The sequence below is a fragment of the Triturus cristatus genome, chromosome 4_1 (genome assembly GCF_964204655.1).
Source record: "Triturus cristatus chromosome 4_1, aTriCri1.1, whole genome shotgun sequence".
Classification (NCBI taxonomy): Eukaryota; Metazoa; Chordata; class Amphibia; order Caudata; family Salamandridae; genus Triturus; species Triturus cristatus.
The window spans coordinates 117,522,621-117,810,978 of record NC_140585.1 but is presented as its reverse complement, the minus strand read 5'-3'; the positions used below and the strand labels follow the sequence as shown (position 1 = coordinate 117,810,978).

At 46.3% G+C, this 288,358-nt stretch overlaps 2 protein-coding genes across 2 annotated transcripts in view; both read left to right on the top strand.

The window, feature by feature from the left end:
• Nucleotides 1-101,765, top strand: part of LOC146844091 (uncharacterized) — a 144,823-nt gene extending 43,058 nt beyond the window's left edge. Inside the window, exons 5-8 of the mRNA XM_085651760.1 lie at nucleotides 11,791-11,928; nucleotides 19,480-19,604; nucleotides 32,254-32,388; nucleotides 100,916-101,765. Of these exons, the coding sequence (XP_085507886.1) occupies nucleotides 11,791-11,928; nucleotides 19,480-19,604; nucleotides 32,254-32,388; nucleotides 100,916-101,376 (859 nt within the window). The 3' untranslated portion in view covers nucleotides 101,377-101,765. The remainder of the gene's footprint in view (nucleotides 1-11,790; nucleotides 11,929-19,479; nucleotides 19,605-32,253; nucleotides 32,389-100,915) is intronic.
• Nucleotides 101,766-138,053: 36,288 nt separating this feature from the next.
• Nucleotides 138,054-276,248, top strand: LOC146844090 (phospholipase A2 inhibitor and Ly6/PLAUR domain-containing protein-like). The gene is made up of 6 exons (XM_085650838.1): nucleotides 138,054-138,248; nucleotides 191,662-191,809; nucleotides 192,708-192,753; nucleotides 192,846-192,955; nucleotides 249,865-250,014; nucleotides 274,510-276,248. The coding sequence occupies exons 1-6, from the start codon at nucleotides 138,054-138,056 to the stop codon at nucleotides 274,632-274,634; spliced, it is 774 nt and encodes a 257-aa protein (XP_085506964.1). The 3' UTR covers nucleotides 274,635-276,248.
• The last annotated feature ends 12,110 nt before the right edge of the window (nucleotides 276,249-288,358 follow it).

Sequence of the window (288,358 nt, the reverse complement as noted above, 5' to 3'; positions counted from 1 at the left end):
TGCTCCAGGAAATATCAAGCAGTGATTTTCTCTTACTTCCTGAGCTATGCTGTCTGCACCACTAACTTGAGGAAGTTCTGTATTAACTGTATGTCATTTATAAAGTGCTATCGCCTAGAAACTGACACAGCTAGGCCTAGTATGAGCAGAGGTTCAAGACAGGTTCCCCTGATAGTGGTTAGGATAAGACTGGAATGAAATAATAGCAAGAAAACGTACTAGCACCGTGCACTGTTCACTGGGTTTTAAACAAAACCTTGTAGATTGTACAATAATTTGAATGAATCAACAAATGCTCAAATTAAATTCATTCATGAACTATATTGTTTACAAACATCAATTTCGCATCCAATCATAACTGAAAGCATGAATATCCATCCATTAAAATAGTCATGAATTTCAACAATGTTCACATAGTTTACAACATATTTATTGCATAACAAAACATGAATAATTGCTCCATGTGATTCTTGTAAAAGCCCGATGCATTTCGGGGCTATATCGTCCCTTCCTCAGGGGCCACCCTATAAAGAAACATGTGATATTACTTATTTGATGATATATTCATAAATGATACAGACTGCCACATAAATGAATTACATTGCCCAAATTATCTACTAGTAACACATTTTCGTGCTGCTAAGTGATAACCCTATAAATGATCAATTATATTGTGTCTATTGTGTTAAAATAAAAGAGTGAAGTTAATAATACAAGTAGTGCACCCAACGTGAAAAGAATGTAAAACCAAATGATATCATTAGAAAATACCTCTTGTCAAGAATCTTGTGATCTGGCTTCAACAAGTATCTGAATGAAATAAAAACAATGCTATATCGAGAAACAGACAAGTGAACAAACATTCCAGTCTCCCCATCAATGGGGCTATCCCAATAGTCACAGAAGCTCACCTCCTATTTTATAAAGGACTCCGCACATTTGATGCTTATATCCTAATGCTAGAAACAACAAAAAACATCTATCAATACGTTGCTCCGGGTGCGTGATACTATGAATTTCAAAAAAGATTCCAAAATCTCACCTTATCAGGCTACTAATGTATCACCCAATGAGATGAATATCGAGAAGCAAAGCTCCCTGCAACAACAGAAAACGTGATCCCATGAGAACTAATCCTGACTTAAGGTTACCGAAAAGTCATGTCGTCTACGAATGAACCGGATCACACCTTACCGCTAATGGAAGCCGTCTATCATTGTACGTCCATGTTGAAAAAACTCTTCAGGTTGCTGGCGGAAACTAAGCATTTTATATAAAGAGCGTTATGAAAAAGTAATGGAAATAGGACGAAGCCTGTGTTTCCGGAAATGGCGTTCTGTCAACGTCCGAGAATAGTGGAGAGATGATAGAAAAAGAAAGAGGACTCTGGAGAATATGTGACGAGATGACAATTGCTGTCGCCATATTAAAAGAACGGATACCGCCTCTAAAAAGAGGGAAATACTTAGTGCCAATAATTCATCCAAGAAATCGTTATGAAAAACATGCAGTAAAACATACCTGAATGCAGAAAAATATGCATTTTTAGACTCATACATACATACAAGACACTAATCTATGTGTAAAAAGTCTAAATATCTAACTCATACCATTAAGAGGACGGATACTCCCGTGGTCACTTAATGAAATCAATAGATTTATTAAAAGATAAAAAAAAAAAAAGAAGTCTTAAAATTTTACAGTCGTGCTCATAGTGACACCACCACCGTGTGTTATAGTGTGTATTATTTAAGATGCTCTCTAATGCAGCAGTAATATTATTCCATATGTTACATAGCCAGGTGTGTGTTACAAAAAACAACTCATGTCTGGTCGGTCATTCAACCCTAATGGGATCATTGTATCTAAAGATTTGATCCAATAAATGTTTCTTTGCACTCGTGTCATGAATTTCACAGCATAGATTAATAGTTCAGTTTGCATGAATTAGAGATACAAGAGCGTAAAGCCCGCAAATTCAAACGAGATGAACAGGATTACCTACAAGGCAGAATACTTACGTTCGCAAGACGATTTGACACCTTAAAAAAGAACTATCCTGGGCAATACTTGAAGCCAGCAGTAGTGAGCAAAAGTGAATCAGAGGCAAGTGAGAGTGAAACATCAAGGGACATGAGTGGCATCGAAAGGATGACTTTTTTAGAAGAAATGAGGATGATGAACCTAGACAAGACCCTAACAAGGGGGGGGCAGTCGAGGAAGAGCCACAAGCCAAGGCCGAGGAAGAGGGACAAGAAACCCCTCACCAGCACAAGAAAAACAAGGAGGGCCAAGCGAAAGAAAGCAGTATTCAATGCAGAGTTGCAAGTAGAAAAAATCAACTTGATTGTGAATATCCCACAATATCAACCAACACAAGATGAGATATTAGTTTTAAACAAAGGCTTATCATTCAGTCCGGAGTCGCACTTCAACTACACACAAACACAAATAGACCTGTATAAATACACCAGGAAGCTCAAGCTGGTGAAAATACATGCCAATAAGGAACACAAAACCCAAAGTTTAAATCAGACTGAAAATAATGAAGATCTTGTGATCACAATAGATCAATTGCCAGATCTTAAAAATATGTTTGACATCTTATATAATTTGGAGGATGAGGCAATGACAGAGGAAGAAGTACTGGAACATCTGGATATACAAACAAATAGGAGACCAGAAAGTGGACTAAGGAGAACATTGAAATATTGCCCGGCACTGTCTCCAGGTAACAAAATAGACCTGTTCTATGATTCAATAATTGAAGAACTGGAAAGAATGCCACCAACTCGTAACTTAAAATACAGAGAAAATCTAACAACAAAGGAAAGAAAAGCAATTGACAAATTGGTGAATAACAAGGAAATCACAATTAAGCCCGCCGATAAAAGGTGAAACATCGTGATAATGGACACATGTGATTATATCCAAGAGGCATTAAGACTATTAAATGACGTGGGTAACTACTGTAGATTGCAGAACAATTCAATAAATAAAATGACAATGGAACTAAATTCAAATCTCCAATTGTGGTTTCAGAAACAGCTCATCAATGATGAAGAAAGAAAATTTTTAACAAAAGATTTTCCGGTGATACCATGTATATACATTTTGCCAAAAATTCATAAGACTCTGATCAATCCACCAGGGAGACCAATAGTCTTCTCCTGCAATTCTCTGTATGAAAATCTGTCACAGTACGTGGATAAGTTTCTAGCGCCAATCGCACAGAGCATGAGCTCGTATCTAAAAGACACTGGAGACTTCCTCAGAATTCTAACAGGATTAGTATGCAACCCAGAATACCTCTTGGTTATAATAGACGTTGTTTCATTGTACACATCAATTAGATATGAAATTGGTCTAACAGCGTGCAAATACTTCCTAAAACAGCGGAACACTTCGGAACTTGAGCATACGGAAATGCTTCTCAGTATGAAATATGCTTAAAGAACAATATTTTTCTGTTTAATAAAGAACTATTCAAGCAAGAGTGTGGTACAGCCTTGGGAATTTCATTTTCTCCAAACTATGCCAACATCACCATGGGATGGTGGGAAAGGACCATAGCGTGGAATGCAGACAATCAAGAAGACCTTGATCAATGTAATCTTATGGGTACGCTATATAGATGACCTGTTTATAGTTTGGAATGGAACTGAACTGGAGTTTCGCGAATATTTCTCCAAACTGAATCACAATCAAATTGGATTGGCGTTCACATGTACAACGCACAAGAAAGAAATTGTTTTTTTGGACACTAAGGTCTATATAGAAGATGGGAAATTACAATCAACGCTTTTCCGAAAAAAGACCGCCACCAACAGTGTCCTGCACGGGATAAGCTTCCACCCAAAACCATTAATAAACAGCATCCCTTTCAGAGAATTTACACGCATGAAGAGAAATTGTTAAAAAGAAGCAGTTGCAGAACAAAAAATTAAAGAAAGCAAAAAAAGATTCAAAATGAGAGGCTATAATGAACGAACACCTAGAAAATGTAAACAACGGATTGATAAAAAAGCAAGGGAAGAGAGCTTAATTGAAAAACCGAAAATCACTCAAGATAACGTGACACCACGATTTGTGACCACATACAGTAAGGAGAGCGGAAGAATTGTAAACAAAATGAGGAAGTATTGGCACATAATTTCCGGAGACCCTGACAAAGGCAAAATGATAGGCACTAAACCAGTGGTGACCTATAGGAAAACAACATCACTTCAAGACCTACTAGCAAGAAGTTATTTTCAACCTAAGCAACAAACTTATTGGCTATTAGACCAACAAAAAGGATTTAAAAAATGTAACTCATGCAAAGCCTGCAAAATAGGAAAAAACATGATTGCTATTTTTGACCCCAATGGAAAATCTATTATGATCGATCAGAATATCACCTGCACATCCACATTTGTAATCTACATTATAGAATGCAAATTCGGCATGAAATACATTGGCAGTACCACATGCATGCTTAAGAAACGTATTCTTGAGCACATACGTGCAGTGAAGAATGGGGACATGGCGTATGCAACAGCGAAACACATGAGTAAATGTCAACAAGGCGACTGGAAATCAATGGTTTTCTATGGGATTATAACGGTACCCCAAGGAGATCGTGGGGGAGATAGAGTCAAGATGCTAAGACAAATGGAATGACGTCTCATTAAAAGACTCAGGACTAAGAGCCCGAAAGGCATAAATAACGATGAAGAACTTTATGTACACCTAGATTAAGAAATGTTTCTTTAATGTAAATAGTTTGGTAGCCGTTTTGAACTAATATAATATTGTAGATACATGAATGGGGTACTATACCCAAACATTAAGGTACATGCAAAATGATCTATGCTGTGAAATTCGTGACACTAGTGCAATTTAATTGATCATATAAAGCGTAACAAATAATGAATGTCTATAACACCAGGTGCTATACCTAACCTAAAAGATTATTTACAAAACAGCATGTCACTCAAAAAAAGAAACAGGAAACTTGACTTAAACAACGCTTTGTTAAAAACATTAACTTTGCGTAATGATGAAATCGTAGAGAATATAAATAGTTGACAAATGGCGCAATTGTCTTTCTTGTAAATATGTATAAAATTGTGTAAATTGTGTAAAATATCTTCAAAACTACAACTCCCATAATGACACCTTAAGGCAGAGATGGGCAGTATAAATGTGTAAAGTGAAGAAGGACTCACTGACTGTGAAAAAAGCCAAGTGAGGCTGAAACGCGTTGGTGGAGTGAACGCTTGTTAATAAAGTACAGCAAAAGCCTGCTTAAGAGTGCCACATCCTTTGTTTTTCAATATGTATATTTATGTACAATAATTATGTATATATATATTGTGCACAGAAAATATCATGACTCAAAATTCAAAAGAGTTAACCTACAATAGCATTCCTATTGACCCAAAGTTAGTACAGTGAATGTTTCAACGAAAATTATATGGTATTTACATGTTTCTCATTGACTTGTCTACCTTATATTAACTTGTTTATGTTTTATTGGCTCCTTAGTTTTTACAGGACATGTTGAGATTACTGCTTTCAACGTTACAAATAGGTTTGTGGAGTTGTTTGAGAAAACATGTTACCTGCCACAAATAGACATGCACTTTAATAGCTATAAGGGATTTTGGTACTTTACCAGACACAGGTAGTATGATTATGATGATCACTAAGATAATGAGTCCAAGAGCATTTGTCTTTAACAATAACTATTGCCCATTCTTTTGTTTTGAAGATATTTGTTGTAATTCTATTGTGGTGGTAAAGGGTGTGTTGCCCTTTAAAAAGGACAATCTACACATGAACTTTATGACCAAGCTGAAGGCTGTTGTAGAAACGTGTAGACCATCTTTGTCTGTGAGCACACTGCACTATATATATATATATACATATATATATATATAGTATAGTATATGTATGTATAATAATTATGTATATGTATTGTGGACAGAAAATGTCATGACTAAAAATTCAATACAGCTAACCAACAACAGCGTTCCAATTGGCCCAAAGTTAGTACAGTAAACGTTTTAATGAAAATGATATGGTATTTAGCTATTTTTCATTGACTTGTCTACTATATATATATATATATCCAAAGCTCAATTTCCCCATACTTGTTGAAGAAATACCGCACTCCGGGGGGACAATCACAGTTGTTTATTTATTCAACGGTAACGGCAAACTACCGCAAACTGCACCCGTCCGCGAGTGCTCCGCAAGAGGCGAAAGTGGAGGTGGAGCTAAATATATATATTATCTACTGGCGGTCGCCAGTAGATAGTTATAGTTAGGACCCTGTTTCCATAAGAAATCCGCAACATTCTATTTGGAATAACTTTGGCGCCGGTCGACGAATCCTCGCGAAATTTTCAAAATAGGTGGGGCGCTCCGCTCCGCTCCGCTCCTACCCTGAAAGTCTCGGGGGGATTCGTCAAGCGGGGGCTGAGATAAAAGGGGGGTCCCAAAACGCGTTTTTCCCATGCATTTTTCCATAGGACTTTTAGACACAGCTACAGCCCGAACGGCTGAACAGAGTTACTTGAAATTTGGCAGAGAGATAGTCCTCAGGTCAAGGAAGTGCCTTTTGTAGGTCTGGTGTAAATCTGTTCAGTAGTTCCTGAGAAAATAGCATTCAAATCAATATATATATCTGAGCCAGCTTACGGTGCGCTTACGGTAAGCTTACCGTACGCGTACGGTGCCGTGCGCGAGCGCGATTCTGATTGGCTGTTAGATCTTAGTAAACATTCGAATCGTTCGAAACCAGGAAGCGGCGGCTGCCATTTTCTCTCTCGCACTCTGAGGGGGGGAGGAAAAACAAAGGGAAAAAACATGGAAAAGGACTGTTTAGACAGCTCCCAACCACCTATCCTTGTTGAATGTATCCCCAAAGTACCCCCAAGGCCAAAAATTATTTTTTATTTTTTTATGAAAAATCGCCGATTACGCTTACCGTACGCGTACGGTAAAAAAAATAAAAAAAAAAAAAATTATCCACACTCTCCCCACCCCATGTTCAAATAGTGCCCGTAGGGCACCATTTGTGCATGGCATATTTCCGGAATACAGAAATTTAAAAGCTTACCTTTCACAACGAAGCGCATAATATGTCTTCCATGTGCGCACGGTGCGCGAAGCGCATTGTGCGTACATGGCCCATCCACGGCACTAACTGCGTAAAGTGGGCGCGCGGTGCTTTCAGAAATGTAAAAGCTTACCTTTCACAACGAAGCGCATAATATGTCCTCCATGTGCGCACGGTGCGCAAAGCGCATCGTGCGTACATGGCCCATCCACGGCACTAACTGCGTAAAGTGGGCGCGCGGTGCGCGAAGCGCACCGCGTGCTCACTGTGCGCGCACGGTGCGCGTTAAGTGGGCGCGCACGCCACGAATGGCGTAAAGTAACTTAGCATTTAAAAAAACGTACAAATTCACTGAAAAAACCATAGGTTTCACACACGTTATAGTTAGGAATTAGCATTTAAAAAACCTTGCAAATTCAGTGAAAAAACCATAGGTTTCACACATGTTATAGTTAGCTGGACATTTTACTGATAAAAAACCAATGAAATTCCCCCGTTATAGTTAGTGCAGGCAACTATAACTCACGCGACCGCAATCCTCTGCTGATGACATATGTGTCTTTATGAAAAAAAAATATTTGTAATATATGTATAGCTAAAATTTTATGGAAGAAGACATGGGCAAATAAGTGTCTAAATACAGTATTAGCATCAGCAGAGGATTGCGGTCGCGTGAATTATAGTTGCCTGCACTAACTATAACGGGGGAATTTCATTGGTTTTTTATCAGTAAAATGTCCAGCTAACTATAACATGTGTGAAACCTATGGTTTTTTCACTGAATTTGCAAGGTTTTTTAAATGCTAATTCCTAACTATAACGTGTGTGAAACCTATGGTTTTTTCAGTGAATATATATATATATATATATATATATATATATATGTGTGTGTGTATGTGTGTGTGTGTGTGTGTGTATATATGTGTATATATATGTGTGTGTATGTATATATGCATGTATGTTTACATATGTGTATGTATATACGTAATATATATTACCTATATACATACACATATACATACGCACATGTATATGTATCTTCAACAAAATGATTATCAAATGCCAATTGCTCTTCATCTGATCATTCAAATTTCACTTCTTCTTTTAAAAGTCCTCTTAATAGTTATACCCCAAAAGTGTATTCTTGAATAAATCTGGCATAATACTCACTCAGGTCTAAGAAGGATCTGAGTGAATCTTTGTCTTTAGGAATGGGTGCTTCACTTAGGTTGTACGACGGTACATCGCATGCAATTACTTTGCATGCCTTTTACACCCATTTTTTAGCGTACATGTTTTTACCACAAAAATGCATTTAAAACGCATGCTAATACCATGCTTTGTTTTATATTTATATTTAACAACAATGTATTTGTATCCCCCCAATAAAATAATCCACGTTGCGTTGCAAAGGCATAACGAGGTAAAAACCTCATTGTAAACGCTGTTTCCGCTTCACTTATTGCCCTCACCAAAGATGACTTGGGTTTTATACCATGATCTGTGATGTTGTGTCCTAGATAATCATCTTGACTGGTCAAATACGAACACTTTTCTCTGTTTACTGTAATACCATGTCTCAATAGTTTGCTTAACTTTCAAATTTTACTTTTAATAACTTAATTTGTAAAACACGATAAAACAGTATACATAATTACACAATAAACTTCTATTCCATTCTAGAGTGGACATATAAAACCAATGAATTCATTCATTTAAAATGAGACAGATTAAATCATTTGGCCATCTCCAAGGAACATGGAGGGGCGACCAGCAGCTGCCATATTTTTTTTTAAATGTATAAATAACACCAGCATGAGATCAAAATGACCTACACACTGGGAGCTAGGGTTAACCTGTCTTGTACAACCCACTGCCTTTGTCTTAACACAATCTCTAATTTCTCAATATGTCCTTCAGTAGTCTCTGCATTAATGGGAATATCACCCTGAAAAGCTTGAATTCAAGCCTACCCACCAAACATTTCTTCCATCACACGCTGAAACACACTTGCAGGGGATACCAGACCAAATAGCATCCACAAATACATGTAGGCCCCATATGGAGTTCCAAAGATTGTTAATGGCTGTGACTCTTTAGCCAAAGAAATTCAATGATATGGTGGATGTAAGTCTATAGTGGGAAAGAATTTACTACCACTTTAGATGAACAGCATGAATGCGTAGAAGAGGATGGCAATCCACAACTATGTGATTCAACACTCTAACATCAGCATATTTTACCCACATTTTTCCTAGCAATAACTGCTGCGGAAACCTACTCTGACGATTCAACAGGTATGAAGATTCCTTGTTCACACATCTTACCTAAAAAACATTTCAGCTCTTTCTTGACCAATATAGGTACAGCTCTCACTTTTTGAATAACCGGGCATCACGTTTCAATTTAATTTTTTTTGCTCAAATCCTTCGACAAGGACCACACTGTAACTAAACACCCTTTCATACTTCTTGAGCAACATTTCAATATCTGCACATAAAGGTGGTGTTTCCACAGACAAAATAGGCATGTCACACAAAACAACTGGCTCAGGTCTAGGCTTAAGTGAAATTCCAAATCTACCCTGATCGTGCCAACCCATAATATCTTTCCCCTTTTCAGCAACATGTACTTTTGCAAAAGGTTCTCAACCTTTAAACTTCAAGACGTCTGAGAAAAATCCTTTCATTGTGATATCCTAATCACCAAACGTCTTTGGATTCACATTGGCAGGTTTCAAAAGCAAATTAGTCCAAGACTTTTCACAAGTGACATCAGTTAAAATCTTAATGGGAGATTCGGCCATTATTCCCACCTTAATTATGGCAATCTCCACAACACATATCAGAACTTGATATTTTTTCTTAGATAAATATACCACCCCGATATACACTTTTAGCAAAACATTATTCAAACTTTCACATATACCCTTTTTATTTGTCACAATCTGATTAACTTTAGAATTCACTCTGGCTGATCTGCAAACTTTTTGAAAAGGACTTATATTTTTTCACAATGTTATTTTTTTTTCCCTTGGGCTGGGAATGACAAACAAAGTTCCTATTACCTTATTACACAGTTGAATGGTTGTTATCATAATTGTCACCTTTTCATGTGAATTCTCACCTCATTCTGTAGGAAAATCCTAAACTGTTCACAAATAAGACAGCAATTCCGAGTTAAAAGTGGTCAGTGCGTGGAAACAGATCCAAGATTTTTTTTTCAAGCTCGCATGTGTAATTAAAAAACATTTCATTCTCTCCAACTCCGACAGCCTTCAATCCCTGCACATCGGCACATTCCAGAACCCCAAAACGATGACATATATACATTCCCAAATAATAGTTCATCAACAGCATTGAAGAAACGCAGCAATCTAATGACATACTGTAATGTTCACAGAACAAGGCTGTAGAGGGCAAAAGAAAAATAGGAATGACAGAGCAATAGACAGAGGCATGAAGAGGGCTGTCTGAAAGCCACTAGAATTATGTACAGAGAATACAGGATGCGGTGTGGCGCAGCGGCCTGGGCAGCTGACTTCGGTTCGATCCTGGCTCTCGCGGCAGCTCAGCTCAGCACCATGTGACTCTGGGCAATAGCTCACATAGTTTCCACAACGGCCCCCAGCGCCTTGAGACCCGTAAGGGTGAGTAATTTGCGCTTTACAAACACAGATTTATTATTTATTGTCTAAAGCCCGATCTAAAAACAATTTGGATTGTGCCAAACGAGAATAATACTAAAAACGTGTGGAATTTTACACGTGGCTTCCAATCCAATTGGAAAAGATATACATTTATTTAGGCTCTTCCCAAGTTACAGGACTTCCAGGGCAAAAACTGTCAAAAACACGTCATGCTTTGTAGAGCGCTGTACGCTGCATCACACATGCAAAGTAGGAAAAACGAGGAGAAATGAAAACATATGTCCTTGTTGACCTCACCCCAAGGAATCGTAAGATTCTGGTGCAAATACCTGTCTACGATTCTTGGAGGTCGGGATCTGCACCAAACCCTTGGGTGATTGCATGGAAACACCAATGTGCCACTCATGGAACGCCCCTTTCATGTAAAGTAATGCAAAGCAGCACACAGCACAAATTTGTGTTACTTTAGGAAATTAGCCAATGCAAACCGCGATTTGCATTGGATAGTAAATCCCAACATAACAGTTTTGGGTTTATGTTTCACCTGTAAGCCAAACCTGGCGCAAAGTGTTCGCAAATCTAAACCACATTGCCTACCAGTATGGATGAAATGTGACTTTTACCCCTTGTAGTCATCATTGTCTTAACATTTGCTATACATTGACTTACACACGTGTAAGATTCATTGTCTCTGTATAATATGTATGTGATGTAAAGTGCTTTGAAAGTCCATATTAGAAAATAAATGGGAGAGAGGCTGAGGAGAGAGGAGGGCACCGCCGTAGAGTGGTAGTGAGGGAATCTGTGAAGTAGATCATGGGGTGGGAGGGCACCAAGAAAGATTGCTGGACCGGGCGCTACCAACATTAAAGTCAGCACTGTGTGTGAAGCTGGGCACTATGCCTTGCTCTTAATGCCTATAGTACGCTACTCCACACAAAGAAGGCTGGAGGCTATGACGCTAGACCTCACTCGCTTCATTTAAGTATTATGGATACATATGTAACTGGAAAAATGTAATTGAACATTGCAGGAAAATCTGGAGCGATAAAGGGAGTTCTGCGCACAGACCAGTTACAATCTACGAGATGATCCCTCCATCCAACTACACCTGCCTTGGAGATGTTGCGGTGAAGAGCTTCAAACGGTCCCCTGATCGAAAGATGTACCGGTAGGTCGCCCTCTCATGGTTCACCATGTGCCTGTGATGCTAGCTCTTGAGGTAGTGAGATGGTTCATGGCCTCCACACTTTTCTTTACTTAAGAGTCCTCCATTAGCAAACTCATGAACAGATGTTTGGAAAGGCTCTTTGATGGCACATGGATTACAAAGTCAAAGTATGAGAATCTTTTGATTTTGAAATATCTAATGTACATGCTGAGGTCATTCGACTTGCCCTATGTTCGTGTTTTCTGTTCCCTGTTTGTGCCCATTGAATGTGTGCCAACAGTGGAAAATTGGCTCCGACGTAGCCGGGCATGGAGGACAGGACGTTGTTTGCCATTAAAATATTCATGACAGTCAAGGAAGTAATAGGTTGTATTAGCAATTTACAGTAGTTATTATTTCAAGCTTTACAAGGTGTATTAAGAGAAAAAGACGTCGTTTTTCCTGGAGGACCAGACTAAACACATGATGGAGGGACATTTTCAGACCGATTTCCTAAATCCAACATAAGGAACAAGCATGGAGGAAGCCGACAAGTCTGATTTTTCATATAAGTGAAAATGCTTTTAATTGCTTGAATAGGTTGTGTGTGCAGAGGTGAATGCATGCTAGAAGGAGTAGGAGGGTGAAAGGATGTATGCACGAATGGATGAAAGAATGATTAGAAGATGAACACATTCATTAAGAAATGGGTGTGTAAGTGACACAGTCCATGGGTGGATAAATAACTGAGTAAGTGTATGGATGGGTGAATCAGTCCATGGATGATGAATAGATGAGGGCGTGCATGGATGAATGAATGTGTCAGTGAGATTACGGTTGAGCGCAAGGACTGAGGAACTGGTCAGTTAGTGGATGACTGCATGTATTGATGAATGGGTGGATGCAAGAATGAATGGGTAGATGAGTGGATAAGTGGATGGATGGGTGAATCAGTCCATGGATGATGAATAGATGAGGGTGTGCATGGATGAATGAATGTGTCAGTGAGATTACGGGGTGAGTGCAAGGACTGAGGAACTGGTCGGTTAGTGGATGACTGCATGTATTGATGAATGGGTGGATGCAAGAATGAATGGGTAGATGAGTGGATAAGTGGATGGATGGGTGAATCAGTCCATGGATGATGAATAGATGAGGGTGTGCATGGATGAATGAATGTGTCAGTGAGATTATGGGGTGAGTGCAAGGACTGAGGAACTGGTCAGTTAGTGGATGACTGCATGTATTGATGAATGGGTGGATGCAAGAATGAATGGGTAGATGAGTGTAAAGTGGATGGATGGGTGAATCAGTCCATGGACGATGAATAGATGAGGGCGTGCATGGATGAATGAATGTGTCAGTGAGATTACGGTTGAGTGCAAGGACTGAGGAACTGGTCAGTTAGTGGATGATGCATGTATTGATAAATGGGTGGATGCAAGAATGAATGGATAAGTGGATGGATGGGTGAATCAGTCCATGGACGATGAATAGATGAGGGCGTGCATGGATGAATGAATGTGTCAGTGAGATTACGGTTGAGTGCAAGGACTGAGGAACTGGTCAGTTAGTGGATGATGCATGTATTGATAAATGGGTGGATGCAAGAATGAATGGATAAGTGGATGGATGGGTATGCACCCAAACAACGTCATTTCTTCCTCCTAAATGCTGCCTGGCACGGACATGCCGTCTGTCAGCCACAGGCACGCCCATCCCCTGGCCAGTGCCAGAGACAGACATCTGTGGAGTCTGGTGGAAGACCGCATCTGCACCCGGCCTGGAGCTCTGGCATATTTGCAACTAAGCAACGATTTCCGGGGGGGCGGGGGGGCGGGGGAGCGGGGGAGCGGGCCAATCAGTAATGGAGCCTCTTTCTTCTAGGTCAGGCTTGCCGTCTTTGGCAGAGGTTTTTCTAACCAATCAAAGGTCTTATGAAGTAGTTCGACCACTGACCCCATCCTGGCGTAGGCCCTCAGCCTGCTAATCACTTACAGCTCGTGTTTAAATTGTAGAAAAAATACGTTCCAGGGCCCGGGTCGGGAGGCCGCTGCCGCTTGCCCCATCCATAGCCCCTGCCAGCGCTGCCAATGACAGCATCAACACAACCCACCATCACACTCCGACACGTGTGATAATTCAGACTGCTATGATACATTAACAAGCATTGGCAAAGCTTATAGGTCTCGCCTTTGGGGCTTTATAAGTGTTTGGCTAGAGCCATTGATTTTGCTTATGCTTGTTAGCTAAGTTGACGAGTTCAAACCTCGCAGAGACTATAGCATGCGTCGCAGAGCAGTGCATGCGCGCTGGCTCTCGACTTGACCCAAACATGTCCCTTGCTAGGGGGGCCCTGCCCTCTCCCCTCCTTTACTCCCTACCAGCTCTGCTCACCGAGGTTTCTATGGAATCTCTCAAAGTTCCCGCTCCCACCCGAATACATTGAAACTACAACAGCAAGCATTTGGCAATGACATCCCTTGTTCAAGCATCTTCACAGGTGTTTCATTATCATTTCCTGCAAGATAAGACCTCCCTGTGCCCTATAAAGAGAAGTTCGAGCTAAAAAAGGGATGAATGTTCTATCAATCAAACATACTGCCTTTGAAATATTTAATGCTCTGCTATAATGATATTTGACGACCTCGACACCCTCTGGACACTGCTGCTAAACTCTAGTGACATTGGTTGCTACACTCTTCGCCTCCTAAGATGTATCCACTGGCAAGATGAGCCCCCTCTGAGGGCCTATATGGTCAAATTGGATCAAACAACTATTATTATTATGGGGGGAAACAAAAACCTGTTGATAACAGTGCTTAGAAATGGTAGAACTTCAACATGAAGCGCTCTATAAAAAAGAGTAGGGTGTGAGAGTGGCACCTCATTACTTTGGTGACAGGGGCCTGTTCTTTGTGACTGCTGCCTGTTCTTTGTGACTGCTGCCTGTTCTTTGTGACTGCTGCCTGTGCTTTGTGACTGCTGCCTGTTCTTTGTGTATTCTAGCCCCGCCCTTTCACCTGCAGCATAGGATGAACGGCTCGGTGGTAGACAGGACAACAGGAAAAATATATGATTTCTTTTTGAAGGCTAAACTGAGTGGTTGAGAGATAACCGGTTAGAGTGGCCCACTGTGGGGATGTTTCATCGCCAGAGATCGTTCACATTTTAGCCGAATGATATCTTAGGCGAATACCACGTCATTGATTCATTCACTCTGCAACCAGGGACCTTCGTGTTGCCATCGTGTAAAGTTCTGTGACATTATCAGTTTACTTACAAACACAGACCGGCCATGCATCAACTTAAAATCATTACCACGAATGCAACATATGAATCTTCTGTTTGTCCACCTTGTCACGGGGACACATACATCTTTCAGCACTCCTCTGTAATCAGATTGTGCAGCAGGTAGAAGTGGTGTCTGTGTACAAGCCAGAATGTCTTTATATTTCCATATTGGAGCTATCTTATATCCACTTAACAATGCCTGAACCTGTGAAGCAGCCACATGAAGGGCTCTTATCAAATCCCAGAGGGGCGCTATATGAAGGCGTGCTGTAGTAAGAAGCCTCGCAGACCTGACCTAAAGATGATTAATACCTGCCGCTCAAGCTATTAATATAGGGTTGGGTGTCAGGTATCAGTCATTTTAATATATATTGAATTATCAAACAAGGGTTGTTGTACTCATCTCAAAATAAGGTTAACACCGCCACCATGTGGCAGGCTGTCATAAGTGTTGGTATAAAGATAAAGTGGCAGCGCCAGGCATCGGAAACCACTGGCTCAAATTAGGCACCGCTTACAGCTTTCCGATTGTTAATGCCCAGGGTTTAAAGTGGGCCGAGTCTCACCGGTTCTGAGCACCAACAGTTTTTTAAAGGTGGCCTCGAAACGGGTTGTCTTTTGGGCTCTGTTTTGTGCCCTGGCACAGGTGGTCCGTTTTTTTTCCGGACTGCAGTGGCAGCGGCACATCGATGTGCGCGTGCTCACACTGCTCACTTCTCACTAGTGGAGAAGTTACGGCATGACGTCATGCCAGGTGAGCGTTGTAGGGGAAGGGAAATCCTTTAAAGAGAGTCACTTTCTCTCTGGATTTCCCTTCTCTTTTTGAAACTCAGCAGCAGCAACATTGTTGTGGTGTCACCAGGGCTTTCACCCCTTCAGCGCGTCGCGGATTTCCGCGCCACGCTGAAGATTCGGTGCGCGGGCGGGGCCATGACGGAACGGTTCCGTCATAAGCACAGCCCAACCGACGTACATGACGGAACCGTTCCGTCAAGCGCGTCGAAGGGGTTAAGTGGAAGCTTTTCAATATTGTCTACAACAAACAATAGTTGCTTATTTATTTTATGCAACTAACAACCATTGACAAAGCCAATACTCCTGGTTTATTGTAGGTATGATGGTACTTTTATCATATATCTGGATGCAATGACAGAAACAGCCAAATACAAGTCGGGCGGCACACTATGCTAAGCACAGATTTTTAGCTTACGTTTTTAAGCCACGCCCTTAATTACATTGACCGTGCCCCTTTGAGAGACCCCCCAGGTTTTTCATTCCACTTAAAGCCCTGCCTATGCCTCATCCGATGGATATCCCCCCATCTGGTGGAGTGGCCACCCTACCTACAGATGGTGTACAAGTCTGGGGTGTGCTGCCATACAGGAAGAGACAGCATCAAATCCTAAGGAGCCCAAGCCCCATCACACAGTCCATCCTAATCCCAGGCGTCTAACCACCATGCCAGAGTCTGCCATATTAACAGGAGTCATTTTCTTTTTCCAGAGTCCACCATATGCACCTTACATGTCCATGAAGTCAGAAATTAAGGCTCAAATGTATAGTGGTGGCAGAGCTTTGGGGGCAAAAAAGCTAAAAATCACAATTGTAGGTGCGCTCTAAAGAGTAAACCCTTCAAAAGTGAATGAGGTTCTTTCAGGACCATTATACAAGAAAGACGTTGGCCGTGGCTTGTGATATGTAATGCTATACATACCCGCTGATGCTGGATGTAGTATCCCAGTGTTCAAAGTGTTATGATCAAGTAACGAGGTGGCTCGTTTTAAATATAGCAGGTATATTCTAGCTGGAAGTTGTAAGATTACAGATATTCTTTAGTTGAAGCTCAAATTACCTAAACACAGTACATTTTAGGGCCATACAGCATGCCTGTAGGTAACCATGCATATGCCATGAGATATCACTTGCCAGTGCTGCTTAGAAAAAACTGCAAGAGTTTTTGGTAGGGCTTGCATATATCCACAACAGAAAACCTCCATGGCTCCAACTAAGGAGAGGTGGTAAAGCAGCAGTGGGAAGGAAACATATGTAATTGAGCATTAAGTTGCCACAAAATGTTAAAATATTAAAGCAAACTAGTGAACATATTCGTAATACAACGGACCTTATCTGCAGCATTTCTAACGACTTTTCCATCTATCACAGACCAATTCACAAGAGTGAATCCTCCACTCAGAACATGAGCTCCTGAACCACATCTAAGACATTCCTCCCACAGTTAGAGAGCTCTACAGGGGCCGAACAGGATGAAAAACACTCTCGCCACAGCTACCCGGGACCCTACCCGTCAATAGTGAGACCACAATAACCATCATATCAGCAGACTACTTCATCCAATGACTCGTGCTGCTGAGCTGATGACGTACAGCTGGTCAATGAGGGTTGCATGTCAGACTATCGTAGCCAGAAATGTGGTCTGACATCTAAGTGTCGTCCCATTGGATGTAAATGTTATTTATGACCCCCATTGAGGCAATATCTTTGGAAAAAATACTTAGGAAACAATATTTATGTGAGACAATATTTTGACTATGATATTCTGTTACAGAAGCCTACTTTTTAGAAAGGCAACATTATAACAAATGCAAATGCACTAAGGTCTGCAGTGAAATGACCTATCAGACTGCGGTTCTTGAGTGAGGGCCAATCTGATAGAGACTTCTAGCTGCAGATCCCTTACCTTTGAATTTCCCAGGCTCAGGTTGGATCCAGAAACCTTTACTGAGCAAGACCCCCTGTGCGTGCCGTCGGGTGACTCCATTCGGCTCCGTGCGAAGTCATCGGCGTTAGTTATGATATCACAGTGCCTATATAGAGCCAGCCCGGCGCGCAGACGTCAGTTCTTTTCTTACCGCGCCAGTTAAGGGCGGATCTGGGAACAGCTACCCCTCTGTTGGTTTTTGATAGGCTTTTTCTCCACTTTATGTCAGATTTGGAAGATATTTTCTTTTATGTGCAAGGATGTCTTGGAGGAAGACAGGGTTCAAGCCATGCAGTGCCTGTCACTGCATGATGTCAGTTACCGGCCCCCACCTCGTCTGCCTCTGGTGTCTCAAGCGTGACCATGATTCAAAGTCGTGCTCGGACTGCCTGACTATGGCTCTGAAGGCCTTGCTGGAGCGGGCCATGAAACTCCTTGTGGCCCAGCAGTTGACACCGTCCAGCGAGACTCCGTGGACATCCCGGTCCCGATGGAAGAAGAGGAGGTCGTGGGACCACTCCCAGAGCCCAAAGCCCACTTCATTCCACTCAAGGTCTTCAGGACACTCGGGGAAGAGGCACAAGAAGAAGAAGAAGTCCAAGCGGACTTCATCTTCACCTCGGCTGTCATCCATCAACAAAAGAGCTAAGGAGCACTGACGCTCTGGGCACGGTTCTGTAACTTTACTACCTCCCAATGTTATTCCCTATTTCACGTAAAACAACGCGTACAAGCCCTCTTACTCCTCATACCCTAACGGGTCGTTATTTATCCCCATCTTACTCCCGTGCGTACCTGATGTAAACCTGCCACATAACGACCTTCATGTCTAATCTCCATTTTACCCGTCCACCAACAAACCGCTCTATTTAAAGTGACGTAACCCACCCGCCTGTAGGCCATAGTTTGGGGGAGGTTGGATTTATGTTTCAAGCTGTATATTGGAAGTTTATGTTTGAAGCTACACAATAGAATCTTTTTGATGACATATGATTTTAGGGCAGTGTGATTTATTTATTTTTGTTATGATGTTGTGGTAGGATTACTATGAGCACGGGGTAGATGGGGGGGTTAGAGATGTGTTGGTATCTGGGTGGGTTTGTTAGATTTAAAGTGGGTATATTATTTAAAGTAATTGTGAATCAAGTGAAATGTTAAATAACAGGTGACGGATACATGCGTATGTTTATAACACAGATACCCCTGACGAAGGTTGTTACCGAAATGCATTGGGTAGGATGTAATTCGCATACAATATTGAAGAGTCGAGATTCAAACAAAACTCATGTTTAGGCCTGGATAGGCAATCATGCAGTAATGAAACGCAGAAGTTTAATGAATTTCGCAGCTTTGGCGTGACAATGAAATTTGGATAAAACTTGGCAATAAAATGGATAACACTTGGAATTACTATGTGAAAGTGAATTATTTGGAACACTACTGTGTATACAGCTGTGCAACTCGCTATGACCTGCAAGGCGCGGGCCATTATTCTTCATAATATGTTTTCCCAACCATCTGACATGAAGGCCAATGAGTAAAGCCTCGTGTTTTTGCAGATGTATTCGGATGGATTTGGTGGATAACGGCGATATTTTTAACCTCTGGAAAAGCAAGCATTTTGGCGCCAAAAAGGATGTCAGCTTCTGGATACTTAAAGAAAGAAATTCAACAATGGCAAAAGGTAGGTTTACCAATGTGTCTACCTTCCACCTCTGCATGAATTGTCACGTTATGCCTTCAGAATTATTCTTCTCTGTCTGCCTGTCCGAACTGATTATTTTTTGGCCATCTTAACATACTCACAATGACAGGAATTTGTTGAGAAGTGCTCGACGATTAAACTGGCACTGATCACAGTTTCCCAATGTAGATAATCTCCAAATTGATATTAAAGGGAGTCGTTTCTGCTTCTTTGCAAGCAGTACACATCTGGTTTGCTATAAAGCCACTGTCTTGGGATTAACAGTGGTGATTTGCCGGCTTCTCCTCTGTGGTCATTCTTTCACGCATTCAAGCGTTGCCCATAGTTAGGTGCATTTGAACTGATTGCATCTTTCAGAACCATTGTACTGATGCGTGACTTCATGGCAAGGATCAGTGTGGGCAGGAAGGGGTGAAGGGAGTGGGGATTAGGAAACCATTTCCGGGGTTGTCCATAGCCAACACTAATGTGTGAGTTTCGAATGAGCAAATGCATCAATGAAAACAGAATTTTTTTGGGGGGGGCATGAACCCCTCACACTCCATGGCCCCCAAGCAACTATTCCAGCAGCACTAAAAACAGCTAGGTGTCTACAAAGCAGGCTATCTTTTCCGCTCTCACCAATGACTTCGCCTGAAACAGGCTGCCTCCGTCACTCTACAACTCTCTCCGCTGCGAGGGGACTCTGGACCCTGAGGGTGGCATGAAAAGTGGGTCCCACTGCCCTGCTTAGGCCAGCCAAAATTGAGATTCAGTAGGTCTTGCCCACCTCTGGGCCCCACTGTGAAGCAGGCTATCGCCTTTGCCCTTGCTTAAAAATAATGAGCCTTAGTTAACCAAATACCCCCATCTGGGCCATATTTTTGAGGCCAAAACTAAGATGTCTCTTTAAATGGACTGCTCAGCTTCTATTTCCCACGCCTCTTGGCCGTTTCTAGACCCCAAACAACTCTGTCACAGCAAAGGTTCTATGACCTTGATATAAGCAAGGAAGAATACTTTGGGTAATTAGACAGAAGTGATTTGGTTATAGGTGGCCCCTCTAACACTTCAGCCCTGATGCCCCTCTAACACTTCAGCCCTGATGCCACTCTTTTGAAAGGTATTACATTTTTTTCTTCCCTTTTTGAGGACCTATAGGGGTGGTTACTCTTGTGATGTTAATTAGAAGTTATACACATTGAGCCCCATTAGTGATAAGCATGGTGCTTGGTCCTCTTGTGACGCATTCCCTGGTTTCCAAAATGTTGTAAATCTGAGAAGGCGTCAAGTTCCATGCATGTTGCATGGGAACACCCACAACAACACCCACGGAATGCCCCTTTCATGTAGAGTTATGCATGAAAGGGAAACATATTTACAAGGCCATGAAAAGAAACGCAGGGTAACTTTACATGGCCTTGTAAATATGGGGAGGCCCATTGCCCTGCCGGTGCATCGATAAAAGTGACGCAACTGCGTCACAATGGGCTTGAAATAAGCCCTTGAGTTTTTACTTGTGCTTGACCGAGCATTTGTTAGAAGCCTTTGTATTTCTTCAGAAAAGTCTCAGTGTGAATAGTGGCCATGGCTTGTAAGTCGTATTTCCTTGATGTCACTCTGCCTGCTGCACCTCTAATTGCTACAACCCTGTGATGTAAACTGTCTCTTCTGCCCCCTGCACTGAGCCATCACTCCAAAGCCTGAGGCCGGAAAAAGAAACAGGCTGTCCTTTTGAGAAAAAGCAGTCTCGACATCTCCCTCCCCCGCTCTTTCAATGTCTGCAGCCACATTGAACAGCATTGGGGCCCCAGGGCCCTACTGCTAGCAAGAAAATGTGCCCAACTGCAATTCCAGTTAAGAAAGCAGCAATAGTTAGGTTGCAAGAGGCCCATTACACCCCTAGGCCCAGGTGCCACTGCCCCTGCTTCACTCAAATTTGCTATGTCACTGCTTAAAAAAGGACCCCACATATCTACAAAACCTGAGCTCCTTTGTAAAAAAAGAAAAATGAGCCCTAAAAACCCCTTCCCCACCAGCAAGGAGCTAGGGGATTTACAGTTTCTCACTTCTGTGACCACATTAAAGGACTATCTCATAAAAAGGTGTCAGTTCCCTTTCAGTGTCCACTTGACATCTCTATAAGAAACACGTAAGCTCCAAGAACCCTGGGCCCAAATTATAAATAGGGCGCACGTTGGCTCTTTTCACCACAGTGCACCTGGTGCAGGCCAGGAGAGTGTGCACAGGCATGAACTCTCACAGCCCTCCCCTGCATTGAGGAGAGCAAATCACTAAAGTATGGAGTTGCATATTTAAGTCATAGGTGCCTCTTTCTCTGTGGGTGGATCTGCCTCTTATTAGGGAGAAAGGCATGCCCACTGCAGGTGGTCCAGTGTCTTTACTGCATCTGCCTGTTATGGAGGGTCTAGGTCGGTTCATTAGACCGTTACAAAGGGCACCTTTGGGCTGCGCACTGTTCTCAACTCCATATGTAGTGCACAGTCAATGCGACTCCTGATGACTTCATTGCCATTGTGCCTGCCCCTTTAATACTCCACAAGCATAACAGAAAAGGTTTCTCTACCAATGAACTAACTCCCCCTTGTGTTTGCACTAGCACAAAATGTGTCCTGCCATGGTCTATATTATATAAGGGGCCACATATATGAGAATGCCCCAGGAACATGAGAAGCGGGTGCAAATACCTACAGAGCCCCAGGACACTATGCACAGTGGAGTCACAGGAGCACTTACAGATAAAAAAAATATAAGAAGCATAATATTTCTTACTTGGTATTTTCTCTTCTTTTAGCAGCACAATTTGGTGGTACCATACTTTATTCTTTCCTTTCACATTGACTCGAATGAGGGAAATATATGGTCTAAGTCATTACTCGTGTGTGGTGTGTGCACCTTGAAACAAAATTAATGTTTGTTGGAAAGAGGGATATTGGTAGGAAGTAAGTATGCACCTACCACTAGTAATAAGGCCATCAACAAGGTATAGGGTCTAGTAAAGGTCTCAGTACATTAGCCCCTTGCTCAACCCTTGGTAGCTGACAATGAGCAGTCAGGTCTAACTTAGGAGGCAGGAGTGAAAAGGATTTAAATACACTATTTCATCAAATAAATGAAACACAATACACAATAAAAATCCACACCAATTTATAAAGAGGGGAAGTATTTTTGTGAACAAATGGACACCAAAATGACAAAGCTCCAATGTAGGGAACCGATTAACCACTTTATAGTGCTTAAAAACATATAGCACCACTCTGGGACATCTGGTCACGCTTGACCAGGACAAAGTCAAAGTTTAAGGCCGTCTGCGATGAAGATCTGGTTGTATACACAAGCAGGAGGCCCTGGTCAAAATTGTACCTTCACACTTAGAAACCTTTCTAGAGCTTTTTCTTAATATGTCGCTCTAGCCTCCACAGCAGGCCGGATTCGGAGAGGATTCGCCGGCTTGACATTTCACGAGGCCCGGTCAGATCCTGGAAGTCTGGAGCTACGGAGCTTTCAGCGGGCTGAACCTGAAATCCTAACCGGGTCACAGTTGAAGGTAGTTGGCTTGACTCTCGATGTCGGGTCGGTCGTCTCATGGAGCTTTTTCACAAAAGTTCTTCAAACTTCAGGAGGTGCTTCCTTAAGGTCTCCTTTTAGGTTCTAAGTGTCCAACTCACCAATCCAAAGGTCTGGAATCTCCTAGATGGTCTCTGGGATTTCTGGTCCACAGTCCCCACAATGCATCTGGCCAAATCCTTAAAAGTCCACTGGACACACTCCAGAATGGGGACTGTTATTGGAGATGATGCAGCTGGGGTCTGTTAATCTGTAGCTTGCAGAGAGTCCACTCTTTTACCCTTCTTTAAAGCAAGGCTCAGTCCCCAGGTCTGTATTACTAGATGGTGCAGTCATTCAGACTGCAGGCCTTTGGGTGTAAATCCAGATTCCAGCAGGGAACTCCTTTTTTCTGTGTGGTTTCAGCCAGCAGAACTGAGAGACTATGCAAGCTCTAACATATTTATTCAGTGTTCTAGGGATGACAAGCAGAGGGGCACCTCTGTCCAGTGAGATGCTGGGCGCCACCCAAAAGCATAACAAATTCCTCCAAAATGTGTCATCTTCTTGTCCCACAAAGCAATGCACGTCCAAAATCCAACATGGACGATTTCTCTCCAGAGGAGTATGAGGGAGCCAAAGCAACCCATATGGTGTGGCTCATGTCCATTAACTCTCCTCCCTCTGACCTCTGCAAATTCCTGTCCTAAACCTGCCATCAAGCTGGGGCATAGGATGTGGGGGTAGGTACTCCTGGCATACCTTACTGATCTGCTCTCTCTTTGACCTCAGTTTGATTTACCCATCCCCCTCTGCAGGACTCATCATCCTCAGCTTCAGAGCTCTCTCCATCAGATAACCTTTGCTCCGGCCAGGCCACTTATCACCTAATCAAAGCAGCCTGGCTAAGCCCGATAAGGCTGACCAATCAGCAAAGATGACTATGAGGATTGATTTTGGCTTACAGAAGAGAAAGTTCTATAACTTGTATTCTGTACGAGTTATGATAAATTCAACAGTGGCAAGTTGTTGAATTCATCAATACCAATCTTTTAAGTCCTTGAATGATATTTCTCCTTTCCTAGCTATAGTTATACCTGAATAAAATATTGCAATGTTAGCCTATGGAGCTAAGGATCTGCAATGGGGTAAAATGAAATGGGCAGTTTGTCCCTCACCAGGGCATATAAAACGTATTTTATAAGGTCTCTCCTTATAGTTACCGGCCACCCCACCCCTGAGACACCTAGATGAGACCTTGGGGATGCCTAATACGTCAAAAAAAGATAGATTGTCACTTTTGAAGTGCCCATACCAGCAAAGTTGTGGTTGCACACATTTTCATTTTTAGCAACAGTCTGCAAAGCCAGGGTGCCTTTAAAAGGACAGCAGGCACTCAGCAGTGCGGGAAATCTACTGGGCCTCTAAACTTCGATGCCCTATTATATACTAGGGACTTGTATGTAGTTTGACTCCCCTAGACCTATTATATATTAGGGACTTATAGGGTCTGTCAATGCCAATTGTAAGTGTAACCAATTACATGTACCTTTTTAAACATAGCATAGCACTGGCCCTGGGCCTCGTTAGCAGAGCCCATGGGACCGTCAGTCAGTTAGGACCAGTATCATTCAGCATAAAATGGGGATGAACCGGGCAACTAAATATATGGTGAACCTAAACAGAAAGTGGATCATTAGATCCTCCTCTGTCCAAGAAGTGTTTTCTTTTTCTAGAAAGCAGTGCCCTCACCCACTATTGGTGGCATGCTTCATCAAAGGGTTCATTCTTATTAACAGGTAGTATGGCAGTCTGAATGGGCTCCCGATGGAAGGAGATATTGTGGAGATCTTTTCAGTTTGAAACCAGAATCCAAAGTTATGAAAATCTAGAATTACCTAGTGGCCAGTCTACTAAATTTTATTATGGTTACCACTGAATAGAATGCAATACACCACCTATAATGTAGGAGCTGAAAATGAGGGCATTGTTGTACATAACCTGGCGATGGACACGGTCGTACACAGCCCAATGATGAGACAGAAAAAGTTCAGTACGTATGTAAGTCAAACACAAACACCCCAACTACTAGTATTGGTTGGGTCTTTTTTTCTCATATTAGTGAAGGAATTAAAAGAGTCCAGCCAAAAAAGATTCCCCAATTAAATGGTACATATGGGGATGTAGTGCATACCATTCCCATGGTGGGGTATGGTAACCCGGGCATTGTAAAGGATAGCGCCGAATTAGGCCGAGTCATTCAAAGTATTTGTGGTACCCACCCAATGCTATTGGAGATACTAGATCCTGCTGGGTCCTCTTATTCAGCCACAAAAATCTTACATACCGCTTAACCAGACAAGACGGTTCACATTGAGGAGACTGTGCATACCAAATGTATCTCCTGGAATGGAGCTGGGCTGGCATCCAAACTACTTATTCCCGATTGGTGTGAATTCATAGACCAACATGACTTTTGTATCTTTCAATAGACATGGTCTACGCAGGCCCTCCATCATGTAGGGTACGAACATTTTTACAAAGTGGCCACATCCTCTGGGAAGGGCAAGCCCTCCTGGGGTTTAATGCTTTGAGCTAGAACTTCCACATGTGGCCCATTGAAAGTGACCAATATCGTCTCCCCTGACATTGTGTGCCTTAGTTTGAAAGCGACCTCAGATGTAACATACTATATTTATAGTATTTATTGCAGACCAACTGGGAACAAAAGGAATCTATATTTGTGGATATATTGAATGGGCCTTTAGCCACACTCTCAGCCTCTGCAAGGAAAATTGTGTGGGGGATTTCAGTTGTCAATTTGAACCCTGTGCGGACAGCCAGGCCCTTGCGGCAGACGAAGATGCAGCCTGCTCTATCCCTGAGTTAGAAATTCCTCTCATCAAGAGATGGTCTCCTGCTGCAGTCCAAATTAACGCACTTAACCTAAATCAGGGGCTTCAGGCCTGCAATGGTAGATCAAATTCCGACAAATTAGGCAACCAGATATGTAATAGGCCAAGTCACACTAGCTTAATAGACCACAAATTGCTCGATGTCAAATTGTGGCCGCTCATGATTGACATGATAGTTCTCCCCCACTTTGATAGCAATCCTACTGCCCTGATTCTCAAGTGGAGTTTGTCCACAGTGCACAATTTAGTTCCAATGTGAACCCCTTGGCAGAAGACTGATAATAAACTAGTAATAAAAGCAGGGTTAAATCAAGTTGTTTAAAATACTCCCAGGAGTCCACCAGTGAGATTTACAGATTATCTGCCAATGGCATGGAGGGGTTGGTGCTTCTGGACCAGCTAGTAGAAGCCCCTGAGATATTGAGTGCGATATCCGAAGCCCACGATCGATGTTTAAAAGCCTGAGGAATCACTTTGTGATTGAATGAGGGCAAACATTGGAGAGGACGCGCCCACAACCTGGTATAATAAATCATGCAGAGAAGACAAGACTGAACCTATTCAAGCAATTAAAAGGGAACATAAACCACCACAGTCTAATAAAAAAGTGCTTTCTGAGGCCAAAAAGGACTTGGAGCGGGGAATATGGGAGGCCCTCTTGGATTCTGCCAGCTTGGACAATCATTGCTCTTTCTGGAAATTAGGGTGTGCTCTGGCAGCAGGGAGGAGTTTTGCTTCATAGAAAACAACATGGTTGCCAGTGACTGGGTGTTGCATCTCTCTAGTTTATATTCCCTGGAGGAAGGTCACCATGCCATGGTAAGTAACTCACTGGGTTCTGGGGAACAACTAATACAATTGTTTGAAAGCAATAAAGGGTAGCAAGACTGTACCCAAAGGTTGTCCATTTAGGGCGCAGCACAGGCAGGCAAGATTTCGGAGCCCTGGAAATCACTGCGCAAGAATTAGCATAGCAAAAAGGGGAATTGTTTCTAACAAAGCGCCTTGATTAGATAAAATCGCCAGTGGTCTATTTGTGAGTGAGCCAAGCAAGAGTGCTTATTTGTCAGTGTTTTTAACAGCTATTATGAAAGTGGCACCTATTCCCTCAACATAGGCAGGAGCCAAAATCATCCCTATTTCTAAAAAGAGTTCACATGACCTGCCCACATCTGATAATGGGTTTCTGGCTCCTCTTCAGGCAGGGATCAAAGAATTGACTAGCACTATTGAGCAAGTGTTCCATCTGCAGGTGTCGTATTGGAAGACTGTCATATTTGTTGGGAGACGACTCTATGTTGTTTTTATTGGCCTATGCACTGCCCTCGACTTAGGACACAAGTCAACGCTTTGGGGGTTCTTTCTGAGATGAGGTGCCAAACTGACTGCTCGACATTATAAATAGACCGCATCATAAGAATTATGTGCAAGTTAGGTTTGGAAGTGCAGGTGAGTTGGCTGGTCCTTTCCTTGTGACTAGAGGGGTTAGGCAAGGGGTGCATATTGGTGCCTACGTTGTTCACACTTTATGTTAATGGACTTGTACATTTTTTAGACCAGTGTGATAATGACACACCCAGATTGGCAAGCTTGAGGGTTCTGGTCCTCATGTTTGCAGATTATATTTACTCCTCTCCAAATCACCCATGGGACTTCAAAAAGCCTTGAATCAACTTGTGTGTTTCTGTCAAATGAGGCGCCTAGAGATCAACGTGAGCAAAACTAAGTAAATGGTCCAGAACCCTGGGCCCTCGACAAGGGCTAACCCAACACTATCTGGGGCCCTTTTGTTTACCTAGGTATAACACTGAATGAACACCTGGGGTGGCAAGCACACATTATTCAGCGTAGGTTACAAGTGTCAGGAGGAATTCTTAAGATGGTGCTAGGTCACAGTTTCGCCCTATCCAACCTGCTTTACTGATATATAATCGTCAGGCACTGGGGTCAGCTTCCTATGGCGCAGAGTTAAGGGGCATTTAGATATATCCACATTAGTTCAATCAATCAATCAATCAGGGGTTTGAATAGCGCGCTACTCACCCGTGAGGGTCTCAAGGTGCTGGGGGGAGGCAGTTCAGGATCAGTCGAAGAGCCAGGTCTCAAGGTCCTTTCTGAACGTGTGCAGGGTCGGGGAGCGTCTGATGTTGACAGGAAGTTCGTTCCAGGTCTTGGCTGCAATGTAGGAGAAGGCTCTCCCACCGGTTTTGTTTCTGAGGATGCGGGGGACCTCTGCCATGGCGAGGTCAGCGGAGCGGAGGTTCCTCTGGGGTACGTGGAAGGATACTCTGTCGTTGAGGTATTTGGGTCCGATGTTGTTGAGGGATTAGTAGGCATGGGTGAGGAGTTTGAAGGTGATCCTCTTCTCGACGGGGAGCCAATGGAGGCCCCGTAGGTGTTGTGTCATGTGCTTGTGACGCGGTGTCCCGAGGATGAGTCTGGCTGTGACATTCTGGATTGTTTGGAGTTTGTGTAGAAGAGTTCTGTTGAGTCGGGCGTAGAGGGCGTTGCCATAGTCAAGTCTGTTGGTTATGAGTGCGTGGGTGATAGTCTTTCTGCAGTCCGGGGGATCCATTCAAATGTCTTATGGAGGATGCGAAGGCAGTTGAAGCTAGGTGAGGCAACAGCGTTTATCTAGCGATTCATGGAGAGGGAGGAGTCAAGGATGATGCTAAGGTTTTGGGCAGAGTCTGGTGTCTTCGGGACTCTTTGTGAGTGAGAGGATGAGCTGGGTGTTGTCGGTGTAGGAAACAATGCTGAGCCCATGCTGTCTAACGATAGCGGCGATGGGAGCCATGTAGATGTTGAAGAGCGTCAGGCTGAGTGATGATCCTTGGGGTACTCCGCAGATGATGTCAGTGGGTTCGGAGAGGAAGGGGAGAGTCTGATCCTCTGGGTTCTGCCGGAGAGGAAGGATTGAATCCAGTCGAGTGCGGCTCCTTGTATCCCTGCATCGTGGAGTCTGATAGCTAGCTTGCGGTGCGAGACCGTGTCGAAGGCTGTGGAGAGGTCTAGAAGGATGAGGGCCGCAGGGTGTCCCTGGTCTAGTAGCATGCGGATGTCGTCCGTGGCGGCGAGGAGGGCGGTCTTTGTGCTGTGATTCCTGCGGAAACCAGACTGGGAGGCATCTAGGATGGAGTTCGGTTCGATGAAGGTGGTCAGCTGGGTGTTTACGAGTCTCTCGGTGACGTTGGCTGCGAAGGGGAGGAGAGAGATGGGCTGGTAGTTTTTCAGGTCCGTTGGGTCGGCCGTTGGTTTCTTGAGAAGGGGTTTCACCTCTGCACGTTTCCAGTCATCTGGGCGGGTGCCGGATCTGAGGGAGGTGTCGATCGTCCATCCTAGTTCGGGAGCAAATACAGTCGCGGCCCTGTGGAAGATGTGTGGAGGGCAGGGGTCCGTTGGGGCTCCTGAGTGAGTTTTCTTCATGGTCGCAGTGATGTGCTCTACGGTCGCAGGTGTCCAGGATGTGAGGGTCGGCTTCTTGGTGGTGGTGAGAGGGGGAGTGATGTTAGGTGCTGGCTCGCTGAAGTTGTCATAGAGGGCCTTGATCTTCAGGTGGAAGTAGGAGCTGAGCTTGTCGCAGAGTTCCTGGGAGGGTGTGACGTCCATGGTTTCGCTGGTGGATTTTGCGAACTGCTGAATGATGTTGAACAGTTCCTTGACGTTGGTCGCGTTGGTCTTGACTTTGTCTCTTATGAAGGCCCGTTTGGTGTCTCTTATGTGCTGGTGGTATTCCTTGAGGGCGCTCTTGTGGTTGTTCCTTGCTTCTGAGGTTTTCTCGTTCCTCCAGGTTTTCTCTAGGCGTCTGCAGGAGCGTCGGGCTTCTTGGAGTTCTGCGGTGAACCAGGCCGCCTTCAGAGGGCATTGTTTGGTGGGGTGGCGGAGAGGAGCCAGCTTGTTGGCGCAGCAGGAGACCCAGCGGTGAAATTCCCGAGCTGCAGAGTTGGTGTCGGTCATGACGCTGGGGGGTCTTGGAGGAGGACGGTGTTGAGGAGTTCCTCAGTGACCTTGCCCCAGTTCCATCGTGGCGGACGCGGGGCGGTCTTGGGTGCGGTGGTGGTGTTGAAGGTGAAATGTACGCAGTGGTGGTCGGTCCAGATGGGCTGGGTGGTGTGGCTGAAGCGGATTTTGTATCCTCCCGCGAAGATGGGGTCGAGGGTGTGACCTGCTCTGTGGGTGGGTGTGTTGACGAGCTGCTTCTGTCCGAGGTGGTAGAGGTTCTCGAGGAGAGTGGTGGAGTTGGGGTCGTTGCTGTTGTCGAGGTGGAAGTTCAGATCCCCGAGTAGAATGTAGTCAGTGGAGGTGATGGCGTGGGGCGTGGCGAGCTCGGTGATGGTGGTTGCTGCCTGGGTGCGGGGTCCTGGTGGTCTGTAAATGAGGGTGCCGTGTAGCATAGTCCTGGGGCTGGTCTGGATCTGGAAGTGGAGGTGTTCTGTGTTGGAGTGGGGATCACTCGTGCTGGATGTAGAGAGTCGGAGGGGGGTCTTGTGTGCGATGGCGATCCCTCTTCCCAGGCGGTGAGGGCGGTCCTTTCTCTGTATCTTGTAGCCGTCCAGGATGGCAGTGGTGATGTCGGGCCGGAGGTGGTGTTGGTCCAAGTTTCTGTGAAGAAGACGACATCGGGCAAGAGGGTGTCAAATCGTTTTATGTATCAGTTAGTAGGTGTACCTGCAAGTACCCCTTTGCTTCCTCTTAGGCTGGCTTTTGGGCTGAGAACTCTCTCCGAAAGGTTAGGACTGCACCCACTGCTGTATTGGAGGAGGATCTGGGCCATCCTGGAGCTCCTCTCTTATTGCCAAGGGCTAGAAGAAATTCTACCTTACTCAAGATCTAGTAAGATTCTGTGGATTAAGTATATGAAGTCCACAGTGAGTGAGATTGGGATACCCAGTCTTTGGAGTGCCCCACATGAGGCTGTGTCCACCCCAAAGAATATGATTAAGACTGTTTACTGGCAGTACATAGATATGCTTCTATGTTCCCAGTTGAGGCATGGTCCCCTAACAGACACTTTTCTTGCAGTCAAGGATACCTTAGCAAAGGAGGACTTTTTGGGTGAGGTAGAGCCTCCATTAGCTAGGTGACTGTAGTTGTAATTTTGATATGGAACATTCTTTCACTGTTAAGCAGGCACGAGTATCGAAAGCCCATGAGCGGCTGTGTCCTTCGTGTGGCGCCACAAATGAAACAGTTGAACACGTGCTGTCTTGTTTCCCAGCCTATAAGAGTAACAGGAGGTGTTGGATTATTCGCTGTTTCGGAATTTAGGCAGCAGGAAGCACAAAGAAGCCCTAAGGATACTGAGATATTATACTAGCAAACCTTTGGTTTTTGCCCTCTCTCGTTATATGCTGGGAATGTGGAGAACAAGGCAGAAAGCGCGCATTGTCCAGGAAAAACAGCAGAGTAGCTAACCGCCAAATGTTTAATGCAATTTTGATGAGATATGACTAAGTGGTGTCCTACTATTGTAATAGCAAGGTATTTGTTTTTATGAATTTTAATCAATGCTGTTGCCTAATTTCCTATTTGTTTATGAATGAATTCTTGATCAGAGACATAACACCTTCTCTGTGCCGTACTCTTGTCTGATGTTTATAGGGGGATGTATTTGATTTGTAGCGTGGCAGCATATCTTTGTTGAATACAAAGGTCACAAATATCTGATTACTTGCATTACATCGTATATTTCGTGTTATGCTGTTTCACTGGTTTTTATGTGTTTTTATAGTCTGGTGCCGAAATAAAGATCTTTGAATTGTAATTGAATGTTTGAATACATGTGGCTAGTCGTTATGAACACGCGCACACACAGGCCATGCGTACAAGCATCACCAGACTACACTAGTTATAAATGTGTAACATCTGTACACAGTGGTTGCTTTTGTCTTGCTAATAATTGACAAACCTTAGAACTTTTCTCCTAAAATGTTTTTCCAGTATCAATTACAACAGTATTCATTGTTCTGAAAAGATATTATTCTTTTAGAGGTGAAATTTAACAGATAATTCAACTGAAAGAGCCCCAGTTTCACGAAATTGCCTCCTACGAATTATTTACAAGAAAGTATTTCTTGTGCTCCCATTTGCAAAATCTGACAAATGCTGCCCAATATTCTGAGATTTGCAGAAAGTGGACTCAACGTGTCTCTCTTGTTCTTATTGAGGTCTATCCACCGGCGCCTTCCTAGCGGTTAAAGGTTTCGATCAACCAGTGAGTAACATGTATCTCCTCAGCGTCTGCAAGATCGCCCTGACCGACACGGAAACCAAAAATGAAGACGACCAGGATCATCATAACGGTGAGCGATCTGTCCACTAGATGAGAGCGCGCGTGCGCCAGCTTCTTTCAAGAGGAGCATGCGCGCATTGACTTATTTTATGGTTCTATAAAGCACTACGCCTCACTGTTCGGCCACTTCTGAGGTATATGACTGAAGATAGTGTGAGCTAAATTTGAAACTAGGTTTCCCTTATGTCTGTGTGAATGCAGGGTTGGTGGAATTGGAGTCCAGTTGCTTGCACCCTTTCCCACTGTGTTGAGTAGTTAAGTATATGTGTGTTTGCTGAAGCATGTGTAGCATTGTTCTGTTCTGTGGGTTCAGATTTTCAAGGTATTATGGTCCTCTTCTCTAGAAGACCTTTTGCACAGGACAGAGAAATTCAGCTTGATCCGTGGATCCATTGGCGGCTGTTGGAGGGCGTTTAGGATTAGTTATATTTGGCCCTCCTGATGAGATGTGGTTAGCCTTTAAACGCTTATTCTTTAACCTTAATGCTGTTAGGTGTGAAGGATCCTTTTAGGCTTACGCAGAACAAGTTTTCATCTTTCCAGATTCTGGATCCTAATTTTATACCCTTTACAACTGTCAATGCGATTCCTTGAAAAGCCTCTGTCAATGCACTACTCTGGCCATGAGGTACGTTAGGGCTCTGCGGTTGCATCCGTTCAATGCAGCCACCTATGGACCTCGGCTTTACTATGCAGGTATAGTAATGAATCAACAGGACTAGGGGTCTCACTTTCTTAGCATCATCTGAATCCTTCGTGGGAATGATAAATTATAACGAGGGTAAATCTAGACATATTTTACATGGAGGCAAATTATTATTCTCCTGAATTTGTTTTCTCTGAATTTTGGCTCCACCTGCCACTAAATGGTTTCTAATTGTATGCAAGTAAGGCAGAATTGCTGACAGAAGAAATAGTAAAATGCAATACGCCTATGCAATACTATAATATGTATTGTAGCCATGAATAACTAATGCATGTTTGCTCAGGTATCAGAGTTTAACAAGCATTTGCAATGCAATAGGACTCGCATTCACGCAAGTTTGAGCTTTTGGCATTGTAAATGACAATGCCTTTTATTTATGTTTTGGGTTTAAAACATACATAAAAAACATTTTCATTTACAATACTAATAGCTTAGATTCTCACAAATGCGAGACCTATTGCATTGCAATAAAGGGCCACTCGACTGCTTGTTAGATTGTAAATATCAGAGGAAGAGACTGTCCTGTGACGTCTTCAAAGTAGTGATGAACAGTGCAGTGAAGAAAATGTGTAAGTGTTGTAAATTACACAGGCACAAAGTGTAAAATGAGAGTTATATATGATCCGAGAAATAAATACTACCAAAGCCAAACCGAAAAAACAACATCAAAATTTTTGAACGTGCATGTCCCATCTGACGTCAGCAGGGAGCCTTCATCCTGCGGCTTCATGGTGTTTTTAAATCTCAGGCGTAAAGTGTCAACTGCAGGGATAAAAGGCGGATTTGGCCCTGCGAGATTCGCTATTTGACCTGCATCTCACTGCAGATGTCAGCAGGAACCCGTCCCCTCTCTTGGCTTTGCTATGCTGTTATGCGGAGGCCTCAGCATTTTTTTATTTTTAAGGATAAATGGCCAAGTCAACTCTGCAGAGATTCTGTGGTGTCACCTGCAGGCCACTTAACGCACCAGCAGGAACCACTCACCTGCTGGGCCTCATGGCGCTTTTACTGCACAATGAAGTATGAAAGGTGGAGTTGTCTCTGCAGGTTACTGCCGACATCACCAGGGAGTGAGTACACGACCAGGTGGCCTCATAGTGGCCCGGACTCACTAAGGCTTTGGGGTGGAGCAGAGAGTGAGAGAAGGCAGTGTGTCCTAATTACTATCCGGTGCAAAACATGTGTGCCGAGGGGTGCTCTGTTCTCACACAAAACATGCCTTGTGTCGTTTGGTGTCAAGGGTGTGTTACAGGGACGCGTTTGTACACCCACGTTTTTGGCTGAAAATGAATGGCACCGATGCTGTGACTTCCGCAACCCTCCCCATGGCTGAATGAAAGACAGTCCTCCGTGTTATTGCTGCAGAGATAACCCCATGGGCAAGCAAAAAACTCGACAGGCAGCCACGGTTTATTTTTGCATCTCGCTTTCACTTTAAAGCGAGATGCAAAAATAAACATGCGGCGGAGCTTGTCTTTATGGGGCCATGTGTTTTGAACACATGGCCCCATACAGGAGCACCAGGTACGTTAAACAAGGACACATTCTTGTTTTGTTTTTTAGTATGCTGGTAGGTACGGGGAGATTAAGTGATTTGCCGAGAATCACATGATGTGGAGTGAAGTCGACCCGAGAGGCGGCCACTGCCCTGGAGCACCCGATGTGCTCCTCGTCTTTTATGTGCCCATGGTTGCCCCCACCCCTCCACCCGGTGGCACTGTGCCACTCGGCGTTGCCAGGTTTCCCTAGTGCTTTGTTTCTTTGCATGTTGTTCTTCACATCAGTGTCTGCAGAGTGTGTCACGTCCCAACAAGACTTGCCTGCAGGAAACTTGTGATTGAAGAGCCCTAGTTGGCCGACATCCAAAAGCGCCTAGAAGAACCTTTTGCCCGTACATCTGTAGGCCTAAATGCCCACATCTGGAATCTGGCGATGACCCTGGACCGAAAGCCAATGTTTCCAAAGGCAAAAGATGGTTTGAAGATGGTAGAAACGTTTCCACTAAGACTGGCCAAAAGAATCATAAATATTTCATGTACACGTCCTTGACTAAGCAGCCATAAAAACATTACTTCTTACTCTATTCTATGTAGCTGCGCTTAATCAATGTCACTCACCTAATTGATCAGGATATAAGGGCATTATGGGTACAGACTGCAATGGCTAAAAATTGTATTAAAGGCACTGAAACTAAACACATAATAGCGCTATACAAAATCATTACCTCTGCCTTTCATTCTTCCAAAATGGGTAAATAAACTGCCACAAAATGGCATATTGACAAATTGACATCTGTTACTTATCTCCACCCTCGAGCACAGCGAAAAGGGCTAAAACAAACAATATTCAAATCAATTATTTATAGAGAGCCTTTATGCAAGCGATAGCCACTAACAAATACATTCCCGGCTACAAGATGTCCACTGAAGCGCGGCTTCTCACGTAATTACACACATTATGGAGCCAGGGGCGGCCTCGGCAGAACAAACGCTGCGTCTGCACTGTCATCTCTTCGCTTGAAAGAGTTCACCCGCAGATAACAGCTCCAAAGCCTTCCTTTTGAAAACAAGTAGAGAAGAACTGTAAAAATTCCACTTTAAAGCAATGCGTTTATTTCAGTTTAGACACAGCAGGAATAAATCACCCATTACGCATAAACCGGCAAGAAAAGAGGCGAGGAGGGAGAGGAGGGGCGCCACGCCCCCAACCATTTGTCGGCAGGGTCTGTCATGTCCATCTGGCAATTAAGTGCGAGCCGAGAAGCGGACGAAAACTGTAGTTAGGCGCCGCTGCCTCGGGACTACACGGAAGTGACAATAGGGCCAACAGCCAACAGAAATCAAGAAAACAACAGCAATGCTAAACACAAACCAATCACGAGGGGCAGGAGAAATTACACGGAGGTGAAGCCAATATACAAATTACTTTAAGTCTCGCTGAGACAGCGCATGCAGCGCATGCGCTGCCGCACGTGAGACCTAAAAATAAAACAGATTATTTCATAACATTTGTACAAACCATCCTTCACTCCCTGAAAACAAGTTCAACCTTTTCGCATCAAACTGGCTTCCGCCATGTTTGCAGGCCCTCGTAGTACCCTGAACTAACTTTGGCAATGCATTACTATGTGACATTTTCATATCTCTGCAACTGGAAAACCTGAGCTCACTTTGCCTGTTTAGAAGTGTCTTCATTGACTTCCTTTTGTGTCGTCCAAGCAGAGTTGGAGCCGGAAACATAGGCTTGGGGGCATTGTCCCTGGAAATAACAACATAAATAACAAGCATTGGCATAGCCAATAGGTCTCGCCTCTGGGACCTTATGAGCGTTTAGCCATGCAGCACATTATCCTGGGTGTTGTGCAGCCAGGAATTGAAGAGCTATACAACTGCTATACACTAGTTCATGTAGTCTGATTTAGAAATGTATGCTTGCATCAGTAAACATTTATTGACCCATTCTAAGGCACTTTAAAGCACAAAGACAAGTGGCTCGATGCAAGTCAACAAAGCTATAACATTCTGTATGCGGCAATCATAAAGCTGTTTCCATAATAAATGTTAAAAAACACGGAGCATGCAACCCTTCCCCCACTTACCTTGCTATTTTCTGGTAATGAGGTATCTTTTGAAATAAATAAACATATTTTATGAAAATATCCGTCATACACCTTGCAGTATCGTAACTAAAGAATAAACATGGCCTGCAGAAGTAATATCTTACATTATTTACCACGAGAAAAAAATACAATAAAAATTATAATTATGAATATATTCCTCTGTCATCCATGCACTTCGGGAGCTATTGTTATTACAAGGGTTTGTGGGCATACAGAGGCACAAATCAGCATTAAAGAAAATACAGCGCATTCTAAGGAAGTCAGATGAACTGGCAACTGTTTAAATACCCGACCCACACAATCCTTTTCAAATAAACCCACTGCTTCCGAGTTCCTGCTGTGGCATAGCTTGGAATCACTTGCCCTAATAAAAGTGTTTCTGTGTCTTCTTTGTCGGAACAGAGCAGGGGAATGTTTGCATTCCTTTGAGATAAGACTGGTTAGGACATTGGTTTGATTAATGAGGCAATAAATCTCCTTTGTTAAGGAGTTTCTAAAAGAAGCAGATGTGGCTGCAGACAGAAGCTAGCCAACATAATTAAAGTACCAAAAAAAGGTGTCGTTTTGCAAGTCAAAATATCATTGTTGGACTTGGCCATTTTTGCAGGGTCATCCCTAAACATTTTTACCTTTCTCCTAGCCTTTTTTTTCTGACATGGTGTTGGTAGTTTTAGGACTCTGGGCACTTTAGCACTGCTGTCCAGTGTAAAGTGTGTGTGGTTTCTGCGTTAAATATGGTAAGATTGTTCTACACCTGTTCGGCCTGTTTGATTTACCTGTCAGTCCCTTGTAAAGTGGTATCCCATATACCCAGGGCGGGTACATTAAATGCAACTGGTGGACTTTGTGCGGTGATTGCTCCACCCACCAAAGTAGCCTTGCAAACCTATCTCAGGCCTTTGCCATTGCAGGGCCTGTGCGCGCAGTGTTACTGCCGCTGTGACGTGGCACCTAAAAGGTGTGCCATGTCCGTGACCCCCCTTTTACTACATGTCGGTCACCCCTAAGGTAGGCCCTAGCTAGCCCTCTAGACAGGGTGCATTGTAGGTAAAAGATAGGGCATGTACCTTAAGTGTGTGACATGTCCTGGTAGTGACAAACAGCCATTTTGGTTTCTCACTACTGTGGGGCTGCCATCACATAGGAATGCATTGGGAATTCCCTGAGAAGTGTTTCAGTGGCAATTCCTGATATGAGAGGCGCAGCGTGGTCAAGTTTGGTATATTTGGAATAGTGATAATAAATGCTACCCAATGGTGTGCGGAGATTTATTATAACTATTTTAGAAATGCCACTTTTAGAAGTTGGCATTTCTGTGTGCTATGTGTCTGCCTGCCTGATGTGAATTGCATGTCTGGCTTGTGAGTGACAGGGGCTGGGAGATGTGTCTGGCATCAGGAGGGGCAGGGTGAGTCAGCACTAGGCTGAATGGGACATCTGCATTGGGAGTACTGGGAGGAGTAATCCCCTGACCCTGAATAGGTCTGTGCCCAGCCTGGACAATGCTGGCTCCGCCCCCTGTGGTGTGTCTTATCACTGAGCCCCCACCTGACAAAGGGGAAGAGGAGCTTGGAAAACAAAGTGATCCAATTCCCCCTGAACCAGTTGCATCTGGTTCCCCCATGCCTTGTACTGCAGACAAAGGAATGCCTAATATAAATATAGGGGCAGTGACCCCATGAAGTTGTTCTGTTCTGTGCTGGTGCTGAACCTGACTTGTTGGGGCTTGCTGCTGCTGGGGCCCAGGAGGCACCGCAATGGGGGCTTACCTACCTGCTGGAGGGCCCTGTTTGCTGGCCTCCCTGGGCCCAGCTATGCCCCAGGAACCTAGAAGAACTTTTGGCTTGGACCTTTTGTGTCTTTAAATCCTCCAGGACCTTAAAAGATTTTGGCTGCACCTAGCGCCTCGTGAGCGCTATATTTTAATAAGAAGGAGGAGAGTGTGGGCGTGCAGCGCTGAGTTGCCGCCCTTTTAAAGGGAATCACCATCAAAGGGATTCCCCTGTGATGCCTCTTGGAGCGGGTGCCCACCCCACATTCTTTTCATGAGGAGCGGGAGCCCACTCCGCTTTGTATATGTTTGAAATGGAGGGGGCCCACCCGCATCGTGCACCTTTGAAATGGCGGGTGCCCACCCCGCATCATGCACCTTTGAAATGCCGGGTGCCCAACCCGCTTGATGCTTTTGTTGACGAGCGGGTACCCACTCCGCACTTTGCCGAGGGAAACAAAGCCGCCGCCACCGCCAAGACGAGTAGCAAAGCAGAAGTCAAGCCACTGCTACGCCTGGCTGTGGGCGGGGCTCAGAAGCTGTACAGAGAAAACAGGAAGTGAAGGAAGGTCTTAGAGGCATGGCTCCCGCAGCCGCGGTGTGAGCCCTGCTTGTGGTGATTGGACGTGTCCCGCGGGAGCCTACCCTGCAGTGAGGAGTTCCTGAAGAGGTTCCCAGTGCAGCCAGAGGGAAGTTGGAGCCTCGCCGACTCCCCGAAGAAGGACGAGAGACCAGGGACCAAGAGCCCGGTGAGTGGGGCTGCCTTCCAGCTTTGTTGGTGCCAGAGTTGCACCAAAGGTGCCCCGGTGAAGGGGGCACTTTGATTGATAGAGTCCCAACGCGGGGGACTTGTGGGGTACTTCAGCGCCTAGGCTGAATTCCTTCTTGGGGCCATCTTCTTAGGAGTCCCCGAACGGGGCTCCCCAGGCACAAAGACTGCCAGCTCCTTGTGGGGCCCGTTGGTAGGCTCCATTTGTTGAAGGAGGCATTTCCAAGTTCTGTTCCCCTGAGTTGGACCAGGACACGTTGGTGCTAGTGCTAATTTGTACACAGCTGCCCCGCTTGACAGTGGGCAGCTGCAAAGTGTTGGCCACATTTGTTTTATAGAGTCCCATTCGGGCCCTCCAGGCACAGTCAGTGCCAGGGCCTAATTTACTTCACAGCTGCACGGCAATTAGCGGCAGCTGCAACGTTTAGGCCAGAGCCTTTTTGAGGAGCCCCAGTGGGAACCCAGGAGGCACCATGGTGCCAGCGCAAATGCGCACTTTGCTTTGGAGTTTGCTGCATTGGCAGCCAGCACTGACATTTTGGGACAGAGGGCATTTGCGCCCCAGTGAAGGGCCAGTTCGCCAGGGGGTCAGTTCTATGTTGGTAGGGCGCAAGGCCCTAATGTGATGGCGAAATGTGATTTATGCTTGTGATGCCTATGACATAATGTGTGTATGCTGTTGAGGCCTAATGCGTAATGTGTTTATGCTAATGAGGTTTGGACCTAATGTCATTTATTGCCTATTGTCATGTTGTGATATTTCGGGATGGTGTCTAATGCTGATGTGATAATGGTACCAGTAGTTACTGGTTGTGGTTTTACTTACCTGTTCTGATGGTTCTGACCATGGCCCGATTGGCCTGGCCCTGTATATAATCCCCTGTAAATTGTTACCTGGTGCCAGTTGGCACTGTGTATATGTGTGATTATGATACTAATGTGTTTATGATAATACAAAGGCTATTTTATATATAACCTCGTGTGGAGTTTCTTTTGTGGTGTGCCTAGTTTGTTGCTGCTGTGTGTGTGTGTGTTGCACAAACGCTTTACGGATTGCCTCTGAGATAAACCTGACTGCTTGTGCCAAGCTACCAAGGGGGTGAGCAGGGGTTATCTTCAGTGTGTAGCTCCCTTGCCCTGACTAGAGTGGTGGTTTCTGCTTGCCTTTGGCGCAAGACTTAGCCAACCAGAAATCCCATTTCTAACAATCCGCAATTCATTTTTTAAGTTACATATTTTCTTTCTTCATTTTTACCGGAAGACAAACATTGAAACAAGAGAAGATCTCTACCTTAGCAGGGAGGCGCATGTCTGTACCGGAGTGCAGCATGGCATGCGTTCCAGCTTAATGATATCGTGGGAAATAGATAACAGTTCCTCTAAGCATTTTATCAGGGATTGATGAAAGCCTAAATCAGCCCGTCGTGTTGCGACTCCTTGTCATTCAAAGCAATCTCCACGGCTGATTAATGAATATAGTGTATTAGCTGTTTCATAGTAAATGTATATCACATGAAATACACACCACCAAACCAGAGCAAAGAGGCAGCGTAAATGTCAAACACGCTTTATAAACATGGTCCAGTAATTTAAAACCCCAAATATCTACAAGGTCTTTCTTCCCTATCCATAACCACGGCGTGCCATTGACTAGCAGGACCCCAATGGGTGAACAGCCCAGGGCTGAACAGAAAGAACACCCGCACTCTGACGGCTCTACGAGACCAAACCAGTGGCAGGAAAATGCTTACCTAAATATGCCTGAAGACAAACAAATAAAATACATGACTGAAAAACGCACCAATTCCTTATCTACCACAATGCTTGTTCCCTCCTACGGGTTAAACAACGCAAAACATTCTATAACATTGCTATCGGGTGACATTTTTTTTTTATTTACGGCAAATTACAAAATTCCAGTACAGGCAATAACATCAGCTGCATGCGTAACATTCAAAATCACACAAAAATAAATGAAGCGGCACCCATTTTTCAAATAAAAGGGAAATGGCTGTGATTAGTCAGACTTCTCGGAGTTGCTCTTTCTAAAGAGACAAGCTTTCATAGAGAGGTTAGGAAGAAGGATCATGCAAAGTAAACACACATTTGGCCACCGTCTGTCATGGCTGCAGGGGCTCTAGGGATCTTCGAGCTACCTAGTCCAAGAAACACACCAGCACGGTTAAGAAAGGGAAAGCGGTCAGGCCGAACTACTGACAATAGGCGCAGGGACGCCCTTGCTAAAGTTAAAGCCTGGCATTTTGCCACTGTTGCGAAAAAATACGGCATTTTAAAAGTTGAATTATGCAGCGCCTTGTAGCGTATTGAAAAAAATAATTATATTTAATATTAAAGCACAACATTGCGGCGCTTAAGAAAAAGCATTAATGTGGCAGGGACGCCTAATGAAAAGCATTCGTTGGTCAAATAAACAAATAAACAAATGAAGAGAAAGATTGACCACTAGTAAGAGAGGATTTTTAAAGGACACTGACACAAACAAATGGGCAGCAGGGGGATGGCTTTCACCCCACATGAGAAGTTACAATAGGTCTCGAATGCTCGACCTAAAAAGTATGAAAGACACTGTTGATCGTGTCATTGGCCGGGGTTTTCCACCTTAAGGAATGTTTTGAAAACGTCTATTAATCGTGGTTGTGTTTATGCACCAACAAAGCCACTTCTATTATTTGTGTTCATTATGGTATTATTCTGCCCTCTTGAATTTTGGAAAGCATGTTGCCTTATAATTACATTGACTAAACATGAATATAATACATCTCCTGGCTCTGAGTTAACGCTTACTTCTGTTAATTGTTGTGATCTGCAAATCACAAGTTCGAGTCCTACTAAGGGCGGCTCAGACTTCCGCCCTTTTTTTATTCTTCTGATATTGCCAATTTGAGTACCATTAATAAATAATAATAATCCCTCTTATTTGCAGCTTTCTGAAATTTCTGAAATGTTGCAAGAAAGACTATCTGTTTGAGTGCCAGTGGAGAAGTGTGGCTCAATGGTTAGAGCGGCAGACCCTGATGCAGAGGTCTGGCCCGGGACCAGGGTTCAATTCCCACCTCAGTGGGTCTTGGGCTTAATTTCCTCGGACCTGTTCATTCTCGCCTCGGTGCCTATTCTAATCATGGGTGCAACTCTGGGCAATAGCTTGCTTAATCTCCACAATGGCCCCAACAGCGCTGGGGTGCCTGGCTTCACTTTGGGGGTGCCCAGGAGTGGACATTTCACAGGGAAAATCCAGGAAGGGTTCCACAGTGGTATGAGTACAGCGCCAGGACACCCTAGGGTAACAGTGCGCTATACAAGTACAACACATTTACATATGGTAGAGGCCTGCATACTCTGCATATATATAAAATCAGGCCTGTTACATGCATACCCCAATTCCACTGTAAACAATATATTTTAGAAATAACGAAAAATTATTGGTTGCTATATAGAGGGAGAAAGCTGTACTGATAGACATATTGGAAGGAGTAAGATATACACCACTGTCTGAAAAAAATAGTGTATTAGGCTTTCAAATATGCTAACTTTTCATTTTGTGCATTCACTTTATAAACTGCTGCCATTTGAACTGCAGAAAACTATCCATTCTGATACTGACATGAAACTCGGACATCTTTCCAAGTGTCCTCAAGGCCTCCTACATCACGCCACACTTGAAGAAACAAAACCTCAATGTAGTAGAACCGGTGCCATTTCCAAGGAATGATATGACGTTCACCCTGATCTTCAACAAAGAGAAACACAGCGCCTCGCGCCGCCCTGCCACTGAGCCTTCTAGACTCAGGACTTCAGGATCCGACAGATCAAGTATCGATGACACACTGATCAATCTCAAGCTCGAAAATCTAAAGCTGTAAACTGCTCTGGCTGGGACCCCACTGCTCATCAACCCCTTCAAACGGAACTCACTAAATCGTGATCCTCACCAGCACTTTCCAAAAGCCATCTGCCAGCAGTCCTGTGACAAGCGAGGCCAATTAATCATGTGTAGGCAGACAGAAGTTTTTATTGATTCGCAAAACATCTGTCACCGGGAGAGCTATTTAGACATCATTAAAGTGCCAGCAGATAGCAAACTATATACACCGATTAGATACGGCACTCACCTATTAATGCCTTCACCAGCTCTTGGCTGAACATTGAAACCATACCTATGGGGTGTCCCTCCTGCCCAAGCCCACAGGAAACTATACGCCATGTTCTTTTTGCTTGTCCAGCCTATGTTAAACCTAGGAGAAAATGGTTAACACCTGTGTGCAGGCAATTAGGCTCCCGAAGTTCCCAAGAAGCTCTGCGGTTTTTAGGTCTCGCGAGCCAAAGGCTCGAAGAGACATTTTATATCTGGGCTTTTTCAAAGTGCTGCCGTGGCCTAAAGCTACAGTGCACGTGAACGTGCACACGCGCAGCGCCATGTGTCTTTCCTCCGTAGCGATCGTAATCACGATCACTTTCACTTTCGCGGGCTCCTCTGTTGCTGGCATTCCCCCCTCCCTTCTCGCCCAGCCCTTCTTGTTTACTCAAATGTCACAGAGGACATGAGACCTCGGGACACCAGCTTTCCTTGGCAACACCTCTGTCGGCTGAACCCAAATTACAGCCCAAGCTATTTAAAGACGACTCCGTGCTTCAGCAGTTCCTGTCTTTGCTCAAAATTGGCATCAAAAAGCAAGCAAACAGAAAGTACTCGCCTGCCACCTCACTGGTAAATACCCTCTTTGTTACCTTAAAAAGTAGAATGTATTTATTATAATATATGTCCTCGGGCATCACACAGAGATAGCGTTGAGGCAACAATGAGCCCGTCATTGGTGGCCCATTCGCCGCCTTCTTGTATAATTGCTGTTCTCTGGGTTGAAAACGTGATTTTACGTGTTTTAAGACTGAAAATGGGATATATACACCTAACTCTTTGTATGAATTCTGTAGCCTAAGGGCACGGATTTGGTTTTGGCATTCTACGCCATGTTGACTCGAATCAATCTGGCTGTAATTATGGACCCGGTGACAGCTGGACCTTTCTGTACATCTGGCAGCCTGGCTCATCCTGGACCGGACGCGGCGCGGATTGGTGTTCGCTCAGGCAGGTTTCCTCTCCGCAGCCCGGCCGAATGACTTACTGTAACCCTGACCGGTATCATTTCTCTTTGGGTCAGGATAAGCTGTGCTCTGAGTCCTAGAGCATCGATTCACTCTGCTGTACAGGCTCTAAAAGAAATGAAATGTTACATGGGATTTAAAAGCGGCGTTGAGGGCCTGGATTGAATGACATACACCGCCTGGGTGGTGTTTATCTCCACTTGGAATTGAGCTGATGGTATCGTATTTTATTGCAGCATTTATATAGCGCCTCACGCCCCAGTACGGGCGGGCGCTGAAGCGCTTTCCTGAATAGGTGGCCTCAGGTAGCATGCTACATCACTGAGGAAGTACCTGGTTGGTAGTGTTGCCTTTTCTGTGGCTCCTTGCAGGAAGTGCTATAATGTCAAGCGTAAGTGACCAAAGTGTTGCTCTTTCCTTGCAGCTAGACACCCTTAGCGGTTTGATGGAGAAGTCTTTAAAACTCCCCACAGAGACTGATTGCAAGCTGTCGCTCGTGTATGTGCTCAAGAGGTTACTTGAACATACAGCAGAGTTTTTATGAATCCTACAATGCCACTAAATGCTTTTGTTAATAGCATTCAAGCGCTAACACGTCAACATTTTAAACTAAAAATGAAGCAATAGTACAAACCAAAATGGACCTTACGTTTGAAAGTGAATATTTCTAAGGTTACGCTTGTGAAACAGTCCTGTTTGTTGCCTATGCTGCCAGACATGGTATAACAAGCATTTGCAATGCAATAGGTATTGCATTTACACGAGTTTAAGCTATTGGCATTGTAAATGACAATGCCTTTTATTTATGTTAAAAAAATAAAAGGCATTGTCATTTGCAATGTCAATAGCTCAAACTTGCGTAAATGCGAGACCTATTGCATTGCAAATGCTTGTTAAAATCGGATGCTAGACCCGTCTTTGCCGGTGTTGTGTAATATCTGGTATCCCCTCGGGATCATGTATACATTCTTGGGCCAGTTCTGGGCATAAGGAGGAGACCTCAGTCAGCAATGTTGTCATCACCCTGTGTCAAAAGTGGAGTTAGCCCTGACCAGTAAAGTGTCTCTTAGTCATGTTAAAATCCTTTTTGAAAATATCTGTTTTATACTATTTTTATGTTAACTATATATATATATATATATATATATTTCTTTACAGAAATCCTCCCGCTGGAGAACAGATGGAATGCACTCCGGGAAGCTTTTCAACAATTATTTAATCCAAAATGACGGGCAATTTCCTCCATGACAGCAACTAGATGTTGTAACGGAGGAAATTCCCCGTTATTTGGCAATAAATAATTGTTGAAAAGCTTCCCAATGAGTGCGGTCCGCCTGTTCTCCAGCGGGAGGATTTCTGTAAAGGATTGATCACAGCGTGGCTCAGCCGAGGAATATCGCTCCATCTATAAAAGTGAGCGCCACGTTGCCAGCGAAAGCCAGCCCTGTTTGGAAATATATATATATTTATACATATATTTTTAGTTCAACCAAGGGCATTTTCAGGCAATATGAGCTAATCAACTTTGTTCTCGAGGGTTTATTCTACTAGACATCTTTGGGCAATTGAATCATTTGTGTCCTCATAGCACAGGCTCATTAACTCCACGCATTTTTTACTCTTGCCTGATTGCTCTTTTTATATTATTGTGTGTCATCTGTTCCTTGTGAGGTTGTTCTTCTATGGTTCCTTGTAAAGCGAAGTAAAGAAATGTAATGGTGTAGAATCATGTAGCCAGCTCTACCTTCCTTGCTATGTGGATCTTCCACTGCACTGTCCCTCTTCTAGGTATCTCCATTACATTTCAGAATTCAAGATGCAGCAGCCAAGAACTAGCATACCTATGCACCCACTTCACTCACTAGCATGGCAGGTGCTTGAAAGGTTTTGACTGATTGGAAACATCTGCTTTATGGCACTCTGCTTTGTGGACGATATTTAAACTTATAGAAGTGTACAACTGCCCCCCCCTATTATTTTGGAGTAGCTAGTAGTTGTTTTAGGTCCTTAAGAAATGCCACGATCATTCCTGACAATTTAGGGCATGAAACATGTCGACCACCACTATTAGCATCGCCAGTCCCAAGTAATATCTATTTTTAATGAGGACAGGGAACCCACTAATTGAAGTTAGTTCAATGGGTTTCCATAGTTATTTTGAATCCACACACTCTTCACATTCTACTCACCACTGAAATACACCATGCGCCCCACACACACCCACTTCATCTACGGCCTAGACAACGGTCTAATAAGATCTTCCGCAAAGAGCCCCCCTGCGGGGCCTGTTGGGCGTTGCAGTGCCGGCCCAACGAGGAGCTGCCCCATGATGAAGCATGACACCCCTTGGGGTGTGTGAGAGCCCTTGATTCTTATAGGAACTATTTATCTCTCTTCCTCTCTTTCACCTCTAGAAAAAGCATACTTCTTGATTCAGTGTTATATAAAACAACTTACTATTAATGTTATTGAAAGAGTGTGTGTGTTGGCATCAAGGTTAAAAACAATAATAAAAATGACACATTCCTGGGGCAGGAATGTCCCCTGAATAATGTGCCGTTGTGTCCCATTCTCTGTGTTCCCAAACGGCACACTGGTGATCTAGGTTCTTTGATTTTTCATCATGCCACACACTAATCCTGTGTGCACTCATTGAACTTGGCCTACACTTTGACAATGATACCTTCAGGACTTAATCTTCAACTGAATGGGACACAACAAGTGCACCTTCATACTGATATGGAAAGTGGTGGTGGCAGCATACTGTGTAATAGAGCTATAGTAACAGGCCTTTCTACCTGTGAGACATGAATAGACACGTGCTGCATCTTGATCCAAGGACCACCAGAGTGACTTCAAGGGTCAGCTGGCTGACCTCCTGATCAGAACACATAGGGACGGAACAGGCTCCAACTTCTTTGAACCCAGCACCTTGACTCAGCTTGCTGTGAGTCTTGTCTCTCAAGTGATGTCACCCCAGTCCTGGACGCTTGGAAGTGGCCCAGGAAGGTGCTCTGCCATCCCAGCTGTGGTCCTGTGGGCAGAAATTTCACAGTTCTGTGCATCTTTTCACAGCTCAGCTTTAGAACTACGCTGCACTGTGGCATCCTCGATGCAGGCCTTCACATTGCAAGTCCCTCATTAATGACATCCTTGATAAAGATGCAGGACCCTGCATCGCAAGCTCCGCAACCTCTTTGGAACCATATGATGCACAACACATCTTCGACACAGGACTTCGCATCTCATGCCGCTTGTCGACAGCATCCTCGATGACGGTGCAGTACTACACATCGCAGCCTCGCAGGATCACGCTACGTTCCGCACCTAGGGTTGAAGGTACTCTTATTCAGTGGGCCGAACTTGGTCCGTGTATCCAGCACACTTTCCATCGCAATCAGCCTGAACTTGTGACTTCGTCCAGGTCCAGTGTGACCAGATAACCACAGTTGTCGCTTTGTGCTTCCAGGCACATTTTTCACTTAAATCTTTAAAATTGAATATCTATGCTTCATCTTCTATTTTTTTTGGATTGGTGTCAAATAATTTATTACTGTTAGACCTGACATCCTTGGCGTGGTTTTCCCTGACTTTTTGCCTCTGCCTCCTGTGTTTTTGATGCTGTGCTGTATTTCTTTTTTGCTGGCTTAGATGCTTTGGGCACTTTGCCACTGCTGATCAGTGTCAAAGTGCAAGTGCTCTCTGTGTAAATTGTGAATGTGATTGGTTCCCCCTGATTGGCATATTTGATTTACTAGTAGGTCCCTAGTAAAGTGCACTAAGTGTGCCAGGGCTGGTAAATCAAATGCTACTAGTGGCCATGCCGCACTGATTTTGCCACCCACATGAGTAGCCCTGAAAAAATGACTCGGGCCTGCCACCGTGGTGCCTATGCACAGTTTGTTAACTGCCATGTCAACTTGGCAAGTGCACCCACTTGCCAGGCCATAACCTTCCCTTTTCTTACATATCGGACACCCCTATAGAAGGCTCATGGTACATCCCTGGGCAGGGTGCAGTGTAAGTGAAAGTTAGAACATGCGCTGAAGTGTGTAACATGTCCTGATAGTGAATTACTGCTAATTTCGTTTTTCACTATTGCAAGGCTGCCTGTTCCCATAGGACTGAATGGGGAGTTGGTTTGTAACATCTTATAAAAATAACGGCCCTGGGAACAAGGTAGGAAAATAAAGTTTAGTATGCCTGAACTCAGAATATTAAAATGCATCTTTTAGTGAGGGTGATTCTTACATTCTGTGTTTGAAAATACCACTTTTAGAAAGTAGGTAGTCTCTTGTTTAGTCATCCAGTGTGCCTCTGCTAGGATGTGGATTGCCTGTCTGGGTTTGGAGTGTCAGGGGCTGTGGAGGAGCAGTGGCTCCAGAGAGCCTGATGAGTCAGGGCTGGGCTGAATAGACCTGGGCTGCATTTAGAGTAGGGGGAGGAGATTTCCTTTCACCTGAATGGGCCTGGTCTGCCTTCCACAATGCTGTCTCCACCTCCTGCCAGGAAGTTGCACCAGAGAGGACAGAACTGTTTTTTGCTGGGTACAGGACTTCTCTGCCACCAGAGAACAAAGGATTTTGTAGTATAGATATTGGGGCCCAAACCCCAGAAACATTAGATCATTCCTAGAATGCAAGAGGACCCCTTTACCAAGGAGAAGAGCTGGAGAAACTGCTCCTTGTTGTCCTTGTTGTGTGTCTGTGGTTGGCCTGCAGTTGCTGTTTCTGCCAAGAAAAGGAGAAGGGCTTTGCTGTGTGCTGTGTCCCCTGCTTGAAGAAGATCTCCAAGGGCCTGTGTGTCCTGGCCTCCTGTTCTTAAGTCTCAGGGACACAAAGACATCACAACCAGCTCCCCTGAACTCTGTTGTTGTGGGTTCTGACCCGCCTAGAGGTACCTGTGACATTTTTGGACCACTGGAGGTTTTTGCTGCTGCACACTGGATGACTAAACAAGAGACTACCTACTGCTGTTTGGGAGCTGGAAGAAAGAAGATACGTGAAGAACTGCTAAAATCGATGCATCGCACTCCTTGCGGGTGTTTTTCTTGACAAATCTCCCCATCGCAAGACAAATTTCCAAGCATTGTTGTGCCGCTGCAAAAAACGTTGCAGCGTCTATCGTCGCTGCAAGAATCGACGCATCGAGGGATCGCAGCTGAACAGGACCAACGCTGCACCGCTCGAAGCAGTCGCATCGATAGACGCCGCATTGATCACTGACGCATCCTGGCGTTCCTAGCATCATACCTGTGTGGCACACTTTCCAGGCACATCGCCTGCGAACTGGAACCGACACGAAGAATTGACGCATCCCTCCACATACAGGCCAGAACCGCTGCAACTCGTCCTCTGCAGGCCGCAGAACTGTCGCATCACCTTCCTAAGATCTCAGGAGTGATGCATCCCTTTGTTTTCCGAATTTGCAGCTGTTTGGCTTGGGAACTTTTGACGCATCTACAGGTACTTCGGTGAAAAGTCACACATCCATACATTTCTATGGTACACGTTCTTGAAACCTTTTAAACGTCATATTTTTAACTGTGTATTTATTTTGGAGGTTTTATATAGTGCGAGCATGACCCTTGCGGGTATCAGAGCATTTTACATGAGTAGAGAGTGGGAAACAAAAGGAACACAGGAATACATAATTAAGACTTGTAGTACAGTTCTCAGTGGCGTAAATGCATATGTACAATGTTTCTTGAAAATTTCCTTAAAAGTATGGATTTTACTTTGTTTTTAAAAGGGGTAAAGGAAGGGTTCCATCTGGTTTCAGGAGGTAGTGTGTTCCAAATCCTAGGGGCGTTTTCAGAGACGGCCTGGTTGTATGCTTTTCTTTTTGGCAAAGCGTTGAGGTTTCAGTAGAAGATTGCTGGTACTTCTGGAGGGTCTGTTTCCACAGGAGAGAACCAATTTTTGAGCCAAGTATCTCGGTGCATTGTGATGTAAGGCTTTGTAGGTCATGCAAGCGATTTTTAGTTGAATTCTGGATTCGAAAGGAAGCCAGTTAAGAGCTCTAAGATCAGGGTGATATGACAATTTCTTTTTGAGCCCATGAATAACCTAGCTGCTGAATTGAGCGAGGCTCTTAAAGGGGCCGTTGATGATCTGGGAAGACCGCATAGCGTTGCACTTCCATAGTCTAGTCTTGGGATTACTAATACTTGAACTGCCAGATTGAAGTCATTTGCGGAAAGAAATGGTTTTAGTTTTGTCAAGCTGTTGATCTGATTATTTATGCCTTTTGTTGCAGCACTGATATTTTTTTGCATGTTAAGATTTCTCTTTAGTATTAGTCGTAGCGATTTTGCTCAGTCAACAATCTGAGGTTGGCAGTTGAGCGCTGTGAGTTGTTTAAGCCATTCTTCGATGTTGGTAGTTTTGTTAGGAGGAGTGATTAGGGAGAATTCAATCTTGAGGGTGTTTAGTGTCAGGTGGTTGTCCTCCAGCCAGGTCTGGGGTTTTTTCAGAGTTGAATTGAGAGTTGTGATATCGTTCAGGGAGGTGATCTTTAAGTATAGTTGTGTTTCGTCAGCGTACATATGATAATGGATGTTTGAGGTGCTGAGAATTTCAGTTAGGGGTTGCATGAAAAGGTTGAAGAGTGTAGGCGAGAGGGATAAACCCTGTGGGACTCCTAGAGTGACTGGGACAGGCATAGACAGGGATTGATTGACCTTAAATCTTTGGGATCTGTTTTGGAGGAAAGGTGTAAACCAATTTAGAACTGATCCTGATAGGCCCATTCTATATCTCAGAAGGTCTAGAACATTATCATGGAAGAGACATCAAGAAGGATTAGTAGACAGGCTTCATTATGGTCAAGGATTTTTAGCGTGTCATCTATTATGTGAGTCATGGCCGATTCAGTATTGTGCCCTGCACGAAAGCCGGATTGGCATTGGTTGTGCAGGTTGAAATGGCTGTGTGCACCTTTTTCCAAGAGTTTGGCCAAAGTTGGGATGTGGGAGATCAGGCGGTAATTCTTTAGGTCTGTGTGGTCTGCTGTTGGTTTCTTTACCTGCCCAGACTTAAGGCTTTAGGCTATGATTCCTTGAAGCAGAGAAGTGTTGATAATCTTGTTCCATAGAGGCGGAAGCATTGGAATGAACTCTTTTAGGTAATTGGCCGGCAGAGGATCAGTGAAGTGGTTCGAGGGGTTGAGTGATGTGATGACTTTTAGTATTGCATCTTCTGTGTACAGGTTGAATGAAGACTATTCTGCATTGTTTTTGAGGGCGATCTTTGGAGGGGGTGGGCTGGAGGAGGTTAGAGAGGGAGGAGGGGTGCTCTCGTGTGTGCCGTTTAGGGTTGCTAGGGTCTTAAGTAGATCTGTTTTAATGATTTTGTCTTCTCAGTGAAGAAGGCGGCAAAGTCTTCGCAGCTGGGCTGAGAGCTAGGACCAGCTTGTGGGGTGTGAGGTAAGCCTTTAGATTGTGCTTTAATTATACCAAATAGTTTTTTATGTCTATTTTTACATTGGTCTAATTGGTTCCTAAAAAAGGTAGTTTTTGATCTTTTGATATTTCTGTAATGAGAGTTTCTGGTAGCTCTTAGCAGCTAAAGGTAGTCAGGGGATAGAGATGATCTCCATTGGCGTTCAATTAGTCTTAGAGAAAGTCTATCCTCATTGAGTCTGCCATCATGCCAAGGTTTCGAATCTTTTGTGGATATCCTCTTCAATTGTAGTGATGCGGCTGTGTCTATTACTGTGGTCATAGAGGTAAAGTAGTGGTTTGTCAGTGCTCGGACATCTGATATATCTGCAGGGAGCATCAGGAGGTTGGCACTAGATGATAGGAGTAAGTCTGTGCTGGCACTCTGTAGGTTCCTTTTCCATATTTTTGGTTTCCTGGGTAGGGCTGAGCATTTTTTACTGATTCGTTAATAAAGAGTGTGATGCAATGGTGGTCGGACCAATCACAGGGGAGGACCGTGTTCAGTTGGATGGAATCGGCATTCGAGATGACCAAGTCTATGGTTGAGCCCTTGTCATGTGTGGGCCTGTTGCAGATTTGGGTGAGGTTTAAGTCTGTGAGGAAGTCTTTGAGACTAGTGACTATGGGGTCATTGATGTCTTTCCAATGAAGATTGAGATCGCCAAGGAATATTTGGGCAGTCTGAGGACCGGTGTTTGTAGTTATGACATCCATGAATTGTTCGACAAAAATGAGGTTGTTGTCTGAGGGGGGTGATAGAATGTGTGCAATGAGCGAACAGGTTTGTTGTTTCTTGTGATGTCCATGCAGAGGTATTCACATGATGAAAGTAATGGAAAGTGTGAACGGTTGACTGATTGACTTTTCCGATGAATGCAGGCAATACCGCCCCTGGTCTATCTGTTATGTCTGATGATATTGTGATTTGGGGGGACTAGAATGTCTAGGATAGGTGTAGATGATTTGTTTAAACAAGTTTCGGTCAGTATTAAGAGGTCTGGTTCGAGAATAAGTATGAGGTCTGCTATGTCAGCTGCATGTCTTGAAGCTGATCAACAATTGAGTAGGATGCATTTGAGATGTCGCTTGATGATAGTTTGGTGTTCTTGAGAGACGGGGGGACTCGCATAAGATATTCTATGGATATATCCCTAGGGATGTGTTTAGGAGCTCTTTGTGGATTAGAGGGGACGGTTTGGATAAGGGAGGGTTTATTAGTATTGTAGTTCGAACATTCTATCCTCTGGGTGGGATAGGGGAGCTCATAAGAGCGGAGTAGGGAGTGTCTGTTGTTGGACGATAGAGGGTCATTTCTACGTATCGGTCAAGATGTGGCATTGGGGTAAGGGACAGTTCTCCATTTTGGTGTCAGATAAATCATGGGGGGTGGATGCATTTGATGTGTTGGGTTCAGTTGGTGTGGGTGTTGGGGGCACTTACTATGGACGTATGTGGAGGAATCGCGAACCTGCTTTCTGATGTTCGGTGTATTGAGAATCAGGTTTTGTAGTAGTTGGAGGTCCTTTTTGACTTGTTGAAGTGAAAGGATAATTACATCGAGTCTGGGGTCATGAGTGGGTTGTGCGATTATTTTTTATTTATTTTTGTTTTGTCCTCATTAGCCTCAGATTGCCTTTCACGCACCTTCAATCGTGACCACCCTGTGCCGTGAGAGCAAGGATCTGATTTTCGTCTGCCTTAGCTAGAGACCCATCAATTGCACTTCATGAAGCCCAACTCCCTATCTTACGACACTCTCACGTTTCTATCATTTCTTTGGTACCGCCCTTTCTTGATAGATATGAGAATATTTAGGAGTGGCTTGTGTATTTTCTGAGGCCTGCTGTTTAGGCATAATCATTGGACCGCCCTTCCTACCTCCCTCCCCAAACCATTCAACAACTGGGCGCCAAAACTCATATCTTCTCTAAATTTAGGTTATATCTTAAGGATGATTTCCACTTTATAAACGTTGGAGAGATAGCACTAGCCCACTTTGTACATAACTCTCTTCTCGCCAACAACATAGCATAGAATAGTAGTTTCTGTTCATCTCTAACTGATTCGTTAACCAGCCCAAAAAATATTAGGAGAGGGCTTACCTGGATTTGTTTCTTTAGAATTTCAGTCAACGCTCTACATACCTCGCCCCAAAACACCTGGATTTCTGGGCACCCACTGAACATATGCATGTCGTCTGCCGATTTAAGGCCACATTTAGGGCACGCCATATCTCCTCTATTCCCCACCTTCGACAGATTTTTCAGGGTCCCATATACTCTAGAGATGGAAAAAAGGTGATTTCTCTTTAAATAGGCAGGTTTGATCATTTTATGAAGTGTAGTAAAAGATATTTGTCATAATTTTTCCAGCTTTGCTCCTGGCAAGTCCAACTCCCATATTCTATGTTGTCGAGGAAGCTCCCCCTCCAGCTCTTCCATCATTCACCAATACCAATGTGAAGTCTCCTTCTTCCTTGGCAAATCCAGAATCAACATTTCCTCCAATTCGTTTGCTACTCCTATTTATTTTTCCGATGCTTGGACCCAACTCTGAATTTGGAGATATTTAAATCTAGAAACACAATGGTTTGTGCTATTTTGAAATCTCTCCCAAGAAATCATCCTTTTTCCTTCAATTAGATCTTCCCATCTTTCCACTCCTGCCTGCCTTAGTGCCCCAGCCAGATTATCCTTTGTCCATTCCGGTGATCCGGGTGAGTCCCATATCAGGGCCAAGTTACTATAGTACATTCATTTAATTCTCCTTCTGATCCTATACCAAGTTTCTGCCACGCCTCTAAGAATTTTCAGCCTAACTTTTTATAAAAATCTAGGATCCGTGTATTTTAACATAAATCCCGAGCTCCCTCCTCTACCTGTTTTAACATTACTGTGAACAGCTTGCCAATTTCAGAATCCAATGCCTTATCCAGGAGCATTCTGTTATTGTTAAGCTGGAACGCCCATGCGTAAAGTTGCAGGTCTGGAAGAGTCAGGCCCCCTTTCTCTTTCCCCCGATGTAACTTCTTCCACGATATGCGGGATCCTTTTGCTGCCCATATAAAAGACTCAATCTTACCCTGCAACTGGTGCAGATAGGAGTTTCCGAATCCCCTCAACTTCCACGGACGGAGTGATCTCACAGTCACACACGCACACACACATCACACGCTGGTGGGGCCCATTACACCAACATTCAACCTAACCACCCTATCCGTGCCATGTACAAGGGGAAAACACTTTCTGACACCTAACCAATCTGCATGTATTTTGAGGTCAATGCGACCAACTAGTTGCTTATAAATCTAGCGAGAATATTTCACACAATATGCAAATAAATTCAATAATCATGACAAGGAAATAACCACCCGACACAGAGATTCAAACAGAATATTTCTTTATCTAAAGTTGTAAGAAAGGCCAATTAAATGCAAATTCATTTTTCTCATATTTACCTATTCTGTCTAAATGTCAGATCCTAAGTCAGAACCGGTCCTCTGTAGAAGAATTAGAGTTTCCTGCCGTCATGTAGAGTCATCGTCCTCTCCGTCAGCATAGGGACCTCGGATCATCAGCTCGGGAAGAAGTGGCGCTAGACCTCTCTAGTCTGCTAACATTTATACTAAAATTTGCATTCTATAAAGTTACAATTCTTTATTCAGAACGGAAGAATGGCGGAAATAATGTCATCTTGGTACTTTTTCGATATTATGCAAGATTTTCTCACGCATAGATTGTCCCAAATAATGAATAGAAATTGAATGTTCATGACTAATTTCGAAACATCCACAGATGTTTCGTTGTAACAACTGCATCTTCCAGGGGCACTTGGCAAATGTCCCAGACTTGTCATCATGCTTATGGCTTTTCAGTTCATCGGAGGTGCAAGGTCACAGGCAGCGCGAAGCCTTTTGTACAACTTTCTTTTACTCGAATGCAGGCTGCGGGTGGTAGCCATCTTGTAGTAGGCCACATTAGTCAACTTAAGTAAAAATAAACATAAAACAGAATTACTGCACGGAAATGATTATACAGTGTTATTCCCCTGCTAATACCCTTATGTGTGTGTATTTATCTAGCCATTTGCAATATCAAAAGCCATTAATGCATATTAATCATAAGCGCAAAACACAATAACATTATATAAACAACATCAATTTCTGTCAGTTTGCTCACCAACTTAGTTCACTTATTATTTAAGCCATGCAATAGCATTCCCACGTGTGATTCTCTTATTAAAAGGATTGGTTAGGGGGGCGTGGCCAAGCCGGCTACGATGGTGGCTGCAGCTTGCTAGGGCTCTGAGATCGGGACGGCAAAGTGACCGACTCCAGGCGTTGCTCCGGCGTAGAACCGCAACCCCGGGCGCCGGAACGGTCCTGGCATCCACTGCTGCGTGGACGCAGGGCGTTGAAGGGGAGAAGAGCAACGGCGGCGAGACGAAACGCCAGATCGAGACTTGGTGCCCCAAGATGGCGGCGGGCGATCCGAGAGGTCCGCATTAGTGCACCAGGAGGACGACTATGATGAGGATATAGCCTGCGAGCTGCCCCGTGCCACACGCTTACAGCAGCAGCAGCGTCTGACTAGCGCTGGGGGGCTGCGGAGTCTCGGAGGCATACCGAGAGAGGGAACGGCCTCATATCGGCATTGGTGCGAAGAAGATGGGCGGCCATGTCACCAGCGGCGCGCGCCTCGCGCGGTGACCAACTTCACGGGTGAGGAGCGAGGCAGCGCTGGCAGGGGAAGACTCACCTCCTGCAGGGCATGTAAACGATACGACATCTGCGGTGCAAGCGAAGCTGAGGGGGAGTCCTGGTGTATCTCGGGGCAAGACTGGGGCGCCTGACCCTAAGATGGCGCCCGACGGGACATCACAGTAGCAGTGCCCGGAGCCCGAAACAAGAGGGAATGGACAGTCGGCATCAGCGGGGTACGACCTGAGCTCTCTCCATACTGAACCTGAGAGAGACACAAGTTTGATTGACACCCAACGTCAGTGTTAATACAACACCCCACGAGTTGACGGAGGGCAGCCCCCTGGCGATTTACTGGAGGGCACTGGGTGACGGAGTGTCCCCCGGCCCTGAGTCACGAGGAACCGCGGGGCTGGGTGGTCCCTCTCCTGTGCTCTCCTAACTGATCCCTAGAGGCGACGGACGGTAATCTCCTTGTGGCCCACGGACGAGGGAGGAGCGGCGTAGGGTCCATGGGGCCTGCGAAGGCCTACAGCGGAGCTCAGACGCCCCCAGAGGAGACGCGGATCGCAGGCCCGCCTACGAGGTGACCCCCTTGTCTATCGGGGGAAGGAGGGACCCCGAGTAATCGGTAGCAGTGCCCGAGGCGCTGACGCACCCGGATCGCAGCGATGGGGAAACCCCGGGGGACCCAACAGTCGGCGGTTCCCGAGACGGCCCCTGAGAAGATGCCCAAGACCCGGACATGGGTGGGCGTGGTGGAGACACAGCCCGATGCCTCGGTCTCCGTCAAGTTGGACCAGGTTCTGGCCGCTATTGAGCATTCTAGAGTCTCGATGGAGGAGCGGCTCGGGACACTAGCGACGGACATCAGCCTTATCCGCGACGACCATCGGAAACTGGTGGATAGAGTGAAAGACGGAGAGAAGAAGATAGAGGGCATACAGCCGACGATCGATAAACACCAGCAGACTCTCCAGGAGGTGCTGCACCGCCTGACAATCATGGAGGAACGTGCGGACGATTTAGAAGGACGCTCAAGGCGCTGCAACATTCGCGTACTGGGGTTACCCGAAGGAATTGAAGGCACGGACCCCCTGCAATACTTGGAGACATGGGTGAAATCCTTCACTCCGGAGGGGGATCGCTCCGCCTTCTTCTCTATGGAGAGAGCCCACAGGGTCCCGGCCCGCAGGCCGCCCCCAGGAAAACCCCCAAGACCGATGCTGGCAAAGTTCCTTCACTTTCGAGACAGGGATGCAGTACTACGCGCAGCGCGAGTGGCGGGCACCCTGCGGGTCGACAACCAGCGTGTCATGGTGTTCCCAGATTACGCAAGAGCAGTTCAACAACAACGGGCTTCCTTCCTGAGTGTGAAACGCCGGCTGCGCGAGAACAATATCCAATACTCCCTGCTCTTCCCAGCTCGCCTCAGGGTGGTCCACGCCGACTCCACTGTTTTTTTCACCAATGCCACGGAAGCACAAGATTGGGCAGACTTACATTGCACACGGCAGTCCAGAGCGGAGATCGCAAGAGACCCACACCCTAAGCACTCACAGTCTGGAAGGCGATCACAGCGGCGCTCACGAGGTGGAGTGGGTGGCAGAGCCCGTGCACACACCCAGGACTCTCCCGATCTAGAGCAAATTGTGAAAGAGCGATGGGAGGCTCTACAAGCAGTGATTGATTTGCAAGCGTCTCCCCTCCCGAACGACATAGACCAGCCACCACATATCTTTACCTCGGAGGGGGAGAATGACAGCGATGGAACAGTATCGGGGGAAGACTCTGCGACACCCCCCATGGTCACTCCACAGACCGCGGACCTTATTCTGGACGAACAATCTGGCTCTCGAGCGAAATGAGAAGGGACTCCTGAACCTAACGTGAAGCTAAGTACGCTTTCCCCCACTCATCGAACATAGGCATCAGTCTCATTTCTCGCTAAAGCAGGAGCAACGTCCATTTATCCTGCTAATGGCCCGATCCGTGTCTGGCCCAGTACGCATGCACCACCGCCCCCTCCTTATATTGTTGTAACCCCCTTAATTGGGTGAACAGGTTTGGACGCATCGTTTCGGCGATGGGCCCTAGGCATTGGGAATGTTCCCCGACCCCGATTGTTCAGTTGCTTATCCCAGTTCAACACTTCCCCAACCCCCCGCATGGAAGCACACGAATCCAGACATCCACTACTCATGGCTACACAGCGTCGGAGGCTATAGGCGCCCTCAGTCAGCTAGTTCGACCGCGCCTCACGCATCTCACTAGGCGCAGCCACGCGCATGGCGAGCAGATACACAGCCATAACACCTCATACAACCCACACTGATGTTACCATCCTCACCCTAAATGTTAGGGGGCTCCACACTCCGCGCAAACGATATGCGGTGTACTCCTATGCAAAGCGTCACAACACCCCGATAGTTTTTCTACAAGAGACACATCTCAATGCGAAAGAGGTCGGAAAACTACAATCAAAATGGAGGGGTCTCCTATGCGCCACTACTTATTCTGCGTATGCACGAGGGGCGCTGATCTGGATACGACCGGGAACTCCCTTTCAAGAGCTCCGGAGGGTGGTGGACAAAGACGGCAGATATACACTGCTGGAGGGTCTGTTCGACGGGCAGGTTGTGCTTCTCGGTAGCATTTACGCCCCTAATGTAGAACAAGACAAGTTTTGGGACCATCTCACAGGGGTCCTTGCCCCATTTGCTTCCATACCCTGGGTCCTGGGAGGAGACTATAACTGCACACTCGACCTGAACCTTGACCGCTCACACCCCCCTCCTTCGCACTCCCCGGCACATAGGCAAACGGACAGATTCAGGGCTTGAATTACACACTGGTCGCTCACCGATGCTTGGTGGCTGCGTCACCCCCTGCTCCGATTGTACTCCTTTCACTCCATCCCACACAACCTGCGCGTTCGTCTGGACCGCTTTCTATGCTCGGCGACTATACTGCCCAAGATTGCCCACACGGACTACTTGGGCAGGGTCATTTCTGATCACGATGCTCACATTCTCCAGTTACACTGGCGGCCCCCACACCCGCCTGTCCCTACTTGGCGCTTGCCGCGGGACTGTCTGTCGGATCAGATCTTCCGACACGAACAGGAGAGCAGCATCCAAGACTACTTCTTATGCAACTCGGGCACAGCATCATCCACGTTAGTGGAATGGGATGCATTTAAGGTGGTGGCCCGAGGAGAGTGCTTGAAGCAAATAACGGGAGTTAAGCGCGTACTAGAACAGGCTCTCACCACGGCGGAGCAACGTTTGGCTGCTCTCACCAAACAGGACTCTACGTCCGAGGGGGAGACGCGGCGTATAGCCGAAGCAAAAGCTGCAACTGCGGATTTACGAAGGTACAACTTCCGTTCGTACGCTACACGGATGCATAAAGAAAGGGACAAAACGGGCACTCTCTTGGCGTGGCTGGCCAGACAGGACACGGACATCAAACCCATTACCGAGATATTGGATCCTAGGGGGGAACTGGTGCGTTCTCAGGGAGAGATTCTTGGGGCTTTCCGCGACTACTATGCGGAAATATATAGTGACCCCGCCTCCACCCCACAAATTGTAGTGGATCGATTTCTCGATCCCCTGCCTATCCCAACAATTACGGGGACAGAGAGGGAGACCGTAGACGCCGTAATATCCGCGGCCGATGTGACACGGGCCCTGCAGGCCCTAGCCCGAAATAAGGCTCCGGGACTAGATGGGTTCCCCTTAGAATATTACGCGACATTCTCGGCGCACCTAGTCCCTCGACTGGTGGAGATGTTTGCGGCGGCACTGAAGGAGGGAGAACTACCACATTCCATGCGAGAATCTGTAATCGTGACGTTCTTGAAACCCCATAGGGACCCGCAACAAATGGCCTCCTATCGCCCCATATCGCTGTTGTCCGCCGATTGCAAACTGCTTGGGAAAACTCTTGCGGATAGATACGTGCAAATCATACGCTCTTTGGTCCACCCGGATCAGTGCGGATTTATACCCGGCAGACGCACGTCCCAGAACATACGTCGGGTTTTCCACATACAAGATCAGGTGAGGGGGATATACCCTAGGGCGGCCTGTCTCATCCTAGATCTCGAGAAGGCCTTTGATTCCCTCACATGGCAGTTTCTATTTTCGGTGCTACAACGAGCGGGCATTGGGCCCATCCTGCTAGCCTACACGCGCCTACTGTACACCGGGCTGACCTCGCGGATACGCCTGGGCCGATGCATATCGACGGAGTTCGCGGTCCAGCGGGGCATGCGACAGGGCTGCCCGTTGTCCCCGCTACTGTTTGCTCTAGCGGTTGAGCCTCTCGCCATACGACTGCGGAGGGAGGGGGAGAGTTGGGGCATCCCGGTAGCAGGCACGGTACATAGCGTTTCCTTATACGCTGATGACCTATTGATCTATGTACGGGACATCACGGAAGACCTGACCCCCCTCTGGGAGACTTTGACGGACTTTTCTGTGGCCTCGGGATTCCGGGTGAATTGGGATAAGTCCACGATATACCCTCTGCATCCGGATTTGCCCCCACAGGAGATTCGGCTGGGTGATCAGCGGGTGCCCTGGAGCGCGGAGGCCCCTCGATACCTCGGGGTCCGTCTCTACCACTCCTCCACAGATATGTTCGAGGGTAATCATAACAGGGCATTGGCGGGTATCGGGGCAGCGATCGGATTTTGGAGGAGCCTCCCGTTGGCCCCAATTGGGAGAGTGGCATTGGCCAAAATGATTATGGTTCCACGATTGTTGTATTTCTTTACCAATCTGCCGGTAATCCCGCCCAGAGCCTTTTTTCGGGATCTAGACTCCCTCCTCAGCGCACTCATTTGGGGATCCGCCAGACACAGGATAGCCCTGAAAAAATTGCAGTTGCCCACCACACAGGGTGGCTTGGGAGCCCCCTCATTCGAGGCCTACTTCTTGGCAGCACAGCTGCAATGGCTGTCTCACTGGATGGCAGACAGGTACACTGTGGAAACTCACACCATCGCAGGACGGATATCGGTTCCGGAGATCTGTCGCCTGCTCCTCCCTGACACTAAACCAAAACGCACATACCCTCTACAGGTGTCAGTAGCACGCAGGTGCATGCTGCGGAGACACCGCCTGTCCCCGGGGGCCCCTTTGTACTCCCCTTTACTCACCTTGGTGGGATGGCCCAAACAGGAACACTACTACACAAATAACACGCTTCGCACGTGGACATTGTGTGGCATGACAGAAGTGGGGTCTCTGTTCGAGGATGGGCAACTAAGACCGTTCTGCAGCCTTACGGAAGAATACGATCTTCCCCCGGGGCAATTCCTGCTTCACCGTCAACTCCTAGATAGCTACCGACCATATCAGGACCTAATCAAGGGGGAACCACGCACACACCCAGTTCTCCACACGATCCTACACATGGGAGCAGGACGCCATCTAACTACATGGCTTTATAAAGCCATACGGGAACTGACTAATAAACCACTGGAGACCCTGAGAGCCACCTGGGAGGCAGAAATCGGGCGTGTGCTCCATGAGAGTGAGTGGGAGAGGGCTTTGAAGTACCCTAAGAAGGTCTCGAGGAATGCACGCTTTAAGAATATCCAATATTACATTTTGCACAGGGCCTACTTAACACCCGCGCGCCTCCAACGATTCTACCCCGACACTCAATTCTTATGCCCCAGATGCCACGAACAGAATGCAGATTTCCGACATATGTTTTGGAACTGTGCCATTATAAAAATTTTCTGGCACCACATTCACACTACTTTGGGTACCCTCACAGGGCTGACCTGCATGAACACATGGGAGGCCAGCGCCATAGGCGTCTTTCACGCAAGTAAACAGCACAAGGTGCGGACCCGTTTTCTCTCCCTTGCGGTGCTTTTAGCCAAACGCAGCATCGCCATGCACTGGCGCTCCCCCACCGGTCCACCGTTGGCGGCTTGGGTGGGGGCTACACACAAATGGGCGACGGCGGAGGAGGAGACATTGCGGGAGGAGGAGGTGAGGTGGGTCCGCAAACACCCTATATCTATGGAATGGGCCATGCTATTATATCAGTTCAAGCAGCTAACCCCGGGAACAGATTCAACAGATGGTTTACCCACACCGTCAGCCCGGCACACGCAGTCACAGACCTTCCCTAACCAATCTCCCGAAATACCGACCACATGACCGCATGGCCAGCTCCAGTATCAGGTATACTGTTGCAGCTCTAGGTCGAACCACATATGATAGGCAACCGTGAGTCACAGAGGAGCCTCCCCCATACGGCGTTACATACCTAGGCAAGAGTAACTGGGGATGTCCTTCCACACCCGTCCCCCAGGTTATACCCCTGTTCCACCCCAGTTCATGTGCCATATCTGGAACCTGAGACAACAGGGTATACGCAATACGATATATCTATACGTTATGCATGCTCCCCGTTGACGTACCACCAGTATACACAGATGAACGGTACCACCATTGGATGTACAATTGACTTAACTCTGCAAAACTTTGTATAATGTACACTGTGTGAAATATGAAAATGGCAATAAAAATAAGTTAAAAAAAAAAAAATAGTAGGATTGGTTAATTAAACTTGACAAACTTTTAGTAGTTAATCATTAATCAGTAGTACTTTTAATTATAACATGCGAAAATGAAACAGGTATTCGATTTCAAAGAAAAACCCTGCTCCATCAATCCCCCCTTTGGTGATATATAATCACCACAAAAATCAAAACCCCAAAAATCAATTTAGATCCCCTTTTAGAAGAATTCGAAATATCTTCTTGTTCATTTATCACACCCTTGTTTCTAGCTCATCCTCTTTCTTTGTTTCAATATAAATGCTTTCTCTTAGCTCTTCTAATTCTATTTCTTGTGGATCTCTTTCTGGTTTCTTCTGTCTCTTTTTAACATTTTCTTTTGTGATTTTCTTTTTATTTCTTCTATATCTACAACACATACACCCTAATCTAAGGATCAATAATGCAACAATTACACAGGTTAATGGAAATAATATCTTACCAAAAATGGTACTACCTATTTTAGCTACAAAATTCTTAATAGCAATCATTTTATTAGGCATTTTAGTCCAGATACTTTCAGCTTCTAGTGGTACTAATTCTTCATGTAAATCAGTAATATTTTTGATATAGACCTTTAGATCTTTACTTTCGTCAGGAATGTAAGTGCAACAATGTTGAACTTTCAGCATTCCACAGACTCCACCCTCTTTTGCCAAAAGAATGTCAAGGGCAAGTCGATTTTGCATCGCCATAGCGCGTAAAGCAACCATTTCAGTATTTACCAAAAGAAAGCCTCCAGCGGTGCTTGTTGACAAGCGATCTACCACTGTTGACAGCTTCCGAATGCCAAATGCATTTAAAGAAATTCCCACTGCTGGAATTAAAGCTCCAAAAATATCTCCTACAATTTCTGTCCATGTTTCTCTTCTATAGCATGTTAAAGGATTAGTTTGTTCAGCATTGTCTACTCTATCCATGTGAAAAATCTTTGGGACGACCAGGCCAACATAACATGTACCAAACCAATGGTCAGGCAAACGGTAATAAGCCTAGTTCCCACAAATATAATACACTCCTGGGAAAACTGGATCTTCTCCTCCTCTAAATCCCCATCCGGTTGCAATAAAGTATGTATCATGGCACTCACTAGTCCCTATGAAATTATAATCATACTGGGATCTCTTCCTGGTAATGCACAGTTTGCCTTTCTGAGGGGCATCTATAGCCGTAGTTGGACTGGCTCCATTTTTCAACTCCTTTTCTTTCTCAATATCCCACATAGTGTCACTCATTTTATGCCCTTCTGCTTTCTTGTGCATGTTCAACCTTCTTTTCTCAACAATGTCTAGAAAATTCTTCTCTTCTCCCTTCAAACTGCAAGTTAAATTATTTCTAAAAACATATTCTAAGGTTAATTCTTTGGTTTCTAAAAAAAATCTCACCTAAAGTGTTAGCTTCCTTTGCAGGATTCAGTTCTTTATTCATAGGCAATTGCCCAAGAATATTATCTACATTAGACATATTATAATCTAATTTCCCTAACTGGTAAAATATACTAATCAGCACACTACAGGAAATTCCATACGTAGCCGGAAGATGATGATAAGTCACTCCTTCCGAAACAGAGGCAGGTAACTGCATGCAAACATAGCAATCCCTTACTTCCATTGTCTTTACGTACTCATACAACAATTTAGAAAAAACATTGCTAGAAAAATCATTGATTGACCTATCTTTATGTATATGTACATTACTAGTTCTAGTTGGAACTATCTTTAATGGACTCTTCCCTATATTAGTCCTGTTTTCATTATGGCCTTCTAAAGTGTCTATAGTGACCCTAAATGTAATCAGTAGAGCAAGCACGCTCCATAGCAGCATTAATAAACCTGTACAGCAACAGCACATCTTGCACCATCTTTTCAGAAAGATACATCTACTTTGATTATTCTCAGTGTTAGCCATTTTAGAAATTTGACCGTGTCTTTTGACTTGGCCTCTTCTACTCCACTACTGAACTTTAGGGCAACAAGTACCCAACAGATTATTACAATCTACTGGTTTTAATTTTACTACTTTTCTTTCTTTTCCAGATTTTCTTGGACCTATTCAATTTGGATTTTCATCACTTTTCACTGTTTCTTCATCATCATCAAACTGTATCAAGTCCTGAACATCCGTCTCTTCTCCAATATCGGACAAGATAACTCTCAGGATTCACATAGCTTCTTCTTCAGCAACCTCCTTCAGTAAAGCCTCCTCTGGACTTCCTTGGCTATCCGCCTCTTCTCCTTGTTCAGGCAGTGCCACATACGTCCATTCCGGTGACTTGTACCTCTGGTTTGGTTTTCTTATTCTTTTAGTTCTCTCAGGTATCTTTGTTTCTTCTTCTTTAGGTGGATTCTGACTTGACACTTCGTTCACTTGTTCAGCTTTTGAAGCGTTAACTCGTGTCAGTCTATACCTCAGTCTCTTTATCTTATTCGGCCAAAGATCTCCTTTAGCATTTCTCTTTTGCTTCCCCTCTTTATTGTTTCTTTCTCCAAGCCAAGTTCTCTTTCTCAGAACTCGTCCTCCATGTATCTCATTGTCACTTTCATCAGACTCTGTTTCAGTTACTTCTGGTTCGTTAACAGCTTTCTTTTCTCCAACAACTTCCTTTTCTCCAACAGTCTCTTTTTCCACCAATTGAGATTTCCCTACTTCTGTCCCTCCTCGGGTCTCCGACACAATCTTCTTGCTGTCTACTTGTCCCGTCACCTAGCTTGTTGCTGATGTTCCCTACACCTCCTCGGGGTTTTCCGCAATCTGTCCCTCTCTGTCTTTGTCTGTCCCTTTTTCTTCAATATTTATCTCAGGTGGAACTTGTCCAATTTCCCCATGGGATTCAGGTGTCTCTTCTGTTGGAATGTTCTTTTCTTTTCTTTCTTTCTTTTTGTGTTGGTCACTGTCAATTAGAACCTCAGGCAATTCTTCTGAATCTGAACGTGCTTCTGCAGTTTGCACTGTTCTTTTCAGAACCTCTTCTGGTGGGATGAAAATTTCCCTTGACTCACTTTCCCCACTTTCAGGATTCTTTTTCCTTCTTACTGACTCACTGTCCGCATCATCACTGGAATCTTATTCTTCAAAGTATTCTTTTCCAGTACCATCTCTTGGATTTGGAACTCTCAGTGTGTGGCTTGCATGTATCCAATTTTTCACACCAGCACACTTCACAGCAGTCGTTGTGGTCAAGATGACTTGTCTTGGCCTTCCCCACCTTGGAACCAGGCAATTCCTTCTTCTGTGGATTTTTATCCTTACCCAGTCCCCTGGGCTCAGATCATGGGCTGGTTTCTTTTCAAGTGTGGTGGCGTCTTCTCCAACCTGGTGAAACACAGAATGAACTGCGTCAGCCAGGCCTTTGCAGTAATCCAAAATCATGTCATCAGTTATAGACATCAGCTTGTTCACTGGTACATAAGCATGCCTCATAGCACGTCCCATGATAATTTCATGTGGACTTAAACCTGTCGTTCTGTCTGGAGTAGACCTAATGATCATCAGGACTAGAGGCAAGACATCAGGCCATTTCATTCCTGTGGCTAAGCACATTTTGCCAATTCTGTTTTTGAAGGTGCCATTCATTTGCTCAACCACACCAGAAGCCTCTGGTCGGTAAGCACAATGCAGCTTCTGCTGTACACTTAATGCTTCACAAATCAGACCCATGATTTCATTATAGAAATGTCCTCCTCTGTCTGATTCAATGGTTACTGGGAACCCGTACCTTGGGATGAACTCTCTTAACAGTAATTTAGCCACTGTTATCCCATCATTTCTTCTTGTTGGGTACGCCTCCACCCACCTGGAGAACAAACAGACCACCACCAGGACATATCTCAATCTGTTGACTGGGGGCATTTCAATGAAGTCTATCTGCATTCTTGTGAAGGGTCCTCCCTCCCTGCCTATTGTTCCTAGGCTCACCACAGTTTTCTTTCCAGGATTGAATTGCTGGCATATCAGACATCTCTGGCAGAGACTTTCTGCTATCAGTCTAAACTTTGGACTGTACCAGGTTTGCTTAAAGGCTCTTATCATAGCATCCCTTCCCAGGTGTCCCTGGCCATGATACATCCTTGCCATTGTTGATAGCATGCTATTTGGCATGACTGGTCTTCCATCCCTATAGACCCACACATGATCCTTTCCTCTAGGTGCACAATCTGCTTTCATCCAATCTCTCATTTCCTCGTCTCCTGCCTCATCCTGCAGCTGTTTTACTTCCTCCCATGTTCCCACTTCATTAGTAAACATTAAGGAACAAGAAGACATTTCACGTTCTTTACTCCTGTTAATTGAGTGATTGTTTCTTGCACAGTATTGTGCTATGTCATTGGCAAACTTGCTTCCCACAGTCACAAAATCTTCACCATGACCATGAGCAGCACATTTTACAACTGCTAGTTCTTTAGGCAGCTGTATCGCCTCAAGCAGTTTTCCAACCACCTCAGCATTCTTTATGGGAGTTCCACTTGAGGTCAGGAAACCTCTTTGTAGCCATAGCTGGCCAAAATCATGGACAACTCTGAAGCCATACTGGCTGTCAGTCATCACAGTCACTCTCACACTTCTCCCAATCTTGCATGCTTTTGTCAGTGCCACCAATTCGGCCACCTGAGCGGGTTTAACTCCTTTCAAAGGTGATGCTTCCACAACTTCCGAGACTTTACACACAACATATGCAGCACTCAGCACTCCTTCATCGGTTCTCAGACAAGATCCATCCACAAACAACACATGATCACTTTCAGGCAGTGGCAGATCTCTTATGTCTGGCCTTGGCTTAGTACAGTAATCAAGTACATCCAGGCAGTCATGGTCAACGTCATTTCTCACTCCCACACATTCAGCATCAGGCAACAGTGTCGCTGGATTCACATTCACACATCTCTCCAGGCTCACATTGGTTGCACCAAGTATGACTTTCTCATATTTAGTCAGCCGACTATGGGACATGAACTGTGTCCGGCTCCTTGTCAGAAGGATTGCCACATCATGAGGTACGAATACCCGTACAGGGTATCCCATTATGATTTCCTCACTTTGTTCCAGACTTTTACAGGTAGCAGCTACTGCTTTCAGGCAACCTGGTAAACCCACAGCTACTGGGTCAAGAGTTGCTGAGAAATAGGCAATTGGCCTTCTCAGACGTCCATGTTTCTGGATTAACACTGACAGTGCACATCCATTTCTCTCACTACAGTATAGCTCAAATTCCTTTTCATAATCAGGCATTCCTAGGGCAGGAGCTTCACATAGCCTGTCTTTTAACTCTCTGAATGCAGCCATTTCTTCTGGGTTTAGTTCTAACAGGTCTTTTACCTCACTTTTGGTCAATTTAATCAATGGTTTGGCAATCAGGGAAAAGTTACTTATCCACTGACGACAGTAACCCACCATTCCAAGAAACATTCCTACCTCTTTTTGTGTCATTGGGGCTCTCATTCCTCTAATGATTTTGATCCTGTCAATGGTCACTTTTCTCAGGCCTTTCTCAATATTGTGTCCCAGATACTGGACTTCTTTCTTGCAGAATTGTAATTTGGCTGGAGATACTTTTAATCCTCCATCTGCCAAGTGATTCAGCAATGCAATTGTGTCTACTTCACAAGCTTCACGTGTTTTTGATGCCACAAGTAGGTCATCAATATACTGGACCAAGACCGAATTTTCAGGCATTGTCAGATTTCCCAGAGATTTCTTTAGCAACTGATTAAATATTGAAGGGCTCTCTGTATACCCCTGTGGAATTCGGCACCATGCCAAAATCCGTTCTCCAAATCTAAAAGAAAATATTGGCTGACTGTCATGATGTAATGGAATTGAAAAGAAAGCATGACATAAATTAATTACAGTATACCATTCTGCATCATGGGGAATCTGATACAAAATCACTGATGGATTTGGCACAATTGGACAACATGACACAACAATCTTGTTAATTTTTCTCAAATCCTGAACTATTCTGAACTTTCCATTAGGTTTCTTCAGTCCCATTATTGGTGAATTACATGGGCTGCTCAATATTTCTCTTAACACCCCTTGCTGGATCATTCTTTCAATTATAGGTGTTATTCCTTCAAATATTTCAGGTGTCAATCTGTATTGCGGTATGTTTGGGTAAACCACTCCCTCTTTTACAGTAATCTTTACTGGATCTACATTTCTCATCAAACCCACATCTTCTCCAGTAAAATCCGAAACAGCTGCTTTCACTGTCTGTTTCACCTCTGGGGGTAATGCATCTGGATTAAATATTGCATACGTTCCCAAAGCCTCACATTCTCTGTTATCCATGGTCATTCTGTATAGAACATCCTCCTCAGGTGTCTCAAATGTTATTCCATCTGGAGTACAGAATATTGTGCAATTCATCTTGCACAGCAGATCCCTGCCTAGCAGGTTCACAGGACTGGTGTCACACACCACGAATCGGTGTATATCTGAAAATTTCCCTATTTTTACTCTTACTGGTTCAGTAAGTAGCGTTTTGATCTGTGTGTTGGATACACCGACTACTTGGATTGCTTCGTCCGAGAGAGGAAGATTCTTTATATCAGCTGACCTGACAGTTGATCTTGTGGCCCCTGTGTCAACTAGAAAAGTGACACTTTCACCATTAATTTTCCCATCTACAAAAGGCCCTGCCTGGTCTATTTCTAGAGTTGCGCCAAGTACGCACTCCTCCTCCTCTCTTCGGCACCGTCAGAAATCTCCCTCGGAGTCACTCCTCTCATTTTGCAGCCAGTACTGAGAAACTGCGCTTGCGCGTTTTGGTTTGATTACCTGTTCTTCATCGTAGAATCCCGATTCTTGGCTGTACTTCTGAGATCCTTTTCTCTGCGGCAAGGGAGGTTTTGGCACCTGATTCTGCTGTTTATCAGCTTTCTGCGGTTGCCGATGTTGACCACACCCCTCACTCTGCACCTGTGGATTCAATGATGGATTTTCATCATTATTAGACGGTGGGTTCTTACACTCGGATTTCCAGTGTCCCAATTTTCCACAGTTGTGGCATGGGAACTTTTTCTTGGCTTCTTCGATGTTCCCCTTTCCTTTTCCTGAACCAAACCTAGGTTTATTTCCTGGGTTATTTGCATGTTCAACCAACTGAGCTTCCTGTCTTTCTGCAACTTTCACCTGTGCCCACATTGCCTTTTCTTTTAGCTTCCTCTGTTTTGCCTCAATCTCATCACTGAAGTATTTTGCATGTCTCAGAATTTCATCGATCTTCTTACTCTGCCAGTCTACGGTGTGCTGACGTATCATTTCACTGATTTCAGGTCGCAACCCATACACAAATCTATACACAAAGTGACTCAGATCTTTGTCCCCCAGGTGTTCATCTCCACTGAACTGCTTAAAAGCTAGTATCAGTCTCTCATGGTAAGCATGGACTGATTCTTTCAATTCCTGGTGAGTTTGATCTATTTTAACCCAATCTGTTTCCTTGGGAGGTACCTTATTTTTCAAGAAGGCCATAACCTGCTCATACTTCTTCATTACCTCCGGGTCTGGAGCTCCTGTTTTTGGATCTCTCGGGTATTCCTTAGTGGGCCAGTCTATGACTATTTTACATTCTGCCCACAGGTCTGCTGGTACAATTATATCAAACAGACTATTTAGGTCAATCCACAGTACTTTTGACAACTTTACAAATCTGTCGACCTGTCTTTACCACTCAACGGGCTTTTCCCTTAGACGAGGGAAATCATTTGTAAATGATAAAATATCCTGTCTGGTCCATGGGACATGTACGTACCCTCCTCCTGGAATCTCTCTCATGGGGTAAGCTGTCACTGCCTTCTCTTTTTCTTTCAAGGGGAATGCTGAGTAAGTTCTATCTGTCCCATCCTCTCGCTTTCGGTACCATCTGTCCTTCCATTTCTCTACATCTCCCCATTTCCTCAGCAAAGCAATCATTTCCTTAATTTGTCCTGTTCGGCCTGCATGGTTCAGATTCTCAATATCCTTATCTGTAAAGTCCACTCGGTAAGGCTTTTGTAAAGCTTTTACCTTATCCATATCAATTCCCATTTTACTGGCTATTCCTTTCAACCTGTCATGTATGTTCTTTGCTCTCCATGTGACACTCTTGCACAGGAAGAGAATCTCCTCTTCCTGATAATTTTTCAGCGTTTCTGTAGAGATCGTTCCTACAATCAGCTCCTCCATTTCCATACATAGCCTAGCTACATCAATTCCCTGGGATTCCCTTTCTTTCCTTTGTAAATTTTTCAGCCAATCATTCAAATCTTCAGCAGTTATCACAGATTATTCAGCACCCCCTGATTCTGTCACTCCTTGTGGTTCTAAAATTGATCCTCTATTCCCTTCCACACATCCAGAACTCAAACTTGAGTTAGTCTGCACACTCAATTCTCCTCCACATACGGTATGTCTCCACTGATTCTCTTCTGTTCTCCACTGTTTTTCTCCCGCTCTCATGTCTACCTGCTCTGGAGGAACAATCAATCTATTGCTCACGTATGGAACTGTCAACCCATTTTCACCCGTCCTCTGCTTGTCGAAAATCGGCATGACCGGACCTATGGTCACAGGTACTGTAACTGCCTCAAGATTTTTAGTCAGTTCCCTGATCTTCTCTGTCAGTTCAAGGGTAGTTCTTGCTAGTTCTCTGGTCTTTTCATCTTCAATTTCATTCTCTCTCTCTCTCTCTCTCTCTCTCTCTCTCTCTCTCTCTTTCTCTCTCTCTCTCTCTCTCTCTCTCTCTCTCTCTCTCTCTCTCTCTCTCTCTCTCTCTCTCTCTATCTCTCTCTCTTTCTCTTTCCCTTTCTCTCTCTCTCTATCTCTCTCTCTATCTTTCTCTCTTTCTCTTTCTGCCAGAGAACAACTGCTTTTTAACTCAGGAGCCGTAGCCTCTGTCTTTATAATCCGCAGGGTGTTTCTCATTGGGGTATCTGCTGTTCCTGCCTCTGGTTCTCGTCTATACGGGGGTGGTCTTTTATAGAGCATGTCCTCTAAGACATCATCATCAGACTCATTTGCCCCATATCTCCTGGTCTCTACATTATGTTCTTTCTCTGTACACTTTCTCCCTCCTGGCTCTTCTGCTGTTCTTATAGGATATAATCCATCGGTCATACTGGCATCACGCCAACGTCTCATTCGGTCATGATGGGTTTCGCGATCATATTTCCGCCCAAACATGGACCTGGAACTACCCCCACCCCTCTGTTTTTCCCGCTCATGCATTTCATCCTCCCATTCAGTCAATGCATCAAACTGCGTCGGCCTAGGCCGAGGCTCTAGATTCATCATCTGCTCTCGTAAGTTCCTTAGTATAGCCAGATTGAATGAACCATGTTCTGGGAACGCTAATACTCCATCATTCTTGGTATATTTTACCCAATTATCTAGCCAAATACAGGTATGATACCCATACTTTGCAACCATGAAGGATGCCGGGGTTCTTTATCAGGGCAATAACTGTCCTTCCCTAGTCACTATTTCTTTATCCTTGTCGAACCAAGTCTTTACTTTACTAAGCAAGGATTTCTTCTTCTTTTCCTCAGCCTGGTAGTACATCTTTCTTATTTACCACAGCTATTTGCTCTTTCTACAACTGTACGATTTCTTGTCCAATCGCAGCACGATTCACACTAACGCACCAATCCTGGAGCGTCTACGTCACTGACTCAATCCGCGAATCCCAGCGCGACTCACACCAACGCACCAATCCTGGAGCATCTACGTCACTGAATCAGTCCGCGAATCCCAGTGCGACTCACACCAACGCACCAATCCTGGAGCGTCTACGTCACTGACTCAGTCCGCGAATCCCAGCGCGGTCTCCCTGATGTCAGCAGTCGCTGCAGTCGCTTCTGCTCTTGTCTCCTGTGTCTCGTCTACCCCTCCTTTACAAGACTACTCAGTAGACTTTGTTTCAATTTCTACGAGTCTATTAGTTACAACATACAAACATCTCCATTGTCTGCTTCGCTAGCTACAGAACAGCAAAAGACCTTTCCCACGAGAATTCTGTCTTTCCAGAGAGCAGCGCTTACCTCTGCCCTACTACAGAATCGTTACTTCCGTTGATAAAGTAGCACATCCCTCTACTCTAACCTTCTAACGAGCACCAATTAACAGTTTTCTCCGGAATGCTCCTAAGAGTTTTACAATTAACCAGAATGCCTCCATTCACGCTCTTTCATACCAGAAAATGTAGTACATTCACACAGAATTCTGTCTTTCCCGAGAACAGCGAACAGTCTGTCCTACTACAGAATTATATCACACGTTAACAAAGCAGCGCTTACCTCTGCTCTGTCCTTCTAACAGGCTCAGAGAATACCTATTACCTTTCTAGTGATAAGTGATAACGGAATACCACACGGATCCCTGAGACCTAAGACCAGAACTTCACAGATACCCGTCGCTATCATATACACTTCTCTCACACAGAAATACGTTTTCTAATGGCAACACAAGGCGATGCTACCTCATCGAATCCAGACAATGCGACGCGCAGCTTCATTTGTCACACGTTTTCCCCTGCCTGCATACAGGGCCAACAATCCCGCCTTTTTCCGAGAGCAACACTCCCTCTGCTCTACTACGGAACTGTTACTGACTCCCTACGTCCCAGAAGCCGTTCACAATACATAAAACTCAACACAACTCCAACATATAGTGTTAGTACAAATATCAATCCCTATGTGTTCTCTGTCTGTCTCTCCCTAACTCTTGTTCTGTTCCTTCTAAGCGAGCCCCGTTTTCAGCAACTTAATTATACAAGCCTTCAAATCATCTCCCTCTGTGCCTTCAGGGACATTTAAAATTCGTAAATTGTTTCTCCTTTGATTTTCCTCCCACTCCTGGCGACCCTGCTCTCTCGATCTCAAGCCCTTTATTTCTTCCTCGTTTGTCTGCATCCTTCCCTTGAGCTCCTCTACTGTCTCTTCCAGCACTGTTGTTCTTCCTGTGAGATCATCCAGTTTCTTTTCTAACACCTCACATGCCATTTTGAACTCTTTTTGATTCCCTTCGGACACCTCAAACCTGCTCCTAATCTCGGAAGTGAGTGTCGCTATCAACCCCCCCAGACCTGCTCCATCCGATCTCAATTATTGCCCCCTTTTCTCTTTTACATTTATTGTCTGGACCAGAGTAGGTTCCTCTTTCTCATTTTCCTCCATAATTCTTCTTTTTCCTTGCTCTTGCGCTGAATAGATGGTAGGGTTTTCACTATCTTCTTCTTGGCCTCTTTCTTGAAGTACTGTAAATGTATTTGGACTATACACATCAACCCACTCTTCCTGTATCTTTCCCCTTCTTGATCTGACTGTTTATCCATATTCTCAGTATTCTCACTCTCTTTTTGCTTTCACTTCATTTCAGTGCCTACCGTTTTCCCCTCCCTCAGTGTTAGAGTCCTAGGCGGTACTTTGAAAAAGGTCCTGAGTGAGGGAGTTACCTTCACCTTACTTTTCTGCAAATTACTCATACGTTGTTGCGTCGGCCTCTCTTGTTTGTTGGCTTTTTTTCTTGTTTTTTATTGGAATCCTTACTCTGAGTGTTTTAAGCACTGAAGCTTCTTTCTCTTCACTCCCTCCCCCTCCTTCGCCTTCTTCAGCCATTTTAATCTCTTTTGTGCTCCTTAATGAATACTTCCCTGCCTGCTCAAATTCACTCTTATCCTTGGGGATCTCTGTTATTTGTTTTGGACCTGGTTTTCTATTTCTACTGTCCTTTCCCCCTGTGAGCTTCTTTTCCTCCTCTTCCTCTTGTCTTGAAATCCGCCTTTGAGATCCTTTCACCCCAGTGTCTCTCCCCACATTATCTAGGGCTTCTGAGTCCTGCTCAACAATCCCTCTCCTGTATGCTTTTGGGCTGTCCCCTCCACCTTGGAACGGGATTCTTGTTGCCGCCTTCCTCCCTTTCTTGACTTCCAGTGCGGCACTCAACCACTGGTGGTCGCTCCCCCGTCCTCCTGCCGTGACTGCCTTTATTTTGCGCCCACTCTTCTAAGGAAAGGGAAAAGAAGCGCTTGCAAAACCCAAATAAAGGACGGGGAGAATAATCAAAGTGTATTGTCCTTTGCCGATACCGCAATCCCGTCTCAACATACACTGTTCTCCGGCTCTCCAGTTCTGCACAACTTTCTGCTGCCACGCTCCAAACTCTCCCAACTCGAAACTCCACCTCCTGAAGAACCTGAGCCTAACTCTGCTCTCGACTGGTCCTGGCTCTTTCCTCTCCACTCCCGGCACCGGTAAGCGTTTTCCTTGTCAAACGTTTCTTCCTACAAAATTCGATATTTTTGCACAACTCCCACCGTCGGCAAAACTCCCGGTCGTCTTCCGCAGCGTATTTCAGGGATTTTGCAAAAAAAAGAAGAAAGTCTGCGATTTTCCTTCATTTCATATCCACACCCGGCGGAGCTCCTGCGACCCGCCTTTAGCTGGCCGCCATGTTCGGCATGTTTTTTTCGGGTTGTGCGATTATTGTATGGTATGGGTTTGGGGGGTGGGTGGAGGAGTGGCATGAGGTGGGTGGATGTGAGGAGGGGATGAGGTTGAGGGGATGTTTAGGGTAGTTGGGGTGAGCGTGGGTGGAAAGCTACCTATATGAGTGTCAGATGAGGAATGGGTGCTGTTGGTTTTAGTGGAGTGGTTGTCATATCCTAAGGTATCTGCTGGGACTGGACTGAGTGGATGTGAGAGATGGGTCGTCAGAGGAGTTTGTTTTGTGGTTGCTTTAGCACGGGTGTTCTGTGACATACTGGGATTGGGTGTATGTTGGATTTTTGTCATTTTGGTCTTGTTTAGTTTTGATAAAGATACTTTATTTTTTCTAAACTGTTGTGGTGTCCTTTTGTGGTGTTTTCACTGTGTTACTGTGAGTGTTGGTACAAATACTTTACACATTGCCTTTGGTATAAGCCTATCTGCTCGTGTCAAGCTACCAAGGGGGTTAGCAGGGGTTATCTAAAGTGTATATCTCCCTTACCCTGACTAGAAGCAAGGGTCCCTATTTGGACAAAGGTATCTACATCTGCCAACTAGAGACCCCCATTTCTAACATTGGTGGTCAGCAGTGGGATTTGAACCTATATTTGTACTTGACCCACAGTGATTGGTGCACATCACTAGTTTAGTGCAGACCACTAGGCAACCATATACTGTGTTTTGTTTGTGGTTCTATTTTTGAGTGACCCTTAAAGTACCCACGCATTATGTCTCAGAAGGTTAAACCAGCAAGTGAGATGACAGAATTGGAGTTTGATATTGAGGTTTTGCATACCTACAGAGTAGATCAGCTCAAGCAATTTTGCAAAGATTTTGGATGTCCCATGACGAGCAGCTCCAGGAAGGAAGAGCTTCATGGACCTGGTGGGAGGCCAACGAGGCTGGGGAGACAGAGGATGCAGAGGTGGATGAGGATGCACAAGGGGATGGTTTCAGGTCACAGGATCTGTCTGAGTCAAGAGCAGCCTGCTGGGCTGGCAGAAACCATTACGCTAGGAACTTTTCCCCAGAGGAGCTGGAGGAAAACCAAAGGGTCAGAGAGCATGAAGTTCAGCTCTTAAACTTAAGGATGAAGCAATTGGAAATGGATAACCAAAAGGCTGCCATAGAGAGAGAGAAGATGGCAGAGGAGAGAAAGAACGCTCTTGAATTGGAGGAAAAGAAATTGCTTTTGGTTCATGTGTTGAGCATGAGGGAGCTTGACATTAAGGCCAAGCAAGTGGAGTACAGTTCAAATGCTGGCAGCGTACAACCAGTGCAAGGGGGTAAGGTTTACATACCCAAGGAACCAGTGCAGAATTACCAGAGGGATGAAGATATTTATGCCTGGTTTACAGCGTATGAGATATCCTTGAGAATGAATGAGGTTCCTGAGAATAATTGGGAGGTGGGCCTGCGGAAACACTTTGAGGCCTCTGGGAGGGACACCCTACCACCTTTGGAGCAGGCGGGTAACCTGACCTATCCCCTTATGAAGGAGGCTTTATGCCTCAGGTATGGGCTCACACCAGAGCAGTATAGGGAGAAGTTTAGGAACTTTAAGAAGCTTGATTCTCATACTTGGGTTGAATGTGTGAACATATATAACCGTGCACTGGATGGTTGGATAAAGAGCAGCAAGGTAACTGATTACCAGGGGTTGTATAAATTAATTGGTTGGGAGCACTTGAGTAGTATGTGTGTTCCAGAGCTGCACTAGCATCTATTGGATAGTAAGCTAACTGACCCCAGGGAACTTGCTAAGTAGGCAGACCGCTGGTCTAGCATTAGGGTCCACAAGGGGATTGTGGGTAGCCCTGCCAAAGGTGGGCAGGATCCCCAGCAGAAGAGTGGGGGGGACAAGGGTAACCAAAAGAAGTACTCGAAAGGGCTGCAAAACACTTTCCAGGGTAAAGAATCCCCACCCCCCAAGGCTAAAGCGTCCTGGACCCCTAAGGTCAGGTGCAACAACCGGGGTCCCCAACAGTGTTATTCATGCAATCTGGTGGGCTGCATTGCAAGAGATCCCGGGTGCCCCAATACACCATCAGCACCCACTGGTGCACCACCACCAGGGTTAGTAAGTGTAGTGCTGGGGGAAGAATTGGTTCCTAGGGAGGGGGGAGCAAGCAGTTATGAACCTTGTCTCATTAGGAGACATAGAGATGGTCCAGGGATCCTATCTGCCTGAGAACACTAAGAAATACATGCATCAATGGGAGGAGGGTGGAGGCTCTGAGAGACACAGGAGCCAGTGTGACATCTGTCTGGTGTCAATGGGTGTCTGAAGTGCAGGTTATTCCCAATGTACTTCACCCTGTAGTTGCAGCTGACAACTCTGTAAGGTGGCGCTAGTTCCCTTTGAGTGTGGGGGTGTCTCAGGTTCCTTGAAGGTTGTTGTTAGTCCATCCATGCCTGTTGACTGTCTGCTTGGCAATGACCAGGAGAGTTCCCCATCTAAGGAGGTCGAAAGCCAGGCTCATTTGGAGATGTTGGGTCTGCCTGAGTGGGTCTGTGTGACCACTCAGTCAATGGCAGCCAGTAGGGGTAATCGGAGGACCTGGAGCCTGAAACAGTGGCCCAGGTGCCTGCCAGAAAGAGGAAGGGAAGGGGGCATGGGAAAACTGCCCCCAAAGTTCCCACGGTCCAGGAGGAGGCAAAACCTGAGGGGGATGCCCTGAAACGAACAATGCAACAAGTGGCCGAACTGGGCAACCTGCCTGAGCTGACCCATTGGCAGCAGGAAGGAGGTCCGTCCAGGGAGAAGTTCTGCAGAGCGCAGTTGGAGTGCCCTACTCTTGTGGGTTTGCGGAAACAGGCTGCAAACCAGGCAGCAGGTGATCAGTCTGGATCACATGTGATTTACTGGGAAGATGGATTGTTGTATAGTGAGCTTAGGGTTGCTGAGCCGGGTGCAGCCCATGTGCTGGTGGTACGCGAGGGCTTCAGGACCTTCCTACTGGTCTGGCTCATGATGTGCCTCTAGCAGGACATTTGGGGTGTGACAAGACCTTTCAGAGGCTTGTCACCCACTTTTACTGGCCCCAAATGAGAGGGCACGTTGGCACACTTTGTAGATCTTGCCCAACTTGCCAGGCAAGTGGCAAGAGTGGAGGGAAGTGTAACGCTCCCCTCCAACCCTTTCCTGTAGTGAGCATGGGTGGGCATTGACATTGTGGTGCCGATTCCGATCCTGGAAAAACCGGGTACGAACCGTCGGTCGGAGCGTTTTCTCCGTCCGACTCGTACCCGGGAAAATACCCTACAAACTCGCAAGTACGATTCGTACGGAAACACCTTTTCCGTACGAATCGGAAAAAACACAGACCGACTGCAAAAATACATACCAATGTGATCCGGGACAGCGCCGACGTGATGTCGGGACGCATTCAGGCTGCGTTTCACGAACCAGGAAGTACGAATCGTACCAACAGCAGTCCGGACGGCAATATTTTTACGGCACCCAAAAAGTGCCGGAAAAGCGAAGTACGTCGCGATGCGAGCGGAATTGGGGTCCCAGTACGCGCCGTACCCCCCCCCAGCCCCTGTAAGTACGAGCCAAACCCCCCCAGCCCCCGTATGTACGCGCCAAACCCCCCCAGCCCCCGTATGTACGCGCCGAACCCCCCCCAGCCCCCGTATGTATGCGCCGAACCCAGCCCCCCGCGGATGGATGCGCCGTACCCCCAGTCCCCCCGCGGATGGACGCGCCGTACCCCCACCCCACCAGTGTATGTATGGAGCGTACCCCCAACCGTGTATGTACGGAGCGTACCCCCACCCCACCCGTGTATGTACGGAGCGTACCCCCACCCATGTATGTACGGTGCGGACCCCCATGCACCGTACATACACGGGTGGGGTTACGCTCCGTACATACACGGGTGGGGTGGGGGTACGCTCCGTACATACACGGGTGGGGGTACGCTCCGTACATACACGGGTGGGGGTACGCTCCGTACATACACAGGTGGGGGTACGCTCCGTACATACACGGGTGGGGGTACGCTCCGTACATACACGGGTGGGGGTACGCTCCGTACATACACGGGTGGGGGTACGCTCCGTACATACACAGGTGGGGGTACGCTCTGTACATACACGGGTGGGGGTACGCTCCGTACATTCACAGGTGGGGGTACGCTCCGTACATACACGGGTGGGGGTACGCTCCGTACATACACAGGTGGGGGTACGCTCCGTACATACACGGGTGGGGGTATGCTCCATACATACACGGGTGGGGTGGGGGTACGGCGCGTCCATCCGCGGGTGGGCTGGGGGTACGGCGCGTCCATTTGCGGGGGGCTGGGTTCGGCGCGTACATATGGGGACTGAGGGGGGTTCTGCGCGTATGCGGGCACATGTCTCCATGCTTGCTAAAGAGGTTCGCTCCGTACGGTGTTTTTTCTATACGGTTGTACTATCGGACGCACGGGACGGATCGTACTTGCGCGCTCGGACTTCAGTTTTCCGATTCGTACGGACAATCGTCCGGGGATGTGTTGGACACTTTTTCCGACCCCAGGACGTGTTGGGGAATTTTCCCAATGCGATTCGTATGGACTTTTTCCCGTACGAATCGTACTTGTCAGTTTGTACGGTACTTGTACGATTCGTACGGAAAAAAATCCGGATACGATTCGTACGGGAAAAATATTTCCAGGATCGGAATCGGCCCCTGTGTGTCCACTAGAACCCAAGACAGCCTTAGACAACACGTTTATCTTGGTCTTGGTGGACCATGCCACCCGTTACACGGAAGCTGTCCCTCTCCGACAATCACAGCCTCCATGGTGGGCCGTGCATTGATGGGGATCTTTTCCCATGTGGGGTTCCCCAGAGAGGTGTACTCTGACCACTGTACAAACTTCATTTCATTTCGGAGTGCGGTATGGCATACAAGATCACCCCTCCTTACCATCCTCAAGGGAATGGGTTGGTTGAGAGATTCAACCAAACCCTGAAGGGCATGATAAAGGGTCTTGCAGAACCCATGAGACAGAAGTGGGACGTCTTTTTGCCATGCCTGCTGTTTGCTTACAGGGAGGTACCGCAGATGTCTTTAGGGTTGTATGGGCACCCTGTGAGAGGACCTGTGAATCTGATAAGGGGGGGCTGTGAGAGAACTCCTGGTACGACCCCACAATATGTGTTCAGCTATGTGCCGACCTTCAGAAACCAGACTCAACGCTTCAGGAAACTCGCTCAGGCGAATCTGGAAGCTAGCCAGGAAGAAATGAAAAGATGGTATGACCAGAATGCCACTCTGGTCGAATTTCAGCTTGGCCAGAAAGTGTGGGTGATGTCACCAGTGGAGCCTTGTACGCTCCAAGATAAGTGGACTGGTCCATATGAGGTGGTGGAGCGCAAGAGTGAGGTGACCTATTTGGTTGACTTGCAGACTCCGAGGAACCTGTGAGGGTCCTGCATGTAAACCGCCTCAAGCCTCACTCTGAGAGGTCTTAAGTAACTATGCTCCTTGCAACAGATGATGGAATGGAGGAGGAGAGTGAGCCTCTTCCTGACCTCCTGTCAGCGAAGGAACATGATGGGTCAGTGGATGGGGTAAACCTCTCTACTACCCTGACCCCAGAGTAGCAGAGGGACTGTCACCAGGTGCTGGGACAGTTCGCCTCGCTGTTGTCCCCGACAGCAGGAGTCACCAATTGGTGCATCCATGATGTGGACACTGGAGACAGTCTACCTGTGAAGCAGAAATTTGACAGGGTAGCTGACAAAGTCAGGGCGAACATCATGGTAGAAGATTCCAAGATCTTGGTATTAGGGGTGATAGAGCCCTCAAGCAGCCCCTGGGCTAGCTCAGTGGTCTTAGTGCCAAAAGCTGCTGCATACGGTGCCACTCCAGAACTCCAGTTCTGTGTGGACTACCGTGGGCTCAATGCAGTCACCAAGACTGATTCACACCCCATCTCAGAGCTGATGGGCTCGTTGATGGTTGGGAGTTGCCCGGTACCTCAGTACATTTGATTTGACATTTGGGTGCTGGCAGATTGCCTTAACCGATGGGGCAAAAGAGAGGTCAGCGTTTTCAAAACTAGAGGGGCACTACCTGTTCCGGGTTATGCCCTTTGGGTTGAAGAACGCCCCTGCCACCTTCCAGAGACTGGTCAACCAGGTACAGTCCGGGCTGGAGGAATTCAGCGCCTCTAACCTGGATGACATTGCTGTGTTCAGCTCCACCTCTGCGAAGTGTTGAAGGCTTTGCGAAGGGCAGCCCTCACTATCAAGGCTAGTAAGTGCCAGATAGGGCAGGGATCTGTGGTGTACTTAGGACACCAGGTAGGGAGCGGCCAGGTGGCACCCCTACAAGCGAAGATTGACACTGTTCTGGCTTGGGAGCCCCCCAAGACCCAGACAGAGGTGAGAGCCTTCCTAGGTATCACAAGGTACTTCAGACGGTTTGTCAAGGGGTATGACACCATTGTTGCCCCCTTGACAGAGCTGACTTCAAGGAAGGAGCCCAGGACGGTGATGGACTGATGCCTGCCAGACTGCTTTTAATTCCCTGAAATCTGCCATGTGCACGGCATCCGTGCATAAGGCACCTGTCTTCTCCAGAGAATTAGTTGTGCAGACAGATCCTACAGAGCATGGTGTGGGAGCAGTAATCTCACAATTGAAAGACAGGAGCTTGGACCAACCTGTAGCTTTCATCAGTATGAGGCTACTTCCCAAAGAACAGAGGTGGAGTGCAATTGAAAGTGAAGCTTTTGCTGTGGTCTGGGAGCTGAAGAAGCTAAGGCACTACTTGTTTGGGATTCACTTAGGGTTCAGACAGACCACAGGCCCCTCAGATGGTTGATGCAAATGAGGGGTGAGAATCCGAAACTGTTGAGGTGGTCCATATCCCTACAGGGAATGGACTTTACGGTGGAAACACCGCCATGGTACGGAACACACCAATGCTGATGGTCTGTCCAGGTTCTTCCGCCTTAGTGATGAAAACTCCCAAGAGGGTGGTAAGTTCTCTTCACTTTTCAGCTGGAGGGGACACATGTTAGACTAGGTATCCTTGGCGTGGTTTTCCCTGACTTTTTGCCTCTGCCTCCTGTGTTTTTGATGCTGTGTTGGATTTCCTTTTTGCTGGCTTCGATGCTTTGGGCACTTTGCCACTGCTGATCAGTGTCAAAGTGCAAGTGCTCTTTGTGTAAATTGTGAATGTGATTGGTTCGCCCTGATTGGCATATTTGATCTACTAGTAGGTCCCTAGTAAAGTGCACTAAGTGTGCCAGGGCTGGTAAATCAAATTGTACTAGTGGGCCCGCAGCACTGATTGTGCCACCCACATGAGTAACCCTGAAAAGATGACTCAGGCCTGCCACCACGGTGCCTATGCAAAGTTTGTTAACTGCCATGTCAACTTGGCAAGTGCACCCACTTGCCAGGCCATAACCTTCCCTTTTCTTACGTATCAGACACTCCTATGGAAGGCCCAAGGCTATATCCCTGGGCAGGGTGCAGTGTATGTGAAAGTTAACATGTCCTGATAGTGAATTACTGCTAATTTCGTTTTTCACTATTGCAAGGCTGGCTGTTCCCATAGGACAGAATGGGGAGTTTGTTTGTAACGTCTTATAAACATAACTGCCCCTGGGAACAAGGTAGGAAAATAAAGTTTAGTATGCCTGAACTCAGAATGTTAAAATGCATCTTTTAGTGAGGGTGATCTTTACATTCTGTGTTTGAAAATATCACTTTTAGAAAGTAGGTATTTTCTTGTTTGGTCATCCAGTGTGCCTCTGGTAGGATATGGATTGCCTCTCTGGGTTTGGAGTGTCAGGGGGAGGAACAGTGACTCCAGAGACCCTGATGTGTCAGGACTGGTCTGAATAGACCTGGGCTGCATTTAGAGTAGGGGGACCAGATTGCCTTTCGCCTGAATGGGCCTGTTCTGCCTTCCACAATGCTATCTCCACCTCCTGCCAGGAAGCTGCACCAGAGAGGACAGAACTGGTTGTGGCTGGGTACAGGGCTTCTCTGCCACCAGAGAACAAATGTTTTTGTAGTATAAATATTGGGGCCCAAACCCCAGAACTTTAGATCATTCCTGGAATTCAAGAGGACCCCTTTGCCAAGGAGAAGAGCTGGAGAAACTGAGGAGTACTGTGTGTCTGGGGTTGGCCTGTAGTTACTATTTCTGCCAAGGAAAGGAGAAGGACTTTGTTGTGTGCTGTGTCCCCTGCTTAAAGAAGATCTCCAAGGGCCTGTGTATGCTGGCCTCCTGTTCTGAAGTCTCAAGGACACAAAGACTTGACCCCCAGCTCCCCAGAACTATGCTATTGTGAGTTCTGACCCGCCTAGAGGTGCCTATGCCAGTTTTGGACCTCTGGAGGTTGTTGCTGCTGTTTGGGAGCTGGGAAGAAAGAAGAAACGTGAAGAACTGCTAAAATTGACGCATCGCTCTCCTTGCGGCTGTTTTTCGCGACGCATCTCCACGGCGTGAGAATTTCAACGCATTGCCGTGCCGCTGCAAAAACCGTCACAGCGTCTGTCGTCGCTACAAGAATCAACACATCGAGGGATTGCAGCTGAAGAGTACTGATGCAGTGCTACTCAACGCTGCTGCACCGATCGCTGATGCATCCCGGAGTGCGGCATGCTTTACCGACGCATCGCCTGGCAACCAGAACCGACAAGAACAATCGACGCATCACTCCCCATACAGGCCAGAACCGCCGCAACACGTCCTCTGCGGGCCACAGAACTGGAAGTTTTGATGCATCTCCAGGTACTTTGGTGAAAAGTCACGCATCCATAGATTTCTATGGTACAAGTTCTTGAAACCTTTTGAAAGTCATATTTTTAATGGTGTATGTTGGATTTTTGTTGTTGTGGTCTTGTTTAGTTTAGATAAAGATACTTTATGTTTTTTAAACTGTTGTGGTGTGCTTTGGTGGTGTTTTCACTGTGTTACTGTGAGTGTTGGTACAAATACTTTACACATTGCCTTTGGGATAACCCTGTCTGCTCGTGCCAAGCTACCAAGGGGGTGAGCAGGGGTTATCTACAGTGTGTATCCCCCTTACACAGACTAGAAGCAAGGGTCCCAATTTAGACAAACATACCTACCTCTGCCAACTAGAGGCCCCCATTTCTAACAATTACATTGTATTCTATTTTTCCAAATTGGTAACAGATTTTTCTTTGTTGTGTTTTCACTTTATTACAGTTTGAAGTGCTGCATAACTATTGTACACATTGCCTCTAAGTTATGCCTGAGCACTTTGTGCCAATCTACCAGAGGGTTAAGCATTGGTTAATAGGAGGTCTGTTTGTGTTTCACCCTAACAGAGATTGTGGTTTCTGCTTGCGTAGGGTTTCACCACCCTCAACTAGTAAACCAATTTCCACCACTGTGGTAGACGGCAAATGGATGGAGATTGCTGTCACTGGTTTCTTTTTTGATTTTTTACCTCAGTGTCTTAATGTTGGGGAAAATGCATGCTTAGTTAGTAGGTGTCAATTACATCTGTCTGCTTTAGGGATTTGTGAAGGTTTTGAGTTACCAATCATAAGAGGTGTTCACCAGGGATGCGTCCTGGCACCCACTTTATTTCTGTTATTCATTAGTGGGTGCATTGCCTATCTCATGGATTGTCATAACAACTCCCCCATAATGGCTGATGACTGGGTCCTAGGTACCGGTTTTGCCTCTTAGCAGATGACACATTTCTACTTTCCTAAACACTGTAGCTTAAACACCCTCCCGGGGAAGTTTCTCTTATTCTGTGATGTCCATGGCCTAGAAATAAACAACAAGAAAACAAAATTCATGGTATACAACTATTGGATGTAAATTAGGGGGAAGTTAGTGCTAGGGGGGTACAGCCTTGAAAGGGTCCATGGATTTGATTATCTTGGTGTGAAACTCGGCGACTCCCACAATAGTACGGACCTGATTAAAAAAAGCACATTGACTCTCAAATATAGAGCCATCTCCATAGCAAGGTTTGCTAATAGGGCAGCTTCATAACCAATCTCCCCACCATTAGAAATATATAAGGTCCAAGTGAGTGGGGCAGCTCTAAATAAGACTAACTTGTGGGGCTACTGTAACTTAGATTTGCTTGTTAGAAGCGAAAATGCCTTTATTAAATACATGCTAAGGCGGCAAAAAAGTGCCCCACTATTACCACCGAGGTTTGGCTTAAATCTCAGACAAATCTCAGATATAGCCTCCATTAAAACTATATTATACTGGATTAGGCTCTGGACTACAGAGGATTTGTCGCTGTATACAACAACCATCTGCGGGAGATAGCGGTCAGTTGCTCGACTTCTATGATCCCCTGGTTTTCCCATATTAAATCCTGGTGGACCAGGGTAGGGTGAACTGAATATTTTCTGAAGCCTTCGTCTATACTTAAAGGTGCTCAAGATTTGGTTAAACAGTGCTATTGGAACACTGTAGTTTTGAAATAGAATGTTGACTGAACCCTCTGGCAGCCTGACTGACTTATGCTTGTTCCACAAATGTGCACCTCAATTCGAGGAATTCATGGACAATGTGAAAGCTCCACTTATAAGTTCCTATGATTAAATTTAGTCTAGGGATCTTGCCAATAGCATTGTTTACCTTCTCTTGGACAAAAAAATAATGATATTATCAATAATTTATGTCCAATGGTCTGCCAAACTGTGGAAAATGAAGAACATTTTGTCTTCTTTTGTCATGCATATGCAAAACAGTGAGCTTGCTGGATTGTTCCCTCGTTGTCGGGTCCTCCAGTTTGACAATCGACACACAATAAATGCAACGTTGTTTATTCAGTCTCCAAGTTTTTATGCTCATATTTGCACAACAGATTAAAGGTCTGGACAAATATTTCAATCTAAGGGAGATTTTTAACTTCTTAATGTTTTAATGTTTTTAGAACCAATTTAATGTTTGTACTATGCATTTTATGTCTACCTGCATTAGTTAAGTGCCTTAATATCTCTGAAATAGTATGTACTGCTTGATATCACGGTTGGCATAGCAGACCATGTTAGAGCTTATCATTATGTTCTTTTTGAGGTTTTTTGCTTTCTTGATCTTGCTATAGCAAGGAGACACTTTAATTTGCCCAAACATAAAGAGATGAAATGTGTTCTTAATCTATTTTAAATTGGATGCTTGTAATTAATTCTGTATTTGTCCTCCCGAAAATTGTCTCAGTATGGAGCTTCCCCGTTGTGCTCTATTGCATCCATGCGCAATACCACTTTAATTTTTATCCCACTTTTACTGTAATGAACCCTTTATCTTTTTAATTCAACATTCATATTGCCTGAAGTTTATCTGTGATGCTTTGCTACTGTCTTCTTTTACGGTTTTCCAAACAAAAAACAAAAATAAAGTTGTTTGATGATTGATGCTGATGATGAGTTACATGTCTCAGGTGTCTTGGTGTTTCCCTCTTCTTCTTTACTTTATTAAATTAAGGGAGAGGTGCTCTATTTTGTTTTGTATTTTGTGTTTGTTCAGAGATTTCCCCAGGGCAATATGTACATTACTGTCTCTGTGCATTGGGGATGCCATGGAGCTCTGTGTGGGTCAAGGTTATAAGTTTGGCTGTTTGAGGTTCTGTGATGCTCCTCCAGTGAGGTACAGTGAATATCAGTGAATGTTGTAGCTCCTAGTGGGGCATTTACCTAGTGCCTTACATGAAAGATTAAATTATGATAGATCTGCGTGTGAATTTTAAAGCTCGCTAAAATTTAGCCTTGTAGACAAGCCTTCAGCTTTCAACACCATCAACCATGGCGTCTTCCTAGAAACCACAATAGAAACAATGGTCAGGGACTGAACTGCCCTAAATGATGTGGGTCATACTCATGAAGCAGGATTAAGTTTCTTTGAGAGTCTTCAGATAAATGCTTGACCCTTTTGCCTGTGGCCTTAGAAGTTCATGGGAGAGATGCGAGGCCGAGCATTTATCCTGCTGTAATGTGGGATGCACTCTGATGTAATTGATCCACATTTGTTGCAGGACAGACTTGGTTGCTCTGGAACCTGGTTGGCTTTTTAATCTGTTTGGTACAATTTGTCACACTTGATTTTGGTTAATACTTTCTTAATCGTTGCTGCCGCTGGTTCTCTTTGCTGCGTCTCACATTTCCTAGAGCAGCTATTAACTATCTCTGGACCCGCACCTGTTCCTTTTCTTACATTGTGTAAACATCACTGTAGAATTGCAGCTTTGAAGAAATTTTGTTTGAACCCCGGGTCTTTTTTTTCTTCTCATCTACGCTTAAAATAGGGGGAGTGGGGGAATGGAGTGGAAAAAGCAGCCAAATGATGTATGGACCAACCACATTTAGGAGCACTGCCACAGTCATTGGATGTAGTTATTTTGCCCTAAGAAAACTGTTGCATGACAAATCTAAACATTATATTTGTGAATAACAATTTATGAACCTGATTTCAGGTGACCAGTCAAGTTTTGATCCCTGCTCAAAAACCGGAGTTAGAAGTTATGTGATTTTTATTGCATCGGATAATTACCTGGTGCTGTTAAATTCCCACCATTTGTTACAAATTGGCAGATTAAACATGTCAGACTTTAACAATGGTACAAAGCCTGGTATTTACTGAGACGTGCGAAGTTAGGTGCAGTAAGTTATTTCCCAAAAAGTCAGAATGGGAATCTGATAAATTTAGAACACCTTAGTTTTGGATTATGTCGGGCCTTGTTTGTGCTATGCAAGAAGTGAGTAGGGGCGTGGGATATAGGATCTCACTTAGGGATTAGACTGTATTAGTGCATAAGATTCCCCTAAAAAAGGGGAAAAACTATTTACTGTGCAGGAGTTGCCTTCAAGCCTGACACACACCCAAAAAGCTAATTTCAGCTCTCTTCCTCACTACATCAGACAGTGTATGGCCTTCTACCCAACGACATTTGAGAATTTCAACTACAGCGGAGAACAATTCCATCTAGAAGATGAGTATTGGTGTTCGTCTGGGCAGGACCAGTGGCCAAAGCATCTTTGCCTCCCTAAACACCGTTGCATCTTGATGCTACTCTTCACTGTCAATGTGTTACCGTAGGTGCTTGTAGGTGTATTCTGGCATTGTTTGTTGGTGACATGGGCAACTGCCCAACAGCCAGCACCATCTAGTGAAGGGTTGTTCAGAAGGGTATCAGATGACCTCTTGCTAAAGATCACTAGACAGGTATGAAACACGATTCAGCTTCAATCACACTACAGGGTTCATCCCACTTTGCATCACTAGAGACCTTTCATAGTGTTACACAAGAAGCTGCCATAAGTGTTTTAGCGACATCAGGTTTGTATCTTAACTTCCGTCTTTGAGATACAAACATTGGTATTACATTAACAACAGCAAAGCAATCGCTTACGTATGGAGACATCAAAGCCCTGTCCTTTGCACACCTTAAATAAACTCAATAAGGTTTCCCAGTGCACTCAGTAATCCAATTTTTAATAATATTCAACTAAATTTAATGTTGTGCTGCTCCATTCGTTGCACATCTTGAAAGATCCCACATGTAATGAGAATATAGTTATCTTTAAGAGATACATAGATTATATATTCATTATATGGAAGGGTAAATTGAAAGTGTTACAAGAAAATATTCGCAGACTAAACCAATGCCATGAGCAGATAAAATTCACGCATCAGATTGAAAAAGAAAAAAATTGCATTCCTAGATGTCCTAGTAAAGATTGATGGAAATGAGATTAAGACTAATGTACACACTAAAACAACTGACCGTAACAACTGTTTACATTTTAAAAGCTTTCATCAAGAATCATTAAAAAGACACCTTCCATTTTCACAATTCATTCGGTTGAAAAGAATAACAAGCCATTCGCAAGAAACTGAAGAAACCATTAAAAAATACGCCACAAGATACATCAAAAGAGGATACCTGAATTCTTAAATTGAGGAATCCATGAACAGAGTTAATACCATTAACAGACAAACCTTATTGACACCCAAGGAATCCGTGAAAGAAGCACCAATAGTATGCGTATTAAAATATTCAACACAAGCAAAGAAAATAAAAAATATCATCAATAAACATTGGATGATGATAAAAACAGAACCTGATTTACGGTGTATATCTGAAAAAAACTGTTTTTTGCTTATCAATGATCTTGCAATTTGAGAGAACTACTATCCAACAAAAAAACAGAGAACAAAATGAAAACTTTTAAGGGCATGCAAAAGTGTGAAAATTGCATTCACTGCAATAATGTCATCGTAGGAAATCAATTTAATCATCCATCACAAGGCACGGAGATAGCACTTCAACATTCAAGTACATGTGACACTATAAATGCAGTGTACGGTATAAAATGCCCTTGTGGGAAAACATACGTGGGCATTACGGAGAGAAAAATCAAAGTGAGAATCACTGAACATAAAAGTAGTATTTAATTAAAGAATGTGAAATCTACCGTAGCCATGCATTGGCTTGAAGCTGGACATAATATTTCACAACACAGATTCACCATTCTTAAAGCGCCTACAACCAGACCTGATACTGATCCACATAAACAATTGCTTGGATCTGAATTTTACTGAATAAAAAGATTGAATTCCTTGCAACCGAATGGCATTAATGATCGTATTGAAATGTCATGTTTCCTTTAGAAGCTTTGGAATTGTCACATTAACAGAAATGTTGTTAATGATCATGATGATGATCCTTAATCACGTGGTAAGGTTGTCAATGTGCAATCATATAGTACACATAGATCCATCATAGTTTTCCTTTTTTTATTTTTTTTATTTCTTTATTATTCAGTTCATAGCAAATAACATATCTGAATCAATCAATTAAATCATAAAAATATTACGCAATTGCATGTAGTAACGCCGAGCATAAATCACATTAAAACAAACATAGTAAAGAAAACAATAATAGTACAAAAGCAGCTGCATTTTAAGTCGATATCTCCATATATTGTAGCATCGGCTGCCAAATTTTAATCCCTAGTTGTTTCTTCCTCAAAGATCTTATACGATAGAGGCTGTATTCAAGATTAAACACATTATAAAACTTAGCACGCCACATTTCATATTATGGCGCCTCTAATTGTAACCACATAGATGCAACACATAATCGGGCAACAGCCATAGCTATAAATATAAAATATCGAAAAGGATAGCAAATATGCGTATGTTCAATATCCTCGCCCACACCTAATAACATAATCTCTCTAGAGATATGGACATCAACCCCGGTAGTTTGCAATAGAAATTCTGAGATGTCAGCTAAGAATTGTTTTAAAGCTATACAATCAAAAAATATATGTACAATATCAGCTTTCTCCGCCTGGCACCTAAAGCATTTCCCATCGTACATCCCACCCCACTTCATCATCTTAACGGGTGGATAATATAAATTAAACAAAGTTTTATAGTGTTGGGTGCGTAGATTTGCCGTCAATATAACTTTACTTGCCATATCAATTGATGATTGCACATATGAGCCAGTATTACCAAATCTACCTCTCCACTTCACATCATGCATCTCAATATCATCCCACTGAGTCGCCAATAATATGTCATAAAGTGCCCCAATTTTGGCTTTTTTAGACAATGCCTCTAATAAATCATTGGTTGTTATAGACGTGTATCTGCAATGTTTGTTAATAAAGTCACGAATTTGCAAATATTTGAAGAAGTCATGTTTAGATATTTTATGTCGTTCCACTAAACCAGAAAAAGGAATAATTATCCCATCCCTGTAAAGATCCCTAGGCGTCGTATCCCCTTACCCTTCCAAATAGCCATCTTTGTATCCCAGAACACCGAAGGAAAAATTTCCATAGAGTTGAACGGTGTATAGTAACCTATCCGATTTATAGATACAATTTTTCGTATCATCTTCCAAGCTCTATATGCAGCAGATACGGTTTTAAATTGAGTTCTTTTAAAATAACTTGGTTCATAGAACTTAAGCAGGGCCTCACTTGCCTGAGTCCCCAACAGCATCTGATATATGTTCGGAGCTTCGAATGGCCTTGCTTCAGCCCCAATCACCAGATACTGCATATTCTGCAAAAAGCAAACTAGATAATAAAAGACAAAACTCGGCACCCCCCATCCACCACGTATTTTGAAGCACGTCGATTTTTCTTCCACCCCCATATAAACCTATCTACAATAGACTGGAGCTGCATTAATTGTACTCGTGTCAGCTCTAGCAATACCGTCCTAAAATAATACATTACCCGGGGGAGTATACACATTTTTAAAACATTGCGACGTCCTACCATTGATAAATGGAGACACTCTACCTTTTCCAATTGACTTTTTGCAGCAGCAAGTATATCTGCCCAGATCACTTCATCTATCTCTTGAAGTGACATTCTGATCTTTATACCCAAATATCTCGCTTCAGATGGGACACGGACATCGCCAGGACAAAGTCCCTCAGTACAAATAACCTGGGTTTTAGAAACATTTAGCTTATATCCAGCAACTTCCCATACTGCTGAGTCTGAGTCTCGATCTCCCTTAGTGCTTGCTCTGGGTCAGATGTTACTACCACTATATCATCAGCGTAAGCGAGGACACACGTCTGATATTGCCCCACTACCATGGACTGTATACCATTGGTGGTCTCCAGTATTTGCAACAATGGGTTAATATAAATAGCAAAAAGTAGAGACGAACAGGGGCATCCCTGCCGAGTGCCCCTAGATATATATACAAAAGATGACTCTTTCCCCATCGTACAAATTCTTGCCCGCGGTCTTTTATACATAGTCTGCAATGCTAACAAAAATTGGGGACCAAACCCCATCTTTCGCATTGTAGCCCACAAAAACGACCACGATACAAGATCGAATGCTTTTTCAGCATCTAAAAAAATTAGACCTATATGTTCTTGGCATATGGTAGCATAGTCTATCAGCGAGATAACCCTATGTATATGATTTACCGTGCTCCTACCAGGCAAAAAACCATGCTGGTGCCGCGATACCAACGATGATATAACTTGTGCTAACCGAGTTGCAAGGATTTTTGAATACACCTTATTATCAGCATTTATTAATGATATCGGTCTATACGACCCCGGTAGCCTAGGAGGCTTATCCTGCTTCTTAAAAATCACTATATTGGCATCATCCCAAGATGGTGGGGGGTTCCCACATTGAGCTTCTAAAAACATGGCTAGCATATCATCCTTGATAATTGAAAAGATTATCCGATAAGCCTCCAAAGGGAGCTTGTCCGGCCCTGCTGCTTTCCCTGGCGCTAATCCCGCTAACGCTGTCTGAAGTTCTAGCATGGATATAGGAGCCTCTAGCTCCTCCCGTTCAGCTAGTCCTATCTCAGTTAAGTCTAAATTACGGAGATATCGCTCTATACTGCCCTGCGCCACAGGATCTTGAGTATATAATTCTTTATAATATGAATGAAGCACCTCCATTATGCCTTCCATAGTCTCAACTACACCCCCTTTACCATCTTCCAAAATATCTATTCGCTGTGAGGTTTGTCTGCCCCGCAGCCTTTGAGCTAGACATCTGCCAGTGGTCTCCCCATATTCACATCTTTCTGTCTTATAGATTTTAAACTGAGCAGCTATTTCTTGGCTCCATATCCCATTGATTCTAGCCTTGCAACGGGCCGTCTTAGCTTGCATCTCTTTACTATCCACATTTGCGCTTACCGCTTGAATAAATTCACATTCGGCCTTCTTTAATTCCTCACATAAACCCAGCATTTGTTCTTTCTGTTTTTTCTGCTTAGTCCAACCATAACTCAATGTTTCACTCCTTAGCCCTGCTTTCAAGGAATCCCAAATCATTGGTTGAGCTGCCGATCCTTTATTACTCTCTAGAAACAATGTAGCCCCCATTTGAATATGATGAATATATTCCTCATCACTTAAAAGTTGTTTATTAAATGTGAAAGGTCGCTGCTCCCTTGAGAGGGAAAAGCTAACAAGATCCATAACCACAGGTCCTTGATCAGATGAAATACGGGGCCACACCTGTATCTTTGAACCCACAGTCAAAAAACAAGGTAAAAAAATATAATCTAACCGAACAAACTTATTATGTGGGGATGAATAAAATGTATACCCAAGATCCCCGTCTCCATGATTCCCTACCGTCCATCCATCAACTAATCCATGATTCTGTAACAATTGTTGCAAAGCCCTAAACACTTTAGGCTTACGCCCTTTGTAATTAGTAAAATGTGGTTCCCGTGTCTGTGCTTCCCCATGTATATTAAAGTCCCCAACTAGTATCAATGGGGTCCCCCAAAGAGCCAGCTCAACATTTAAGAACTCCAAAGTCTCGGCCTCGTCAAAATTCGACCCATATACTGCGCATAGCACAGTCTTAATCCCCCCTAAAATACACTCAGTAATGGCCCACCCTCTCTTTACCCGTGCTGATTATGCCATGACGTGCCATAATCGCCAGCCCCCAATTCATAGTAGATTGCTTGGAAGTTGATAGTAATTTAAATACCAGCTCAGATAATGTCCTGCGATTATCCCAGGGGACGTGTGTCTCTTGCAAACAGAGAATATCAGGGTTAATTAATCGCAACTCAGCAATAACACGCTTCCTCTTAAGAGCATTGTTTAACCCACAAACATTAAATGTACATATGCGCAGCCTCCTATCTGCCATTGCTATATGAATACCACATGGCCATCAATATTTCCAGAAAAAAAATTCTATAATTCCTACACCTCATGCTATGAACTGAATTTTTACCCTTTAACACCTTCCCACCCAATCCTCTATGTTAGACCTGGCACCTTGGTGTGAGTCTCCCTTCCTCTTTTTGTCGCTGTGCCTCATGTGTTTTTATGGTGTTGGCCGCTCAGCGCGCTGTGCCACTGCCAACCAGTGTCGCGGTGCGAGTGCTCCCTATGTAAATTGTATATGTTGGTTGGATTCCATGATTGGATTGTTTGATTTACTGTCAGACCCCAGTAAAGTGCGCCAGGAGCGCCAGGGCATGTAAATGCAAACACCGCTGGTGGGCTTGCAGCACGGGTTGTGCCACCCACAGAAGCGGCCGGTAAAATATGTCTAAGGTCTGCCATCGCAGAACCTGCGTGCAGTCTGGTACTGACATGCTGACTGGCAAGTGCCCACACTTGCCGGTCCCTAAAACCTTCCCTTAGCTGCATGTTAGTCACCCCTCTGGTAGGCCCACGGGCAGGGTGCGTTGTGAGCGTAAGGTAGGACAATCCTAGATGCGTGGCATGTCCTAGTAGTGAATTACCGCCATCTTGTTGTTCACTACTGCAAGGCTACCCTGTTCTCATAGGCCAGTATGGGCGGCCTGGATTGTTACACCCTATGATCCTAACCGACCCAGGGAACATGGTAGAAGATCGAGTTTAGTATGCCTGAACTCGGAATAATAAGGTACATCTTTTCCCAAGGTTTATTTTAATATTCCGGGTTTGCAAATGCCGTTTTTAGAAAGCTGGCCTTTGCTTGCCTAAACATTTCAGCCCGCCTCTGCGTGATGTATATCTGATGTCTGGCTGGTATGAGTGACAGGGCTGGGGGAACCCAGATGGGCCGGGCTAGGTAGCCTGGTGGTGAATAGGACGATCGACAGGTAGATGGGTGGGAGGAGTACTCCTAGGCTCTGAATAGGACAGTGCTCTGCCACCTCAATGCCGGCTCCGTCCCCTGTGGAGCGTCTGAGGACTCTGCCCTGCACTCTGAAAGAAGAAGCCTGCATCGCGTAAACAAAGTGCTCAGAAACCGGACTGGACTAGGCAAGGGCCCCCCTGGCCTGGGAGAACAAAAGATTTGCTGTATAAATGTAGGAGCCCTGCTCCTAAGAAACTAGATCCGCTTTTGACCAAGAAGAATCTCTGCCTGAGGAGGAGGCACCGGGAAAGCTGTAGGAGGAAGACTGTCCCTATCCTGGGGGATTGGCCTACAGTGGTGAACTTGCTGCCAAAGGGGAGAAGAGAAACTGTTGCTGAAGACTTTGCTTTATTTTTACTTTCAAGACTTGTGCTTTTCAACACGATCTCCAAGGGCTTGGAACTGAGCTTGCCCCCTGAACTGAGCCCCAGGACCATTGGGCTCTACCTGATCTTCACTCGCCTGCCGCTGGACTGTGGTGTCCTTTCCCTCGCCGGAGCTGTGACCCTCGTGCCCCAGTCCCTCCTTGAGCCGTGACCAGGACTGCTTAGCCGCCCCCGCCTTGGGAAGAGCCTCGCTCGATCTGAGCCGCTCCCCCTACGCTGTGCTGGGCTGCCCCTGTCACCTCGCTCGCTGGAGGCTCGCTGTGCACCTTCACCCTCCCGCCGGAATCGGCGTTGTGAGCATCTCCAAGCCTCGGACGGCCCGGACGTAATCTGCGTGCCCGGCTGCCCCGCTTTGTTCACCCGCCACCTGCAACACCCCGCTCTTGTCGTGAGCCTGAAGATCAGACCCCCATCGTGAAGTGTGGGAGCCTCGGACGCCGCCTCGCTCTTCTGTCGAAGAGCCGCTGAAATCCCGCACCCGCCTTTGCGTCAAGAAACAAGGTACTGTACTTACGAACTCGACCGCGAGCTCGCATCGGATCCAGGGTCCGCAACGTTCTGATTTCCCTGTCATCTGCCGATCGCCGCCTCAGCACGAAGTGCGCTGAGGCCCACAGTTACCTTGTGCCCGCCTAAAGAACTTTCCGTAACAAAAAGACTTTACCGTATTTCCAAGAGTTGTGGCCCCATCAGTTCAACGTTACTGGGCCGTGTATTTGAATCTGCTGAATCTACATAAAAACTTATTTTTATATACTACCTGATTGGTGTCCGTTTGTGGTTCATGCAAGGGGTTTACTGTATGTGTAATTGCATTTGCTTAACCTTGTACGCCTGAGACTTAGCCTAGACTGCTCGTGCCACGCACCTAGAGGGTGAGCAGGGGTTATTCTGGGGAGTCATCCTTCGCCCTGACAAGAAGTAAAGGGTCCCTGCTTGTTGTGGGTTCACACCTGCGTCAACCAGAGCCCCCTCATTTCTAACACTATACTCCCCAGGTGACCCTCTAGACCCCCCTGACACCATCCCACAAATCCCCCCCACCCACCCTGACCGTGACCCTCCCCAAACAATAGGGCTTTAGGGCCAATTGCCCTTGTGATGCTTGGTAAATAGCCCACTAGTACTCGCCTCTCCCGCATCATTTATATATATACGTATATACAACTAAGAAAGAGAAAACAGAAAGCAGACAAACAGAAAATAGCAAAAACTAATCCAAAAAGAGAGTCATGTCGTTCAATATAATTTCCATTGCCTAAATAATTATCCTCAGCCCAAAGATAGAAGATATTCTTTGGCTACAACATCAGAAGTAAAGAAACGGGCCTGCCCCCTGTTTACAATCTTTAAAGTAGCTGGTTGTAATAGAAAAGCTTGTGCATTTTTTACTTGAAAAGGAGTAATCAACTGCCGCAACTGCCATCTCTTCTCCACTGTAGAATGACAGTAATCAGGTCTCACAAAGAATTGCGTCCCTTTACCAGCTCTCTTCTTATTTGGTCTGGCCATATCTTATAGTGCCTGCCTAGCCAGAAAATTATTGAGGGAAATCAGAATAGCCCTTGGTTGTTGCAATACTTGCCCACTCCTTACCGGCCGTTGTCGAAACGGAAACCTATGTGCCCGCTGTATTTCCTGCGACCAGTTCCATTCTTTCAACTCAGGGAATGCTTCCTCAAACAGCTCGACTACAAATTTTCGGGCGTCTTGCCCCTCAAATCCTTCTGGCACCCCCAAAATACGCAGATTGTTACGACGCAGGCGGTTTTCTAAATCGACCAGCTTATCATGCATATCATCTTGATTGGCTTTTATGTCTGCAAAAGCATCCTTTTGAGCCACCATCTGATCTTCTAGCAGCGAAATACGGGTCTCTGCTTCCCCCATCTGGGCAGTAAAGTCGTTTCAAGTTTTTGCCAACCGTCTAACTGTATTTTGCAGCTTTCTACATGCAGTATGTGTTTTTAAATTTTCTGCTCGCGTTTCCAACCTGTGCGCTGAGATTGATCTATAAATTGCTTCCAGTGATGCATGACCTTGTATCTCCTCTACCGCGCCCCCACTGGCTTGGTCAGATAAGTCGAGACCTTCGAGCAGCGGCTCTCCACTGGAGAGTTCCCAATCAGAGGTTTCTATCATCGCTAATCCGGTCGTTCCATCCTTGACTTTCTTCCGCACAGTTTGTACTTCTATAGACGTACCCCCCAAAGAAGGATTTTTAGTGTGGCTGCCTACCATAGAGGTAGCATCACCAAGCCCCTCGTGAAGTTGGAGATTTCCTTCTAAATCAGACTCTTCCGATTCTTCCGAATGCTCTGAAAGCGAATAAAATTCACTATCCTTACTACTACTAATAGGTTCATTCCTATCATTACTAATAATACCAATCTCATCCATTAACGCCGGGTCATTAAGAGTATCAATAATGCCCTGGGGTGGTGCAGCATGTTCCAAAGCTAAGCCACTCTCCTCAATAGATGAACCAAACAGCTCACCCACCCCTTGTTGGGCATTAAGGGTATCAGATTTTGAAGAAACAGTCACAGATGTCACCGCTTTTTTGCCGGCTGCCACTTGAAAAATCTGCGATATCTTAGGTGTCCCTTGAACAGTGCCCTGTGGAGTACTATCCTGACACTCAGCGCCAAACAGTTCTTTAGAGCCTTTTGCTGCAAGTGCTGCACGTGTTCCTACCGCAGCCTCCCCAGTGACTCTTGTTTTCCCACCTCGAGCGGTTTTAGATGCCATATCAAGTCTCCAGTAGTATCCAGCAATGTCCCAAAGCACACAAAACCAATAATCAATAATTTTCAATTCCCCAACTGTTTTGTTGCTTTTTTTTTTTACACAAGTTTAGTGCAGAGGATTTATATAGGATTGATTGAATAGTAAAAAAAAAAAAAAGTTTGTCCAAAGGCTCTTCCTGTCTTTTTTCTAGGCCTGGGCCAAAATTCCGTTCCGTTCGCGGAAATTGCGATAATTTGGCATTTTCGCGTTCCACGGAAAACGCGAAAATGTCAAAATTTCCGCATTCCGCAGCTTAGCGATAATTTGTTTCTTGCTCGCGCTGTAAAATAATACATTCTTGCGTGTGCGCGATCGCCTTACCTGAATCCCCGTGTTCGCCGACAAGTTTTCCCGATCCGGTCGCGTTCTCCACGAGATGTTGAATTGTTGGTAGCCATTTGCGCTGTCTCGCGACAGTTCGGGCCCGCAGTAACGTCATGCGTCGCGCGATCACATCTTTCTTCTCGCGATCATGCACCGCGAGACAAGTGAAAACAAGATGGCCGCGCCCGCGAGCAACCGCATGGGTAAGTTGGCGAGCCGCGACCACACAGAAAATACCGCGAACGGGCGGGAAAAAAACTTCCGCATCTTCGCGATATTTCCGCGTGTTTGCGGAGATTTCAACATTTTCGCGATAATTCGCGAAATTGTATTTCGCAAATTCCGCCCACCCCTACTTTTTTCCCTTACTCTACCAGCTCTCAATCAAAGCCAAGTTGTTTTATTTAACGGAAAGTTTATCCAAAACTTTACCTAAATGCACTGTTCTCTCCAAGCCGGCAACCAACCGTGATTGCACACCCAGCTGCTCTCAGATTTCCAAGCTCAACAACGAGCCCGACCGCGGGCTGCCGTTTCCACAGGCTGCCGTTAACAATCCAGCTCAGGTGAGGCTGCAATCCGATCCCGCTCCTCCTTAGTGACTCCAGTATAACGGTATGGATGAGCGTGCGTCTGCGCCACACACTTGTACAGCCACGAAAACAGCTACGAAAACATCCACATCGAAGAATCCCAGCGCACGCCGAATACTCCGACGCTATCCTCTATATCGCCGCGCGTCCAACTCCGCAACTTGAACAGGAGAGACGAATCGCCCAGGAGCTCCTCACACACACGTCCGTCGTGTGGACGCCATCTTGCCCTAACTATCATAGTTTTCCTGACTAATGCCTAGAATCACATAGTTGTAATTCTTTGTTTCATTAATTTTTCGTTCATATCACATACAAAACATTGCGATGTTTCAATAATTTAATTTCATTGTAGATCCGTTTTGAATGTTTCTTGCCTCTTCAGACATTATTTTGCAATGTTTTTTAAGTCAAAATATTTAGTTGCACCATTAATCAGTGTCCTTTATAATATAATATATGAATATATACATAGTCATATAGATGCCAGTAGCGACATGTTAAAGCTGTCCTAGAACTTCCGCATATACAGGTTCTCCCAGAAGTATATCAATTTATCCACAAAAGTCTGTGTTTATTTTTTGATATTTATTCATCATTCATTTTTTTTACTTTATTGATCACTATTTTGTCCGTTTTGTAATCTAGTTACTTTATCAGGTCGTAAAGATTCCACGACGCTACTGCGTTATGTTAAACCTCACGCGTACACAGGATTGTTTCCTTTAAATTAAGAGTCACATGACGTTACGTCATTTCGCTCAACGCACGAGCAGGAAGTGCTAGCGCGATCTACACACAGATATCGGTTGATCCGTATTCTTTGAATTAAACAAGTAAGTTTATGTGGTTACACTATTGTTTTCAGCGCAATGGCATATCGCATGATAATGGGTACATATATCAGGTTGGTTCGTGATTAACGGATAAAAAGGTTTGATTTTTATTTATGGCAATAGTTAACAGATGAAAATATTGGCAATAGTTATATGAAGACGAACACAATATTGAGTACCAATGGTTTAATAATTAAATCATATTATCCTTTCGGTAATGTAAATAAGTTTAAACTAAAGAAGGACTGATGTGGTTTCTGTTTTTTTATTATTTGTAGACCCCAGATGAAGGGCCATGTTAAAATAATTGGATTGATGGAATTACTATAAACTATGGAATGTTCTAAATAAAAAAAAATGAATCAAAGAAGATAATAAATCTTTGATTTAATCAAAACAGAAAAAGTTGATTTATTCACCTAAAGAAAGATGATGGTGTACGGATTTTTTTTAACAGAAACTCTAGTAGTTTCAATGTGAACAGAGCTCACATCCATCGGGAACCGGTTCGCCTAACCCTGACATTCATTCCTTTGCACACCTGCCATATTTTCTAAGTTGACCCCTGCACCATTTAAGGGAACATGATCAATTCTAAAAGGAATATCCTAAAAATATCCTGCACCTGCTATTTGGAATGGGGAGTTTATTCATGTTTTAAATCTTCATAAATACGTCCGAATGCTTGTTGAACTCTTGATGCGACACTAGGAACATTATAAATGTAAGAAAGTATAGGATGCAAAGTTAATTCTTTACTGTACTTTAACTCAATTCTGCTATTGTCTGGTTTGTAGGTCACCACCATCATGGCCCTGATGCGTGTAACTGTGTTTACCAAGCTGGAGGGTGTATGATAGCGGCAACCCCACCTCCCAACATGGCCTGCCACTGCACACTCAACGGGATGAATTGTGTAGGAGAAATCCGAGAATGTGCCCAACCTAATGCTTTCTTTTGTAAGAATCCAGATAAATCTCTGGGCACCTGTCTTCAGGGTGGGGGTAACTGCAAAGCCTATTCTGAGAGTTGTGACTGCAATTATCACCCTGGTGGCTGTAGAATCTCTCGCTCGTCCATAGCCTACACTGCGTGTAAGTGTCAACACACATCAGCGTGGTCGTGTGGCGGGAATATAGTGATGTGCAAAGATGCGACTTCTGAAAACTGTATTAAGCCGGACACATCCAAAGAGTCCTGTTTACAGGGAAATGGGGTCTGCGAATACAAGAAAAAAAACAACAGTGCTCACTCATAGCGCTTTCTGAATGAATCGTCACCAAGTAGCGTTGCTTTACTTTGTTTGAATAAAAGGATTCTGTGATCATGAAAATTCTAGAAGTGTCCTTTCCAATGAATTGTAAAGAGATAACTTTGTAACCATTCTAAATAAATGTTTCACTTGCACATTAAGTATATGATCTCTGTCAAATGCCCACCAGCAACCCAATTTAAACCCAATCTAAATCAGCTATTTTTCCCAGTGGTCTCTTGTATTTCTGAAAAGATCTCAATCTTGGACTCCCAATTTCAGAAATGTGTGGAAAAGCTATTTGGATTGATCTCAGTGTTCTGACTTAAAAATACCTGCCACTTTTTGGGACTCATTTACAAGAAACTGATGCAATAAATGAGTAATTGACACCATATATGTCTCCTGTAATTCATTACACAATCAGAGGTTTTTTGACACAACACTTTCCCTGTACAAGCACCAGGCAGGATGAGTCATGCTACTCCCTCTGCAATATTGGCACCTGCCAGCGTTCTGCATTTTTCCCATCAAAATCACTTTTGTTCCCTGGTAAAATTCATGATATAGTTAGATGTGGTCGGCTTTGTATGGGTGAGCGGTCCCTAATCTTATGCGTCATTGATGAATTTCATATGCTTTTTCGTCAGCAAAGAGATGTTTAAATAGTTATTAAATGCTTAATAAAAACAATTTGTCCACTAAATGTAAGAAGTCTGGGAGTTTAATTTATTTATATCCGCTATTTATACAAATGAGTGCAGCTCTCTGTCCCTTTCCATAGAGATCAAAACACTTTTTAGTGACTTTTTAGTGCCGCCCTGGAAAGTAGAGAGAGAGATGCCTGATATATTGGGTCCTTTAGCCCAGAGATCTTTGTTTTCCTCCCCTCTGTCCTACTCCTGTCCTAAATAGAGAGATGCCAGTCTTGTATCTGAAGGGTGGGGTCATGAAAGAGAGGTGGCACAAGCACATGCTGGTTGTTGAAAAAGGGCTGCGACACTTTTGATTGTGACGTTTTGAACGGGCTGAAGAACGGCATCAAAATGGTTGCAAACATCTGGATTGGGGATCCGACGGGTTTGGATTCGAATCATTATATATTCCGTGTTCGCGGCTTGATTCACAAAACGTTCTGGGGTCACAAAACGGTGAATCTACGTTCATAAATTCTGATTGATAGAATTTAAAAGTGTGGATTTTTATGACAAGAACATCTGCTCATGTGGTGAAATCCGCCTTCGTGGCAGAACTTTCTGCGCGGAAAAGTCTGAGTTAGGGATACCAAAGGGAAGGCAAGCGCGTTTGACGAATATGAGACGTTACTTCGCATGCCATTACTTCGCATGCTTTTACAATGCGGTTATTACTTAGCAATAACCGTTACTACGCAAGTTTTTACTTTGCATACCATTACAATGAAAGTGTTAATGTATGCGAAGTAAAAACGTACCTAGTAATAATAATGGTATGTGGAATAACGTGTCATACTACACTAATCCCTAAAACTCTACCCTACACTTCACTTATCCACAACACTACCCTTAACCCTAAAACACTAACCCCCCGACACTACACTAAACCCTAAAACACTACCCTAGACTTCACTAACCCACAACAGTACACTAAACCCTAAAACACTAACCCCACGACACTACACTAAACCCTAAAACACTACCCTAGACTTCAGTAACCCACAACACAACCCTAAACCCTGAAACACTAACCCCACAACACTTCACTAAACCCTAAAACACTACACAAGTACACAACCCTGCACTACCCTACACAGCCCCTACATGACCCTACACAGCCCCACTTACCTCTTACCACACGTGGTTCAAATCTTCTCCCCCTTCATGCTTCCTCCGTCAGACTCTCTGTGCAAATGTCCGCCGTGACTAGTACCCGCCCCTACACATGCATTGTACAAAGCATGCGATGTAACAGCATGCGTACTAAAGGGACGCGTTGTTACTTCGCATGCGTACTAACGCTTGCGTGGTAACAGTACGTGAAGAAATGTCCGCGTACTAGTGGATGTTTCCCGTGTTTTACACGTAATGTACGAGCTTGCAAACTCCTGTGAACAACCACGAAGTACCTTACTAGGTAGTCATAAACGTTTTTTCCCCAACTGGGAAGCATACAGAAAGCAGGATTGAAGGTGTTTCTAAAATGAAAAAGAGATTAAAACATCCCCATGTTGTATGGGAGTACTGGTGAAGGGGGGCCCTAATAATGAAAATTACTTCCCCTTCGAATTATTTTCTGAAAATCAGTGGTTTTCACTGTTTTTGTCAAGGCTTGTTTTCCCCTCTTTACCAAAAACATTCACATTTTAATTGCACTGGGACATGAACATGAGCGATGGAAGTGCACAGAGAAATATTTTGAATATCAATGGTTGACATTTTCCAGGTGTTTTGCTAGCTATTTTCTTGATGTTGCTGAAAAGAATTCTCAAGTATGTTTGTGTGGAGCAACCATGAGCCCCTGCACCAACAGATGCAGAGGAGAAAAGAAGAAGGGCTTTCACAGCAATGATAGGATGATTTGTATTCTTTACCCTAACGCCTCATATGCAGGCTTTGAAGAAATGTAGGGGGCGTAAGTGGAAACCAGTCAGATGCACATGACGAGGAAGCTGACGGATCCACTTGTTAAAGCCATTGCATTACCAGTGCCCAATACATACATGTTCGCCCTTACTTTGACTCTTACCTTCATTTGTCCAAGCTCTTAAAATCGCTGCCTGTTAATTACGAACATCAAATACCATCAGATCTCAGTATTCATGCTTCATTTTTAGGATGTTTTCCTCATTCTCATGAGCCTTCCTTTTTCACATCACGGTCAGGTGTTCCTTTGATTCCAAAGAAGCTAAGACCTCAAATCTCATCATGGAGTCCATGTACAATATAAGTCCTCAACTCAAAGCATTCCAGTAATATTGTTACCATCCTTTCCTTCTAGAAAGCCCTCCCCCTTATGCCTAGTGTAAGAAAACAGGCCAACTTGCGGATGTCCCCTCCCCCACTTTTTGCCCCCATTTGCACTTCTAGATGCTGGTTTCTGACTCTGTCAGTGCACTGAAGCCGCTAACCAAGTCTCACTGCCAGTGCTCTCTCCCTAAAACTGATATGCGTGAATTGGTAACCCCAAATGGCAAAGACTTTAACGGCTTTATAAGTCCCTAGTATATGGTACCAGTGGTACCCAGGTCATGGGTGTTAAAGGGGTCGCCAGGGCCTGAAGCACTGTTTGTGCCATCCTGAGTGACCCAAGTTAACTACTGACCGCAGGCCTGCCATTGCAGAATGCAGGGAACATGTAAAATGCTCAAACTCCACTGTGCCCTCAGCATTTGTGGCAAAGTCAAAGCTCTCCTTTTAATATATGCCAGTCACCCCTAAGGAAGGCCTCCTGAGCCCAGAAGGCATGGTGCATGATATTAAAGGTGTGGACATGTAAGTGCAAACTGTCCCTTTACCATTAAAGGCTTCTATATGTGATAAACGGTACAGCCGGGAAAACCCGTGGTTAGAAGCTCCATTATGGCACTGCCTAAATGTCATGTTTGGTTTATAACAAATGTGTCTTATCACCCCTGACACTAATCTCATGTCGAGGATGATGTGGCATGCACCTAGGTGACTACCAAAGAGGTTGCCCACCTGGTTGCCCCAGCCTTTCCTGCGCTCTGGTTGCCAGCCCACAGCTGCTGCCACCAAAACAGGAATCTGACCCCCTGCAAGGAGGTGTGACCTCTCCCAGGGTTCAGAAAAATGATGTGGATTGAAGGAGGTGACACTTCCCTCCCTGCCAGGATGCCTACTGAAGTGGCACATCAAGGCGGTGAGCTTCAAAGTATTCACCACCTCTGATATACATTCAGGCTGCGTCCCAAAGGAGTAAACAGCCCTTCCATGCCTGAGGCACATTTGGACCCAGGCAGGTGGGAACATTAGGTATTCAGGAGGTGTACACCCCCAGAAGGCTAGCCACACCTCTAGGGTGGGCTGCCTGGTCTCTACAGCTGAGCAAGATGTTTGCCATTTTTAAAAGTGTTAGAATGGAGAGCTATGGGTGGGTATAGATGACTCTCCCCGATGTGGTTACCTCAGGGGTGGATTAGCTGATAAGGCTAATAGCTCATTGGTCACTTGCACCCACACCCCTGATGCCCCTATAAATAGGATTTAAGGGCCACCCCTGACACCTTAACCTCAGTGCTGATCTGACTTGCAAGATGGACAAAGAAGAGACCATTGTCTGTGACAAGAGGATCTGTACAAACCAAAGGCGCAATACTCTGCACCTGCAATAACATTCCTGGAACTGCACAATTACGAAGCATCCTGGACCAAAGTTCGGCTCGCCCAAACAGAGGGACCCTTTGAGAGACAATGGCAACTCCAGACTCATCGGCAGTCCGCAGATTAAGCAATGTACCGGAACCAAAGATCTGCTGGCCATTGGGCCCTCTGAGGGAATGTACAAAAGTAGGTGGTCCAATGCATTGTGGGAAATGTAGTCCTGACCTCCACAAAGGTTCAAGCAGCTTCCATGAGCACCCTGACTTCCAGACATGAAAATACCTTTTTGCTGAGCTTACCACTACTAAGGCTTGTTAGTCACCAGTCCTACAACTTACCCTTTTACTTGGCACTGCACCTTCCGGGAACTCCGCAAAACCTTCATCTGATGCCAGCAGTGGCTCAGTTGTCGACATTTTGCACCCGGTTCCCCAGCAGCACCATCTAAGAAGTAAAAGCAGCTCTGCCGTGGCTCCTGCTTCAGCACCAAGGACAGCCAGGACAACTCTGCACCCCAGATTCTCCGGCCAGGCAAAATTTAACTGACTGTTGTGGCTTGGTCCTGGGACTTTCATCACCCTTACCCTGTTCCAGGCAACTCGAACTACAAGTGACCGATTGTCACTACCAGTATTTCCTTTTGACCGCAATGCTGCAGTTCGGCAGAATTGAATTGCTGTGATTTATGTTTCATTCTAAAATCCATACCTCTGGTTATATGTATCTAATTTTGTTTGTGTTATTGTCTAAATTAATATAAAATCTGCTTTGCTTTTATAAATTGTTGTCAGACTTCTATTGAGTTGTGTCAATTACTTTTCGGCCATGTTGGTAGTAAAGCCTGTCTGCTCTTTGTCACTCTACCAGGACTGAGCTAAGGATTTATTATTGTGAATCCAAGGACCATCTTTGGGGTATTGTGAGAGTATTGCACGGTGAAACCTAACCAGCCTCGCCTCATCATACTCTCCCAACATTGTGATCACCCTCACCTTCTTCTCATGCTCTATCTTGATGGCAAAGCTCTCGACTGTGTGTTGGTGTGGCTGTCAGAGTGCTCCTGAGGCAGGTTCAGGCTCTGGCCGCAGTACAGATCACTCATTTGGGGCAGGATAGGAGATGCCAAAGCTGGATATCAGCCAATTATGTTTAAATATGTGAAGCAGACAGAGCTTGACCTCATGCATCACATCCTCAGAGATTAGCGGGTGCTGCAATAGGCTTACCAGTCCACCTTTGGCATGAACCCCTCATCCGAATCCCTTACGCTCTCACTGGGCACCAGCTCATGTTCTGGGCTAACAGCACCCACCCTTGCCCCTGAGGTCCACATCACCATACACATGTTTAGGGACTATCTTGCAATGAGTTGAAATCATTGGTTGCTGGTTTAAAGCACACCAGCTACAGTTTCATTTGGACAAGTTAAAATATTTTTTTTCTGTTTAACTGAAAACTGGAAGGCCTAGGTTGTCCTTGTTTCACCATTCCCTATATCAGTGATTCATTGAGTGTGTGAAGTCAGTGTGTAAAATATCCTCCCTTCCTACCAAAGAGTGTTAGTCCAAACAGTGCCTACCTGGATACTGAGCAAGATACATGCAGTTCCTGGTGGGCTATTGTTAGAAATTGGGTTACTTGTTGGCTGGGCTGTGAGCACTGGTCAAGCAGAAATCACAATCCTAGTCAGGGTAAGGCACAAGCAAACCCAAATTAACCTTTACTCAACCCCCTGGTAGATTTGCACAGAGCAGTCAGGCTGAATTTAGAGGCAATGTGTAAATTATTTGTGCAACACTTCAAACAGTAAAGTAGTAGAAACACACCACAAAAGGAGTCTACAACATCTTAAGAAAACTAGAGTATTTTTAATAAATTAAACAAGATTAACATGACAAAAATCTAATTAGCAGCAGCGGAGATTTTGAATTTTAAAGTTTGTATTGAAAATTGCACCAAAAAGCACAAAGTGCCAGTTGGGGCTATCTGGTTGCACTGAACCAGGAGAAAGTGACAAGTTGAGGCCAATCACGATGAAGCAAAGGCCAGCTACAGGGACCCAGTTAGGCCCACTCAGCAGAGTACCTTAAATCCTGATTGCAGAGCATTGCACGGATCTGTGTTGAAGATGCGCCGCACATCTGAAGCATTGCGTCACTTCTGAGATGTGGCAAGGCTGCGGTGTGAGGTTCTGTTGCGTCATTATTGTGAATCCCGTCGGCGGGACTTGCGATGAAAAATCCGGCATCAGAGACAGGGCGTGCATCTTGCAATGTGACAGTTCCGAAGAGCTGTGCGGCTGCGATGTGGGGCTGTCATCGAGGCCGCCGTCAATGAGAGATGCGAGAGCCTGGACTGTGGATGTGCAGCACTGTCGGGCCATCTGTAGGTTCTTAAGACTGCAGGAGGGATGCAGGTTTTTGCGATGGTTTCTGAGGACTGCAGCGGCGATGCATCAGCTCTGCTCTGGGATGCCCTGCTAAGCCAAGGAGATGCATCGGTTCTGCAGGCAAGCACTTTGGTCCCACTTCCAGGGCTCCAGGACTGGGATGGCACCACTTGGCAGTGTAGACTCACAGATGGCAGAGTCCAGGTGCAGGTTGGTTGAAACTCTGTTATGTCCCGGAGGCTTCAGATCCAGTGGCCAGTCAATTGGCTCTTAGAGTCACTCTGGGTTCTGAGTTCGAGAGATACAGGTCTCACACAGGCAACAGGACAGCAGGAAGCAAGCTAGTACAACAGAGCAGGAGTCAAGCAGAGTGCAGTCCAGCAGAGTGGCAGTCCTTCAGCAGCACAGCAGCCCTTCTTCCTGGCAGAGTATCCACAGGTTCAGAAGTGTGCTGAAGGGGTGGTGCCTGAGGTTCTTCTTTTTTACACCGTTGTGAAATTGAAGTGGGGAGTATGTTCTAGAGGCATGCATTTGAAGTGCACAGATGCCCTGCCCTCCCTGCCCTGGCTCCAGTCTACCTACAGGGGGCATGCAGCCCTTTGTGTGGAGACAGGGGAAAGCCTATTCAGGTGTAAGTGAGGCTGGGCCCAGCTTCTCCCTCCCATTCTGTCAGTGATGGCCCATTCAGTCACATCACACCACATCCACATCACACATTATGTGTCGATGTCTAGGAGGAAATCATACATCCCAACTGCCAAATACACCTAACCAAGGTAAGAAAATGCCAACTTTCTAAATGTAAATACAAAAATGATGGATGGAATGCTGCACAATGCAAACACTCACCCCCGGTCGGAAAGATCTAAATCAAATCCATCATTTTTTTACTCACCATGTCACCCCAGTTTGGACCCAGCCATATACAAATCAGTCTTGAACCTGATCCTCATGGGAAAAGTCCAGCCTGAACTGCCAAACCAGCTCCTCCCTAGACTGGAAAGAAGCATCCTGGACCGGTTTCAGGGTATCGCCTCTCATCAGCCAGGCTAGCTTGAATCTAGTGGCCCATTGAGCACGGGACCTACTTCTAGGCGTACCCTTCCCACTTAGGTCAACAAAAGCAAAAAGAAGACATGATGGACGGAATGCTAAACAATGCAAACAATCACCCCTTGTCACAAAGATCTGGGTTTAATCCATTGTTCTTTTGCTCGCCATGCCATGCCAGTTTAGACCCAGCCATATGCAAATCAGTCTGGAACCTGCGCTTCATGGGGACAGTCCAGCCCGAAGTGCCAAACCAGGTCCTGCCTGGACCACAAACAAGCATCCTGAGACCAGTTTCTGGGTGCCACCCCTCATCAGCCAAGCTAGCTTGAATCCGTGGCGCAGTGAGCACGGGACCCTTGTCTGGGCATACCCTTTTCCCTTCAGTGGCTCACCCACCTCCATTGTTAATTCTGGGTATTCTGTGCCTGAAATAGGCTTAGATGCTTTTGCCGGTGTGATACTAGTTTTGAATGTGAGGATATCTTAGCTTGCACTGCTGATGACCATATTGTACCTGTGCTGCATGTGAGGGGGACTTACAAGGCTGCCAAATGCTACACATTGTGTGTGATTACGAACAGGATTTGACTGCTGCTGCAGATGCTGTCCACGTTCTGTGCATGTGTAGGAGGTTTGCATTGTTGCTCACCATATTGTAGAAAAGTGTGTATTCCTTCCTGGTGCTGTACCTGTTTTTGTGTGGATATCTTACTATGCGTGTGAGTCAAGTTTATACTCATACACCACAGTGCTGATCTGTACACTTGTATTACAACTGAACTGCTGCTTGTTCATTGTATCTCAGTGAATGGTGCTGCCCAGTGCAACACGTTTTGTTTGTCATTGAAGACATTTTGCAGTTCCATATCTTTGAAACAAGCTTGCACTGGCCCTGAGTACCACAATTGTTCCATGTCCTTGAAAGAAACTTGCAGTAGAACTACAATTTCTATGAGCCCATTGTGAGGGATGTACCTGTGTAAATGCAGGAGTAACATTTTCTTTTGTAAGTGCACAGTAATTAGTCTGTAGATTGAGGTTCTGCCTGTGTTAATGCAGAGTGAAGTATATGTCTGCGTGAGTGCAGCGTGAGGAATGTGCCTATGTGAGGGCAGCTATGTAAATTTGGGGTCCCGACTCCAAGCATGTTATATCTTTGTGTGCATGCACTTTGCAAGAGCCAAATATATTGATTTTGGTAATGGTTTTAAGGGTTCTGAATTTGACTTGCAGAAATACAGTGCAGGGAACAGAAGTACAATAGTGTGTGTATGAGAATAGTGCGTTTTTATAAGACAGATGCAGACTTAGGAGTTTGAGGAGTGTCAGGGGCTTTGGGCAGACTGAGATGTCATCCTAGAGAGGGGCCCCATTTACTTTGCATTCATTAGGACCCATAGCAACCTAGCCATGCCACTGAATGCAGCCTCTCAATCATTGTGTCATAATTTTGTTGAGGATTAAAGGCACTCATTTAATGTGTGAGTCAAATGTACATTTGTTTAGTCAAACATACTGATGAGGCAATATGGTTTTTTTCCGTCCACTGTGGCAAGTGATGTTCTGTGTGTTTTGTATTAGCAAATCACTCAGTGGTTTACGAAGTGACTTTAGGGTTTGTGTTGTGCAGGACATATGAGTAATATATATTTTGAAATGTTTGCTCTACTGATATATATCAGGTGTTTGGGGGTTGAGGAACCCTTGCACACCACCAGTGGTCATTCAACAATATCCATCAGGTTATTAAAAAAAGGTGTTCATATAGGAAACATCTGCATTTGTTTCTTCACTTGTGACCCACAGCACACAATAGGCATGAAGTACCACATGTGGGTCAATTATTTCTGCCCATGCCCCCTGCACTTACATTGTCAGAGATAGATGAAGGGGAATAGCCGTGGGACAGCTTCCAAATCCTCAAAGGGATGCTAGCATTTGAAATGTTCAGTGTGAGTCTGTTGCTGAGACTTAGGATTTGATCATGACTTGCCGGTCACTTGGAGCTGTCCTTGCCCTCCCAGGAATTCCAAGGTTGTTGGGCTTGCACAGGGGAGTTGGAGGTGCATAAGTGCGATAAGTGATGTTACAAGCATGAAGGGAACACTCACAAGAGCTGGATGCAGGTTGTAGATGCTGATTGATTCTGGTAATGGCATCTGCACAGTAGGGCAGGCAACAATGGCTAACAGGCTGATTCTGAATAGTCACAGATTCTGAGGGACATCCATTTGTCAGGTACCTGGGCACCTGCATGTCTGCGGTCTCTCCGGGAGTAGTGCAGTTTTCAGCTGGAGGGTCACTCTTTGACATAGACTTCCAGGACAACTTCAATTGGACTCCACTTTAGATTGTAGTGCACCAGGCTGGGAGATAGGCTTTGAGTGTACTTCTAATATGGCATCTTCTTTTTCTCCATGCTTACCCACAGTTCCTCGTTTCTGCCATTCTCCACTGATCTGTGAGCCGGTGCTGGGCAGCAGGTACAACTCTACTTTCTTGTTTCGACTTCATGGATTGAAGTTACTCAAGGAAGCATGATGAATAGGGTTCTCCATAAGCCCGACCGTCTCCTTTGTCTCTCCTTTCTGTTCCTACAAACAGCTAATATTTTCCACAGTCCTTACCTACAGGACCTACTTCTCAAGAAAAGACAGTCAAGGAACTATATATGGTCTTAGTTTTTCATTGCAGAGGAGATTAAAGCTTCTTTAAAATAAAATGAAATGTACTCCAAGCTGACCAACTGTATCAGTTTATATTCAGAAAAAGTGGACCAAAGTCAGCTGACCAATCAGATTTCAAGGTACCCAAATATGTTTTGAGGGAATGAATTACTCCAAAGCACATCATCCTGTAGATGTTGTTCAGTTCATGCCAGCCAGCTTCCAAATGTACGGTGTCAATCTGATGTCCTTGGGTATGGCAGGAATCCCATATTGTCAACCTACGATTATATAATGGAGTCAGACAACCTCTGTCCTAACAGAGAATGTTGCTTCTCCAGAAGATTAACACTCCAAATACGGTTAATCTCAGCCCGCCTCTTTGTGTAAGTGCTCAGCAATGGGCTTGCCCTTGATCAGAGTCCTTTGTTACGGTGTCATAGGTCTCAGACCCTAGGCTGACCTCTTGCAGTGGGATTCATTCAGGGAAGGTGAAGAGAAAGAAGCCATTCTGCTTCATTCAAAGTAATGTGATTCCAAGCTGGACAGTAAATGAAGCTTTACAATGACATAAGCAGGGTCGGGGTAGTGGTGGAGAGCAACACTAGGGTGATCCGGCTCCTTTGAGAGGCAGCAGTTCTACCACCAAATACTACAAAATGTCTTCCAATCTTTGGGGCTGCATATATACAGGAGCAGCCCTCCTCAGTGTACCCCGTTTCCACCTTTTACATTTAATAGGAATTGGGGGGGATTTCATGACTGAATAGACATACTAAACAAGTGGGAGACAGTAAGACGTCTCACAAAGTAGGGGCAGGCAAATGGACTGCACCCTACAATTGTATGTGATCTGCTACCCAGCAATTAGTCATGTCATGGTATAGTGACGGAGACAGTGGGCATCCATGATAAAAAAAAGAGTACCACTTTGAGTGCAACCCCATCATCCACCAGAATTTAGCTCTCTATTGTTGGACAACAGACAAAAACAGGTACAGCACATAACAGAGTATCAGTAACCAGGTCGGAAAAAACTAGACAACTAGGAGGAGGGCGGTATTTGGCCACTGCACCATTGCATTCCTCATGGCACATGTCAGCAGCTTTTATGCTAAGATTATGCAGACACCTTCATGTTGTAATGTAGCATCCTCTCAGGCATGCTTAAGGAGGTCTTTATTGTCCTGGTCCATATTGCTAGGCCAGAGCCCCACCAAATGGTAAATTGGCAAACCCATACTGGTTTAGGCTTCGGGTCTCATCAGTAAGATGGAGCTTCCCTCTAATGGCACAGTGAAGATAGGGCCCACACCTTGGCAATCCACCACACTTAGGACATCACACTGAGAAAAGCACAAAAGTGATGAGTGGAATGCTTGAGTTAATCTCAGGTGCTGGTCATTACTCTTGAACACAGTCCAGTCCATCAACTTCTTGCCCACTCTGCCACTCAGTCAAGAACGACTCTCAAAGACATGAATATGGACTGGAATGCTGCCCTAAGCAATCACCAGGTCGTGAGATCAACCCGGGCATTCCTTCCATCACTTTGTTGTTTGTTTCAAAAGAAAGCACAATTACATGGCATTATCAGGGATCCCATGAAATAACTGGGCAGGAACCCAAAGCCCACATGAACATGTATCTACCATGTATCTAGCATCATTGGGCAGCTCACTGACATAATGCATCAGCTACCCACAAGATAATTCACCAAACCACCAACTTAATTGCTTACATGGCGCAAATGGCACCACCACTAGCAAATCTGAGCAGGTCCATTTCTTAATTAAATGTGACTTCATGGCGTTTTAGCAGGCCCCCATCTCAAATCTAAGTAGCACCCTGTGGAATATTTGAGCATACCCATGGCACTACTACGACACATCACTGGTAGCCCACATTGCACGACTAAGCACCTCTAGCATGAATGGCACTGAACCACAAACCGAACTGAATGAATCCTAGCTGGACTGCTTGCCTTTGTTAGTCTCAGTTTTATTCTTGTTAGTGCATATTTGTATGTATGTTTTTCTTGTAAAGCGCACTGCTGCCGAGGCGTCGTGGCGCTGTAGACCGCTGGGGAACCCGTCCTGGCTATCCCTGTGAGATGGTCCCTCCTGGGTATCTCCAAGGTGAAACCAGGCATCCCCAGCGAATGTGGGGGGCCGTTGTGGAGATGAGGCAAGCTAATGCCCAGAGTTGCCGAGTGTGATCCCTGGTTAGAGTAGGCACCGAGGCGAGAATTATCGAGTCCACTGGCCCTGGTCCACAACCCTGCCGCGTCGGGAATTGAACCCTGGTCCCGGGCCGTCCTCTGCTTCCGGGTCTGCTGCCTCTAACCAGTGAGCCACACCACTCCACTAGGCCATTGACTCTCTTGGGTATGAGTGGTAACTCCACTGGCTCCGTCCAGAGGAAATCACCACCTTTCTGCGGTAAATTTCTGCACCTTAAATAAAACTCATGTATAAAGGCATAAAGAATCACCCTGCACGGCATACTTCTAAAGTTCTCTAGCATAACCGAGTATCAGACCACATAATAATTGAGCTGCCCTGCCCTTGGCATGCACATCTCCCCCTTTTGTCTCTTGGTAAGATTTAACAGTTTTTATGACAGATTTTGATAGTTTCTGAATTATTTCATGGGTACCATATGGCATAATTGACAGACACCACAGGCATTCTTGATTAAGGTTCTGGCAATAATTCAACAGTCGCGTGCTGCGCATCGCCGTGATACTCCACACAGCTCACTGGTTGACTGAGCTGCACGAGCAGCATGTTGCATGGCTTGGCAGGACCTTTTGAACATCAGAGAGGTACCCAGATATATAATGGCAGCACATTAGCATGCAATATGGACATCTTTCTATGCAGTGTTGATATTCACTTATATTCTGGTACTGAAATCTATGGATTGGTCCCTTAATAGTAATGCGGGGTCTGTCTTTGGAGCCAATACAGAAAACTGGTCTTATTTTACCTAGAAGGAACACAATGGACATGTTGTATGCTGGAACAAAATGTTCCTGCTAGCCACCACTTCCTCTGGTGCACAAACATGTGTCTGCTATGAATTCAGATAGTCAACTAGCCAATCAGTTCCCTGACGGGCACATAAGTGTGACTCAGTGATTCTTTTGGGTATTGTGGCCTTCACAAGTTGGATCTCTGCACAACTTTCCCTTTAGGGGTGGTTCCAAAATCTAGTATCCATTTTAGATTGAAAATGTGCTGTTACAAATATTGTTTAGACCACAAGCGTTTTCACTAAAAAATCATGTGAATGAATCACCTGAACCTCCCCCTTGAGAAGTTTGCGATTGGTTTGCACAATCTCTTTTTGTGTGAAATATGGTGCTGGTATTTACCATATATTCCAAGAACCACTTTAATTCCTAGTCCTGACATGGTAATACCCACATCTAGTACCACATTTGCACAAATTATAAACTATGTTTATTCGACTGATGACCACCTGCAGTGTCTGTCAGAATGAGGTATAAAGAGACCATTTACCTGAAGCAGTCAAAGCACTGGATAGCAATGCGTGGCTGTACAAATGGGGACAAGGGAAGAGCCACCAGGGCAACTGATGGCCCCAGCAGCATCCTGGGAGAATCTCAGAGGCACGGGATAGCAATGCTTGGCTGTACAAATGGGGACAAGGGAAGAGCCACCAGAGCAACGGATGGCCCCAGCAGCAGCCTGGGAGAATCTCAGAAGCACTGGATAGCAATGCTTGGCTGTACAAATGGGGACAAGGGAAGAGCCACCAGAGCAACTGATGGCCCCAGCAGCAGCCTGGGAGAATCTCAGAGGCACTGGATAGCAATGCTTGGCTGTACAAATGGGGACAAGGGAAGAGCCACCAGAGCAACTGATGGCCCCAGCAGCAGCCTGGGAGAATCTCAGAGGCACTGGATAGCAATGCTTGGCTGTACAAATGGGGACAAGGGAAGAGCCACCAGAGCAACTGATGGCCCCAGCAGCAGCCTGGGAGAATCTCAGAAGCACTAGATAGCAATGCTTGGCTGTACAAATGGGGACAAGGGAAGAGCCACCAGGGCAACTGATGGCCCCAGCAGCAGCCTGGGAGAATCTCAGAGGCACTGCTCGTTAACTTCTCAAAGAGAGAGACAAATAAACAATGTGATATATTCACACAGTGCATCACACATGTGGCATCCTCAGCTTCTCTGTGACATGTCCTAATTCTACCAGTAATCAGGCCTAGAGCTGAATATGCTGAGGAGAGGAATTAGGCGGAGGTGCCGCATGGATGTACTGTTTGCCGCACTAGCAGGAAGGCAGCACACTAACACCACTGAAGTACTGACAACGTCACGACAGCAGTACTGGGAGAGCAGAAACACGCAGGTGACGCAACAAAAGTGTGGAAGCCTGAAAGAAGGAGGAACCAAGGGGCTTCATGTGGCATAAACACAAGGGTGGATCTGAAATAACTAAGTGAGTGGAAACAGAAGCCGACTAACACACTGGGTCGAAAGTGGTGGAGGCAAGACAGCTGGTAAACTTTACAAGGCACATATGCAGCGCTGTGGGTGACTTCTATAGCTGCTCACCCCTAAGGCCTCAGAAGTCAGGACCCCTATGGCTGACCCAGCTTCGGCATCCCCTTCCTCCCCAGTCTCCATTCCTGGCCCCTACTGACCTGAAAGGTGGCTAGACATGTTCTGACATCGAGAAGGTACTGCAGTCATGTGATCTCTCGCGATAATCCTGACAGTATTCCACTCGAAATGAAGTAGCATTTGCGAAAATATGCAGTTGTCTGTCTGCCACACTTCTCAAAGAAATAAATAGATTCTGTGTGAATCAGTCTAGACTGTAAGGATTTACAATGATGCACCATACAAGCCTGTTTGTCAAAGAGACATGTTATTGTGCACACGTTACAGTGCACTGCTTCTGAGCCAACAGTGTTTTTACTAAAGAAACAAAAGAGACGCACAAGCAGCCATCGAAAATACAATGGGGCAGATTTATGAGTCCCTTGCGCCACTTTTTCGTCACTTTTCCCATGTTAAAAGTGACGCAAAAGTGGCGCAAGGGGCTCATAAATCTGCCCCAATGTGATTCACTGTGTAGACCGCCTGGGACAGCAAACACCATGGCAGCCGCCCCCTAATGCCAGAATGGAGGTCAAAGCAAAGCGAGGTGCTGGACGACAAAATGCCTGACAGCATGGCTCTGATGAGGTTGGAGACGCAAAGCATCATCGGTTGACTTCACGGTCCCCCAGAGGATGATTTTGTATATGCAATAAACTCACACGAGACTTGTCAACATTAACTGATGTAGGGGGCGCTCTTCTCTAAGCTATTCTATCAAAATGGCGCTCTCCAAAGAAATATGGCTCCAGAAACATTGCGCAGGGATAAGTTTGGGGAAAATTCAAATCTATGAATTCTCATCAAATTGATTTCCTGAACCTGACGGTTGCCAAAACGCTGTTCTTGTACACCGTCATGAAGAGCTCACTTCTCTATTCTGCCTTCTCTCAGCCTTACTGATCCCCAAACCCAAGCTGTTTCTTCATGGCTGGGGACATGGGAGAGATGCAGAACTCGTTCACACCCTCAAGAAAGCAGGAGTCTCCAGCTCTGTGTTTCCTGGGACTGTCTAGTAATTATCTTTTTCTGTTCTCCACTGGGAATCATTAACCATGGCGTCTAGTTTTCTCTCCATGCTGCTGCTATGGTCTTGTGTCTGCTCCTTTTGTCCAGCATCATATGTTTCAGACTCTTGGAAAACTACATCGTAAAGTGCTGACACTGCAGAAGTAACCCATGGAGGACAGCGCACAATGGATGGAGGGTCCTCGCAATCACAAGCAGTAATATCTTCTGGAAGGGCGCAGAGAGAGTTGTTGTCTAAGGCTCTATGGGAAGTCATACCATATGTAGCATTCATTAGCACTGCAGAGCCCATCAAAGCTGTGCGATTGGCAACAATGCCATCTTCTCTTGAACTGGAAGAAGGTGTTTAAAAAAGAAACCTGTTGAGCTTGGAGTTGCCCCGAAAGGAGCCTCTTCAGATGTTGCATCGGTGCTGGATTCAGGTTCATTGCGCTGCTTGGTATGTTGGGCTGAGAACATATCTGGGTAATAAGCTGAGGAAGAACGACTCACTTCCGCCTCAATGCCCTTCAGAGCATTAGACGTATGGAAATGGAAACTTTCATCCCTGAAAACAACGTTATAACTTAGATCCTCACATTCAAAGAAATTAAAAGCTGCTTCAAGGGAAATTTTTTCGGGAAGTCGTGGTTGAGCTTTTTGAGACTTCTTCTCAGAAGCCATCAGAGCATTCTGCGAGCCGTGCGATTGACTGTCCGCAGTCACTTTGTCCAGAGGCTGAAGTGGAACAATGCTCCGAAGGTGCACGTCATCATGTTTAGTTACATTTTCTAAAGGCTCCAGCTGGACCTTCTTTCAACAACACATCTGTTTTTTTTGGAATATATTCCCTTTAGTGGTTAGAGATAAGATTTCTGGAGCTATAGGCTCCTCCAAAACACATGGGCCAAGTGTAGTGACGTCAAAGAGGTTTGGAAAGCCTCTGTCAATTCTTGGAGGTCCATACCGTTGTTTTACAGGTTTTTGTTCTGAAGAGAGATTTTGGGTTTGAAACACAATAGGTCTTAACGTTTGGTCATGAGTCCGCAGAGGGCCAAATGTTCCACCAGCAGGAGCAAATTGGAAGTCTCGTTCATGCAGGATCATTGAAATGATTGGCTGTGGCCTTTCAGAGCCATACTGCAGGTCAGTGTTACTGGTGGGAATAGGTTTTGTACCATAAACTCTGTTAGCTTCTGACGTGCAAGAGATCCTATGATTGTGTGGTTCCACCCACTTTTGATGGCCCAGTGGAATCTTCTGGCTGTGGTAAGGGAAGCAAGGTGAACTTTTAAAAACGTCTGGTATCCTATTGTTCTGCATGGAGATATTTGGAACCGGAGGCAACTGATTGAGGACAGAGACAAAATGATAACGGAATGTGTCCTGGCAAACATCATCTTGTATCCTCCACTATACCCCGAATGAATAAAGGGGACAGAGGAAGAGAAACCTTTTGGTGGTACAGGAATCCCATTGTAGCTGTTCTGCTTCCAGTAACCTTCCTGTCCCTTTGTGCCAGGCGAACACTCATGATGAGGAAAGCTGGCATTGCTGCCCCTATATACTGCTGAAACGGGTGTATTTCTTTCGCCAGTTTCCCCTTTATGGTGGGTGTGGTCTAGAATGAAGCTCTGCCTTTCTCTATAAAATTCTTCTGGGCTGCACAAAGTAATATGAGGATCCGACAGAGCGCCATGTGATCCTGAAAGCTGTACGGGTGCATCATATTCACCATTAGTCGGCACCCGCATATTAACCAACGTAGGTTTAAAAGTGTCATAGGATCGTTTAACATAGAAGTGATGTTTGCAAGAATCAACGTCATAGATTATTGTGAATGTATTGAGTATAATGCAGATGATTAGTTCGTATAATGCAATGTAATAGCTTAAACGTGTGCCATGTTAAAATCAGAAATGCAGGTTGCTTATTCACAAGACAATAATGTTGAATTAATGCCTAGATTGTGATTTCGTAGTGTGTTTAATTTTGTAAGGCCTAACTGCATATGTATTAGACGTGAAGGCCTGTTCATTTCTTATATTAGCTAAATGTTGTAGGCCGAAAATGATTTCTTCGGTAAAAGCTTTGGGTTACCGGGTGATGGAAAATCTTAGAGCAGAGAAAGGATTTCGTTCCCATGTTTCTGTTGCAGGTGCAAGGACATTTAGCTCGTTAGTGAGAATAAGTCTTTGTTTTAGGAGTTGAGATGCTGTGAGAGCCAGCAGGGGAGTGCATTGGAATGTGCAATTGTAACTTTTAGTATGGAAGGTGCCTGGGACCCAAGGTCAAGCTAACGGGCGATGAAAGTTGGACAGCTCGGCATGGAAACTTACCGGAGGAAGACCTGGCTGAAGACGTGTGCCGAAGGCGTGTTCTACGATTTTGGGGTTTTGTATTAGGGACAGTGCCCCGCAGGTTGGGGAGATGAGGATTAGGCGGGAAGCTAGAAGGAGCATTTTAGATCGAGCTCTCACTAGGTGAAGACTTCTTAGGAAGTTTCACTTCTGACACCTATTCCCATGATTCTCTTGCCTGGGAGGGAATGCTAAGTAGGGATGCCACTTTAGAACAGTGTAGGAACAGAAATGCTTGATTAATGATTCCCACAATTGATTTCAGTGTAATGATCTTTTATTTGATGCTTTTAGAATCTGTAATCCTTTTCATTTTTAGCCGAATGCGAATTCTTCGTAGGTTGGCGTTTGTCTTAGTGCCCATTTATCTTTTGTGCCTTGTCTTGAGGTGCCTCTATGTCCAGATGTTTTTGCTCATAATAAAATCTCGAAAATTCTAGATTCGGAGTCTTTTATCCATTCTGACAATGTCCAATTGTGGAAGATATATTTTGATAATTGTGTTTACTCCCTCTACGCTATTTGGCAAAGTAAAAAGATTCTGGCGACCTGAGAGGGTTCTTGTGGATAATTGGGTAGACAAGAATCCGGTCCTAGCAGTAACAAACATGATGTTAAAGCAGAATGCATACAAACAAACCTCATGAAACATACAAGCAGATTACTATAAAGCAGCCATGAACAGTCAAACCATGTTCAGATTACCTGCACTATTTCTATTGCTTTGATTTTGCAAGGGTACACATAATACTAATAATAATAAGGATCAGTTGGAAGAGACTTGCTGCTTGTGAGGCTGGACCCATCATTGACAAGGGGGGTTAGGCTGGATCTGACCTTTAGCACATGTACCTATACTACATTGAACTCTAACCTCATGCTCTCTTTCAGGGGAACTGTTGATGTGCTTTTTGCTCTATGTCAGTTGTGATTGCCCGACTACCGTATATATGGTGTTGTTTGCCATTTCAGGCTAAGCTAGTGTACTACTCAATGGGTCATTACAGTGAGTGAAATCTATTTGTCTTCTGTAGGGCTGAATGAATAAAAGTATAGCCAATATTAGTTTTCATTGTAAGACTCTTTTTTCACTGTCCTTCATCTAGAACTAGAGACTTAGGGGGTGATTTCTATGTAGGTGGTATGTATACTTCGTCGCAATGGTGACAGATTATACATATCGCCAACATAAAGGCCTACCCACCTGATTTAAATGCGGGTGCACATTCAGATTGGCCACGGCCAAGACTACTCTGTCTCCACCGTGGTTATCTACTCCTACGGCTCTGGGGAGTAGGGGCTGTTGGAGAAATGGCTACATGTCCGCCTGCCCAATTTTGATGGTCAGATGTAGTCACTTTTAGGTTGCATCAGCACAGATCTTGTGCTGTGCTTCTGAAATCTCTTGTATTTAATATATCTTAAAAGGGGGCTCTTATCAGTTCCTAATGTTGAATAACTGTTTTCATTCGCTTTTGTGTGGAACTTTGTTTTTTACTTCCCCTGTCTCCACACATTTACAATACTTCTGCTAAACTGTTCACACTGTTTAATCCCCATTCACTGTCAAGATAAGATCTATTCCCACAGAAAATGCTGACAGCTTCTAACAATATGCTGGAATGCTAGCTTTTTATTGCTTAGGGCCTCATTACGTTATCGGTCGGAAATGCTCCGAATGGCAGTCGGATTCCCCAAAACTGTGTCGGACCCTATGTTTCCGACTCGGTCAGAAACATTTCCGACCAACTGATTATGATGGTCTCGTTCGTAAAGCTAACCGTTCGGTCAGTTCGAAACGGTAGTGATCAGAAACTTCGAGTCGGTCACAGCAGAACCATACAGCTCTACGGACCTCGTTTCCGACCGACGTATTACGACATCAGATTCGGACAGCCTTTCCAACTTGGTCCGTTCAACACGAAAAGGCTGTCAGAAACTGACTTTAGGGGCCCCTAGCAGGCCCCCTTCATCCTGAATGAATGGCATTTTCCTTTTCATAGAAACCATTTCATAGAATGTCTTTATGGTCAAAAGGGGCTTTTGAAAGCTTATTTTTTAAGAGTAAATGCAATGGTTGCAGTTCTTACTTTAAGACAAAGTTTTGTCAGAGATATTCATTTCACTGTTTTACCTTAGGGGATATTATTTCATATTTATATCTTTTACAATGTGAGACAATTACTTAGGATGCTTTTAATTTGCTGACCCATCACCACCCATAAACACACCCATAAACAGCCTCCACCGCTGACCCCTCACAATCCCTAAACACCAATAATCCCTGACCCCAAACCCCTCACCAGACCTAAACTACACTCATCCCTGAAGCCTAAAAGCCCTTTCTACCACAAAAACCCATCATCCTGAATCATAAAATCACTGACTACCCCTAACTCCATCCATTCCTGAACACTAAATAAACCCTTCCTACGCATAACCCCACCCATCCAATATCACTTAAAACAACTCAGCACTTCCAAACTCCAGTAATCCCTGAACCCTAAAAAACCTTCACTTCCTTTAAACACCTGTCGACCATGGCTCATAAGAACTCCTCCTCACCCTAAACTACTCATCCCTGAACCTTAAAAAACCCTTTCTACATTTAAACTGCACCCATCATTGAATCATTAAAACCACTCAGCAACCTAAACTCCAGACCACCCTGAACCCTAAAAACTCTTTACCACCAGCCATTACCCAAAATTGAACCTTACAAACCCTCACCAGCCCTAAACTTCAACAATCCATGATCCCTAAAACTTCTCAACACCCTTACACTCTACCCATCCCAAAACCTATAAATAGCTCATACACCTAAATACCGTGCATGCCTGAACCCTACAAAAACCCTCACCACCCCTACACTCCACCCAGCTGTGAACCCTAAAAACCCCTGTCTATGACCTAGCACTAGTTATTCCTCAGCCCTTAAACCACTCATTACCCTAAACATTACCCATCCCTGAAACCAAAAACCCCACAGTAGTCCTAAACTCCACCCAAGTTTATGTAATTTTGGATTTTTCCTTAAAATTATCTTTCCTTTAAAATGTATTTCCTTAAAATTTCACCCATTAGTAAGATATTGTGCCAGACCTCTGGTTCTCCTGAGTAGTTACAAAACAGTTTTTGGACTTATTTATTGATCATCTCCCAAGGGAAACTAAAGATGATTTTCAAGGAGGTACTAAAATAACATATGATCTCCTCCTACCAGGCATTAAGTGCAGCACAAGACTCAGATATGGTGGTCCTGGGCTTCTGCCATGGCCTTTCCAAAGCAGTACGACCCACAACAAGACCTGTGACCTGTAGTATGGAAAGTAGTAGCCACGCAGAAATACATGAAATAGAATTTACATGTGTCCTTGCATGGCACCCATCTCTCCTAGTCTCCAAATAAGATGAAACCACAAAGTCAATGGTTAGCACATTGTAGTTGTAATTGTGTTAACTCCCTCTGTTCACTGGTAGTTTGGACCATTTATAGGAGAATCTTGATTGGTTACCTTAGTGTTTCGAAGTCTGTATTAATCAGATAATAAAATAGTGTTGGAGATGAGGCAGCTGAATTGAAAGCAAAGTCAATCATCAAGGGTTTAAACACTATACAAGCTTTTTGCTATAATAGCTTTTGCAAAGGCTAAATAAAAGTTGAAAGAAAGGATGGAATGGTATCTAGACTTGGTGGGCAGGTACATTCCAAAATACTTATAAGATTGTTGGTGTTCTGGTGCTAGTTTATTTACAGAGGACCGTGAGCCACTGTTAAGAAAAAGTATACTTGCGTGGGATGGCGGTCCTTCTGCCCATTATGTAAGCTCAGATTGTCAGCTATTATGTTTGTGCCATTTTCCGTAGTAAAAACTTTGACCAAGGACATGCTAATAACAACGTATAATAAACAACATATTGTACATCCAACACATCAATAAAACCAACCATCACTAGAAAACAAGAACACAATAGGTTACCAGCCAAATAGGAACTACAATAGAACAACTAAGCATGTCAAGAAGAAAAGCAAGGATGAATAAGACCAGCTAGTAGGATCAGTAGAACAGGGAGAGAAAAGGCATCAAATATTGGCTCATGCATAATTCAATGAGACCATGACCGACAAATAGAATAGGGGGCAGCAAGTGAGCCCAGGGCCGGCTTTAGTGCAGGTGGCGCCCTGTGGAACAATGTTTGTTGGCACCCCCCAATGACCACATCCACCACGGATTCTCTCCCTAGCACCTTTTAACAGTGCCCAAGTCTCCATAACCACTCTCTCTCAGATGCATTGTACTGGTGATACAGCGCCACTCATACCAGTAAAGGATGTCAGAGCACAATCAAGCAAAGGTGTGTAAATCAGCTTACAGGAAATGTTACATGAGCCAAAGGACTAAAAGTGTAGGAGTCACATGTCATCCATACTGGTGGGCAGTATAGATTAAGAGTGCTTGGTGTGGAGAAGCACAAACTCAGAGTCGAAAAAGAAACAGCATAGTTGGGAGTTTCCTTTAATAATAAGAATCAATTTCTATCCAAATTAACCCTTTTTTGAAATATTAATCTATGCTCTAATGTATACTTTGCAGTGTGTATGCAGTTCTGGGATGAAAGTTAATAACTCACTGTTCTATATTAGGCCTTTAAGTTATCAATTGCAAGGAACAAAAGGATGTCTCTTTTGAAAGCAGTCACCTGCTGATCTGTTTACATCATACGCACTCTTTAATCTACTTGGTACACGTTCTTTGCAGCTGGCATCTAAACCCTCGGCACTATCTTCACATAAGTCAAAACATCAACTATACAAAACTCCAATATCTCTCCAGAAAGAACATTAATCACAAGAGTTAATTTGACATTTTTGTGAGGCCTGGTAATTGCTGGAGAAAAGGAACGCAGCAGCAGGTGCTTTAAAAACATAGCAAACTTGCAAACATGGCGCCCCCAGGAGGCCAGCACCCGGTGAGGTGGCACCGGTCGCACCGCCCTAGAGCCAGCTCTGAGTGAGAGACGTACTGGATGATATAAGTGAGAGGTACAGAAGGTCAGAAAAGGTAAGGACCTTGAAATAGAACAAGAAAAATCCAGAGTGGAACCAAAGTAAGAAATTCAAAGTGTAAAGTGTATGAGTGCACATTTTTCATTTGTAAACGTCTGCTTTAGTATTAAATACACACATACAATATACAGCATTTGCTCTGCTGTAGTTTGATACATCAATTATTCATAAATATGCATTCATATATTTTAGTATATCAGATAGAATTTTGTGAATATGCAACAAGATTCATCTATACATTCTTGCATTCTACCTCATTTATCATGAGATACACCCTTTTCCAAATAATTAGGAAAGTGTATGTAATCCTGGTACAGGCAAGTATTTGGCAGAGAAGAATCTTCAGCGTTCATAATGGGAGATGTGTTTGTGTAAGATGAGCTGCAAACATCCTAGTGAAGGGCATTGGCTATCAGTTCACTTGGAAATGCAAAACCTACACACAGGGATAGACAGCGACGGTTAGGCCTGGATTCCTTAGCGGGGTTCCCCCTAACTTTTTGCCTTTTGACCTTCTGTTTTGCTGACTTCATTATTAACCGGTTTTAGGATTCTGGCCACTTTACCACTGCTGACCAGTGCTAAAGTGCATGTGCTCTTTCCCTAAAACACAGCAACATTGGTATATCCCCAATTGGAATATTTAATTTACTATTAAGTCCCTAGAAAATCACACAACATGTGCCCAGGGCCTGTACATTAAATGCTATGGGGGGGGCCCGCAGCACTGATTGTGCCACCCACTTCAGTAGCCCTTTAAACCTGTCTCAGGCTTGCTATTACAGAGCCTGTGTGAGCAGTTTAAACTGCCATTTCGACCTGGCAAGTTAACCCACTTGCCAGGCCCCGAACTTCCCTTATTAATACATATAAGTCCCCCCTAAGGTAGGCCCTAGAAAGCCCCAAGGGCTGGGTGCAGGGTATTTAAAATGTTGGACATGTACTTTTAAGTTTTTTAGGTTTCGCCTACGCAGCGCGCATGCGCTGCATAGGAAACAGACCTTTAGCAACTGACACAGCTTTGCGTGCACGTTTGGCGATTCACTTGCGGGAGCGAGCAGCGGCGCCATACGATAGCAATTATCGTGCCTTGCTGCTCGCTCCCACAAGGGAATCCGGCGCAGGCACCCTCCTTTCTCCCCTCTCCCTGCTGCCACGCGAGGCGCGCGCTTGTACTTGTTCTATTTCTACCTTTTCGCGGCTCCGTTTGCTGTAATCCCCACTGCTCATGACTACACTTCCCAGCATGCTATTGACCGGAAACGTCCTCCCTGCTCTTCCGGTTTCGGAGAGTGTTCCGTTGCACGCTGTGACTTTGATCCTGGTGCCTGCAGAAATGGATGGTTTCTCGTCTGACTTTTCCCCGGCGGGGACAGGGGGTTCTGGGAAGGTGGACCCAGGCCTCATCATGGAGCCAGTTAAGGTGCAGATTGCCATGGCCAACGCTCAGGAGCTGCTGCAGGTAACGCCTACCTTGTACCGCATCAGCCATTCCGTCATACCTCGGCCTGTTGTTTGTCCCCTGACATCAGGCAATGGCCTCTGGGCTCCATATGACCCCCACCTCCCCCACCTCAGGTCATGCTCTAATGTCCTTCTCACCTACAAAGGACTCCAGCAAGGATCCTGTGGGAGGTGCTGTATGCCCATGTTGACCCTTGCTTGCCACATCGTGGCTCTAAAAAATATGTTCTGCTTTCATTCTGTGATTACATTTCTTCTCTGTTGTTAATAATGTGGTACAAGAACATGTGGCTCCTGTTCCTTTTTACACCCTTCTGTCTCCCATTCCTGCTGCAGTTAGAGGCTACAGCCAAACAATGAGACATGACTGTGAATGTTAGTAATTATCCTCCCATTCCGGTTACCTAAGCACAGTGTTTCTTGAATTAGTGTGTAAAAAACAATTACGAGAGAGTGCGCTTAAATAAAGTTTGTTTATACCATAGTTTACTAACCTGTGCCATACAAGTGTTAAAACTGAAGGTATGTACAAAAATAAAAAAATTAGCATGTTTTAAACTCCACCACAGAGAAGGTAGTTTGTCAGACGTCCACCACTGTGAACATCTCTCCTGTAACTGATCAGTCATAGTTTAGGATTTGTGACATCATGACCAACCTCCAATGCAGGTATAGATTGGGTCATGCTTTCTTCACTACATTCTTCCCCAGCTGTCTTGTCTGTCCCATCATATCCACTTTTGTGCTACCTGGCCTGCTGTGTGTCTAACAGTTATCCCTTCCCCTCCCTTCAGTAACTATTCACGTCTGTGTTGTTCTCATGGACACCACATGTAATACTTGCATTGTCAATGCTTCTTTGAGCTCCCAGTCCTTTCATTTCCCTTTGGCAGCACACAGCTCCGGAGTAACCTGCTTCTATGCCCCTGTAGGTAAGAACGTATGCTCTCCTTGCAATTCAGCACTCAGTGTTAACTCATTCGGTAAGATCTGAGCTCGCACCCTGCTTCCCACTACCAGCAAATCTCCAGAAGATGCAACGTGACCCTTTAATGCCCTACTGCAGAGGTCTTCAAACTGTGGGGCGCGCCACCCTGGGGGTCGGTGACGGCATTCCCAGGGGGGCGCAAATGCCTTAGCAAAGAATTGTAAATGAAGATCGCCTGGAAGTGTGGCCTTCTTTATTTGGTGCATTTCCATGCCGTTTTAATTTACAAACAGACTGAAGTGTAAAGTATAGAAACCCCTAAATATGGGGGCTGGGGTCATTGAGTGTGGTGGCAGGGTCAAAGAGGTGGCTAAGAACAAACGATTCTGTAAGGATTTTGTTTTTTTATACGCAGTTACAAAGGCAACAAAGTAACCCACACACTGAAATAAAATATAAATGCAAGTTAAAGGTCCTGTTTTTCTGGGCAAATCGCTTAATCTCCCATGCCTACAAACAAACGCGACCTTGTGTACTGTAATTTGTGCTCATGTAAAGTGCTGCAACATCTCGGGTCAAATTTGTGCTATACAAAATTACCACAAAAAAAAGTAATCTTATTGTGCCAAATGTGACATCTCAGTTGGTTAATGTGATCACTGTAGATGTTTGTGTGTGAGATCAATGCAAAAACAACAGTTGATGGACAGAATGCAGAACAATGTCATACATTCACCCCAGAACAGAGATCTTGCTCACCATGCTGTTCCAGTTTGAACCCAGCCATATGCAAATCAGTCTTGACCCTGTGCCTCATGGGAACAGTCCAGCCCGAACTGCCAAGCCAGGTCCTCCCTGGACTGGAACCAAGCATCCTAGGACCAGTTTCGGGGTTTCAGGCCATGTCTGAACTGGGGTGGCGGAGTGAGCTAAAGAATGATGATGGATTAAACCCAGATCAGTTGACTGGGGGTGAGTGCTTGCAATGTTCAAAACTCTGTCCATCATCCCCTTTGGTTTTGCTTTGTTCGCCCTAAGTTAGCAGGGTATGCCCAGACGGGGGTCACTTTCTCACTTTGCCACTGGATTCAAGCTAGCCTGGCTGATGACGGCTGATTAGCCAGAAACTGGTCCCAGGATGCTTGTTTCCGGTCCAGGGAAGACATGGCTTGGCAGTTCGGGCTGGACTGGTGACTGGTCCCATGAGGCACAGGGTCAGACTGATTTGCATAAGGCCATGCCTGAACTGGGGTGGCGGAGTGAGCTAAAGAATGATGATGGACTAAACCCAGATCAGTTGACTGGGGGTGAGTGCTCACAATGTTCAACACCCCGTCCATCATCCCCTTTGGTTTTGCTTTGTTCTCCCTAAATTGGCAGGGTATGCCCAGACGTGGGTCCCTTGCTCACTTTGCCACTGAATTCAAGCAAGCCTGGCTGATTAGCCAGAAACCAGTCCCAGGATGCTGGTTTCCGGTCCAGGGAAGACATGGCTTGGCAGTCTAGGCTGGACTGTTTCCATGAGGCACAGGGTCAGACTGATTTGCATATGGCTGGGTCTGAACTGGGGTGGTGGAGTGAGCTAAAGAATGATGATGGATTAAACCCAGATCAGTTGACTGGGGGTGAGTGCTTGCAATGTTCAACACTCCGCCCATCATTCCCTTTGGTTTTGCTTTGTGTGTGAGACCAGACAGGCACAGAATTGTATCCTAGTTGGTGCAGTGTGGAATACTGACTTATGTATTTATAGTGCTATGAAGTCCCAGCCTGCGACAGAAAGCACTGTGAATATGTATCATTATTAATTAGTAATGACAGAGGAGAAACACAAAAGGAACAAGATCCATGGGTAGTGACAAAGTTACGACTCAGAACAAGGGGCAATATGTGGGGGCTAATTTTTTCATTTACAAATGAACAGAGACAACTTCCTCAGCGAGATGCCCCCTAGGAAGGTGCGGTATATAGGGGCTTTTTAAATTTTTCTTATAAAAGGGTCATTACAATCATTAGTGTAACAGGTACTGAGGCAAGGGTGTAAGTGACCACTGTCCCACGATTATGTCTTCCTTCCTATGAAAAAGGTGCTGTAGGGGCACATTGTCCTCGCTAGCATTAGAGCCCGGATCACACTTACCGCTTTTTTTTCCCACACTCAAGGCCAGAAAGTATGGTTGGTGCTGCGGGTAGAGTGGCACCAGGGCCCCATTGCATGAGGAGCCAATCATGGCAGTTTTTCCACCCTCCTTGGCTTGCATTAGGGCCCAATGCACACTTGTATGTCAGTGTTGCTTTCAGCCTCGGAGCAATGGCTCAAGGGAGGGGAAAATTGAAGCAGAGAAGGTTCCTTAGTTTAGCCTCACAGACATGGCAGGGAGGGGGTGTGGCAAAATGGAAGCTCTGTTTTTAACAAATGGCAGAGGAGATCGCTTCTGCCATGCAAAGCGGGCTATCATTGGTGAAGTAGGTGCAGCCGTCTAGGGTTCTGAGGGGCTCACTGCATCACACTTATCACTTTCACTTTAAAAAGGGGTCAAGAGGAGTTATTGTCATATGTAACTTTAGGACACCCTTGCAGAAAAAAGAGGGATATCATGTGGGCGCTTCTGTTTGTTCTTGAAAGGGGCAGAGAGCCTGCTGCAAGGTTGGCATGATGGTTAAGCAAGGTGGGGAAGAGGTGAAAGCAGCAGAGGTGATAGCCTGCTCTGCAGGGCCTCAGTTATCATTGGGGCCCAGGAGTGTGAGGGGTTCACAACGCCCCAATTATGGGGAGCAGTATTTTTGGGTCAATTAATGGTTTTGTTTGATGTATTTGCGGTTTTAAGAAGGCTCACATTCAGTATGGACTGTGAACGACAGTACCACTGAAATGATCTCATAAGTCTTGTCCCCTGTGCTCGGACCGTTTCTACCGCTCCGCCAATCCTTCTCATAAAGTTTTGGAGGGGGGCCTGAATTCAAAACAACTTGCTTAGGGGGGCTCAAAGCAAAAACGTTTGAAGACCTCTGCCCTACTGCTTACTCCTGTAAGAGACACGTGCTCTCACCCTGCCTCTCTTTGGCCAGCACACTTGAGCGTCCGGTGAATTGTAATCAAAGGCTTACATCTAGACCCAACACAAAAGATTTGATCTCGTCCTGCTTCTAAATGTCCCTCATAGGCACCCATCCTGCAAGTGATATACCTGTAAAGGCCCCCTCCACTTCGCCCTGCCCCTACAGTAGTAATCGTATGTTTACTAAACTATAAAGTCCAAATGAAATTAGCTTGGATATAAAAATAAAAAAAGGTGGCTTTACTGGAGTTGATTGAGAGGTTCTTCATAGTTTTCCCAGCCGGTGACTCCTTTCCATCTGCTTGAACAAAGATGCTTCAACACCATTGTTTTGTGTGACATCAGTGAACATGCGACTCTGTTGGTTTTTAATTATTGTTGCATCAACAAGCGGCGTTGTGTGTTCTTAATTTACTTTGCCAAAAGGTACCCTACTCTGTTTTTAAAACGGAACCAGTCTGATAGGTGGCTGCATACATGGTGATCTTGAGATTTGCAAAGCACATGCCTGTTCTGATTGAAGCCATTTTGATTTAAAGGGGATTATTTTACAAATAATTGTGTTAAAGAGTGGAATACATGAACACAATTGTTTTTTTACAGGAGGAGACACGAGTAGGTGGCAAACTTTTATCAGTTAACATACTGTGATGTAGGGAAATTTTAGTTTGTGCTTATTACCACTAGCTTCTTCCAAGCTAGACATATTTATATCTCGCCTGTCTGCACATAGTTCATGCTATTGGGTAGACATGTTTTTACTATCCATCTTTTCTGATTCACCATAATGAAAGGGCTTGATGGTCATACTTTATTTATCTTTCCAAACGCACTCTCTAATTTGAGCTCATTTGACGCCTGTCCTCCTGGCCGGTGAATACATATATCTGTAATACTCAGTGATGACATTGCCAGGCTCCCTCCTGCTATGATCGCCTGTTTCCCTATCACTGGGGGGGATATTAGCAAGGGCCTTATCACCGCTTTAGCGACAGCTTAATGGCGAAATCAACAGTTTTGGTGCCGCTTTGCATGTCAGCGATATATATCGCTAATGACATGCAAAGTAGGCGTTCCCAACTTAAAGAGACTGAAAACAGTTGCAAACACAGCTTCCCCCTATTAGCAATCCCCGAGAAGTGCTAACCGCGACTATCGCTGGAATCTAACACCTGCTAAAAACCTGACTTAACCATTCTAGTCAATGGGAGGTAGATTGTAAGGGTAAGTCCTCACTTGCCTATTAGCAAGCTTTTCATTAGCGCATTGAATTTATCGCTGGATTTCTCGCGCTATTGCTGGGTTTCGCCGCTATCACTGGATTTTCTAACGCCTTGGAGAAAAACATTGATAATAACGCATTATCTCTGCGATGAAATCCAGCGATAGCCGGCGATAAAAAAAACTGCGCTAAGCACGCTTTGCGATAACTATCGCAATTTCTTGGTAATATCCCCCTGGGTTCTTTCAAATACTGTATTGAAACCTACTAATAATATATATACATATCCTTTTTGGAAAGCTCACTGAGGTGCCTACACTGTGGTTATAGGCACTTCACAATTCCACTCAAATGAATTTCTAAAACCAGACTCGTTTTTGCAGATGTTTAGTATTTCTTGACGAGCAGGATCATTCCTACCAGAAACTACAGTGGGAAATAATTTCTCCACCAGTGTTGGGCCCTTCAGAAGGCAAGATGGCGTCAGCGTGAGCGGTCGCAGCGGCGGTGCTCTGTGAGACTGGGCTGCTCTACTCAACTCTACTCTATTCTGAAATGCTTCTGTCACGGGGTTGCCCCGCAACAACAAGAAAAGAAGAGGCACGGGAGCGCAGGGACCTCTGTGGTGTCGGAACGGCACTTACATGACCAGTCCCCTGTCTTTTCCCAACAGCCCCATGCGTGGGATTTAGACGCCGACAAGCAAGAAGAACCTCTGAAATGGACAGACGCCTTTAAAAATCCCGGGAGTACTGTAGGCCCCGCCCCCAATTGCCTCATGACTCTCTCTCGACCACTAAAAGGAGAGCAGGAAGGCGACGTCAGGACGCACACTCGCGGAAGAGAAGCAGATGAGGAGGAGAACACACCGAACGCCAAGGAGCCAAAGGAAATACAGGACGCCAACACAGACGAGGAACCGAGGAGACCCCGGGACGTCGTGTCGGACGAAGACGGAGGGAGAAAGCCAGGAGGCCAACAGGAAGGCGTTCCGTCCAGCCACGTTCCTAGAGGCACGTGGCTCGCCCAGGTACGTGGGCGTATGGCAGGGTGGTTTGGGAGGCGGGAGAGGGTTTAGATAACTCGCACCTCTTTTCTCCTTCGAGCCTGGTATCACCCTTCACATTCCTTGCCTAGTCGAGCACCAGTGTCCCTCATGCCTTTTCCCCACAGAAGAAAACGAAGCACAATATTACAAACGCGTCTCTTGTCTCCCTTTTCTTTGCATATATCACCAACAACTCCACCCGCGGTGAACGAGACAAGAGGACCATCCGAGCCTAGAAGCACGTCCCGAAAAGCCCAAGGACACATTGATACAGAACAACTGATTGGACTCTTCGTTTCCATTTTTGTGAACCTGCCTGTGCATTCGGGCGCACTTAAAGAGTCGCGTGTACAGAGGAATAAAGCCTACTTTATCTAGACCCAAGCCTGTCTCTGAGTATTCTGCTCCCAACCGGTCCTCACACTTTCACAGCTTCCTACAACTAATCTAACCGAGTGATCAAGATCAAGACTCCCCGCATCCTGCGTCCTACATTCCACATCCACATCCTGCGCGGGTTTGGAACTATTTATCACCGAGAATAGCATTGAGAGCCGCAGGATGGAAAGGAAACCGGAGTGCTGAACTATGCGGCGTTCCATATGAATATCACCACGAATAGCGTATACTGGGCAACTGGACAATTGGTCAAAATATTTAATATGAAAGTCCTGGCTTGACCTTGATTTCGACTTCAGTTCAACTTCAGCTGTAAGTTGCAATTGCTTACATTTGATATTTGACATCCGGCATTTGGTGTTCAGACGGTACTGCTTTTACAGACGGTACTGTTTTTACAATGAATTATGTTTAAGAAGGATATATTTGTTCGCATTTCCTGTGCTATCTGCTATCTTGACTATTTCGCTAATGGCTACAGTGCTTGCCTATCTTCTATCTTCTATTGCTTCTATTGCTCGGAGCTATCCTCCCCATTCGGCTGTATGGTAGAGCCCTGTGGTTACATAAAAGTGCCGATTTTATATCCGTCTACCTGTGCTTAATTGATAAACCCCTTGTGCCTAATTTCCTAGCCGGTGCACCTTTGGTGAAGACTTGTGCTTCTATACCTCAAAAAACTTATACAAACTTATACATCAAAACCCACTGGCTGCAGCAACGTACTGAATCAGTGTTACCGTCTTTTGCTGCCTTTCTCTACCCCCGCGACGCTGGTGCTCTTCCCCCGTCTTCCCCCGTCTGCTCCCTTTGGCCCCCGGACGTCATCTGCAGACGGGAGTGTACCGACCTCTTATCCTCACGCGTATTGCGTATTGTGCGTTTCAGCGCGTCCCACGTGCCTCGTTGCCAAGGAGACGCTCTGAGCTGGGAGGGAATGGGAAAGCAAAAGGCAAATGATGCTTAGGAGTGGAAGCAACATTAGAAATAGATTAAAAACGAAGGAGAGGCAGAGTACTTCTCATTTGTTCAGTACAATTGAAATTGAAATTGGAGCAGGAGCTGGAGCTGGAACTCGGGCTTCCCCATCTGTCTCGTCTGCCTTATTGATTTTATCTGGGACCGGGACAGCGATTAATACTGTTTCTGTATTGGTATGTGTGTCTATATCTTTATCTGGCACACCGGCAAAACATCAAGAGAAACTTCAAACGGGGGAGAGCTACCCTCTTAATACTGGCTCCTCACTGAGAAAGCTGAAAACTTACCTAAATGAGCTTAAGGGCTCGAAAAGCCAGAAGAGATATAATACTGTCCTGAAAGAATTCTATTATAGTTACAAGAGAAAGTTTCAGGGAAAGTTTCAGTATCAGAAACGGATTGTGACGCCCCTTAAGCCCTCTAAAACTTCAGATATGGAACAAAATACCGGAGAGAACCGGAAGGACAGAGAGAACAGAGAAGACAGAGAGGATAGAGGGGAAGGGCCCACCCTGGAAAAAGAACAAAAAGAACAAAAATGCCAGAAATCAAAAACAGGTTCAGGCTCTGCAAATAACGCCGCTTTTAATAAGGAAAAAGGGGACGAAGCAGGTGAGCCTTTACAGGGAGAGACATCGAACCCACAAGCCCTTGAGAAAGCAGAAATTGCAGAAATTGAGCTGATACCTGCTCAACATACAACTAATAAACATAAAGGACCTGAAACCAGAGGAATTAAATCAAAGGAGAAAGATCTGGCAAAAGACTCGGTAAACGACCTGGTAAGAAATGAGGTTCAAGAAAAAAGTAAAATTAAAGATAAAAATATGGAAAAAAAACTGGAAAAAGAAAAGGAAAGAGAAAAGACCAAACGAAAGGAGAGAGAGAAAGAGAAAGAAAAAGAGAAAGAGGCTGGCAACAGGAAGGAGAAAAGGGGGGAAACAGAGGAAGATGCTAAAATGGAATTAATGGCTAAAAAAGCGCAGAGATTACAGACGATAAAAAACTTAAAGGCAACTGCAAAAAACACTGGCATAATTGAATCATTACAACCAAAAATCTCAAATATATTTAGCCCTCTGCAGAAGGATTGTCAGAGTGATGCAACAATGAATGCTGACTTAAATATAACCCAGGAAGAGACAAGGGCATCTATAGAGATAGATGCTGCAACATTAAATCAGAAAGAGCTAAAGGAGCAATGGGACCAAAAAAACTGAACCAGGAAAGGAAGGAGTTGATCCCTTTCCCCAATTCTCCCAATCCACAAGATCCTCCAGTGGGGGAAGAAGTTCAATTAGCTAATCACTTTCTCTTGGATGAAGACTCTGATTCAGAGGTATACGAAACAGGGATGTCTATCTCTAGTGACTCAAGTCGTCTAAGTAATTCAAGAGAATCAAGTCCAAGCGCACGAAGGGGAGCCGTATCCGTGGAGATCTCCAGCCCCAATGATTTGAGATTATTTAGCGAAATCAACATCAGGAAAAAAAGAGTGGGGGGGGAGGTCAAAATACAACAGAGAATGAAATGTGTTGAATGAGGAAACCACAGATCCTGGTAATAACACGGATTATGTCAAAAGTAGACCTAATCCCCCCCAAAGAAGTCCAAGGATTAAATCACCAGAAGAAACATCACGTCAAAAACCGGGCATACAAGGAAATCAAGAAAGACATAAAAAAGAAAACACAGAACCCTCGTTAAGCTAGGTACTTTGCTCAATAAAAGACTTCCATGAGGATGTGAAAAAAGAGAGCCAAAAAAACCGCATGGCCATTGAAAAATTACAAGGCGCTGTGAAGAAAGTGGGAAGTATCTGCTCCGAGATCTCCGAAAGAATGGTCAGGGTGGAAACTCGTACTGAGAATCTTGAAACCGATGTCGCAACGCTTCAAAAAAAGGAAACAGAACAGGACGGAATAATAAGGGATCTTATGGCCAAAGTGGAGGATCATGAAAACAGATCCAGAAGAAATAATCTAAGGTTTCTTGGAATTCCGGAGAATTTTGAGGGAAGCGATGCCAGAGGGGCAATGATTAACATACTCAAAACATCATTCCCGGAATTGGAAGCCTGGGACATGGAAAGGGAAGTCCAGCGGGCCCATCGTTTTCCCCTAATGCCATCAAAAAACTTTAACAAGCAAAATCAATATCCAAGGGCAATGCTGGTCTGCTTTGGGAATTTTCTCCTCCGTGAAAAAATCTACGACCTTGCAAGACCTACCACCCAAAGAGAGCATAAGGGGTTTAAATTTTTTGCCAGACCCGACTTCGCTCATGCCACCATGGAGCGAAGATGGAAAATGCCTCAGCTATTTGGATCGTTTGAAAAAATTGGAGCAAAAGTATTCCTGTAAAACCCGGCACGTCTGAAAATTATATTTAGAGGTGCAACAAGAAGCTTTAATAGTGAAATACAGGCGGAGGATTATCTTCGGGAAATTACAGAGACAGTCTCTCGAAATCCAGGGAAATAATCTAAATTAGATATAAAGACTCGCAGTAAAAGGAATTACATAAGAATAATTAACTACCATAAATTGTATCTTGTAGAAGGTATACCTTGGGGAAGTGTGGAATTCTAGTCTGAACGGCTCGGGGAAGTTAAAAATGTAAATGTTTAGAAAATTTAGGCTTTGGATCAACTATAAAAGATAAGCATATTATTAACTAGCCTAGTTCGCAGGACCCGCTTGCGCAGATGTCACACCCCTGGACCAGACTGGACCAGGTAACCTTCAAAGGTGGTGGTGGGTGGGGGGGGGAAGGGGTGGGGGGAAGGCCGGACAGGTTAGACATAAAGGGTAGCAAATCTATGTTAAAAAGGAATAGGGAAAGGGATCCCTGTAAACATTTTGTTTACAGGGATCACAAGAAACCAGAACATCTGGAATATAAAATATAGAACTTTTTTTTTAGTAGCATGGCTGGGATAAAAGTATTATCTCTGAATGGTCTGAAAGATCTCAAGAAAAGACAAATGGTTACTATTGGACTACAAAACTGGGGAGCTAATGTTGTATGTATGCAGGAGATGCATATTGAAGGGTCCCAGAACCAGCTGTTAAATACATTAGGATATAAACTGGTGTGTGCTACCTCACAAGGTGTTAAAATTCGGGGGGTGGCTATTCTGGCTAAAGGGAGTGGATTGGTATTTAACAATTCTAAAACTGACAAGCTTGGCCGTTGGGCTATCACTGAATGCAGTTATCAAATAGGGCAAAAAATGACAATTTGTGCTATTTATGGGAGCAATACAGATGACCCCGGGATTTTTGATGAGGTCTCTAACGAATTATCACACTGGCCTCTTCCGGTTTTGGTCTGTGGGGACTTCAATATAAACCTTCCGATTAACTGGTCCTTAAATGATGACTGGGTCTACAAAGGATGTACACCTAAAGTATTTCGCTCTCTTAAAGATCTGTGTCTTGTACATGGATTAGTGGATAGTTGGCAGACTTCAAATATTAACACCGGTGACCTTGGCTATACTTTTTATTCAAATCCACACCGCACGCATACCAGAATCGAATATATTTTACTTTCAAATTCACTAATCAGGAACTCTTAAACTGTTAAATTGCCCCAGGTACTATCTGACCACAACCCCCTTTTTTGCACACTGACTATTAAACTAGCTAAATCAGAGCCTACTTTGTGGTCATTTGAAAAAGCGTTATTGAACGACCCTCAGTATTGTATCCACATGAAAGACTGGATACCCAAGTTCCTAGCAGAAAATATTAATAGTACATCAATAGAGGTTGTTTGGGATACGTTGAAAGCAGGGGCCCGGGGCGAGACTATGTCATATTCACTCAGAGCAAACAGACGAGAGAAAGAGGAGTTACGGAGGCTGCAGGATGAGCTTATGTTAGCAGAAGTAAGACGCATTAGTGTCACTAGCAATATAGACACAATTGGGGACATCTCTAGTACCTTAGCCCAAGTAGCAGTTGCCAAGACAGCAATTACTAATATGTTTTCAGATAAGGCAATTCGGAAAGCCCGACACGAAAAGAATTAATATATGAAGTCAATGAGCAAGTGGGACATCAATTGGCGATGCGATTGCGACAACAGGTCAATGCTAATCTAATAAGGGAGATTGTAGACCCAGTGGAAGGCCAGCTAAAAGACTCAGAGCTGATTAAGCAAGCATTCTGGAGGTTTTATAAAGAACTATATACAGATAACGGCAACGGAGACATCATAGAAATAAAAAGGTACTTGGAGAATTGTGAAGCCGTTAAGCTTGAGGTAAACATACAACTGGCTCTAGAGGAAACACCGAACATGGAAGAGGTATTGACTGCAGTTAAGAGCCTCCCTAAAGGAAAGGCTACAGGTCTGGACTGTATCCCTTCGGAGTTCTATAGCACATTTATAGATGAAATTAAACATATATTTAGGGATTTCATTATTCATATTTTCTCCGGGGGGGAACCTCCCAGCTCCTGGTCCAGGGCCAAAATTGTGATTTTTGCCAAAAAGAGGAAATCCCCAGAACAGCTAGGATCATACCGTCCAATAACCCTAATAAATGCTGATTCTAAAATATACTCCAAAATTTTGGCAAATCGAATTGCACCCATAATACATAATGTTATCGTTAAAAGCCAGCATGGTTTTGTTCCTGGAAGGTCACGATAAATCATATCCAGAGGGTTATCACACTCTTTGACGGAACAGAAACTAACGGAGACCCTATGGCCCTGATCCTTCTGGATGCAGAGAAGGCTTTTGATAGGGTCTCCTGGCAGTTTCTCTGGAAAGCAATGGCGATGATGGGATTTCAAATCAAGTTTATTCAGGCGATACAAAAAATGTATAATAATCCTAGGGCTGTTGTATCTGTCAATGGAAGCCTTACTAAGGAAATCGCCGTCTCCAGGGGAACTCGCCAGGGATGCCCTTGCTCGCCATTGCTATTTACAATATATATAGATTTTTTAATTCGCTATTTGGAGAAAAATAACCATATAACCCCCATTATATCACAGGGGTATGCAACAAAAACATTAGCATACGCTGATGACATTGCTATAGTTACTGCAGACCCCATAGTAGCAATGTCGACCATTGAGACCGAGGCCAGGAAATTTGGGCTGGTCTCTGGCTATGCATTAAATCAAGGAAAGACACTATTGTTTTAAATCAAAAAATTGTGATGGACGATCCTAGGGTGGTGAAGGGAGCGACATATCTGGGTGTCACAATTTCTTCAAAATTAGAGGAAGTTGTGGATTTAAATCTTAAGCCACTGCTGAATACGGTACAAAAGGATCTACGACGGTTAGACAATGTCCACCTGTCCATTATTGGAAGAGCAAATGCAATTAAAATGGTGTACTTTCCCAAGATATTATACTTATTCAGGGCAGTTTGCCTAGAGTTTTCTAACCAGTGGTTTACAGTAATGGAACGTACTTTTTCTAGATTTATTAGGTCTCGCCTGACCCAGCACATGCGCTGGTCTGGCAAGACTTATTGAGAGGGCTCCAAAAAGTGCTACCAGGCCAGCCTAGAGCCACAGTGCATGTGCGCGGGCGCGCGCGCCGCGCTTTACCGTGATTACTTTCACTTTCGCTGCCACACTCCCTCCCTCCCCCCCCCCCGGTGCGCCACTAGTTGTTTCTTGACAGTAGCGATGGCAAAGCCTCTCGTTTTGTTAAACTTTTGGTATAATCGCGGCACCTGCGCTTTACTTTTAACGTTAAAAGTAAAGCGTGGGTTCCGCGATTATACCAAAAATAAAGAAATAGAAATAACAATCTTTACTTTTGTTATACTCGTAAGTAAAGCGTCGGTGCCGCGATGCTTGTTCACTTTGTCCATTCAACAGAACGAGGCCTCAAGGACAATCATGATCAGTTTAACGAGAAAATAATCTTGCTAACCATTGCCATCAGATATAAAACATATTGTATTTGAGGTTTCTTATGATAAAATCACGCTGTTATATGCGGTCGTATTTCTATATGTAGCGCACGTTTGCCACTGCTATGACTTCATGGAGATGTGCACTTTATTGATGGTTCATTACAACTTGTCACTTGCTTTCAAGATTCAAATACTGCTACATAAACAAATTAGATTACAATAACAGTTTCCTGCGTGAAGGTATTCTGCATACAAAAAGAATGTGCTTGTCTCAATATTTACTTCACTCAGACATTTTATATAGCCCCATGTTCTGCTTGGGTTTTCGGATCAGATAGAACCCGCTCAGCAGAGCCTCTCTAACCCAAACCAGAACGTTACCCCCTCCCTAGGGCCTATTCACACCTAAATAACCACATATATGTACCACCTAAGGACAGGGAATTCCTACTATATATATATACCAAGACCTACAAGTCACAGCCTCGCGGTCCCAAACGGACCCAGGACTTCCTGCCCAGATGGCAGCCACAGACTTCCTGCCCAGACGGCAGTCACAGCCTCGCGGTCCCAAATGGACCCAGGACTTCCTGCCCAGACGGCAGCCACAGCCTCGCGGTCCCAAATGGACCCAGGACTTCCTGCCCAGACGGCAGCCACAGCCTCGCGGTCCCAAACGGACCCAGGACTTCCTGCCCAGACGGCAGCCACAGCCTCGCGGTCCCAAACGGACCCAGGACTTCCTGCCCAGACGGCAGCCACAGCCTCGCGGTCCCAAACGGACCCAGGACTTCCTGCCTAGACGGCAGCCTTAGACAAGTCACAGCCTCGCGGTCCCAAACGGACCCAGGACTTCCTGCCCAGACGGCAGCCACAGACTTCCTGCCCAGACGGCAGTCACAGCCTCGCAGTCCCAAACGGACCCAGGACTTCCTGCCCAGACGGCAGCCTTAACACGAGTTCATCCTATAATTACCACGACATCTATATATCAGATCACACAAAGACAGCTAGTTGAGCACAACTTGTTCCCCAGTTCGAAGGGCTCCTTTCTCCCTCATTCAGTTACCACCTACCTGATCAGGATTAACATCTGTCCATGTCAAGTCACAGCTGACTAGAAGAATAGGTTACCCTCTTACACAAGAACACGTAGCACATATTGCTTTACTACTTTATTTAGTTATTACATACACACTCACGGAACATAATACATATCACATAACCTGCAAAGAAAAGTGAAAGATTGAGTTGTACACTCTAATAGTAAGGGGTTGACATCACCTTGGTCGTATGTAGCCTGCACTCAATGGTCATCTAGGTTCCCTTCTCGTCTGCGCCTCGGCTTCGCCTGGAAGTCACACCTCCGCAATCACGGGTTTACTCCCGTCTCCCTCTCCGAGTCACTGGGACCTCTTCCTCATCGGCTACTCTCTTCTCTTTGGAATATCTATTTCTCGGTTTTTCTCCACCTCCAAGTTTGTCATCTGTCTTCCCTGGAATAAGTAGCAGCTTTACTACTAACGGCCAGGTGCCGCCCATGGACTAGAAGCAAGTGCCAGTATCTGCCTCAAACTTTTACTAATATAGACGTGCATTTCCTCATGGAAAATTCCAGCCCGTAACCTGCCGCCCACCAAATTCTTGTACCTCCCCGTGCCAAGGACACGTTCCCAGCCGGCCGGCCGGCCTGATGTAGTGTCTTCGGCATGAAGAAAAATACAATCCTTCGATAAGGGCCGGCCTGAACCGGTTCTCTCCAAGCGAATAACACCTCCTAACTAAAACACTGCCTATGACCTAGAAACATCCCGAGCTGCCAGAGCAGGAGGAAAGATGGAGTCTCTCCCGTTTAAGGCCTACCAGGCCTGAATTCAGCACAGCTCCATGAAATACCCTCACTACAGAACAGATTACCCCTAATACTAACAAATCTATCCCCTAGGATGTATATGCAAACCCTGATCTATGGGGAAGAACACAGGATCATGTCGAAGTGCCTAATAAATAGGCTCTATACACTACTCTAACCCTTAGACTTGAATGGGAAGAGACTGAAGTCACCTAAATCACCCTTCAACACAATAAGACCGGAAAAATCGAGCAGTACATTTCACCCTTGACTTCAGTCTATTATACATTCATTAAATGGAGCTAACATCTGTGGAAGAATAATATGAAACAAAGCTAACTGATCTATGTCTAGTACCAAGTATGCAGAATTGAAATAATGAAGGAATACACTGAATAAAGCAACAGATAGAAATCAAAACAGCAACAGCAATCAAAATACCACCTAATATTTGGCGTAGCACGTGTATATCAGGTAACCAATTAAAGAGCCAGTCAAACCAGCCCTGGTCAATGTGTTTTCTAACTTCTTCTGTTAAATCACGCAACTTGTCGATGTGAGCACGAATGGATTGTGTATGGTCAGACAAGTTAAAACAACAGAGACCTTCGAAGTCCGAGCAATCATGTCCATGTTTAAGCAAAAGATAATCAATGGCTGCTCTATTTTGCAAAATGGCCCTACGTTCACCCTGGGCGTCTAATAGCATGTCAGACAAAATTGTAGAAGTATGATTAATAGATTTCACCATCCAGCAGGCCATTTTCCCAATAGATTTGGCATTATAAACCGCCAAAGCAGGAACACCAATAATTGAAACAGCTAAGCTAAGGTATTCAGACTTGGAATATAAATGCAAAGATGGGTCACAATCCTCCTGTAACATTACAGTATCTCGAAGCACACGAGAGTTGGCATTCGGATGCGATGCGAACATCAACAAACTGAGTCTCGTAATGGCACAAGGGCCTCCGGAAATGTTTGCAGGGACAAATGGCCAGGAAGTATTACCACATGAGAAAAGCCATCCGGCAGGTAGTAACATCGTGCGATAGTGACTGGGGGTAACTACCAAACTATTACAAGTCATATGAACTGAAACACATGTGGTCGGTGTCCTTTGAAAGCACAAAGTCCGTTCGTGAGATCGCACTAGGATTACACGTAAGAAAGAAGCACAAATCACCTTGTGTGATATTATAAGTAAGTATTTGGGACTGGATGGGGGGTTGCTCGTTCGGCAATTCAATACATAGGGGGCAATATACATGGGTAGCAAAATCACCCAGGAGAATATTGGGACGGGCCTTCGAGACATTAAAAATATGAGTTATCTCATCGGTGTCAAACAGAAGTGAGGGGCGTCAGTCACCCTCTTAGCAAGTGCGGTCCAAAAGTTCGATGATGAATCCCATGCAGCGAAGGAACGCAACACTCGGGTTCCCAGTTCATCCCGGGTTGATAGGATCCCTCCTTTCTCGTCGTACCAGTCCGAAAACAGTCCGGCTCCGACACATCCTGCAGCAACAATCCAGAGAATGATCTGAAAGAGAACCAAATACAGGCATTAATCATTCTCGTAAATAACATTTATCAGCCGGGACCGCTTCCCAGCTATCTTTCCCTGGTCTCATAACCAAAATGGTATTATCCTGACCGGTGGCAATGACCTCTGCTTGTTCAGGGGGATTCTTAGGCGACTGCACCCAAACTCTGGCCCCAGGATTATCCGTGGAGCCAAAACCTTTCTGGCCACGTACAGTTAGCAATGTTGGAGCAGTGCCTTTCATTAATACACCACTGAAAACAGGCATTATGAGTAATTGAGCCACTCGGTCAGTGCGATGTATCAGTAAGTCAACCTCACTGCTATTCAGCAGGAGCACCTTAATCTCTCCCTGATAATCACTGTCGATAATTCCTCCAAGCACCTGAATGCCTTTTACAGCCAGCCCCGATCTAGGGGCGATCAATCCGAAATTTCCAGGTGGTATCTGAACACCAACACATGTCTCTATGATGACTCGATCTCTACTTTTTATAACAATGTCATCCATAGCATGCAAGTCTAAACCTGCCGACCCTGGGGTCGCTCTACATGGAGCCAAAGCTCCGGGAGTAATTTCCCAATACATCACAGTTTCTCTGATTTCATTAGGCATAGCCTCAGCATTCGGGGGAAACAAACGCATGAGTGGAGATTCAGCATTTAAAAAAGGACGATTATTCAAAATCAATAGTGCTTGGGGCAAAAAGTCTCGCCAATTTTTATACTTGTCATCCGTTAACTTACGCAGCTGGTCCTTTAGCAGGCCATTCAATCTCTCTACCAGGCCCGAGGCCTGTGGGTAGTAGGGGATATGGAATATCCATTCAATATTGTTTTCCGCACAGAACTCCTGTACCAATCTTCCACGAAAATGGGATGCATTATCAGATTGAATTTGGAATGGCACACCATAGTACATCATAATTAATTCTAATGTTTTAATGGTATTCAATTGGGTAGCTTGCTTACAGGGAAGGGCTACCAGCAGGCCACTGTATGTATCAACAATAGTGCAAACATATTGACAATTCCTACTCATGGGAAGTGGACCAATGTAATCGATCTGCCAAATTTGAGCGGGCAATTTGCCGCGATGTAAATGACCTTTAACAATTTGGGGCACCTTACGCCGTCTGATATGCTGACAAACGGGGCAGTGTAAAATAACATTTTTGATTAAATCTAAGGGAATATAAATTCCTCGATCAGCAGCCCACCTGCTAGTGGCCTTCTCTCCAAAATGTCCTGCCTTCTGGTGTGCCCATTTCGCCAATCCCGCAATATCAGAATCTTGCCTGTCCACCACTGCCTCAGCAATTTTAGACTTCTCATCTGCAATGTTATGAAAAAATTTGTCAAGAGAATCTATCGGGGTGTGAGCGTCCACATGGAAGATTGTAACAGTACTCTGTGGGAGCATCTCCCAAATTTCTTGCCATAACTCTTTTCCCCATAATTCTTTGGAATGTAACTTCCAATTATGGGAATGCCAAGTTGGCAACCAAACAGCCAGTCCATTGGCAGTAGACCAAGAATCAGTGAAAATATGACATGTACCAGGTAACTCTTGTTTCAAAACTTGGTAAACAGCGTAAAGCTCGGCAAATTGGCTGCTTTTACCTTCACCAGTTGTGCTCAACAATTTCTGTGTGATCGGATTATAGGACACCGCCTTCCAGTGCCGTGTCATCCCTATAAACCTCGCTGAACCATCAGTGAACCAAACATGGTTTCTTTCCGCTGCGGACAAATCATCAAAAGGCTTACCCCACTTGACAGGAGACTCCTGTGCTAAAGGTACGGAACATTCACTCTCAGTCTCAGTCGATGGCACTCGCGCCACCTGCTCATGTAAAGAAGCAACTCCTTTCGGGCCCACACGTGCCCTGTCTTGTATGTACCATTTCCATTTAATCACACTCGCCTCTTGAGCGTGTCCAATTCGGTGAGTTTTCGGCGAACTCAGAACCCACTGCATGATAGGAATTTCCGGACGCAGAACTATATCATGTTCCAAAGTCAATTGCTCGGTATCCACCAGAGCCCAATAACAAGCAAGTAACTGTTTCTCAAAGGGTGTGTAACGTTCACCAGCATCAGGTAACTTTTTGGTCCAAAAACCTAACGGTACTTTACTCCTGCCTTGTTTCTGCCACAAACTCCAATTTGCATAAAGGCCCTGTACAGACACATTCAAAACCACGTCACCATCACGTACAGGCCATAAATCCAGAGCATGTTGAATTGCCTCTTTTGCCAGACTAAACGCATCTTGCTGTGGTTTATCCCATTCAAATGCATTCTTTTTACGCGTGACCCGGTACAAGGGGGCCAATATTTGACTCAAATGAGGAATATGCTGGCGCCAAAAGCCGAACAGACCAATGAAGCTCTGGGCTTCTTTCCTATTTCTAGGAACTGCAAAATCAAGAATCTTCTGTTTAACCTGAGGGATCACTTCACGGTGCCCTTCATGCCAATTAATACCCAAAAATTTTACAGCCTGGGACGGACCTTGCAATTTATCTGGGTTGATTTCCCAACCTTTCTCACGCAGGCACTCAATGACTCTGTCTAATTGGGTCTGAACTTCCTCTTGTGTTTCGCCTTGGATCAAAACATCATCAATATAATGACATATCTGAATTTGGGGATGAACCGGTACCTCAGCCAAATGCTCTGCCACCAGCCGGTGACATATCGTAGGACTATGCACATAGCCCTGGGGAAGACTTCTAAACGTCATCTGACGCCCGTTCCACGTAAAACTGAATTGTTCCTGACACTCTGGGGCAATCGGAATTGAAAAGAAAGCATTAGCAATATCAATGGACGCGTACCATGTACCTGGATGCTTTTGGATTCTCTCAATAAGTGTAATAACATCCGGTACTGCAACAGTCAAAGAGGGTGTGTGCTTGTTCAATTCTCGATAATCAACGGTCATGCGCCAAGAGTTATCACTCTTACGCACCGGCCAAATAGGATTATTCCAAGCAGAAGTAACTGGGGTTATGACTCCTGCATCCACTAACTCCTGAATAGTGGTACTAATCTCCTCATGACCACCTGGAATACGATACTGCTTCTGACAAACCACTTTTGTCGCATGGGGAACTTGTATGGGGGGCATTCTTAAACGACCAACCCGTATAGGTCTGGACGATATATAATGCGTTGTTCCAAATTGGTAACATCCGTCATCTAGATGCAAAGTCATTCCTCTCAAAATATCAATCCCAATTATGAATTCTAGAAGTGGCACTACTAGTACAGAATACTCTTTTCTGGGAATTCTACCTATTCTCATTTCAAGCAAAGTTTGAACTGCAGGGGTTTCTTTTCCACCTAATCCGGTAATAGTAAAAGGCTGACCTGTAAACTTCTTTGATTTTCCATGAATAAGAGTGGCCTCCGCTCCTGTATCTACCAATGCTCGGGCCCTTTGGATATTACGATGTCTCCAATAAATATCAATATCTACATAGGGTCTATTATCTCTGTGAGCCCATCTGCGTACCGGAGCTTGACCTATTTCCTAGTCATTCTTACTGCATTCTGTGTACCAGGATAAATCAGGATAAAGACTCTCACATTTCTTAGGTATCGGTACCTCCTGTTCATATCCATTCCCAGTACGGAACGGATTCGTATCTTCTGCATTGTACTGCGGGTTACGATCGACCAAACTGTGACGATCCTCTCTCCTCCTCACCTCAGGGGATTGATCCCTATCATCTCTACGTCTGCTGTAAACATATTCAGTTCTCCCCCTTTCTCTTTCCCCCTCTCTCTCCCTGTCTCTCTCTCGACGGGGGGACACATCACGTGCAGAACGTCGATCATCACGACGAACAGAGCGCCCACGGCGGTCGTCATCACCGCTACCGTCAGAACCACCACGATCACACTCAGTGGTCCGAACACGCCGGGCACCCTCCTTTCGATCCAAGCCACGTTTGCGAAACAACTCCCACAAACGAGCGGTAGTCTCACCATCAATGTCCTCCCTCCGCACACCATCAGCCAGAAGACCAGAAAAAATATCACGTCTAGTAAGTTTATTTTCACCAGGAGTACGAGTGTCAGGCCGGGACTGACGTTCAGGTTTAAACCACTCACCCAACTCACCGAGTTGGCGCACCGATTCCAAAACCGTAGATAATACGTTACCAGTCTGATTAATCAATAAAGTCATCATGACCTGCTTATAGGCAACAGGGGAAGATCGAATGATACGGTTCCGCACAGAAGATGTCAATGAACCATCAAGCAACCTGTCAGCAGTACCCAGAAAAATTGCCGTTTTCATCACCTCCTCTTTGAGACGTTGAGCAGCATCACGCAAAGTATACCACGGCTTGTCATTCACAGGCCAGTCAGATTCAGTAGGATATTTTAGATTACAACCCTCAGTCGCCAATTGGAGTAAAGAAATCTGACCAACACCATTATAGTTACGAAAATGATCCTGCACAGTAGAATCCAAACTCAAGGAACAGAACTTTAAACAATCGCCAGTATCCAACATAATACCAGCAGCGCCCAGTTCATGAAGGCGCACCATCCATGTGAGCAAGGACTCACCAGCTCGCTGCCGAAATCGCTGCAAAATATCACTAATTTCCTGCTGAGTAAAGTCTTCTAAACAGTCCAAAGAAATACCCTGCGGAGCATTGGGAGACTGCTGCAACTTCCGACGGAAAACTGGATGCGCAGAAACCGTGGGACGAGCATCACAAGGAGCCTGATCAGTACTCGTAGAGGGACAATCAGTGTAAGAAGCATTGATCCCACTCGAAGAACGAGCGTAATCACGGGGTGCACCATCAAAGGTGCGAGAAGCAGACTTACAATCATGGCGGGAGCGAGAAGACTCGCGCTTGGCAGACTCCTCACCCGAGGAACAAGAATCAGTCGAGTTCCAGATATTACCATCCCATTCATCAGGATTCCAATCCAGCCCGGCTGTCGCCACGACCAGACGCACCTTTCGCGTCGAAACCCGACCGCGACTGTTCTTGTATTTATAACGAGCAATTCGCACAGCCGCCCGTTCGGCAATAGTTTGGTAAGTCTCAAGTTTATCAGCAAGCAACTTATTTTGACACCGCAACAAAGTATGAGAATTCTGAATCTCAACAAAGTGCGCTTCCACATCTTTAAGAGATATCTGTAGCTTCAACAGTCTCTCATGCAGAATCCTGTATGCAGACAAAAGAATCCAACCTCTGCGCCCCAAAATGGGAATCTCCTCACCCTTCGATACGGGTGCCTTCTGCAAACAAGCAATCACATCAGCCGGCTCTGCCAGCTCCAAAGAAGAATTCCAATTCTCACTCAAACCAGTAGAATCAGCCCACTCACGGGCCAAGGCTTCATAAGGCGTTGAATCCCATCCGGGAATATCAACGGGCAACTTAAAAGTAGATTTAGACCTTCTAGAAAACATCGTGAAAAAGGAAAAAGAAGAAAAGAAGAGAAAGAAAAGAAGGAAGAAAAATAAAAACTATACACACAAATATACAAAAATAAAATGCAAACAAAACCACGCACGCGCCGAAAGCAAACACAAGACAACCACAACGCACACAGGTTTCGTAAACGGTTCGTGACGCCAAATGTTCTGCTTGGGTTTTCGGATCAGATAGAACCCGCTCAGCAGAGCCTCTCTAACCCAAACCAGAACGTTACCCCCTCCCTAGGGCCTATTCACACCTAAATAACCACATATATGTACCACCTAAGGACAGGGAATTCCTACTATATATATATACCAAGACCTACAAGTCACAGCCTCGCGGTCCCAAACGGACCCAGGACTTCCTGCCCAGACGGCAGCCACAGACTTCCTGCCCAGACGGCAGTCACAGCCTCGCGGTCCCAAATGGACCCAGGACTTCCTGCCCAGACGGCAGCCACAGCCTCGCGGTCCCAAATGGACCCAGGACTTCCTGCCCAGACGGCAGCCACAGCCTCGCGGTCCCAAACGGACCCAGGACTTCCTGCCCAGACGGCAGCCACAGCCTCGCGGTCCCAAACGGACCCAGGACTTCCTGCCCAGACGGCAGCCACAGCCTCGCGGTCCCAAACGGACCCAGGACTTCCTGCCTAGACGGCAGCCTTAGACAAGTCACAGCCTCGCGGTCCCAAACGGACCCAGGACTTCCTGCCCAGACGGCAGCCACAGACTTCCTGCCCAGACGGCAGTCACAGCCTCGCGGTCCCAAACGGACCCAGGACTTCCTGCCCAGACGGCAGCCTTAACACGAGTTCATCCTATAATTACCACGACATCTATATATCAGATCACACAAAGACAGCTAGTTGAGCACAACTTGTTCCCCAGTTCGAAGGGCTCCTTTCTCCCTCATTCAGTTACCACCTACCTGATCAGGATTAACATCTGTCCATGTCAAGTCACAGCTGACTAGAAGAATAGGTTACCCTCTTACACAAGAACACGTAGCACATATTGCTTTACTACTTTATTTAGTTATTACATGCACACTCACGGAACATAATACATATCACATAACCTGCAAAGAAAAGTGAAAGATTGAGTTGTACACTCTAATAGTAAGGGGTTGACATCACCTTGGTCGTATGTAGCCTGCACTCAATGGTCATCTAGGTTCCCTTCTCGTCTGCGCCTCGGCTTCGCCTGGAAGTCACACCTCCGCAATCACGGGTTTACTCCCGTCTCCCTCTCCGAGTCACTGGGACCTCTTCCTCATCGGCTACTCTCTTCTCTTTGGAATATCTATTTCTCGGTTTTTCTCCACCTCCAAGTTTGTCATCTGTCTTCCCTGGAATAAGTAGCAGCTTTACTACTAACGGCCAGGTGCCGCCCATGGACTAGAAGCAAGTGCCAGTATCTGCCTCAAACTTTTACTAATATAGACGTGCATTTCCTCATGGAAAATTCCAGCCCGTAACCTGCCGCCCACCAAATTCTTGTACCTCCCCGTGCCAAGGACACGTTCCCAGCCGGCCGGCCTGATGTAGTGTCTTCGGCATGAAGAAAAATACAATCCTTCGATAAGGGCCGGCCTGAACCGGTTCTCTCCAAGCGAATAACACCTCCTAACTAAAACACTGCCTATGACCTAGAAACATCCCGAGCTGCCAGAGCAGGAGGAAAGATGGAGTCTCTCCCGTTTAAGGCCTACCAGGCCTGAATTCAGCACGGCTCCATGAAATACCCTCACTACAGAACAGATTACCCCTAATACTAACGAATCTATTCCCTAGGATGTATATGCAAACCCTGATCTATGGGGAAGAACACAGGATCATGTCGAAGTGCCTAATAAATAGGCTCTATACACTACTCTAACCCTTAGACTTGAATGGGAAGAGACTGAAGTCACCTAAATCACCCTTCAACACAATAAGACCGGAAAAATCGAGCAGTACACCCCACCTGCCAATTTTTGGCGCCTTCTTAGTGCGACGCAGCTGAGAGGAGGTCGCGCCATCTTCAGCCGATGACCCTTGTGCACAATTGATATTTGTGTGTGCAGTTTACAAAAGCAAAAACTATACATTCCTGGTAACAGTGTGGTGAAGATTTTCCTAAATGTAACTCTGTGGAGAAGAACATAAAGACGATTCTCGTTTTATTAAGGGCACACAACCAGTTACATGGAAAGACATGGCGAAAGCACTAAAGGCTCCAGCCAGCTGCCTGGCTCTGACTCAGCTCGGGGTCCTCTTGGACGTTCAAGCACAAAACGAGCCAAGCTTGTATGTTGCTTCTGGCTGCTATCCACGCTCTAACCTCCTGCGCTAAGAATTAGACACATTTAGCCGTAGATGAAAAATAGGAGAGAGAAATAAATACCTACCCCTCTTTTGACTGCATTCCACACTGTGAAGCAAGAGAACCTGGGATCAATCCCTGCTTTTCTGCTAGACCAAACGAACAAGTTACTTACCTTCGGTAACGATGTATCTGTAAGAAACATTAGTTAGTTAGATTCCTCACCTTAGAATATCCCCAGGCGTCAGACTGGATCCGGAAGATTTTTCGTCAGTAATACCCATTGCGTGCCGCTAGGCGTCGTCTGCGGCTCCGCGTCCGTCGTTGGCGTCGTGCGCCGGAATGACGTCATCGGAGTACTTAGACGCCGCCCTCGCGCGCTGACGTCAGTTCTTGTACATAGCTTTCCGCGCCAGGAATGCAGAGCCATGCAAGAGACCGACACTGGTGCCAAAAAATTCTAGGAGCCTGAAAAGGATAACCTTAACCCTAGATGTCAGTTCGCAGAACGGGGAGGATGGGTGGGTCGGTGAGGAATCTAACTAACTAATGTTTCTTACAGATACATCGTTACCGAAGGTAAGTAACTTGTTCATCTGAAAGAAACACGTTAGTTAGATTCCTCACCTTAGAATAGATACCCAAGCAATACCAACCCCGGTGGTGGGTCTGCGAACCAAGATCACACCAGAAAGTCCTGGAGGACAGAACGGCCAAAGAAGCCATCCCTCCGGACTTGGCTGTCTAGGCAATAATGCCTGGCAAACGTGTGTAGCGAAGCCCACGTTGCCGCCTGACAGATGTCCTGCAAAGGGACTCCCCGTCCCAAAGCAGTAGTAGCCGCTGTGGCCCGAGTAGAATGGGCGCGCAGCCCAACAGGAGGGTCCTTTTTTGCCAAGGAATAACAGATTTTGATGCACAAAACGACCCACCGAGAGATGGTCCGTTTGTGCACAGCTTTCCCCTTCTTAGCACCCACGTATCCACCGAAAAGTTGGTCGTCCACCCGGAACTGCTTTGTGCGGTCCAGATAAAAGGAGAGCGCACGTTTTGGGTCCAGATGGTGGAGCCTCTCTTCCTCTTTGGAAGGATGCGGAGGCGGAAAGAAGGTGGGCAAGGTGACAGATTGCCCAAGATGAAAGGGGGTCACCACCTTTGGTAGAACGGAAGGACGAGGCCGAAGGACAACCTTGTCCGGATGAACAGATAGAAAAGGAGGCTTTGATGATAGAGCCTGGAGCTCACAGATAGAAAAGGAGGCTTTGATGATAGAGCCTGGAGCTCACTTACCCATCTAGCCGAGGTGATGGCTACCAGAAAAGCAGTCTTAAGCGTCAGAAGACGAAGAGGACAATTATGAAGAGGCTCAAAGGGAGCGCACATTAGAAATGTGAGAACAAGATTCAAGTCCCACTGAGGCATTACAAAAGGGACAGGAGGGAACGTGTGAGTAATGCCTTTCAGAAAGCGTGTAACTACAGGGGACTTGAAAAGAGAAGGCTGATCAGGAAGCCATAAGAAGGCAGAGATGGCAGCAAGATAACCTTTCAAGGTGCCCAGAGCAGAACCCTGCTGGGCCAAAGAAAGAAGAAAGAGGAGAACCTCAGAAAGAGGGGCGGAAAGGGGATCCACAGCCTTTGCTTTGCACCATGCCACAAATTTGTTCCACCGGCAGGCGTATACCGTCTTTGTGGAGGGACGCTTGGCTGCCAGAATGATATCACAGACTTCAGGAGGCAAGTCAAATGGCATCAACTGCCGCCGCTCAATCTCAACGCATGGAGGTGGAGGCTGGACAGGTTCGGGTGGAGGACCGTGTACCTTCGTGCCCAATCCGGAGCCACCAAGATGACTTGGGTCCGGTCGTGCCTGATCTTCTTTAGCACTCTGGGCAGAAGTGGTATAGGCGGAAAGGCGTACAACAGACCGCAACTCCACTCGTGCCGAAAAGCGTCGCCGAGCGAGTGCCGCCTTGGAAATTCCAACGCGCAGAACTGCTGACATTGCGCGTTCTCTTCGGTGGTGAATAGATCTAACCAAGGCTCTCCCCACTGCTGAAAGAGACCTTGCGCCACTTCTGAGTTCAGACGCCATTCGTGATCCATCATGCACCGGCGGCTGAGTTCGTCTGCTCTGGCGTTCAGAGAGCCCGCCAGATGTTGAACCACCAGGGTGACGCCCTGGTGTTCTAGCCCTGTCCAGAGGCGCAGAGCCTCTTGACAAAGGGTCCACGACCCCACCCCGCCCTGTTTGGTGCAATACCACATGGCGGTGGTGTTGTCCGTGAACACCTGCACGACACTTCCCCGGACAGAGGGAAGGAAGGCTTTCAGTGCAAGTCAAATCGCTCTCAGCTCCAACAAGTTGATGTGGAGGCGAGACTCCGCCGGAGACCAGAGGCCTCTGATCTCCGCCTCCCCCATATAGCCACCCCAGCCCAGGAGGGACGCATCCGTCACTACGACATGCTCCGGTAGGGGTAGGGAGAGGCTCTTGCCCGTGACCCAATCGCGGTCCGTGAGCCACCACTGCAACTGCTGTGCAGTGCCCTCCGAGATCAAGACATGGTCGGACAGGTTGCCGTGATGCTGGGCCCACTGAAACTTCAGGTCCCACTGCAGAGCCCGCATGCGCCGCCTGGCGTGATGCACTAGTAGGATGCAGGAGGCCATCAGCCCCAGAAGCTGAAACACTAGCCTGACCGAAACCCAGGATAGAGGCCGAAAGATGGGAATCAGGGCCTGAATATCCCGGACCCGCTGTTCCGGTGGATAGACCCGGAACTGCGCCGAATCGAGAACCGCTCCGATGAAAAGGAGCTTTTGAGAGGGGCCCAGGTGTGACTTCGGCACGTTGATGGAAAACCCCAGCAAATGCAGGAGATCCGCCGTAGTCTGGAGGTGGGAGACGACTGCCTGGGGCGAGCCCGCCTTCAACAACCAGTCGTCGAGATAGAGGAAGACTGGAACCCCTGATCTGCGCAGATGAGCTGCGACCACCGCCATCACTTTCGTGAACACCCGATGGGCACTGGTAAGGCCGAAGGGGAGCACGGTGAACTGAAAGTGCTCCTGACCCACCGTGACCCGCAGGTAACGCCGGTGGGCCGGCAGGACAGGGATGTGAAAATATGCGTCCTGCAAGTCCAACGCTACCATCCAGTCTCCAGGGTCTAGGGCAGCTAGAACCTGAGCCAAAGTCAACATTTTGAACCGTTCCTTCCGGAGGAAGGCATTGACGTTCCTGAGGTCCAAGATAGGGCGTAGGCCCCCTTTGCCCTTCTTGGGAACCAGAAAGTAGTGGGAATAACAACCTCGACCTACTTCTGGGCTCGGAACGCGCTTGACGGCCTCTTTGGCCAAGAGGGCTGAAACTTCCTCCCGCAGAAGATTCAAATGATCCTCCGATATACGGTGGTGCTGTGGTGGCATGGCTGGAGGGGTCGTCTCGAAGGGGAGGGAGTAGCCCCTTCGGACGATTTGCAGCACCCAACTGTCCGAAGTGATGGTACGCCAGTGGAGCAGGTGATGGCGAACTCTGCCGCCCACTGGTGAGGAATGGGCCGGAAAGCTCGGACTAGGAAGGCTTGGAGGCGGATGCTGCCGGGGTGGATGTGGGCTGACCGCGTCGTCCTCCAGAACCGCCTCTGCGTAAACCACGTCCGCGACCGCGCGCAGGTTGGTTCTGCGGCTGGTGGCTAGGCAGACATGAGGAGGCGCCCCTTCCTTGGCCACGAAAGGGGCGAAAAGCGGAAGTTTGCGACCGCGGGGCCGAGAGGCCCAAGGACTTGGCCGTAGCCCGGGAGTCCTTAAAGCGATTCAGCGCACTGTCCGCTTTCTCACCAAAAAGGCGAGTGCCATCAAAGGGCATGTCCATGAGAGTGTTCTGGACATCCCCTGAAAAAGACGTGTACCGCTGTCAGGCGTGGCGTCTAAGCGCCACCGTGGTAGAAATCGCCCTACCCAGCGAGTCCGTAGTGTCAAGCCCACATCGGATTGCATGGCGTGCTGCATCCCTCCCATCGGCCAGAGACTGGGAAAGTCGTGTCCGAGCCTCCTCCGGGCACAGGGGCAGCACGTCCTCCACCGTATCCCACAGAGAGTGGGAATAACGGTCCAAGAGACAGGCGGTGTTTAAAGACCGCAGGCCCAAACTAAGGGAGGAGAACAGCTTCTTGCCAAACTGTTCCAGTCTCTTGAAATCCCGGTCCTTAGGAGCGGTCGCGAAGGAGGATTGGGAAGTAGAAGCCTGGATAACCAGACTCTCGGGGGTGGGGTGTTGGGACAGAAAACTGGGGTCGCCCGGAGCAGGGCGGTGGCGCCTGGCAACGTTCCTATCCACAGGAGGGACTGTGGAGGGCTTGGACCAGGTGCCCTGCAGAACGTCAGTGAGGGCCTCATTGAATAGCAGCAGAGGCTCAGTGGAGCTTGCTGCAGATTGAAGCACCTCAGTGAGGACGTTAGTCGTCACAGCCACGGCAGGCAGCTCAAGCCCAAGGGCTGCGGCCGCCTTGCGCAGCACCACAGAGAACGCTGCACCCTCCTCCAAAGCCACAGTCAGAGGAGAGGTGAATCCAGTGTCCGGTGAGGTATCCAGACCACTGGCCTCCCCCAGTTCATCTGCCCGGTCCTGCGAAAGTTGAGACTGAACAGCCATAGGGTCCTTGAACCCCTCCCAGTCGCCCCCGTCATCCGATTCCTGATAAACAGGAGGAACGATCGGAGCCGGACGATAGACATAATGTGTCTCTAACGGCGTCAGCACCAGCGTTGGGTCCGGAACGGGGCTGAACTGGGGCTCGACGTCGACCGGAGTCGGCGTCGGAGGTGGCACCGGTGTCGACGCCGGCAGAGGAGGCGTGACGAGGTCGACCGGCATCGACGGGGGCCCAGGCATGGGCCCCTCAGGGACCTGCGGCGTCGGGACCAGAGTCTCCGACGGCGCCGGGGCCGGAGCCACCGGTGCGCAAGGTCGCCCAGTCGATTTCGCGGCGTCGCCGGCGGGGCCAGGCTCCTCATGGCCGAGAGGAAGGCACTGACCTCCGCCGGCGTCGCGTCAGTCCCAGGGACCGGAGGGTATGGGGACGTGTGCCGCGCCTGTGGCTCCGACGGAGCCGCGGGGGTTGAACCACCCTGACCCTCGGCCGAGTCGCGCGACCGGCGAGGGGAGTCCGAAGAGCGGTGTCGCCTCTTGGACTTCTTAGAATGCTTAGACTTACCCGAGGACTTCGAGCTCGACGAGCGATGATGGTGTCGGCTGCGGCTCCGCGACCGATCCTTGGACCTGCTCCTGGACCGGGATCGAGAGGGGCGCGGAGCCGAGTGGCGAAGCTCGAGAAGCTTGCGGGACAACTCCCGCCTAGCTTTCGAGGTCAAGGCCTTGCAGTCGGAACACGACTCCGCGTCATGGTCGAGGCCCAAACAGTAGAGGCACCGGCGGTGGTGATCGGTCACCGACATTAGTCGGTGGCAATCGTCGCAAGCCTTAAAACCAGGCATCCTACCGGCACCAGATGTCGAAGACAGGATCAAAAGGGATCAAAAAGATTTAGTCAAAAAAGACTAAAAGGGGTAGCTCTCCCGGATCGGCGCTTACTGGCGCGGAAAAGAGAAGAACTGACGTCAGCGCGCGAGGGCGGCGTCTAAGTACTCCGACGACGTCATTCCGGCGCACGACGCCAACGACGGACGCAGAGCCGCAGACGACGCCAAGCGACGCGCAAGGGGTATTGCTGACGAAAAATCTTCCGGATCCACTCTGACGCCTGGGGATATTCTAAGGTGAGGAATCTAACTAACGTGTTTCTTTCAGATTGCAACGGCAATAGGTCTCGCATTTACGTGAGTTTAAGCTATTGGCATTGTAAACGACAATGCCTTTTATTTATGTTTTAAAAACGAAAAGAAAAAGAAAAGGCATTGTTATTTGCAATGTGAAGAGCTCAAACTCGTGTAAATGCGAGACCTATTGCATTGCAAATGCTTGTATGGTCATACGCTCAACCCCGTCGGGCATATAAATATCTTACTCTTCCTAAGGTCAGAGGTGGGTTATCACTCCCCAAATTAAGGAGATATTATTGGTCATGTGTACTACTATACAGTAAGGAATCATTACAAGGGAATAATAACACAGAGGTACACACCGCTTCAATTTTTCAGCTATTGGTGGGGAATTCCTGTTATGGCTATTTTCGGAGGCACATACACAACAGTTACCATAAAAAGGTCAAATTTAAGACCCTTTATAGTTGTTTTAAGGTATGGAAGGCTGTAAAAAAAATGTTAGGAATAGGACGATTCTCATATTACACCCCGGTACTAAACAACCCAACTCTTCCACCAACAATCTTTAAAGATAACTGCGTTAACAAATGGTATAACCTGGGAATAACACAACTAGGGGATTTCTATACTAATCAGGGGATTAAATCTTTTGGGGCCTCATGTAGGTAGCATACAAGTTACCACTTCTTAAATACCGAACGTTACCGAATCGGTATTTCAGAAGTGGTAACCTGTATGTAGGTAATCCTTCGGAAAATATTTCCGAATCGGTAAAATTCGGTAATTACCGAATCGGTATTTACCGATTCGGTAATGAGGCATACCTTCCCATTGATGGGAAGGTATGCCTCATTACCGAATCGGTAAATACCGATTCGGTAATGGGGGGAACACTTGCAAGGGTGGCAGGGTGTCACATTGACACCCTGTTGCACCCCTGATTCGGCCATGTGTGCACATGTGGCACACATACATGCCCTAAGGGCATGTATGTCTGCCACATTGCACACTTCTAAGCGCTATCACATGCGTTTACACAACCATACATTATTTACCACCAACTATTAGTTGGTGGTAAATACCGACTCAAAACATCACCCACACACTCCCCCTACATCTCATTTTTGTATTCGGAATTTACCGAATCGGTAAAATTACCGATTCGGTAATTTTACCGATTCGGTAAATTACCGAATTCAAAAATGATCTCCCTACATACCAAAAGCCAAAATACCGGTCGGTAACGGTATAATTACCGAAAATCGGCCGTTACCGACCGGTATTTGGCGACCTACATGAGGCCCTTGATGTCTTGAAGGAAGAATTTGGTCTAGATTGGCGGGATTTTTTTAAATACCTCCAGATTAGATTATTAGATTATTTGCCTCTGTTACAAGATATAGTGAGGTTATTAACTTCTGTTCTTCACAGAAAGGTTGTCTTGTCACCAGAGGCAATGGTACTTGGGGTGGAAGATTTAGATAAACTCGAGAACGGTCACGATTTTATATTTGTTGCAATGGCCATTTGGCGGCTATGCCTAGCATCGGCTTGGCTAGACCCGCTTCCACCCACTTCTCAACAGTGGCTAGCAAGGCTTTTAGCGGTGCATAATATCGAGATAGCTATATATAAGCGGAAAGGCAGAAGGCGACGTGAAAGGGGCATGAAAATCTGGTCTCCTCTCACACTTTGGCGAGACCTACAAATCTGATGTACTATCAATACTGTAATGTATTTATGTTATTGTTTTTTGGGGTTTTTTGAAGCATGGAATATATTTTGCAAAATTTCCTATAATATTTATGTAAATATGATAAATACAATGTAAAGTCCATGATGTTAATGTACAGAATGGTTACCTGTCCGGGGGTGGGGGAATAAATATGTTAAAATCAATAAAAATATATTTTCTTTTAAAAAAGGGAAATAATTTCTCTGCCAAGAGAGCTATTTAAATGTATGAAATATCACTGGTGTTGTATAGCAGATTACTATAGATTATTCTCCTATACCTTTCTGCACCTGCATTTTGTTTAACAATTTTCTATAGTGCTACTGCCCTAAGCAGCACTTGTGCACTTTCCCTAGAAATTATTAGTGCTTGCAAGGACCCCAGTTTGTTGAAATAGATAATACAATAGTGCAAGAGCTAAAATGGGCCTAGTGATGGGAAGGAGGAGATCAGGAGGGTCAGAAGCAGAGAATGAGTAAAGGTCAAAGGGTTGTCAAATGTGTACAGCTATTCGTGGCATAGTAAAGACCTTCACCGGTGAGAGCAAGTCCGAAAATTATATATGAAATGAATTAGCTAGTCCATTGGAACCTCTCATGAAAAACATTTACCCTAACATACAAACTGTTTTACTACGCTATTTGTATTGCCATGGTTTTAATGTGTTTTCAAGTTTAATGGCTTTAATTAACTATGCACTTTATTCATAAAACTGAGTAAAGTAGAATTTTACGGTAGCTACTTAAGGGCTGCAGATTGGTCGGGAGAGAAGGTAGAGTGCAGAAGAATTTAAATGTTATGCTGGACTCATTGAATGCCAGCACAGCACAACAGCAGCATCACCCAGCGCCACCACAGCATCACTCAGGGCCACCACAGCATCACTCAGAGCCACCGCAGCATCACTCAGAGCCACCGCATCATCACTCAGAGCCACCGCAGCATCACTCAGGGCCACCACAGCATCACTCAGGGCCACCACAGCATCACTCAGCACCACCACAGCATTACTCAGGGCCACCACAGCATCACTCAGCACCACCACAGCATCACTCAGGGCCACCACAGCATCACTCAGGGCCACCACAACATCACTCAGGGCCACCACAGCATCACTCAGGGCCACCACAACATCACTCAGCGCCACCACAGCATCAGTCAGGGCCACCACAGCATCACTCAGGGCCACCACAGCATCACTCACGGCCACCACAGCATCACTCTGGGCCACCACAACATCACTCAGGGCCACCACAGCGTCACTCAGCACCACCACAGCATCACTCAGGGCCACCTCAGCAACAGTCAGTGCTACCACCGCGTCACTCACGGCCACCACAGCGTCACTCAGGGCCAGCACAGCATCACTCAGGGCCACCACAACATCACTCAGGGCCACCACAGCATCACTCAGGGCCACTACAACATCACTAAGCGCTACAACAGCATCAGTCATGGCCACCACAGCATCACTCAGGGCCACCACAGCGTCACTCACGGCCACCACAGCATCACTCAGCACCACCGCAGCATCACTCAGGGCCACCACAACGTCACTCAGCACCACCACAGCATCACTCAGGGCCACCACAGAAACAGTCAGTGCCACCACCGCGTCACTCACGGCCACCACAGCATCACTCAGCACCACCACAACATCACTCAGGGCCACCACAGCGTCACTCAGCACCATCACAGCATCACTCAGGGCCACCACAGCATCACTCAGCGCCACCACAGCATCACTCAGCGCCACCACAGCATCACTCAGGGCCACCACAGCATCACTCAGCACCACCACAGCATCACTCAGGGCCACCACAGCATCACTCAGGGCCACCACAACATCACTCAGGGCCACCACAGCATCACTCAGCGCCACGACAGCATCACTCAGGGCCACCACAGCATCACTCAGCACCACCACAGCATCACTCAGGGCCACCACAGCTTGTAATGTCATGTAAGATTTATTTCTATAGCGCTACTACCACTCCAAGGAGTATCTTGGCGCTCAACTAACTCAGATGTACGAGTTGGGGGGAGTAGATCAACTTCACGCTAAACACTACATATTTAGACCATTGCTGTGCAGGCTGTCTCGGTCATAGAAAAGACCCAAGTTTTTAAAGCTTTCCTGAATTGAATTTCGTCCGGCAAGGGACGAACAGAAAAAGGTAGCTTATTCCAAGCTTTTGCCTCCAACACAAAGAGGGATTTACCACCTTTGGTTGTTAGCCTGAATTTAGGGAGCATCACTCAGGGCCACCAAAACATCTCTCAGCGCCACCACAGCATCTCTCAGGGCCACCACAGCTTCACTCAGTGCCACCACAGCATCACTCAGGGCCACCACAACATCACTCAGGGCCACCACAGCGTCACTCAGGGCCACCACAGCGTCACTCAGCACCACCACAGCATCACTCAAGGCCAACACAGCATCACTCTGGGCCACCAGAGCATCACTCAGCGCCACCACAGCATCACTCAGGGTCACCACAGCATCACTCAGGGCCACCACAGCATCACTCAGCGCCACCACAGCATCACTCAGGGCCACCACAACATCACTCAGGGCCACCACAGCGTCACTCAGCACCACCACAGCATCACTCAAGGCCACCACAGCATCACTCAGCGCCACCACAGCATCACTCAGGGCTACCACATAATCACTCAGGGCCACCACAGCATCACTCAGCGCCACCACAGCATCACTCAGGGCCACCACAGCACCAGTCAGTGCCACCACCGGGATGTATGACGTTACAACATGACGTTACAACGCATACTTTTACAACGCATGCACTTACAACACAATTTTTACAACGCAACATCCACTACAACGCATTCCATTACATCGCATGACACTACAACGCATTTTTAAAAACTACCTTTATAACGCATTCCATTACATCGCATACTACCTTTACAACGCATACAATTACAACGCATAATATTACATTGCATTTAAGGTAAGTTTTGGATAGTATAGGGGTAAAAATTACTATTCTAACTCCAGGGGGTGCAACAGTAGGGTAAGTGTTGGATAGTATAGGGGTAAAAATTACTATTCTAACTCCAGGGGGTGCAACAGTAGGGTAAGTGTTGGATAGTATAGGGGTAAAAATTACTATTCTAACTCCAGGGGGTGCAACAGTAGGGTAAGTGTTGGATAGTGTAGTGTAATATTATGCGTTGTAATGGTATGCGTTGTAAAGGTAGTATGCGATGTAATGGAATGCGTTGTAAAGGTAGTTTTTAAAAATGCGTTGTAGTGTCATGTGATGTAATGGAATGCGTTGTAGTGGATGTTGCGTTGTAAAAATTGCGTTGTAAGTGTAGTGCGTTGTAAAAGTTGCGTTGTAAAGGTTGTTCCCCCCACCACCGCGTCACTCACGGCCACCACAGCGTCACTCAGGGCCACCACAGCGTCACTCAGCACCACTGCAGTGTCACTCAGGGCCATCACGGCATCACTCTGCGCCACAACAATATCACTCGGCGCTACCACAGCATCACTCAGCTCCACCACAGCATCACTCAGGGCCACCACAGCAACAGTCAGTGCCACCACCACGTCACTCACGGCCACCACATCGTCACTCAGGGCCACCACAGCGTCACTCAGCACCACTGCAGCGTCACTCAAGGCCATCACGGCATCACTCTGCGCCACAACAATATCACTCGGCACTACCACAGCATCACTCAGCGCCACCACAGCATCACTCAGGGCCACCACAGCATCACTCAGCACCACATTAGTATCACTTAGCATCACCTTTGCACTAGTACACCACCACATAATCATCACTCAGCAAGACCTGAGTATCATTCAGCATCACCTCAGCATCGTCTCCACACCAGTCACCACCACCACTACCACCTCAGCATCACTCAGCACCACCTCAGCCTGCTCTCAATCTGGCATCTGTTGATTCTCCCCTAGCGTCTGGCCGCTGCTACTGTTATAATACAGGTACTAGTTCGCAACCTTCACCCTCCGATTGTTTATGCCCCCTCAAAAAAAACTTTACAAAACAAACATTGGAATAGGCAGAAACAAGTTGCCAGCATTGCAAGAACAAATCAAAACTGAGGGCATTTTTTATTGTAAATACTTTTTGTAATATGGTCGTTCAGTTGTACATAATGCCTTCTTGGTCATATATAAGGTAACAAAAATGCTTCTGACACTTTTTTATTATAACTTTTCAGCATGCTGAACAGCAGCCATACTCCTCTACAGCACAGCTTAAAGACATTGGCAAAGTCAATAGCTCTCGCTAAACACTTATAAGGCCCCAAAGGCGAGACCTATTGGCTATGCCAATGCTTCTTTTTTTTTGGCAGAGTTTAATATAGCGTGAACTAGGTCTGACGGTATTAGAGCATTTTACATGAGCACCAGTTTTGTTACAGACGGACACTTTCATTATTTGTTAGGCACGGGGAGATTAAGTGATTCGCCCAGAATCACAGGATGTTGAGCGCCCTTGCCAAGATTCGAACCTGGTTCCCCAGCTTCGCGGTCAACAGATCTAGCCCTTAGGCCACATCCTCTCACAAGATTTACATGTCAAGGTAGTGAAAAACCCTATCTTTCCCATCGGGTAACATTAGGATGACCTTATCACATCTTATAAGTGAAATTTACAATTGTGACAAGATGGATATTTCGAGGTTGGTGTCTCTGGACTCACAATTTAAAATCACAACTTATGGTGAAGTCGGATTTGTCACTTTTAGAAAGTTGTAATTTTCTTACTTTAACCATTCTCTGCCTCTGCCACTTGCTGAATACACGTCTGGGGTGGGTGACAGCTGGACTTTGTGCATTGCCTCTAGACCGTCACAAACAAAGGAAGCTGAGGTATGCCATTAACATCCTGATAACCCATTACCAGGCTGATGGGTCTTCCTGGTGATTAAGGTTCCTGCAGGACGGAAATGGAAGTTTTTTCTAGTGGCTGTTTCCACTCATGCTAAAGTAGCGCAGAGTATTAAGATGCCTGCTGCAAAGAACATGTCCTTGTGTGTTCAGAGGTTTTCAGGTGACAGTAAAAATTTAGAGGTAACTTTGGCGATTAATGTTACTGTTGGAGAGAGATAGGAGTTTTATCTACAGCCTGTTTCCACTCATGCTGAAGTAGCGCAGAAGATTAAGATGCCTACTGCAAAGAACATGTCCTTGTGTGTCTGTAAGTTTTTAGACAACAATAAAAATGTAAAGGTAACTTTGGTGATTAATGTTCCTGCTGGAGAGAGATGGAAGTTTTATCTAGTGGCTGTTTCCACTCATGCTAAAGTAGTGCAGAAGATTAAGATGCCTGCTGCAAAGAACATGTCCTTTTGTGTTCATACGTTTTCAGGCGACAATAAAAATGTAAAGGGAACTTTGGCGATTAATGTTCCTGCTGGAGAGAGATGGGAGTTTAATTTAGTGGCTGTTTCCAGTGATGCTAAAGTAGTGCAGAGGATTAAGATGTATGTCTGCTGCAAAGAACATGTCCTTGTGTGTTCAGAGGTTTCCAGGCAACAATAAAAATCTAAAGGTAACTTTGGCGATTAAACTTCCTGCGGGAAAGACATGGAAGTTTTATCTAGTGGCTGTTTCCACTCATGCTGAAGTAGCACAGAGGAGTAAGAGGCCTGCTGCAAAGATTATGCTCTTGTGTGTTCAGAGGTTTTCAGGCAACAATAAAAATGTAAAGGTAACTTTTGCAATTAAAGTTCCTTTTCGAGAGAGATGGGAGTTTTATCTAGAGCCTGTTTCCACTCATGCTGAAGTAAAGCAGATGATTAAGATGCCTGCTGCAAATAACATGCTCTTGTGTGTTTAGAGGTTTTCAGGCAACAATAAAAATGTAAAGGTAACTTTGGTGATTAAGGTTCCTGCAGGACGGAAATGGAAGTTTTATCTAGTGGCTGTTTCCACTGATGCTAAAGGATCAAAGAGGACTCCTGCTGCAAAGAAAATGTCCTTGTGTATCGTGAGGTTTTCAGGCGACAATAAAAATGTAAAGGTAACCTCAGCAATTAATGTTTCTGTGGGAGAGAGGTCGGAAGTTTTAGCTAGTGGCTGTTTCCACTCATGCTAAAGTAGTGCAGAGGATTAAGATGCCTGCTGCAAAGAACATGTCCTTGTGTGTTCAGAGGTTTTCAGGCAACAATAAAAATGTAAAGGTAACTTTGGCGATTAATGTTCCTGCTGGAGAGAGATGGAAGTTTTATCTAGTGGCTGTTTCCACTCACGTTAAAGTAGCGCAGAGGATTAAGATGCCTGCTGCAAAGAACATGCTCTTGTGTGTTCAGAGGTTTTCAGGCAACAGTAAAAATGTAAAGGTAACATTGGCGTTTAATGTTCCTGCAGTGTAGGTATGGTACGCTCCGTACCTACACTAGTGGGGGTACGCTCCGTACCTACACTGGTGGGGTGGGGGTACGCTCCGTACCTACACTGGTGGGGGTACGGCGCGGACATCCGCGGGGGGCTGGGGGGGGTTTGGCGCGTACTTATGGGGGCTGGGGGGGGTACGGCGTGTACCGGGCCCCCTAATCTGCTCCTTTCGCGGTGTACTTCGCTTTCCCGGCACTTTTTGGGTGCCGTAAAAATATTGCTGTACGGACTGCTGTGGGTACGAATCGTACTTGCTGGTACGTAAAAACATGCCTACCTCCGTCCGGACATCACGTCCGGATCTCATTCGTACGTATTTTTCTGTCGCCGGTGTTTTTTCCGACTCGTACGGAAATGGTGTTTCCGTACGAATCGTACTTGCAGGTTTGTAGGGTTTTTTTACCGGGTATGAGTCGGACGGAGAAAACGCTCCGACCGACGGTTCGTACCCGGTTTTTCCAGGATCGGAATCGGCACCTATGTTTAGACCCCCCCTCTGCCATGGAGACTCTTTATGTTTGACTGTGTCAAGGGATTAAAGACTGCACTCCGACATACCCTCAAGAACCCCCAATGGTCCCCCGTGACACCTCACACTGCTTGCGACCACTGCCTCTCATCTAGTTTCTACTCTCTACCATAACCTCTACATTGACACTGAATATCCCCCAAGTGCAGCTCGGGATAAATGGACATCAGAGCTCGGGCTGGAACTCACAGATCAACAGCGGGTGTTCTGCTGTAAGCAGATAGAACTGACTTCTTCTAGCAGTCGGTTGCACCTCATACATTATATATTTCTGCACCGCACCAACTACACCCCGGTTAAACTACACAAATTTGGGCTGCGGGACACTAATAAGAGTGACTGGTGCCGGGCAGAAGGGGCTGATTTCCTGCATTTGGCCTGGGAATGTTGCTCATTTGCTGCATTTGACCTGATGATCTCTATGACAATCCCGATGTCTCCCCTCTTGGCATTACTTGGATATATCGAACAAATGCCAGCGGCATATCATAAATTTGTCTCCTTTAGCCAATTGCTGGCCCGACGGAAGGTGGCCTGCAGGTGGGGTCGTGGACGGGCACCCAAATTCAAGGAATGGATTGAAGACCTGATACTTTGGCTAGAGCAAACAAATACATATGCAGAACTCCTCCCGACTACTTCACGCCCCCGAGATATCTGGGGCCCGCTCCAATCATATCTCCTGGAACATCCGGTTGATAATGGACGTGAAGCATGATCCCTCACTCAATGTTTGGAGCCTTGTGACTTGCCTAATGCCTTTTACCATTCTATGCCTATATATCTGTGGTGCTTGCTCCCTGCCGATCTCTCATGTTTATTCCCACTCACTAACCCAAGCCTTTCCTTTCTTAGGCATGACATGTGTCGAATATCGTTGCTGTGCACCAATGTTGGTTGCTGCACTTGTTGTATTAATGTGATACTTGAATGCTGAACTACAATTGAATTGCTAAGGTTGTGCTGCAGGTTATCATATCCGAACTGTCATTACCATGTGGATTGTCTTTTATGTCTGCTGTAATCCAATATGTGCAATAAAGTTAATAAATACATTTAAATAAAAGAAAAGTCTCCAAATATAGCTCCATACTTTTTCCATCGATTCATTCTGGCAGCCCTACTATACGTACATTGTTCCTACAGGATCTGCCTTACTGATCATCTGCCCTGTTCTTTAGCAGCGTAATCTGTTCTGTTGCCGATACCACCATGGGGCATAAGCTGGCCAGCATCAACTCTGTCTCTTCTACTCTGCCTTTGAGTTTTGTGTGGTCTTCACGTAGGAATCCCACATCCATACAACATGTATCTATTTTAGGGCCCAGTATGGTTTTAATGTCAAGTACTGCTGCCATTAGCTCATCGAACCGATGGGAGAGGTCTGTGTGGTCTATAGGTTTAGAAGTCGATGTGTGCATTTCTTTGTACGCAGGAGAGCTCTGGGTTACTGCGTCCCCTGGCTGGTTCTGAGCCCTATCAGCTGTGGGCTTACCCTATGCAATAATGTAGCCGATTGAGATGCCATGTGTTTGACCTGTTTTACTTATGCTGGCAATCTGTTAGATTAATTGGCTCTCTCACATCCCTGTTGGGCAGCCCACAGTGAGGGCCATTGTGGGGTATGCCTTTCAATTGTCCAAGTGTGCACACGAGGGTGACCTTATCTCTCGCTATGCTGTAGAGCCAAGATGACCAGTTTGTGAGTCAATGCACACTGATTATTGGAGACTGCATGAGGACAGAGTGGGGGCCTTACGATGATTATCTCAGCAAAGTATTGTGTGCCTTGTCCAGGTAGATTGATGGATTGGTATGTCAAGGGTCCGGGGATGATAGGGTGGTCAAGCGGACATATAGTCCATACAGTGTTGTGTAGCTCGCCTGGGGAGTGCTTCCTGATAGACCTGGGTGCCCTCAAGGGTCATTTAGAGGTGGCTGCATCCCTGCCTTTGCATTTGGTGCGCTATGGGAATTCTCATTGTAGGCGGCTCAGGTCGCAGCAGGTCCCTGCAGACACTTCTCCCCGCACTCTGGAGCACCCCAACTACCAACGAACCTTATGTGTCTTGGTAGCTCCGTGTCGGGGGGGCCTAGAGATAGGATTCAGCCTGCACTTGATGTTTGGAGGGCCCACTGCGTAACCCAGTATGATTAGGGCCCCATACGAGCAGACTATGCGTAGAGTTCTAATAAGCGACCAAGCAGCAACACCCCTCTGTGACGGTCGTTAATGTATATTATTATTATGGCATAAGTCCAGTAGCTCCTTGGTCCCAGTCTGCAGTGCTGCGCATTAGGTCACAGTGGATCTTACCCATCATATCTGCCCATTCCCAGTGACGCGCCCTTTCATTGCATAGCTCCCCCGGCATGTCTGCTATGTGCGCCAGTGGAGGTAGGCCCAGGGCAGATGTCTTCCGTGGGGTCGCGGTCAGCACCCAGACATCAGGCCGTGTAGTGCAGTCTTCTCCCAGGGTCAGATATCCACCTCAGCTCCTCCAGGGGTCATCACAGCACTTTGACGCTGGTGCCGAACAGCCACGTCTCTATCAACCTGCAGGGCACTGTTGCTACGTGCCTATACCCGACCAGCTCCGCCTGCGAAGCACCAGGGTGATGCACGGTCGGCTGTAGGAAGGTAACGCCCAGTGCTGAGTCATGATTATTCGTCCATTTGGCCGGCAAACAACCAAGTATTAATCAGGATCTTTGGTCGGCATGTCGCGGAGCTCTGCGCTACGCGTCTGGTCTTGCTGCCATCTTAGCCATGCCCAACCTTTGACAGCAAGTTACATCTTTTGTTGTTAAAAAGAGTGCTAAAACAAACCATTGCGAATCACAGCTGCTCAGTGTTTGTTGTTGTATTGCGTCAGTGGTCCACTTTTACTGGGAGTGCAGCATCAGTACTCACAGTGGTGAAATGACATCATTTCAGAAATGTGTACCAAGTGAAACACGAAATTGGCAAAACTATGGGAATTAGGCCTGCCTAATTTACATTTCACTCAGGCCTACTTTTCACAAATGCATCATCGATAGGCATTTAGGCTGTATTGGAAACTCCCAAAAAGATGGGGTTTGTATAATTCTTAACTTCAGAGACAGTTGTTTTCTAGGAAATAATTTCTGTTTTGATTTCTGATTGTATCCCTAGCACAGGGATTTGTGTCATGCACTTACGATATTTCTTCCAACCTGGTATGTCACAACGTTCCAAGAAAGAACTTACAGTGCATGCTTGCTTTCCTGACAGGTATATTGTTTCAGCAGAGAACACACTGTCCCCTTTATTGTTGGCTACAAATGATTGATGGCCGATTTGCCTGTCGTCTAATCATAATATTAATTGCACTCTCGTACGGAGTTATTTGAAGGAGGTTTTCTATCCACTGACTCTGGTTGTGGCTAGTGATGAGCAGGGCCGGACTGGGAATCAAAACCGGCCCTGGCAAAGTGCTCGGCCGCCCCCGCCCCACTCCCCACTATGCTGCAAAAACGGACCTGTAACAAAAACGGCCCCCAGAGGCCCAAAACCGGCCCCTTCCCGTGCAGCCCACCGGGAGATAGCCCGGTGCCCGCTACGGCCAGTCCGGCCCTGGTGATGAGTCTAACTTAGGAGGGGAGCACACAGGAGACTTTATTAATAATCACATATGCTATTGCCGTGTGTGACAGCTGATATTGACTCTAAGCTGCAAAATATGGATTGGTTAAAAGGTATGAATACTTACGTTCTACTACTTCCAAAACCCTGGTCTAGGGACAACAAGTTCTGGATGCATAGTCTTCATTCGCCTGCTATTCCATGTTTTTCAGGAAGATCTAAAGGTAGGCTAATTATTTGGGTCTTTTTAGCCTTTTATTTGTGCCACAGTAGAACATCCCACAGGCCGAATATGTTTGCAAGATCATCAATTGACCTTGGTATTATTCTGCATGTCAATTTCTATAACAAAAACATTAACTGTTTGGATTGTTCCAGCATCTTCTATTCCTTCCTCATTTAAACAAGCATTTGCAATGCAAGAGGTCTCGCCTTTGGGATCTTAAACGTATTTAGCGATTCAGCATATTTAGAGTAGGGGCATGAGTAAAAAGCTAACACAGGTAGACTTTAAGCACAATGTTTGGGGCAGTGTGACATAGGGAGAGGAGAGAGTTCTGTAGAAGGACAGAAAGTGGGGTCTATGAGAGAGTATAACTAGAGACCAACAGAGAGTTTGGAGGACAGCAGTTAGTTTAAAAGAGCTAAACACAGAGTTAGGAGTGAGGGAGAGGAGAAACTAGAAGAAAGAAACAGAGTTTTGGGTGGGAGCACCGGCTGGGGTAGCGTGCTTTTGAGAGAGAGTGCTTAAAAACAGAGACAGGCAGAGTTTGGGTTTGAGGAAGATGAGAAATTTTAGAAGAGAGAGACAGGCAGAGTTTAGGGTGAAGGGAAGGACGCTGGGTTTAATGGGGCTGTGCATGAGACAGAGAAAGTGAGTTTGGGGAGCAAACTGTGAATTTAAAATATTGTTTCAGGAGACAAGGGAGTGTTAGACGGAGGGGCCATGCTCTGAGGCACAGACAGGCAGAAACATGTTTTTATGCCCCCTGCGGTTGCCGCTAAGCACTGCCCCAAATTTTCTGAGGACTTTACAAAGTTATCCCGGCCGTATTTTTAGGTCTCGCCTTGCTATCGCGTAAGCGATAGCAAAGCGAGACTATAGGTGCTTTTAAAAGTGCTCCCAAAAAGCGGATTGCATGGCGAGCACGCGCACAATAACGTGCATCGTGTTGCCATGCACTCCGCTTTTTGGGAGCAGTTCAAAGGGTGCGCTCCCCCGCCCCCGCCAAGCGCGCGCGCCACACTCCGCCGGGCTTGTTTATACAATGCAGCCCTGCTCTCCGCTCCCCCGCCTGGAATGTGCTCCCCGTGCGAACACTTTGTAAACAATTGACATGTGGACAGGTGGACACTGCGGTTCACCTCACACAGTTGAGATTGAGCAGCTTATTTAACTGTGTGTGATGGCTGGGCTGTATTCATAATAAAAACAACTCATACGACCACATTACACATTAAGCAAGGAGATGCTCACCACGTCTTACACGATAGTTGCCGTATATCTAGTTAAACACGCATTACAAACTGACCGTATTGATTACGAACATTTTCTGATCAGCATTATATATACTTTATACTAGAGCCAACTAGAACACAACTGGTATTAAAGCTACTGGTTAGTTTCTGTGGAAATTCGCCCACAGATATGGAGTGTCCTCAGATATCAGGACATCGATCTCAATGTATTGACCTTGTACATATTTTAGAAGCGGCTGTGTCCCTACACTCTACAGGGACCTTAGCTCGCTTGCGGCTCAACGTTGTGCTTATGGTTGACTTGTGAACAGTTTTTATACTTTATTTTTATTTTATTTGTTTCTTACTCGGGCACTTTACTGGGCCAGCTGGGTTACAGCCTGATCCGACTCTAAAAGTGTCTGAAGGTTTAATCGTTGAAATGCTGCGGTAATGGCCTTTGGAGAATCTACAGCACGACAAAAACCTATGTAGTTTACAGAGCGTATTGCTAATATCTCCTGGCCATCTTCCTGCCCACCTTACGGTGATTTACATCAGAAAGATCGCAGCCCATTAGTGAAGGAATGTAATATCTGATATATGTTACGCCAATATGGTTCATCCGGAAGAGATAAGGGCGCATATGCCCCTCCTGAGCAGGGCGTGCTATGTGTGTGCAGAAAGCAACACTGTAGCTCCCTCACAACGTCAAGCTTTGCAAACAGTTGTTATGCATCGGGCATGAGATTAGGTCAAATATACAGAGCCGACCACACCCTTAAAATTGACAGAGCACGACACAGTGTAGATGCTGTAGACACTTTCACGCAGGTGGACGGATTGCCTCAGCGCCTACCCACATCTGGAGGCCCCAGAATAACACCGAATGTACGTTGATAGGCGGTACCCAGAGATTACAGAGCACTGCACAGGCTTCATGTTACATACAAAGGTTTACCTAGCAAAATGGCAAGGCGCCCTCGTAAGCACCGCTGAAACCCTTAAATGTTCCGAGCTAGAAGCAGACCGCGTTCAAAGTAAATGGGTTCCATGTTTTTGCAGGCGTGCAAACGATGAAGTGACACAGCTGCCACGAAAACAAACTATTGCACCTGAAATGGAAGCTCACTTGTGAAACAAGAGTTCAGAAGGTCGGGGAAATACATGACAACATGAGGATGCTTCATTGGTATGCTGATGGGTTGACACCTGTTTCCAAAGCTTCACAGACTTGAGAGGATGTCACAAATCTTTTGTTTTCTGCTGTAGGAGCAGAGCTTCCAGGCTCAGCCACGCCCTCTGCACTTTCTCACCAAACTGCTATGTACGAGCACAAAGAAGCAAGCCGGGTCCTTTCCTCCTTCACACCACTGGAGAGTCAGAAGCAGGTGGCCAGAAACATTATCAAGCCATGTCAGAAAGTAAAAGGCTTCAAATTAACAAGTGCGGAAGGAACAAGCCAAGAACCAGGACTGCGGCACAGGACAGCTGCAGATATTCTGTCAGATATGTTCCCAACTGTGCAGCACATGGCAGCACTGCACACCCAGCACTGCACAGCACATAGCAGCACTGTACACCCAGCACTGCACTGCCCTCTCTGAGAGTTCTCAATCTCCGTGCAGCACATGGCAGCACTGTACACCCAGCACTGCACTGCCCTCTCTGAGAGTTCTCAATCTCTGCTGCAGTAATGGCAGCACTGTACACCCAGCACTGCACTGCCCTCTCTGAGAGTTCTCAATCCCTGCTGCAGGACATGGCAGCACTGTACACCCAGCACTGCACTGCCCTCTCTGAGAGTTCTCAATCTATGTGCAGCACATGGCAGCACTGTACACCCAGCACTGCACTGCCCTCTCTGAGAGTTCTCAATCTCTGTGCAGCACATAGCAGCACTGTACACCCAGCACTGCACTGCCCTCTCTGAGAGTTCTCAATCTCTGTGCAGCACATGGCAGCACTGTACACCCAGCACTGCATTGCCCCCTCTGAGAGTTCTCAACCTCTGCTGCAGTAATGGCAGCACTGTACACCCAGCACTGCACTGCCCTCTCTGAGAGTTCTCAATCTCTGCTGCAGTAATGGCAGCACTGTACACCCAGCACTGCACTGCCCTCTCTGAGAGTTCTCAATCTCTGTGCAGCACATGGCAGCACTGCACACCCAGCACTGCATTGCCCTCTCTGAGAGTTCTCAATCTCTGTGCAGCACATGGCAGCACTGCACACCCAGCACTGCATTGCCCCCTCTGAGAGTTCTCAAACTCTGCTGCAGTAATGGCAGCACTGTACACCCAGCACTGCACTGCCCTCTCTGAGAGTTCTCAATCTCTGCTGCAGTAATGGCAGCACTGTACACCCAGCACTGCACTGCCCTCTCTGAGAGTTCTCAATCTCTGTGCAGCACATAGCAGCACTGTACACCCAGCACTGCACTGCCCTCTCTGAGAGTTCTCAATCTCTGTGCAGCACATGGCAGCACTGTACACCCAGCACTGCACTGCCCTCTCTGAGAGTTCTCAATCTCTGCTGCAGCACATGGCAGCACTGTACACCCAGCACTGCACTGCCCTCTCTGAGAGTTCTCAATCCCTGCTGCAGCACATGGCAGCACTGTACACCCAGCACTGCACTGCCCTCTCTGAGAGTTCTCAATCTCTGTGCAGCACATGGCAGCACTGTACACCCAGCACTGCACTGCCCTCTCTGAGAGTTCTCAATCTCTGTGCAGCACATGGCAGCACTGCACACCCAGAACTGCACTGCCCTCTCTGAGAGTTCTCAATCTCTGCTGCAGCACATGGCAGCACTGTACACCCAGCACTGCACTGCCCTCTCTGAGAGTTCTCAATCCCTGCTGCAGCACATGGCAGCACTGTACACCCAGCACTGCACTGCCCTCTCTGAGAGTTCTCAATCTCTGTGCAGCACATAGCAGCACTGTACACCCAGCACTGCACTGCCCTCTCTGAGAGTTCTCAATCTCTGTGCAGCACATGGCAGCACTGTACACCCAGCACTGCACTGCCCTCTCTGAGAGTTCTCAATCTCTGTGCAGCACATAGCAGCACTGTACACCCAGCACTGCACTGCCCTCTCTGAGAGTTCTCAATCTCTGTGCAGCACATGGCAGCACTGTACACCCAGCACTGCATTGCCCCCTCTGAGAGTTCTCAACCTCTGCTGCAGTAATGGCAGCACTGTACACCCAGCACTGCACTGCCCTCTCTGAGAGTTCTCAATCTCTGCTGCAGTAATGGCAGCACTGTACACCCAGCACTGCACTGCCCTCTCTGAGAGTTCTCAATCTCTGTGCAGCACATGGCAGCACTGCACACCCAGCACTGCATTGCCCTCTCTGAGAGTTCTCAATCTCTGTGCAGCACATGGCAGCACTGCACACCCAGCACTGCATTGCCCCCTCTGAGAGTTCTCAACCTCTGCTGCAGTAATGGCAGCACTGTACACCCAGCACTGCACTGCCCAATCTGAGAGTTCTCAATCTCTGCTGCAGTAATGGCAGCACTGTACACCCAGCACTTCACTGCCCTCTCTGAGAGTTCTCAATCTCTGCTGCAGCACATGGCAGCACTGTACACCCAGCACTGCACTGCCCTCTATGAGAGTTCTCAATCTCTGCTGCAGCACATGGCAGCACTGTACACCCAGCACTGCACTGCCCTCTCTGAGAGTTCTCAATCCCTGCTGCAGCACATGGCAGCACTGTACACCCAGCACTGCACTGCCCTCTCTGAGAGTTCTCAATCTCTGTGCAGCACATAGCAGCACTGTACACCCAGCACTGCACTGCCCTCTCTGAGAGTTCTCAATCTCTGTGCAGCACATGGCAGCACTGCACACCCAGCACTGCATTGCCCCCTCTGAGAGTTCTCAACCTCTGCTGCAGTAATGGCAGCACTGTACACCCAGCACTGCACTGCCCTCTCTGAGAGTTCTCAATCTCTGTGCAGCACATGGCAGCACTGTACACCCATCACTGCACTGCCCTCTCTGAGAGTTCTCAATCTCTGTGCAGCACATAGCAGCACTGTACACCGAGCACTGCACTGCCCTCTCTGAGAGTTCTCAATCTCTGTGCAGCACATGGCAGCACTGCACACCCAGCACTGCATTGCCCTCTCTGAGAGTTCTCAATCTCTGTGCAGCACATGGCAGCACTGTACACCCAGCACTGCACTGCCCTCTCTGAGAGTTCTCAATCTCTGCTGCAGCACATGGCAGCACTGTAAACCCAGCACTGCACTGCCCTCTCTGAGAGTTCTCAATCTCTGTGCAGCACATAGCAGCACTGTACACCCAGCACTGCACTGCCCTCTCTGAGAGTTCTCAATCTCTGCTGCAGCACATGGCAGCACTGTACACCCAGCACTGCACTGCCCTCTCTGAGAGTTCTGAATCTCTGTGCAGCACATGGCAGCACTGTACACCCAGCACTGCACTGCCCTCTATGAGAGTTCTCAATCTCTGCTGCAGTAATGGCAGCACTGTACACCCAGCACTGCACTGCCCTCTATGATAGTTCTCAATCTCTGCTGCAGTAATGGCAGCACTGTATACCCAGCACTGCACTGCCCTCTCTGAGAGTTCTCAATCTCTGTGCAGCACATGGCAGCACTGTACACCCAGCACTGCACTGCCCTCTCTGAGAGTTCTCAATCTCTGTGCAGCACACGGCAGCACTGAACACCCAGCACTGCATTGCCCTCTATGAGAGTTCTCAATCTCTGCTGCAGTAATGGCATTGGTAACAGCCGCAGAATACGTCATGGCGATAAAGTTATTTTCATTGAATCGAGGCCCTTCATTTTCAGGAAAACGCTAGAGAGCTTGCTTTCTGTAAAAAATGTTAACAGGCAGTAAAATCACGTGGCTGCCAAAAAAAAGCGCAGTCGTGCTGATTGTGATTTAGAAAAACCTCTAAATGCAGTTGCCATTATTGCATGCAGTCGAAGCTGCCATAAAAAGAACAGAAGGGGCACGGCCACTATAGTGACTGCATGCCGTGTCTGCAATGCGGTGAATGCATTCATTGAAATCACAGAAAGGTGTCAAGGGAGGTTTATTTTAAATATTTGCCGGTTTGAATGAGAGGAGCGATATGATTTTCTAACTGCCTTCGCATGGCTGAAATGAAAGGAAACAGTCAGGATTATTGCAGAAGAAATTCACGGCGACGCGCCCGTGAGCTCTAACTGCATTTCACGAGTACCAAGATCCTGGACCGTTTTTAAATCATTAATAAGAGCTTCCACACACCCAGAAAATGTAAGCCTCGATTAAAACTATGAATTCATGAACAGACAATGGACATCTGTCTGCAGCACAATTGAGAGCCAAAATCAAACCAAGTCCAAGTCCTGAAGAGAATCCCTGAAGTGATGGGGATTCGAAACGTGTTGGCTGTTGAGTGTGGGTGACGGTAGAACAGGGTGTGCCACGAGGGAACTGAAAGAAATGATTTCCCCCTTTTTCTAGGTTGTCAACACCCTTAAGTAGGATATGCACCCCACCCTCCCACAGGCAGGTCAGTAGACGTGTCTTTGAATGAGCAATTGTCCGCCTTGTGTTTTCAGTCCTAATGTAGGACTGGACTAATTTCAGGCTGGCACACATAATTTATCGATGTTTGTCTTGTGATCATTGGTTTGCTGTATATATTTTTTTCACAAATAACGTTTGGAATGATATATGTGTTGTATATATTGTCTCACAAAAGAAATGGTTCTAAATCACACATACAAATGTGTTTGCAATTGTGTGATTCACTAATGTTGTGTTTCCTTTTAAAAGACATGCCCAATTGATTTATGAATGTTTTTTTGAATTATCAAAACTAAGCAGAATAAATGCTCAAAAACCTCAGAATTAGTGGTCTCAGGTTTATCGTGAATAGTTAAAATAAACCTCCCTTGACACCTTTCTGTGATTTCAATATTTGGGTGGTCCGGTCTGGGGAGTACAGGACCCACGCCTTCCTTGTTTTGACGAGTGAATGCATTAAGGCAGCCGGGAGCACACTCTCACCTGGTGCAGAGTGTCCAGGGGCAGCTTTGTCCCGGAAGGGCTCAACCATATTGTTATTCCCTGCAGTGGTCCCTATGCCCACCCTCTCCCTGGAGCACCACCCAAACAGCAGGCACGTGAAATGAAAATGGTGTGCCTGCTGTTTAACCAATATACTAACAAAACAATGTTGTTGAGGTGCACATACCACAAGTAATGTACGCAAACCGCTGCTTAAAATGAAAAAAAACACAGCGATCCTAACCCTACTAGCCCATTCCTTGTGAGTGCGGCACCTGCTCTCGACATGACAAACAATTATGTGCATGCCCCTCCTATGGAAGGAAACACCCAGGGAGCCTGCCACGGGGATCTGGCGCTGCACTCCCTAGGGAAGAGCTACCTTTAAGGAAGCATGCTTTCACTATAAAGTGTTAACAGGCAGCAAAAGCCCGCAGCTACCAAAGATAAAGCACGGCCGTAGTACTGCTGATTTTAATTTTAAAAAATGCATGCGCAGTCGCCATTATTGTATCCAGCTGAAGCTGCGCAAAACAAGCATTTGCAATGCAATAGGACTTGCATTTACGCGAGACCTATTGCATTGCAAACGGGAGTGCGGAAGTCACAAATAACGAGGGTGGAGTGAGGTTGGTGGCGAACGAGAAGGCACAGACTTTGGGGAGGCGCACAGGAAGAAAGTAGGGCTGTGTAACAGTAAAAGTAAAGGGGCTAGTAACCATGGAAGGACAGAAATTACGACATGACCGTCATAAGGAGGGACTAACAATTCTAAAACCAATCGGAAGACAGCATTTAAGACAAAAGCCAATGAAAAAGATGGGCGGAGAGTGAGTGGAGCATACACAAATCTTCCAAGCTATACTGAATAGTGCATGCTTTGCAAAGCGTGCAGCGCATGCGCTGCAACACTGGGCGCATCCTAAAAAGAAGCCTTTGTTATTCTTGCTGGTGATTACAACATTTAATTGGGGTAATGAATCTCTACCCAACATTTGTGTCTGGTGATATTCGGTCTAGTAGTGTTCCTCAAATTAGGTCCAAGCAAGGAGAGTGTTTAGTGGATGTGCTGACAGCGAATTTACGGAAAGACTCCAAAAGTAATTTGAATACCTTTAATGCTAGGAGTGTACAGGGCATGATTGATGATGTCTTTGTTTCTTATAATTGACATCAGTAAATCAATCAATGTTATGTTGAGGTTAGCCCTCAAATGATCATCATCTAATCATCCTACCATTTTCACAAACCCTCTGGGAAAACTAATCAATCAATCTGCGTTGAGTAGAGCAGAGCATGGACAATTTACAAAACAGGAATTGGTTAACTTTGACACTTTGACAAAAAAAATACTGAGCTATAATTTCAATAAAATGTTGCATTGTTAACTGGAGATGTCTGCTTAATATATTGTTTTAGACGTTTTCAAGCCAGCTCTAACTTTGTCAATAACCTGTTAACGTCTTGAAAGATTGGTCCAATAACTTTTAAGAAACACTAATGTTTCAATCACGCTTGTTTGCCTTTCACCCCACTGTTAATCTTTGCTTGAGACATGAATGAGATTATGAAGCTTTGGTATGTCTATAAGAAAACCATCCTTAAAAGGAGTCGTTGCTAGCACAAGGCTTGGGAGGACTTGTGTTCCTTTCTTTCATATGCTTTCACAAACAACACAAGTGCTTCACCTGAGCAGTGTGACATTTCCAGTCACTGCTCAAGTGCAGTGCAGTGTCACATCTGAGGGATAATCACCTTCTCCCAGTTTTGATCATTTCTTAAATGAGGATATGCATTTAATTTCCAGCCTTGAAGACCCCCAGACGTGCATGCCAGAAAGAGGTAAAAAAAGGTACTGGCTGGACACTCCTCAGTTTGTTACTGAAGCTGATAGGGTGAGCAAGAAACCAGAGAACAAGGAAACCTGAGGAGAAAATGGAAAATATGAAATGTACCATTTAATTGTGATACAAGCCTGTTCTTAGGCATGCTCTCTGCATCTTCGTTAACCATGGTAAACGACTTAGCGCTCTTTTGCCTCAGAATAAAGGTGGTAGAATTAGCAGATTTATTTAAATGTATGTATGTATAATTGATATAATACACAACAAACAGTATCTGCACCATATCTAGCAGGAGTCACAACAAACAGTAGGATGGAATGGTATGAGGTATTTACTGCTCAAAATATTAACCAAAGATATCAGTATTTTCTGGGCTGGTTAAATACCTCTTATTCCAGGTTATGGCCCTTGTAGTGTGGCGACACATACAGATGCCGTATTTACGAGCCCAAAGTCTGCACGCTTGCTTCTACTTCTGGCATTTTTCTTTCTAAATTCTCAGAGGTGTGATATTTTTTGTATGCAGTCAATCCTCCACCCGCGTTAAATATCCCCGAGTAGAAATTATATTAATAATAGATGTGATTTGTGCACATATTTATATGTGTTTGTTTGGATGGACTTGAGCTCTGCACTTATAAGCATGGCCTCAGTACAATTTCCTATTTACTCAATAATTCTGCCTCACATCATGTCATACAGTTTATTCTAATTCATTTCTAAGGAGTGATGCCAGTAACCAGAGAAGTGCACCCAATCTCACACACAGACACACACACACACACAGGGCTCAGCCACACCCTGTGTACAGAGCTCAGGTATCATATGCCCCACCCCTTCTGTGAGGGTATAAAAGACATGTCCTGAGCATGAGAGGAACAGAGGACCCAGGCAGGTAATCAGGCACAGAGACTCCATCACCCAACTCCTTACTCTCTCAGCAACATGAGGGCCATCCTTGCAGCTGTGGCAGTGCTCCAGGCACTGATAACTGGAGGTAAGATCAGCATGTCCTTTTACAGTCCTAATTATTTAGATTTCACTTAAAGGTGCACATAGATATGAAGAGAGTAACGGTCAGGACCGAGCTCACTTTTCGCCAGAAATTAGCTGGAAGTTGAAATGTCCCTGGCTGACTCTATCTACTATCATATGATTGCCCCTGCTCCCTTTATCCCTGTCTTTCCCTGTAAGTTCCATTGTTTTTCTCAGTTTTGCACAACCTGTAATTGCAGGGGAATCTCCACCCACAAACCAAAAATCTGGTGCTGTCCTAAGGACCCCCCCCCTGTGCTCTAAGGGGGGCTATAAGTAGAATTATTTGCAGTGACGTGGAGTATTCAGAGGGTGCCCAACTTTACCTGGGGGCCTGCCTGAGGTTCTGCCTTGCTAGACCTTGCCACATTTCTTAGCCCTGTACCCTGAGACATGTCTCCCTGTGACAATGCAGTCAGTTATGGTCTCAAACGTTGCAACAGGTGCAGCATCGAGGGTCATCACCTTCAGAGCATCTGTTGTCACAGTTTCCATAAGGTGATCACCAACAATCCTTGCCTGAAAGTTGGGGGTGTGGAGAAGCACGTGGCTAGTTCATCCAGACCTGTGTCCACAGCATCAAGACACAGGTGGAAATGTTTCCCCAGTCTTGTTTCCACAGTCCCCTCTCAGGCAGTTAGTCATTCCTAACTTCTGCATCTGTCTCAGGTGCTTTGATGCTGGGATTGTGTCAGGTTTGAAGTGGTGGAACCATTCAGGCATTGCTGATAATACTGAATGAAGAATTATAATTGTCAGGTGTTTCCTCCAGGACGTTACGTCAATGTGACTCAGCTTCTAAAGATTTCCTTTTTTATCATGAAATATGGAACAAAATCTGTACCAACAAGTCTAATTTGTTCCTTGACTTGAGCTCCACCAAACATGAGACTTGTGTCTCAACTCAGGTTCATAGTGTATCTTGCCTGTGTCCAAAAAAGGTTACTCAACGGCAAATGAGTTCAGAGTTGTTATCCTGCCAGTAGCGAATGTGTGCTATTCATTTGAAAAACAGATTTTGCCTGAAGTGAGATGAGCTAAGAATGTGCAATCTTTCATGCTGCACGATAACTGAGCTCTGGCTTTAATATTTGAACACGAGGTTTACCTTATAAGGAAACATAATCGTGCTGGTCAAACCTGTTCCATAGATGATTAAATGTGCGCTGCAAATTGATATTTTATAGAAATTCTCACCAAAAGTTAAAAAATTACATTCTTAATTAAGACATCACATTGAAAACAGTTTTGCAATCTTTTCTCCTGAAAGCATACACGTTGAAAAGCAAGTTAAATTTTAGGTGTCAATATGAAAGGTTTTAACTTCACTCCAACAGTTTACTTAGAAAAATGACAGCTATGCTCACATTAGATATATCTTGTTGCTCTTTTAAGCTAAACATTTATGACTAAGGCTTGGTCAGCAAGTTTGAATCACAGAAAAGGTCAGAAGTTCAGGAAGTTAAAAAAGGGGGAACCCAACTATAGGAAGCTTGGTTTTGCTGAGTGGTCTTTCTAGATTATGCACATATCAGGGATCCATATTTTTCTGCTATTATGACTTTGTGCATTGTGCATCAATGACACAATATGTGTTCTGTCCCCAAAACTGTAATGGGTTTAGTTAGTACAGTATGTAAGTTGACTCAATAAATGCACCATTGCCATTGAAGGTAAAATGTCATGTGTAGGCTGCAGTGTTTATTGCATCACATGACACATCATATAATTGTCATCTGACATATAATTTTTGTTTCCTCCAATCATTTCCCTCTTTACTTATGAGTTGTGATGCACAGCACTCGTACAGATGTGTTAGATCTTTTGTCTATGTCTAACCGTAGACATTTTCTACAGGAAGGGTAGCCTTCCAGTACAAAACCTATGTGAGCCATCACACTCACTGCTTTGCACTATGGTGCAAGTGCGTGTGCATGGCAGAAGGCAGCCACACGTGCTCTGGCACAGGTAGAGAGGTAAATAGCACAACATCTATGTAGACATTGTGCTGGTGTGCTCTCTGTCTATTGATGCAACACAGCGTATCAGCATTGGTTGCTGCTGTGTGTTTCTTTTTTTGTGTTGACATTTTTTATTGAATTTTATCATGAAATACAGAGTAACAGAAATAATAAAACAATGAATTATTGATAATATTAAATACATATGTTGATGATAAATATGAACGAAGAAATAAAAAATCATATTATATATAAATATTAAAATGAATAAATAAGTGAGTAGATATATGGTATAAAGAACATGAATAAGAACTGGATATTATACATATTATACATATATAAAATATGAATAAATCTAAATATAAAAGAGAATGAATTTGGACAAGAAAAATAAAATAATTGCACAAAAAGTTTTTTTAAAAAAAGGGAGGAGAAAATTGATATGAAAAGTGGAAGAAAGAAGAAAAGAAGAGAAAAGAGATACACTGTAAAGATAAGAATAAGAGAACAATGAGAGATAATAGAGCCAGAGGAAGGGAGGGAGGAGAAGGAGGACGGGAGTGGGGGAAATACATTGATGAAGGATAAAGGAAAGGGAAAAATAAAAGAAATACACAAAATATAAAATAATGAATTAGTTAATTCAAGTGTTTGCATTAGGAGAGAGAGTGGAGTTGGCTTCAGTGTTAATTTCAGTTTTTAAAAAAGAAGACCAGGTCTGGAGAAATACATCAACTTGATCTTGAAGGTTATAAATTGTGCGCTCACGTTGGGCTGTTTGCATCATTGCCACCAGCCATTCTTCCTGAGAGGGTGGAGAAGGAGACTTGCAATGACGCAAAATACAGCATTTTAGCTGTAGCCAATGCAGTGTGTAGAAGACGTATTTGTGATTTAGAAAGTTTTGGAAAGTGTCGAAAATCATGTAGAAGAATTGTGGCAGGTGTAAATGGTAAGGATAATGGCATTGTGGAATGTAAAGTCTTGCCAACAAAGGACCAAAAGGACCTTGTTGCTGGGCAATCGCAAATGATATGAACTATGTCACAACCAGAGGTGGAACATCTCCAGCAATTTGGGGCATATCAACAAGGGCTTTATCTCTGCTTTTTTGGCTTTAAAAGCTAAAAAAGCAGAGATAAAATTAGCACCCTATCAACAACAGGGTGCTAACATGCAAATTTGCATGTTAGCACCCATTTACTCTACGCTTCCCCTTGCATCTCTAATGAGATGCAAAGAGGGCGTTCCAGAGTAAAATAATAGGAGAAATGTCGCTAAGCGACATTTCTCCTATTATCAAGAATATCGCTAACCCTGTTAGAGACAAAAAAAGCAGCGCTAACCGCGGTTAACGCTGCTTTTTTACGTCTGTTATTTTTCTGACTTAGCCATGATATCCTATGGAAGGAGGATATCATGGCTAAGTTTGTCTGTCCCTATCAACAAGCTAACGTGAGATTATCGCTGTGTTTCCAGCGATAAACTCCCATTAGCCACTTAGCATGAGGATTTTTATCGCTATTGAGATAAGCGTTGCTAATAGCACGCTATCTCAGTGATAAAAATCAACGCTAGCCGGCGATAATTATCCTAGCGCTAAGTGCGCTTAGAGATAATTATCGCCGGTTGTTGTTGATATGCCCCTTAGTGTGTGAAAGCAATCCAGCTTTATGTAACTTACGTTGGTGACCAGTGCCATTCATGAAGGATTTTAAATATACAGAATGTAAGCCTTGCTTCACGAACGTCTTTATGTTATCGCTCCAGTATCTTGTCCCATTCAGAAGCCGTATATGAAATAGATAAACGAGATTGCCATTTTTTTGCAGAGCATACGAGAGAGATTGTGAAAATAAAGGAGACATAAAGGTTTTATAAAGACCAGAGGTCACTCCTCTAAACTTTCCCCACAGATTTAGGTAAGATAGTATTGGGGACACCTGCAACACCCAAGGGGGAGATCCCAAGTGTTTCCTCAGACATTGTTGAAGTTGAGAGTATCTAGAGGAGTGTTGTAAAGGAAGATTAAATTCCTCACATACTTGAGAAAACGATTTAAAATTTCCATCATGAAGAAGTTGATCTGGGGAGTAAATACCAGCTGCTTGCGATGAAGGCCAGGATAAAGTGCGACCATTGATACGGATAGCTGAATTGTTCCAAAGAGGAGCCTTAACATGAATACGCGCGTTTGAGCCTAGTATACGATGCCCCCTTTGCCAAGATTTGTGCATGACTGATAAGATCGGATTCTTGGGATCAGAACAACTAGTGCCACTACCATATAAAAGAGAAAGATCTGAGTTCTTGGATAAAAGATGACGCTCGATGGACACCCATTGTGGGACATCTTTAGTTCCTGGCAAAAAATAAGAAAATTGGGAGATGTGTATAGCAAGGGAATAGTGTTCAATGGATGGAAGACCCATACCTCCACATAACTGATGGGTCTTTAATTTTGTTATAGCAAGACGTGGTTTAGCTGAGCCCCGTATAAAAATCTTAATCTTAGAATCTATTAATCGAAGGGTAGCTAAAGGAATCTGGGGAGGAAGCATACCTAAAAAATAGATGAAACGAGGAAGGGTGATCATTTTGATACCTTGTACTCTACCCCAAAGAGATAAACCCAGAGCTTTCCACTTATCAAAATCCCTCTGCATTTGAGAAAGTAAAGGTGCTAAGTTATCTGCAACCATATTTTCCAAACCTTTGTTGACCAAAATTCCTAGATATTTATGATGTGAGGACTGCCAATGCTTCACTTTTGTCCCAATTTATTTTATAACCCGAAAAGGAGGAGAAATCATTAATATTTGAAGAAGGGATGGAAGAGATCGAGGAAGATTAGTAAGAGTAAGAAGAATATCATCTGCATAAAAATAGATTTTAGAATGTCCAATTGGGAGAGGCACACCTATAATATCATCAGATTGACGGATAGCAGCAGCAAGTGGTTCCATAGCTAAAAGAAAAAAAAGGGGGGACAACGGGCAACCCTGACGTGTTCCCCTCCGTATTGGAAACGCATTGGACAAAAACCCACCGCAATTAACCTGAGCTGAGGGGTTGTCATATAATAAACGCACTTTATTGATGAATTGATCACCCAAACCAAATCTATGCATAATGGTAAAAAGGTATTCCCACTCAATGCGGTCAAACGCTTTTTCTGCATCAAGCGAAAGGGCCAAGGTATGTTCTGAAAGATGTTTAGCAGACCACAAGGTGTGGGCTTGGGTACGGAGATGGTTCAGAGAAGAACGCCCTGGTACAAAACCTACTTGAGTGAAATGTATTAAAGAAGGTAGTAGTTTGCATAGTCGAGACGCCAAGATACTAGCCAAGATTTTAATATCACAATTTATTTTTATTTATTTATTTTAAAGGTTTTATATAGCGCTGGCTAGACCCGGAGGTATCAGAGCGCTTTACATTAGTATCAAACCACAGTTGCAGGTTACATCGTTATAAAGGTTACACAGTTATTAGAGCATGGCAACATAGTTATATGTAAGGTCGAAACAAACAATAAGCACATATACATCAGGGAAAAAGCAGGCAAGGGGAGAGAATCAGTGGGGGGGTAGGAGCAGGGGAAGTAGACAGAGAACAAATGAGGGAAAGAGGAGGGGAGGGTGAGAGACACAGCATGGAAAGAGGAGGGGGGTGACGGGGACACAAACCGGTAGACGAGTCATAGCTGCGTCCATAGTCCAGTAAGCTGTCATCCCAGGGGAAGTGGTTCATTTCCCCATATCTGTTGCGAGAGGTTCCCTTTACACAGTGGACTCTCTCAGAGGGGTCTCTGAGACTCCAAGGCCTACATACTGGATCCTTCCCCAAAAAGGGGAGAGGGAGTGCTTTGGCAAGCGGGACCATACCATACCTCAGCTGTGAGTGGCTCCCCTGGCGCTGTGGACTCTCTCAGCGGGTTCGCTGAGTCTCCAGAGTATAAATATTGGATTTAATAAAGAAATGGGACGATAGCTACCGCACAAAAGAGGGTCTTCGCCAGGTTTAGGTAGTACAGCTATAACTGCTTTATTAGAGAGAGGGCCCAATGATGATTCTTTGTCAGCCTCAAGAAATGTAGCATGTAACGTATCAATCATACTATGAGCTACCCATCTATAAAATTCAACAGGGAAGCCATCTTCCCCAGGAGCTTTATGATAAGGCAGAGCAGTAATAGCTTTAGAGATCTCATCTCTTGTGATTTCACCATCAAGCAGAGCTCTACCATCATCAGAAAGACGCGTAAGACTCACCTTCTCTAAACAAGAGGACATCTTATCTAAGTCTACTTGATTAGGATTGATAAAAGGAGTCAAATTCATTAACTATCTCTTGGGGCCTTGTAAGTATGTCACCTTGAGTCGATCGAATAGCTGGAATAGCCATTGCTGCTTCCCTTTGACGTAATTGTGCAGCTAACAACCTCCCGGCCTTCTCCCCTTCCTCGTAATGTCTTCCTTTCATCCTTTGTAAAGCAAATTCAGCTTTGGATGTAAAGAGACTATTAAGAGACATACGTGCTTGCTCCAATAACTTGCGATTATGTAAGGTAGGATCCGACGTATATAAACGGGACTAGAGATGAATATCTTGTTCTAATTCTGTCTGCTTTGCAATAATATTCTTATTGGCAAGTGCTGCATCGCGCATTAGTTGCCCTCTAATAGTGGCATTAGCCGCCGCCCAAACAGTTCTGCTGGAGGTGACAGAACCCTGGTTAATAGAGAGATAGTCCTGTAGATGGAATTGTAACTGAAGTTTACCCTTGGGCGTCCTGTGTCTTTGAATGCTCATACGCCATGGTTTACGCCCTGGCCGGGATAGACCTAAATCTAAAGATAAAAGGACAGGAGAATGATCAGACAAGGCTGCTTCTAGGATATGTGATTCCGTGACTAATTGAACCGCTTTGTGCGATATCATAAAATAGTCTAAGCGGGAAAATATACCATGTGAGGATGAGAAGAACGTATATTCTTTGTCTTGTGGATGACTAAGACGCCAATAATCACCCAAACCGTTATCCGAAAATATGTCATTTAAAACCGCTCTATCCGCTGCATTGGCCTTATCAAACGAACCAGTTTTATCTAAAATAGGATCTTGTACCAAATTCCAATCCCCACCAATGAGGTATTGCGAGGCATCAATTTCTGTGAGGAGGTGATTCAATTGAAGGGAAAAAGACTTTTTAGTGCCAATCGGAGCATAAATAGACCCAAGAATTAAGAATTCCCGAAACGTAATTTGGCAAATACATATCAACCATCAGGATCTGACCAAGTCTTGGAGAATTGCAACTCCATATTTGCGGACAGGATTTGTATCTGTGGGGTCATTTTTGTGAATGCTGCTGTGAATGACCTTCCCCACCCAATCTCTGCAAAGTTTGTCAGATTCAATCTCATCGAGGTGCGTTTCTTGTAATAAACCTATGTCTACATGTTTGGACTGTAAATAAGAAAGTACCTTCTTCCGTTTAATGTAATGAGTGAGGCCATGGACATTCCAAGTAATGGTAGATAAAGGATGAATATTAGCCATGATGGGATACAATCAAAAGGGATTGGGAATCAATGTATTAGTCACAAATGGGAAAAATAAGAGGTAGGAATACAGTGGGAGGGAATAGGGCTGTATGGGAAGGGAGAGTACTCTGGTTGATAAGAAATAGAAAAGTGTAAGAAAATAAGAGTTTTACAGGTTAAGAAATTTAGTATATGAAAAGAAAAAGAAAAAGAGAAGAAAAGAAAAGAAAAAGACTTATGGAGGACAAACGTGATAAAGAAGCAAATAAAGAATATAATAAAGTATTGTATCGAACAATAGAGAAAGATATAAGAAAATGTAAAAGAAGGTTCTTATTGATATATATTAGAGGGATCAAAATGTTCTATGTAATCAGTATATTTCTGGCTGTTAAAATATAAAAGAGAATCAAAAAAATGTATATAGATGCGTTACTTACAACTTTTAACCGCGGGTCTGAGCTCACTGGAGCACCACTACGAGTACAGACACCTTAAGGAGGGTGGACAATTAAAATGAATATCAGCCAGGACAATAAATTAGAAAAGCTGTAAAGAGAGTGAAAACTCCTGTGACCCAAATACATATAACAGTATGCGTTAGGAGGATAAGCACATTTCACTAAGAAACATAGATAAGCATTAAACGGGTCTAAAAGCAATGAATGAATGAGAATGAAAAACAGAATTTAAAGTAAACTCTTAAAATTATCATTCATAAATACAATTCTCATAATATTTACATAATAAACAACATTTGATAACTTAAATTCATAAATAACTATAAGAAAAAACGTTGGTATTTAAGAAAGAATGTCAGCATTGTAAAGATGGATAAAGAGCCTGTTCTTAAAAAAGTGAGATAGTAATACATTAAAAGCACATATCATAGCGTATAACATATGACCAATGTGAAATAAAATTATAAATAATGTTTAGAATAAAATTCTTTTGATAAAGGGACTGAAATAAGATACATATTAAAATACATAGTAAGTATATCATAAGGAAAAACACTCAGTAATATATTATAATCATCTATAATAAATATAAGTAGAACTTATTCATCTTTCTGGCTGAAGAGTAAGATGTAAGTAAACACAAGGAGTAGGCATTAACTGAACTTAAAGAGTCAGGTAAGTTGATAAAACGATATTAACTAAGACCGTAACTATGAGGATAATAAATAGGGACTCAACTCATTCTCCATCTGCAGCAGATTTTAAGGGAGATCTGGACTTATCTCTACGTTGATCTTGTGTGGTAGTAATTACAGACTGCAAGGCGGACGCTTGATCCTTGTGTGTACGAAAAGGTCGCTCTGTTTCTCTACCTTGAGGACGCACATCCCCAAGGTTGCGATGCCTTTTATCTGTCGACTGTTGAGGTTGTGTAGAACTTTGACCAGACTGCTCATGAGAAATATGTTGTACATCCATATCCTGAACTGTTAAACTGTCTAGAAAATGATGTAAGTCTTCAGGGTTGTAAAAGTCTTGTGATTCACCATTTTTAGTAAGGCAGAAGCGAGCTGGGTCAAACAGGCCATACTTGATATCCAACTTCTGCAGTTGTGGTCGCATAGCTAAGAACAGTTTCCTTCTTTCGTTGGTTTCTCTCGAGAAGTCAGCTGCCATATGTATTTGATGACCATCATAGATGTAAGATCTTTGCGTGTGAGCTGATATTAGTATCTGTCTGACTTGCTCATGTTTCAGAAAACAAGCAGAGGCCGTGGTCGAGAATCCAGGTTTGGTCGTGGAGGACCAATACGATGAGCACGTTGGATTTCCAACGGTGGTTCAAAAGTAGTACCAAGTAATTTGGGAAGAATTTTACATAGAAATAACCGAGCATTTTGGCCTTCAATTTTCTCCGGAAATCCAAGGAAGCGAACATTGTCTCTTCTATTGCAATCTTCCAAGTCAACAAGCTTACTGCGAAGAAGTAGAAAATCCTGGTCCCTGTTTTGTACTGAGTCAAGCCTGTTTTCCACTACAGTTAATCGCCGATCCAGCCCATCAGTTTTTTGATGAAATTGCGCAATATCCGCTCTAATAGATTTGGTTTCTGTTGTGAGGGAGGAAATGTTATTATCCATTTCTGTCAGACTGCAACTAATAGTTGAAATTTCCTGCAAAATACTATTCATAGTTGCTGCTGACTCAGCGGTTGAGTTGACCAAAGATGAAGTAGGTGGTGATGGGGGTGAACCTTTAGTAGGCATAGTGTGCAGTTGCTTATGTGTGTCTACGGGAGGAGACAATTTTGAATTTTTGTTGTAATTTTTGTGATTAGACATCTGTAAAATGTGTCCGCAGAGTGTTGAAAAAACCAGACACAAATTAAGCAATTAACAATCAGATGCAAACAATTAGAGCGCGTAGTGGTTAATATGAGGGTGAAAGAGTAAACTTATCACACTTAATCCTGTAGGCTCACGTAAATAAATATTTTAGTCTCTTACCGATAATAATGACAAAAATAATCAGTCACAAATGACAATGTATGGCATCCTATGACATACAATATTTAGCGTTTGTCACTGAAAAACAACATCAGCATAAGAAACTAGTAAGATACAAATTATAAGAAAAAAGAGCTCAATCTTCTACTGCATTGTGTATAAAATCATTAGACCTTCATAACATGCAATATAAAGCTGATAGTGTGTTCAGATCATTGAGCGAAAAAACGCATTATATGCCAGAGAAATTCCTCATAAATAATACTTCATAGGCCGAAAGATATTTCCACTGGACAGTGAGGTGGTATTAAGTGAAGATATTGTGCATTACCAACGTGAAAGGGCGCTTTGAAATGAAGAGTAACAGTCTATCTGAAAGCATGTTGGAAATGAATGTCACAGGAGAGAAAAAAGTACTAGTTGACCTGTGAACTCCATTCTTGAATTTTACTCTCTGCAGGTGTTGGCAGACGAAGATTGGAGAATATAAAAAAAAGAAAAAACAGTGAAGAACTTTAACATTTCACACATTAATCGAAGCGCAAAAGGTTGTGTGGGAAGTTTCAATAAAACAGCTGAGTTCCGATACTTTAGAAGTATTTGGTGAAAGAATAATTGTTCCAGTCAGAGATAACCTTGAAAAGGGTCATGTCATTGCAGAAATTAATCACAGAAGCAGAAGGCAAAGATACTTCTTACCAGCTGAGAAATATTGAAGCACTGAAGGAAGAGAGCCTTTTCCCACTATGCCTGGTAATAAAACCCTCTCAGGAATGCAGCCAGAGAGGCTCTCCGGTTACGAAAGAGCCGAGGTGTTTCTGAGGCCTAGGACGTGCTTGCCGGAGCAGAAAGTATTTCAGTCAGAATTAACCCTAAAAAGGGCTGTTCGACTCTGAAATTCAGCCACAAGTAAAAGCGCTGCTGTAGGAAGGCATAGCTGTCTCAGGGGTGATCCTAGCTGAGGTGTAAAGTGCGCCGCCTCGGTCAAGGGTCCGTCTCGCAGTGGAGCCTCACAATCAGGCGGCCATCTTCCTTCGTGGCCCGACCACGCCCCCCGCTATGTGTTGTTTCAAAATTTATTACATCAGCCCCTCTATCTTTAATTAATTCTACTTATCTCTATTTTCCCTTTTCTATGTATTATGTCTTTCTCTGCCTCTTTCTGTCCATTTCTGTGTTTCTGTCATTCTCTCTCTGTCTCAGTCTGTTATAATATTATATTAATGCCCCCAGCTGCTGCTCATCTCTCCCATTTTCTGTTCATGTTCCTTCACTTTTTTACTCTCCAAACAGCCAGAATTCTCTGATACTTTTTTATTTTTATTTTCCATTGCATTTTGTACCCTTGACCACCAGGTGCCATATCACAGAAGTGCACCTGGGGCGCAGCGGGCGTTCACGCCTGCTTTGCGGACTCCAGGCACTTTGGTATTACAGAAGGGGGCTCAGACACTTGTGCATCCCCTTCTGTAATAACGATAGCGCTGGCACACATAAAGCGCCAGTGCTATCATCAGAGGGCATTCACACATTTGCATGGGAGTGTGGCACATTCAAATGAGCGAATCCCTTTGTCTCTGCGCCCGTGCCGTATTACAGATGTGGTGCAGAGACAGAAACTCTGTCCAGAGGAGCCCTAAAACATGACACACTGTCAGTGCGCCCTCTGATGGCAGCCCTATGAAGGGTTGGTTTGGAATATGTGCTACTACGCTTTTGTATAAGGGTTCCTGTTCGGTTGTCAATGTTTATGTGTGCTCCCGGGGCGGCATCTTCACTCTTGACGTCTTTTGACAATTACTGATCTGCACTCCCTTCATAAAGGGGAAAGGGGCTCCCACGGACCCACTCACTGCACCTGCCTTCAAGGGGATTTGTAACCTCCCTTAAAAGTGCGGGAAGGGAGCCGCCTGCACTGTGAAACATGGAGCAGCGTCAAAGCAGCCACCCTTTTTTTCACATTAATTCACTGCTCACAATACAGCATGATTTTGCAGCTGCCATTCATCCTAATATGGCACATTTAAAAAGATGTGCCTGGTGCACACATGGAAAACGCACCCTATGTATGATGCAGCCCCAGACGTCTCTTGGCTTCTCCTTATTCCTAAATCATTTCAGAGTGAAGAGGACCTACTCTAAGTCTATAACATTTATGCTTGTTTTTTTACATGTTTTGAATTTTAATCATATTCAGATCTCTAGAATTCATTTCTTTTTCCCAGCAGATTGCCTGTTTTGCGAGCAGTGTCTTGCTACCGGCAGCAGCCAATGCTCCGGGATCTTCCAGCAATGCTCTGCTGACGTCACTCACTGCATCAAAGGACTGGAGAACAGCACAGTTGGTGAGTGCCGCATGCCACATGTTGGTAATGTGACTTACTTGTCCACATGATGGCCAGTGCTCATTTTGTACAATCATGATTACAGCAGCCAAAGATGTTTCTTAAGAGGCCATTGTAGATTGCACTGGCTGCAGCCCCTGTCAGCGCTACCAGATATCGGTACCAACAACACCTACATACCATTACAGTCCTAAAAGTATGACACTCTGGACTATACTAAGTGAGCCAAAGCTGTAAAATGGGCCTGAGCACGCACCCTAGTATTCATATTTTAATAATCCTATACTGAATTGTTGAACACTTTGCTCATGTGCTTTTTTTAAATATAGAGTGGCAGAGCCACCATGTGGTGGAATGTCATAAATATGTGCCGCTGATATCAAATAAGGGCAGGTGCCAAGCACCGGCACAAATTAAGAACTGCTTCTGGCCATTCATGCGTTGGTTGTCACCTGCCTCTGTGGCCTTCAAAGTCCCTTCTATTGCATGCACATGGCAGCAGCTTGTGATTCACTCATATGTGCTGTCTGGTATAAATATCTCAACCTTGCCAGCCTCTGTTCTCTTGCTTGCCTGTTTTCAAAGTACTTATTTGCAAACAGTCTCTGGCCGAAAATATGGGAGTTTAGAATTGTGGAAAGAGTAATAAAGGCATGAGAGTGACACCAGTGACAGATTTCCATTAAGTAAGCATTGTCGAGGGAGGTGCAAGATGGGGCACCTCATTCAAAAATGTTTAAGAGGAATTTTTCTCCCTGCATAAAATTGACATTTGCTGAAAAACATTTTCCGAGTTATTTTTAAACACCAAACCCTTACTTTTTCAGGGGGCAGCTGTTTCATCCATACTGCTTACTCATGTCTGCTCTGGAACTCACAATATGCATTTTGCCAACAGGGAATACTGTTATTCTAACTGCATTCAAGGACTGTCTGGATCTATTATTATTATTATTATTTATAAACTTATAATGCGCAACAGCTACCCGCAATGGGTTTCCCGGCGCCAGGGATAGACTAGAGAAGAAAGAGCAACCAGCAAAGCAACGTGCGAAAGAGACCTAACCTTTAAAAACTCACTTTCCTCTTTAAGAATCAGCAGAACTTGCTGCGACTCTGACTTCTGCAATGGAGGAGAGGTGCCAGGTATGTATGTCCATGGCTCTGACACCCTTTGCACAGGCAATATGCAGAATGCATACAGTCTTTGTCTCTGATATAAGAAACCGAGGCTGTGTACAGGGTATGTACAGTCTGTGATTCCTACATCTGTAACAGAGGAGATGTTTAGGGCACATGAGGTTTGTGACTCTTATATCTGTAATATAAAGTAGGTGTAGGGTTTGTACAGTTTGTGACTCCAACATCTGTAACTGAGGGAATGTCTGGCTCTCACAGAACTGAATTGGCAACCCACCAAGAGACAGATAGACTGTAAGGCTCTGTGCATTGCCCACAAGTTAAAGTCCTCATGCACTACAACATCTTATCACTCATACACAGCTTCAAGAGTAAGCCTGGGCGAAGCACTACGCTACGCTCGTGTAGTTTGCGAAGTTCGCGCTACTTCGCACTACGCGAACTGCACGCAGCACAGTGCGAACACGCGTAGCGTAGTGTTGCGTAGTGCTGCGGTAATTTTTTGCTTGCTCGCGGTCCTCAACGTCAAGTTGGCGACCGCGAGCAAGCAAAATGACATCCCGGCGAGACTTTTTCCTTGTTCGCGATCAGCAACATCAAGTTGGCGATCGCGAGCATGGAAAATAAACCTCCCGGCGAGATTCCCAACGCGAGGAGGTCAGGTTTCTCATTGCGAGGGGTTGCGTATGCTCGCGACCGCTCGCGATGAGAAACTACCAGTTCGCGTTGAGAAAGCTGCCGCTCGAGTAAAAATCTACTCGAGCAGCAGAAAACTACAGCTTGCACTGTGCAAGATGCCATTTTCAATGATTGAACAGTGCCGGTTGCTTGTCCGCACTGTGCAATCATTGAAAACAACATCTTGCACAGTGCGAACATGTTACTACGCAGTTCGCGAAGTGCTACGCGTAGCTCGCGTAGTGCGAACTTCACTTTGCGTAGCTTCGCGAAGTGCTACTTCGCGAACTACGCCCACCCTTATTCAAGAGCACAAAGATCTAATGACCTGTCACTCCGTGCTGTCTCCAAGATGTCCCATCCATTGGACACATCTGTCATTTATTCTCTTGATAGCCCTGGGGGTTCTCTGACAAAATTTCGAAGGTCAGAAATTCGACCTACAAAAATATCGCAACACTAATATCGATGTCAAGAATATCGACATCCTATCTACAACATGGTAAGTACAAAAACATCGAAAATAAAATATAGATGTCAAAAATATCGTTTTTAAAAATATCGGGGTTTTTTTGGTTATAAAAAATATGTAAAATAAACATAATAATACTTATAAATAAAATAAACATAATTAAATATATTTCACAATGTTAAAAATTAATAATTAATAAATATATTTAATAAAAAATTATTTAAACATAGACATATAATATATAATATATATACTTACTTAATAATGTTTTAATAATTATTTTAATAAATTATAAATTATTTAAAAATGTTAACAATTGCAAAAACATTACACACATAAAACAATAACATAAATAAAAATTAAATATTTATGTGTAACAAATTAAAAAAATTACATTTAATTTTAATATTGTTAAAATTAATTATATACTACATTAGCTAAAATAATAACAAAAATATTAAATAGCAGAGACAATAAAACTACTTCTCCAGCTCCAAAAAAAACAACAGAAAGGAAAATGTTGGATAGCGTAAGGGTACAAATCACTATTCCCACTCCAGAGAGTGGAACAGTAGGGAAAGTGTTGGATAGCGTAGGGGTAAAAATTACTATTCCAACTCCAGAGAGTGCAACAGTAGGGAAAGTGTTGGATAGCGTAGGGGTAAAAATTACTATTCCAACTCCAGAGAGTGCAACAGTAGGGTAAGTGTTGGATAGCGTAGGGGTAAAAATTACTATTCCAACTCCAGAGAGTGCAACAGTAGGGAAAGTGTTGGATAGCTTAGAGGTAAAAATTACTATTCCAACACCAGAGAGTGCAACAGCAGGGAAAGTGTTGGATAGCGTAGGGGTAAAAATTACTATTCCAACTCCAAAGAGTGCAAAATAGGGAAAGTGTTGGATTGCGTAGGGGTAAAAATTACTATTCCAACTCCAGAGAGTGCAACAGTAGGGAAAGTGTTGGATAGCGTAGGGGTATAAATTACTATTCCAACTCCCGAGAGTGCAACAGTAAGGAAAGTGTTGGATAGCGTAGGGGTAAAAATTACTATTCGAACTCCAGAGAGTGCAACAGTAGGGAAAGTGTTGGATAGCGTAGGGGTAAAAATTACTATTCCAACTCCAGAGAGTGCAACAGCAGGGAAAGTGTTGGATAGCGTAGGGGTAAAAATTACTATTCCAACTCCAAAGAGTGCAAAAGCAGGGAAAGTGTTGGATTGCGTAGGGGTAAAAATTACTATTCGAACTCCAGAGAGTGCAACAGCAGGGAAAGTGTTGGATAGCGTAGGGGTAAAAATTACTATTCCAACTCCAGAGAGTGCAACAGTAGGGAAAGTGTTGGATAGCATAGGGGTAAAAATTACTATTCCAACTCCAGAGAGTGCAACAGTAGGGAAAGTGTTGGATAGCGTAGGGGTAAAAATTACTATTCCAACTCCAGAGAGTGCAACAGTAGGGAAAGTGTTGGATTGCGTAGGGGTAACAATTACTATTCCAACTCCAGAGAGTGCAACAGCAGGGAAAGTGTTGGATAGCGTAGGAGTAAAAATGACTATTCCAACTCCAGAGAGTGCAACAGCAGGGAAAGTGTTGGATTGCGTAGGGGTTAAAATTACTATTCTAACTCCAGAGAGTGCAACAGTAGGGAAAGTGTTGGATAGCGTAGGGGTAAAAATTACTATTCCAACTCCAGAGAGTGCAACAGTAAGGAAAGTGTTGGATAGCGTAGGGGTAAAAATTACTATTCCAACTCCCGAGAGTGCAACAGTAGAGAAAGTGTTGGATAGCGTAGGGGTAAAAATTACTATTCCAACTCCCGAGAGTGCAACAGTAGAGAAAGTGTTGGATAGCGTAGGGGTAAAAATTACTATTCCAACTCCAGAGAGTGCAACAGCAGAGAAAGTGTTGGATAGCGTAGGGGTAAAAATTACTATTCCAACTCCAGAGAGTGCAACAGTAGGGAAAGTGTTGGATAGCGTAGGGGTAAAAATTACTATTCGAACTCCAGAGAGTGCAACAGTAGGGAAAGTGTTGGATAGCGTAGGGGTAAAAATTACTATTCCAACTCCAGAGAGTGCAACAGCAGGGAAAGTGTTGGATTGCGTAGGGGTAAAAATTACTATTCTAACTCCAGAGAGTGCAACAGTAGGGAAAGTGTTGGATAGCTTAGAAGTTAAAAATATCATACTTATAAATAAAAGAATTCTTTAAAATAATTAATAATTTAATTATTAAATAACTCAAAATTACTTACAAATACCAATATATATTTATTAAAAACATAGCTACCAATAAATAATTAATTAGCAATAAATTATTAATAAATAATAATTAATGAATATTAATTACCAATTAAAACATATTGAACAATTACATTTTTTATACCAAAAAATAATTATCAAACACTAATTACCAATTAAAAAATATTAAACAATTACATATTTTTTATACACAAATTATTAATTTTTATACATTGTTTACCAATTATTAATTACTTATTAGTATATTAATTAGAAATATCAAATAATATTTAAACATATTTAACTACCAATTGATTATTAATCAACAATAAATTATTTTTCATAACCAAATTATTATAATTTAAATTATTTACCAATTAATAATTAATCTCCAATTTAATAATTATCAATACCCAACAACAAATTTAATAATTACTTAATTAGATTTCAATCACTTCCAACACTATTCCCCCATAAACACACAAAACACTCAAATAATAAAACAATACAGTTAACATAATTATCAATTAATCAATTAATAAAAACTAATTACCAATTAATAATAATTAATTACCAATTAATACTTAATTAACAATAATATAATTATCAACACCAATAAATAAATAAAAATATTACTTAATTACAATTAAATTACTTCCCACCCTATTCCCCTATAAACCCACAACCCGCTACAGAATTTAAACTCAAAAATTATTTTCAATTATTTTATAATTCCTAATAATTTATAATTAATTTCATATAATTAAATTACTTCCCACCCTGTTCCCCTATAAACCCACAACCCGCTACAGAATTTAAACGCTAAAATTATTTAAAATTAATTTATAATTCCCAAAAATGTATAATTAAATTCATATAATTAAATTACTTCCCACCCTATTCCCCTATAAACCCACAACCCGCTACAGTACTAAAACACAAAATTAACTTAAAAAAACCATTATTAACATATAAAAATTGTATACATATATTTTTAAACCAGTAGAACACTTAACAAAAAATAATTAACACATAAATATTAAATACATATTAAAACACATAGTAATATTATAAATATAGATATTAGTGACATGGATATTAGTAACATCGATATATTTCATATTGATATTACTAATTTCGATATTACTAACATCGATATTAATAAAATCGATATTACTTACCTTAGGGTCGATATTCTGTCCATAGATATTCTTGACATCGATATTCTGTCCCTTCGATATTCTAAACTCGATATTATTGTAGGTCGAAATTAAAGTTTCGATATTTGGACTGCTCACCAGCCCTGGGAATACCAATTCTGGCAGCTGTTTTTTCTTTATGAAAAACTCTAACATAACATAACATACCATGAAATAAAAAGCAAAGGTATGTTCAGTAACATAAATGAAATTCAGGGTATATAAATCCTGTGACTCTGACACCTGTAACAGAGGGAATGTGCAGCGTGCATACAGTCTGTGACTCCAACATCTGTGACAAAGGAGATGTACAGCGTATGTGCAGCCTGTGACTCCAACATCTGGCTGTGCAGGGTGCACACAGTAACAGGAGGGATGGGCAGGATACATGCAGTTTGTGACTCCATCATCTATAACAGATGGGATGTTCACGGCACGTACTGCCTATGACTCTGATATCTTTAACAGAGGGATGTGCACGGTACATGCAGCTATGATTCTGACATCTGTGACTAAGGAGCTATGTAAGGGTCATACAATGTGTGACTGTGACATCTACAACTGAGGGGATGTGCAACATGCATTCAATGTGTGACTGTGACATCTGTGGCACAGGGGATGTACTATGTACATATAGGTGCCGATTCCGATCCTGGAAAAATGTTCCCAGTACAACTCGTATCCGGTCTTTTTACCGTACGAATCGTACAAGTAGCGTACAAACTGCCAAGTACGATTTGCATGGGAAAAAGTCCATACGAATCGCATTGGGAAAATTTCCCCACACGTCCTCGGGTCGGAAAAAGTGTCTGACACATCCCCGGACGATTTTACGTACAAATGTGAAAAGTAAAGTCCGACCGCGCAAGTACGATCCGTCCTGTGCGTCCGATGTTACAACCGTATGGAAAATGCACCGTACGGACCGAACTCCCATAGCAACCATGGAGACATGTGCCCGCATACGCGCCCAACCCCCCCCCAGCCCCCGTGAGTACGTGCTGAACCCCCCCAGCCCCCGTGAGTACGTGGTGAACACCCCCAGCCCCCGTAAGTACACACCAAACCCCCCCAGCCCCCGTGAGTACGCGCCGAACCCCCCCAGTCCCCGTGAGTACGCGCCAAACCCCCCCAGCCCCCGTGAGTACGCGCCGAACCCCCCCAGTCCCCGTAAGTATGCGCCGAACCCCCCCAGCCCCCGTGAGTACGCGCCGAACCCCCCCCAGCCCCCGTGAGTACGCGCCGAACCCCCCCCAGCCCCGGTGAGTACGCGCCGAACCCCCCCCCAGCCCCCGTAAGTACGCGCCGAACCCCCCCCAGCCCCCGTGAGTACGCGCCGAACCCCCACCCGTGTATGGATACCAGTGTACGTGCGCACCGTACCCCCACCCGTGTATGGACACCAGTGTACGTACGCACCGTACCCCCACCCGTGTATGGACACCAGTGTATGTACGCACCGTACCCCCACCCGTGTATGTACACCATACCCCCACCCGTGTATGTACACCAGTGTACGTACGCACCGTACCCCCACCCGTGTATGTACACCAGTGTACGTACGCACCGTACCCCCACCTGTGTATGGACACCAGTGTACATACGCACCGTATGTACAGCGCGAACCCCCGTGCTACGCGCTGGGGGTTCGCGCCGTACATACACGGGTGGGGGTACGGTGCGTACGTACACTGGTGTCCATACACGGGTGGGGGTACGGTGCGTACGTACACTGGTGTCCATACACGGGTGGGGGTACGGTGCGTACGTACACTGGTGTACATACACGGGTGGGAGTTTGGCGCGTACTCACGGGGGCGGGGGGGTTCGGCGCGTACTTACGGGGGCTGGGGGGGGTTCGGCGCGTACTCACCGGGGCGGGGGGGGTTCGGCGCGTACTTACAGGGGCTGGGGGGGGGTACGGCGCGTACCGGGCCCCCTAATCTGGTCGTTTTGCGGCGTACTTCGCTTTCCGGGCACTTTTTGGGTGCCGGAAAAATATTGCCATCCGGACTGCTGTGGGTGCGATTCGTACTTCCTGGTTCGTGAAACGCAGGCTGCATGCGTCCCGACGTCACGTCGGCGCTTTCCCGGATCACATTTGTATGGATATTTTCGTCGGTCGGTGTTTTTTACGGTTCGTACGGAAATGGTGTTTCCGTGCAAATCGTACTTGCATGTTTGTAATGTTTTTTTCCCGGGTACGAGTCGTACGGAGAAAACACTCCGACCGACGGTTCGTACCCGGTTTTTCCAGGATCGGAATCGGCACCATAGTGTGTGGCTTCAACTTTTATAATGGATGCGAAGTGCAATGTTTTATAGTTGAGTTTCTGACTACAGTAACAGAGGGGATGTGGAACATATGTGCATGAGCTAGCTGTAAGTGCTGGAACTTGTGAAATACATGGAGCTTGATTTAGCTAGTGGCATGACTTCTCACAAATAATCCCTATTACTCTATATCACACGTCCTTGCCCCAGCTCGTAACCCCAAAATCAAGAGTGTACACACCTCTGACAGTTGTACATCACAACACAGAGGCCAATAATATCAACCTTCACATAGATTGACTCCACATAATCAGCCAACAACGTCTTGTCATAGTAATCATATACTGGGAATTCAGATTTTGATTAAACACAGCTCCCCACAGGATTCTCATTGGCATCAAATCTGTTCTCACAGGTATGGACCAGAGATAAAGATTTCTAACATGTAGAGTTTTCTTAAAGATGAGTCAGAAACCACTTGATCTCCCTGCTCTTCCAAGTCCCCTGATAAGAGTAAACATTAAGGGGGAAGTACTGGTTCCCACAATAAATGCATGTAGGAAGGTCTCTTAGTAGGAAGCAAGACACTGAAAAAAAGAAAGCTGGTCAAAGACTTGGCCAAGGAGGAAAGGAGATGCAAGCTTCTGCTCTTATCCCCAGCAATGATCATTGGAGCAGTTATTTCAGGCCTCAAAAGAGTCCTTTTGGAAATGGAGCAGTAACAACTCATCTCATTGATAGGGGCGTCGGGGTGTTCACCTGCCTCCTGGGAGCCACCTCATACTGGCTCTCACTTCTGGTCACACTGGTCTTCATTTCATTTAGTTGTGTTATTGACAACACAGCACAGGTCAGCCCTATTGGCCTTTTACGGCTCCTGATTATAGGAGGGAGAGGAGGGGGGTTAATTCACAATCCATCTGATAAATGCTGTTTAAGAATATCTCATTGTGTAAGCAGATGTCTGGACTGCACATGTGTAGGGGGTAATCCTACTATGTTCGATACAATTCATTCCATATAGTGGATGTACTGTGGAAGCCCCAGGCACTGCAGTATATCACCTACAATGGGTCTGGCATGCCACTCACCAGTGCATTCCTTAGACTAATGAGGAGTGACACAGGGCAGCAGGTGCTGGATCCCAAATCCTCTCCTAGTGTCTTCTTGCACTGGAATTAGAAAATGGGAAATGGCTTAATACATGTCTTCTATGGGTATCTTCTGCCCTGCCTGGTTACTGATTTGCAGTGCAGTAATCATGCATTTCTGCGTCTTATGTCTAGTGAAAGTTTCATACCCTGCTGCTAGCAGTCACCAAGGAGAAACCAAGATAAGAGAAAAAGATCATTCCAAAGTTGTTAGTTTGTAAATTTGTGAAGTGTGTGTGTGAGTATGAATGTGTGACAGGAAGTGGGTGTGTGAGTTAGTCTGTATGTGCAAGTGTTTGAAGGAGTGAGAATCAGTGAGAGGGGGTGTTTGATTGTGTTTGTGAGTGTGATTGTGCATGGATTTCCGTGAATCAGAACCGATGATAGTGATCATATATGTAAGTGTTTCAAAGTGAGAGTTGGAAAATAGATCGGAGAATGAGTCAGTGAATTTGTGAATGAGAAAGAGTAAGTCAAAGAGGGAGTGATCCGGTTGAGCCCGGAATTGAGAATCTGGGAGGTTTTGTGGTCATGGGTAAGTTAGAATAAGTACATGAGGGAAAGTGAGTAAAAGTGAAAGTGAGAGGGAGAAAATATGAAAGAGTATGTGTTTGAGTGTCTTCAGGTGTGTGTGAAGGAATGAGAAACATTGATAATGAGTGCATAAAGGAGAGTGTGAAACTGTGAAAGAGTGAGTGCTTGTTTGAATGCCCCCAGGGTTATGTGTGAATAACATAACATGTGTATTTGTAAAGCACACGTTCACCCAGGGGTATCTTGGTGCTGAATAACAGATGCCTATTGTTACCCAACTCAATGCTACTCATTTAACAGCCTCAGGATGATGGAATGATGATGAGTGGACACACCAGGACTTGAACCTGCGACTATGAGGTCAAATATAGGCCCCTACAGTGGCCTCATTAGTCCACTAAGCCTCTAACCCAGAAGGAGAATGAGAAACAGTGAAAGTGTGTATGAGGTAAGTGTGTAGTAGTGAGTGTTGTAGAATGTGTAACTGTGTGAACAAAAGTGAGTGGAAATCACTGAGTGAAAGAGGTTCATGGGTATATTTACAAAAGAATGGAGAAGCGGGTCGTTAAGCAAATATTGTTGGAACAGCGCTTCTCCAGATTGAAAATGCAGGCAGGAATGTGCCATAGTCACAAGAATGCCTGGCACCCTGCATTTCCCCTAGCACTGGCGCTGAGTTCAGCTGCCAAGCGCCAACGCAGGCATCCTTTAACCATAGTGCACGGGTACCGGAGTTGGAGGAAATGATTGTTTATGAGCAGGAAGGTCTCCCAGCACACAATGATTTTTTATGAGCGGGAAGGAGACCTTCCGGCACATAAACAATCATTCATGGCGTTCTGCGACCTCTATGTGTGCTGCTTAATGCAGCACCCATGGAAGTTGCAAAAAGTAATTTTTATACAGCACCCTTGTAAATGGGGGGCAAAGTCAAAATCAACGGGTGCTGCAGTGGAACGTCCACCACAACTTCTATTGCCTTTGTCTTTCATGCTAAGTACAGCCTGAAAGGGGGCCTTGTTTATGAGGCAGCAATAAGACACATTATGTGGCTTAACGCTGGCTTGTAAACACGGTGAAGCCTCTATCGCCACCACAACATCAATAAAAGTGATATTATGGTGGCATTAGGGGCTTGTAAATATGCCCCTCAATGTGATAGTGAATGAGTGGTTCTGTGAGTGTATTTGTGTTTGTGAGTGAGTGTGATTGTAACTGAGAATGAGTGCTCCCTTTGCCTCTCAGCTGTTGAATGCCTGAATGGCTGTATGTCGAGACTCAACTCTTGTCCTCAATCGTACCTCAGGCCTATCACACCTACCTCAGTCCACTGCCTACATGGAGGTCATCATTTCATCTCACCTGGTATAGTGATGCTAAAGATGCATACATCATTGTAAAGCTTGAAAGTTAACTTGCATTTGTTCTTGATTCCAGAGTGTTGTGCTTGCAAACAATTGATCACTTAACGTCTGCCAAACATCTGTAAAAAGGCAATTATCGCACGGGGCACCTTGGCTATTCCAAGGGGTTATATAGTGATGTTTTCATTTTAATACATAAGAAACTATAGTGAAACAGAAATGTGGGTGCCAGACAGCCTCCCATTCTACTGATGTTGAGCCGAGTCACACCAGGACGCATTTCAAGTTGATGGCAAAAGCTTGACAGGTCACTTTTGAAGCCGCAGCCACAGCTCACCGAACACTCTATGGGGACAGACCATGCTTCCAGCAGCAAAAACAACATCTTACATAGAACAAGCAAGAGTTACAATCAAAGGATGGATCAACTACTGACTGTACCACACATTTGAAGATATGACAATACCTCCTACAAAATCATCCAGTCAGCCAATCATTTCCACTTCCAAATAGTATGGTAGGTATTGGTATGATCATCAATACTCCTTTCCACAGATTTGTAATCAGATATTCTAGGCGGCATCTAACCTCGCAGTCTCAGCAAAACAACACACATTTGCTGAAATCAATTCAAATCAAAGGATATTTTCTTTAGCACACAAGTGAAAAGCATGTCAAACCAACTATGAAAAATAGTTTTGAATCTTACACACAGAGCACTGCTATATCCAACACTTCTGAAACAGTCTCCTCCTAAAAGGACAATTAAACCTGAACTCTGAGGGTTCTGCTGCCTTGTCAGAGTTATGACACCCAATACAAATCATGCAATATAATGCAATATATCCTCCACCTGCTCTTTGCTTGCAGCATAAACAATGGAGTCAAACGACAAAGATGCACCTTTACCACTCTATCATGCAAAACCGTATCAAATTAGCCAGGGCCCTTGTGAGAATCCTGTGGAAGAAGACAACCCTGAGACAAAGAATCACAGCAGGCAGTGGCCATGGCGTGCTTGAATAAGGAGGTTCAATGAGACCAAAAATGTTTATGTGTATGGTTTATAAACTTGTATGTAACATGTCGATTTATGTAGTTATTATCTTTCTGGGGTAAACTCTTCTTATAATTGTGCTGAGTGGAGAAATGACCTGTCTGGATCCTCTGGTGTCTCTTGAAAACAATGTCTACGAAGATATGCCTTGAGCGTGTTATGGGACTAGACTGTTCTTCAACAGTGCCAATAACTGGACTATAGAAAACATTTTCCCCAGCAAAGGCACTCTAAGAATGACTGTCTTCTTCAAATAATCTACTCTCACAGGTGATGTAGATTTTCCTGGCACTGATAGTGAGGTGGTGACATTCCTTAAGCTTAACTGAATAAAAATTCAAAAAGCATCAACACAAGCCAGGTCAAGTGAAGAATTACTTTATTTTGGTTCCAAGAACCATAAAGGTTTGACAAACAAAACATTACAGTTTAAGAACTGTAGAACACTTTTGTAAAACATCACAGCAAATAGGATGAATAGGAAAGAGCTTGTGGTTTGAAAATTTCAGATCATAGAGTAAAAAGTTTAGGACAGCATAGTATCACACAGATCGTTAAAAATTCAAAATTTTGACAATGAGAAATTACAACATTCTTGTTCAGTCGCTATAGTTCGTAACGCATTCTAATAGCCATTGTAACTTTAATATAATTGGATACTGCAGTGCAAATAACAGAAGTGACCAAAGTGTGCAGAAAATGAAAACCATCAATATATGTACGGGGGCAGATTTCCCTTCTAAGTGGGGCTAAAAATGTATTTCTCGCCTCTTTGTACAGGGGGAAGAATAGGATCAAAAGCGCAGTGCTCTGGCTTTCCAAATAGTCACACAGGCAGGGCATAAGGTTATAGACCCATCCTATTTGGCACGGGAATGCAACTAGAAAGTGCAAAGTGCATCAGCGAAATCTGGTTAAAAGAACTCTGGGGCATATCATCAAGAGTCTTATCTCCGCTTTTCTGGCTTTAAAAGCCAGAAAAGCGGAGATAAAACCCACGCCCTATCATCAAGAGGGTGCTAACATGCATATTCGCATGTTAGCACCCTTTTACACTACGCCTACCTTTGTATCTCTAATGAGATGCAAAGTGGGCGTTCCTGACATACACTACATGTCAGGAGAGCAATAACGTGTCTTTACGCTATCAGCAAGGCTGCCGTTGCATTTTAGGAGACGTTAGTTTTTGGAGAAAACTGCTGTTTTCTCCAAAAACTAAGTCTGCTAAAATCCTGACTAAGTCACCTCTACCATTGGGGGTGGATTATGCTGATACGACCACAGGGTCATATCAGCAAGGTTACCGCCCTTTTGCAGGGAACATCGCTGGAAAACCAGCGATGTTCCCTGCAAAACGGCGATAACATCGCTATCTCTGGAATTGTTATCGCCCTGGAGCAGCGCGTTGATGATAACGCGCTACCAGGGCGATAAAAAGCAGAGATAGCCAGCGATAAGAAAATTATCGCTAAGCATGGCCAGCGATAATTATCGCTGGCTGTTGCTGATATGGCCCTCTGTTCTGTACATGGGTGGTAAAGGTTAGATAGAATTGCTGTAGGCTGGGATGCAAATATGAGAGGCCCATCTCCTCGTGTTGTGAGTAGCGCATATCTGCCCTACAGTGATGTGCCTCTTTGATGATGACTTTCTCATTTTTTGGAATGCTTTCAGGGATGTCATAAAAGTACCCCAGTCCTACCACTTGGAATTTGTCTCTTACAAATTGAAGCCATGGGATCGTTAAGGCGCTGTCTGGATTAATACAATCTTTAATTACTTCCCCTGAGAACATTACTTCATCAGACACCAAATTTGTCCCCATAAGAGCAGACGTGCACAACCTCTTCTGTCCTCTACGAACTCTAACCCCAGTTCTTGATGACAAAAGTATGTTGGGGCTCTCATGGTGAGGTTCTGTAGCGATCCGAACCCGTGTATTCGGTATCATAGTACTGACACAATTTTGGTACCAATGAACCATAAATGATCCATTCAATGCATGACAGTGTTTTCGCTGCGCTACGAGCATGAATTCACTGAGAAATAGGGCATTCTGTTGAAAAAACCATGGCATCCATTTTAGATACGGCACCCATTTTGTTTCTTGCCCTCACATAGTCAATGGACGAGCGATGACCCCGGCGGAATCACCTTGTTAAGGACACGTAGGCTCGAGCCCGAGGAAGCTGACGCTGCGTGACTAGGCAGAATCAAGCTGCCTCCCCTGCCTGAGGCCAACCCTGCTATACTGGTCCTCGTGTCTATTGTCCTGATTGAGAGGCCGAAGACGGTAGCCCTGCCCGTTTATGATCCATAAACACCTCTTATCCTACTTTCCTATCCCTTACACCTGGCTCTGCTCCTCTCCTTCTGGGCTTTTACAATGGGGAGGATACGATTTTTATGATGGGGAGGATCGGTCAAAGAATGGAACACTGACAAAGAGACTTGATCGAATACCGAAAACCTACGACTAATTATTGTTTGGTGTATGTTTATTGTCTGTTTGGGATACCGGGTTGGGCATGAAAGATATTCGTGTACTGTTGCCTGAAGACATATTTTGTGTATTTAAGGAGCAACCCACTTTTTGCAAATCGAACAGTCTCGTAGATTCTGCCTTTGTGTGGTTCCTATGACTTCTGTGTCCCTGCAGTAAATAAATCTTGGTCTCTGACGCCACCATCGAGAAGCCCGCGTCTCTGTTTATTTGTGCACCAAGACAGGAAGGAACTCAGGGGTCTTTGGGTGTTGTTTCCCTGACACCTCTGGACTCTTAAAAGTCCAGAACCTCAAATTGGCGCCCAACGTGGGGCGACGTCATCCGGTACCGGTCCAAAGCCTGAAGATTTTGAGGAGCTTCGTGTGAAGATTCCGGAGGGAGGTACCCCGCTTCATCGATCCCTGTATGTCGTAAAAGTGGCCCGACGATCTCTTCCACGAGGGTTCCCGTTCCTAGACGGCTACAGAGGACCGCTGCCCTGACTGTCGCCCTGTCTTGGACCCGAGGTGCAGACCTTAGTACGGCGAGACGTAGACGGGTTCTCCTTGGTGACGTCTTCCACATTTCAGTTAAGTATTAAGTGGGTTGCGCTGAGTTTGGTTGTTCTTTGTTGCTCTTGTTTTGCTCTCTGGATACGTTTGTTTTTGAATTCATAGATTATCATTGGTTGCTCTTGTTAAGATAATCTTTGTTTTTGGTATTGGTTCATTTGGTAGGCCTAAGTTCTTTGCGAATTTTGGTTGAAATCGGTCCTTAGTTTATAATGACTAACAATAGTAATTGTTTCCTGTTCTGGTCAAGTTGCAACGGGGACTCCCGGTTGGAGGATCCGTGTTCGGTTCCTCCGATTGGAACTCCTACATATGAGCTCTATTGTAAACACGGTGTAGGTCCTATCGCTTATAATGAAGTATGGGTCCGTTATACCAGGAAAGATGGTGTCCTTAGTTGGCCACCGCATGGTAGCTTTGAAATTGAAATTCTAGACAACCTAGAAATGAAGTTGTTTAAAAAGAAAGACCGGCCGGCAATGTTTGATTCATTTCGCGTGTGGCGTAAAGAAGCCAAACAGAGAGAAATTAGGAAGATGAAGAAGGAACAGAAAGAGAAAGGGTTGACATTAATGGAGTCTGCTAGACAGTTGCATGTCAACCAGACTGAGAAAGCAATGGAGATGGCGAATAGAAAACATAATTTGGCGATTGATAAATGCTACCCTGTCTTGCCATCTTGTCCTGCTAAGCCGATAGAGGACCCTGAAAAGGATCCTCTGTTGTCTTATCTGTTGAGATCACCTCCACCGTATGCACAGAGTAATACAGCACCACAGTTACTACCTGTTGTGCAGCCAGCTGCTGGTCAGCCTGGAATAGGTGCTCCACTTCCTTTGATTCAAGCTCCTGTCCTTCCTGTGGTTAATGTTCCCTCGGCACCCCCTCTTCCTGGGTCGCCTATTCCGCCTTTGCCTGTCGTCTCACAAACTGTTTTACCTGCCACTCCCACCCTTACCATTTCATCTGCTCCAGCTTCCCTGTTCCCGAACTCTGTAAACATTCTGACTCCGCTTTCTGTTCGTCGGAAAATAACCGACCCTGTAACTAATATCTTAACTCCTCTCTACAGGTCTTTAATTGGGACCCCCGTTTCTGACTCTACACAGAGACGTAGCCAGTTTCCTGGTCCCCAGGAACGAGAAATATTAGATTCGACAGCTCTTAGGTGGATGTCGAAAGCTGCGAAGTATGATGCACAAAGAGTGTCAAATACATTTATGCAATGGAATGAACCAACTCAACGTTATGTCTTTGACGTGATGTGTTCTCTTGTGCGTGAGGAATGGAACGATGATGACTTAGATTCCGTCCCCTTTGATTTGATAAGTATTCAGCAAAAGTTGGCCGCAGGAATGGTGATAGGTTCAGAAGTAAGGGAAGCGATAGAACTGATTTTAGCTTATAGGGATGATTCTCCTCTTCGAGCACCAAGGGACTCTGATGGTTCACCAATTACTAGGAAAAGACGAGGTCAATATCCGATGAGGGAAGTTCCACCCATATGGCGCGATGCAGTTCAAGCTGATGCGAACTTGGGTATTGCAGCTGCTCCAGCACATTTCCATAGAGTGTGGATACACATCCCTTGGAAGCGGGCTGAAGTATTAGCAGTAAAACAGGCGTTGCCGGACCCGCGTAAGAATCCTGCTGGTTATTATAAAGAGTTAACGCAGACAGTTCAAGCGTGTGTCATGAATTTAGCAGACATCAAAATGCTATTTGGCAATGTAGTGCCACAACCTATATGGGCCAAGATCCGGCAAGAGAACCACCCAGTCGCCTTAGGAGGTGATTGGCCAGCTATTATAGCGGCAGACGCGCAACAAGTTGGTGGTGCTAAACCTGAGCCTCTGATTGCTGCTTTACCTGGCAGAATAATTAATCTAATGAAAACACTGATGCCAGCGTTACGAGTCAATTGGGATAAACTATCAGCATGCAAGCAGAAGAAAGACGAAAGCGTCTCTGACTTTTTCACTAGATTTGAAGAGACCTTTGTAGACCACAGTGGGCAAGATATGAGTACTGAGGGAGGTCAGAGGTTGTTTGTCGACAAGTTTGTGTTTAATTTACTGCCTGAGCTTAGTAACAAGTTAAAGGATTCTGAGAGTGCATGGGCAGTGTCGACGACAGCACAGATACTTGCAACTGCTCAGTATTACGAGAATAGAGAGAAAGAAGAGAAGGAAAAGTCAGAAAAGAAGACAAAAGATTTGAAACCTAATGTTCTTTTGCAACAGGCGTGTCCGCCTCGCTCGAATCAGTCAGATTCACAGCAGCGACCCCAGTTTCAGCAACAGCCACAATTCCAGCAAGGGATGTCCCAAAGATTTAATTATGGTTTTACCCGACAACAGTTAGCATGGAATCAGTGTGCCTATTGTAAAAAGGAGGGCCATTATAAGAACGAGTGTCCAGTATTGCACACACAAACCAGTGGTGTCCCAGCTCAGAAAGGTAGTGGTGGGTTTATGCAAGCTCCTAGAGGTAGAGGACGTGGTACAATGACTCCACAGGCTGATCGCCCATCAAATTATTTCGATCAGCGAAATGTACAATCTACGCAACTAGGTAGATCTTCACAGTATCATGTTGAGGATTACTATGAAAATAATGAAGAGATTCAGAAAAGCGAGTACTAGGACTGCCACAGGCAAAGAGAGGGAGTAGTATCAGTTCCAGTTGATCAGAGTGGACCTTATGTCGCAGTAGTTACATCAGGCGTGGTCGAACCGTTTCTGTTGGATACTGGTGCGGCAAAAAGTTCAATTATGCATGCGAAATTCCCTGGCGCACCTTTGTCTGGCTTAACGAACACTTCAGTAGGTTTCTCAGGCGCCCCTGTTCACAATCCTGTTTCTAGTCCTTTGTCAACTTCTATTGGGCCATGCGAACTAGAAGCACCCCTCATTCTAACGACCGGTTGTAATGAGAATCTGCTTGGTTTAGATCTGTTGAAACGCCTGCATGCGACACTGTACTGTTCTCCTTCGGGAGTACAGCTCACATTAGGCAAGAGAGTCATTTCTCCAATGTACATGTCGATGGATAAGCTCCCACCGGAGCTGCGTTCTCTCCCTGATACTCTTTGGGCGACTGGTCCTAATGATGTAGGTCTTTTAGAAATTCCCCCTTATGTGGTGAGTCTGAAAGCGAATGTTAGATTCCCACGAATCCCACAGTATCGGATTTCGAATGAAGGTGAACGTGCACTTTTACTGATCGTGAAAGACTTAATACAGAAAGATGTGATAGAGGAAACTAGAGGAAATGTCTGCAATAGTCCTGTTCTGCCGATTTTGAAACGCACTGACTCTTCCAAACCTCCAATCTACAGATTTGTGATTGACCTCAGAGAGGTTAACAAAATAGTGATTCCACAGTTTCCTGTGGTACCAGATATCACTGCATTATTGACGTTGATTCCTGCCTCGGCCTCATGGTTTACAGTGATAGACTTGAAGAATGCCTTTTTTAGCATTCCGATAGCCGAGGAAAGTAGAGACATTTTTGGCTTCTCCTTAGGAGGTCGCAGTTTCAGGTTCAAACGCGCTCCACAAGGTTATTGTGAGAGCCCTTCAATTTACAGCCAAGCATTAAAAGGTCAATTAGATGCTCTTGTACTTCCTCCTGGTGTTACTCTGATCCAATACGTAGATGATCTTTTACTGGCTGCTGATGACAAGGAAACTTGCAAAACAGCCACAATTTCTTTATTACGTCATTTGTCAGACTTACATCACAAGGTTTCACCTTCTAAACTGCAATATTGTTGCCAAGAAGTGACCTACTTAGGTCATCTTTTGTCAAAGTAGGGAAGAAGGTTGACCCCAGAGAGAATCAAAGCAATTTCGCTGATGACTGTACCAAGCACACAGAGAGAAGTGCGTGCGTTTTTGGGTATTACGTCATACTGCAGGCAATGGATCCCAAATTTTTCTCTCATGGCAAAACCATTGGTAGCCCTGACTGGAAAAGGTGTTCCGAGCCCTTTGCCATGGTCTGATGAATGTCAACAGAGCTTCTCCAACTTATGTGATGCGCTGTGTTCAGCTCCTGTGTTGGGCACTCCTGACTACAGTAAGCCGTTTACTTTATATGTCCATGAAAGAGAAGGTTGTGCGTTGAGTGTTTTAACGCAACAATTTGGTGACAAACAGCGACCTTGTGCATATTTCTCATGCACACTAGATCCGGTAGCCAGAGCATTGCCAAGTTGTTTGAGAGCTACAGCAGCAGCTGCAATGTCTATTCGTCAGTCTGCTGGACTAGTCATGAACACCATGTTAGTAGTCATGGTTCCACATGCTGTGGATACACTCATGAATCGAACGAAAACTCAGCACCTCACCAGTGCTAGACTATCAGGCTATGAGCTGACGCTTTTGGCAAGTCACATTCAGATCAAGCGATGCAACATATTGAATCCAGCAACGCTGTTGCCGACTACTCAAGAGTCGAGTGATTCAGAGCCCCATCATTGTTGTTTTAGAACTGAGGAAGAGACAAAAGGTAGGATTGATTTAAAAGATACTCCGTTACTAGATCCAGATGGCACTTTGTACGTCGATGGGTTATGTTTTAAACTACAGAATGGTGATGTGACGGCCGCGTATGCAGTTACGACTTTGAGTACGATTGTTGAGACCGCAAGAGTAAGTCAGAATTCTGCCCAAGCTGCAGAATTAATTGCATTAACAAGAGCGTGTGTTTTAGCTAAGGGAAAGAGAGTGAATGTGTTTACTGATAGCCAATACGCCTTCGGCGTAGCACATAGTTTTGGACGTCTGTGGAAAGAAAGAGGTTTTCTCACGTCACATGGGACTAAGATCCAACATGGACAGTTAGTCAACGACTTGTTGGAATCTCTGACCCTACCGAATGAAGTTGCGATTGTGAAATGCAGTGCACATCGAAAGATTACGGATGATGTTGGCCGTGGGAATGCGTTTGCTGATGAGGTCGCCAAAGAAACGGCCAAGAACATGATGAGTCGAATGTACGTTGCAACGTCTGCAAGATGGATTGCTGAATCAGAAATGTGTGAGAATGCAATTGAAAGTGTGAAGGCAATCCAGAATGAAGCAACTAAAAATGAGAAGAATGAATGGAAGGAGAAAACGGGTAAAATGGATTCAAGTGGATATTGGGTTGATTTGTCTGAGCAGCAGCGTTGGATGTTACCTGATGCGTATGTACTTGCGGTAGTCACGATGGCGCATGGAGCGGCGCACATTAGCTCGAAAGGGATCTGTAAAATGTTAGCTCCAGTATGGAAGAACGATGGAATTACTAAGTGTGCGGAAAGAATTGGTGAAAAATTGCATGATATGCCTGATGCATAATCCTGGCAAGGGAACCCCAACCCCAACTGGTCATTTTGCTCCCCCTTCTTGTCCCTTTGAAGTAATACAGTTGGATTTTATCCACATGGACAGGTGTAATAATCTCAAATATGTCCTAGTGGTAGTCTGTGCTTTTTCAAGATGGATTGAGGCATATCCATTAAAGGATAACACTGCTATGTCTACTGCCAAAATCCTCCTCAAAGAGTACTTCCCCAGGTATGGTATGCCACGGATTGTTTGGTCGGACAATGGAAGTGAGTTTGTAGGGAAAGTTATGAAGAGTGTGTGTGCGGGTCTGGGTATCACCCAGAAATTCCACAGTGCGAATCACCCACAGTCAGCAGGTTTGGTTGAAGGGTACAATGGTACCTTAAAGCTGAAACTTGCTAAAGTTCAAGCTTCCACTGGTCTATCTTGGCCAGACGCACTGCCTTTAGCTTTACTGTCCACCAGAGCGACTGTACACTCTCGAGTAGGGCTTAGCCCATTTGAGATTGTGTTTGGTCGTCCTGCTAATGTTTGGGGAGTCCCTAGGCCAAAGGAATTCAAACAGTTCGAATATCCAATGTTGATTGATTACCTTTTTGACCTGACTGCTAAATTGAGCCTTATTCATCAACAGGTATTTGAATCCTTGCCTAAACTGCCAGAGAGTCCAGGCCACACATTGAAACCCGGTGATCAAGTTGTGGTGCGGAATTTTGAACGAACCCGGAACCTCCAGCCAAGATTCGTGGGCCCGTTTCAAGTGCTCCTGGCCACAAGAACTGCTGTACGCCTAGCTGGAAGGAAGAATTGGGTGCACGCTAGCCATACGAAGCGTGTCCCTCTCCCACTCCCCTACGACAACTGGGTTAGACAGGGATTTGGTGTATCCGAGACAGAACCTGTTCCTAGGCTCATCCCCTTCAGTGATGCAGAGTGCATAACAGACAAACGAACTGAAACGCAGAACTCTGATACCCCACCAGGAACTGTTCCTTCGAACCCTGAACAGAGTGTTGTACAAGGTGAACATTTGTCACCTGTGGATTCGAACATTACTGAACCTGTAGATCAATTGTTTCAAGATCAGACGAGACCAGAAAAATTTAGATACAATCTACGTTCTCATTCTAGAAAACAATAGCATTGTATAATTACCTTTCTATTTTTAAAAAAACTCTTTCAAATTTTCCATTCAGTCAGGAAGTTTGCTCTATAATTGTTTTCTTTGTGTTGCTCTCTCACCTTGCCATCTGGGTACCGTAGGGTCGTAACGTGTGCCTTGTTCTAACTTGCAGGGAACCAGACACAAGGTCGGTTTCTTCTGTTTATTTTGGGAACCCCCAGGGTAGACAGAGGCAATTTTTAACAGGTACAGACCATCCGTTGCGAACGGTTGTAGAAGATGGAGCTTCCTGAACTGCGACGGGCTAACGTCATAAATGCTCGCTAGACAAAACTGTATGAAATATTGTATAGCAAATGTTTTCTAATGCAATGTGCTCTGACACTTCTGATTGTTTTAATAACTCTGGTAGGCGGAATTATTTTTGGTATTCAATTGATCTTTGCACCTGTTACATCTACAGTATCTCCCCATGTTTCTGTTTCTCCGACTGTTGTTTCTTTTCATTCTTTCCATCCTTTTCCTGCACATGAGCAAGCTCGATGCTCTGAGTTTATAAATAACACTTTCATTCAGCTCTTGCACCAACATCAACTAGTGGTTAACACAACGAACTGCTGGGTGTGTGGCTTGATACCACATACCATGGACAAGGGTATCCCTTATCTGGTTCTGCCCTTTAGTTATAATGGATCATTCTGGGCATTTCAGACCATGTTCGCCTATGCTCTAGAGACCTATCCCCCGCGACCTCCGCGTGCCACTAGGTATAACTCCGCTAATAGAGCCTTGGTAAAAGGAATTACTGACATGGTTAGAGACGTCAATAACACTCCGTTTATTCCCAAGGATGAATTGCGAGTTTACATGGGTTGGAACGTTACGGAATATGGCATTACTTTGGGCGAGAACAAACGTAAAAGCTTGACTCCGATCTGGGTCGTACCCCACCAAGGTCAGGTCTGTTTGCAAGGAAATGGGAGGAATCCGAAAGCTCGACTAGGGAAGAGTGACTGTACCGAAACATACGTTTTCCCGTCACAGTCTTACCCTGCATTCTTAGCTGCTAAGGGCACCTATTTTGTTTGCAAAGACAGAGCATATACATGGCTGCCTGCTGACTTCTCAGGCTCATGTTATATCGCTCAACTGTTGCCTCCGACATACACTGCTGCACCGGATTATCACAAAACAAGAGTTGTGAGAGGTGTTTTCAATAAGGAAGACACTGCTGGCCAAGAAGCAGGAGACTTCTTCAAAGGTTTCCTTCCGTTCTGGGGGCCTATGGCCAACAGTAGAAACTTACGTCAACTAACACGGGTAGTTGAATCCACTATTTCCGAAACTGCGGGTGCCCTTGGTAACAAGCTTCAAGCGGATCGCCTCATGACGTTACAGAATCGTATGGTCCTTGATGTATTACTTGCAGATCGAGGTGGGGTATGTAAGATGATCCAATCGAGTTGCTGTGTTTTTATCCCAGATAATGCGCCCACGGTATATAAGGCCATTTCTAAGTTACACAAAATCTCTGACTCTATTCATGTGGAGGAAGGTGACTGGTCACTAATGGGATGGTTCTGGAATCTGTTATCTGCATGGGGATGGAAGGTTCTGATAGTCACTGGTGTTGCGTTGGTATTTTTATTCTCATGCTGTCTCATTGTTCAGTGTGGTCCTGCCTTATGTGGCCTTTGTGTTTCAACATGCGTAAGAAGACCACCTGTTTTTGGAGATACGCCACGAGATAGAATAATGTTCCAGCAACATATCAGCGACCTGATGAACATAGAGATGGACTCTGACATAGAGTAAGTTATTGCCTATGTTAGGGCAAAAGGACGGTCTGAGGTTCTGTAGCGATCCAAACCCGTGTATTCGGTATCATAGTACTGACACGATTTTGGTACCAATGAACCGTAAATGATCCATTCAATGCATGACAGTGTTTTCGCTGCGCTACGAGCATGAATTCACTGAGAAATAGGGCATTCTGTTGAAAAAACCATGGCATCCATTTTAGATACGGCACCCATTTTGTTTCTTGCCCTCACATAGTCAATGGACGAGCGATGACCCCGGCGGAATCACCTTGTTAAGGACACGTAGGCTCGAGCCCGAGGAAGCTGACGCTGCGTGACTAGGCAGAATCAAGCTGCCTCCCCTGCCTGAGGCCAACCCTGCTATACTGGTCCTCGTGTCTATTGTCCTGATTGAGAGGCCGAAGACGGTAGCCCTGCCCGTTTATGATCCATAAACACCTCTTATCCTACTTTCCTATCCCTTACACCTGGCTCTGCTCCTCTCCTTCTGGGCTTTTACAATGGGGAGGATACGATTTTTATGATGGGGAGGATCGGTCAAAGAATGGAACACTGACAAAGAGACTTGATCGAATACCGAAAACCTACGACTAATTATTGTTTGGTGTATGTTTATTGTCTGTTTGGGATACCGGGTTGGGCATGAAAGATATTCGTGTAATGTTGCCTGAAGACATATTTTGTGTATTTAAGGAGCAACCCACTTTTTGCAAATCGAAAGTCTCGTAGATTCTGCCTTTGTGTGGTTCCTATGACTTCTGTGTCCCTGCAGTAAATAAATCTTGGTCTCTGACGCCACCATCGAGAAGCCCGCGTCTCTGTTTATTTGTGCACCAAGACAGGAAGGAACTCAGGGGTCTTTGGGTGTTGTTTCCCTGACACCTCTGGACTCTTAAAAGTCCAGAACCTCAATGGGGGTCGATAATAACCTTCTTTATAAATGTATTTTTCAAAACTTGTAGTTGGCAGTTTTTGTAGTGACCCCACACCCCTGCCCCATAGGTTTCCACAGACAAACATTTAGTTTTGTAAAGGGTGACTAGCTCTCTCACAGGCTTGTGTCCTAATAGCCCCTCCACACCTGTACTTGTTTGTTGCGCCCTTGCTGTAATAAGTGGTTCCCAGTTCTTCTGACTGTTGAAATGGTTCCCTGAGTACGTAAAGTTGTTCAACTTATCTATTATTTTGCCCCTTACAGCAGCATTTCTGGTTTTTGTAGATTTGGGGACACACCATGGTATAAGATTTAATAAAATTTACTTTTAAGTCAAACGACAACATAAAATCAGTAAAATCATTAATCAATTGTTAAAGGATATTGCTGTCACTGCCATTAACACTGTGCCATCTGCATATGATAGTGGTGGGACAGGATTACCACAAATTCAATGAAAATCAATCTCCTTATCCGATAAAAAGGCCGTTTGTGTACATTAAAAAGAGAAAGGGGGCTAAGAAGCACTCTTGACGAACATGTTCTGTAGAGACAATCGGCTTGGTCCTTTCCCCTTGGGTGCTGTATGTTATAACAACTGCGGGGGTAGCATGTAACCTGCGTAGGAGGGAATTCAGTCCGTCTTCTACGCACATTCTTCCCATCAGGGCCCACAATTTGTCCTGCTTAACGGTGTCAAAAGCACTGGACAAGTCCATGAAGGCCAGGTGGATAGAACCCTGTCTGGTCTTCATGTACTTGCCAAGGATCACTAACAAAGTGAGACATTGGTCAGTGGTCCACAACCTTGTCCTAAAGCCCTTTTGTGTTTTTGATATGACCCCTGTGGTGGACGCCCAGGCCTCTAGTCAGGCAAGGATTATCCTCCCCAATACTTGTACTGTAGCATCAATTAAGGAAATTGGCCTATAACATGGTGGGCCACTCCCATTGTCTTTTTAAAAAAACGGAAACCACTATGGCCTCCTTCCAACTTACTGGAACAAGGCTGATAACGACTGCTTTAAAGACATTTGTCAATAGAGGTGCCCACAGGTTGGGATTCATTTTAAACAAATCAAGTGGGACACCGTCAGGGCCTGGGGATTTCGAACATATCCCCTTCGCTAAAGCCTCATCAATCTCTGATACTGAGATGGATGAACTTGGGAAGCTGCAATTAAATCTACAGGAAGATCCCCAATATTCTCCTCCAACTGTTTGAGTTGCTGGTTAAATATAGCAGTAAAGTGGAATTCTCAGGCATCCCCAAAAACCAGTGATTCCATCTGTCTCACTTCTTCCGTGAATAGAGGGGGGCTAATGATGTCCCAGAAGCTTTTAGTATCTTTGAGGGAGCTTGCTCCCAAACAATCCTCCCATGCTAGTCTCCTCAATTCTTCTTTTCGTTTCCCAATAGTGATCTGATAAGTTTGCCTCGCACTACTAATTAGGTACTGCCGCAGGGGGTAGCATGAAGGGCCCTTCCAAGGTTATTTTGGGCCTTTATACATTAAGGTGCCGATTCCGATCCTGGAGAAACCGGGTACGAACCGTCGGACGGAGCATATTCTCCGTCCGACGCGTACCCGGTTGTAACAAAATACAAACATGGAAGTAAGATTCGCACGGAAATACAATTTCCGTACGATTCGTACAAAACACCCACCAACGAAAATATACATACAAATGTGATTCGTGAAAGCGCCGACGTGACGTCGGGACGCATGCAGCCTGCGTTTCACGAACCAGGAAGTACGATTCATACCGACGTCATCCCGCACGGAGAATATTTTCCGGCACCCAAAAACTGCCGGGAAATCAGGACGACGCGAACAAGGAGTACCTGCACGCGACGGACAGACATGGACCCGAACCTATGTGTCATCCCGGCCCTCATAGCAGTCGACCTCCTCTACAGGTTCCGACGCAGATGCCGCAGAAGGTCAGAACAACAAAGGGGGGGGCAGGAGCAGGGGCAGGCCACAAAACCCCCACCCAAGTCACACAGCACACATGCCCTGGACATACCTGAGCCCCAGGCCCTGGTCACTACGAGGGGGTGGGGGCTTGTCCAGCAAAGCCAGCGTCCGCCACAACGACGCGAACCGGCAACACAACAATGCAGGTACGTCCCGTACCCACGCCTTAAGAGCGTGGGTACGAGTCGTACCACGCCCACACCTACGTCACCCAAACGATGGCGGGACGGCTCGTACCCACGTGGCAAAGGGCTGGGTACGGGCCGCACAAGCGTGGGTACGGATATGTACGGACCGTACCACCCCCCCATGTATGGAGCGTACCCCCCACCCCAACAGTGCACGTACGGACCGTACCACCCCCCCCATGTATGGAGCATACCCCCACCCCAACAGTGCACGTACGGACCGTAACACCACCCCCGTAGGTATGGAGCGTACCCCCCACCCCATTAGTGCACATACGGACCGTAACACCACCCCCGTATGGATGGAGCGTACCCCCCACCCCAATAGTGCACATACGGACCGAACCACCCCCCCATGTATGGAGCGTACACCCCACCCCAACAGTACACGTATGGACCGTAACACCACCCCCATATTGATGGAGCGTACCCCCCACCCCAACAGTGCACGTACGGACCGTATCACCCCCCCATATATGGAGCGTACCCCCCACCCCAACAGTGCACGTACGGACCGTACCACCCCCCCATGTATGGAGCGTACCCCCCACCCCAACAGTGCACGTACAGACCGTAACACCACCCCCGTATGTATGGAGCGTACCCCCACCCCAACAGTGTACGTACGGACCGTACCCCCACCCGCGTATGCATGGAGCGTACCCCCCAACCCCAACAGTGTACGTACGGACTGTAACACCAACCCCGTATGGATGGAGCGTACCCCCCACCCCAACAGTGTATGTACGGACCGTAACACAGCAGTGCCCAGACACAGGAGGGGTAGGTGCCTAACACTCCCAGCAGTGCCCAGACACAGGAGGGGTGGGTGCCTAACACTCCCAGCAGTGCCCCTGGAAAGAAAAGGGTGGAGTACCCACAGACCCAATGCCCACAAATGTCAGTCAGGTGCACAAAGACGCTGCAGTACATGTACCACATGTGTGCGAGGCTGGGAGTACACACATGCATAGCGCCTAAAAGAAAACATGTCCACATGAAGTCATGTCAACAGTCTACATACACAAGTACAGTGACCACCAAGGATGCCACGAATGACGCAGGTGGAGACATCGCTCAGCATGCATGGCCAAAGTTTAACGAGTCCGTCACACACCCAGCCAATGTAGACACAGCTCAGCACCACATATTGGAATGACCCTGCAGGGAAGATGTCAGGTTACACAGAGGAAGGAACACACCTTGGGACGATGTCACCATGCAGTAACTGCTAACATGAACAAAGTTATGTAGCCAACAGCTTGTGATGGCACACAGATAACAGGGTCCACCCTATGACCAGCACAAGACTACATTTCCCACACACCCAACACATTATCACCACCCAAAATCATGGAGCAGGTCCACCAACAGCAATACCAGATAAACAGTAGTGTACTATTTACAAAAAATAAATTGCTTTATTCAGCAGGATGTAAGTGATAATACTTATAAATGTCAATATATACAAGGCCCATAGGGCAGTCCATGACTCCAATCCGGATGGGGGACACAGTGGGACACGTGTCCCCTAGCTTGCCTGCACAGTCAGACTCCTTAGTCTTCCACAGGGGGGGGGGCATCATGTGGGGGGGAAGGACCAGGCACCGCAGGGACAGGAGGGCCAAGGGTAGGCGTCGTGGGTGCAGGGACGGAGGACTCCACCACAGGGGGTGGGGCAGAGCCAAAGGTGGAGGTCAGGATGGCGCTGCACACCTTAGCAAGGTCCCCCAGTGTCTCCCCTTGCACCCGAAGGAACCACAGGCCCCAAGGAGGGGGGGGGTCTGAGGGATGGGTCGCAGCGCCACTAGGGGAGGGTGTGGACAGGGGGGGGACTCAACTCCCCTGCCGGTGTCCTGCCTCCACCGCTTGCGGGGTGGTGCCACATTGGGGCTGATGGACAGACTGGGCAGGACTGACCCTGTATCCGACTCTTGGCCAGGAGAGCTGAGGGGAGGGGATTTGAAGGGAGTGGATTTTGTGGAATGCGGACTCCCACTCTGGCTGCGTGTCTTATGTTTGCCCCCCGACCCAGTGGGTGTGCCTACTTCACCCTGTGTGTGCGTGCCAGGAGGTGTGCGTTTGACCTTCCCTGCTGGTGTGGTGCCTGTGTCTGTTGTGGTGGGTGCATGCTGACATCTGGGTGTACGTGGGACAGGCATGGGAGTGGGAAGTGTGGATGGGGCAGGGGTAGGGGGTTGGACGAAGTGCTGCAGAAGACCCACTGCTGCAGTCAGTGTCGAGTCAATGGACCTCAGCAAGTTGCGTTGGTCAGCCTGGGATGATAAAATGCCCTCCAAGTATGCCTCTATGTTGTTTAGCACTCGGCTGTGGCCATGGAGGACATTAAGCATCGCAGCCTGACCAACCTGCAACTGCCGCTGGATGTCCACAGACTCGGCATTGGCGGCAGCAGTGGAGACAGGGGCAGGGGGTGCGGTGCCTGGCAGGAAGGAGACATGTGGTGACCGAGCACGCTGGGAAGGGACACTAGCAAGTGGGAGGCGGGTGATGGCAATGGAGTGGGCGGGGAGGGATGTTGTGCCGCTGTCAGTTGGTGGAGCAGCCTCCGCCCACTCGGAGAGCTCAGCCTCGGACCCGTCAGCTTCATAATCTGTGGTGGCACTGGACAGGTTCTCCGCCTCACTCCCCTCCGCCTCAGTTCCACTCGATGTGCCAGCCAAGATGTCACTGCTGGCACTGGTGCTCGGTCCCTCCGCACGGTCTGTGCTGATGTCTCCATCCGTGTCCCCCGACGATGCTGTGGGCAAGGTGAAGAGACAGGAATTAATCATACACCTGTATACATATGTCACATGAGTCCAATCTACATAGGTTACAGTACATAGCCTGAAAAGAAAGATGAGTAACATCTACAATACAAGGTACATGTGTAGGCCCTGCAACACACAGTTGGTTCACCCACCATGCCACTGAGAAACTATGGAGAGCATGACACAATTGCAAATTACATGAAATGGATTTTGACAGAGGAGCCAGGCTCTGGGGACAATCCAGCCCTGCATCTGCACCACACAGCGTTGCCGAAAATAGGGATGCCAGGGACCTTCTCCATCAACTTGAGGCACATGCTGCATAGGTAATACTGAAAAACATGCCCACCATGACTGGGTCACTGCACCTTGAGTGTATGTCCAGACAAACATCACACACTGGCCAGACCTAGCAAGGAGATTTCAGGTTTTGACATGTAGGCCTTGCCCGCACAAACCACCCCCTACATGAGACAAGTTGTTGAGACACAGGAAGCACTTACATCCCTTAGTCTGGGTGAAATACACATGGGCTGCAAAAAAACACGATTGGACACAAGATACCCCAGGTGCGCATGTCCAAATATATCATGTACACATGGGCATCATCAGATGATTGTAACAAGACACACAGGCACTGGCCACCGTGAGTATGAACAAGGAAAATCAGGTCAGGCTGTACAGTGGACACTTGTAGTACATTTTACAACAATATACATGGTGCCAGGGGACAATGGCACAGAGCACAACCTATGCTGTAGACACTGAGGGCCCGATTCACAGAACTAACCTAAGACAAAATCCTAAACTTACTACCATTTTGGTATTCACAGAAGGCACTTACTCATTTTGGTATTCACAGAAGGCACTTACTCATTTCAGTATTCACAGACTTTAGGACTCCTAAATGCCTTCTGTGAATATCGAAAGTCTTAAAATTAGGATTTTTCTCAGTTTAGTAGTAGTATAGTTAGGACTCCTAACTTTAGGACTCCTAAATGCCTTCTGTGAATACCGAAAGTCTTAAAATTAGGATTTTTCTCAAATTAGTAGTCCTAAGACTACTAATTTGAGAAAAATCCTAATTTTAAGACTTTCGATATTCACAGAAGGCATTTAGGAGTCCTAAAGTTAGGACTCCTAACTTCTGTGAATACCGAAATGAGTAAGTGCCTTCTGTGAATACCAAAATGAGTAAGTGCCTTCTGTGAATACCAAAATGGTAGTAAGTTTAGGATTTTGTCTTAAGTTAGTTCTGTGAATCGGGCCCACTGAGTGTCCACATTTTGTGATGACACACATGACACCTAGGAAAAAATGCCCCAGGGGACAGTAGTGGCCACACAACTCCATGGTCCTGAATGGGAATGACTGCAACACACGCCACCATCCCTGCACTATGCGTATCGCACACTCATGCACATCATGTCACAGGCCACAACATAGGACATGCGTGCTGTAAGGCATGACACTTGAGAGACTAACTCCCATGTCTGGACTCAGCATCAGTGCCAACTGATATGGAACCCACAAGTACTGAACTGGCCAGGGCACAGGCAAGGTCCCAAAACCTGTTACACACCACCCCCACACATGATGCTACAGGCATTGGTCACGTGGATGAACTGCCAGCCTAGATAACCTTGTGAAAGAGGGACTACACACAGACCAGGGAACACATGGCAAGGAGGGGAAGGGAGGCAGGAGAGCACCGCTATACTGTGAGTAACAGGATCTGCACAGCACATTTAAACCCTGGCAGTGTATCCATGCAACTGCGCACTTACAAATGCTGGTGACACACAACAAACACACATGTACCTACCCCCTTCCTGCTGCTGCTTTTCCCGTAAGCGCCTGTCCAGGTCTGGAAAGACCACCGCCAGCACACGCTTGTGGATGTGGGTCAGACGGCGGCGCCCACGGTTCTTATGGGTCTCAGGTGGGTCCCCCAGCAGGACCCGTGCGATCCTCCGCGTCCAGCACCGGATATCCTGCCAGCATTCTCTCACCTGGGCCAGGCGCCGCTTGCGACCCTCCGTCCTCCTCACGGCACTGACGGCATTCATCCAGATCTGCTTCTTGGCAGAGGCGCCTACCTGTGAGGATGAACAAGTGACACTACATCAATACACCTGGCACATGTCACAGAGACACATATTAGAACATTTTTGCTGGTTACAACAAGGCATAGTATGCAGCCAAATCATAGCACCTTTGTCATAGGGACATTATCCTCTGGGGAATGGGCAAAAGCACTACGTGCCATTGTAAGTACACAGGTGGAATGAGGGCAACGACACAATCAATGATCCAGGCTCACACTGTGCATTAGAAGCTACACCAGGATTATGTGCAGCACCTCAAAGCAGTCACATGCCACAGGCCACTGACGCTACCTCAGCAGAGTACACAGACACACACAGGCACAGGACATTCGCCTGCCATTGGCAACTGCAGCTACACACCTCACTCTGCACATGTGCCACTAGACTGGGTGGGGTAACTGGTGTGGGGATGGCTCATCACGGCAGACACACATCACTGTTCCCTGCTCACAGCAGATGGCCAGGGTATACCCATCCCTCATGCAGCTGGGGTGCTACACTCCACATATGCACCCACCCACATGACAGGGGACTTACACACACACCCATGTCCAGGGTAAAAACACATCATGTGGACACTCTCAGCACAGCTGCATGACACAAACACACATCTGTGGGTACAGTCACCTGTCACACTGGGGTGACCACAGAATCACATGAGGACTGTAGAAACAACATTCCCAGGAGGATTAGAGAGGCAGAATGTGGCATGCACCATGCAGTGATTGTCACTGTGAACACAATGCAAGTGAGGACAGCAGACATGCACCACAGCATGTTCTGGCTGGGAGACATCAGGCATTCCCCCCCCCTGGGACCCACTCTACAGTACAATGCATGTGTGTCACACCTGGACACAATGCCAGGAGTGACAGTCACAAAAAAGGGACACAGTCTGTGCTAGTGCACTCAGCACTCACCTGATACCCTGGCCGGCCATACAGCATGGGGTACTGTGGGAGGATGACATCCAGCAATGCCAGATTCTCCTCCAGGGTGAAAGGCTGGGACCTCTCCACAGACCTTGACATGGTGCCAGGGAATCACGAGCAGCAGCAGTGTAGTTGAATCCAAAGATGTGCAGGCAAGTGCTCTCTCATGGGACCTGGCTGCCTTATATCTGCCTCGCTGGCCTGTTTCATGCACAGGAGTAAAGAGTGATTGGTCACTCACATTTGCATCCTATGTTTCCTCCAATCCCTTTAAACCTACTCCAGTGAGGGGGTTAGATTTTTTTACAATTCAGCATGATGACATTTCAACAACAACTTTGCAACAAAGTAGATTCTTCCAAACCGATTTTTGCAGGCCGCCTGATTACAAAAATTCAAACTTTAAACTCGGTCTCCATGGCAACCAGCTTGCATCTCTGGCTTTATACTTGTCCCTCATGTGTCCCCTATGTAATTTGGATATTCACACACAGGTACGGTGCGTTCTGGGGCCCTAGGGCACCCCAAATGCATAGCAACGGGCCGTACACACGTGTGTACGGTCCGTATCACTATGGGTACGCATACGCGAGCAAACCCATAGTGATACGGGCCGTACACACACGTGTACGCTCACTATCACTATGGTGTGCTCGCATATGCGTACCCATAGTGATACGGGCCGTACACACGCGTGTACGCTCACTATCACTATGGGTGTGCTCGTGTATGCGTACCCATAGTGATACGGACCGTACACACGCGTGTACGCACACTATCACTATGGGTGTGCTCGCGTATGCGTACCCATAGTGATACGGACCGTACACACGCGTGCACGCTCACTATCACTATGGGTGTGCTCGCGTATGCGTACCCATAGTGATACGGACCGTACACACGCGTGTACGCTCACTATCACTATGGGTGTGCTTGCGTATGCGTACCCATAGTGATACGGGCCGTACACACGCGTGTACGCTCACTATCACTATGGGTGTGCTCGCGTATGCGTACCCATAGTGATACGGACCGTACACACGCGTGTACGCTCACTATCACTATGGGTAGGTCTACGGCAGCACCCCCATAGTGATAGTGAACGTACACATTCCCTCAGAGCGAATGTACGGTGTCTTTCACACATAACAGTGGTGACAGGCAGCACACAGACAGGAATGGAGCTGACATACTTGTCCATGGATGGACATCAAGGCATTGTCTCTGCAGTACTACATGTGTGGGGCACAGGTGTGAAAGGCTGTGATGTGGCACATTACTCCTGAGTTGTGAAGGCAATAGATGTATGATGAGATGTGTACTGATGTAATGTGTGAAGGTGCACTATGTGCCAGACATGCCCTTCACTCCTTTGACATGTGTGCATGTCGTACAGAACACTTGAGATAAGCGTCACTGGCATGGCACAGTCAAGAACACACGCAAGTGTCCCCTGATGCCCGCTACAGGGGTTACCACACCTGACATGTGACTACCCATGTTGCACGATGTGACTATGTCATGTATGTGTGGTGTGTTCCCATTAGCTTGCTGTTGGTGTTCCCTCAAATGCATCAGCAGTTGCTGCAACCAACATGTGTCTGTGTGTAGATGGCCATGGCACACTGTTACGCACACCAGGGCACATGTGGTATCGGATGTAAGGTGTGTATGTATGCATGGGACACGGAGTAGCGTAACAAGGACCTGTCTGCATACTCTCTATGTATGTGTGATCAGTCATGACATGTACACCTTCATGGCAAGGTGTGTGGGCTGTCCTAGTGTTATGTCATGTGACCTGTGGCTCTAGTGTCCCGCTACCTGTCTCTGCAATCAACATCCTACATCAGCTGATAAGTTGATGTATGTCACTCCTGTATTGCGTCTGGCTGTTCACTTACACTGGGACACAGCTAGTCCCATGCCATGGGATGTGGAGCTTCACAATCCCCGTGTATAGCTGGGTCTTGGTAGGAGTGTCACCTGGCAGCCATAGGTGTCCAGGGCATGTCGCACATACCTGACTCCATATGTAGCATATTTGTATTGACAGATTAACATGTGCTCAGTACATAGAAATCGTTGTTGTGGTGCACTCACTCTTCCTTGTCACTTCCAAATTACTGCAGAGCGCCGCTGTTAGAAATGGCGATTTCTGGGTGGCTAAGGCTTGCGCCAAAGTCAGGCAGAAACCACCACTCTAGTCAGGGCAAGGAAGTTACACGCCAAAGATAACCCCTGCTCACCCCCTTGGTAGCTTGGCACGAGCAGTCAGGCTTATCTCTGAGGCGATGTGTAAAGCGTTTGCGCGCGCACCCAGCAACAACACCCAAGGCCCACCACAAAGGAAACTCCACACAAGGTATTCTATAAAAATAATCTTTGTATTACCAAAACACAACACATCAGATAAAAACACACACTTTACAATGTGCCAAGGGATTATATGTACAGGGGACAGGGCCACATGGACCGCTGTCAGGAATTAGCACTTTTTAGAACATAGGAATAATACTGTAGTACAAAATAGCAAATGTATCACACAACCAGTAACTACTGGTATCAGGTAAGTACCACCTACGCAACCCTAACCACCTTAGGAAAATACTGCGCAGGGAATCAGGACCTCACTAGTACCACCTGTACTAGGAGAAAAGCAACCACCTAAGTATCACAATACCTGTAGGGGTAAACGCACATTACACATGATGCATCACATTCAGAGGTGTAGGAAAGGAAAACACATGATGCATAAAATACATTCAGAGGTGCAGGACAAGAATAATGGCGCAAAAACTCACATTAGCCACTATCTGTGGCAGTCCCTAGGCCAACTGGCCTTGAAGGGGCAAGGACGCCCGTTGTCCAACAAAGTCAGGGGCAAGACTGCGCAGGAGGCGCAGTCCAAAACTCAGAGGGCCACAACCTAAACGTTGCAGCTGCCCACTAAGTGCTGGGCAGCTGGGAAAATGAGCGTGGGCACCACTGTGCCTCCCAGAACAATATACAGCCCTGGAGCCACCTAGGCTCTAAAAGAAGGATGCCCCCAAAACAGCGTGGGAGCCTCGTGGGCTCTAAAACACAATTTTGCCCAGCGTAAGGTTGGAGCCTCTCAGGGGCTCAGGAGCACTGCCCCCTTCGTTGGAGCCTCTCAGGGGCTCGAGAAAGTAAGGCTGCGACGTTGGAGCCTAAACAAATATGCCCCCATTCACGTTGGAGCGGCCCGCTGCCTTCCAGGGCCGCTCGTAGCACCAGAGAGATGCCCCCGTGGTCGGAGTCCCTCGGGACTCTATACAAATGTGCCCCGTCGTTGGCGTCCCTCTCAGGGACTCGAGAGACAAATGTCCCCAGACGTTGGAGCCTAACAGGCTCTAAACCAAACAATGCGCCCCGTTGGAGCGGTCCGCTGTGGAGCGGGGCCGCTCTGCTTCTGCCTCTCCCCACCCGGACTCCCTTTTTCACTTACCGGCTAGGGGAGAGGTGGCGAAGGCAGGACTCGGTCTGCGGGGCTTGTTCCTCACGGACTTGGACTGGAATGCGGAGCCTACTGGCTCCGAACACGAAGGCCACACGTCCCAGTGCGGGGTGGGCTCCCGCCTGGGTGGGGGACACGGCGCTTCTCCTCCGGAGTGCCCCGGGGCGCAGGGTAGGCTCCTGCCTGCTCCGGGGCTCTAATTAGCCGCGAGTGTTCGGGGGGAGGCGGGGTAGGCTCCCGCCCTCCTATTTCCGGTTCCGGTTGTCCCGGAGACCCGCCCCCGGCCCGCCTGACTTCCTGGTCGGGCGCCGGAGGGCGATTCGCGGGCAAATGCCGGGTGGGCACCGGCGCTTTTAAAATGCTATAAATCGAGGTGGGCACTCGATAGGGCGGCAATGTCCCGGGCAGGGTGGGCACCTGCCAGGGGACTTCAGGATCGGCCCAGAATGGGGCAAATGCCGGGTGGGCACCGGCTTGCAGTAATAAAGCGCTCCTAGCGCTAAGGATAAAAGGGAAAGCGCTCTCAGCGCTAGAGGCAAGTCCAGCAAAGTTCTCCCCTGCATACAGCAAGGCAGGGGTGGGGAGTGCAAGGCTGGACCCAGAGCCAGCTCACTGGGCCTCCAGGCAGGGAGGTAGTCCAAGTGGCGGTCCTCTGGTCCAGCAGCAGCCCCCCTCAGGCAGGATCCTGGAAGAGAACAGTTTCTGTGGGGACACAGCCCCATTTTTATACAGCAAAACCCTTTGTTCTGGGTTCAGGGTGAGGGGGAAAACCAGTCGCAGCTGGTTGGGGAGCACCCTTGATGTGCTCAGCCCCTCACTCTATTCACTGGCAGGGCTAGGGTCGTCAGTCGCACCACAGGGGGCAGAGCCAGCATTGTGTGGGGAAAGTCCTGCCCTATTCAGGACCCAGGTGTACTCCTCCCCCCCCATCTAGCTGCTGATCTCCCCATTCACCACTGGGTGACTCAGCCTGACTCTGGGGAATCCCTAGCCCGTCACATGACATGACCAGCCAATCACGCGACAAGGCACACATTTCACACTGCACACCGAAGTGCCCACTTCTAGAAGTGGCACTTCCACACTAGGTACATGCACGCCGCACACATCATCGCGCAGCATTCAATCACACGAGTCCGCACATACCAAACTCGGGCCTGCACACCCCACGCATCAGGAACTACTAGGGACACATACATTCTGTTGGACCCGGCCTCGTGGCGTGGTCCCGACTTCCCTGGGGTTGGGCCCGTTCCCCGCCCTGGCCTCCACGGGCCACCCGTTCGAGCCGCACGAGGTCGCATACACCTCGGGGCTCCACCATTTTGTTGCCTGCCACGTGACTCTGCACACCAGTCCCCCTGACTCCGCTCAACCCGGCCTCGGCCCCAGCGAGGCCCAGACATTGAGGCACCAAGAACTGGCCAGGGGGTATCACGTGAACACCTCATCGCCCTGGCAGAGGGCGGTATCGATGGGACCCCCAACCGTCCCCACACACCGAGGTGCGATCGGCCTCCATCTCTCCTGGGCCCGGCGCCTCTCCTGCTGGGCGTCTGGCCGCTCCCAACCCGGCCTCTCCGCCCCTCCGGGCGCAAGGGTCCGGACTTCAAAGGGCTCCAGTCCTATATCTGGGACGACCCCGCAACAGACTGGCAGTTGTATCCCGGAGTCGAGAGCCCTGCTGATCGAATCGCGGCCGACCCTACGGACAAGAACTCTTGCTTGAATCCACCATGAGCCCTGCAGACTGCGTCGCGGCTCCTTCTTGCTGAAACCTTGAAGCCCCCCGGAACATCGGGGCCCTGCTGACGCTGTCGCGGCCCAACCTCGCTGAATCCTCCCTCGGAGCCCTGCTGACGACGTCACGGCTCGAGCTGAGCAGAAACCATCTTGAGAGCCCCGCTGACCTGGTCGCGGCTCTCCACGAACTGAACGCCAGAGCCCTGCTGACGCCATCGCGGCTTGACCCCTCCGAGATCCGGAGGTCCTCCAGCTTGAGGATAAGAACTGGGCCCCAGGTACCCTCGTACCGAGCTCCTGCCAAAGACTGTCCCGCTACCCCTTCCCTTCTAAAGGGACACTGAGACTTTTCTGGATCCCTCGATCCTTTTCATGTAAATATTGAATCCCTTTACCTTTAAGTGCTGATAAAGATTTGCTCGTCTTGAGATAACCTCCTTGAGTCCGGTGTGGTGGTGTTACTGTGCTAGTACATGATAGGAGAAGGATCTCCCTCGGAGGCTTCTCAGCGGCGCTCGGCTACTTCGTACAGCGTGGGGGCCCCTCTGGGTGGTCTCTCCGACTCCCCGAGGTCCGCCTTCCAACATTTGGTGGCCAGCGACGGGATCCGAGCCGAACGCAGTACGTACAAGCCAGTAACCCACTAGCTACCCATCCAAACAACCGGAAGTCAAGAGCAACCAAGTGAACAACACGACCACGGAGTTCCAGCCCGAACGGTTGGAGGAATACACGCACAAAGAGTTGAAACAGTTCTGCAAAGACAAGGGTATTGCAACCACCGGCCTAGGTACCAAAGAAGAGATGCAGAAAGCCCTGAGGACCTGGCTAGAGGCCGGGGCAGGCCCCTCCCAGGACGAAGGCCCACTGCCCCTGACTGTGGCCACATCAACCGCACCGACTCCGGCAACCGGAGGAAGAAACAGCCTAGAAATCGGCCTCTCCGAAGAGGAGATACGAGAACGGGAGAAGGTCCGGAACCACGAACTGGAGCTCGCACGACTACGGCTGGACGGCGAACTCCAGCTAGCAGAAAAGAAACTGGCCCTAGAGCAGCTACGGCTACAAGAGGAGATAGAAGAGAAGAGACGGCATCGAGAGTTGGAAGAAAAAAGACTGACCCTTGAGCACGAGCGAAGCCTCAAAGAGCTCGAGCTCAAGGCAAAGAAAGGGGGGACCGACACCCCCAGCAATAAAGACTCCCTACCGCCTGCCAAAACCAAGGTACATATCCCTAAAGATGTCGTCAAGGAGTACTACAAAAATGACGACATCCAACAATGGTTCAAGGCATACGAGGTGGCCATGACCTCCCATCGGGTGCCCCGAAAGGACTGGGGCGCCGGCAGTGAAGGTCGAGACACACTGCTCCAGCTGCCAGAGGAGGTGATGACCTCCTATGACCACATGAAGGAGGCCCTGCTAACCCGCTACGGGCTAACCGCGGAAATGTACCGCCAGCGGTTCAGAGACTGTAAGAAGATCCCGGGCACTACCTGGGAGGAATATGTGGACTTTTTCAGCCGGGCCCTAGAAGGATGGATCAAGGGTAGCAAGGTCACCACCTACGGGCAGCTGGTCGACCTCATCGTTTGGGAACATCTCTCCAACAATTGCTTCGTGGAGCTAAGGCAACACCTCCTCGACAGCAAGATGACCGACCCACGAAAACTCGCCGTCGAGGCCGATCGATGGGTCAACACCGGAGTCCCCCGGAACTCAATGGGGGAGTACCAGAGGAACCCCACCGGACCTCCCCGCCAACACGGTGGAGGGGGAGGGCCGAACCGGAACCGGGACCCCCCGCCGGGGCCCCCAGGAGCCCACCTCGAGGGCCGCCGCAGCAACACCTCTCCCCGAGCCTAGCCCGAAGAGGGGTAACCCCAGCCAGAACCGGACCACGGCCCCCAATAACCTGCTACGGCTGTCAGCAAACCGGACACTATGCCAGCGATCCGGCCTGCCCCTGAACCGAAGAAGCGGGGCCGGCGGGCCCCCGCCCTGACAGCTGGCGGCCGCCGCCCTGGGGGAAGGAGAGGAAGAAGAAGAACCCCTCGACCGAGGGACCACCGAATGGGAGCCGGCGGCCATGTCCCTGGTCTGCCTGGGCAGCCGAGTAATGGTGCCCCGCACACCCATCCCAAGCAACACCCAGAAATACCAGCAGCAGGTCACCATCAATGGCCGACGGGCCGAAGCCCTTCGTGACACCGGCGCCAGTGTCACCGCTGTACGCTGCCACCTGGTGACCCCCGAACAAATCCTACCCAATGTGCTGTGCCCCGTCCGGACGGCCGACAACAGCGAAAGCCTGTGCCAGATGGCCCTGGTCCCCTTCGAGTGGGGAGGGGTGACGGGCCTACTAAAAGTAACTGTCCGCGACGACGCACCAGTGGACTGCCTCCTGGGGAACGACCTAGAGAGTTCCCCCTGGGCCCAAGTGGAGCGACGAGAGCACCTCCGAATGCTGGGACTGTCCAAATGGGCCTGCGCCATCACCCGGTCCATGGCCGCCCAGGCCCCCCGCTCATCCCTGACCTCCGGTGCCGCCCAGCCCGAGGGGCCCGCACCACCCCCTGCCTGCAGCGAGGGGGAGGCAGACACCGACACAGGACCTACGGACCCCTCCCCCGAAGAGATTGCTTCCCTCGGCGCCCTACCAGAACTTGCACAATGGCGCCACGAAGGGGGCCCCACCCGAGAGCAGTTCCAGCAAGAACAGCAGTCCTGTCCCTCTCTCGAAGGGGTCCGACGACAAGCGTCCGCACAGGCCGACGGTGATCAGACCGGCACCCACTGGGTCTACTGGGCCGAGGGCCTATTATACAGTGAACAGAAAGTGGCAGAACTCGGGGCCAGCCGCGTGTTGGTGGTCCCCCTCCGCTTCCGGGAGTTCCTTCTCAACCTGGCACATGACGTGCCCCTCGCCGGACACCTAGGTCAAGACAAAACTTACAGCCGTCTGGTGACCCACTTCTACTGGCCCCGGATGCGGAGAGACGTGGACAACCACTGCCGGTCCTGTCAGACCTGCCAAGCCAGCGGGAAGACCGGGGGTCGGGTCAAAGCCCCCCTCCAGCCCTTTCCAGCCGTCAGCACCCCGTTCGAACGGGTCGGGATCGACATTGTGGGGCCCCTGGACCCCAGGACCGCCCTGGGGCACCGCTTCATCCTGGTCCTCGTGGACCACGCCACCAGGTACCCGGAGGCTGTCCCGCTAAGAACTGTAACGGCCCCCGTGGTGGGCCGGGCCTTAATGGGAATCTTCTCCAGAGTGGGATTTCCCCGCGAAGTGGTGAGCGACCGGGGCACAAACTTCATCTCCCAGTACATGCGGTCCCTGTGGCAGCAGTGCGGGGTCACGTACAAATTCACAACCCCCTATCACCCCCAGGGGAACGGGCTGGTAGAGCGCTTTAACCGAACCCTAAAGGGGATGATCCAGGACTTGGAAGAGCCCCTCCGGCGGAGATGGGATGTTCTATTGCCATGCCTCCTGTTCGCCTACCGAGAAGTCCCGCAGAAGTCCCTGGGGTTCAGCCCGTTTGAACTATTGTATGGACATCCGGTCCGCGGGCCCCTCAGCCTGGTCAAGGAGGGCTGGGAGACGAAGCTCCAGGGCGCCCCTCCTGACGTCCACCGATACCTCCTGACCCTACGTAACCAGACCCGCAAGTTCCGAGCCCTGGCCGAAGCCAACCTCGAAGCCAGCCAGGAGGACATGAAGCGGTGGTACGATCGGAACGCCTCGACAATAGAGTTCGAGCCAGGCCAGCGAGTCTGGGTCATGGCCCCTGTTAAGCCCTGCGCCCTCCAGGACAAGTGGACTGGGCCCTTCAAGGTGGTGGAGAAGAAGAGCCCCGTCACCTACCTAGTTGACCTGGAGTCCCCCCGGAACCCCCTCCGGGTTCTACATGCTAACAGGCTCAAACCTTACTTCGCCCGGACCGAACTGAGCCTGCTGCTGGCGACCGACGAGGGGGGCGAGGACGACTCCGAACCCCTACCCGACCTCTTGCAGAACGACGTCCACGACGGATCGATCAAAGGTGTCCAGCTCGCCTCCTCCCTGACCCCAGAACAGCGCATCGACTGTCAACAACTGCTGCAGGACTACGTAGCCCTCTTCTCCCTCACCCCGGGGGTGACCCACTGGTGCGTCCACGACGTCGACACCGGGGACAGCCCCCCCGTGCGACACCGAGCCTACAGGGTACCCGACCGAGTACGGGCATGCATCCAGGCCGAAGTAGCGAAGATGTTGGCCCTCGGGGTCATCGAGCCCTCTGACAGCCCGTGGGCCAGCCCTGTCGTCCTGGTACCGAAGGCCGCAGCCCCCGGCCATCCCCCGGAGCTGCGATTCTGTGTAGACTACCGAGCCCTGAATGCTGTGACCAAGACGGACGCCCATCCTATCCCCCGGGCCGACGAACTCATCGATCGCTTGGGGGCCGCCCGCTACCGGAGCACGCTGGACCTCACCGCCGGGTACTGGCAGATTCAGCTTACCCCCGGCGCCCGAGAAAGATCCGCCTTTTCTACCCCTGATGGGCATTACCACTTTCGGGTGATGCCCTTCGGCATGAAGAATGCCCCGGCCACTTTTCAGAGACTCGTAAACCAGGTCCTGGCCGGGCTCGAGGCCTTCAGCGCGGCCTATTTGGATGATATTGCCGTGTACAGCAACCACTGGGCTGAGCACCTAGTTCACCTCAAAGCCGTCCTGGCCGCCCTCCAAAGGGCTGGGCTCACGATTAAGGCCAGCAAATGCCAGGTCGGCCAAGGATCGGTGACCTACCTGGGCCATCAGGTGGGAAGCGGTCAGGTGGCCCCCCTCCAGCCAAAAGTCAATGCCATCCAGGCATGGGAACCTCCCACTACCCAGACCGCTGTGCGGGCCTTCCTTGGCCTCACCGGATACTACCGGCGGTTCATCCGGGACTATGGGAGCATTGTGGGGCCTCTCACGGAGCTCACCTCGAAGAAGCAGCCCAAGAAGGTGCACTGGACTCCCCGCTGCCAATCAGCTTTCGAGACTCTTAAGGCAGCGATGTGCACTGCCCCTGTGCTCCAGGCCCCTGACTACAGTAAAGAGTTTATCGTACAGACAGACGCCTCCGAATATGGGATCGGGGCCGTCCTGTCTCAGGTTGATGAGAAGGGACTCGACCGCCCGGTGGCCTTCATCAGCCGACGGCTGCTGCCCCGGGAGCAACGATGGAGCACCATCGAGCGCGAGGCCTTCGCTGTAGTGTGGGCCCTTAAGAAGCTCCGGCCCTATCTCTTCGGTACCCACTTTCGGGTCCAGACCGACCACCGGCCCTTGCGGTGGTTAATGCAAATGAGAGGCGAGAATCCCAAGCTGCTGTGATGGTCCATTGCCCTGCAAGGGATGGACTTTTCGGTTGAGCACCGACCCGGCAATGACCACGCCAACGCTGACGGCCTGTCCCGCTTCTTCTGCCTTGACGAGGAGAATCCCCAAGAAGATGGGTGACTCTCCCTGCCTTCGGCTGGGGGGGACGCCTGTTGGACCCGGCCTCGTGGTGTGGTCCCGACTTCCCTGGGGTTGGGCCCGTTCCCCGCCCTGTCCTCCACGGGCCACCCGTTCGAGCCGCACGAGGTCGCATACACCTCGGGGCTCCACCATTTTGTTGCCTGCCATGTGACTCTGCACACCAGTCCCCCTGACTCCGCTCAACCCGGCCTCGGCCCCAGCGAGGCCCAGACATTGAGACACCAAGAACTGGCCAGGGGGTATCACGTGAACACCTCATCGCCCTGGCAGAGGGCGGTATCGATGGGACCCCCAACCGTCCCCACACACCGAGGTGCGATCGGCCTCCATCTCTCCTGGGCCCGGCGCCTCTCCTGCTGGGCGTCTGGCCGCTCCCAACCCGGCCTCTCCGCCCCTCCGGGCGCAAGGGTCCAGACTTCAAAGGGCTCCAGGCCTATATCTGGGACGACCCCGCAACAGACTGGCAGTTGTATCCCGGAGTCGAGAGCCCTGCTGATCGAATCGCGGCCGACCCTACGGAGAAGAACTCTTGCTTGAATCCACCACGAGCCCTGCAGACTGCGTCGCGGCTCCTTCTTGCTGAAACCTTGAAGCCCCCCGGAACATCGGGGCCCTGCTGACGCTGTCATGGCCCAACCTCGCTGAATCCTCCCTCGGAGCCCTGCTGACGACGTCGCGGCTCGAGCTGAGCAGAAACCATCTAGAGAGCCCCGCTGACCTGGTCGCGGCTCTCCACGAACTGAATGCCAGAGCCCTGCTGACGCCGTCGCGGCTTGACCCCTCCGAGATCCGGAGGTCCTCCAGCTTGAGGATAAGAACTGGGCCCCAGGTACCCTCGTACCGAGCTCCTGCCAAAGACTGTCCCGCTACCCCTTCCCTTCTAAAGAGACACTGAGACTTTTGTGGATCCCTCGATCCTTTTCGTGTAAATATTGAATCCCGTAACCTTTAAGTGCTGATAAAGATTTGCTCGTCTTGAGACAACCTCCTTGAGTCCGGTGTGGTGGTGTTACTGTGCTAGTACATGATAGGAGAAGGATCTCCCTCGGAGGCTTCTCAGCGGCGCTCGGCTACTTCGTACAGCGTGGGGGCCCCTCTGGGTGGTCTCTCCGACTCCCCGAGGTCCGCCTTCCAACACATTCCCCATGCATTCCTATGGGAGGGCAGGCCTATCTCACCACATGCACTCAGAGCGCGCACGCACTTTACCCTGGGACACAGGGAAAGTGCGCAGAAACCAAAAAATCACCACACCAAGTCACCAATAAAAAGCAAAAAAAGTTCAGGGGTGAACCTGCCAGAAGGGCCAAGTCCAACACAACCCCCTTCCAGCCAAAACGCAGGGCAGCCCAATCACCACCGTGATGGACTTCCCTGCTTGGGGCGATAGAACATGGACGCGGGCCCGCAACTGCAGGGACACCCTCCGGTTCTACGCCACGGTGAACCCATGGAATTCTTTCTAACACCACTGTCTGGAACAACTGGGCTACCCCACTGGTACTCCCAAGCTGTCCGCGGCCAAGACCAGGCCCTAGGCCACCCAGGTGCCACCGGTCCTTGCCTAACCACAGAGTGGGGGGTAGTAACCCCTGGCACATAGCGGCCATTCTCCACTCTTCCTCTCTGCAAGACAGGACTAGACTGCCACTGGTTCTCCAGCCTAGGGTCTACACCCTCAGGCGGACCAGGAGTCTCTGGGAAGGCTCTCCTCCCCCTACCTTTTCTCCTAGGGTTCCTCCTCCTCCGGCGAGGGGTACACCTAGAACGCCATTCCAACCCAGGGTTTAACCCCTCAGGTTGCACCGGGGTCAGAGGTGGGCTCTCCCACCCTCTGCACCCCCTTCCAGAACCCTGCTCCCTACCAACTGGGGCAGTACCTCTGGAAGAAGAACCGGTCGGGACGCTGGTTACAGACGTCCCACCCTTCAGGTCAGGCTGATCCCGAACCTGGCCTCCCAACCTCCGGCCTAGAACCTTTGTTGGAATTATTGCCTGGCACTCCAGGACTTCTGGGGATTTCCACTCCATCCCCCTGAGGCTATCAAATGACACATATGTCGAGCGACTGTCTGTCTGGCGCTGAGCTCCCGTCCCCTGTCCACCTGACAGTGCGCGGAGATCCCCCAGAACAGAAGTGGTGCCACCCTGGTCACTACACGGGATCCTAGCCCAACTGGGTAATCCCTGACCCACAGGCTCTTCCACTGGGGAACTCATCCCCCAATCACTCACGCTGGACTCCTGTACCCTCCCTACCGGAGCGGTACTGCCAGACTCCAGAACCACAGGAGCCCTGGTTACAGGTGCTCTAGGTCCTCTACTCACCAGGAGATCTTCCTCAAATGGGCTAACAGGACAGCCTAGGTCCCCAACTTGGTGTTCCCTCATGGAACCATCCAAGTCCTGAGGCAGGGTTTCGTACGTCCGGGAACCCTCGGTCACCCTCTCACTCCTGCTCCACTGAGCCAGGCAGTGAGCCCCTACACCCTCCTCGCTATCCTGGGACCTAGCTGGGCTACACTGAGCCTCTTCCACCACACTGGGCTGGAAGATACCTGACCCACTACTTTTGGAGTCACTCCCTAATGACTCTAGAGAACCTCTAGCCCTTTCCCAGCTCTCTGCTTCCTCCGCAAGCTCAAGGGGCTCAGACAATCCACACCCCAACAGGTGTTGGCGCAACCCCGGCACACAACAACTGAGCAGGTGTTCTTTGAGAACCAGATTACACAGTATATCAAAATCACTTGCTGTGGGAATCCAATCAAACATTGCATCCTCACATCCATCCACAAACTCCTCCCAAGTCTGGTGAGACAGTTTCCTACTGCCCCTGAATTTTAACCTTAACTCCTCCTCCTGGGGAACAGGTACCAGACTGGGGGAACTGGGACTGGGATTTCCTACACTGCAGTCTATATAGCTACCACCACTGGACTCAACCCTCCTGGGGGAGCCCAGAAAATTAAAATTGCGCGCAGGGGATAGTCTACCCTCCAGAGCTACTTTGCCTCTGGTGGAGGCCCTCTCAGCCTCCTCTTCTGAATCTTCAGGGCTCCCCACAGACCCACCACCCTCCAGGTGTGAGGCCCGGGCCCTTTCCATACTGTGCTCAAGATCCCATGGACCCTTTTGCCATAGGACCAGGTGGTCCTGGAGATCGTACAGAGTGTCGGACTCTCCCGCTGTACAGGACCTTTCTAACTCCTGCCTCTGGCGCCAAGCTAGCTCATAGGGATCACAAGCAGGCTCCATTCTGGCAGACGTTCTAGAGAAAAGATCACACAGGGAACCTAGGGGTCTGCGTTTAACACAGGAGTACACAATTCACAAAAAGATTCAGCAAGCTCTCTAACCCAGAGAACTCACACTCACTTGCCTAGTGCCACACACCATCCATCCACACACACAACCCTCCCCTCGGACTGGTAAGGCAGTTTCTACCACCCCTGATTCCTCAACCTGACCACCACGTGACACAGGTACCAACTCTGGGCGCAGGGCGGGGGACAAATGTACGGGACACTATTACGCTACCACCACTGGATCCCACCCTCTGGTGAATCCAGAAAACACAATGCACTTAGGGGGGATGATCTACCCTCCCGAGCTAGGGACACCTAACTCACAGTGCACAAAAACACATTTCCAAAGAAATGACAATTAAAAACAACCTTAGAACAATAATCCCTATACCATGTGGTTTATCTAAATGCAGAGTTTTGTGGTGCAGCCAGTTGCCGCTGCGGTACAGCGCAAACGCAAGTCCAAATCCCACCGCTGATCACCAATGTTAGAAATGGCGATTTCTGGGTGGCTAAGGCTTGCGCCAAAGTCAGGCAGAAACCACCACTCTAGTCAGGGCAAGGAAGTTACACGCCAAAGATAACCCCTGCTCACCCCCTTGGTAGCTTGGCACGAGCAGTCAGGCTTATCTCTGAGGCGATGTGTAAAGCGTTTGCGCGCGCACCCAGCAACAACACCCAAGGCCCACCACAAAGGAAACTCCACACACGGTATTCTATAAAAATAACCTTTGTATTACCAAAACACAACACATCAGATAAAAACACACACTTTACAATGTGCCAACAGGCACGGGCAGAATTTACAAGGGATTATATGTACAGGGGACAGGGCCACATGGAGGCACAGTCCAAAACTCAGAGGCCCACAACCTAAACGTTGCAGCTGCCCACTAAATGCTGGGCAGCTGGGAAAATGAGCGTGGGCACCACTGTGCCTCCCAGAACAATATACAGCCCTGGAGCCACCTAGGCTCTAAAAGAAGGATGCCCCCAAAACAGTGTGGGAGCCTCGTGGGCTCTAAAACACAATTTTGCCCAGCGTAAGGTTGGAGCCTCTCAGGGGCTCAGGAGCACTGCCCCCTTCGTTGGAGCCTCTCAGGGGCTCGAGAAAGTAAGGCTGCGAAGTTGGAGCCTAAACAAATATGCCCCCATTCACGTTGGAGCGGCCCGCTGCCTTCCGGGGCCGCTCGTAGCACCAGAGAGATGCCCTCGTGGTCGGAGTCCCTCGGGTCTCTATACAAATGTGCCCCGTCGTTGGCGTCCCTCTCAGGGACTCGAGAGACAAATGTCCCCAGACGTTGGAGCCTAACAGGCTCTAAATCAAACAATGCGCCCCGTTGGAGCGGTCCGCTGTGGAGCGGGGCCGCTCTGCTTCTGCCTCTCCCCACCCGGACTCCCTTTTTCACTTACCGGCTAGGGGAGAGGTGGCGAAGGCAGGACTCGGTCTGCGGGGCTTGTTCCTCGCGGACTTGGACTGGAATGCGGAGCCTACGGGCTCCGAACACGAAGGCCACACGTCCCAGTGCGGGGTGGGCTCCCACCTGGGTGGGGGACACGGCGCTTCTCCTCCGGAGTGCCCCGGGGCGCAGGGTAGGCTCCTGCCTGCTCCGGGGCTCAAATTAGCCGCAAGTGTTCGGTGGGAGGCGGGGTAGGCTCCCGCCCTCCTATTTCCGGTTCCGGTTGTCCCGGAGACCCGCCCCCGGCCCGCCTGACTTCCTGGTCGGGCGCCAGAGGGCGATTCGCGGGCAAATGCCAGGTGGGCACCGGCGCTTTTAAAATGCTATAAATCGAGGTGGGCACTCGATAGGGCGGCAATGTCCCGGGCAGGGTGGGCACCTGCCAGGGGACTTCAGGATCGGCCCAGAATGGGGCAAATGCCGGGTGGGCACCGGCTTGCAGTAATAAAGCGCTCCTAGCGCTAAGGATAAAAGGGAAAGCGCTCTCAGCGCTAGAGGCAAGTCCAGCAAAGTTCTCCCCTGCATACAGCAAGGCAGGGGTGGGGAGTGCAAGGCTGGACCCAGAGCCAGCTCACTGGGCCTCCAGGCAGGGAGGTAGTCCAAGTGGCGGTCCTCTGGTCCAGCAGCAGCCCCCCTCAGGCAGGATCCTGGAAGAGAACAGTTTCTGTGGGGACACAGCCCCATTTTTATACAGCAAAACCCTTTGTTCTGGGTTCAGGGTGAGGGGGAAAACCAGTCGCAGCTGGTTGGGGAGCACCCTTGATGTGCTCAGCCCCTCACTCTATTCACTGGCAGGGCTAGGGTCGTCAGTCGCACCACAGGGGGCAGAGCCAGCATTGTGTGGGGAAAGTCCTGCCCTATTCAGGACCCAGGTGTACTCCTCCCCCCCATCTAGCTGCTGATCTCCCCATTCACCACTGGGTGACTCAGCCTGACTCTGGGGAATCCCTAGCCCGTCACATGACATGACCAGCCAATCACGCGACAAGGCACACATTTCACACTGCACACCGAAGTGCCCACTTCTAGAAGTGGCACTTCCACACTAGGTACATGCACGCCGCACACATCATCGCGCAGCATTCAATCACACGAGTCCGCACATACCAAACTCGGGCCTGCACACCCCACGCATCAGGAACTACTAGGGACACATACATTCCCCATGCATTCCTATGGGAGGGCAGGCCTATCTCACCACATGCACTCAGAGCGCGCACGCACTTTACCCTGGGACACAGGGAAAGTGCGCAGAAACCAAAAAATCACCACACCAAGTCACCAATAAAAAGCAAAAAAAGTTCAGGGGTGAACCTGCCAGAAGGGCCAAGTCCAACAGCCGCCTCTTCCCCGACCAATTCCGGACTTGACTGATATGCGGGAGAATGACTGTATACGCTGCTACCGCTTCCCCCAACCGTTGATTGAGGAGTTGACGGCAAGGCTGGCACCACACCTGCAACCGCTGCACAGGTATCCTACGGCACTGACACCCAAGCAGAAGGTAATGGCAGCCCTACATTTTTTTGCCACAGGTACCTTTCAAAATACCATAGCTCATGTTGGTGGCATGTCCCAGACCATGTTCAGCCGTGTGCTGCATGATTTCTTGGAGGCCATGTTGCTTCACCTGGATGAGTTCATTAAGTTCTCAACTCCTGAACAGTTGACAGGTGTCAAGCATGGATTCTATGCCCTGGGAGGGATGCCCCATGTCATTGGGTCCATAGATGGGACACATGTGGCTTTGGTACCACCACATGCACAGGAGGTAGCCTTCCGTAATCGCAAGCACTACCACTCCATCAATGCCCATGTGGTGTGTCTGTCCAACATGGTGATTTCACATGTCTGTGCTCGTTTTCCAGGATCAGCACACAATGCCTACATCATGAGGCGTAGCAGGGTGCCTGAAATGATGACGCTGCTGCGCAACGAACGAGCATGTGTTGTTGGTGGGTACACTCTGTCTGACCTGTATCTTGCGTAGACTTCCTGCCCGACTGCTTCTCCTGTCCTACTTTTGTCCATGTGTTTTCCATGTAGGGGACGCTGGCTATCCCAACATGGCATGGCTGATCACACTTCTCCCCAACCCCAGCACGCCGGCCCAGCTCCGCTACAACACCGCCCATGGCCGGACAAGGCGAGTGATAGAGAGGATATTTGGCCTCCTGAAGAGCCGATTCAGGTGCCTACACAAGACCGGCGGCGCACTCCCATATGCACCGCTGAAGGTCTGCATAATCTTCATGGTCTGCTGCATGCTGCACAACATGGCAGTGGAGAAAGCTGTGCCACTCATCCTGGATCAAGATGATCAGGACCATCCACCCGTGGAGGACCAAGGGCTTGGCAATGGGGCTAGTGATGTGGAGGATGTGGAGCTGCAAGAGGACATCCGGAGTTGGCTCATACGCGACTTCTTTGCCTAGTGGTGAGTACCAGTGTCTGAGTGTGCACGCATTGGTCCCTGTGTGGCATGTGTTGCTATGTGTGTGTCCATCTGCAAGTATGCCACGTGAGTCAGAGGTGTGTGTGGATGTGTCACTCGAGTGATGGTGCCAGTGATGGGTGTCTTTCCGCAGTCATAAATGTGACCTAGCATGTTGTCATCCTTATATGTGTCGAGTACATGCACATGCAAGTGGATGGGCTTTTTGTGGCTGACTTCTTGTGTGTCTCTCATCCCCAGGTACTTGCGCATGCCGTCTGCTGGTTGCATTGTTGTGGCACTGCTATTCCTCATGGACACGTCATCGTGTGCTGACTCAGCGTTACACGCACGGACAAGTTTGGAAGTCTCCTTAGGGTAAGGGATGCATCAGGGGTGTATTGGGTGTGGCAGTTGTTTATGATGTGTGCACACTGCCCCTGTCGATGTTTGGTTCCTCTGCAGACATGTTGCATCACCATGGGACACATGACATGTAGGTGGATTCACCTGAATAGATGGTCAGACTTGTTGACAGTCATCTGTAATGGGATAGTGGATTGTGATGAAGGCATCAATGTGTGTGACACTGCCCTTGGACACATACGGTTTGCATTGGCTTGACATGGTGTGGGACTTCCACATCAGAGGATCAATGGTGTGAGGCAGCCTCTCCGTGAGCAGCAGGGGGTGTTTAGCTGTTACCCGACAATTGTGTGCCAGTTCCATGGATATCAAGCATTTGTGTTGCAGAAGGGGGGTGCCAGTGTGGGACCCACATGTTACTCCACATGACCTGTGTATGTGTACTCCGAGTTGCCTCTGCATTCCGGAATACATGACTAATAAAGGTGTCCCTATGCCTCCAAGGTGACTCTTCTCAGTCAATGCTGGTGTGTTGCCACGGTGCATACGGCATGTCTGGCATGGTTCTCAGTGATAGTGGCTATGTGTCTATGTGTAGAGTAGCAAGATGCAAGCTGTTTGTCTGGGATTAGACTCTGTATTGTGCATGATGTCCATGACTGTGTGGGTATTGTGACATGTGCCATCCCCATGCATCCAACGTTGGCCAGGCCACCATTCTCAGCATCCACCTGACTCAAGCTTGCAGGACATTGTTCTGCCACCTGTCTACACATACCTGGGTGCCCCCCAGGACACTCCACATGATCCCTGACCTCTGTGCATGACTGTTGCTGTCCTCAATATGTCTGTCGGCACGGTTGTGCGGCCACCCCCTGAGCTGGTCGGGACCATCACAGGTGTGTATGGTGCTCCATGTCTGTCTTGGCTAATACATTGTGACCCATGTGTGTCCTGTGCCAGACTCAGGCCCCAGGGTATGGATGGTTGAAGTCATATGAGAACTCGGGCATGGTTAGACTTTACAAGACACATGTAATATAATAATGCAAAATGTAGGCATCATCTCTTGATTGTGACAGTTTTTATTTGTGTAGGGGTACGTGTTGGGGGGGGGTATGACAAGAGGGGCTTTCCGGGTGTGTAGAATCCAAAGTTCACTGGGGGAGTTGGTATCCTTGCCATTGGAAATCATCAGAGTCCATGCCACAGTCTTTGTCAACATTGGTCAGACAGTGACCAGCAAGTCCATGTGGCAGAGAATGTCATTTGCTGATGTGCTGCTGTTGGGCCAGTGGGCCAGGTGCCAGGCAAGGTGTCCTGGGAGATGGTGCTGTTGCGCTGACCCTCACGGTCTTTTCCGTGGACGACCCACCCTCCTGCGGGAAAACTCAGAAGCAGGCCGTGACGATGTTTGGGATGCTCCGTCGGATGTATCCTCCTCCTCCTGATCCCTCCCTGTGGGTGGTGATGTTCTTCGCTTGGTGGCACAGGGAGGGTTGCCCATGTTGTCGGCTATCCGACGGAGTGAGCGGTTTATTCCCGTGAACAACGTCACGAGCTCAGCCTGTCTGTCCTCCATCCGTCCTTGGTGTCACTGTAGACAGGCATGTTGCTCCGCATGTTGCTGGGCCTGCTGGGTCTTGATCTCCTCGAGGGTCCCCTTCATCTCGTTGAGGGTGGACACAACCTGGCTCATGCCCGTGGTGTCCTGCCGGTATGTGTTCAGGATGTTTCTCACATGGGAATATACCGGTTCCGCAGCCAACTGGTCAGGCTCGCGCCTCCGCCGTCCTCCACTCCCACCACCCCTGCCCACTTGCGCCTGGCCTGCCCTTTTGGGCACATCGGGTCTCCGGGACCCCTGAGGGGTGGCATTTGCGTTGTCGCCTGCCTCCTCCTGGGTGCCCGGTACACCGTGTCCCTCCTGGTGGGCCTGGCTGCGTTGTGGTGGTGGGGCAGGGATCCTGGGTGTCTCCTGGGATGTGGCAGGAGTGGGGGTGGTGGTTGGCCCAGTTGTACCTGACGCAGGTGCTGCAGGTGGTTGGACACCAGAGGGGCCAGGTTGGTCGGGGTCGTCCACAGAGTGGTGAGAGTCGTCGCTGCCGGTGGGATCGTCATCCCGCAGAGCCAGGTCCTGTGAGTCTTCCCCCCCAGTGTTGGGGGGTGATCCACGACGTTGACCTGTGTGTGAGAGAGACAATGTTATTTTTGTTCCATGCAACATCCATGTTTCATTCCTTTCAAAGTTGGCACATTTCCTCTGGGTATTTGGATATGTCTTGCATTCCACTCACAGTGCACTTGTGCATGGGTATGTCCCTTGGCCACAGCTTTTGCGACTTTACCTATGTGTGACACAGTCTTACTTGCTGCGTCAATTGTGACTGCAGTCAGCAGTGGAGTGAGCAGGTGTGGCGAGCCATGCATTGGCGCCTTCCGTGTTGCACTGTACGTGGGCAAATGGAGTTGTTCCACACACTTATATGAAGCAGGTAGCTGGCGTTGTGCTTGTGCACAGGTTGACACATGGCCCAGTGTTTTGCCATGGAGGAGAGAGGGGGATTCAGGCACTGGCCAGCCTTGTCTACATGCACGCAGTCCACCTGCTGACGGGCAGACATTCCCACGCCACCCAGGGGTGAATTGGTCTCCCTGTGTCTCCCTTTCTCCCTCCCTCTCTGTCCCCCTCTCCCTCCCTCCCTGTGTCAGCCTCCTCCCTCTGTCCGTCTCCCTGTGTCTCCCTCCCTCTCTGTCCCCCTCTCCCTCCCTCCCTGTGTCAGCCTCCTCCCTCTGTCCGCCTCCCTGTGTCTCCCTCCCTCTCTGTCCCCCTCTCCCTCCCTCCCTGTGTCAGCCTCCTCCCTCTGTCCGCCTCCCTGTGTCTCCCTCCCTCTCTGTCCCCCTCTCCCTCCTGTGTCAGCCTCCTCCCTCTGTCCGTCTCCCTGTGTCTCCCTCCCTCTCTGTCCCCCTCTCCCTCCCTCCCTGTGTCAGCCTCCTCCCTCTGTCCGTCTCCCTGTGTCTCCCTCCCTCTCTGTCCCCCTCTCCCTCCCTCCCTGTGTCATCCTCCTCCCTCTGTCCATCTCCCTGTGTCTCCCTCCCTCTCTGTCCCCCTCTCCCTCCCTCCCTGTGTCAGCCTCCTCCCTCTGTCCGTCTCCCTGTGTCTCCCTCCCTCTCTGTCACCCTCTCCCTCCCTCCCTGTGTCAGCCTCCTCCCTCTGTCCGTCTCCCTGTGTCTCCCTCCCTCTGTCTGTCACCCTCTGTCACCTCAGCCCAGCTTCCTAGGCACACAGAGTTTGCAGGTCTTTGAATGGCCCTTGGCTTGTTCATGTGAGTTTGTTTCTGATCTCTAGGCACCCATTGGGTGTAGTGTCTGTGTGTGCGCTGCTGCTGTGGTGGTGTGTGCTGTCACTCTTTCACAGTGTTGGCTGTTCATTAGCTGCTGTCATGTGCAAAATGTGCCTTCACCCCCATGTCTTCATGCAGGCGTCCGCCATTTGCAGGCAAGTCTTTCCTGTGTGGGGACACACTGTTTGTCTGGCTGTGACCTAGGCCCTATGGGCTGAGGGCATTGTTGTCTGCTTCTGAGTTGCACTAGGTGATTTTGAGGCCCACACTCCCGCCATCCGGGTTACCGTGTCTTGTGTTGGTGTTTTCTGTGGCCTGTGACTTGGCATTGTCTAGCTGGGTGCATGGGGCATGGTGGCGCTAGTGGTATGTGCGTGTTTATGGAGTGTGGTTGAGTCATGCGATGGCTTTGGGGTGGTTGCGTGCATGATTGTGAGTTTGGTTGAGGATGACGTTCCCCCCATGTGATGTGAGTTGTTTGTGTACTCACCAGGCTCTCAGAGTCCTTCTACTCCCTCCACTCCCACCACCGGCAGCGTGGCCATCACCTTCTTCTCCCAGGGATGGTATTGTACGCGTCTGCGGGGCGGGCCTCCTCCAGTGATGTTGGCCTGGGTGTGTTCCTCGGTCATTTTGGCTCGGACCCTCCTCCGCAGATCGTACCACCTGGCTTGGCATTCATGCCTGGTCCTTCTGGTGGACCCAACAGCATTCACAGCATCGACTATCGTCTGCCACATGGCTGATTTCTCGGAAATGCTGGTCTGTCTGACCAATGTTCCAAAGAGGTGTGGCTCGGACTCTGATGATTTTGTCGACAAGGACCTCAAACTCTCGGCTAGTGAACTTTGGATTCTTGTTAGTGGGCATGGTGAGGGGTGTGGGTGTGGATGGTTGTGGGGGGTGTGGGTGTGGATGGTTGTGGGTGTGTGGGTGTGGTTGTGCAGGTGTGTGTGTGAATGTGATGAGGGGGTGTTTGTGTAGGTGGTTGTGTGAAGGTGTGCAGGTGTAAGGTGTAGTGGAGGTTGTAGTATGGTGCAGTTGTTTCTCTGTGTGGTCTGGCAGCAGTGGGTCTGTTGCAAAGGATCATGGTTTGTGTGTGTTGGGCCTTTTTATTGGTCCATTGGTGGGTGTGGCTGTGTTTGAACTTTGGGTGGGTGTGTTATAAGGAGTGGTTGTGTTTTGGGCCTCTGTTTGGGAGTTTGGCAGTAGCAGGTCAGTGAATCGGTTGTATTTGTGCTTGTTGGACATGTTTTGTGGCTTTGTGCGACTCAAATGGAGTCTTCTTGTGTTGTTTTGCTTTGTCCTGGTTGTGTACGTGTGTTTTTAGCATATGTACGGTGCGTACATCGGCCATTTTGTTGTACAGTGCTGTCCTTGTCTCTGGCTTGGTACAACTCGTACATGCGCCATGTTGGGTGAGGGTGCTGGTGTTGGGGCCTGGGGTGCGCTCCGTACTTAGACTGGTGGGGTGGGGGTACGCTCCATACATACGCGGGTGGGGATACGGTGCGTACATACACTGTTGGGGTGGGGGTACGCTCCATACATACGCGGGTGGGGGTACGGTGCATCCATACACTGTTGGGGTGGGGGTACGCTCCATACATACGCGGGTGGGGGTACGGTGCATACATACTCTGTTGGGGTGGGGGTGCGCTCCATACATACGCGGGTGAGTGTACGGTGCGTCCATACACTGTTGGGGTGGGGGTACGCTCCATACATACGCGGGTGGGGGTACGGTGCGTCCATACACTGTTGGGGTGGGGGTACGCTCCATACATTTGCGGGTGAGGGTATGGTGCGTACATCCACTGTTGGGGTGGGGGGACGCTCCATACATACGCGGGTGAGGGTACGGTGCGTATATACACTGTTGGGGTGGGGGTACGCTCCATACATACGCGGGTGGGGGTACGGTGCGTCCATACACTGTTGGGGTGGGGGTACGCTCCATACATTTGCGGGTGAGGGTACGGTGCGTACATCCACTGTTGGGGTGGGGGTACGCTCCATACATAGGCGGGTGGGGGTACGGTGCGTACATACACTGTTGGGGTGGGGGTACACTCCATACATATGCGGGTGGGGGTACGGTGCGTACATACTCTGTTGGGGTGGGGGTACGCTCCATACATTCGCGGGTGAGGGTACGGTGCGTACATCCACTGTTGGGGTGGGGGTACGCTCCATTCATAGGCGGGTGGGGGTACGGTGCATACATACACTGTTGGGGTGGGGGTACGCTCCATACATACGCGGGTGGGGGTTCGGCGCGTACATTCGAGGGCTGGGGGGGTGGTTCGGCGCGTACATACGTGGGCTGGGGGGGTGGTTCGGCGCGTACATACGGGGGCTGGGGGGGTGGTTCGGCGCGTACATACGGGGGCTGGGGGGGTGGTTTGGCGCGCAAATACGGGGGCTGGGGGGGTTCGGCGCGTATGTGTGCACATGTCTCCATGGTTGCTATGGGAGTTCGGTGCGGACGGTGTTTTTTCCATACGGTTGTAACTTCGGACGCACGGGATGGATCGTACTTGCGTGGTCGGACTTCACTTTTCACATTTGTACGGTAAATCGTCCGGGGACATGTCGGACACATTTTCCGACCCGAGGACGTGTGGGGAATTATTCCCAATGCGATTCGTATGGACTTTTTACCATGCGAATCGTACTTGGCAGTTTGTACGGCACTTGTACGATTCATACGGTAAAAAGACCGGACACGAGTCGTACGGGGACATTTTTTCCAGGATCGGAATCGGCACCTTAGTGTCACGCCACCATACCTCTTGGGGTTCTCTTCAATGGGTGGGTCTGGCCATCCTTCTAGCTACATCCGAGCAAAGCAGCTCAAACTCCCAGAAAACCTCCTCTGGGGAGTAATCGTGCTGTAAACACCTCATAATTAGGTGATAATTTGCTGTAATGGTATCTTCCTCAAATTGGGGAGGGATAATCTTGCCCCATTTTAGCCTAACCTCATCATAGAGACCTTTCACCAGTTCCCCTTTTAGACTAATTTTAGACCTTAAAGGTTCCATATGCATCATAATCCTTGCATTAGGTGAGATGTTAAGGCCAGAATATGTTCATGACAAAGACCTTCATGGTCACGTTAATTTAGTTATGATCAATGTGGGTCATGCTCGTTAACCCCATATTGTCGTTCTCTGGGGCGTTTGTCTAACATCTAAAGATAAAGATCCTGTCAACCACAGGAAAGACTCTTCATTCTGTCAACAGGGCCTGTGTCTCAAACTTCCTCTGACATTAGCTTCCCACCAGCTTCTGAATGTTTTTGAGAAGCTGCCAGTGAAGACAGTGTGGGCTTCAGATGCTGCCTTAAAACAAGCGCTAGAGAAGAAGTGAAAGCACAACCTGCTGCACATCCTCTTGCCACTTTGTCTCTTTTCCATGATACACCTGTTTCTCTAAGGGCAGGTTGTATTTTGATGAAGCCACCTTCTCATATTTTCAAAGATGTCAACAAGAAAGCAATTGTCTCACTTACCTGTAACATTATCAAGACTCCTACTGTGTGTCCATTGTGGTGCCTGCAATGCTGTGCTGCCTAAAATCTGGAGCCCACCTTACCCTTCCTTTAAAATCTATCTGTATGCTGGGGCATGGAGCATGGACTAACTGGTAAGATCAAAACACACTCAATATATTGGCATTGACACTATTTACTTAAACCTCAAGGGTGCATTGCACTCTGGTGCGTGGCTGATATGTGGATGGGTTGTTGTCGTCACATCTCCCGGATATGGAGAATGCAATGGTTCAGGTCTAGTGAGTTACTTCAAGCACACAAAATTCGACAGCAGTTAAAGAAAAAGAATTGTTATTCTGGGCTAGGATAAAGTAAAAAGAATCTGTGCCTCATGAGTTGAACATAACATTTGTTTTATTTTCATACAATGTGGGGTATTTAATGCTACTGTTGTTAGGGTGGGCGAATTTAGCATCAACTTGGCATCCCTTTTATGAATAGAAATACACTTTTCAATTCCTGTTCTGTTATTTCAGTGCCTGCTGTAGACGAAACCCCCAATGGATATAAATGTAAAGATTGTTTCACTACCGAGTCTGTGGACCCCTGCTCAGCGGCTGGAGAAGTTCAGTGTACCGGGGAGCACAACACCTGTACCAGCTTCTCTGGATCTGGCGCAAGACCTGGTGAGATAAACTGATTTTTATAATTATGAGTTATATATCCCACTGCACAGATGTTCTTGGTTTCTGGTCCTTTCTTTTAAACTTAGGGGCTGATTATGATGTTGGTGGGACTGACACCGACTTGCCCTCAGTGTCGGTCTCACTGACATCTCTAACCGCCATCAGACTGTTGCATTAGGATGCAGTTGATCCGACCCCATTGGCCCAGCGACTCACCAACAGCTTCCAACAGGGTCCAGGATCCCATTGGGCGGTCAGTCCGATCACTTTCTCCACAATGGAGCCAGTTCCTTCTCAGGCACCGCTGTGGGGATTGTGATCCACCTTTATCTGCCAGCCATCTCATATCAGTTCTTCCAATGTGAAAAAAGGCTGGCAAATGTTTTTTGGGGGGGTCCCTAGCAGGGCCTCTGTCCCCTGTGGCCCTTCACTTCAGGCACTGAGGGCACCTCTGGTGCACCACTAAACCTCCCTTCATCGTGTAGCAAACACCACATGGTGCCTTCCAAGGGGTGCAGGATTGTTTGAAAACATGCCTCTTTGCATTGGTTCTTGCCTCAATACAAATCAACATGTTTCCGACCGCTCTCACAGCAGTCAGATCCCAATTTTGTAGGCAGGACGACCAACTACCTGTCAGTCAGTCTGGCTCCCGCAACAATGGCAGTCAGGCGCTCATCTGACCATCATCATAATCTGCCCCTAAAAGCTGTTCACACTAATTAATTTTAATTATTAACATAACATCCAACTGACTATCTTCAGTGTGCATGGTTTTACCAAATATATAGTAGAAATCGTCTCTGCTTGACTAAATATACCCTGATGATGTGGTATCTTTATAGTGCAAACCTAGACCAAAAGGCACGAAGGTGATGTACATGGTCAAAGGCAAACTAAACCAAGGCTAAGCTTCAGAATGACTGCAGTGTTTGGGAAACTGAGTCTAAGACACCTGGAGTGAGTGTCTTGTTCCATCAGTTCTACACCCAGATAGCTTGTGGCCGGCACTACAAAAGGGTCATCACGCTCATTTATCAGCTGGGTCTCCATTGTATCTGAGGCGGGGAAAGAAGCTTATAAATCATAAATTAGGATGTATAAAGAGCATCTGAGAGCAAACCAGGTATAGTCACTATCATAATTTAATTATTTCAGCAAAGAACCCTACTAGAGCACTATTTGCAAGTTATAACTTATTGGCAACAATTATAAAGCATTTCCACATGGTCCCTTCCTCACACACAAAAGATGCATTTTTCAGAACTGGCAGAATTTATAGTTGAATCTGAAGAAAGACTGGATCAAGGCGCTCCTCAAACAATTTGCTGGTCAAATGTTAGACCTATCACAGAGAAGGATGTAAAATCTAATATTTCTGTAATTCATTTATGTTGTCAAGTCAGGCTCTCCTCTCCAGTACTGGTAACCACGTAAACTAATCAAAAAGTTACGCCTTCCCAGGGGAGGTGTAATAACAAGAAGTTTCTCTATTTTTCCTCATTTCTTAATCTTTCTCTGTGTGCTGCGTTCTGGAAGAAAAGCCAGGATTGTTTTTGGTTCATGGTGCAAGGGTTCCTGCATTGACTGTATGCTGCCAAAAGGGTGCCAGCCCATGGGAAAGGGCAGAAGTGCACAGTATAGCCTTAAATACAAGGCAACCTGCTGTGCTGCACTGCATGGCAAACTCATGTGTATTTTGGGGCCAACTAGAACTGGTAGTCAGTTAAGCTGCTCTGGTCGTGGCTTACATAATGGGCAGGGCGTCACTCTTGGGCCATTTGATTTTCAATCATGATATGTCAGAGAAATCTGTGATAAGGGACAAGAGGGCTAGAAGGGAGCTATCCAGGTTGATATGTGTAAGTAAAATTGTCATCTGCATAGAGAGGAATTTTTGAATGTGAGGACACCCTAGATTTTCAGATATGCGTGACGGCTGCCACCATAGGTTCCACTGTCAGGAGGAACAAAAGCAGTGATGGGGCAGCCTTGGCATGTACCTCTTAAGACAGAGAATATGTCCGACAGTAAGCCCCTGCAGTTGACTTATGCTGTAGTAGAAGTATAGAGCTAGCCGACTTTCACAATGAAGTCCTTGAAGAAATCAAAACCTTGTCAGGGGCTTCACTGATACACCTGGTCCTTTTAAACCAACAAAGAAGACTAACTGAAATGGCTGCCAAGTACAAAATGGCTTTCAGCTCATGCTAAGAGATTAATGCAATCTTTAACATCCTTACCCAGTCTGAACTGTCATAGGGGTCAAAACAGATCGCTCTACTCAATACGTTCTAGTGCCTTTTTGGCATCTAGTTAAAGGGTCAGGGTATCCTCCTGTGAGCCCCTGGATAGCCAGAGAAGGTAGGCCAGGAATTCTAGGTGATCGTCTTCATTTGGAATGAATCCTACCTGGGAATGGTGGATCAGGGTGGGGATAACCTGTTTGAGGTGGGTAGAAAGAGTACGGCAAGTATCTTGCTGTCAGAGTTCAGGACGGAGATCAGGTAAAAGCTGCTGTAGAGCAAAGGTTCCTTATCCGGCTTCAGCAGAACAGTGATCACTGCACTATTGGACATCTGCACGAGAGACCCAGTGCTGTTAGACTTTTGGGAAGGCCACATTGCAGGCAGTCCACAGTTTCCACCCTAAGGTACAGAAGCTATTCTCTCTGAAAACCGTCCTCTCCTGGCACCTTGCTATACATGATGGGCTGCAGGATTTCCTCCTTGGAGTTCCTACCATCTTGGCCCTCATCATTATGGCAAGGTAGTGCCACTGTTTGAGGTGGGTAGAAAGAGTACGGCAAGTATCTTGCTGTTAGAGTTCAGGACGGAGATCAGGTAAAAGCTGCTGTAGAGCAAAGGTTCCTTATCCGGCTTCAGCAGAACAGTGATCACTGCACTATTGGACATCTGCACGAGAGACCCAGTGCTGTTAGACTTTTGGGAAGGCCACATTGCAGGCAGTCCACAGTTTCCACCCTAAGGCACAGAAGCTATTCTCTCTGAAAACCATCCTCTCCTGGCACCTTGCTATACATGATGGGCTGCAGGATTTCCTCCTTGGAGTTCCTACCATCTTGGCCCTCATTATTATGGCAAGGTAGTGCCAGGGAGTCAAGAAAGAGTGTTACCCTTGTTGGGGCGATTCTGCTTATACACAGAACTGTGCACAGAGACCCAGGACCTCAGTGAATTGTGGTGGACCAAAAAACTCACCCCAGTACCCAGAACCCCCATCCGACTAGCATCAGTGACTCATTAGCTCTCCGTCCTATAGCGAAGCTACTAATGATTAGACAACCCAGAACATGCGACTTCGGGTACTCTCAGGAATGGTGGGAATAAAGAACACTCTTTCGTTTTATTCTCATACCAGTCCACAACATGAGTAAATAGAGACACGGAAAAGTTTAAAATGTTTATTTTAACGGCGTGTTCTAAGATGCAGTATTTTTGCTAACATAAGCAGGCATATGATTAGAAATAAAACAGTCAGCATTGTTACAATTCCATAAAACACAAAGGGAGAAATCATATTATAATGATAGTGGAAACAGGTCCTATAGTGCCTTGTGAACCACCCTCCCCTGCTAGGAACTAGGTTTTATAATAATGATAGAAGGTCTCTTAGGCTTGAATGGGGAACCCCATACCTCCAAGATCAGCAGAAGTGAATCACATCAGGATCAGCAGAGCTCTCTCTCTCTGGAAAAGGATTTTCTCCAAATGCCCCAATCATGCCTGCAGTGCAATATTAAAGGTGGTAGAATTTCAGTTAGCTGCAGCTGTGTTCATGTTGTGTCTAGAGCGTGGGCCAATCAGCCCGAATAACAGCGTATTTTGTTATGGTAACCTTGGAGGCTTCTGCACGCACTGTACAGACTAAGGTTGTGATGTAAGTCTAGGGATGTTAAAAACAAGCCGTTCTCATGTGAAGGAATTCATGCAGTCTAACTTACAACAACAGCCACCTGCAGTGTTGTGTGCAAAAGCTGCCAAATGGCAAAATGCTGTTTAAACTTCTAATAAGTTTATGCTAACATAGCAATGAGTGCAAGCAGGGCCCTGCCTTCACTACACCCTCCCTTGATCGGAACACGTACATGAAGGTAGGCAATTTTAGGAACGCAGAGTTCCAGTTCAAGTGAGAAAGAATCAAGTTCAAAATTTGCCAAAACGTGTAATTGGGAGTAATACGTTCGGAATAGTAAAAAAAAATTGAAAAAAACAATAAGGGGGAATGTACTGCCCAACCGTGAAAAGGGAAAACAGTAAAAAATTGTTCGAGCACAGGACGCGGTGAAGATGGACACATGCCAAATCAACCCAACAGCGTATAGGCACAGTAAGTTGCAAACGCCTCCAAGAGGAAGTCATTGTTATCATCAGAAAACATTTCAGTCATCCATTTCAATAACATGATGGAACATTTATGTTCTGCGACATGCCGGAGACTCTAGCACCATCAGAGGACAACTCGGGTGTTCTTTGAGATAACTGTGTGCCAGAAAGTCATGGGCTGCAGACCATATGTTCCAATTGTCTTGGACTCCATGTGCCACCGCACAGGCTATAATTCCAAAACCAGAACAGTGTAACTCATGAGCAACTAAGGGACTCATCAGCAGATCATAATCCGGGTTAAGAGACACCGTTTTGCAGAGAAACAATTCCAGAGCTCATTCAAAACAGCAATTCAGGCAATGGAAAACATGATGCACGCATCTAAAGTAGGAGAACCGGAAGGACAATCCATAGGCTACACTCAAGGTGGCCAGAGGTAGCGTTCCATAGTATTCAAGCATCCGGTTGTGAAGCTGGAGCAGTCGGGACAGGTTGCCTTGTGACACAGACTGTGCAGCCATTTTTGAGCAAGCAAATTAACAGCAGTACAGTTTGGAACAAAGTCACAAGGCCAGAGCTTACTACTTTAAAAAAATGAGCCAAACCCGTGGTCGACTAGGCATTGAATATAGTGTGAATCAAAGCGCCGAAATGCAGTGGGAGATCAGTATTTAAAAGTGCATGCACCTCGGTGCGGGTGTTTGCCACGTGAAGGACAAATGTTTCACGGGATGAAGTAAGGGCAACTTCTTTCTGTGAAAATAGAGCCCTTATTCTACTCATCTTGTTGAACTCTGCTTTCAAGGTCGGAATGGAAGGCCAGATGGATACATCCAGTCTCCCATGCGGGGGTGGGAAAAGCACATTCTTACAGCAGACTACACGTTGGGAGATGGTCACAATATACGGAATCCCTGCCAGCATACCTTAGCAATCTTCATTATTTAAAAGTAAATAGCTACCGTTGGCTAGCAACGTGAAAGTTGGTGTTATTGCTGGGACTGGATTACCCTTTAGAATGCAGGCTAAGTTTGGAGTTTGCGTGTTACACTAGCCGTGCAATTGTATGTTCTTGCAAACTACTGAGTGATCAGGTGTAGAAGTGTACTCTTCGCCTTTTAAATAAACTTCTTTACCCTCCCTCGGGCATCTATAGGTTAATGGCAGAGACCAAACTTCATGGAGATACGCGCTTCCCAATGGTTCATATCTGCCTATGGTATAATGTTTCAGGCATGACCCTGAATTTAAACAGGGGAAAGGGCAGTGTTATTAACCCATTAATGAGCCATACAGCTGAATTTGATTCAGCAACAGAAAAAGGTAAAGGTTCCAACTTTTCAATATGCAAAAGTGAATAAATTGTTGTTTTTCAGTCAAATTAAACGGTAAAAATAGAGAAGAGGTATTCATGTAGTCCCAAGGGATTTTCACAGATTTTAAGGTTTGTGAAGTCCTAGCAAACTGCATAATGGAACGTAATTGATTTTGACCATGGTACAAAAGAGACACTTCATCCTGTAAAATATCAACAGCAGATGAAGCAATATTATCTAATGTGTAAATTTGGGAAGAAAGGGTATTAAATGCTATTATCAACAACTGCAAGCACTTTTTCTAAATTAGCCTGATCAATAGCTCTTAATCTGGAAGCAGCTTCAATTTAAGACAGTTTCCAAACTTCGTTGTATATAGCATATATCCATCTTTTCAACCTGCCTCCTACGGGGCCTATAACAAAGTCATTCAAATCAACATTGTCAGTCAATTTGGACAAATGAAGTTTAACTGACGCCAAAGTGGAATGCTTAAGCCAGTTCTGACATAAATTGCCTACTGAATAGGTAGTAACAGAATGATCGCTTTCAAAACGGGGATCCACCCTAACCTGTGTATAGCCAGGTGCCAGACCCAGAAAACAATGTTGGCATGAATCTAAACTTTTTTGCCATAAAAACCAACCTTGGGGATCTAAGCTTGAAATAATAAACGAGGAATTTAGTAACAGGGACTGTAGTTCATCAATGGACCTATCGGTGTGATTGTACCATGTAGGGGTATACTCCTAATCAGGAATGGAGGAACATTTAAGTTTTTTAGACGTAGCCAATCCAAAGCAAGTGGTTTGTGAAATAGTCGAATTCAAAAACAACATATGGTTCAGGATGAGACATGCACGATGCAAAGCCTCATTGCCTTGCACTTGCCAGCTTTTAGAACCCCAAACTGATTTAAGATCAATAGTATCTTTCCACAGCTCATAGCCCCCTATAACTAATTGATCGATAAAGGACTTCGAATGCAGTAATTTAGTGTTGGTGAGTCTAACTTTGGAAGAAGACTTAGCAGTCATCTTAAAATAAAATGTGTCAGGATTCTGATTTTTCAAAAGTGTTTTCGAGCTGCCTTCAATGGGAGCTGGACAATGTTTCCAAAGTGTGTGTAATTAACCACATTTCTAAATGTGTTGGCTTTATGCAGAAAATGGATGCCATAATGTTGGTAGCAGAATAAGTCTGCATAAGTGGCTGAGTCCAAATCTTCAGCATCAAAAGCAGCATAATATTTCAAATCAGAAAAAAGAGCCTGTACGGCTTGGACATCCCAATCGTCAGAGCAAATGTTTTGTTTTACAACATACCCCATTGAAACTCGAAGTACATTGGAGACATTTATAACCTCTGTAGGGCCGTGTATCTGAAATTTTACAGCATCCCACACAATCCCATCTAATACAGGCCAAGCTGTGATGTTGACAAAAGTCTGGTCCCTCTTAATTTTGTGAGATGAGGAGTGTGGTGCCAAAGTTCCCTCAATTAATCTAATTGTAGATCTTTCTTTAACATAATGTCCATTTACTAGACGAAAAAACATAATTACAAATCCAATTGTTATGAATAAAAAAATTGAAATAAGAACCAGCCAAATGTAAGTCCAAGGTGGTATCAAAAAATTTCTTTTAAACCAAACAGCAAAAATAGAAACTTTCGATGGGGACCTCGATGTTGTAGCATCAGTGGCAAATGAAAAGCGTGACTGATTAACAGCATCTGTGTGGACACCAGGCAATGACACATCTGTGGGGTAAGCATACTCAGTATCATCATTGAGATCACCAGCCGGTGGATACAATAAAGGATTAGTAACTGTATGCATCTCGATGGCAACGTCAGGCCTGGTGGTAGTCGCCGGAGGCAAAACAGAATTTCTCAGCATCGCTCGACAAGAGATTACGGGTGACTACGCGCTTTACAAAAACCTACTAATAATAATAATCGCTGGTTTCATACTAAGAAGAACCGGCCACTCGCTGTAATTTGACAATTTTCAATGGAGATGTACCTGTTTTCCTTGCGACTAGGAAGTGGAGGTAAAATGACTGTTCTTGTACACTGCACACCAAGCACAGGAACTGGTGCACGATATGAGCGGCCAAACTACTTCTTGTTCTCCACCTTCTCACGGACCAGGTCACCGACTCGGGGTAGCCAGCCAACTACCAGATTCTGAAGCGTAGCATCAGTTATGGAGGGCAAGTGTTCCTTTGCAAGACTGTCTCTGGTCTCTTGTAGATTCTGTAATACAGCACAGTGATCATCTACGTCAAAGGGTGCGGCTGACGCCGCCATGTCTAGACCATCAAGGTCCGGAACAAACATTTTGATGCCAAAGAGCATTTTGTATGGGGTCCACCCACCCAGAGACCTTTTAGGGAGATTTTTAACTGCGCGTTGAACGCTATACAGATGGGCCAGCCAGTTCCTGCCAGTACCTAAAACCCTAGCTGTCACGGATTGCTTTAAGTCAAGGTTCATTCGCTCCACAATACTATTGCCCTCAGGCCTATATGGAGACGAAAATTTGACTTGCACCCCCAATGACCTCATGGCATCCTTGAACGCCTTAGAGGCGAATGCTGGACCCTGGTCCGAATGAAGGGTGCCACATGCAAAAATCCCCACAAAGACTCGCAAATCCCTTATGACAGTTCGAGCATCAGCACTATGTTGTGGCCAGAGCCAATGAAAGCGTGTGCACGAATCCACTACAACTAACATGATTTATACGCAGTATCTGAGGAGGAAGGACCGCAGTGATCTAAATAAACACACCCAAGTGGTTTATTAGATATGTACAGCTGTGTTTCTGGCGGTCGCGCAGCAGTTGAAGGTTGATCTGCTGGCAAATGTCACAAGAAAGAACATAATCATGTGTCTGTTTGTACAGTCTGTGCCACCAGTAACACTGCTGTAAGATAGAGACAGTCGCTGAAACGCCGGCATGTGCCAAGGCCATGCCCTCGTGAGCGGCTGTTATCAAGGTTTGTCTGAGGTCTGCGTTGGGAATCAATCTATCACCAACGTTGTTAATTCTCACGAAGGGAACTTTATCAGGACTTAAATGATAAGAGTATTTAGAAGGGAAACCTCTAGGGTAATTACCTCCCTTCTCTGTTGCAGCAATGGCTGCCAAGATGTCATCATCAATCTTACTTTTGGAACATGTAACTGCTGCTACTACATATTTTGCTACTGTTGTCTTCGCTGCTTCATCAGCAAGACAGTTACCAACAGCGTGTATTCCTACATGCTGGTGACCAAGAGTATGAATTAGAAACACGAGCGGCAGACGTTCTTTAAGTTCTGCCACTCAAACCCAAAGCATTTTGTGTTTGATCGTGCTATCTTTGGAATCTCGATATTAATTTTGAGTCCAAAAGAATACATTTTCATTGTAATACTGAACACAGTAGTAAGAGTCACTTACAGTAAGAGTAGCCACACAAGGATCAGCGTACTCCAGTGCAAGCACCAGAGCACGAAGCTCTGCCCACTGGGCGGTACAGTCACCTAATGTCTGTGTATGCAGGACATCGGATTTGAACTCTCCATTCACCATGGTACCCACCACTATTGCGCAGGCTGCCGAATAAGCATGCTTTGAATCCATCTCCGGTTGCGCCGGACCGTCAGTGTAAATGATACAATAGAAATCCTCCAGCGGGCGCAACGACAAAGGAGCCGGATGAACAAATTCATACTGCAAGTACTCCTGAGTTTGCAAAGAGGAATCAAAAATAAACGTGACATCCAGAGACGCAACAAAGTGGCCAATTGTATCCAACACGGATGCAAAGCTTTTGAATTTGGTACACTGGCTTTTGTCACTGCCTCCAGGGAAGGATACGGTGTAACAACCAACATGCGTTTCCCCTGCGACAGCTATCTCTCTTTCAGAATCTCCATCTACATTGCAGTCAAAAGTTTCTTGACAGAGGAAAAACACATTTCAGCCAAAGTGTACAGGTGTGACTTGTAAGCAATAGGGACTGTGTCACCCTCATTAAAAGTCAGGAACGTGAAACCCATCACCCCATTCACAATTCTTATCACCAGGTTGATGTGGTTGTCACAAGTCAGTAAGTATTTAGATTCAAGAAGATCAGACTGCAAAGATTGCAGTATAGCTGAATGTTCAGGCAGCCAGCAAGATTTGGTGAAAGTTGGTTGTACCAAGGCATATAGCGGCTTGATTCTCTGGGCATATTCGGGAATGTAAATATGCCCGAAATTCAAAAAACCCAGTAAAGATTGTATTTTTTTCAGAGTTGTAGGAGCGCGCAACTGTGCGTATTTCTCTAGGAAGTGAGGTGCTAAACCTCGACCTTCATTGTTGAGCTCAGCCCAGGAACAACACTGTGTACTCTGCAATGTGTGACTTTGCAAAGTCAAATTTGTAACCGAAGTACGCAAACATACAAATGATGCGGTCAACGCGAAACAGATGCGGCCATAATTCTTCGTCTGTGAGATAAATATCATCCACATACGAGCACGCATCAGGGTCGAGTCCCTCCAAAAGTGAGACAATGCGGGCGGCAAAGACGCCTGGGCTGTTTTTGTAGCCCATGACTAATCTTTTGAACTGATACTGTTTGCCGCCTGAAGTAAAAGCTGTCCATTGACTACTAATATAGGACAGGTTATGGATAAAAAAGCCATTGGAAATGTCAAGTGCAGTCTTAAACCGTTTTCTCACGAGACTATCCACAAGGGAAGAACTGTGAGTATTCTGTACTGCGCAGGTCCGACAATGAAAGTTCAAGTGCCGGTAATCCATTACCAAGCGGTCTGACACATCAGGTTTGGTCACAGTGAAAAGAGGATTATTCATCGTTGGCACACATGTTTCAGTCACACCTTGATATTCCAATTGTTCAAGGATCACTGCAACGGGAGCTTTCGCTTCACGCTGCATGGGATATTGGGGTTCAGGCTGTGGCATAGACCGCAATGGTATCTCATGTCTGGGCGAGTTTGTCCCATCCACATTGAGAACGTTACAAAGCCGGTGCAAGCACCTTATCCCACTGTTCTGCAAAATTGAGCGCCTGCACTTTCGGCACAGTGTGTGCAAAACTAGGGAGGATTACTTCCTCCCCTCTCGGATCGGCCAGAACGAAAGGCGGGGGGCAGTCTGCCTCGGCTAACAGAATGTCATACGTAGAGGTCAGGTTTTCCCCAAAAACTCCTTTTATTTTAGGTTGTATGTCACCTTCAATTAAAATGACTATCTAATATGGTCTGTCAGAGGGAGCCACTCTAGTGTCAGCTGTTTCTACAGTGATGAACGTGTCAGTTGCTGTCGCCTTCAGATACGGACGCAGTGCTTCCCGCACTACTGTAATTTCCGCCGCGCTGTCTAGCAGCGTGAGCGCCCATGTCAGGTTCCGAAGCTGTGTTCCCACCCTCCGTGGCATACCTTGCGGTTAAAGCAGCAACCTTATTTTTCTGAAACTGAGGGAGTTGACTTTGAAAGTCATCCTGCTTGCCTTTGCCATCCGCCTGGTGGGGCTGTTCACGTCCTTGTGGGGCACCCCGGCCTCTGCCGCGTTCTCCTCCACCGGTTTGTGAGACCGATGTTTCCTGCAAAGAACGAGGAGAACATTGATCAGGAACCTGAAATCGTTCAGGTGACTAAATACTCGCGCTGTCACGCAAATCATATGTGTGCTCAGTAGACACTGGTATCGGTGACGCAGGACGCAACCCCTGTTTCTGTTTCTGCTTCCCCTGTTTTTTATTCTTCCAATTCTGTTTAGGAAAAACTGGACGAACGTCTTTATTAGACTTAGCCATCTGAGTTTGCTGTTGTGCTGCTGTTTTAGTAAAAGGCTTAACACCCAAAATATTGCGGCCAATGGTCTGATAAGCCTCCGCAATGATTTTCAGCAACTGCCACGGTTTATCGGCATCAGGGACATCATGCAAAGCATTAGACACTTGAAAGTTTACTGCAGCCCCCTTGACATTGGCAAGTATGAGATCGGAAACTACGTCAAACACTCCAACGAGCCTCATTCCCAATTCAACAGCCGCCCCTGGACCGTGTTGATCCTGGACCCGCTTGATCACAGAGGGCAGGACAGCCATGGACAGGGTACCGAAGCACTTAGCATAGACTGTTGCAAACACTTTACCCCAGGTCTCATAATCTTTTACCTCTGGTACTAAGTCTTTCAGCAAACTAATGGTTAGAATCCAGTGTTTCTCAACAGGAGTCATGTTAGGAAAGACTGCTTCCAGTTGGTCAAATTTCTCAGCAAGCCAAAAGGGCATATCGTCCTTTTCTTGGGGGCGCTTGCCCATAACTGAATTAACCATGACAGGACTAATTTTTATCCCGACCGGTCCAACTGATTGCCCCATAGCACCAGGTACCCCTACCTGGATGTTGCGGGAAACGTATTACACTAAAACCGTAAGCAACCCTACAACAGAGGCATAAAGGACTCTTAAGTCTGCAACGGGGACTGTAAGGTAATGTGGGTGTGGCGTAAACCCGGCCAAAACAGGCCAAGTGGCCCCAGGAATAGACAAGGGACCCAACCGAACCGCCATTACATAGTAGGGAAGGGTGCCATCAAACCAAACTCGATGTTGTCAAGCAGAAAGAGGAATCTCCCGTGTCCTATATGGTGCATATACTGCGGGCACCACTGTGTGAGTGTACTTATGGAAAGTACCATCATCCGCATGCGCAGCAGGAAAAGTAACCCAAGAGTAGAAAAGCTCAAAGGGGTATGCTGCATAGGCACTAACCACAAAGAGTACCGCAATACCGTCAGCGGGTACCCCATACAGAGTTAAGTGATTGCGGAGTGGTACGCAACTATGCAGAGCAATGTCATCTTCAGCCATAAGGACACAGTATGGGAAAAAAAATAGAAAAGAATTGTAGCACAAATGGGTTGTAATTCAAAGTAAGAACCTTTTTTAAAATATCAAGCTTGAATAAACCTATACTTAAACCATACAGGTAGGTTAATCTGTCACCACCGTCAACCGGAAACAGGAGTGAGGGTGTCGTGGACTGTTACAAGCACTACTCGAGAGTCTCAAATATAAGACCACATCATTAGGTGTGCCATGTTGCGGGGATTTTGCTCATACACAGAACTGTGCACAGAGACCCAGGATCTCAGTGAATTGTGGTGGACCAAAAAACTCACCCCAGTACCCAGAACCCCTAACCCCATACCAGTCCACAACGTGAGTAAATAGAGACACGGAAAAGTTTAAAATGTTTATTTTAACGCCGTGTTCTAAGATGCAGTATTTTTGCTAACATAAGCAGGCATATGATTAGAAATAAAACAGTCAGCATTGTTACAATTCCATAAAACACAAAGGGAGAAATCATATTATAATGATAGTGGAAACAGGTCCTATAGTGCCTTGTGAACCACCCTCCCCTGCTAGGAACTAGGTTTTATAATAATGATAGAAGGTCTCTTAGGCTTGAATGGGGAACCCCATACCTCCAAGATCAGCAGAAGTGAATCACATCAGGATCAGCAGAGCTCTCTCTCTCTGGAAAAGGATTTTCTCCAAGTGCCCCAATCATGCCTGCAGTGCAATATTAAAGGCGCTAGAATTTCAGTTAGCTGCAGCTGTGTTCATGTTGTGTCTAGAGCGTGGGCCAATCAGCCTGAATAACAGATTACTTTGTTATGGTAACCTTGGAGGCTTCTGCACGCACTCTACAGTCTAAGGTCGCGATGTAAGTTTAGGGATGTTAAAAACAAGCCGTTCACATGTGTAGGAATTCATGCAGTCTAACTTACAACAGCCACATGCAGTGTTGTGTGCAAAAGCTGCCAAATGGCAAAATTATGTTTAAACTTCTAATAAGCTTATGCTAACATAGCAATGTGCGCAAGCAGTGCCCTGCCTTCACTACACCCTGTCTTGTCTTCATTGTTATTGAATTTAGAGAGGTGCAGTTTTCTATAGTAGATCCTGAAGGTGTTAAAGATATTCTGTGGGGCATGAGTAAAGTAATCTGTGTACTCTCTGACTGCCAGGGTGGGACTGCGGCTTACCGCTGTCTAAGTAAAGCACCCAAGAGCCTCGCCGCTTTCTCTCCTTGCTCCTAATGTAGTTTGTTCAGTTTATAGAACATGTCCTCTGCCTGAGATGTACATAGGGAGTTAAGCTCTATTTTGGCATTCTTTAGCAAATGCCTATTCCTCATGTATGGAGTGTGGAGGCGGATGGCACTGCTCCCTAAGTTTGTCCTTGAGGGCAGCATCTCTCATTAGCTGCCCAAAGACGTTTTACAAACTCTTCAGTAAGTGGTCATGTAAGATTTAAGGTGGATCTTATACAGGGCAACTTTGAAGCACCAGGGATTCCAGATGGGTTTCTGGCGGTACCAAGCAATAATCTGGCAAACAGGTGTATGAATTTTTATAACAATCTTTTTAACGTTACATGTAGCAGGGTAGACAGAGCACTAGAATATGGCCTGGAAGACTTTTTACACCAAAACCATACTGATATTGTGTTATTATGGGCTTCCAATTTTAACATTCAGGCTTGCCCTTTAGGGCAACACGTGTATATGGATAAACTAATCAGGGCGGGATGGGCTTTGTTAATTATTTCAAAGCATGATTTACATTTAAAAAGTGTGGACCAGACATTAATGGAAAGGAGATTCCATTGTTTACTCGAAGAAACGCATCTACAGTCATCTATCATGTACTGACTTCTGACTCTCTAATCAATTTGTGAGGCATACTTAGCATTGTACTAGTCTGTTTTAAGTGACCATGACCCCGCTATACAACCTTTTCTTTTCAGGGGTGAGAAATGTGAATGGCCAAATGGCGAACGGATGAAGTGGGCAGGTTGTGATCCAAATTGCATACTACAACCAATAGTGACAGACAATTCAACCTGAATTGGTTCCTATCTATAGGATGATGTGACTCCTAATCTACTGATGGATGGCTTTAATCCTATTAGCAGTTCTACTAAGTTACTTCTGACCCGTTCACAATTTGGTAATGGAGGAAGTAGTAGGGGATTTTTTATACCCAGTCCTCCCGGTGTCTGAAAAAAGCCCTAGGAAGTTCATCCCGGGTATTATGGATATTTAGTCTTTTCACTTACAGTACAAACACAACCTTTTCCAAACGAAGTAAAAACTCCAGAACGAGGCTTGGTTGAAACTGAGTTTACCTGCAGAAACTAATAATAATACGTTTTTTGGGGGATACGGCCAATGCTTTGTTTTTGTGCTATTCCTGAGTTCTGTCCTTTTGTTTCTTGAGAGGCTAGGAATGCACAGCTTTCTGGAATATTTAAAGAGAATAATCTGGACAATGGTGTATAAGGTCGTGAGTTGATGCATAGATGAGAACCCCTTCCTCTGGATATCACTAGTGACGAGGTCCGCTTGGCCTTCATGCTAGTGCTGGGGGGTGGTAGATGCTTTTAAATCTCTTGCTAAATTATGGGGGCCTATTCTTACAAGAGTATTTAATGTAGCTCCTCTCAACATTATCTCACTCTCCTGGGCTATTATTGTATCAACCTAAAAAAGGGTGATTAATCAGACCCTAAAAACTATCGCCTGTTTCGCTCCTGGACACCTCGGTGAGAAAGATGAGCAGTTCCTACTGAGGAGGTCCCAGGAATGTAGAGAGACCACCCAAAGGGGTACCGATTTGCCACCTTCCTTTACTTATATATAGGCGGAATTATCTTGCTATAATTTAAAGAATTTCACAGACACTGGTCTGGATCAAGAATTCAAAAGATTCACTACATCAAATTATGAGTCCTTTTACAATCTGGTATCTTTGGTCCGCAGATCTAATTAGTGCATTTGATTTGGTTAACCATGCCATCTTTGGGTAAATGTTGATCTCCCTTGGTGCTTCTAGGCCAAATATAGGTTTCCTTGCACTTCGTAAGTACATTTTTTAATTTTGGCACACAGTGTGAATGCTTGCCTACTTTAAAATTAGGGCAGGGCATTCGTCAAGGTTGAGTTTTGGCCTCTTTACAGTTTTCTCTTTTTAGGTCATGCTGATTGCCATAGATTCCCACCAGTCCCTCTCTTAATTGCAGCATTCGGACTTGTTCTGCCAGCCGATAGCTCACTTCCGATCAAGCCAGAAGAGCACCGGCTGATTACAGTCTCTTTCCCATTTCATTCCTTATGTGTTTTGTTGGAGAACTCTTTCTCTTTTTTACATTGCTGTTTTCTGTCTGTGGCTGCTTGTTTCAATTGTATACACTTCTCGTTAGCAGAGCGACACAGGCAGCATGCTGCGCTGCTTACGAAAAAAAGGCAAGATTGAAAAAATAGAGTTTGGCGAGCCACACCTTTCTTTTCTCTGGTAAGGCTCGCCAAATGCAATTTTTTCACTATTCCATTTTTAGGTCTCGCCTTGGCAGTGCATGCGCTGTCTCAGCGAGAGATAAAGTAATCCGTATGTTGTGTGAAAATCTGTGTGATTTTTCATACCACTTGTGATATGTTTAACTGTGGCATTGCTGTTTTTATCTTGCTTTCTGTTGGCTGTTGATCCGATACCTAACTTCCGTGTAGTCCGGAAGCAGCATCGACCAACTGCAGTAAACTTACACTGCAGGGCGGTATCTTTCAATGTAAGCACTACATTGTTTTTTGAGTCTCACATAGGCTGGACATCTTCTGCCCCGAGTGTGCTGAGCACCTGCAGCCCCCACCACGTCCGAGCCTGCAGCCCCCGGGCCCTCCCTTACTGCCCTGTCCACACTACTCGCAAAGCTTTCTCCCTCCCGCTGTCCGTTCGCCCCCTGTCATCTCTCTGAATTTGGAATGCGGGGGTCTGGCCATAGAGTTCACAGTCTGGGAAAGATGTCTTGGCAAAGAGCGGAAAAGTGCCTTATGGGCCATGTGCGTTTGTTTCATAATTTTTTTATGTGTTTTTTTCACGGGTATGTGCTGGCATCTCTCTGGATCCCCGTGAGGTTTCCCTTCGCCAGTCTGTGGAAGGGGTAGCAGCCGGTATCCCATATGTTGCTATGAATCATAATCTTTGCAGTGTGTGAAGTGCTCGGCGGTGTTCTCCGACAGAGCATTGATAACGTCAGCAGAATATAAAGCGGCCAGCTCCTTCGTAAGCTTTCTTTTACTTCCTCAGCTCCCACCGAGTTTCTCTCCTGTATTTATACTCCTTAAATATATTAATAAATTCCCATTCTCCAATCTGTTCCGCTCCACTGTTGGAACGCAGCTCGCTAGTTAATTGCTTAGTTTAAGTCCCAGCAACTTTACTTTTAATTTTTGTAAACCGGGCACCATTAAATTGAATAATAGTAAAACCTGATGTACTCAGAGTATAATATGCAACTGTACATATTTTAAATGCATTTTTCATGTGCTTTTATGTAGTGTAGAAGAGCCCCCTGGGGGCCTCAGAGCACTATAACATGAATGGGCGGACGGGCAAGGCATGGTGGTCTTGCAAACTCTTGGACTCTACCATGGCTCTCCCCCTATCCATCCCACACACCTCTATCTAGTAATGGCTGCCCTGTCCTCATGAGGCACAGTCAGTGATAACAAAGGGCTGAATTATATAGTTTCGTCATAGAGCCCACCTGGGCTCGGAGTCCGGACTATGACTTGACAAAGCAGGTAGGTATTCTAATTAAAGTGCCTGCAGGTGAAGGATGGGGGCTCGTGCAATGCCACAGCGGCCACCCCCGCGCGCACACAAGTAAAGGAAGGTGCGATGCATAGTACATAGTACACCATACCTTTCTTGTTATCCCTTATTCCGGCCCGCTGCTGCGAGGGGGGACCTGTATAGCGCTGCTTGCTCAAGGCGCTGGTTCTTTGTTTAGGAACTAACCATCCAGCTGTTCTGTGACTGGTTCGCTTGACATAAGAAACAAATACAGTGCTCTGATTTATGTTCCCATGTCATCTTGGCGCTATATTGCAACAAAATGCAGGATTGTGTAAGGACTCCGGTGCCTGTACCATAGCATACAAGTGCACATGCGTGAGATGATGGGATGCAAGCCTGCTCTGTTGGTGAGATGTGTGCTCTGGAACAGAATGTGCTTTGCTGTTGCCACACCGATGCCCTAGGTCATAGACTTATGCTACTGCTGGGACATTATTTACACACAAAAAACAAAAACATAATTTGCAACACCAATAGCCCTAATTGCATTGCAGATGCTTGTTCTACAATGTTCACAGTATCTGTGCCGAGTTCCTACAGCTCCGCCCCTCCTCCTACTCCCGCCCCGGTCTGCACATTTCCCTGTCTGTGCACAAGTGTAGGTCTCTGTACTATCAAGAAACCTCAAGCGCTGCGACTCCTTCGCTCGGTCCTAGTTGTTCAGCCATGAGCACTTTGCATTCTGGGACTTGTAGTGTCTCTTTTCGCACTGAAGTGTAGGCCTACATTTCCAGCATGACCCCTGTGGCTGCGCTCTTTGAGGGGCCCGTTAGGTGGCTAAACTCGTAGCTATACAAAGAGCCCCCAGCTCTGCACCGCGGGGGCTGCAGGCAGCTCGGTGTCGCGTGCTGGTGAGTGAAAAGAAACTCAGCAGCTTTGTGTTCCCTCACACATTTTCTACGAATCAAAGCATTCGTTTTCTATCCTTGCCCAATGAAATGTGACCGCATAAATGTGGGTTCAAGCAGTGTTGAAAGATTAAAGAAACTGCTCCCTGGTGAAAAGCTCAACTCTATAAGTACAGGGGTAACAGTAAAATCGTATGCAATTTCTTTAGTTCCGCCTACATTTCATTTGTTTGTAGTTTATTGGATTGCGGCATATGCATTCTTAAACAAGCATTTGCAATGCAATAGGTCTCGCATTTATGCAGTTTGAGCTATTGGCATTGTACATGACAATGCCCTTTATTTATGTTTTGGTTTTCAAAACATAAATAAAAGGCATTGTCATGTACAATGCCAATAGCTTAAACCCGCGTAAATGCGAGACCTATTGCATTGCAAATGCTTGTTTTCCTTAATAGTGTAGATGCTGGGGCGTCTCTCTGGCCAGCTATCAAGATGGCGGGGCAGCTTGAGTCTGATTGCAGCGCCTGGCTTGCTTCCCTTGTCTGTGCTGCGGTCTGCAGCGGCTGTGATCGTTCTCCTTCTGTCCGCGATAAAAGTTCTCCAGGACTTTCACCATCGTAAGAGGACACTGCTCAGTAGGAGATCGCATGCACTGCAAACATTAGTTTAACAGGTGTGTGCATTATATACTGTCCATATTGCTTTCTGTCCATAGCTGCTTCTTTCAATTGTATACACTTTTCGTAAGCAGCGCAGCACAGGCGGCGTGCTGTGCTGCTGCAGAAAAAGTTGCAATATTTTTTCTTTTCTTGCGCTGCTTTGTTTTCTGGTATCTGTAGTTCTGTATTATTTATCAATGGAATTTGAATAGCAGTAGTAAAATGGGGGCAAGAACATAATCAGTAGCGGGTGGAAGTCCTGCTCCAGACACTGGAGATCCAGACATCTCTGGCGCCAGGTAAATGTGGTGGGGAGAGGTCTGCAGTCCCTGTGGTTCGGTAGGTTTGTGCATGATTATTTCAACAGGAGATACAGCACTGCTGTTTCCGACATCAGTGAGAATCTGGTCCTTGAGTGATGGGGCGTCCGTGTTCCATCGTCGTCTTTAATGACTGTGCTGTGAATGTGGGTTAGTGAGTGCAGTGGAAACAGAGGGATAGTTGTGCTGTCTCTGGCACTACTGATGACTTTGACTGGGGGCTAACAAAAAGATTAGATGTTCGTGTCGTGGTACTGAGGGGCATCTCAGATCCCTCTGCTTTCTCATCAGAGGGATATATTGCTTTATTAGAAGCTAAGGTGAGCTCTGTAACATGCCAACTAGTCATGCCTACTTACTGTAGCGCGATATAGCCCATGGGATAGGTGTGCTTTTTCGTGGGTTGGTACGTATGTGCATTGGAATCCTAGGAATACCCCTGCTGTCTCCAAAATGGCCTCTCTGTAATCTACAGGTTTAAAGAAATATATCCCCTTTACCTAATCATTCACACCCAGCCCCCTCGTATACATGAACTCCCTCCTTCCGCTGCCCCTCACTTTGTGTCCATTTCCCTCCTTCAGTCTCTCACCTCCAGCTCTCGTGTGCACGTCACACACCAGCTCAGTACACCCCTACTTTCCTGATGGACACACGCACTACATAGCCGCATTTAATGATTGACTGACTATCCTCTGTCAGTGACAGGCACATTCAGGATCTAGTGATTTTAAATTCTACTGGAAAAATTCAGTAAGCAAACAAAACATATACTCTACAGCCAAGCCAGATGTCACCTAACAGCCGTACGATTGGGTAAAATACCAGCTTTTTAGGTCAAGCTTAAGGGCAGCTCGCATGCAGTGCTCGCACTGCAAGGCTGGCTGTATTGGATTACGCCACTGAAGCCCCGCCCACTCTCTGCTCCTATTTGTCATTGGCGTATGTCATTGCCCTTTGTAAATGCTGGCTTCTAATTCGTACATAGGCTTGTTAGTCCCGCCTTAGTACCGCCTTGTCTTCACTTGTAACTTCCCACAAGGACTGGCCCTTTTACTTCGGTTGTTACAAGGTCTGCTTTATAAGTTGGTGAGCACTATTTTCTTTAATACTCTTCCCCTATTCCACCCACGGCATCGGTGCACCTGCACGCTTTGTCATCTATACATTTTTATTATTCAAATTACAGCGTGGTCCACTTCATAGCGGCCGCGCTTATTTAATTATTTAATATACAGTGGAGTCCACCTTATAGCGGCCGTGTTTATTTAATTATTTAATATACAGCGCGGTCCACCTTATAGCGGCGCGCTTATTTAATTATTTAATGTACAGCGTGGTCCACCTTATAACAGCCACGCTAATTTAATTATTTAATATACAGCGCGGTCCACTTCATAGCGGCCGCGCTTATTTAATTATTTAATATACAGCGCGGTCCACCTTATAGCGGCTGCGCTTATTTAATTATTTAATATACAGCATGGTTGGTATTCACTTTAGTGGCAAAGCTATAGAGCTTTTGAAATTACTTATTTTTTTTTACTTTGGGTGAAAGCATCATACACGCTTTCACTGCAGTAATGTTCACGCCCCTTTGTTTAGACACTGCTCAAGGTAACCTGAATATGTGAGCAGTTTCTAAAAAAGGGCGTGGCCACCTTTATAATAGTATTGCATTTGCGAGAGTTTCAGCACTTGGCATTGAAAACAACAAAGCCTTTTATATATGTGTTCCTTTTAAAAACACATAAATAAAAGGCATTGAAGTTTTCAATGTCAATAGCTTAAACGTTCACAAAAGCGAGACCTATTGCATTGCAAATGCTTGTTATCCATGGGGTGGATAAGTCTTTGCAGTCATTGCAAGCTGATGCTCCCTGTGTGCCGGTGCATCCTATACCAGTCTTGTTATATTCTAACTACGCTGTCTCGCTGTCTAGGACTCCGGTTGGTCTGCAGAAATTGATGAGTGCCTTTGGAGAGTTTATGTCTTCTAAAAATATGGTGATCAACACATCTGCATCTTTTACAATGATGTGTGGGCTAAAACCCAAACAATGTACAACCTTTTTAATTATAATAACCTAATTGTTAACGTAAATTAGTTTTGCTACTTGGAGGTTCTATTCACAGGTCATAGCTCTTGGGCACAACAGATATTAAATGCCAAAGACAAGATGAACACAACTCACATGGGATTTTTAGGTTCTCATCTAAGCTAGGAAGCCAACACATCATAGAAATGGTGGAGATGTGTAAGGCTAGAGGGGTGGCTTCTGCTTCATATGAAGGTGGCCTATGGCTCTCTTCCTAGGACAGTCCTGCAAGCTGAGGAAATGATTATCATGCCTCTCCGGTTCTCCCTCAGCTGTGATCGCACATCAGTAGGTTGGGCCTCAGTACATGGAGGACATACACTTGCAAGACCTTTGTTACTATGCTTTTCTATGTGGGCAAGAGAGTAAACCGGTTTTACCACATCTATTGTCCTTGACTGCTTACATCTGGACAATGTACCACATAGCCCTCGGCTATCATATATTAGTTCTTATTTTAGTTTGTTGTCTAAATTGCCCATTTGTTTAGACCCCACCCAAGTACTGTCACTTACTAAGAAATCGATGGATGCTTTGTACATGTCACTTGATATAGAAGAGGTTTGCACAGCTATTTATCCTGCGTTAATAACATGCGGGACCATTTTGTTATGACTAGGCTTGGACTGTGAACTTTTCTCCGTTCGCTGTGTTTGCAGATATTTCTGCATTCCGAGCTTTGCGGAGCACACAGAGTTGTTAAAAACTCCACTCTGCAAAATTTGGCAACCAAGCAAAGTCCAATGCTAGACCACCTCCCAGCGAGCTTTCTCAATGCTGGCGGCCGCTGATGGTCACGACTGCTCTCGTGCGGAACCAACTGCTTGTTTTGAGGAATGTGCCACTCGAGGAGAAAATCTCCTCGTGCTGCAGAAAGGAGCAGCATCCTCGTGCCCTGCGAATGGTGCCGTTTGCACTACAACAAAAACAGGGTGCTAAAAATCTGTGTGAACAGCACAAACTAATGCACTCCACTGCTTGCAGAACTATGTGGCAGAGTTATTTTTGTCCGCTTTATAGAGTTCCGCATAAGAGAAATCAGCAAACTATTGTCAGGCCCACTTTTGACAAGACTCACATTTGGAACAGTGCATCATGTGGTGGCTTTTCCTAATATGAATCCAGCCCCTTAAATATGATATTTTGCCTGTGAGATAGTTGGTGTAAACAGAGAGCACGTTGCAATTTTTGATGTTTTGTAACTTTCTTCTAAGCTATAGGCATTTTTATCTTAAACCCAACCTTGTTGCTTAAAACATTAGATTTTATAATTTCACTATGAATTATTAAATGATCCTTCTGCATTTTTTATTGCACATTTTTTTATCCTGAAAGCCATTAATTGGAGTTAAATTGTAATATAGAAGCAGATCCCTGATTTTTATTATATATGTTAAAACATTGTTTTAATCATTATGGTAGACACTGCTGAGCCAGAGGCCCTAGGGGCATATTAGCAAGACTGGCAATAACATTATCGCCGCTTTAGCGGCAGAAAACTGCCGCTAAAACGGCGATAATGGGCTTGATAATATGCTCTATGGAATTCCAATTGAAGCCCATGTTAGAAGTGAAGGGTGCACCTCGCAGAACAGCACAGCAATCACAGATGCCCAGCAGACAGCAGGCTCCGTCCACAGATCGGAAAGCAGAGGCGAGTTCAGAGAAAGGGCAGTAGTGGGCTCCGGAGCTTCAAGGCTAAAGTGGAGGGCATGTGAGCGTGTGATGTGGCTCAAAGCATGCCCAGATGTCTGCGAGGTATGTTCCCTCCAGGGACGTCAGCAGCCATGGCTGGGTTTAGGGGAAGGACCCTGCTGTTGCCTGAGTCCCTTACAGAGTGGGTACATCTAGGCCAGTGGCACAACTCTGTTCCACCTAATCAATATTGATTCAGAGGATTGCGGTTCATAGAATATTTGGTTGTCCTGCCTAATGGTGGAAGAGATGAGAGGATGCAGAAGTGGAGGCCAAACAATAGAACTCCAGTCTCTGCAATTCTTACCTTTGGGTATAATTAAGTGTCCATCATACACTATATCCTATGGGAACACATCACACAAGAGCAAGACCCTCTGGAATAATGAGATGCTGTGGAATGCAGTAAAAGGCAGGTGATCAGGAGGGCGATAATCCAGCTTTCCTAACAGCAGTGGTTCATTCTTGTCATGTCCTGTGCTCTATGCAAGCACAACAAGCTACATACTCACCATGGCAGTCTGTAATTCACCACTGGAGACTGACACAACACACAGCCAGCAACAATACCATGAAGAGAAACAATACCTACATTGTGGGCATGTGAGTGTGTGTCTCTGCTGTTTTTGACAATGGGTTCTCTCAGGTAATTCCATAATATAGGGCTCACTGTTCAAGTTGTGCAGGTGGCATAGCCCAGGCAGTCTCCTCCAAATGTTCCCTTGGAACCACATGAGTGCATTGTTGCTGCTGTATCCCCAGCACAAATACATGTGCATCATATATATCATCATATATATTGCCACTTTTTAACATAGAGGATCGTAACATGACGAAGCACAGGGATGGATTTCTTGATAACTCCCACTGACGGGCTCATCACCAAGGTGAAGTGGTATTTTAAGAATGATGCTGGAATATTCAAGTGCACCAAGAGAGTTGCATAAAGAAATACACCACTACAATAACAAAAGTTGTATTTTGTGTCATGAATGTGGTACAGTTCATTATAAGATTTGCTGAAAAATAACTGAGCATTTCTGGGCATTGGTAATCAGTTGAAAAAACATTTATTGCAAAAGAAAAGGTTCAACAAGTTTTCCAAAAAGCAGTCAATAAAAAAAGAGTCCTTTGGTAAACTCCATAAAATAGTGTGGGTGTTTGACATTTATTGTTGACAGTGTAAAGCTGAAATCATGACTTATGTGTCAGGCCAGTAGTTTCCTTGTTCCATGCACCCTCTAAATTCCCGCCATAAGGACACGTATGGACCTTTTGTGACAGTCAGAATTCAGCCTGAAATCCCAGAGCCTGGAATCCAGTCCAGGTTGCATCTAACAATTTGCAGCATCTGTATTAGTTGCCAATCTGAGATCTAGGGGACTTTGGAACTGGGATGGGCATGAATTCTTTCCAAAATGGAAAACAAACTTTCATGTAACAGCATTGCTGATGACTGATTATTGTCTGTCTGTTTCTTCTACAGGTCAAGTTGATCAATATTATTTCGCGATTGGATGCGCGTCTCAAGATTTCTGTCAATCATTCTATCTGGTTGGGTCGCATGTCTACACTTATGATTTACTGTGTTCACCTGCAGAGAAGCTTTGAGACCATTAATTACACATCTTATGCAGTAATACCCCAGCTTAGTAGTTGTCAGTGGAAACATTTTTAACGTTTTACAAGTACCTGGCATTCAGAGTCTGGACTTGTGAAGTGGAGCACTGTAAGAGAGAAGCAGATGAACTTATGTCAGCCTCCCTGAGACACAGAGTACACGTAGGCAATGTGCTTGGCAATATTTGGGCTGTTTACAGACCACCAACCTCCATATTATGCCATCTTTGGTGCCTGGGTGCATGAGAGGGTTTCATCTGCTTGATGCATTGAGTGCATGAGAGGGTTTCATCTGCTTGATGCATTGAGTGCATGAGAGGGTTTCATCTGCTTGATGCATTGAGGGCATGAGAGGGTTTCATCTGCTTGATGCATTGAGTGCATGAGAGGGTTTCATCTGCTTGATGCATTGAGGGCATGAGAGGGTTTCATCTGCTTGATGCATTGAGGGCATGAGAGGGTTTCATCTGCTTGATGCATTGAGGGCATGAGAGGGTTTCATCTGCTTGATGCATTGACTGCATGAGAGGGTTTCATCTGCTTGATGCATTGAGTGCATGAAAGGGTTTCATCTGCTTGATGCATTGAGTGATCCAAGCCCGGGCCCTTCAACCACCCACAGATATTGGCTTGTGGTCAGAGAAGGTGCTCCTCGCGATGAGCTTCTAATGCTGACTTGAGGAAACTGAAATCTAGTGTTGCCTCTCTATTTTAAATAACATCACCAAATTATTATTGTACAGTCAATGTATATCCTGCCAATAAATATTAATGCAGATTACATATCAGTCTCTGTGTTGACATGTGATACACAAACAGTGTACCACACTTCAACATGCTTTAAAACTGGCTGACTTTGAATCTCTGACTCCTTCAGTTTTATCACATCCTTTCCACCACCAACGGCTGTTTAATTATGACCACATCTGTGCCTGAACCAGAGAGACAAGGTGTCACCTCCCATCTGAGATGCAGCTGGAAATTTTGGATCAGTCATTGGGGGCCGTCGAGGTCATCCTGCTTCTTTCAACAATGAAGGCCATCAGAGACGCTCTCAGGAGATTCCCAACTAACTAACCGTCTACTATCAGCGGGACATTATCAGGGGCTTCTGGTCATTGCTGCTTTGTTTTTCTTTCTTGGCCTGAAAGTTAAACACCTCTTTGAATATAACATCATGGAAAACATCTGCCACATTGTGTTGATGATCTCAAAACAGAAGAACGTAGAGTTATGAGTTTATTTGTGCTCTGTAATCCTTTGACATGTCTGCTTTATGCTGTAGAAAACCCCGTGAACTGGGGTGGCGTGGTGAGCAAAATAACGATGGATTAAACCCAGATCTGTGACTGGGGGTGAATGTTTTGCCAATGTGCAACATTCCGTCGATCATCTTGTGTGTTTTGCTGTTCGCCCTATGTGGGAAGGGTATGCCCAGACGTGGGTCCCGTGCTCACTACGCCACTGGAGTCAAGCTATCCTGGCTGAAGAGGGGTGAAACCCCGAAACCGGTCCTAGGATGCTTGATTCCGGTCCAGGGAAGACATGGCTTGGCAGTTCGGGCTGGACTGTTCTCATGAGGTACAGGGTCAAGACTGATTTGCATATGGCCATGTCTGAACTGGGGTGGCGTAGTGAGCAAAATAACGATGGATTAAACCCAGATCTGTGACTGGGGGTGAATGTTTTGCCAATGTGCAACATTCCGTCGATCATCTTGTGTGTTTTGCTGTTCGCCCTATGTGGGAAGGGTATGCCCAGACGTGGGTCCCGTGCTCACTACGCCACTGGAGTCAAGCTATCCTGGCTGAAGAGGGGTGAAACCCCGAAACCGGTCCTAGGATGCTTGATTCCGGTCCAGGGAAGACATGGCTTGGCAGTTCGGGCTGGACTGTTCTCATGAGGTACAGGGTCAAGACTGATTTGCATATGGCCATGTCTGAACTGGGGTGGCGTAGTGAGCAAAATAACGATGGATTAAACCCAGATCTGTGACTGGGGGTGAATGTTTTGCCAATGTGCAACATTCCGTCCATCATCTTGTGTGTTTTGCTGTTCGCCATATGTCAAAAGGGTATGCCCAGATGTGGGTCCCGTGCTCACTACGCCACTGGAGTCAAGCTATCCTGGCTGAAGAGGGGTGAAACCCCGAAACCGGTCCTAGGATGCTTGATTCCGGTCCAGTGAAGACATGGCTTGGCAGTTCGGGCTGGAGTGTTCCCATGAGGCACAGGGTCAAGACTGATTTCCATATGGCCATGTCTGAACTGGGGTGGCGTGGTGAGCAAAATAACGATGGATTAACATCAACATAACAACACATAAACAATATAGAACTGATTTATAATTTACATTGAAAAAATTAATAAACTTAAGTTGACACTGCTGCATCTACTATGGGTCTGTGTTTTTTATGGATAGCTATTGGTTGAGTGTTTAATGGGAGAGGGGTTGTAAAAGGAATAAAGGTAAATAGACACCCATATAGAACAGTTAATGTCAAAGACAGGATGAGACCCTCATTGACATAGAACCATGGCAGTAGGCATGCCTGCCGCCACTGTGAAGTCCAATGGAGGATGGGTTGGACCAAAGTGAAGTTCAAGACTGTCTCTCAAGTACATGGTGGACTCCAGGTTTGTCATGAATGTATCTCCAAGAAAGTCTAGATGATCATTAGAGTTTCAACAACTGAGTCCCAGTTAGGAAATCTGGGTCTACCGTTAGCTGATTAAGCTGTAACATTTTTAGGCTGATCCCAGAATTAAGCATTCAAAACATACTTTAAAGCTTCTCGTTATGATGTGGGATAAGGCAAGAATTTACTAGGTCTGATGGTGACCCATAACAAAGAAAAAAAAACATCCTTGCTGAAAAAAAGGCATCTTATGTGGCCGAGTCTTACCCACCTGTGGCACACATTGGTTATAGTGGAGAATCAGGAGCAAATGAAGAGGAAACATAGTTATATCCCATTTACTTCTAAATGTTTAAAATAATTCCTCCCCAGATCAGGAATCCAATGACCTGGAAGACTTAAAGTGCTCTTTTGAATTTTAAATGAACATTGCTCTTGGATTTTTGGGAGGGGAGGGTGCTGCTGCTGCTCCTGTGTGGCCCTGAACATGAAACCAATGTTCCTGCAGTGCTCCTAGCCTCCTTGTACCACCACAGTCCAAATATGCACATTTTTATGTCACACTGCACAGGATTCTGGGACGGCCCTTTGCTCTCAGGTCTATTTTAACAAAGTGTATTATTATAAGGAGTTGGCAGTCGTCCTCTTTAAGGAATAATATCACCAACTGCCAGAGTGTACTGCAAGAGTCACTAAATTAACATGAGCTCAAACCCAATGACACAGACAGGCTTAATCTAGGGAAATGCATAAATTATTTATGCAGTACTGAAACAGTAATAAATTCAAAATACCGATCAATATAAAACCCAAATCGAATTTAAAAAAATCAGGTACATTTTAAAAAGGGAAATGTCATGAAAATGACCAAAATCCAATAAGGAGAAACAGAGGAATTACATTTTAAAACTTTAAGTACATTTGAGTGGCAATAGTATTCTATGGTACACCGGGACCTAAGCACACTTCATGGTTTACAAAAATGGGCCTCGAGCTTGGATACACCAAGCAGGTCGGCCTGGTCTAGGATTTTGCCTTCTGACTTAGGGGATATTCTCAAGAATGTGTGATAACCATCGCAAAATTAGCTTAACGCAACTCTTCACATCCCAATCTATAGCGGGAAAACAACTCCGTGTTAACGTGGTATTCTCAACACGGCAGTACCATGCAATAGTCCCACGATAACGCGTCAAATGACTGTGTTAGAATTAACGCGATGCTGAAAAAACGCGAAACACGAACGCGAAAATAGTAGCGATGAGGCCAATCGCGATACAAAAATCAGCGATAACCCGTGATAGGCCTGCAATTTCAACGCGTCTTGCTGGAAAATGCACCATAAAAGCAGAATGAAAAAACTGTGAGATGACAATGTACGAGTACAACTCCACATCCGTGATGTAGAACAAATGACCATTGTCCCGCTTTAAATAGGCATCTCCTCACAGTCAAAATGTACATTGACATGCAGTCTGCATGTAAACTGTGCAAAGGCTGAAACATGCATGGAACACACTGAGAAACCCATCTCCCCTTCACATTGCAGAGGGAAAAGCAACTCCTACTGCACACAGACGTGTCATGTCCATTGTCAATATATGATGAAAGCGGGGACGAATGCAGGGGCAGTGACTCCCACTTACATACATTTTGCCCATGTTGTGGGACTTGAGTCACAGAGAGCATCCATGCATCATGGTGGTACATATCAATGCCAAAGAGTGGGATTTCCTACTAACTGTGACACACAGAACTGACAGTTTGAATACGTGACACTCTAAACAGCTCCCTGGACAGAGGTGACACACCCACCATCCATAACATTGTTAGCACTACATGCTGCACTTGTCTGAGTGATGTGCCTGTGCAGATGAGTGAAATGCGCTCAGGGAATGTTTTTTGGAATGCATTTTCGTGCACATGCTGTGCCTGTGGTCATTTTGTACTGTCCCTTGATAGCTAAGGACTGTCGCAATGTGACGTGCTCATGTGAAGAAATTGTCAATGATGGTGTTCCTACAGCCTATTCCTGCTGCGACTGCAGTGGGGTGTGGTCCACCTGCCTCATCTTCATCATCATCGTCCGATGCATCTGGCACTTGTATCCATGGGACACGTTGGAACCGGTTGTGGTTCCAAACAAACTGCACAGCCTTTTTCAACTGAATGAATTAAATCAATTACATTTTTCATTTTTTCTTCGTTTTAACTCCATGTTTTCTCTCTTTGCTTTTTGTCCATATTCCTTTTATTCCATGTATTTTTCAATTCATTGTGTCCATTCCATAACCATTCAGTTGAAAAAGGCTGTGCAGTTTGATTGATTTGTCCATCCCACTATCAACAGCACTACATTTCCCACAATGCAACTTCCACTCCTTCCTTAAGACCCGATTCTCAGGTAATCACAGATAACATAATCTGTATACGAAACATCTTGCAGTTCGTTACACCAATGCGCAATGCACAATAGTTCATTTTGTAACCAATTTACTGTCTGCCACTCAAAGTCTCTCTTCGAAAAATGCCGATGGTAGTCTTTGATGTCTGAAAAAACACTCTACTCTTTCACTATAATTCACATGGTCATTGATTTTTATCATACATACTTTGTTGTGTTTTTAAACTCATCGTCCTTAATAGTTACTCAGGGGTGCAAAATCACCAAATACAGGCGGAAAGTCAATTCAATGAAGACAAGAGGTGTTGAACTGCACACCTGCATTCTCCATGCTTTTCTTGCTTGACCGCTCCAGAACTGTAGGGGCAGCAAGTTTGCTCCGCGCTCCGCCCCATTGCGCTGCAGAAACAACGAACACCTTGGAACCGTTGTGGTTCAAAACAAACTGCACAGCCTTTTTCAACTGAATGGTCATGGAATGGATACTACGAATTGAAAAATACATGGAATAAAAGGAATATGGAGAAAAAGCAAAGGGAGAAAACATGGAGTTAAAACGAAGAAAAAATTGAACATTTAATTGAATTGATTCATTCAGTTGAAAAAGGCTGTGCAGTTTGTTTGGAATCACAACCGGTTCCAAGGTGTTCGTTGTTTCTGCAGCGCAGTGGGGCGGAGTGCGGAGCAAACTTGCAGCCTCTACAGCGGTCAAGCAAGAAAAGCATGGAGAATGTAGGTGTGCAGTTCACCACCTCTTGTTTTCATTGACTTGTATCCATGGGGCATTGCTGCATACACATATGTTGTGCAACACACAACATGCAACAATCATCATGCACACAATGTCTGGGCTGAACAGAAGCCTTCCACATGTGACGTCCAGGCACCTGAAATGTGACTTCAACAGGCCTAATGTGTGTTCCACAATGCCCCTGGTGTGTTTGTGGGCCACATTGTACTGCCTCTGGGCCTGTGTGTTTGGGGCTCGGAGGGGTGTCATCATCCAAGCGCACTTGATCACATGTGACAGTGCAGAGAGACATGAGTCAATAGTTGGTTCTGCATGATGTGTTGGCAGGCTCACTGGTTCATTGGTGTGTGATATGTGTGACTTTGTGATTCCTGTATGACATTTACTACTTGTTGCAAATGAGCGGCATCAGTGTGTAGTACGTGGCCTCACTGCTGCTCCGCCATCCCCCCGAGCCCATTCACTAGTGTGCGTAGCGCGGTTGCATCACTTGCACCCCTACGGCACACCATTGTCATGCCAGTCTGGGCATGTCCACAAGCCTGACAACAACACAGTGCAGGTGGGTGGCTACATGTGTGTAGGCCTATGATAAGGACAGGGCAGACCCAGTTCATGTCTGGCTGTACTCACCATGCGGTTGAGGGTAGACCGTTGGTTTATGCTGCGGAAATAGCAACACACACAACAGTTGGCATGTCTGATCGCTGACCCCGAGTGGGCTTGCGCACCCTTATTTACCCCTCGGCTGAGCCCACACTCCGGGGGCATGCTACACAGCAACATTGTAAATTGCGTGACAGGTGGCACCGACACTACACCAGCGACACATGCATTAGTTACTTCCTTGACAAGGCCTCAACTTAACCATGCCCAGAGCCACGTGTTGAATGACCACACCCTATGCCATACTGTCGTACGCCAGTTCACTCCCTTACACTCACAGGGGTGTCCGACACAGCAACATTTCCGAGGTCTACCCCACTGCCTGAGGTGACAAGGTTGCGCCCGCTGTACACAGCACAATGTAATGTGATATGGCCCGGGGCCCAATTGCATACATAATGACCACACAAGCACACTGAGATAATTTATGGAAATGGCTACGGGCAGGTGCGCCAGGCACCTTTTATTGCCAGGGTCGTATGTCCAGTGACGCCTGGGCTGGATGGGTGTTGGGTAGTGTAAGTCACCCCTCAGGTGTTGGTTGGTGCCGGCAACAACTAAAACAGTGATCAGACAATCAGATGTTCAAAGTTCAAACAGCAAAGGTCCATCACTTGAGCTGCACAGAGTTAGTGGCCCCGGATGCACTGCGGCCGGCACAGGCACACCGCCACGGGACGGTGACTTGCGATGCACTGATGTAGGGCCACGAGAGCTGAGTAGGTCCTCGTTGATGAGCAAGGAGAATGTCGCTAAGTGTTACGGGGGACAGTGGAAGGTGTCCATCCAGGGCATGATGCAGAGGGCAGAAGCAAGCAGAAACAGGCAATATGGAGTAGGTGAATGCCACAGTCTCCTTTTTCATGTCAGTATCAGCTACATGATGATAAAGACAACCTTCAGGCCATGGACTCAGATGACACCAAGGTTCAACCAGAGAGTGTTCATGAGTCAGTGGCACCAGAGCTGGAAAGGGATGCAGTCTGCGATGAGGCATGTACAATGATATGAGCTCTGCCATGAAGAGATCAAGACTCAGTTCCAATTGTGTGACCTACTTGACCTCAGTGTGTGCTGGAGGCAGTGGTCAGCAGTGGCCCACAGCCACGTGTCATCGGCTTGCGATGCACAGAGTCAGTGGCACCAGTGCAGTTGTAGGAAGTGTTCGATCACCTCCATAACAGAGATCCTTTTGTCCTCCAGACTAAACCGTTTCTTCCTCTTACTCCTCTCCTTGCGTACTGTGATATGAACACTGCCATGATGAGCTCAAGACTCAGTTCCAAATGTGTGACCTAATTGACCGCAGTGTAGGCCAGAGGCAGCGGTCAGCGCAGGTCAACCGTTGTGCAGTCTGCCCCTCCAGCATCTCTAACACACAGCGTTGAAATGGCATGTGGAGAAGATTTCTGGTTGACGGAGATGGAGGCACCAGAGCTGAGCGGCTGTGCACCGTGCGATGATGCCGTGGACTGTATTGCATTGGTGTGAGGCCTGCTGGACCGCAGTGTAGGCCGAAGGCAGAAGTCAGCGAGGGCCCACAGACACGTGTGGTTGGAATGCTATGCACAGAGTTGGTAGCACCACATCGAAGGGAGTATAATGACATAAACTCAGCCATAAAATACTTTAAAGCTCTTCATTATGATTTGGGATAAAACAAGAATGTATTAGGTCTGATGGTGACCCATAATAAAAAAAAAAATGTACAAGCACAATCCCATATTGTGTAATCAAGACTCAGTTCCAAATGTGTGACCTACTTGTCCGCTGAGTATGCCGGCGGAGTACGTCAACAAGAAAGGAGTACAGCGGGCCTTGCTCGTGGAGGCTGAGATGGTCTGAGGAGGCTGCTAAGATCGCGGGCCTTGGGCTTGGAGCTTGTACCGGCACATGGTGGACCCTCTTGGAGACCGGCCTCGTGGCAGGGTGAGAGGCACCGCCCTGACAGATATGTTGGCCATTCCGGAAGAGAATCATGCCCAGGGATACGTGCTTTTTATTCACACCCCTACGCTAGCCTGGCATACGCGGGCCAGCCCATTCTGCACACGCTTACGGGGGGACGTAACAAGCTAGATTTCTGAGCTCTTCCCCACTGGCTGGGGTGACATGGTTGCATCCACTGTCCATAACACTACCACCACCAGCAGCAATTGAGGATGCAAGAGGTTCTGAGAACAGATTATGACATCCTGTGAAGAGTTATCCTGTGTTCAAAATACTACTTTATGATTAAACCAGGAATTCTAGGAAAGCATTGGAAATGTGATATCTGGTGCAATTTCAAATATAAAAAAAATAATCAGGATATATGCTACAAGCATCCGATATTGAATATATGATATTTAAACAATATTACAGTAGGCACTCGTTCAAAAGAGGGAATGTGTGTTCATTTCCAAACAACCCTTAAGGTGATTAAAGAGGTCAAAGATAACTTTAGAAAGGTATCCTAGTGGTAGCTGTGGAGAGCAGCCTTCAGGCTCAGTCTTGAAGGTATATTAAGGAGCTTGTTTTACCAGAATGCAATCTTATAGTATTGGTTAAATGAAAGGAAAAACTGGAAGAAACAAACAGAGAAATCAATGAATACAAAGAGGGCCTTACCCAAAGTAAAATTACCAAATTCCAGAAAGATCTGAAAAGATTTTCCTACGCAAAGACTTACCCTTACGCTGAAGCTGACTACCAGCCACCCCACAGCGCTGACATGTCAGGTACCTCATCGGATGAAGACTCATCAGTAAGCAGTGGCTCTAGCAACAACAGCTACCGCAGACGCCAACAAGGCAGAGGTGGACAATCAGGTTGGCAACCACCCTGGTCCCATGGGCCCCAGGGACCAAATATGCTATACCCACCTCTCTACCCCCCCCGTACACCCACAATTTGGGTACGGTTGGAACCCACCGTTCGGCCCGCCTCCACCATATATGAATCAGAACCAACCACAGCCTTTTTTAGGAAGAGGCCGACGAGGTCGCGGAAGGAGACGCAGAGGGAGTACGGTACACTGGCAAGACAATCCACAGCAGGGTGCTCAGACAAGGAGCCAAACCAGAGACCTACAACCAGGCCCGAGCACACGCTGAGCCTTGTCTCTAACCTTTCAAAACATGTCTTAACACCCACTGAAGTGGCCATCCTAGAAAAAGGACTTGGCTATGCCCCCACAACCAAACTAGACAAATTCAAGCTGCACTGCGAACTAGCGGAATTCTTTCGCAAACTTAAAATCAAGGCTTTCTTTGAGAATGCACCCGCACTCACTGACCCTGGAGACCAAGGGGACACGACCCTTAGAGCCAAATCAACATTCATACCTCCGCCATGCTCCATACCACCCGAGATCTTGGTATACGAGCAGACAGTGTTCAAAGAAATTGAAGCCCTCAAAGAACCCCACATGTTCCAAAACACCAGCAAGGCGGAACGTATGGCCCTACAATCATTGAAGCAGAATCCAGAGATCATTATCAAACCAGCGGACAAAGGGGGAGGCACGGTAATACTCAATAAAGAGGACTACCACCGCGAGTGTGAGCGCCTACTTAATGACACCAAAAATTATGAGTTGCTCACACATGACCCCACCCCCTCCCTCAAGACTCGCATACAATCCTTAGTGGATGATGCGGAAGACTCTGGCCACATATCCAAGAACGAGGCCAAATTTCTCACAACCGCACAAGGCAAGGTACCATATTTTTACACTGTTCCTAAGATTCATAAGAACAAAACCCCTCCTCCGGGACGCCCCATCGTCTCCGGCATCGGGTCTCTTTTAGAACCCCTTTCACGTTTTTGTGATCATTTCTTGCAACCATTGGTTCAATCCACCAGCACATACCTTAAAGATACCAAAGACCTTCTAGGTCTTCTAGGGGACATACGCTACGACCCCAACACTTCTTTCTTGGTGTCACTTGATGTAGAGAGCTTGTATACTAGCCTCCCTCAAGACGACACCCTCAAAGTATTAGAACAGGCTCTAAACAACACCGACTGGCAATATCGCACCCCTCCTTCCTTTGTACTCAAATGCGCAACACTAGTGCTCAAAGAGAACTACTTTGAATATGAAGGCAAGCTATATCTCCAGAAGTACGGCACTTCAATGGGCAGCGTTTTCGCCCCAAGCGTAGCGGGCCTGTATGTCTTCCATTTTGAGACCAAACACCTCCTCAACATCAACTCATCACGCATCCCCCAAATCAAATTCTACAAGCGATACATTGATGATATCCTCCTGATCTGGGAGGGATCAGGAGAATCTTTGGCCTCTTTCTGTGAATGGATCAACACGTGCGACCCTAATCTTAGGTTCACACACAGCTCAGACAGGCATCGGACCACCTTCCTAGACCTGGACATAAAAGCAGAATCAGGAGGCCTTGTGAGTAAGACTCACTTCAAACCCACAGCTCGGAATTCCCTACTACACTTTTCCAGTTTCCATCCCCGAGCCCTCCGTGAGAACCTTTCATATGGCCAATTTCTTCACCTCCGCAGGAATTGCAGTGACACCAAGGACTACAAGGCACAGGCAACTGACCTTTGCCACAAGCTGCACCAACGTGGTTATCCCCGCAAGATAACCAAGACAGCTAACAAGAGGGCCAGAAACCAAAATCGCGAGGGCCTACTGGAGAACTACATTAAGGCACCTACCAGTCCGCCACTCACATGTGTGACCACCTTCAACACAGTGACCAACAAAGTTGCTCAAATCATTAAAAAAAACTGGAGAATCTTGAATACAGGAAAACTCAACTGGGAACCTCCCCTCTTGGCCAACAAAAGAGCACGCACCATCAAGGACACCATCGTATCCACCAGACCGATCAGCTTTCCCAAACCCACCAACACGGTCCTCAACGCATGGGGCCTCCCCAACGTCAAAGGGCATTTCCCATGCGGCAATTGTAGTGTCTGCCACATTACTGAAACGACCAAACAACTGAATCTTGAACCCGGCAAAACTTGGGAACTCCGCAAACATACGAATTGCAACTCGGAAAATGTTGTGTACCGGATCACTTGCCCTTGCAACCTCACCTACATAGGCATGACCACTCGCAAAATAAAAACAAGGATCTGTGAACATCGCAGTACAATACGATGCAAGAGAAATACCACCAAAATGACTACCCATTTAATAGAAAAAGGCCACACGACCAATGACATGAGATGGGTTGTTGTAGAGGCCCTGGACCACAACCTTCCTAATATCCAGAGTCGCCTTTTAGAACAAGAGCAACGTTGGATATATCCTCTGTCCAGTCATACCACCGGACTCAACGATAATATCCCATGGAATAGCCTCAGAAGAACCTAATTCCACCCCTTGAATTGTCCTCCTGTAGCCTCCTATGCTAGCACTGTGTTCTCCCACTCTCCTGGCAGACCCAGTAGCCCCCATACCCCCGTGAGGCTACCCCAACTGTCCACCTGTTCATAGCCAAATGCCAGCACGACATCTGCACCCTTGTATGTTTCGGTCCACCTCTCGCCTTTCTCACGTAAGGCTTATCTCTGGCACCGATTCTTTATATTTGGCATCCAGTGCCCACATGCCTGCCCCAGTTCAGCTATTACTGCTCGCGCTCTCCCCTTTGCAGCGTCTCTGCTCCTCTGCGCATGCGCTCTGGAGTAGCGACCTCGACGCTTGCTCGCGCCCCACGCATGCGCGTACAACTCGCAACCCTGCCTCACACATGCGCAGACCTCTTTGCTACACCAGCACCTACTGGACACCCAGCACGTAAACCATGGCCCCTACCACTATTTATTCCCCCTCCGCCTTGGACACACCACCATCCGGGATCCGGGAGCCCTGAGTAGGTGGAATACGGGTGCTGCGACTTGACCAAGTAAGGTGACGCGCGCTGTTTCTTTGTCGGTCTACATCTGCCGATGATGTCCCGACCTTCATGCCTGATTTGTTCCTTCCTCCCCACAGAAATTGTGATTTAAGGAGCGCACTCCTCCCCTTTCCTGAGCAGCGATCAATACTCAGCCATAGTGTAATTCCTTCTTAATTCCTTCTGTTTGTCATCCCCTTCTCCCGTTACCACAAGCGCGTCACACAGGGGTAGTTCCCCTTCCTGTACCCAGCACTTCACTTGTATTGCACACCGTCACTTGGATAGCCTATGCTAGCCAGTGCGTACTGGGTATTTACGTCTAAGTCTGACCACTCGGTGGCCACACAGCACCACCCTTCATGGTGCCCACAGCCTCCACCAGGCACCCCATGAAAATAGTTCACTACCCTTCCTGCCTGTCTTGTTGCCGGTCTTGCTGTTCACCAATTTAACGATAGAGTTCACAGGACACACAGCGTCCTCTCATTAGTTATTATTGATCAGTGTGAGACTATAGCAGCATGCCACACCAGTATAGTATGTGTGTGGCCATAGGCACAACCGCCTGCAAGTGTTGGATACATCACAGCACGGAAGATTGCATTTTATAGTTGCGGCGATACTCAGCACAAAATGCCACTGCTTTGTGCTATGTTCTTTTCTCCCACAGGTTTTTTCGCTGCGGTGTCCGCCAATGTGCAGACACCTCTTCCACACACCTTAGCGAGTGTGTAGGTAACTAAATCTTTTTATTTTTTCACTAATCACGTGGCACTCCTCACTTTGCCACTCACTTCACACACTGGTCCTGACGAAAGCCCCTGACACTCCTAAGTGGGCTGAAACATGTAGACCTACGACACATACAACTATTAGAAACTAATCTCTTTCGTAGTTGCACCACATAGTTTAATTTTAACATATCCTGAGCCGCCAATAATAAATTTACCTCGGCAAGGACTCTCAGAGATATTTTTAAGCCTTCACGACATCACACTTCTGCACCACACCAGCTCCGCTGTAGCCAGGCGTCGCAGCACAACCGGGAGGCACTCGGCCACCCGGTTGGGGCCCCTATGATGGAAGCATGACACCAACCAGGTTGGTGTGTGAGGGGCCTTTTAACTAACCTAGTGGGTTCCCTATCACTGCTTCTCAGTGATTGTACCAACACCTTCGGGTTCGTCCAGCTTTGATAAAACTAAATGAAAGGAGAACCACACAGTAGTTATAAAAATATGTATTTATTAATATAACACTATCTAGTAGGACACAGTATCTCCTACACAGAGATAATCACAAAGCACACAATACGTAAGAACAAAAATGATACTAAATAGCACTAATACACAGTGGGCCCCAGGGGGACCAAACCATATAACAAAA

Excerpts from the sequence above, each read along its gene's own strand:
- LOC146844090 (XM_085650838.1), top strand. The coding sequence starts at position 138,054 with ATGCGATTGCGACAACAGGTCAATGCTAATCTAATAAGGGAGATTGTA. Across the intron at positions 192,754-192,845 it reads AAGGACTGTCTGGATCTATT|CAGCAAAGCAACGTGCGAAA; the intron begins ATTATTATTATT and ends AGAAAGAGCAAC. Across the intron at positions 192,956-249,864 it reads CAATGGAGGAGAGGTGCCAG|TGCCTGCTGTAGACGAAACC; the intron begins GTATGTATGTCC and ends CTGTTATTTCAG.